Source organism: Ovis aries, chromosome 3, assembly GCF_016772045.2.
Source record: "Ovis aries strain OAR_USU_Benz2616 breed Rambouillet chromosome 3, ARS-UI_Ramb_v3.0, whole genome shotgun sequence".
Classification (NCBI taxonomy): domain Eukaryota; kingdom Metazoa; phylum Chordata; class Mammalia; order Artiodactyla; family Bovidae; genus Ovis; species Ovis aries.
In genome coordinates this window covers 221,902,347-222,141,932 of record NC_056056.1, presented here as the reverse complement: position 1 = coordinate 222,141,932, position 239,586 = coordinate 221,902,347, and the positions used below count along the sequence as shown (strand labels likewise).

The 239,586-nt window shown below is 49.5% G+C and overlaps 1 protein-coding gene, 1 long non-coding RNA gene and 1 other non-coding gene across 5 annotated transcripts; 1 reads left to right on the top strand and 2 right to left on the bottom strand.

Moving 5' to 3' along the window:
* Window positions 1-59,795: 59,795 nt before the first annotated feature.
* Window positions 59,796-204,767, bottom strand: ATXN10 (ataxin 10). 2 transcript variants are annotated; one of them, XM_027968210.2, is made up of 12 exons: window positions 204,642-204,767; window positions 179,864-180,055; window positions 174,557-174,639; window positions 165,148-165,244; window positions 162,667-162,825; window positions 160,017-160,097; window positions 150,961-151,126; window positions 142,873-142,981; window positions 140,542-140,711; window positions 85,945-86,008; window positions 61,534-61,721; window positions 59,796-61,037 (listed from the first exon to the last, which is right to left on the bottom strand). In XM_027968210.2, exons 1-12 carry the CDS (start codon window positions 204,755-204,757, stop codon window positions 61,035-61,037), a joined length of 1,428 nt encoding a protein of 475 aa, XP_027824011.1. In that variant the 5' UTR covers window positions 204,758-204,767; the 3' UTR covers window positions 59,796-61,034. The 2 variants fall into 2 exon arrangements, with proteins under 2 accessions (XP_027824011.1, XP_060269609.1); XM_060413626.1 differs by having other exon boundaries at window positions 59,796-61,721.
* Window positions 92,271-92,407, bottom strand: LOC114114253 (small nucleolar RNA SNORA29). The gene has a single exon (XR_003589083.1). It is a non-coding gene; the product is annotated as a small nucleolar RNA SNORA29 (small nucleolar RNA).
* A 61-nt stretch (window positions 204,768-204,828) lies between the features above and the next one.
* Window positions 204,829-210,333, top strand: LOC132659510 (uncharacterized). Of its 2 annotated transcripts, XR_009600050.1 has the most exons (3): window positions 204,829-204,962; window positions 206,421-206,579; window positions 208,069-210,333. It is a non-coding gene; the product is annotated as an uncharacterized LOC132659510 (long non-coding RNA). The 2 variants fall into 2 exon arrangements; XR_009600049.1 differs by lacking the exon at window positions 204,829-204,962 and having other exon boundaries at window positions 205,177-206,579.
* Window positions 210,334-239,586: the final 29,253 nt, after the last annotated feature.

Below are 239,586 nucleotides of genomic sequence, written 5' to 3'. Positions count from 1 at the left end.
GGGCGCTCCTGCCCACACCTTGCTTAGGCCAAGCTTTGGCAACAAGGCCTCCCACCCTGTTTCCCCACAGGGCTGCCCACTCAGCTGCTGTCCGGTGGCCAGCGCTCCCAGGGGTGCTGTGTCCGTGGTGACAGAGGCTGTCTCCCTGCTGCGGCCTTGGAAGTCCTTCCTGACCTGTCTCATCCCCTACAGCCACCCTCTGCCCCATCCGCACGCAAAGCCCACCCTGCCAGCAAGCCTCTCCTCCCCAGAGCTGCCCATCACCCCCGCCTCGCACCCAGTCTTCGCTGCAGCTGTGTCTCCTCCCATCCTCGGCCTGCAACCCTCTCCCCCATAACGCCCACCTTCCCCCAGCAAGCTTGCCAGGGCTCCGGCCTTCCCTCACCTTCCATCCCGGCTCTCCGTCCTCGTGGGCAGAGAGGTCTCATTGCTATGACTGGCCCCCCCCAAGCAGGCTGGGGGCCCTTGGAAGTGAACAGGCCCCCCACCATGCCAGTGCCTGGCTCTGGCCCACGGTTACCCACAACTTCACAACACCCCTTCCCTAGTTAGGTTGGTGCTAATTCTGTTTTATCGATGGGAGAACCGAGGCACAGAAAATAGAGGGTTCTGTCCCAGGTCCTTGGCCTGTGAGAGGCAGAACTGGGATTTGAACTCAAATTTATGGCGTCTTCCCTCTACCCAGCTCCATGCCAACTCCCAAGAGGGGAAACTGAGGCCCCGAGGCCTAGTCCAAGGCCTCACAGAGATGAGTGGGAAGAGATCCAGGGATCCAGTGGGTCCAGGGAGGAGATGATGGCAGCTGTCTTCACTGAGCACAGAATGGTGAAGACTGGGCTAAAATGCAGCAGGCGGGATCTGGGTTAGACACTTGGGTGAACTTCCTACCTCTTAGAGCCGGGAGGTGGGAAGGGGTCAGGAGGGTGGAGTCACGGACCTGGTGAAGGGAAGAGGGGCCTGGGGCAAGCAGGGCTGTGGTCTAGGGAGCCCGAGGGCCCAGGAGGGCACGAGAGGTGAGTGAGGACTAGCACTCCTGGCACTCAGGCAGACGGGCAGGCTGAGGGCCCTTGAGCAGAGCACGTCCCCTGGGAGGCACGGCACTGGGGCAGGGGCCCCAGGAGCCAGGAGGCTCAGCTGATCATCACCTTGGACCTCCCCTGCAGCTACCCCTGCCCTTCCCGCTCCCAGTCTGAGCTTGTGCCCACCTCCCTTCTCTGTGATGCCCCTGCCTCCTCATCAGGTCCTTGGTCTTGTAGGAACTGGGGGCTCAGCTGCCTGGCCTGAGCATCCGGGAATCTTGGGAATCTTGTAGGTCTGAGGACGCAGGGGGCCACAGGGAGGCCTGGCACCCCCAGGAGTGCCCAGCAGAGGCCTGGGTTGAGGCAGGTGGTCTGCCAAATGAATTGGCAAGGGGGGGAGTCAGGGCCTACCCACAGCCTGCCCTGGGCAGGCACTGCTCCTAGGGTGCCAGGGATGAGCAGCGCCCAGGCAGAACTGCCTGGCTGGTCCCTCTGGCTGGCCTGTCCTTTCGAGATCTGGGTGGCACGCTGCCCTGAGCTCAGCTGGGATCCTGCAGCCTCCTGGGACGCCGAGGAACAGCAAGCCCTCCAGCCTCGCCAGGAAGCGGCCCAGATGCGGGCCCTGGATCAGGAGTCCTCTTACTCCACCTGCAGGCAGAGGCCAGTGCCGGGTTGGGATGCCCTCCAGGTGCTGGGCACAGGTGGCCTTGCTTGTCCCCTGTGGGTGGCCGGCCCACCTACCCTCAGGCCCCAGGGTGGTCTCTAGGACTCCAGTCCACCCAGACTAGCCCAGCGTAGGGTCTCGCTGGTAAGGCCAGGCAGGACCCCCAAGGAGGCCTTTCCAGGGGTCTGCAGCTCTGGAAGCCCCCTGCCTGAGCTGCGGGGGCTGGGCCACAACGGGGGCTGTTCTGCTGCTTCACCGGGTCCCCGGGCCCGCGGTGGGCTGGAGGCATCTGACCAAGTCCCTCCCCTGGCTTCTGGCTCAGACCCTCACTGCTGGCTCCGGAGTCCCCCTCCTCCAAGCAGGACAGGACAGCACGCCACTCTTCCCCGCATTCCCCTGTCCCCTCATCCATCACTGCTCATCTCCTTGGGGTCCGGGGCCTGGCTGGGCCTGGTGGGGCCCAGAGCTGAGGCTGAAATCAGGTTCTTTAATAGCTTCAAACCAGGACAGGGGCAGAATGATGAGCAGCAGGTCCCTTCATCTCTCCTCCCTGCCCCCATCCCTGAGGCTGCAGGGGAGGCAGGAGGGGTGGGAGCAAGATGGGTTGGGAACCGACCCTGGGGGGCTGTCAGCTAAGCTCCCTGGAGGAGCCGAGGCCTCGAAGAGAAGGGAGGAAAGGGAGGGGTTGGGAGCGAGACCGGAGGGAAAGAGACGCTTCGGGGTCAGGAGCAGAGGCGAGTGAGGGTCTCAGGCGGGACCTGGGGCTGGGTGGCTGGAGGGACACAGAGCTTGGAGTGTGGGGGTGCTGGGCAGTGGGGAGAGTGGAGCTTGGACAGCTGCCCCACCGCTGACCAGGTTCCAGAAGGTTCTGGGAGGACAGGAGGGAGCCTGGCCCTTGAGTCTCATGGTTTCCAGCTTTTTCAGAACTCGCACTCCCCACTTCTCCTTTCCTCAGGGCCATCGCGGACCGCAGATCCCGGATCTGGGCCTTCCAGGCAAAGCCAGCTGGCTTCCCTGACACCTGAGCTGCAATCCACGGCCCTCTCTTCCATGGAAACGTCTCTCAGTGAGACCTCCCCGGTGGTCCAGCGGCTAAGGCGCTGTGCTTGCAATGTAGGGGGCACGTGTTCGATTCCTGGTTGGGGAACTACGATCCCACATGCTCAACCTGCTGCAAGAAAGAAGGCTCTCAAACAGGAGTTACCAGGCTGGGAGGGCTGTGGGCAGGAGGGCTGGGCGCTGAGCCCCTCCTGAAGCAGCTCCCCCACCCACCAGCCCCTCCTCCACTGAGCCCGGGGGACCGGGCATCCATCACCTAGTTTTCCAGCGGCTCCCCAGGTCCTCTTCAGACCCGGGACAGGCCTGGCCACCCTGGCACCCCACACCTCTGGCTCTGAGCTGCTGAGGCCAGTGCCAGGGCTTTGAGCTTCTTGTCGACCCGTCCGGGGAGGTGGCCGGCTGCCGGCCGAGTAAGCAGGTCTGGCCTCGCGGACGGGGGTTCCCAGGGAAAGAGCATCGATTAAATCTCAACGGCAAACACGCTAGGGGAGGGAGTGGACACAGCTGAGTCACCGGGGCTGTCTCCCCAGGAGCTGAGGGCGTGCCCACTGCCGGGAGGGGCAGTCTCCCATCCCTGCTCCGGTGGAAAGGGCCTGCCAGCACCGCTCACCGAGCTCACAGAGAGGCAGCCCTAGGAGGTCCAGGGCAGGGTGGGCCTCAGGCCGTTAGAAGGCTTTGCTCACTGCCCAAGCTGCTGGAAGGAGGGAGCTCCTCGTCACTAGAGGAATTTAAGCATGGTTTGACCTCCACACGGTGGCGAGGGGGGGTTGCAGCGCCCACAGCGTTCTGGTTTCACGATTCTCAGACGCGGAGAGCCTGTGCTTTCTGTCTGGTGTTTCTCAGTTCTGCTCCCCGGGGGAGGTCACGGTTGTGGGCCAGGGCCCAGGCGGGCAGGGGATGGGTGGTGTTGGGCTCTGGGAGGCCTGCCGTGCCCAGGTCCCCTTCTCCTCTGCCTCATCTGGAGTCCCCTCTGGAGGCGAGAAGCACTTGGTCTCACTCGTTTGCTCGATGAATTTCACTGTGCCCCTCTCGTGTGTCAGACGCTGGGCAGGCAGTGAAAGTCCTGCCCTCGGGGAGCTGACCGTCTGGAGGGGCCACAAGGCAACAGGCCATCTATCAGAAATGTAAAGAACAGCATAAACCATGAAGGGTCCAGCATGCGAGAAAGGAGACAGGGCTGAGGTGAGGCCAAGGCAGGTTACGTAAGACGGGCAGGCGGTCAGCGTGGACCACGTGAGGTGGACAAGCTGCTGCTTGACGGAGGCCAGGGCAGGAGAGGGAGAGGGCGCCCTAGGCAGCGGGACCCACCGGGCCAGAGGCCGGGAGGAGAGGGGACGGCTGGTGGGCGGCGAGCTGGGCGCCAGCAGCCCTACCGGTGCAGGACGGGGGCCTCCTCAGGGTGCTCGGTGTCGGGGAGGAGCCTGGATGCAGGCCTGCCCCCCGCGCGGAGGGCAGGGGCCATCCATGGGCGGAGCGTGGCTGGTCGGGACGGAGCTGGTTGACAGCAGGGGCTCTGGTACCAGCCCTTTCCTGTCCTTGTGTCTTTGGTCCACTGTGCCTCGGTTTCCCCTCTATAAGACAGGATGGACTGCCTGTCCAGGGCCTGTGAGGAGCGTCCTGCGAGATGGCCTGTGTGGAGCGCTCAGAACTCGTCCGCCCTCCACCCTCCTCCTCGGGGCAGAGGGAAGAAGCATCCCCCAGGCTGGCAGCCAAGCAAGGACATGGGGAAGCCCCTCTGCCACCCACCCTGCTCGGTCCCTACCTTGCTGGACAGGCTCCTGGGCGGTGGGGAAGCTGTGGGAGTGGGCAGTCCCTCCTTGCTCGCCTCCCCCATCCCCAGGGAAAAGCAGGACTGTCTCCCTGGGGAACTCCCCCTGCAGACAGACACCGCACAGTCCCGGCCAGCCCGGACCAGAGTGGGCACCGCACTTTACAGTTTGCATGGAAAGGCTCTGAGAGCGCCGCCCTGGTGTGCCCACCGCACTTTACAGTTTACCCCTTTCCCTGATGACCATTGTCTGGCTCAGCCCCAGGGCCCGGGAGCCCCAGGTCCCGACCTCTCCCTCTCCTTCCGGCCCCTCAGCTGGTGCCCTTGCCCCTGCCTGGTTCCTTCTGGGGGTCTCACCCGTTGCTGGCCCCGTGTGGGGCTGGGGCTCAGGGACTCTGTCGGCCCCGCCTCCTGTCCCCCACGGGGGTTCTCACCGTCACAGGGCTGTCCGTGGTTCTGAATTACTGTCTCCCAGGCCAGGGTGGCCGCAGACCTCCTCCAGTCCCTGGCTCCTGCAGGTGGCACCAGCGTGTCCCCCAAACTGCCCTTCGCCTCTGGGGACTCCCTGAGGCCACCTGCCCTGGACCCCACCCCATCGTCTGGCCAACCTGCCTCCCCAAGGCCCCCAGGTTCACACCCCCACTGTACCCTGGATGGCAGCACGGCCGTGGTGTGAATGGACCCCCGGGCGGAACCTCCCTGCACTGTTCAGCCCCCTGAGCCTGCCCATCACCTGTCCTTCCTCCCTGCCCCCCCCAGCCCACCCCCTCACTCACCCCTTTCCTGGGGTCCCCGCCCCTCCCCTGGTGGCCCCCGGTCACCCCCCGGCCGGAACGCGCCTTCTGCTCGGACAGCCTGTTTGTGCCAGCTCCGCCCCCCACCCCCCCCAACCCCAAGCGGTGGTGTTAGTGTTGCCTCTTTCCTCGTTAGTGCAGACGGGGGCGGTGGTGTCACTATTACCCTCGGGTGAAGGGGGCCTGGGGTGGTTGTCCAAGCCCCTCTGGGGACCCCAACCCCTGACGCGTCCTGGCTGGCCCGGCGCTGAAGCGCCCCCCGCGCCGCCGTAACGGGCACCTTAATCCTGTAATCATTCTCTGATACCTTCGCGCGCCTGTCACCGGCAGTTAAGCCAGAACTTGGCAGGAGCCCCAAGCGCCAGGCCAGGCCCGGCCCAGGGGCGGGCGGGGCAGGAACCCCCGCCGGGGTGGGAGAGGCGCCTATTTTTAGCCTGGAGAAGAAAACTAAACCCCAACACACACAACATGCAGCACAAATATTTGTTTTTATTCTTAAAAGGGCTTGGGCGGCGGGTCTGGGGCCTGCAGCGCACGCCTGGCTGAGCCACGCTGCTCGGGGAAGGCGCGCCTGTCCCCGCATGCCCCGCAGCCCCCAGCCTGCGCTCCAGAGCCTCCCTGGTCCGCACGCAGCAGCACTGTCCCGCAGGAGCCGGAACCAGGGAGCACCATGCCCCTCTCTCCGCTGCAGCCCCGGAACCCCGGCCTCCCGGGGTGTCTCCCCCAGGCCCTCCATCAGCCGGGGGACTGCACCGTGCCGTGCTTAGCACTCATTCGTGTCCGACCCTTTGCGACCCATGGACTGTAGCCCACCAGGCTCCTCTGTCCATGGGATTCTCCAGGCCTGAGTACTGGACCGGGTGGCCATGCCCTCCTCCAGGGGATCTTCCCAACCCAGGGGTCAAATCCAGGTGTCCCATGTTGCAGGCAGATTCTTTCCGGTCCGAGCCACCAGAAGACCTTTTTAAATGAGAAAGAAAGTGAAAGTCGCTCAGTCATGTCCAGCTTTTTGCGACCCCATGGACTGCAGCCTCCCAGGCTCCTCTGTCCATGGGGATCTTCCCAAGCCAGGGATTGAACCCAGGTCTTTGCATTGCAGACGGATTCTTCACTGCACCAGACACACCCTATTTGAGGGTGCCAGCCTGACTGCTCCCGGGGCTCCTGCGCTGCGTCCGTCTGGGGCGTGAGGAAGACATCCCACGGCGGCCACGCCCAGGGCAAGGGGTGCGGGGACGTCTGCGCTGCACTGAGGACGCAGCCTGGGCTCCCCTGGGCGCTGGGGAGGAGGCGGGGAGCGCACACTCTCCTGCAGCCGCTCTGACAACCCCCACAGCCAGGAGGCTTTCCTGCTGAGGCAGAAGCCCTAAGTCGAGGTGTGGGCAGGGCTGTCCCCCCCGGAGGTTCTGTCCCGGCTTTGGGTGGCCGCCAGCGTCCTGGCTTGTGCCCGCATCACGCCCACCCTCAAGGCCAGCATCTCCCCCCTTCTCTCTGCCCCGTCTCATGCCGCTGCTCCTCTGTGTATGCCGGAGACCCTCCGCCCCCTCCTGGGACACCTGTGATTGCGTTCAGGGCCCACAGATGACCCGGGATAAGCTCCCATCTCAGGATTAGCTCCCATCTCAGGATTCTCGCCTCAACCACACGTACCATATAAGGGAAGATGTGCAAGCTTGGCATTTGGATCTGGCCGTCTCGGAGGCAACTGTTCAGCCCAAGACCGACAGCCTGGGGATTCCCCAGGAGGGACACCCCAAAGCCCCCAAGAGGCAGTGCCTTCTGAGAAGAGGGCAAAACTGGGGTCCACAAGGCAGAGGGCAACCCTGTCTCCAGAACTGGGGTTTGGGGGAGACGCAGAGCTCCTGGGTGCACCCCAGCCCTCCAGGTGTGATTGCTGGCTCGGTGGGGAGGGCCGCCCTGGGGTAGAGCAGGCCTGGGTCAGCCGGGCTCACGCTCGTGGGCCGAGTGCCACTGAGGAAGCATTGCCCGAGGCTGGTCGGGGTTACCCCACCTCCGAGGGCCCTTCCTCGTGAAGGCCAGCAGAACCTTGCGGGTGAGGAGTGAACCAGGGATACACGGTGGCTCTTAATACCCTGCCGACTCTGCTCCGTCCTCGCCCAGGCCTATGCAATTCACCTCCAACTTGGCCAGGTTATGCCCAGGTCCCCTTGGACACCTCCTGTCCCCCCGCCGGCCTGCGGAGCCCCCTGAAGACCTTTGTGTGGCCGTTCCCCTGCTAGGAGTCGCAGGCTGGCGGTCGCCAGCTCAGAAAGAGCCCCTCGGGCTCCAAACTGCAGAGGCCACGTCACCGCCTGCCCCATCCTCGGAGCTGGTTCTCACAGAGCTTGTCTCCAGACTTCCGGCTGGTGCCGCCGGTAGGCACGACTGTCGCTGGCTTGTCACCACCAAGGCCCAGCGACAGGGCGTAGGGTGCAGCAGGAATGCAGCTGTGTTGTGTTGACCCAATCGATGGATGGAAACTTTCCAGACATTGGTTTGATGAGAAAATGCCTTAAGTACCAGAAAACAACAAGGGTAAGGGCGTAAGGGAAGGGTAAAGCCTGAGCGGTGAGTGATGCCAACAGCCCAGCCAGCAAGCGGCTCTGGTGACCCCAGGAACACGGTGTTCCCCCCGCCCCCCACTCCCAGCCTGCCCTGGGCCGAGGTCCTGGCTGGGTTCAGGCTTCTAGGAGATTAGAACTCCAAGGAGTGCATTTACTGGGCGCCCACACGGTGGCTCAGTGAGGAGTCCGCCTGCAGTGGGAGAGACACAAAAGTTGTAGGTTCAGCCCCTGGGCTGGGAAGTTCCCCTGGAGAAGAGAATGGCAACCCGTTCCAGTATTCTTGCCTGGAGAATCCCTTGGACAGAGGGGCCTGGCGGGCTACAGTCCACAGGGTCAGGATGTACAGATTCTACCACCAGGACCAGGGAACGCCAGGATGCCAAGACCACCCAATGAAGAGAGTGCTCCATCCAAGCACCCTCCCGGGCTGGGGGACCCTGACAAGGCCCTGAGCCCATCCTCACAGCCCAGGAGATCTTTCTGGAGAAGAACTCAAGGCTAGACATCTTTCCCTTGTGTCCCGGCACCAAGCATACCGTTGGGCTCAGTGACGACTTTTGAAGCAAATCAAAAGGAAGACCAAGACAAGACCCGGTTGTCCTGGCGGCCACAGCCGGGTAGAACTACGGAGCGCTCTGGGTGGTTCAGACCCCAAGCCCTCTCCCCCTCACAGCCCGCGTGTGTGCAGTAGGGAAGGGCTCGGGCCCCGCATCGGCCACGGGACCAGCTGGCCTTTCCTGCTCAGACCTTATTCTCAGATGGGGGCAGCACGGGGCGGGTGTGGGGGTGTGTCCCCTGTAGCCTCGGGTTCCGGGGCAGGGGCCCCAGGCCCTGTGGCCCTCCTCCGCAGGGCAGCTTCCCTATGACCGGTGCTGCAGGCTGGAGTTCCGCAAACACTGAGTTGGCCCAAAGGGCTCTGCTGTTGAAAGTGTTTGACAACCCCCAAAGGGCGTGAGGCTCGCAGAGGGATGCTATCTGCCTCGGGCCTCACAGTTTACACTGGTCCCACCCCCGTCTGCCAACGCCGGGGTACCCCCAAACAGAGGCTCCCTGGATGTATGCTCTCAGCTTCTGCAGAACCTTGAGGGTGGCCTGTGACAGGGCAGCCCGGAGCTGGTCCCATTGCTGCCCCAGGCCCGACTCAGCCGGGGCCCCCGAGAGGAAGCCAAAGGCCAGGGTCTGTGCTCAAACGTTCCCAAGTGAAACTGTCATGTGAAAGACGAGTTCCAGAACGGCTCGGAGGGCTTTCAGCCATGCTAATTGGCCATGGAGGTCGTGGGTCGGGGCAGGCCGCACAAGGACACCTTGTTGCCAGGTGCAGGCTGGCTTACCTGGGGTGGCAGTGGGAGGCCCACCTGCCCTTGCCCAGGAGGCCTGACTGCTGCTGCCACTGCTGGCGTCACCCCGCGGGGAGGGGACATCCAGACACATCCGGGCGAGCTGGCGGAGTCCCCTGCGCCTGTGGTCAGGAAGAGGGAGGCTGTCAGTGTCGCCTGATCTCACGAGCCCAGGGCACAGCCCGCCAGCCCTCACCGCCACGACCCCACACCTCCTGGCTGGAGGTGGGAAAGGCTGGGTTCTCCAGGAGGAGCTGCCCAGCAAGAGGCCCAGACCCAGGGCCCAGAGAGTAGCGCCTGGTGGGAGGCAGGGCAGTGTGAGCCCAGCAGCTTCCCAGCACCACGGTCAGCTTTCGGAATCCCAGAGCCCAGGCCAAGGCAGGGGAGGCCACGTGAGCATCTTGGTGCCCACGGGGAGCCAGTGGAGCTCGGGGTCCTGAGTGCGCCGGGCTGGAGTGCCGCGTCTGGGCCACCCACTCTGCGGCCCCGCCCAGGAAGCACGCCACCCCTGGCATGGCCCACTGACCCTGGGGTCAGAGCAGCCCCTGGTCCCGCACTCTCGAGGCATCTGACGCTGCTGCAGGTCAGCTCTGTCAGGAAGCTCTCTCCTCCACGGGCCCACACCCAGCACCTGCCCAGCGCTCCCTAAGGGGGCAAGTGGGAGGACGGACAATCGGATGGGTGAGCAAAAGGACGTGTGAGTGAATGAAAGGAGGCGAGAGTGAGGGCCCGGTGAGGGGCAGGACGGGTGAATTGGGAAGAACACGGGAGCGGACAGCCTCCCGAAAGAGCAGTCACCCCAGAGGGGGCAGGGCAGGGCTGCACGGGGGCCCCAGGGCCTCCGTGGCCGCCAAGTCGCTGAAGCCCCAGTGGTTCCCCGGCCTCCCACAGGTTGTGAACGTGGCCAGAGTGGCCCGTTCTCAGACCCTCGGTACCTCAGGGCCCCGTTCCCTGGTGCCACTGGCCCCTGGCGCCAGAGTGGCCCGTTCTCAGACCCTCGGTACCTCAGGGCCCCGTTCCTTGGTGCCACTGGCCCCTGGCCCACTGGTTCGGTTTGCCTCCCCCAAGGTGACTTTCCAGTCCTCTGTTGGCAAACTCCTGCGCATCCTTGAAAAGCAGTTCACGCGTCATCTCCTCCTGGAAGCCCCAGGTGCCACGCAGACAAGGGCAGGAGCAAGAACTCCACAGCCCACTGCCAACCCCTCCCAGGGGCCCATGGCGGGCCTGGAGTGGAGTCGGGGAGAGAGACACCCCGTGCTGGGCACAGCGGGGTGGGTGGGGTGAGAGGCCTGGCAGCAGGAAGGCATGGCCTCTCTGTGTCGTGCCCGCCGGGGGCTGCTATCGAGATGAGGTCTGGTTTCCGTGGCCTGGCTCCATTCTCCCTGAACAGTGAACTTTCACTGACCCATCAGGGTGCCCAGTAGGGCTGGGGAGGGGATGTGGGGGCACCCCTTGGAACTGGAGGGGCCCAGGAAGTGGCCCTGTGGTCCCGGGCCTCTGGGGAAGCCCCCCAGGTCCCCTGTGTGGCACTGTCACAGCCATGACCCCACTCCTGTGAGCTGACAGGGCTCCCGCCTCTCACCGGGACGCCTCAGAGCTCAGAGGGGCCCGGCAGGCCGTGGTCAACCAGGCCAGGAGAGCCCACACGGGTGGGCCCCTTGAGGGCCTCTGATTCCCCGTCAGTGATAATCCCAGGCCCTGGGAAGACGCCCCAGACTCTGCTCGCCCCAGAGGGTGACCCCCGGGGTTTCCACTGGTTGCCCCACCCTTGGGGTAATTGAGAAAGCGGCTTCCTTTTAATTAAAGCTCCGCAAAGGGCCCAGGCTCCCCAGGAAAGGAAAAGTGGAGACGCGGAATAATTAGCCAGACAAAAGGCAAATCCTCTTAGAGTCTCCCCAGGCGATCGCAGGTTAATTGGCTGATGCTCCCGCCCGTCCGCCCAGGCCAGACACCGGGCTTTCCCTGGCCTCCCGCTGCTCGGTGACCCCCGAGGCCACACCTGCCCCGCTGTCCAGCGTGGGAACCCAGCAGGGACTCTGGTTGCCCTCTGATCCTCCCTGCCCCGCTGGGCCCTCTGCTCAGCCTCCACCCCGCCCTCGTCGCGCTGCAGAGCCTGGGGGAGTCCGGGGGAGCCCTGGCTGGTCTCCCTGGAGCTGCTGCCGCCCTGGGCCAGCATCCACACTCTGCCCCAAAGGCACGCTTTCCCTCGGCCCGGTGCAGCCACGCACAGCACCTGAAGCTTGCCCGGGGTTAACCCCTCTGCTTGGCCGGCCCCCCTTCCCAGCTGACACCCTCCACTGCCACCACCTCGATCCTGGGATAACGCCTCCTGCAGGAGTGAGGTTGGCCCAGCCTCTCCAGAGACCATCCTTGGGCAGGGAGCCGCTGTGGGGCCCTCACAGTGGGTAGCTTGTTAGCTATACATCCCGACCTCCAACTGGTCCCTGTGTGGATCCATCCCCAGGCAGGATTGCCACCCACCCCCCGCAAGGACTCAGGGCCCAGCACGCCATAGGCCCCTGGGGGACGGCCAGGTGCCTGCAAAGGTCATTACAGGTTGGAGTCAGGAGGGTGCTGCCCCAGAAAAATGTTATCAGAGGATGAGAAGGAAGGACAGAGAACAGGGTGGAGGAGAAAGGGAAGAAGGCAGGAAGGAGGGGGTGCCAGCCCTGGGGACCAGACCTCGGCGCCTCTAGGGTCGTCAGACCCCCCAACTGGGCAAGACCCCCCCGGGAGGCCCGTTGCACTTCCACCTTTGTGAATGATCTTTCTGAAACGTCTGCTCTCCTGTTCTGCTCCGTGAGGCCTGCCACGGGCTGCGGCCCCCGGTCGGATCCCAGAGCCACAGGCAGCTCGGTCACTATCCACAATCATGGAGGGAGCAAGAGTGCCGGGCCCGCCCCTGGGTCAGCCGGTGAAGCCACGGAGGCCCAGGGCGGTCGGGAGCTGAGGCTCGGAAGACCTGGGGTGCAGGGGAGGGGCAGAGCGTGGGGCCCAGACGGGGCGGCCTGGCCTGAGGTCTCCACGGGGCAGCCCCGGGTCTGCCCCCTCCTCGGTGGCTGGCCGGTGACTCAGCCCCACAGCTTGGTCTGAGGCCGCGGGCCCGGCGGTGTTTCCAGTTGTGGAGAGGGGCGGACAGCTGTTTATTTTCCTTGCTGTTCAGGGGGGTGGCGGGGGCGGGGGCGGAGAGAGCTGACCCCGCTGGTTCTCACACGGGCACAGACTCCCCAGGAGCCCCCGAAAGGAGGGCGGCCCCGGGGACAGGCCGCCAGGGCTTGTGGGGCCGGGGCCTCCCCGCCGCACTGTGGGGGCAGCCGGCCAAAGCCAACTCCACAGGCCAGTTCCTGGAGCGGGGTGTTGGGGTTTCCGAGGTCGGGAAGGAACTGGCAAGGCCTGATCCATGATGTCACCAGCCCAGGCCCAGCCCTGGCCCTGGCCCCGGCCAGGCCCCTGCCTCCCTAGAACAAGGGGCACACTGGGGTCTGTTCAGAGCCGCTGTGGTGGGGCACCCGGGGTTGGGACAGACTCGGGGGCCTATCCTAGGGTGGTCTTGCCCATCCCTGCCCCTGGACACCCAGGACATCAATGTGGGGGCCCCCCGGTAGGTGGGGCCTGAGTCCCCTGTTCCTGGGCTGGGCCACAGGGGTACCGAGTGGGAGTTTCCCGAACCAGATATCACCCTTCCAGGATGCAGTGATTCACCCATCCCGGCAGGCTCAGCGCTGGAGTCCCAGGGAGACGAAGACCCCCACCCAGTCCGGGGCCCGAGGTGCGGGGTCAGGGGGCCGGGCGATCTGCAGCCTAGATGTCCCCTTCGCAAGCCGTTCCCCCAACCCTGAGTCGAGGACCCCTCCTGGTGGGCAGAGGACGGACGAGAGGAACCACCTTCCTTCTCCTTTTCTGGGATTTCCAGTTTTCTGCCGCAAACACTATTTTTTCTGGAACTTTTTAATGAAGTATAACCCACAGGAAAGTGGACGCAGAAGTGTACAGCTCAACGAATTTTCACAAACCAAACCCTGCACGTAAGCGTCCGCAGACCAGGAACAGAGCGAGGCTGGTTCCCAGAGGCCCCAGGGCCCCTCCTGGCTGCGGTCCCCTCCCTGGGGCCGTGCCCCTCACTTCCCGCCTGCTTTATCCCCGCAGGGAGGGTCACATGGCCTGTCCCTTCGGCTGTCTAGATGCTGTGTTCAGCTCTGTGTTTGTCAAGGAAGATGACTATGTGAGGGAGGGACGTGTGAGTTACCTGGATCGGGGTAATCACCACCCCACGTGTGCTTCATCAGAGCTTCGCATGGCGCATCTCAAATAATACACTTCTGGGGTCGGCGGTACCTCAAAAAAGCTGAAAATGAAAGCGTACATCAACAAACAAAAATGGTGTTTGCAAGATATGGAGTGTGGTTGTAACTCACGTAATGCTCCTTGCCCCCCTCACCCTTTTTTTGTTTTTTGTTTTTTGTTTGGCTGTTCCGCATGTGGGATCTTCCCCAACCAGGGATCAAACCCACGCCCCTGAATTGGGAGCACGGAGTCTTAACCTCTGGGCCATCAGGGAAGTCCAATGCTCCATTTTTCTTAAACAGACTTTTTAGAAGAGCATTTTTGGTTTACCAAAACAATTGAGGAAAAATACAAAGTTCCCTTATACCTCACTCTCCACACCCTTACAGTCTCCCCTGCAATTAGCATCTATGATTAGTGAGGCACATGGTCACCGCGGATGAACCGGTTCTGATGCATGTTTATTACTAAAGCCCGCAGTTGCCGTTAGGGCTCACTCTGTGTCATGTATTCTATGTGCTTGTGCTTGACTGTGTTAAGTTGCTAAGCTGTGTCTGACTCTTTGCGACCCCATGGACTGTAGCCTCCAAGCTCCTCTGTCCATGGGATTTCCTAGGCAAGAATACTGGAGTGGGTTTCCATCTCCTTCTCCAGGGAAACTTCTTGACCCAAGAATCGAATCGGATTCTCTCGTGTCTGCTATATTGGCAACTGGGTTCTTTACCACAAGCATCACCTGGGAAGCCCAGATACATTCTAGAGGTTTGGACACATATATGTATAAGAACATATACCCACCATTGCAGGATCATACAGGGTGCTTTCACTGCCTGAAAAGCCCTCTATGCTCCACCTGTTCTCATCTCATCTGCTCCATAACCCCTGGCAACCACTGGTCTTCTTACTGTCTCCATAGTTTTGCCTTTTCCAGAATGACATAGAGTTGGAATCATACAATATGTAGCCTTTTCAGTGACAGACTGTATTTTGGGGGCTCTAAAATCACTGCAGCCATGAAATTAAGACATTTGCTTCTTGAAAAAAGCTATGACCAACCTAGCCAGCATATTAAAACCCAGAGACATCACTTTGCCGACAGTGGTCCATATAGTCAAAGCTATGGTTTTTCCAGTAGTCATGTATGGATGTGAAAGTTGGATCATAAAGAGGGTTGAGTGCTGAAGAATTGATGCTTTTGAACTGTGATGCCGGAGAAGACTCTTGAGAGTCCCTTGGACAGCAAGGAGTTCCAACGAGTCAATCCTGAAGGAAATTAGCCCTGAATATTCATTGGAAAGACTGATGCTGGAGCTTAAGCTCCAATACTTTGGCCACCTGATGCGAAGAGACTCATTGGAAAAGACCCTGATGCTGGGAAAGATGGAAGGTGGGAGGAAAAGGGGATGAGATGGTTGGACGGCGTCACTGACTCAATGGACAGGAGTTTGAGCAACCTCTGGGAGATAGTGGAGGACAGGGAAGCCTGGCGTGCTGGTGTGCTGCCGTCCACGGGGTCCCAGAGAGTCAGACTGAACAACAAGCCCTTCAGACCTGCTTCTTTCACTCACCGACATGCATCCAGGGCCGCTTCCTGCATGCCTTTCTGTGACTTGGTAGCGCATCTCTTTTTAGTGCTGAAAGCTATCCTGTTGTCTGGATGGACCAGTTTGTGTATCCACTCGCACGCCAAAGAATATCTTGTTTGCTTTCAGCTTTGGGCAATTATGAATAAAGCTGCTAGAAACATCCAGGTGCAGGTTTTTGTGTAGACGTGCTTTCCACTTCTTTGGGTCGATACCAAGGAGAGTGAGTGCTGGAACATACGGTAAAAGTAAGTCTAGCTTTATAAGAAACTGCCAAACTCTCTTCCAAAGTGGCTGCACCGATCTGCATTCCTGCCTGCAAGGCACAAGTGTTCTGGTTGGTCCACGTCCTTGCCAGCATTTGGAGCTGTCGGAGAGCTGGATTTTGGCCCTTCTAATGGGTGTGTATTGGCATCTCATTGCTGTTTTAATTTGCATGACGACGGACATCTTTTCATATGCTTTATTTTCCGCAAGGTAGGTTATGAAACAGCCATTTCATGTGCTTTTGTATCCTCTTTGGCGGGGGTGTCTTTCCAGACTTCTTGTCCACTTTTTAAATTAGGTTGCATGCTTTCTTTTTGTTGAATTTCAAGTGGGTTTTTTTTCTGTATATTTATTTTTTGCATGTGTATTTAAGACACCTGTCTTCTATCAGGTTTTTGAAGAGATTATTCTGTTAGTTGACCACGTTTGGCCATGCTGGGTCTTTGTTGCTGCATCTGGGCTTTCTCTGGCTGCGGGGTGCGGGCTTCTCATTGCAGCGGCTTCTCTTATTGCAGAGCACGGGCGTTAGGGTGAGCAGGCTTCAGTAGCTGCGACACATCGGCTTGATGGTTTGGAGCCTGGGCTTCACTGTCCCTCAGCACGTGGGATCTGCCCAGACCAGGAATCCAGCGCTTGTCCCCTGGTGGACTGGGGAGCCCTATCCGATGTGTTTTGCTAATATTTTCTCCCAGGCTGTGGCTTGTCTTCTTCTTCTCTTGACGTTGTCTCTCACAGAGCAGAAGTGTTTCATTTTAATGAAGTCTGGCTAATCAGTTATTTCCTTCATGGATCACACCATTGGTGCAATATCTAAAAAGCCATTGCCGTTATCAAAATCATCTTGCTTTTCTCCTGTGCTATTTTCTAGGTGTCTTATTGCTGTTCTTGTTCAGTGGTTAAGTCGTGCCTGACTCTTTGCAACCCATGGATGATAACACGCCAGGCCTCCCTGTCCATCACTAACTCCCAGAGCTTGCTCACACTCATGCCCATCGAGTCAGTGATGCCATCCAACCGTCTCATCCTCTGTCGTCCCCTTCTCCCCCCACCTTCAATCTTTCCCAGCATCAGGGTCTTTTCCAATAAATCGGCTTTTCCCATCAGGTGGCCAAAGTATTGGAGCTTCAGTTTCAGCATCAGTCTTTCTAATGAATATTCTGAGTTAATTTCCTTCTCCTTGCAAACCAAGGTCTTCTCCAGCTGGAATCGAACCTGGGTCTCCTCCACTGCAGGCAGATTCTTTACCGTCTGAGCCACCAGGGAAGCCCAGGCATCTTATGGTTTTACATTTTACGTTGAGGCCTATGATTCTGAATTCATTTTTGTGGAGGGGTGAGGTCTGTGTCTAAACTCTCTTTTTGCATGTGGCTGTCCAGCTATTCTAGCCTCGTTTGCTGGAAAGACTTTCCTTTGTTCCAGTTGCCTTTGCTCCTTCATCAAAGGTCAGCTGCCTGCATTTCTGGGGGTCTATTTCTGGGCTGTCTATTCTGTTCCACTGGTCCATTTGTCTGTTCTTGCACCAGTACCCCATGTCTGGATTACTGCAGCTTTACAGCTTTGTGTATCGTCCATCACTGCAGCTTTCTAGTGAGTCTCGTGTAACACTCCAAACAACCACCAGTACTATTTTTAAGAGATGTCACAGTAGCAAGGACTCTGCCTGCAGCTGCCCTGCTCTTTGAGGTGTCTGCTCCGCTCACCCCCTGGTTCCTGGCAGTGCCCTCCAGGCTACAGTGGACCCTTGGGTGTCAGGGCAGAGGGGAGGGGGGCCCTCCTCATCTCCCCATTGTTGGCCAGCTGGGTTTTGTTTCTCAGGCTTGTAGGAAGTGTGTGTAAATGGGGAGATTGGGGAGGGGGAATTCCTTGCTGCAGTTTAAACATTAACCATTCTATCAGTCAGACGAGGCCTGGGGGCACCCGACGTGGGGTCTCCATTCCTCTGAGGTGGACCTCTCCCACTGATGGCTTCCCATGGCCACTCTAGAGAGGACTCCCCATCAATGCTATTGCAGGCTCGGGGCAGGGAGGGGAAGGGGAGAGGAGGGGAACCGAGCCCCTGTGGGACCTTGGCAGGTCACTCTCTCTCTGAGCCTCTGTTTCCTCACCTGCATCAGCCCTGCCCAGAGAGGGCGTGAGGTCTGGTCAGGCAATGGGCAGAAAGCCCTTTGCAAACTGTAAAGTGCCAGGCAGACCTGTGAATGCCAAGGTCAACTGGAGCGTGAGCATGGTGCAGGTGCCCAGAGAGGTGGTGGAGAGGGGCTCGAGGGGAGCTTTGAGGCACCTCTGTCCCTAAGTCACAGGTGTCTCCCTGTTCCCCAAGGGACAAGAGGCATGACGTGCCAGGCACAGATGAGATGTAGGAGTCATGGAGGGCCCCAGACCTGGTTCCTCCTGCCTCCCCGCACCGGCTCACTCAGGGGCCGGGCTCTCCACCTGGTGAGGATTGAAGCAACCCACTGGCCTGGGGCTTGGTTAAGGAAATTTTAAGAACTAAGACTGGAGCAGCAGGAAGGGGTGTCAGCCAGCTCTGGGCGTATAGACTGTTCTCTGGGCAGTGGGAGCCACGGAGGATTCCAGGGTGGGCAGGGCATGGTGGTGGAGGGAGACCGCTACGGTAGGCCCTGGTGGGTGGCTATAATTTACAAGTCCCTCTCAGGACATCCAATCCCTTGACTAAAAGAGCACATTCAAGGCTCTGGAGGCGTCACTGAGTCGAGGAAGCTAGGAGGCCCCAGTGGGTGTGGGCTCCGGGCGGGCTCCTCCTCAGGCCCAGGCTGTGCTCCCGGGTGGGGAGCACAGGGCCTTAGGGACCGTGCACAAGCCCTCGTCTCACAGACCTGGAGTTGAAGCCAGGCCAGCCCAGGGCAGAGCCCCCTGGCAACTAAAGGGTGTACAGCGCCCAGTAGGCTGGCAGAATCATCTGTCAAGTCCAGCGAGCCCCCCAGGCTCCCCAGGAGGACGTTAGAAACTGGCCAAACCAGTCACGGGTGTGGGTTTACCAGCAGCTGCACAGGGCACAGACCACGAAAGTCTGCCCAGACAGGGCCTCCCTCTGCCGTAGACCTGGCCTCAGCTCCTCCCCTCCTGCCAGTCTCCTCACCTTGGCCCCCCAACCTCCAGCAGGCCTGCCTGACCTCAGAGTCTAGCTGGGTCCTCGCCTCCCTTCTCTGCCAGGCCGACTCTTTCTCACCTTCTGAGACAAAGCTCCAACTCCCCCCCTCTTCCAGTAAGCCCTCCCTGCTTCCTCACCAGGCAAGGCCCTGATGAGGGACACCCAGGATGCCATGCCTGCCGGAAGGTCAGGAGGGCTTCCTGTAGGAAGTGATAATGGAGCAGAGACTTAAATTAAGAGGCAATAAGAAGGAGTTATTGAAGAAGGAGAGTCAGGTGGGCCTGACGCTGGCCATTCACATCTCTATGGGAGCAAGCAAGGTAGAAGGGCAGTGGTCAAGAAAGTGAGTTCTGGGGGCTCCCCTGGTAGCCCAGCGGCTAAGACTCTGGGTTCCCAGTGCAGAGGCCTGGGTTTAACCTCTGGGCAGGGAGCTACATCCCACATGCCTCAGCGAAATCCCAAGTGCAGCAAATAAGACCCCATGCAACCAAATAAAGAAGAAAGTGAGTTCTGGGGACCCTGCTGTGACCGTGACCTCAGACAAGCTACTCAACCCCTCTGTGCTTTGCAAGAGGAGAGTGAGCCGCGGCTGGGCTGTGGGCCCCAAGCGGTCCTCACGTGGCAAGCGGGGGGCTCCAGGCTGCGTGGGGAGGCACAGCGGGAAGGCGGCTCTGAGCAGTCCTCACGTCACATCCGCTCCCCAGGGCAGGTCATGGGGCTCCACGGCGGTGCTGGCCGGGGGCTGCAAGACCCCAGGTGTCCGTTCTGGGGTGCCCCGGGGTCTGAGCACACCGGCCTCCTGGGTGAGAGCAAGGACATGACCAGGGTTGCTGCCCCTGGGGAAGGAGGCCAGCAGGGCCCTGCCCGGAGGTGGCAGCACCTTGGGGATGTCCCAGCGCCTGAGCTGCTTGTCCACTGCGTGAAGTGGCGGCACTGTGGCCATCCACCCACGGCCCCCTGCTCTGGGCGGTGTTTCCTGCGCCTCCGTGACCACTGAGCCCTTTTACGGTCCAGCTGTCGTGCCTCGAGGGGTTCCGCGAAGCACAGTTTGGGAGTCAGCAGGCAACACCCACTTTCATCACCACTGCAGTGAGAGCAGTTGGAAGAGCTGGAGGCGGAGGCCGCCCAGCCCGCAGGGTGGCCTCTCACCGTGGAGCCTCCCTGCTCAGCCTGCAGCTATGCCCCTCCCTGCCTCAGTTTCCCCACTGGCACGGTGAGGTCCCCGAGCGCTCACTCTGTGGGGAGCCCCTGCCCTAGGGCCTTGGGCACATGGTGCAGGAAGGGACAAGGTCCCAGTGAGGATCGCTCACAGCAGTTCAGACACAGGAGGAGCCCCAGTCCTGCCCACTGAGACCCTGGAGTCCCAGCCACCTGGGGCCAGGCCCAGACAGGGAGGTGCAGGAAGCGGCAAGAGAACCAGGCCCCACTGCTTAGAAAGGCTGCCGGGCACAAGCAACCTGCCAACAGGCAGAAGGCCCCCAAGGGTCACTGTGGGCAGAAGAGCCCCAGAGGGCCAGTTGGGGCCCTCTCGGGAGGCACTTTGTGTGACAAGGGCGCGCTGGGTCCAGGTGCCGGGGCTGGTTAGCCCTTCCCTCCTCTGGGCCTCAGGCTCTCATCCAGAAACGAGTGCTGCTGAGGTTGGGATGGCCACATGGGTGCAGCGACAGGACTTCAAAGTGCCCACGGTCCAGGCTGTGGCTGAGGAGGAAGACTCTGTGCCCATTTCACAGATGGGGAAACTGTGGTCAGGAGAGCCAGGGAGGGGTCTGGGGCCAGAGCAGTCCAGGAGGCCCTCGGGTGTCCCAAGCTCCCCCACTGGAACAGGCACCCGCTCCCAACATGCATCAGCTATGTGGTGGGTGCTGAGGATGCAGCCGTGAGCAAGACAGACCAGGGGAGGTGCCGCCTGGACCTGCCAGTCCATCACGGCCATGGGAATGGACCGAGGAGGGAGGCAGAGGCTCCGAGGAGCTGTGGTCAGGGGCCTGCAAGGCAGCCGAGGCAGGAGGGATGGATAGCCGTTTCAGTGCAAGGTGCCCTGTGTGTGTGGGTAGTGAGCATCACCCGCTGGCAGAGGCCTGAGGGTGCCAGGGAGGAAGCCCCTGAGGGGGGAAGGCTGGAGGCTGGGAGTAGGCGACGGGGTGTGGGGGCGGGAGCGGTCGGTTCCAGATGCCTACCCGGGGGAGGCAGAGACGAGAGGATCTGCCGACCGATCCGATCAACTCAGGGCCAGAGAAAGAGGCGGCAGGGGTCCGAGGTTTCTGTCTGAGCACTTGTGAAGCAGGAGGAAGGGCTGTTGTCAGAGTGGGGGATGGGGAGCTCAGGTGTGAGGGTCCTACGGAGGAACACACAAGGGGCGGGCTGATGGGTGGTCTTGCTCTGACACACCGTGGGCGAGGGCGTGCTGGAGGTGGCTTCTGGGGCCTGGTGCCGTTGGCCCTTTCCTCTCTGGCAGCCTGATGACTGCACGCGTCCCAACACCTCATCTCTGCTCCCTTGTACGCACGGCGGCACTCACACTGTCTGCTGGACATCGGGAGCCCTTGCTGCCTCAGACTCAGCCCTGATTTTTGTAGATCAGAAGCGAAGCCGAGGCACTTCTCTGGTGGTCCAGTGGCTAAGACGACCGTGCGCTCCCAGTGCAGGGGGCCAGGTTCGATCCTGGGTCTGGAAATGAGATCCCACAGCTGCAACATAGATGGAAGATCACATGTGCGACCACTGAGAGCTGGGGCATCTAGATAAAAGGAGGAAAATAGAAAAGAAAGAAACGAACCCAAGGCCAGTGGGAAGGGGGGTGGCTTGCCCAGAGCCCTGCCTCGGTTAGCCGAGAGAAAAGCTCCCTGCTCCCCTGCAGCCCCTCATCTCAGGTGGGAGGTCCGCACCTCTTTTCCAGATGGGCCGCCGGAGCTGGGAGGGGTGGGAACACGCCCCAGGCCTCAGGCAGCGGGGGGATTTGGCTGCGGGTGTCCTGTCGGAGGCCAAAGCCGCTGTTTTTCCAGGGCTCACGCCTGCCTCTGGGGCCTGTGGGAATTTTCTCTCCCAAGAGTCCTGAAAGGCCGGAGGGGCGGGAGTGCTGCGCCCAGCTGATGGAGGCGAAAGGGCCACAGGCTTTTTGTGGTTGAATTATCCAAACACTGAATCGCTCTATCCGCCCGGGCGGCTGTGAACGGGCCGGCTTTGTCCAGCCTGAGAACAGCGGGGCGCGGGCCAGACAAAGGCGGGCGCTGACGCGGCCTTTTCCATGGTCCGGCAGAGAAAGGACGGCCTGGGGACAAAGCCTGGTGGAGCCGCGGCAGGCAGCGGGGGGCTCCGCTTTAGTCACGGTGCAACTGGCAGGAGGGGCGAGGGCCCCCCAGAGCTCCCTGCCGGCTGGCCCTCCCAGGAGTGTCAAGACCAGAGCGCCATGGCCGGAGCCCACCTGCCCGTGGCCCTCAATTCAGAGGGCTCGAGGCCCGTCCAGAGGAGGCCTGACCAACACCAAGAGACCCCCTCCAGGTCCCCACTGCCGCCACACGCCACCCCCGTGGGCCCCAGGGCGGGCCCGCCCATCACGGACAGAGGAGGGCCAGTCTCACCATGCCCAGGGGGGCAAGGCCTCCACAGCCCGCAGCCGGCAGTGCCCACCTTCCAGCTGCAGCTCTCAGGGGCCGAATGGCAGCCCAGGGGAGCTGAAGCAGGGCCCTCTCGTCCTCCATGGCCTGGTCTCTGGGCCCAGGTCTGCGTGTCCAGGGAGTGACCATGGGCGAATGCCAGACCTGAGGGGCTCGGTGGGGGGAGGCAGGAGCCGCAGGGAAGTGCAGGGCAGGGGTATCCTCAAGAGAAGGAGACCCCAGCAGGGAGCAGGGGCAGATCCAGGGCCTGCTCGGAGACCCCAGCCTTGGTTTCCTGGGGTCTGTCTTAGGATTCAAGGCCACACCCTGGGCCCCAGTGAGCAGGCAGCCCCCTGGCCATCTCGTCTGAGCCTGAGACCCCAGGGCACAGGGGGCTTCAGGCTGATGGCAAGAAGCAGTGGGGGCAAGGACGGGGCATCCCCTTGGGCCCAGGCTTCAAGGGACGGAGGAGCCGCAGGGGCAGAGGAAATGGGTGGTTCTAGGAGGTGGGTCCTCCTGGGCTCCTCCCCAGAGCCCCGAGGTCGCAGAAAGGAGCTCACAGGGGTGGGTGGACCAGCTCAACCTGCATTTGAACACTTTCTCAAGGCTTTCTTGAAAGGGAGCTGGGATGGGGGCCCAGTCCCAACCAGGGTGGACAATGGGAAGCACCGTGGACTACTCAGGACTGCATTTAGTCGAGGGGGGGTACTGTGATGGTGCTGGCGGGCAGCCGGGATCCCTGGGTGAGCTGGAAGGAGGGTGGGGCCCGGGGCCCACAAGAGGACCATCCTGCTCGGGGGGCATCCAGACGCCAGAGCAGCAAGCCCTGGACCCCAGGGCCTGACCCGCCAGGCCTGGCACAGACTCCACACGCCACAGCTACACCGACTGAACTGCCCAGAGGGTGTTACCACGTTTACTCCTATGGAAACTGAGGCTCAAGGGGACTGGGCAGGCCAAGGACTATGGGGGCTCCCCTCACCGTGTCTGGAGGCTGCCCTAACTAATTCCAACACACAACTGACCCCTCTGTCTTCCCACAGGCCTGCACTGTCCCCGCAGGTAAGGTGGGCTTGCCCCAGCGCAGAGCCCCCTGGGCACCCAAGGGCACAGCAGACACAGCTGGTGGGCTGCTGGGGAGACTGCTAGGTGTCGGTGTCCTTGTCTCTCAGGCAGAGCAAGGCCCCCTTGAGCTGGGAGGTGGAGCCCCTGGCGTCGGCCCGGCCTGCACGGGCCTCTGAGGCTGCCCATCTGGGTCCCATCAGCTTTGCCCTTGGCCAAGAGCGTGTGGCGTCCGTGGGAGTTGGAAAAACAGCCGCAGGGGCCCGGCCTGCTGCCGACCGGCCTGGGCGCCCCACTCCAAAGCCAGGAGGGAACATTTCTGATGAGGAAGCAACTCAACTGAGCAGTCTCTCATCAGGTGGGGCCCGGGGAAGCTGCCCGGCCCGCGCCCCGCCCTGGCCACCAGGCTCCAGCCACGGTCTTCCGCCAGGATGTGACTAAAGGCCTGGCCAAGATCCGTGGGCTGCGGGGAGGGCGGCCCAGAGGGCACTCAGAGGGTCAGGAGTGGCTGTGTGTGTGCATCCATGCCAGTGTGTTTGTGTGCGTGTGTCCACGTGTGTGCGTGGCTGGCACTCAGGTCCCGGCACCAGGAGCAGGAGGGGTCCTGCGAGGCCTGTCTGGGTTCCAGACCCCAGGCCCCAGAGGCCCCCGTCGGACAGCCTGGGGGTCAAGTCTCCACTTTGTTTGCTGCCCGGCCCTCCCCCCACCTGAGGGGACAGGAAACGAGGTCTGAAGCAGGCATGAGGAGGAGAGGAATCACCCTCTCAACAGTCCAGAACCTTCCAAGACTTGGCCGAGGGCATCCGAGGGACCTTCCATGAGGAGCAAGGAGGCTTCCACACGATCTCTACGACCTCGGACTCAGCGAACCTTCCCAAAGTCCCACCACAGCCCAGGCCCAGGGCCCAGGCCCAGGGCCCAGGGCTAAGGTTCCCAGGGTGATCAGAAGCTGCTCCCAGCCCTGACGTCTTACCAGACCCCAGCACCTGCCTCACTGGGCTGTGATGCAGTCAAGCAGAACTTCATGGAGGAGGGAGTGTTCGAGTTGAATGTATAGACTGAGCACAGGCCGGCTGGGCTGAGGGCAGGGGTGGAGGTGTGCGGGGGGCTGGGGGACGCACCTGAGCGGGGGCACAGACCCCTCGTGAGGCTCACATGGAAGGTGGGCTCTGCAGTCCTCTGTGCCCGTTCCCCCCCTCCAACCCCAGGCACCCGGCGTGAAGTGTCTGGTTGGCAACCCCCTTGCCTGACGCAGGGGGTCCCAGAGCCGCCGCCTCTGGGGATGGCGTGGTCAAATGTGCGGTTCCACACACATGGCGGGGGGCGGGTGGGCAGAGCCGCCTCGGACCAGGAGGCAGCTGGCCCGCTCCCCCCGTGCAGGTGGCCGCGTGGGACCCTGCAGGGGCACTCGCCTAAGCCTGGAGGGCCCAGAGCTGCCTGGGAATGTCATCTGAATTGTGGATAATGAGGGCGGAGGGAGCGTGAATTCCAGAAAGCTAATGTGTTTGGAGAGAGCAAGTGAGCGGCCTGAAATGCTCAGTCACCGCTGGTCAGCCCCGGGCCCGGCCTTTGTTCCCTGGCCTCTGGGAGCTGGGATCTGGGGGTCAGGGGTCCTCATCACAGGCGGGTCCTGATCAGGATGGGGGTGGGTCACCCCCAGTTTCCCCCACCCCCAGCCCTGATCACAGGGAAGGTTCGGGTCCAGTGGGGTAGGCAGGCAGGAGACCTCCGAGTGGGTGGCAGTGGGAGTGGGGATTGTCGGGGATGAGGTGACACCCTGAAGGCTGAGCTCGAGGATGGGGGGCCTGGGGAGCAGGCTGGGGGCTGACGCTGTCCTTGGCTGTGTCCTAGGACCCAGAAGTGCCCCCTTTGGGGACCAGGGCCAGGCTCAGCCTCCTGACAGGAGGGGGCTCCCTGGGGGGTTGTTCAGACACACGCACTCCAAGCTGGCTGCCCACCCTGCTCTTGGGGGCTCAGAGGTGCCCCCCGCTGGGCCTACTGCCGGCTTCCTGGTGGGTCCACACTCTCTGAGCAGACAGGCCAGGGCAGACTCCTGCCGGGCAGAGGCCATTGGCTGGGCCCAGGAACAGGGGGAGGGGAGCCGGGACCCAGCCTTGAACCAAACCTGGGACTGCAGCATCTGGGGAAACTGAGGCTCGGTGCTCCAGGGACGGAGGAATGGCATGCGGAGGGAGGCATCCTCGTCACCACGGCAGGAACCAGGTCAGCACTGAGGTTCAGGGCCAGGCTCCCGGGCAGCGGCTCCTGGCACTAAATCACCTTCCCAGGAACTGCTAAGCACCCACTGCCTTGCTCACAGGCAGGCCATCCACTAGCGTGTCAGTGACGGGGCAGGGACTGCTGCCTCCCGCGGCCTCTTGGGGGGCCCTCTCCTCCTGGCTCCAGCTGCCCATCCCCCCCCAGGACCACCTCACAAGGTCACCCCATCACAGGGTGAGCACAAGTGAGGCCACCGAGGTCCTGACGTTTCCCCAGCTCTTCAGGCGCCCGTGAGCCCCGCACCTGCCACCTGCCGTGAGGCTGGGAACAACCCTGCAACCTGCTAGGGGTTACAGGCTGTAATCACTTTCCCTGGAATGTGTTCTGCTTCCTCCCACCCTCAGGGCTCCCCTCCCGCCAAGCCTTCCCCGAGGTTCCTGCAGCCGGGGTGGGTTGGTTCGCACTGTGTTCCCTCTCTCCGTGGGCCTCTCTCTAGGACTCAGCTTGGGGCTGAGCAACCCCAGTCCTGTGGTGGGCCATCCCCCCACACCACCCCCAGCTCCTGGCTTCCATTTGTGCTCCTTTGAGACATCGATGGCATGAGCCCCTGGGCATCTTGCTCCTCTGGACTCCCTCAGGATGGAGGGTGTCCTTCTCCTGCATCCAGGGTCCGGCCCCAGAGACCTAGACTTGGCCAGGGACCAGGCTCTGCTCCGGGAGCTGCACTTTGGGGGACCTGCTGGACCCTGCTGCAAAGCGGTGCGGGCTGGACCTAGGGCTGGACAGGCACTGGTCTCAGAAGTTCCCTCCAGATGGACACAGATGCTGTCAAATCCAAGGACGCAAAGGGGCCGGTTAGCGGTCATGGTGCCACGCTCCCCGTCTGCCTCAAGTAACGCCTCCAAGCTTGGAATTATTGTTCCCAAATGTGTACTTACTTGGGTTTGCTTTTGAAAAGGTTGGGATTTAAGTATCACCCGATAACACACACATGCCCGGCTACGCCCGCAATTACAGAGCAGCAGGCCCAGGGTCTGGCGGGTGCCCATGGCTTGCTGAGGAAGTGCCCTGGGCGGCAGGCCACTCTGCCCAGGGAGGGCCCAGTCTGGGCAGTGCCGCATACCGGGGCCATCGTGGGGTGGGGGGCTCGGGGTGCTGCTCCCTGGGGCGGAGGCGGCTTTTCAGGGCACCCTGAGGACAAGAGGGGCTCCCTGGCCGGCTGCACCCACACAAGAACAGACACCGGTTCATCGTTCTGTCCGGGCCGCTTGGAGCGGGGCTCCTGTGATCTGCTGGGACTCCGGGTCGCTACACTTGCCATCCTCGGGGCCCTGAGCATGTTTCTTACCCTCAGTCTATCGTCCATAAAATAGGGTGATCTACTTGGCAACAAGTAGAGAGTTGCAAGCATTGCAAGATTTTGCAAGACAGTTGCCAGACTATTGCAAGCAGAGAGAAGGCGTGCAAAGACCAACCCCAGGGTCTACTCGAGGCAACTCCCGGAGATCTGGGGGCGGGAGAAGCTGGGAGGGGGGCAGGCAATGGCGGGCCCGGGCGTGCACCTCCCTGCACAGGGCCTGGCGCGTCCCGCGCTCGATCACGGTGGTGGTGATGAGATTTATCAGCCACATTATTGTTCTTGGCCACCTGAAGACCACCAGCGGGAGCAGGAGAGGCAGGCCAGCGTGGGTGATGGATGCCAGGGGACTCCGCCAGATATAAAAAGGCAAGGCTGCAGGCAGGAGGAGGCGGCATCAGGGAGGAGCCCTGGGGGCTGAGACCTGGCGCCTGGGACACGTGGAGCTGCCACTGCTTCCCTCCTCTCTGGTGGACGAGCTCCACGTTCTGCAGCTGCAAAGACAGGCTGCCCGGGGCAAGGGCCAGGCCCCCAGCACCAGCTCGCACACTCGCATGAACCACCACCCCCACCAGCCTTCCTTCCTGGGCCTCCATCCCCGCCCTCACCCCCTGGCTGTCCTCTCCCTCTTCAGCCACCGCTGCAGGGAGCCTGGCAGGTTTGCGGGGACCTGCTGTTTCCTCTCAAGCTGTGGGACTTCGGGAAAGTTGGTTAACCTCTCTGACCTCGGTTGTTTCTCTGTTTTTTTTGTGTGTGTGTGTTTTTTTTTATGGAACTTGGAGTGTTCAATTAAAAATTACTTTGTAAAATGTTAGCTCCTTCAGGGACATCAAGAACTGCAGTACATCTAGGAGATTTTGTCTCTTATTTGGGTGTTTGCTAACGTCTCTATTCATAGGACATCTTTCTTCATTGTCATTGCTGTTGCTCGTTGCTGAGTTGTGTCTGATTCTCTGCGACCCCTCGGACTACAGCACGCCAGGCTTCCCCGTCCTCCACCGTCTCCCGGAGCTCAGACTCCTGTCCACTGAGTCGGTGATGCCATCCAACTGTCTCATCCTCTGTCCTCCCCTTCTCCTCCTGCCCTCAATCTTTTCCAGAATCAGAGTCTTTTCTAATAAGTCAGCTCTTCACATCAGGTGGCCAAAGTATTGGAGTTCCAGCTTCAGCATCAGTCCCTCCAGTGGATATTCAGGACTGATTTCCTTTAGGATTGACTGATTTGAACTCCTTGCTGTCCAAGGGACTCTCAAGAGTCTTCTCCAACACCACAGTTCAAAAGAATCAACTCTTTGGTGCTCAGCCTTCATTATGGTCCAGCTCTCACATCCATACATGACCACAGGATAAACCATAGCTCTGACTATGCTATGCCCAGTTGCTCAGTGGTGCGTGACTGTCTGCTCCCCACAGGCTGCAGCGGGCCAGGCTCCCCTGTCCTCCACCATCTCCCAGAGCTCAGATTTCTGTCCACTGGGTCGGTGACACTCTGACCCTCCGTCCCTCCCATCAGAAAGCTTTCACAAGCCTCTTATGCTCACCCATCTTTCTTCATAAATCTAACAGTTGTTCAAGAGAATAAAAGATGTCATATTATTCCTATAGCAAACACACAATCTTCTGACACAAATGCACACACAGCAAGTGGAAAATAGTTGAAATTTCATTAGAAAAGATGCGTTTTCTAAATAAGGTGATGGGTAAATGGTGGTAAAGGGATGTGCACACGCTATATATACTTGAGGGTTAATATCTGAAGAAGCAGCAGGTCGCTTAGCCAGGGATTTCATTATGACTGCAGCACGACCGTCTAATAGCAAGAGGCATTTAACCTCTTCTCTGTTAACAACGGTAACGCTGGCCCCCCGGGCGGGATGGGTGGGGCCCAGCCTAGAGCCAGTAAACACAACTTAGACGGGCCCTGGCGATGGTGCCTGAACCCCGAGATGAGCTGGGGCCCCGACCCCACCTTCCAGGCACCCCGGGGCCTCCTTGGCCCCTTAGGCCAGCTTGTTTAACACATGGTATATACTGGCCAGCCAGTTGGCTGCTGGAGTGGGAGCTGGCCCAGCTCAGGGACGTGGGTGAGGGGTCGTCCTGGACTGGTGTGTGGGTGCCTTCTCCCCCTGCACCCTCAGCCCCGGACCAGGATGGGCCGCCCCCTCCCAGGGTCAGGAGTGTGGCTGTTTGCCGGCTCCCATCTGCGCTGTTGCCTCGCACCTGTGCACCCCCTGGGAGCAGCCCGACTAGCAGGCAGTGACACACGGGCCTGGGGAGAAGCCAGAGGCCGGCCGCGGGGCGCAGGCCATCGTGGGACCCTGGGCTCATCACGGCAGTGAGCCAGGGTGCGGCGATTGCCCACTGAGTTCGTTCACCCGTCTGGAGCGCTTTCGGTCACAGTCTGCAGTGGGCGTCTATCCCCACAAGCAGTGACAGACGCCAGGGAGGTCTGGGCTGGAGGCAGGCGGTTTCTATGGCCACAGGCCCTGAGAAGACGGTGCTGGCCTGAGCCTCAGCAGCTGGGCAGGCCAGGCCTCCCACTCGGAGGGACGTGCCAGCATGGGGCTGGGCACAGGGACACGCAAGAGACAGGCACAAAGCCAGGGCAGCGGGGAGGCCTGTGTTCCCGGCCTGGACGTCGCGGGGCTGTGCGGGTGATCGGCCCCACCTGCCCCGGCCTCAGCTTCCTCGTCTTTCACAGACGCGAGACAGCGTGAGCCGGGGGGTGGATGGCATCCCTGACCTGACGGACATAAGCAGCCCCGGGAGTTGGTGATGGGCAGGGAGCCCGATGCGCTGCCGTCCATGGGGTCGCAGAGAGTCAGACACAGCTACAGCGACGGGAGGAGAGGCCCCTGGAGAGCCGTGTCATCATCCCTGTGGTTCTTGCCTCTCGCCCTTTGCCGCATCCCCAGGGAGTGCAGTCGGCGGGAACGCAGTCGGCGGGAACGCAGGCTGGGGACACCCCAGCAGCCTGGCTCAGTCTGAGCCCATCCTGGGACGACGGCGGCGGGCTCCAGAGGTCAAGTTTAAGCAGAGGCCTCCCTCACTTCACTGGCTTCAGCCCAAGAAACCCAAACCCAGACAAGACACAGCCCCAGCCCCCACCAGGGCCTTTGTGTCTGGATAGCCTTCCACCCTCTGGGACATCTGTGGCGGCCCCAGAGGGGGGACACGCTCTGAATAGGGTCTCAGGGGGTCTGCATTCAGCAGAGGTTCCCCCCTGCCCCAGCTGCCCCCTGCCCAGGGGGCTTCCTTCCGTGGGCGCCGCCCCCCAGGACCCCGGCTGCCTCCCGCACTCTCTCCCCCGGGTGGTCCCCAGCATCCACCATCGCCCTGAGGGATGCCCAGCTGCCTGTGGGTATTATCGCCCCCCACCCCACCGCCACCTGTCCTGTCCTGCTCAGGCACCGAGTCACGACAGCTCTGGCTCCTTCACAGGGGCTGAAAGGAGCCCCTTCCAGGCCACTGCCCGCCTCCTCGGCCACATCTGAACTGGGGGGAGGGGGGCGGGGCAGAGGCGAACAGTCTTTTTTCTGTTCTCCTCTGCACAAGCGGAATTCAGTTAGGAGAGAAGAAACCCAAGCCCCGCCAAACAGTGCTTCAAAACAAAAAAAAATCCTTCAGGGAAGAGACATCTTCCCAGATCCTGAGCAAATCAATGCGATCAAGGGTTCCTGTGCGGCTTTTCTCCCCAGCTGCGTAGGATGCAGCCAGGGGGTGCTCTCTCGCACCCAGGGGAGGCCGGGTGGTGGGAGATCACCCCCGTTCCCGCCCCACCAACCGTGGCGTGAAAGCAAGACTGTCCTGAGCAGGCGGGTGGCCAGCAAAGCAGGCCAGCTCCATGTATCCTGGTGCCAGCCCCCGGGGCAGGTCACAGGTGTTGCTGGACTTTGAGTGGGAAAGTATCTCCCCACTCCTCCTCTGGGACTCGGCCACCCCCCAGAACTGCCACAGGCAGTCAGGGGCAGCCTGGAGCCTGGATGCGGGAAGCCTCGGCAGGTGGCTGGATCCATGAGGCCTGCCTCCCACGGCGGCCTCTGTCCCCAGGTCCCTCCCAGGGTGCTCCTAGGGCCTCAGGGAGCCACCGCTCCCAAAGGAGAGTTGGGAGGTGGCTTCACTGTCCCCACGCCTCACAGGGAGCCACCCACCCACAGCCCAGGAAGCCGCGCCAGCCTTCCCAGAGCCGCCCTCGTGGACAAGCCCTGCTCCCAGCCTGCCTGTGGCCCTTCTCTGGAAGTGGACTGAGGGCCTGTCGAAGTGTCCCGTCTCATCTCCAGATGCTCCGTGTCTCCAGAGACTTCCTCTGCCATGGAGGGCCAACTATTTCCAGAATATCAGTATGACACCAGAAGAGAAATTGAACCAGCCTTTTTTTTGTTTTCCTCTCCAGAGCCCCCTCTGACCCTAGGAAGAGACAAAGTCCATCCACGCCTGAAATCCCGGGACGAGCACGGAGCTCAAGTCCGAGCGCCAGGGCTCTGATCACTCCCTCCGCCCCCGCCAGGCTCCATGCAACTCGGCACACCCTGGCCGCTATCACCCGCTCTGGGAAGTGGGCACGTTGGGCCTGGCACCCAGAGCACTCGGGGAAGACGGGGCCGTGGTCGCGTCGCATCTGTGAGGAGGCTGCCCCGCGCCCCCCCCCCCACCACCGCCTGGAGGCAGAGTGCTGGTCTGAATGCCCGCTGCCCAGGTCCCCAGCCCCCAGCCCAGCTCCTCTGCTGTCTCTTCCTCCAGAAGGGGCCCCTCTTGCCCCAGACCCCGGGCGTTCTGACCAACCCCAGCCTGTGAGACCTCCCTGAGGATGGCAGCCCCTCTCTTATTCCACCAATGGGCCCCCAGCCCCAGCACAGAACTGGCGCATGGAAGGGACTGGGTAAACCTCAGGTCTGGCCCGAGGGCAGCTGAGTGCCCTCGGAAAGAGCAGGGGGCCAGGACCCAGCCGCCCACAGCCCATCCTGTGGATACCACTGGTCCAGGGATGCCCAGACAGAAGGGGCAGGGAGTGCCCGGGCATTTCAGCAGGCACCGGCTGATGTTCAGTCCCCTGTGATGTTCGGAACCAGAGGCCAGCTTGGCTACCAGCGCCTCCTCTCACAGATGCTGGGCACTAATTAGCGCTAATTAGAACTGATAGACTCGCCAAGGCAATCTGTCCTGCCGGGGCAGGCGGGGTCCCAAGAGCATGTCTGATCTTGAAGGGAGCTTGGAGCCTTTTCTGCAAAGAGACCCTGTGGGTAGCTTTGGCGGGGGTTGGGGTGGAGGCATGTCTTTGTGCCTTGGTGCTGGCTTTGAGGACCTCACTGTTGGAGGCGATTCTGATCAAATATGTCCGACATATTCCAAGGGGTGGCGGGACAATGGCATGCCTTGGAGAGATGGGCGAGGAGGAGCAGCAGCAAGGCTGGCCAAGTGTCATCTCCAGCGTTTTGTGCAGAGGCAACCACGGGGCTTCACCGGCCAGGGTTGCCATGAGAACAGACCGAATGCAAGGGGCAGGTGGCACCCTGAATCTTCCATCCCTTCCTCCCTCCACCCAGGAGGACACTTGCCTGCGCCCGTGCGAGGACTTGGCAGAAAGAGGTCCCTGGAAGCCTGGTCGCGGCAGAAGGCAAGTGGCCAGGTGTGGGCGTGGCTTAGAAATCCTGCGGGGCACTGTGACACGTGATTGACAGGCATGAGCCCATCCAACCTCCACTATGAGTGAAGGAAGAGGCCTCGCTTCTGGAACATTCCTCTTGCTCTTTCCTTAAAAGAAGCTTTATTGAGGTACAATCATGGGACAATTAACTGCACATGTGTAAAGTCGACAGTTGGGTACCACAAAATCAAGGCAATGAACAAATCGGAGTCTCTTTGTAATCAGTCCTCCCCCTCCTCCTCTCACCCCACCCTGGCCCCAGGCCCCCCCTGATCTGCCTTCTGCCACTATCAATTAGCCAGTATTTCTTGGACTTTTAGACCAGCAGAACCAGAGTAAGTTCTCTTTTTGCGTGGGCTCATCCACTCCCTATAACGATTTCGAGACTCGATTTCGAGATTGTAGAGCCAGTTGGCAGTGGCTCCTTTTTATTCCTCAGTGTCTATGCCATTGTCTGCTTTTCCATTCACCGGCTGATAGACAGTTAGGCTGTGTCCACTCGGGGTGACGAACAAGGCTGCTGTGAATATTCGTATACGAATCTCCACGTGGAGCTGTGTTTGCATTCCCCTTGGGTAAACGCAAGAGTGGAGCGGCTGCACCCCAGGGCGGGCACATGCTTAACTTTCTAAGAGACTACCAGACTGCTTCCCGAAGTGCTTCTGCCGTTTTACACTCAATGGCTACCATGAGTGGGTGAGAGGTCCAGTTCCTTCACAACCTAGACAACACTTGCTGTGATCGGTCTCCCCAGTTTTAGCCATTCAAATAGATGTATGGGGTACCTCGCTGGGATTTTACTCTGCATTTCCCTAATAAGCATCTTCCTTAAGGAGCAATAACTCCAGAAAGAATGAAGGGATGGAGCCAAAGTAAAAACAATACCCAGGTGTGGATGGGACTGGTGATGGAAGTAAAGTCTGATGCTGTAAAGAGCAATATTGCATAGGAACCTGGAATGTCAGCTCCATGAATCAAGGTAAATTGGAAGTGGTCAAACAGGAGATGGCAAGAGTGAACGTTGACATTCTAGGAATCAGCAAACTAAAATGGACTGGAATGGGTGAATTTAACTCAGATGACCATTATACCTACTACTGCAGGCAGGAATCCCTCAGAAGAAATGGAGTAGCCATCATAGTCAACAAAAGAGTGAAATGTAGTACTTAGATGCAGTCTCAAAATTACAGAATGATCTCTATTCATTTCCAAGGCAAACCACTCATTATTACAGTAATGCAAGTCTATGCCCCAACGAGTAACACTGAAGAAGCTGAAGTCGAACAGTTCCATGAAGACCTATAAGACTTTCTAGAAATAACACCCCCAAAAGATGTCCTTTTCATCATAGGGGACTGGAATGCAAAAGTAGGAAGTCAAGAGATATGTGGAGTAACAGGCAAATTTGGCCTTGGAGTAGAAAATGAAGCAGGGCAAAGGCTCATAGAGTTTTGCCAAGAGAACGCACTGGTCATAGCAAACACCCTCTTCCAACAACACAAGAGAAGACTCTACACGTGGACATCACCAGAGGGCTAACAGAGAAATCAGATTGATTATGTTCTTTGCAGCCAAAGACGGAGAAGCTCTATATAGTCAGCAAAACAAGACCGGGAGCAGACTGTGGCTCAGATCATGAACTCCTTATTGCCAAATTCAGGCTTAAGTTGAAGAAAGTGGGGGAAACCACTAGACCATTCAGGTATGACCTAAATCAAATCCCTTGTGATTATACAGTGGAAGTGACAAATAGATTCAAGGGATTAGATCTGATAGACAGAGTGCTGGAAGAACCATGGACGGAAGTTCATGACATTGTACAGGAGGCAGGGATCAAAACCATCTCCAAGAAAAAGAAATGCAAAAAGGCAAAATGTGCCGGGGGCCAGCATGAGGAACTCCGCCCATGGCAAAGGTCATGAGGAAGGAGGCTTAGCATACGCAAAGGCGTGATCAAGCCTCAGGAAACCCCCTGTTCCCGAGCATCTACCCCAAAACCAGAGTCTGTTTTATGCTCTCACCTACACCTCTGACTTTGCGGGGGCTCTCCCCCATAACCGTTTCTCTCGGAGAAGGAGTAAACGTGCAGCTCCAAGGCAATAAAAATTCCTGGGCGTGACAAGAGTGTTTCAGCTTACAGACTCCTCTGAAGGTTATCCAGCCCGCCTGTATAGGTTTGTCCGGCCACGTGTGATTGTTTACAGCCTCCCAATCTGAGAGGCACGAGATGTTTTAGACTTACTAAAGGCAAATTCTTTCAGGGAGTTGGAAATTATTAGTACAGTGGGTTGGTTAGGAATTATACTGGTGAAGGGTTTTTCATTTGTTGTGCCAATAATTGCTGCTAATTCCCTACCCTGGGTGTGACAAGGATGTCTCAGGTCAAACCTCTCTGCTAACAGACTAGCTTGTGTGACAGGATTATCCATACTCCTGCCACTACACACATGATTGTTTACTACCTCTTAACCATAAACAGCACAGAGAGTTTTGGCTGTATTTTGAGAGTCTTAATTAGCATAGGGCTTTTCTCATTGTTGAGTCAATGATTGCCGCCAGGCCTCCATATCCTTAGGCACCTGGGAATATATTAATCAATGTATTTGGAATATAGAAAAGGAAATATAGTAGTTTTTAAGGTTAGCAATACTAGACTTTTTGAGTTAATGAATTTTCTCTTTTGTAATAGATCACTGTGCTTTGTTATAAATCACTGTGTCCTTGCTATGTAAAAGTGTAACCTTATCATATCTTAAGACTAAATAGATCTTAAGGGGAACATTGGTGAAAGGATTTTTATTTGTTGGGCTGATGTTTGCTGCTAAATCTCCATGTTCCCTGCCCTTATAACGAATATAACTAGCATATAGGAGAAATAAGCATTAACCTTTAAGCATATAGGAGAAATAAGTATTAACCTTTAAGATTAATCACGTTAATCTTGGGCTAAATAAATTCCTTTATTGATTGTAACTCACTACACCCTCACCCTATAGGAATGCAACTTTATTTGGAGGGTGGTGCCTGGTTTAAGAAAAAACACCCTTGGAAAAAATAAGTTTTTTGGTTATCAGAAAGAAAGGATAATAAAATCCCTAAGACCTTTTTATGTGAAGCACCTGATTTTGATAAAGGTCAGGACTGCTGACCCCCATGTGACTCTGTATTCATCCCTATGTGTAACAAAAGGTATATAAGCAAACCCAAAAATAAAGAAATCGGATCAGTTTCCGGAAAGACTGATTCCCCCATGTCGCTTCTTTCTTGCTCCCGTTTTTCTGGCTGAATTCCCATCTGGAGCATGGATGCTATTCCACGTAAACCAAGCTATTCAGCCTCTTTTTCTACACTATCTCCTACTACACTATCCGTTTCTAATCTCTCTCTATATCTATAATTAAATATGTATTTTTCCAAGGACGCCGACTCCGTCCCCCCACCTTCGAATCACCCTGGATCCACTGGGGCTGGACCCCGGCAAAAATGGTTGTCTGAGGAGGCCTTACAAATAGCTGAGAAAAGAAGAGAAGTGAAAGGCTAAGGAGAAAAGGAAAGATATACCCAACTAAATGCAGAGTTCCAAAGAATAGCAAGGAGAGATAAAAAAAAAATGCCTTCCTCAGCAATCAATGCAAAGAAATAGAGGAAAACAATAGAATGGGAAAGACTAGAGATCTTTTCAAGAAAATCAGAGATACCAAGGGAGCATTTCATGCAAAGATGAGCACAATAAAGGACTGAAATGGTATGGACCTAACAGAAGCAGAAGATATTAAGAAGAGGTGGCAAGAATACACAGGACTGTACAAAGAAGATCTTCACAACCCAGATAACCACGATGATGTGATCACTCACCTAGAACCAGACATCCTGGAATGTGAAGTCAAGCGGGCCTTAGGAAGCATCGCTATGAACAAAGCTAGTGGAGGTGATGAAATTCCAGTTGAGCTATTTCAAATCCTAAAAGATGATGCTGTGAAAGTGCTGCACTCAATATGCCAGCAAATTTGGAAAACTCAGCATTGGCCACAGGACTGGAAAGAAAGGCAATGCCAAAGAATGTTCAAACTACCACACAATTTCACTCATCTCACACGCTAGCAAAATAATGCTCAAAATTTTCCAGGTCAAGCTTCTACAGTATGTGAACCATGTCAAGATGGATTTAGAAAAGGCAGAGGAAAGTGAAAAGTGAAGTTGCTCAGTCATGTCTGACTCTTTGCGACCCCATGAACTGACTGTAGCCTACCATGCTCCTCTGTCCATGGGATTTTCCAGGAAAGGGTACTGGGGTGGGTTGCCATTTCCTTCCCCAGAGGATCTTCCTGACCCAGGGATCGAACCCAGGTCTCCTGCATTGTAGGCAGGCGTTTTACCATCTGAGCCACCAGGGAAGTCTACCAGATATCAAATTGGCAACATCCATTGGATCATCGAAAAAGCAAAAGAGTTCCCGAAAAACATCTACTTCTGCTTTATTGACTGTGCCAAAGCCTTTGACTGTGTGGATCCCAATAAACTGTGGAAAATTCTCCAAGAGATGCAAATACCAGACCACCTGACCTGCCTCCTGAGAAATCTGTGTGCAGGTCAAGAAGCAACAGTTAGAACTGGACATGGAACAACAGACTGGTTCCCAATAGTGAAAGGAGTATGTCAAGGCTGTATATTGTCACCCTGCTTTTTAACTTATATGCGGAGTACATCATGAGAAATGCCGGGCTGGGTGAAGCACAAGCTGGAATGAAGATTGCCGGGGGAAATATCAATAACCTCAGATATGTAGATGACACCACCCTTATGGCAGAAAGTGAAGAGGAACTAAAGAGCCTCTTGATGAAAGTGAAAGAGGAGAGTGAAGAAGTTGGATTAAAACTCAACATTCAGAAAATGAAGATCATGGTATCCGGTTCCATCACTTCATGGCAAATAGATGGGTAAACGGTGGAACCAGTGACAGACTTTATTTTGGGGTGGGGCTCCAAAATCACTGCAGATGATGACTGCAGCCATGAAATTAAAAGACACTTGCTCCTTGGAAGAAAAACTATGACCAATCTAGACAGCAAATTAAAAAGCAGAGACAGTACTTTGCCAACAAAGGTCCGTCTAGTCAAAGCTCTGGTTTTTCCAGTGGTCATGGATGGATGTGAGAGTTGGACTATAAAGAAAGCTGAGCACCGTAGAATTGATGCTTTTGAACTGTGGTGTTGGAGAAGACTCTTGAGAGTCCTTTGGACTGCAAGGAGATCCAACCAGTCCATCCTAAAGGAGATCAGTTCTGAGTATTCATTGGAAGGACTGATGCTGAAGCTGAGACTCCAATACTTTGGCCACCTGATGCGAAGAACTGACTCATTGGAAAAGACCCTGATACTGGGAAAGATTGAAGGCGGGGGGAGAAGGGGACAACAGATGATGAGATGGTTGGATGGCATCACCAACTCAATGGACATGAGTTTGAGTAAGCTCCGGGTGTTGGTGGTGGACAGGGAGGCCTGGCGTGCTGCAGTCCATGGGCTCGCAAAGAATTGGACACAACTGAGCGACTGAACTGAACCGAACTGAACTGAATGAGCAATATTGGCCTTTCCAGGTGGCTCATTGAAAGAATCTACCTGACAGTGCTGGGGATGCCAGAAATGCAGGTTGATAACAGGGCTTCCCAGGTGGCTCAGTGATAAGCAATCCACCTGCAAAGGCAGGAAACGTGGGTTCGATCCCTGGGTCAGGAAGATCACCTGGAGAAGGCAATGGGAACCCACTCCGGTATTCTTGCCTGGAAATCTTGTGGAGAGAGGAGCCTGGTGGGCTACAGTCCATGGGGTCACGTAAGAGTCGGATGAGACTTAGTGGCTAAACAACAGCAAACAAATAGCTGCTTTATGATGCTTAGTTTCTGCTGTACAGCAAGATGAATCAGCTCTGTGTATACCTATATCCCCTCTTCTTTGGATTTCCGTCCCATCTAGATCACCACAGCGCACTGAGAAGAGTGCCCTTTGCTACACAGTCGGTTCTCATCAGGATCTGTTTCATATCTAGTAGTCATTTATGTTAATCCCAATCTTCCAATTCATCCCACCCCCGCGTCCCCCCTTGGTAATCATAAGCTTGTTTTCTGCAATGGAAGAGCTTAATTTTTATAAAGTCAAATTTACCAATTTGTCTCTTGGTGAATAATGCTTTTGGTGTCATACCTAAAAAATCTTTGTGTAACCTAAGATCACAAAGATCTTCTAAAGTTTATAGTTTAGGCTTTTCAATTACATTCTAAAAGGACTCAATTTTTTTTTTAATGTTACATACTTACCTATGTAGATACCATTTCCAGTGTACTTAATTTCTTTGTTAGACTTATGTTTCCTGATGGTATTATTTTTCCTCTGCATGAAGCAGGTTAACATTTCGTGTGGTTCAAGTGTGTTGCTGATAAATCTTTTTCCTGCTTTTATATGTTTGAAAATGTTATTATTTCACTTTTGCTTTTGAAAGCTATTTCACTTGGTGTATATTTGCTGACATTATCTTTTGAAAGATATCTTTGTTTTAGAGACAAGTATAGGTTGATAGTTTTCCAGTATTTTAAAGGCGCTGCTTCACTGTCTTCTCACTTGCATTGTTTCTGACAAGAAGTCTGCTGTCATTCTAACCGTCTTCATCTCCATGTAATATTTCTTATTATCTGGCCGCTTTTTAAGACTTTTATCCTGAGCACTGTCTCTGAGCCATTTGGTTATAATGTGTCTTGCTTTTCTTTACACCTATTGTGCTTGGAGTTTGTTGAGCCCTTGGATCTATGGGCTTTCACCCTTTTGGCCAGTTTTTGGCCATTATTTCTTCAAATATTTTTCCCGTTTCCTGCCTCCCCACCTTCAGGGACTCTAATCACACGTAGATGAGGCTGCTAGAAGCTGACCCCTCAACCCAGTGATGCCCTTCTCATCGGGTGCTCTTGTTCCTCTGTGTGTTTCATCGTGAACGGCTTCTATCGCTATGTCTTCACGTTCATTCACCTCTCCTCTAACAGCTAACTTTCTGTTAGTTCCATCCACTGTATTCTTTAATCTTGTGCATTTCAGGTTTTCATGAAGTTTGATTTGGGTCTTTTTTTAACCTCTGCACGTCCATTATCTGAGCTAGGGGGAGAATACAGGTAGGATGCCTTCTCCACTAGATTCAAACATCTGTGTCTGTGTGTGTGAGTTGCTTAGTTGTGTCCAGCTCTTTTTGACCCCCATGGACTGTAGCCCACCAGGCTACTCTATCCATGGGATTTCCCAGGAAGAATACTGGAGTGGGTTGCCACTTCCTTCTCCAGGGGCTCTTACTGACCCAGGAATCGAACCCAGGTCTCTTGCATTGCAGGCAGATTCTTTACTATCTGAGCTATAGGGAAGTCCCAACACCTGTCCATTCTGGGTCAGTTTTGATGGACTATTTCCTCATCATGGACCACACTTCCTGCTTGCTTGACTGCCTCATAATCTTTGGTGGAACGCTTGACATTTGTAAAAATTTACCTTTGGGGGCCTTAGCTAGTACTGTATCTCCATGAGCATTCCTGAACTGCGACCTGGAGTGCAGACAGGTTACTCTGACTTAGTGTGATCCTCTGGGGTCTTGCTTTCACGATCTGTTAGGTAGGCGTGGGGAAGGGTTCGGTCAAGGGATGATTGTCTTCCACCACTTTTCCGAGGCCTCTGTGCTCCTCCCCGAGATGTCTCACTCACCAGAATTACAATTTTTTCCAGTCTAGCTGGTGGGAACAAGCGTCAGTCTCAGCTCTCTGGGAGCACTGGGCACTGTGTCCTTTATCCGTTAGGATGATTCTCTCACAGGCCTTGAGTAGCGTCCTCACACGCAGGCAGGGACCAGTCCTTTGGGGAACACGAGGGGCATCCTATGGACGTCTCCAGAGCTGTCCCTGTGCAGTCTCTCTTCTCTGAAACAAAGCCTGCCAACTTGAGCACCTTGGTCCTCCTGGGCACTCAGCTCCATCTTGGGAACCATCTTGGAATCACTCAGGGTGATTCCGAGGATCTTCCTGGGTCCCTTCCCTGTGCTGTGGCCTGAGGACTCTCAAGGCAGCACCTTGTTTGCTGTCTCTCAGGGGTCACTTCATTTCCTGGCATTGCCTGATGTCCAGTGTCTTGAAAACTGTATATATTCTGTCTGGTTCTTTTGGTTGTTCCAGTTCAGTTCTGTCGCTCAGTCGTGTCCGAATCTCTGCAACCTCACGGACTGCAGCACTCCAGGCCTCTCTGTCCATCACCAGCTCCTGGAGCCTATTCGAACTCATGCCCATCAAGTCGGTGATGCCATCCAACCGTCTCATCCTCTGTCATCCCCTTCTCCTCCCACCTTCAATCTTTCCTAGCATCAGGGTCTTTTCAAATGAGTCAGCTCTTCGCATCAGGTGGCCAAAGTACTGGAGTCTCAGCTTCAGCCTCAGTCCTTCCAATGAACACCCAGGACTGATCTCCTTTAGTATGAACTGGTTGGATCTCGTTGCAGTCCAAGGGACTCTCAAGAGTTTTCTCCAGCACCGCAGTTCAGAAGCATCCATTCTTCGGTGCTCAGCCTTCTCTATTGTTTGTTTCATGTGGTGGTAAAAATAGCCTGTTACTCCATCTTGACCAGAAACAGAAGCTCTCTCTCTTTTTAAACCAAGTGTTGGCTGCCTTCCCCTTGCTGGGTGTGTGACCCTGGAATGCTGGACAAGGCACCAGCCCTCTCCTGACTACGAGTCCTCGCCACAACTCCCAAAGGATAGCAAGTTTGGCGGGGTGGGGGGTGGGGAGGGGAAGAGAAGTGGCAGAAGGTACAGACAGAGGTTTCAGCAGAAAGAGAGTGAAATGTGATTTGATGCAAGTTGTCAGGTGCCTGGGCTGGTCAGGGAAGGACACATTACTGGACGTAGACGAGCCGGCCTCCTGGTCAGTAAGGATGCTCAGGGCCGCTGCTGATTCAGATAAAAGAAACCTGGTGTTCGCTGAGAGGGCCGGGAACCCTGAGCTCTGGTTCCGGTTGGTGATCAGGGAGCGGTTTTCTCCTGAGTTGGAGAAAAAGACTGATGCCCCAGCAAGGAAGGTCCGTGGTGTGACGGGTCAGGGAGAAGGGTGTGACCCAATCTACCCAGAAGAGGGCAAAACAAAGTAACAGCCACGGAGGAGTGTATCAGTGCAGGTGCATCTGTAGGATCAGTGACGACAGCCGGTCATCACCACCCCGTATTTGAGAAGCCCCTGCGCCTCTGTGCTTTGGGCCCTTCCCATTGGTCATCTGGTTGGGTTCACGCGGTGACCAGGGGGGCCTCCTTACACATTTCCACTTGGGCAGCAGTTACTGAGGCTGGTGCTTGTCCCATAAAGTGGCACAGGAGAGCAACACGGCCCTTGGAACTGGGAGTAAAGGTGATGCAAACCACATCCTGCCTCTGGGCGGGGTTCTTGGCTGTGCTGTGAGATGCTAGGCAAGATCGCCTTGACAGGAAAGGGCTGCCAGTGCTGGCTCTCTGGGGTCGCGTGTGAGACCAGGGCCATGGCGAGCTATCAGCAAAGGCAAGGGGCCCTGGCTCCCTAAACAGCTCATGCATGTGCATGTGTGCGGGTGTGCACGCGGGTGTGCATGTGTGCGGGTGTGCACACGGGTGTGCACGTGTGGGGTGTGCACGTGCAGGTGTGCATGTGTGGGGGTGTGCAGATGTGCAGGCGTGCACGTGTGCACACGGGTGTGCATGTGTGGGGTGTGCATGTGTGTGGGTGTGCTTGTGCGTGGGTGTGCGTGTGCATGGGTGTGCATGTGTGCACATGGGTGTGCATGTGTGTGGGTGTGCACGCGGGTGTGCATGTGTGGTGTGTGCATGTGCAGGTGTGCATGTGTGGGGGTGTGCATGTGTGGGGGTGTGCAGATGTGCAGGCGTGCACGTGTGCACACGGGTGTGCATGTGTGGGGTGTGCATGTGTGCACATGGGTGTGCGTGTGTGTGTGTGCGCACGCACACACGCAGTTGGGACTCCCAGAGTCTGAGTCCAAGTCTGAAACTGGAGCCGCTGACTCTCCCAGCCGATTACTGTCAGAAGAATGTGGCAGCCGGGGCTGAGCTCCAGCTAATCTGGCTTTGATGCTGACCCAAGGAGCGTCCAGGGCACTGGGGTCAGGACCACCTGCTCTTGCCCTGGAGAGATGCTGAGTGGACTCGAGCCCACCCAACCTGATTTGAAGCCACTTGAAGGCTGGCAGGTGGGGGCCAGGGCCTCCCTGCGACCATGGAGAACCTGCCCCAGCACCTCCCTGTTGGGACACCTTGTTCTGAGAACGGGGCCAGGGGCCTTCCTTGTGCCATTCACTCAGCGGACAAGTCCCAGGCACCTGCTGTGTGCCAGGGCTGTTCTGGGCGTGGGCTACGGAGCAGTGAGTAGAGAGGAAGAAGCCTTGCCCTTAGGAAGCCAAGAACGTGTGACCCAGCCCTGGGCCGGTGGGCGGCTGCACGCGGAGTCGGGAGGCAGGGCTACTGTGGGGAAGGGCCTGAGCAGCAGGCTCACTGAGAAGACATTTTAGCCAAGACAGGAGAAGGGGATCCCGGGGTGCAGGGGCGAAGAACCCACTTGCCAACGTAGGAGAGGCGGGATGCGCAGTCCACCCCTGGGCTGGGAAGATCCCCTGCAGGAGGAAACGGAAACCCACTCTGGTATTCTTGCCTGGAGGAGCCCACGGGCAGGGGAGCCTGGCAGGGTCGGAGAAGACTAAGCTCCGGAGCACACAAGGGGAAGGGGAGGGGGTGAGCCGGGCAGATGGCTGCAGGAGGGGCGCTCGGGAAGGGCCAGGCCCGCTCAGGGGCGCAGGGGAGCTGGAGGGCAGCCGGTCAGAGCAGGCAGCCCCGTGGACCCCTGAGATACTCGGCCCTGCTCTGGATAAGAGCAGAGTCTGTGGGGGCTTTCGGCAGAAGAATGACCTAAGCAGGCAAATCCCCAGCACCCCGGGGAACAACGGGGGGTCTGTGGAGGCTTAGACAGCGGCGCTGGAACGTGTGATTGCGAGTCTGCGGCCGTCAGATTACGGCTGCAATTTAAAGCTTTGAAACTGGCCAGGTTTCCAGGCGTCAGTGGATGCTGAAGAGAGAACTCCGCCATACGCACCCTGGAGAAGGATGGGCTTTGTGGGCTGGCCGAGGGGGACAAGGCAGTCAAGGGGGTGGCTGGCAGCTGTGGGCAGGGATGGGGAGAAAGGGCCAGGGTGGCCGCCGGGGCCACGCTGTGCCCAGGGAGCTCCGCGTGCCCGTCACCCGCTGACGGACATGAAAGTCCCCAATTGCTGCTGTGTGCAGAGCCCATGAGGGAAGACCCCGAGCTGGGGGCCAGGGGCTCCACAGGGTGGAGTCTGGAACAAGGGGCGCTGGGGGCAGGGAGGGCTGTGACCCGTGGGCAGAGGCGCTCAGGCACTTGGGACAGGGTCACGTGGGCACTGCCCGGCTGCGTGGCCAATGCTCCCCCAGGGAAGAGAGCAGGAGGGGCATCTAGCCGGGGTTGGGGTTATGCTGCAGAAGAAGAGCTCCCTGTGGGAGAGGGGCTGGGGGCTGCGTGTGTGGGCGCTGACGGAAATGAAGGGTGCCCTGAGCCAAGCGTCAAGGGAGTCCGTGGAAGGGTCCGGTGGGGAGCGGGGCAGCGGCGGGAGGAGGATGTGGGGAGCAGGCGGGGTGCCATGGCTTGGGGGCATCTGGAACCAGAGGCGGCTGTTGGCAGGGACAAGTTCCAGGCTGTGCCCGTGGGAGGCGGGGGCTTAGCGGGTCCCTGACATCGCTCTCTGAGCCTCAGTTTCCTCATCTGTAAAATGGAACTAATGACAGCACCGCCCCAGAGACTGCTGAGGGGCTACACCTGGTGTGAGCATCTTGTCCGCAGGAGTGGGGCACCGGGCGCGTGCCAGCTCCCATCTGCACTGTCACGGGGAGCAGGGGCACGGAGGACCTGGGCCAGGGCAGTCCCTGGAGGGGAGGCGTCTAGGCACCACCGTGAAGCCGCAGGAGCTCGGAGTGAGCTCGGGGCTGCAGGACGGAAGGAGATGCAGGGGCAGCCCCCGGGGGGGTCTGAGGGCCAGGCTCCCGTGCCCAGGGCCCAGCCGCCTCCTCCCCACAGGACCGTCCCCCAGAGGGCAGTACAGGCTTGCCTCTGGGCCACACGCCGCCTCCCCAGGGCTGGAAGCTGGCTGTGCCCGGAGGCCCTCCACCTGCCTGGCTTGGGTTCTGCCCTGGAAGCTCCTGTCCTCCTCCTCTCCCCTGCTGGGGAAAGCATCTGGGCTCAGGGTGACCCTGAGCTGCTGTGTGCAAGCCGTCTCAAGGGGCCTTCAGAGCAGACCCTGGAGGTCGGGACCACCGTCCCTCCGTTGGTTTCGTAGAGAAGGAAACTGACGCCCCGAGAGGTGGACCGACTTGCCCAAGGCCACCCAGCCAGGAAGGAGGTGCTGGGGTCCACCTCGGGGAGCCAGGACCCCGGTCCCTCCGTGGTGCTATGGGCGTGCGTAGGCCCCCTGGTACCTTCGACAGGGTCCCCGTCCTCCCCCCCACCCACCAGCTTGTCCCTTCTTTGGCCGATCACCAGCGGTTGTCTTGTAACTGGCATCGGCTTCAGGAGGGCAGGGACCCGGCCTGCACCAGGCATTCGTGAGCGCCGTCGACCGCACGTGGGCACAGGAGGAGGGCAGCCCCCTCCAGGCCCCCAGGGCTCCACGCCCCCACAGGCAGTCTTGGTTTGACTAACAGGTGTCACAGGGCACCTCAGGATTCGCAGGGACCCACAGGAGAGTGCGCTCGCATGCCTTCTTGAGCCCAGGCACACGTCCCTCAGCACAGCCCTCGGCGAGGAGCCAGGCTCACAGGTGCCTTGGGTTGGCTGGGGTGCCCTGGACCCCACACCAAGTCTGTGAGATCCCCCAGGACCTGCCCCTCCCCTGGGTCTCGCTTGCCCACTCCACCCTCCAACTGCAGCCAGCTCTGTGCCCTGTGGCAGGGGGCAAGGAATGAGTGCACCTAGCACCAGGGGCGAAGGGGGGTACCCCAGAAAGAAGCAGAAGAAAACAGAGCAATCCAGAGAAGGGGAGAAGCGGGGAGGAAGTAGCTGGAAAGACCAAGAACGCAGGGAGGAGGAGAGAGGTGAGGAACAGCTGAGGGCCTCAGCAGCTGGGCTCTGGAGCGGATTTATTATTTACAGGATCTTAATTGCTGGGAACAGACTGCAGCTGGAAACCCTCTAGGTGCCAGCTCAACGCCTCAAAGAAAAGTCTCTCCGCGTAGGACCCGGGGAACAAAGGCCCCACCTAAACATCTCCTGAGGTGCGCAATCTCTGTGACTCAAGGACCTCACAATCAGACACCGAAGTTGTGAAACTCGAATCCTTGTGAGGCTACCGAACTGTCTCCTGGGCCTGATGGCGGTGGAATGTTGACTTTCCAAGTGTGAGTCATCGGTAGCCGTACCTAGGAAAATGCCCAAGTCACCCCAATTACAGCATTATCAATCGTGCCATCGCTCTGCAACCCAACCCAGTGAAACTGGAGGAAATGCCAGCTGGGCATGGCTGGGAGGAATCCAGCCCTTGACGAAGGCTGCCCCCCCTGGCAGCAGCCTCCACGGCCATGCCAAGCCACAAGCCCTGTGTGGTCGCGGTGTGCAAAGGTGCTGGCCCCATTTCACAGCCATGGAGACTGAGGCCCGCCAGGGCCCAGGCCGCTCCTGCCACTCCAACCCACGGCAGGGAACCTTGAAAGAGGAACTGGGAGGGGGCAGTGGCCTCAGGTGTCCTCGGGTTCTCTGAGGGTGGGGGGTGGTGTGTGTGCTCTGGGTTGCCATCTTGGTCCTGGCCCAGTGGCCCATCGAGGGGTGTCTGGCCTGTGCGGGCAGGTGCCAGTGGCAGTCGTTGCCTGATCCCAACCTCTGCAAAGCAGGCGCTGCTACCTCCGCTTCACAGGTGGTGACAGGGCCTAAGGGGCTTGTCATGGCCCAGGGTCACTAGCTCACGAGCAGCGGGCCTCGACCAGCCCTACCTGACCCCATGTCCACGCTGCCCCGATGCGAAGGTGAGCTAGCTGAGCCAAGGGACGGGCCCTGCCTCAGGGGGTCCATTTCAGCGTCCTGCGTGCGTCCATGTGCACAGCCGACCATCACCAGAGACAGGCGCTGGGCACCCCGACTGCCTCCTGCCTCTGCCACCGGGCCTGGCCACGCAGCGCGGGGAGGCGGACGACCTGGCCCACCCACGAGCCGGGAGCGCTGCGTGCCCTTAATCAGTAAGATATGTTTCTGGAATAAAAACCGCATCAGCATTTTTATTTTCAAGTTCAGACAAGGAATCTTTTTTTTTCCTTCCCAATTTTCCCTTCACATGGGTGAAGCTAATCCTTTCGCTTTGACTGACAGGTCTTCAGCCTTCGAAGGCATGCAGAGAAGCAGCGAGTCAATGGTAAGAGTGTGGCGGCTCGGTTCGGGGGGGTCTTCTCGTCTTCCTTGTCGGGTCTTGGGAAGACCACCGCCTGCAATCACCACGCGAAACGTCCAAGAGACGGCAGACCTGGAGCACGCCGGGCAAGGGCTGAGGGTGGCTCTGGGCCTGCCTGGGGTTAACCTGCAGGTTCTCAGCCCTCTGCTGCCCAGGGCAGGCGTGGGGGATGGGCGCTGCCGGACTGGGAGTGGGAAGGGGGAAAGCTCGACGGAGCCCGGCCGTGGGGGAAAGATGAAGGATATTAAAACCAGAGATGAACTGGGCCAGGGAAGGGAGGTGGTGAGGGGAGGAGGCGGGCACATTCCGGGGCCCAGGTGTGGGCCAGAGAGCCAGGGAAACCACTCACAAGGAAAATGAAGATCAGGATGGAGCCTCTCTTTCCAGAGCAGGGAGGCTTAACCGCGGTTCCCGTGTAAATGTTGGAATTGGCAGCCCCCCGCCCCTCTGCAATGAGTGATTGTCAGGGTATATTGAAACGAACAGTCTCCGCTCCTGGAACTGAACCTTTACTTTAATGGAAAAGGGCAGTAGGAGGGAGGCAAAATCGACTTAGTCACTGTGTAGGGAGGAGAAGGAAATGGCGACCCACTCCAGTATTCTTGCCTAGAGAGTCCCGTGGACAGGGGAGTCTGGTGGGCTGCTGTCCGTGGGGTTGCACAGAGACACAACTGAAGCGACTCAGCACGCATGCATGCATGCATTGGAGAAAGAACTGGCAACCCACTCCAGTATTCCTGCCTGGAGAATCTCAGGGACAGAGGAGCCTGGTGGGTCACACAGAGTCGGACACAACTGAAGCAACTTAGCAGCAGCAGCAGTGTGTAGGGAGCAGAGCTCCAAAACCTGCCCTGAGTGGGGAATAGCCAGGTGAAGACGAGGCCTGCAGGCAGAGCCAACAGTGTGTTTTCCCCCAGAGGAGATGCCCAGAGAAGAGTCAGAGTGAGGCTTCACCGTGGCGTCTGATCTGGGCACTGCTGGGTGTCTGCCTGCCCTGCCCGCTCAGCATCAAGTGACATCCATGCTGCCTGTGACAACTCGCGCTCCCAGGCATTCCCAAACGTGCCCTGGTGGGGGTACCGGGTATTGCCAGTCGAGAACTAGTGGGGTAGAAGTCAGGCGTGTGCACACTCCCGTGTGTGTGTGTGGAGGGGGTGCACAGGATGGGGAAGGACGATGGCCAGAGATGAGGCTGTGAGGAGGCTCAAACTGCCTTCAGAGTCATTCTGGGGAATAAGCCACACTCTGGGGTAGGGGATGATGGGACAGACTGATGCTCCAGAAAGACCATCCTGGCTGCCAGGTGCGGCGTGCATTAGAGGCTTTGAGAGCGAAGACAGAGGCTTGGGATTCTCTTTGTGGAAAGATCAATCGCACATTTCCTTAATAGACACAGGACTATCTTGGATTTTCTATTTCTTTTTGTGTCCATTTCAATAATTCATGTCTGTAAACAGAAATAATTTGCTTTCTTCAATTATTTTTTGCATAAAGTTGTTTGGCATCTGATCCTGTCATTTCATGGCAAATAGATGGGGAAACAGTGGAAACAGGGTCAGACTTTATTTTGGGGGGCTCCAAAATCACTGCAGATGGTGAGTGCAGACATGAAATTAAAAGATGCTTACTCCTTGGAAGGAAAGTTATGACCAACCTAGACAGCATATTGAAAACCAAAGGTCCGTCTAGTCAAGGCTATGGTTTTTCCAGTGGTCATGTATGGATGTGAGAGTTGGACCGTGAAGAAAGCTGAGCGTGCAAGAATTGATGCTTTTGAACTGTGGTGTTGGAGAAGACTCTTGAGAGTCCCGTGAACTGCAACGAGATCCAAGCAGTCCATCCTAAAGGAGATCAGTCCTGGGTGTTCATTGGAAGGACTGATGCTGAAGCTGAAACTCCAATACTTTGGCCACCTGATTTGAAGAGCTGACTCATTTAAAAGACCCTGATGCTGGCAACGATTGAGGGCAGGAGGAGAGGGGGACAACAGAGGATGAGATGGTTGGATGGCATCACCGACTCAATGGACATGGGTTTGGGTGGACTCCGGGAGTTGGTGATGGACAGGGAGGCCTGGTGTGCTGTGGTTCATGGGGTCACAAAGACTCCCTCATACTCCCTGGTTTTCCTTTTTGTGTCTGGAGGATTTGTAGTGATGTCCCATCTTTCTTGCTGATATTGACAGCTCGTGTGTGTGTGTTTTAATCTTGTGCATGCTCACTGCAGATTTGTGAACCTTATGGATCTTTTAAAAGAACCAGCTTTTGGTTTCACTGATGTTTCTCTATTGTGTGTCCATTTCCTATTTTGATTTCTACTTTTATCGGTTTTATTCCCTTCCTTCAACTTTGTTTCATTAGCTCTTCTTTTTCCAGTTTGAACAACACAGACCTGAACAGGGTGGGTCCATTCAGACTCAGATTCCCGCCCCCCCCCCCCCCCCCCCCCGCCCCACTACAGCACGACACAACCCTGCGCTGGTTGTCTCTACAGACGCAGGACCTGGGGCCGATGGCGGGACTTGAGTGCCCGTGGACTTTGGTGCCTGAGGTGGGCCCTGGAGCCAGCCCCCCACGGCCACCAACAGCCGACTGTGTGCCGCTTTTCTTATCATTTAAACACTTAAAGTTTGTTTCATAATCTCTTCTTTCACCCACAGGCTATTTGGTAGTGTGCCTTTAAATTTCCAAATATTGAGATATTTTCCAGCTATCTTTTTTTTTTCCCCATGGATTTTAGTTTAGTTCTGCTCTGGCCAAGATTTTATTCTGTATGTGAAATCGTAATACTCTGCATGGTTTCAAGCATACAAGTACTACATTAGGATAACATTCTGTGAATAGAATAAAATATAAATGCAGATTCCAAATAAAAGTAAAAATAATATTTTCAAATATTAAAAGAAAGCAAGCTCACTTTTAAAATGGATTATGTTCGGAACCACATTTTTCTGTATTTCAGTTCTACTAAAATCATTTAAAGGTGTGATGCTAACAGTTCTCTTTAAAGCATCTCTGCTGTTTGTTGCAAATTATATCATTTTAGAACTATAAAGATTTACGATGAAAAAAGATATCAACTTGAGATGTTGGTGTCGATTTTTCCAAGTTCCTTTAGTGAAACGTGAACAAAAACTTTGAATACAAATGAGCTAAATAATGAGGGTATCTGAAATTTTTTTTAAAAAGGTGGGTGAAACCTGAGCCTGTTGGAAAGGAAGCAAGGAGGACGGAGAGGCTGAAGACAGAAGAGACGCCCCTGAGGCCGGGATCCTGGTAGGGAGGGACTGGCCTGTGAGCAGGGCCCAGCCCTCAGCGAGGGGCGCTCCCCCACTGACAGGGGCGTAGGCAGGAAGGCGTGGGTCTGGGTGGGAAATGCCCGAGTGCCTGTTCAAGGCCCGGAGGGCAGAGTGAGCGCAGACAGCAGGAGCGGATGTGGGTGGGGAACAAGGTCCTGCCGGAGTTCCAGGGGCGCTGATGCTGATGCTGATGCTGATGCACGTGCCCACAGCGTGAGCGAGGGGGCGGCGACCTGCATTCTCACAGGCCCTGTGTCTGAGATCAGGCGTCCACAGGGCTGGTTCCCTCTGAGCCTCTTCCCTGAGACTGCAGACAGTCCCCCTCTGAGCACGCCAGCACCCCCGTGTCCGTGTCCCAATGTCCTCCTGTTACATGGAGACACTGATCAGAGTGGATTGGGTCCCACACATAAGCAGAGTACATCATGCGAAACACTGGGCTGGATGAAGCACAAGCTGGAATCAAGATTGCCGGGAGAAAAATCAATAACCTCAGATACGCAGATGACACCACCCTTATGGCAGAAAGCGAAGAACTACTGAAGAGCCTCTTGATGAAGGTGAAAGAAGAGAGTGAAAAAGTTAGCTTCAAGCTCAACATTCAGAAAACTAAGATCATGGCATCCCGTTCCATCACTTCATGGCAAAAAATGGGGAAACAATGACAAACTTTATTTTGGCGGCTCCAAAATCACTGCAGATGGTGACTGCAGTCATGAAATTAAAAGATGCTTGCTCCTTGGAAAAAAAGCTATGACCAACCTAGACAGCGTATTAAAAAGCAGAGACATTACTTTGCCAACAAAGGTAGTCATGTATGGATGTGAGATTAGAACTATAAAGAAAGCTGAGTGGTAAAGAACTGATACTTTTGAACTGTGGTGTTAGAGAAGACTCTTGAGAGTCCCTTGGACTGCAAGGAGATCCAACCAGTGCGTTCTAAAGGAGATCAGCCCTGGATATTCACTGGAAGGCCTGATGCTGCAGCTGAGACTCCAGCTGTCATGCGAAGAGCTGACTCATTGGAAAAGATCCTGATGCTGGGAAAGATTGAGGGCAGGAGGAGAAGGGGACGACAGAGAATGAGATGGTTGGATGGCATCACCAACTAGATGGACATGGGTTTGGGTGGACTCTGGGAGTTGGTGATGGACAGGGTGGCCTGGCGTGCTGTGATTCATGGAGTCGCAAAGAGTCAGACATGACTGACCAACTGAACTGGGTTCACACGGACAGCCTCATTTTAACCAAGTCACCTCTTTAAAGGGCCTGTCTCTGAATTCAGTCACATCCTGAGGTGCTGGGCGTCAGGGCTTCGACACACGAGCATGGGTGACGTGATGGAGCCACGCACAGTGCCCAATACACAGGGCACATGAGATACGGGCCCTGCTGCCTGGCTGGCCAGCCCAGCGGGGACGCAGGCAATCCAACAAGCTGTCGACACGGGCCCAGGGGGCAGCAGTGCCAGCTAAGGGCCCTTTCCCCGGTGGCCACTGCGACAAGGCACCTGCACGCCCCCCGCCTCACAGCCCCTGAGAAGGGGCGATGGTCGTTCTGAGCCAACCTGCCCAGGCCACAGCGTGGACAAGGGGTCAAACGTGACAGTGGGCGCTGGGGAGGCTGATTCACACCGGAATCCGGTAAGCGGAGCCCACGGCCATCCCTGCGAGGGGGCCCGAACAGAACCATGTGGCCGACACTCCCCGGAGAAAGGGCTGCTCCTCCCCTGCCTGCCTGCCTGGAGCGGGGACACGGGTTTCCTCCCCGTCTCTGGACTGGAAGTAACTCTGGCTCTTCCTGGGGATCGAGCCTGCAAGCCTGCGGGCCGGGGGTTCCACCGCTGGTTCTCCCGGACTTGCCGCCTCCAGAGCCACAGGCGACAGCTCCTTGGACACGTCTCTTAGGCCGTGTGCAGACATCCTGTGGGGTCTGTTTCCCTGAAGAAGCCCGACATCAACACGCAGATGCTGCACTGTCCTCGGCATTTCACCGACAAGGAAGCTCAGGCTCACGTGGACCTGGGAGAGGCCTTGTGCCAGGGCCTGGCATTCTGCTTGACTTTCCTGGGCCCCAAGGTGGCACGGGCTGCCGCCTCCTGCCCCCAGGAGTGAGCCATGCACCCCATGAGTCAGTCCTCCAGGCCCTGGCCCGGCAGCGAGGGCTCCCGGACCGGGGCCTCCTGCTGAAGACAAGGCTCCGTGGATCCACGCCCTGCCCATCGCCGTCTCCCGCTCCCTGCTTCTCGTCCTTCCCTGAGCCACCCTGGCTCGCACCCGCCCCTCACACCCAGCTCTGGGGTCCGGGGTGGCTGGCTCCTCAGGCCCAGCCTGACGCCCTCTCCAGGCACAGGGCTGCGTGTGTCCTCATAGGGCCTTTTCCCTGGGGACTCTCCGGCCAGACACTTGTGCCCACTTGGCCCTTGGCCACACGAGGCTAGAACACTAGAATCAAGGGCTGGGAGGAAATCCCCTGGGTGCACGGCGGACGTTGCAGGCGTGGCCACTGGGAGAGACCTCACCACCCCCACTTCCTGCAGTCACGGACCACCAGCGCTCTGAGGGGCACAAGGCCACCCGACCAGACACAGCCCGGCCAGCGACTGTCAGGACCAGGGGACCTTTAGAGTCGCGCAGCGGGGCTTCCCCGGTGGCTCGGCCAGTGAAGAATCCGCCTGCAGCGGGGAGACCCAGGCTCGGGAAGACCCCCTGAAGAAGGGAATGGCTACCCGCTCTGGCACTCCTGCCTGGAGAATCCCATGGACAGAGGAGCCTGGCGGGCTGCAGCCCACGGGGCCCTACAGTAATCACCTGTGCAGTGTCTTACACTGGACGCTGGGCACCCACCCCGCTGACTGTGGCTGCAGTCCCAGACACTCCTGCCATTGCCTTCTCACGATCTTACAGGTGATTCTGGAGTTCTTAATAAAGCCCATTCTAATCACTTTCGTAACACAGTTAAGAAATCTTGCCCTATCTAAGGTGAAACTCACGTTCTACAGCTCCTGGTAGCTTGTTTTCCCTATTTTCAGACTGGCAATCGGAGTAGGAAGGGACATTTTCACACGGTAAGGTAGGGGTCACTCCCCTTTGCCCTCTCTAGATATTCAACGGTCTCAGCAGGATTTGCTGAAAAGATCCTCCTCCCCCCGTGTTCCGTGACGCCACTTTACATAGATACCCAGTGTCCACTTGTGAGGGTCTGTTTCCGGCCTCTGCTGTCTCTCTGGTCTGTTTATCTTTGTGCCAATGCAATACTGTTCTAAGGAAACTTGGCTTTCAATCCTCAACCATCGTGTTCTTTCGATCCATCGTGGTGTTCTTTCAGTGTCTTGACCGTTCTTGGCTTTTTACATTTCCTTATACATTTTAGAAATTTTTTTAACTTTCTAAATGTTTGTTGCTAGTCTGTAGAAATTCAGTGAATCTTTGTGTATTAATCTTGTGTTCAGTAACCTAGCTATTTTCATTGATTGATCCTAACACTTTATGTACAGACTCCTTTTGGCTTAGCGATCAACAATTCTGAGTTTTTCTTCTGCAATCACCGCCCTTCCACCTCCTCTGTGGATGTTTTTCCTGGGCTAGCTCACCTTTCCATTCCAAGTGGTGTGACTGAAACCCCACCTTTGTAATGTCAAGAGGACAATTCTCGACACTTCTTGTTTGCTATCTGCTGAGTGCACGTTCCTAGGTAACTCCTTGTCAGAACAAGGAACTTCCCTCCTGTCCCTTTTCATACTGTTCATGAGGTTCTCAAGGCAAGAATGCAGACGTGGCTAGCCATTCCCTTCTCACGGACCACGTTTTGTCAGAACTCTCCACCATGACCCGTCCTTCCTCAGCGGCCCGACATGGCGTGGCTCATGGTTCCATTGAATTAGACAAGGCTGTGGTCCGTGTGATCAGTTTGCTTTGTCTTCTGTGATTGTGGTTTTCACTGTCTGCTCTCTGATGGAGAAGAGGCTTGTGGAAGTTTCCTGATGGGAGGGACTCGCTGTGGGTAGAACTTCGTGGGCTTGCCCACCGAAGCTCTGGTAAATCTTTAACAGTTTTCTGCTGATGGGTAGGGCTGTGTTCCCTCCCTGTAGTTTGGCCTGAGGCCACACAACGCTAGAGGTAAAGGTAACCTCCTCCAAAAGGACTTACGTCAGCATGCCTGTCCTCCCAGGACTGCTGCAGGCCACCGTACCTGTCTTGAGAAACCAGTATGCAGGTCAAGCAGCAAGCAGACGTGGAACAGACTGGTTCCCCATCGGGAAAGGGGTGCATCAAGGCTGCATCCGGTAACCCTGCTTATTTAACTCTACGCAGGGCACATTGTGAGAAACGCTCGGCTGGAGGAGGCACACGCTGGAATCAAGACTGCCAGGAGAAATGTCAGTAACCTCACATATGCAGATGACACCACCCTTAGGGCAGAAAATGAAGAGGAACTAAAGAGCCTCTTGGTGAGGGTGAAAGAGGGGAGTGAAAAAGCTGGCTTAAATTCATGGCATCTGGTCCCATCACTTCATGACAAACAGATGGGGAAACAATGGAAACAGTGACAGATTGTTTATTTTCTTGGGTTCCAAAATCACTGCAGATGGTAACTGCAGCCATGAAATTAAAACACCCTTGCTTCTTAGAAGAAAAGCAATGACAAACCTAGACAATGTATTAAAAAGCAGAGACATTACTTTGCTGACAAAGGTCCATATAGTCAGAGCTAGAATTTTTCCAGTAGTCATGTATGGATGTGAGAGCTGGATCATAAAGGCTGATTGATTGTTGAAGAACTGATCTTTTTGAACTGTGGTATTGGAGAAGACAAGATCTTGAGTCCCTTGGACTGCAAGATCAAACCAGTCAATCCTAAAGGAAATCAACCCTGAATATTCATTAGGACTGATGCTGGAGCTCCAATACTTTGATCACCTGATGCAAAGAGCTGACTCACTGAAAAAAACCCTGATGCTGGGAAAGGTTGAAGGCAGGAGAAGGGGGCGACAGGGGATGAGATGGTTGGATGGCATTACTGACTCAATGAACGTGAGTTTGAGCAAGCTCTGGGAGATGGTAAAGGACAGGGAAGCCTGGTGTGCTACATTCCTTTGGTCCCAGAGTCAGACATGACTGAGCAACTAACCTGTTTCTAACATGCAAAGGTGTTTTAAAATCTGTTGGATGTTTGTGAATTTTTTTCTGCATGAAACGTGATTGTCTCTTATTTTTTAATTCAGTTTACTACTTTGAAAAAACGTGATCCCAATCTTTGCATCCCTAGGAAATGGTTTGTTAGTAACGCGTTCAGGATCTTTGGGTGGATCTTTGCTCGGGCATGAGACGAACATCAGGGTCATGCTGTCCTCACAAAAATTTGTGAAATCGTCCCCTTTTCTGCAACTTTGTGCGTGGTTGGCAGTATTGCTAAAACGTTGGTAGAATTTGTTGCTGATGCTGAGCCTGGAGTCTTCTCTGTGGAAGTACTGAAGAGTCAATATTTAAACCAGGATTTTTTTTTTTTTAAGGGATTTGTCCATGTCATCTAAAAGTTCAAATTCACTAACATAAAATATTCACAATATTCTTTTAAGGCCTCTTAATGTCCACAAGATCTATGGGGATAATGATTTTCTAAGCGTCCTCTTTACTGGTCTTACCACAGATTTCTCAATTTAACGTATTTTTCAAGGAACCAATTTTTGGCTTTGTCTTTTTTGTATGTTCCTAATTTTGTTTTCTTAATTATTACTACTGTGGCTGCTTCCTGTTTAATTATTTTCTGCTCTCATATTTATTCCTTTATTACCCTTCAACTGTGGTTTTTCCTATTTAAGATAATGCTTACCTTATTGGTTTTCTGTCTTTTCTCAAAGAAGCACTTATGGTAATAAATCTCCATCTAAAAATAGCTTTAGCTGCAGCCCACAATTTTTTTTTTTTTTTTTTTTTTGGTGGCAGCGCCATGTGACATCGTGGGATCTTAGTTCCCTGACCAGGGCTCAAACCCATGCCCCGTGCCTTGAAGTGCAAGTGTCTTAACCACTGGAGTGGCCAGGGAAGGTCCTGCAGCCTGCAAGCTTTGACATGTAGCATTTTCATTAACACCCAATTAAAAATATCTCCTATCTCTATTTCTTCATTTGACCCTTAGGTATTTGAAAAACACATTATTTAATTTTCTACTTACCTTTCTGGTATTGATATATAGCTTGATTGTACTAGGGTCAGAACATACTGTGTCTATGATTTCAATCCTTAGAAATCTGTTCAGATCTGTCTTAGGGCACAGCAAAAGGACCAATGTTTGATAAGTGATTCCATGCATATTTTAAAAGAACATGTATTCTGCAGTTGTTGGGAGTATTGTTCTATAAATCAAAAACAGGAAAACTCCAAGTACAGTCATCAAATGTTCACTCTCCTTTACTGTTTTTACCATTTACCGAGAGGACAGACCACCGCAGGCTGACCACAGGATGGCTCCAACCATCACGCAGATCAGGGCAAGAACATCCACAAGCAGTCTCGAGACAGCTGGCTGGGAGCAAGGGACAGCTGAGGCCCAGCGGGGACAGAGGGAGGGAGGCAGGGAGGGAAGCGGGGGGAGAAAAGGACCCAGCAGCCCTGGAAACGCAGCCCCTCCCCTGGGCTGCTCACAACTAACTACCCCTGGGTTTACTCAAGGAGAGACGAGCGAGAGGCAAATTCTCTCCCGCTGCTCCCTCCTTGCTCGCCCGGAAGTCAACACTAAACGACACCCTCACCTTGTCTGCATCACCGCACGGACTAGAGTATGTGGTGCTCGTTGCTGTTTTATCCGTTCCTTCTCAGCAGGATGTCAGCCTCCGGGGACCACAGACTGTCCTGTTCAGTGCTGCGTCCGAGGCCCTGCCTGGTATGCTGCTCACGAAGGAAACGGGCTCGGAGTGGTCAAGCAACCTGAGCAAAGCTGCTGAGCTGGCAGGAGGTGGAGCTCAGCTGTGAGTTTGGGTTTCTCCAATCGTGCTCTCCCCATAAAGCTCCCCTGGCTCTGTATCGAAAGCCACAGTTTAGGCATCTCGGCTGCATTTATTTTCTCTGCTTCTGCGGAAAGAAGCTGTATTGCCCCCTCATTCACTCCCTGCTAATTAACCACAGCAATTATTCATTAAGCATCTACTTCTGTGTGACTCCAGGCATTAACCTCTGCAACTCAACTTCCTCATCCATGTAATGGGATTAATACTGGAACAGACTGCCTAACTGCTGCGAGGATTAGTGGTTAATATTTTTTAAGTCTTAGAACATTGCCCAGTACATGGAAAGCACCATACAAGAATCTGCTAAAGGAACAGAATACACTTAGTGAGCACCTACTGTATGCCCAGCACTGGGGCAGGCTGAGAGGAGGAGGAGGAGACAAGACACAGTTTCCACGCACGTCCCTCAGATATGCTCACAGTGAAGGTGTCAGAGGCTTAAAAACGCCAACAGTAGCTTGAGTGAGTGTTTACCATGTGTCAGCCACTGTCCTAAGTGCTTCCACACACATTCGCGCTCATCCTCACACACTGAGAGGCTGCAGGTGCTACAAGACCCATTTTCGGATGACACAATCTGCCCGTAGTCTCCCAGGTGAAAGAGCGGGCCTGGACTCCAGCACCCATTCGAGTTTATACTCTTGACCACCACTGCACATGGTGGTGGTAAAAAGTGTTATCCAGGCTGTAAAACATCACTTTAAGTACCTGCTTAACTGAAAGAAAAGCACAACGCAATTTTATATTCAAATGAACAATGTACATTATGTTGCTTAAACAAAAAGAAACATTTTACTTAATGTCCCTAATTTAAGGTTTCAGCTTGAGCAGGAATAAACAACTACCAGAGCCTTCAGAAAGCCATTTCTCCGACGTAACTGTCTGGCTGTGATGAAGGAGCGCATGAGCAAACTGCAAGCACTGCTGCTGAGCCGCTTCAGTCGCGTCCGCCTCTGCGGCCCCCTGGACTGCAGCCCACCGGGCTCCTCCGTCCACGGGATTGTCCAGGCAAGAGCACTGGAGGGGGCTGCCATACGCACTGCATCTACAGAGAAGCTCACCTTTAAAATTCATGTATATTATAGACAGCAAATCATGTTTACACTGTGAAATGCCACCTGAATGTGATTTGACCTCAAAAAAAATATATATATATTAAAATGTGTAGGGAAGAAGAAAATAGATATTCCATCATATAATTACAAGTGGAGAAAAAAATCTAAATTTCTTTTAAAAAAGGTTTTTAACTGATTTTCCATACCCAGGCCACTGTAGCTGAAATTATCAGAACCTTGGACAGCACTGAAAGGGCCTTTTCTCTTAAATGTTAAGGTACTTCCCTCCCTTCCTTGCATTTAAAAATTGTGTCTTAATCTTACTGCCTTTCATACACAGATTGATTCCTTTCTGTGTAGAACTGACAGCATTTTATATAAATATATATTTAGGGCTTCCTCTTGCAAAGAAAGCATTTTTGTCCCAAAACCTTTGTTTACCCATGCATATTATCATTATTTATATAATTAATAGAAATCAAAAGAGCACAAAAATTTAACATTTAGCTGCCAGCTGTTGCTGTGAGAGACACAGATCAGTGCCTTCAGGAGCTAATGGACACAAGATATACACACGTAAAAATCTCAATTTCTGATCTGAGATTTACTAATAGCCCACATGACCTCAATCACTCCTCGGTCAGGCTTCTTTCAGCAGTTTCCAAAGAATCCTGTTGGTTTCAGAAGTTACCGAACAAAAATGCATCTGGTATCAGCTTCCAAAAGAGTCAAATCTATGAGGTGTATTAACAGAATGGACATAAAGACAAATTCTAATAGTTTATGACTAAAACCGTGAAAACAAGTACTTCTGAAAAACGAACATCCGTTGTTAAGGTATTAAAAGGCATCATGCTGTAAGTGCTCGGATTCGACGCTGAGCAGGAAGGCCTTTCTCCGCTCTCTCTTAGAAGAGACCAGGCTATGGAACTGAACTGCATTGTCAGTCCGCTCTTGAAAGCAATACTATAGTCACAAAACTTGCTGTGACCGTTCTCTCTCTTTACAAATTCTGTAAGGCTGGGCTGCCTTTTTTTCCCCTTTCCTTCTAAACGACTGATTGAGGTGGTGCTTTAATCCTCTGTGGCGTGTAAAACAAGGTTCTCAGAAGCTCCAAGTCCCTGGCAGAGGACAGGGAAGCTGTTGTGTTCAGGAATTAATGTGTCGGGAGGCACCAAACGCAGCCACAATGCAGCCGTCAGCGTGTTTTCACTATGCAAGCCCCGCATTTCCTATTTAGAAAACACACAGTCCTCATCCCATTCTGTATTCTCACAAGGCTCCCTTTGATGTGTGTGTGTTTGTTATTACATGGCTTATACCGACATGTTTGTGTGATGCCACTGGTGTGCACACATCCATTGAGACAGGGAAAAAAAGAAGTGTCTATTGCAAACTTGTTAAAAGGAAAAGGGACTCCCACTGCTTTCCCCTTTGGCCAGACTTCTAGTTGGAGACGAGGGGTTTAACTCCTTGTGTCCCGGAAGAGAAGGGCTTCTTCCTGCATTCTGGATTTTGCAAAGGATTCTTTACCAACGGAACGTCACAAAGGATGCCAGCTTCTACAGTTGTAGAAACTGGCATTTCTTCAGTTATATAGAAGACATTAGACCACATATGGGAAAACTTTTATTTCGTTCTTAACATGCTTCAGTTGGTTTTTTTTTCCCCCCACAAAGCAATTTAAGTACAGCTACAAAAACTTAGGAGCACTTTACTTTGGAACAATCGGTATTTCTAGAAAACTTCTGGTGGGTCTTGGCCATTTTCATTTTATGCAAGATTTCACGCTACGGTTTAGCTTAGTAACACGGCTGTTCCAGAAGACAACACATTTTAAGCATCCACAACACGACCTGCCCCGAGAGTGTTTGCTGATTACATCAGTGGTCTGGGTGGCTGCAAGGACTTCCGCACTCATCTAACCCAGTTCTTCCCGAGTGCGCGCACACTGACAGACACGGGTCAGAATGGCCCTGCTCCCTCCAGCTGCTTCTGCAGCTCCACTGCCCCGGCTGAAACTGAGTGGTGCCTTTCCGAGACCAGTGCTTTTTAAACTGAGGAAGGCCTGGATGAACCTTTAATGCCGAGGTTCTGCACACCCAGGCGACCGTGAGATCTTCCTTCCTGCTTACAGCCAGGGTGGTGGTTGATGCAGGCACCGGCTGGTAAGCCTCAGGGGTCTGGGGACGCCTAGGTCTAGGGTGATCTGGAATGGGAAGGGTTAATGGCCCCCAAGTCCCCTCACCCGCTCGCTCCCGCCACATTCCAGAGGGACAGGGCTCAGTGACACGCTGCCCAGGACCCGAGTGAAGAGCGGGAGCCCTCTGAGAGCCCTCTATTCTTCGCCATCTCTCGAATTAATTAACTGGAAATGAGTCTTGTCAATGTTTTGGAAAGGCAGAGGGGGGAAAAGCGATGGCTAGAATTAATCACAGTGAGAACTACTTCAGCCGCCTGCCAGCACCCAGAAAACCCCCCAAGAGGAGACAAAGAAGGGAAGGGGAGAGCGGGCCCGAGCAAACTTCCAAGTCTTTGCCAAAGAAGGGACAGGCGCTCAGCGAGAGTAATTTACTATCTGCGGCCACAGTAAGTACAATCTATCACTTAAACGCACATTGTATTCCACGGGGACAGAAGCAAACCAGACAGCTACATTTTAAAGCAAAGAATCAACAGGACCCTCAAGCACTTTCACTTTTAAGCTTATATGCATTTAACTCTATTATCTAGAAGATTCACAGATTCTTAAACGTGTATGTAATAAAATCTTCAAACACTTGCGATTTCACATACTGCGAAAGATCCAGGAAACAGATTCCAAAAATTCAGATTTTTTTGGATGGAGAGTTCATTCACTAAGAGGGAAAAAAAAAAAAGAAACAAAATTGCAGATGTAACAGAGCTATTTACAAGAACCATCAAAGGAAAAAAATACAAGAGAATTTTGGTCAACGATAGAAATAACGGAAAGAAACCTGAAACAACCCATTCAGCATCATACAAGGAGCTTTCTGTTCTTTTCACTGCAGCCAACATTAGCTGTCTTTTAAAGAAGGTCTCATTACTGCCAGAAACTTTTACACCACGTGAAAATTTTGATATGCCTTTTCTTTTTCTCCCCTAGAACAAGTCTGAAATTTCAACTCTCTTAAGAAAATGGCAGGGTAAAGCCCAAACAAAAAGTTATTTGCAATTAAATGTAGGGCTTTCTTTGCCATCTCAGGAGGCAAAATACATCCACCCATGCTCTTATGAAGCAATCACATCAAAGTGTCACTTCGAAGGTGATGGGGAAGTGGGGACCACTTTCCATAGACTGAAGGGGAACTAGTCCTCCTCCTGAATACTTACCAGCTGAGGTGTGTCGCTAGTTGACTTCAGAATCAGCTTGTCACCCCTCTTTTCAACTTCAAACCCCATTTTCTTGAGCAGGGATGCATCTGCCAGACCCTGCTCCTCCATCTTCGCAATCAGGTCTTGGTTTTGGCTGTTGTCCTCCGTGAGGTTTCGGATGGCATACACCACCCACTGGGTTAGAACTGGGAGCAGAGTGAAGGAATCTGCCAACATGCTTTCACCCGAGCATCACTGGAAGAGGAGGAGACGGGCAGACGACCCTAACACCCAGAGTCAACCAACACTTTCTCCTGGAGGACGTGCTGTGAATATGCATGCAGAGCGGGAAATAGTTCAAGAGGCGAAGACACACATACACACACACGTATGTCCAACACTGCGTGTGTCCAGCAACTGGCACAGAGAGGTGCTGGACTGAAAGAACAGAGCGGGAGGCAGAGGCTTAGAGCAGCCGCATGGGAAGTGTGTGAGCACAAGCACGCACGTCGGTGTGCACGCGCGCGCACGCACACACACGCGCGCCTGTGTGCTGGACAGTTTTGTTACTGAGTCACCAGGGAAGGAATAAGAGCAATATAGAATGAGTCACAAAGATGCTAAGGTAGAATCGGGCAAGATCGTCTTGTTTAAAGTAAGCCCAGTTATAGCTGAACACTGGTCTCCTGGGCGCCACGTGGGATCCCCTCACTCTGTAGAGGCGGAGCAGGCCTGTGACGGCCTTACTGTGCCGTCTGAACGCGGCACCTCCCTGTGCCCCAGCCCGGACCTAGGTGTTGCGTGCGGTGTCGGTCATGGCACACGCAGACAACTAACGAGGAACGTAGACTTACTGCGCTCTATGCTGAGGTCTGTACTTCCCAAGAGCTGTGGGAACCTCAGGAGGGCGCTAGGCGGCCACTGCAATGTCCTTCCGTAAGACTGCCCTAGTCTCAGGCCCAGGGACACAGAGAGACGCCAGGAACACTGGGCCTGGCACCCTCTGTTGGTTCAGAAGGAACAAAGTGCCAAGTGTGGAATAAACACTTTTTCCAAGGAACAGAGGCCCCCCTGCCCCGTGATCAGGGGGACAGCAGCAGGAAAACAAGTCCTTCCTCCTTGTTACCAGCGTCCCCAGGCATGCCTGTCTGATGCCACATCGAGGCATCTGCTCCCCAAAAGGCAATCAGACGGGTCCCTGAACTCAGGAGTCTGCGCTCCGGATGCCATCCCAAACCTTGGCTCAGCGGTGAGGCTTCTCTCCTCAGCACGGGAGTCGCACAGAAAGGCTTCCATGCGCACAGAGTGCGGGAACCAAACTGCCCCTAGTTCACTGACCTTGAAGGAAAGCAGCAGAACATGAGCCTGTCCACTCAAGTCAGGCAGCCAGGACATAGGAAACCAGCGGCTCTGGGCTCGGGAAGTGCTGGCTGGTTGCTCCCTCTCGGTTCCGCCAACGCGGCCCACAGTCACGAGCGCACACGGACCCACTGGTCTCTGGAGGCAGACCACCAAGACCACTGGTGGGTACAAGTGACCAACCTTTTCCACAAAGGGCAGAGAATGGTGGCTGATGCAATCCTAAGATAACTGCCCTAAATGGGAAAAATGCTCTCATCTCGCCAGGACCTGTCACCCTCTCACAACAAAGCCCAGGGCCTTTAGAAGGCTGTACCTCTTTTCTGGAGATGAATCCACAGACTCTCAAACGCATACAAGTTGAACTCCTCCTCTTCCACAATCACCAGAACCCCACTTTGTCATGGGAGAGAGAATGAAAAGGATGATCCTGGGCAACAAAGACTTTCAACACATTAGTGACTTTCTCAGCAGGGATCACTCACTACAATTCACGTCTCGCGCAGGACGCCATCATCACCATGCAACCCCTGCTGCAGAAAGAGGTGAGGCAGGGGTCAAGAGAGCTGAGTGCAGGAGCGAGCATCTGAGGCTGAATCTGGGCGAGACCGTGTATAAGCCTGGAGCACTCCAGTTCCTGTGTGTGACAACTCTCCAATGCTAAATGACAGGCGCAAAACACTTCTTTCTGCAGCTTCCTGGTTATTCACTTTAATTGAAAGAAAGAGGGGAAATTCCCAGAAATGCACTGACAGCGCCTCACAACTGGAGGGCTGGCGAGCTCTGCAATCGAGGCATCAGATGCCAGTCTCGCCACCACCAGCTGCCAGTGCCGAGTGTCTCTGGAGGAAAGGGCCATCTTCCAGAGCTTCGGACTGTCAGATGATCTCAGCTCCAGGGCAAATGACACCCCAGGCTCCGGCAACATCACCTCGCCAGGTGGCCCCCATCTTTCCACATGCGAGCCCTGACCTGGGACCTGCTCCCCCTCGCCTGCCCCTCCCCACCCGGGGCGAGCAGCTGAGACCCCGCTCCTGGAAACCCACCTGCTCTGTCCCGGCCAGCCCTGACACCAGCTTGAGCTGGGCGTGCCTACTGCGTGTTTCCAAACATTCTCTCCCTTCTTCTTTTTCCTTTACCAGTTCACATCACATTGCACCTGCTGATCTGCTTATGCGTTGGTGAGCTTCTAAGAGGGCAGGAGCCAGAATCCGTTTTCTCGTCCCAAGCATGCAGCTAGACCCGACACACAGTGGATGATGATGTGTGTGCTGACATCCTGAAAGCTATACTTATTTGTTCTTATTTCTGTCCACCCCAACGCCCTGTGAGCTCTTCACAAGCCAGGATGATGGCTTATTTACCTTCTGTCCTCTGCTCCAAGCGTGGCGCTGGAAACATCTGCTCGCTGTCCGAGCGAGCGGATGCCACTTCCCACCCACCGTGTGTGCACGTGAGTGTGGATGTGTGTGTGTGTGTGGAGGGGGTGTGGTGGCAGTGCAGTGACCCACATGGGCTGTGCTTTTCCGTCTTGTTCTTGGTGTGGTTTCCTGACTCAGGGCTTCGCAGGGTGGAAGGTTAGATGAAAGTAAATCAATATAAATGCAACTCAGGCAAGGAAGCCGGACTGTGTAAATAAAGGTCCAGGATGACGAAACCCAGGAGACTCCCGGTGTGGATGGATGGAAGGGTGGGTTGCAGTCGTGCCCACCTAGGGAGTAACCCTGGGCTCTGCGGACATCCTGTGATGGTGTTTCAGCATCTTACCCCACTGTTCACTTGCTCATTTCTGCAGAAACCTCACAGTCACTACTCTGAACGGAGGGAACAGTGAGATTCATGACGACCGTCCTGATGATCAACCCTACAAGCACCCGGGGTGGTGCTCCCAGCCGGGGCTGTGGGGACAACTGGGACCATCCCTGTCTCCCGGGAAGCAGGCTCCTGGCACAGCCTGACGGGAGCAGCACTGGAGCCCAAAGCCGGAGCAGCAGTTCAGTCTTCTCCCAAAACTGGAGTTCAAAGGGCAAACAGACGGGTTAAGTGGAGGGCGTGGGAGGGGTCTAGACAGTAAGGCCACACGGTCACGGCCGGGTCAATTTCCCAGAACGCTGAAAATCAAAACACACACAAAACAGCGAGACCCCAACACGTCTCACTCAGACTTGTATTTCATATTCTTTATGTCATAAGTGAAACCAACCTTACTTCCTCTCTCAGGCAGACCTCACCCAGTCCTGCCGGACACTGTGATTAGACGTGAAAGATGTGCCCTCCATGTCGACCTAAGTGAGCACCCCGTTTGGGGTTTGTGCTGTCCGCCTGTAAATCAAAATACCGCAACAATATCCTCCAATGTGTGTCTATTTCCAGTGAGAACATCCTGCCACTACTGTCTAGGATCTCTGAGTTCCTAATTTTAAGCTGTTCCTTCGCAACGTCTGCGTTGAAGAGAAGCAAGGAATCCCAGCCCCAGGACCCGGCTCATGAATATGCACGACTCCCCTCATTAGGAGCCGGAAGGGCCAGGCTGGGTGCCCTGCAGACCCAGACAGCCTGGAGGGTCACAGGGAGATGAAAGCGGCCCGGTTAATATTCACATTGCCCTCTTGTTCCCTCTCTACCGAGACAGAGAGCAAGCAAGAGGGGGGGAGAAAATTAAACATCTTCCAGAGTCTCTAATCCTACCAACACTCCAAGCGTTCCATTGTCTGCTCGGCTTTAGAAAGAGATCTTCTAACGTTTCCATAGCTACTCCAAACAGAAGGCGTGAGCCTGTTTGTAACAAAACTGCCTTCAAAGAACCCTGCGATCCGCACTGGAGTGAGGACTCACAGTCCGGCCGGCCCTTCACCAGAGCACGTGGTGTCTTGAAAGCGCTAGTGATGAGCCCGCGGACTGAGCGCCTGGGAACCCCGGGGCCTGGAGAGCTGAAGTGAGATGCGGCCCCAGGACCCAGCACCCGAGCATCAGCAGCCATGAGTGCATCCTCTCCACACCGTCGGCTCCACGCTGAGCCCTGCAGCCCCGCACCAGGCAGGTGAGGAGGCAGGGCGGGGCAGGGGAGTGCGGGCTGGGAGGCAACTGGAGACAGAGAGAGACCTCACGGCCACGGCACTGCTAGCCCAGGGCTAGGACTGACGTGCCAAACGCACTCTGAAAAAGCCAAGTCCGGTGAGTCAGGACACTGGTGCTGGGACCGCTGATGACAACGACGCTCATCTGACTTCCAGCTACTGGAATCACTGCAACTTGAAGTCCTTCAGGTGATGGGGGACCAGGGCCCTGTGATAAGAGGGACTCTGCTCTGGCCACTGTGCTCAGTGTCAAGAAGCTGCTGAGAACAGGAGCTGGGGGAATTATGGCCTGTGATTTTGAATGGATGCAAGTTAAAAAGTTTCCATATTTTAAAAATTCATTAATTTACTTTGGCCACGCCGTGCAGCTTGTGCAGTCTCAGCTCCCCGACCAGGGACTGAACCTGGGCCCCCGGCACCTCCCAAGAAGTCCCTAGTTTTCATGTTTTCAAATGGTTGGGGAAAAAACAAAAAGAAGATACCAATTTGCGACACACAAAAATTACGTGAAATCCAAATTCCAGTATCCATAACAAATAAAGTTCTATTGGCACACAGTTACACCCACTCATGTGCGGACCGTCCATGGCCGCTTTTGGGCCGCAGTAGCCGAGCTGGACTGCTATGATGGAGACAGAGTGCCCAGCAAAGTCTGAAATACTGATTAAAAGCAGCCCCTTACAGAAGAGGTCTGCCAAATTGCCCTGGACCATGGAAGGAACCGATATATACTCGCTGAATGAACAAATGAACTTTTCAAAGGGCTGGCACTAAAAACTTAAAACTATTTGCTGTCGCTCAGTCGTGTCTGACTCTCTGTGACCCCCATGGACTGCAGCATGCCAGGCTTCCCTGTCCTTCACTACCTCCCAGAGCTTGCTCAAACTCGTGTCCACTGAGTCAGTGACTCTAACCGTCTCATCCTCTGTTGTCCCCTTCTCCTCCGGCCTTCAGTCCTTTCCAGAATCAGAGTCTTTTCCAATGAGTCGGCTCTTCACATCAGGTGGCCAGAATACTGGAGCTTCAGCTATTTAGACTAAAACAATTTGAATGCTGAAGGATTTTACTGACTTCTCAGGATATATGTGTGCATGTACATAAACTATGTAGTATCTATTTATGGTTTTTATATGTTAACATGCCTGCAGATGTATAATGTGCATATATTTAACATCCCATGTATAGTACGCACATAACAGATATCTGTGCTATATATAGCATCTATATTTCACCTTGCTTGCAGAATACTAGAAATATATTTTTAGACAACAGACCCATGTACAGCCAGGGGTTTACATACTTGACAAACTTTCCAAAGCACACTACTCAGCAGGGCAGAGAACACACGTCAGCACCTCGGCTAAAGCTGGCCTGAGGACAGGACGCCCAGGCCACCTTGTTAGGCTTGAAAACCACATTGTCACCTGCCCTGAGACTTCCCTCAACATGAGGATGCTTTGGAGGCAACGTCCACATCTAAGCTGGTATCTTCTCAGATTAGTTAAAATGGCAGAATTTTTCAGAGTGCAAAGCATTAGTTCTGTTTCAAGACTTTTCCAAAATGCTTCACGTTGCTGAAAACCAAAACACCTCAAAATACGGCAGTTCTCGCCAGCCAGAGGGCAGGAGGGCAGGAATGGGACATTGAGGGCGACTCCTCTTCCTGCTGAGTGACAACCGTCCTGCCTCCCCCCGGCCACGCAAGTCGGAGAGACCATGAGTGCCCAGGGGCCGTGTTCCCAGTGGGCTCACTTCTCTGACCCTGACCCCATCTGCAAGAGTGCCCTAACCAGCCTCTGCTCTGCTCTTCAAGTATTTACTTTCTGAGAGAAAAAAAACAACAACAAGGCATTTCCCAAACTGCTGCCAGGGAAGGCCAGGCCCCACCAAGGCTGCTGCTGCCGGAGTAGGAACCTGCGCAAACAAACCGCAGTGGGCACCCGAGTGGGGCTGGGGCGGGGGGGAGACGGGAGTCCTCGGACAGCGGGCAACCTGCCTGTGACACGGGGGATCCAGAAGAGAGGGTCCTTGTGGAGGAGACAAGTCTGAAAGACACTGCTAGTGCCCATTAATGAGAAGCCACCCCCATCTGCAGGGCTGAGCTCTGTGTCCAAACGCGGGGACACTCGGCTGCGTGGTGACCCGCATCCAAGCTCTGCCTTCATCTCCAACCATCACTTCACTCAGTTAAACTACAGGCTCTCCTCGCTCAGAAAGTCAGGGTCCTCACTGGGCAGACGGCATACTGGCCCCCTCGTAGGGCGCTGGAAACCAGAGTGTGCTCAGTCCCCACCACAAACCACCCGCGCTGGCGCGCTCTTCCTTCTCCGAATTGCTGGTCTGTCTGGAGTCTAACTCTCCCCCCCGCGTTTCTGCATTTTAATCCGAGGGCACATCTCTGCGGCTCAGGTGTGTCAACGCCTGCCAACGCAGACCGCTCGAGGCCCTGGAGTCCGTCCTAGCAGTGAGCGCAGGTCAGCGTGTATGCCCTCTCGTTCACCGCCTCACAGCTGACGGCTACTACTGAACGCAGTGAACGAGCACTGCAAGGCGAGGGGAGGCGAGAAGTGAGCGTGCCAGCACGCAGCCACGACCCACTTGTCGCGGCCCCATGGACTGAAGCCCACCAGGCTCTGCTGCGGGATTTCCCAGGCAAAAGTATGGAATGGCACGGGTTGCCACATCCTTTGCTGGGGGATCTTTCTGACCCCGGGATCGAACCCTGGTCTCCTGCATTGCAGGTGGATTCTTTACCAGTTAAGCCACCAGGGAAGCCCCAACAGAAAAGTGCAGGTGAGCAAATTATTGCCAGATTTGGAAAATGAAGGCCACAATCACAGTAAAGTGATAGGATTGTGTTTCATAGGTGCTACCGGAAGGAGCAGAGTCTCAGTCTTTATTGAGGCTGAACGTCGTCTCGGAAGCTCCTCTGCTCTGAGAGCTGGGGCTGCTTTTCAGCCTCCAAACGCCCAGGGAACTAGAACATCAAAGGAAGTGGCGCAGAGGCCCAGGGGAACGCGGCTGAATTCTCACAGAAACATCCCAGCATACAAGTGTCCACCAGAGAAACACAACCGGCCTGTGTCTGAATGATTCTGAGACAAAGGCTGCATTCACCAGCCTCGGTGCGCACGGCTGACTTCCCATCCACGACCGCCTGCAGGCAGGGACAGTCACAGCTCGAAGGCTCCTCTCTGCTCAGGAGCCAGAGCCATCCTGCCGTCTCCCCAGGCTCCCTGCGTCACCACGTGGGCGAGGAACCGCGGAACCGCTGTCCTCAGCCTGGCCCCGGCCACGATGAGCCCTCCGGCCCTCAGGGCTCAGATGGGTCAGGCGCCGGCCTCCGAGGCTCGCCGCTGCCACCCCGCCTCGCAGCCTGTCAGCGTGGGGCAAAGCCATAGAAGACGACACCCCGCTCGGCCTGTGGCCACCCCACACTCCCCACTCCAAAGTCCTGTGGTGCACGGGGGCTGCCGGGCAGGTACCTCATGTCCACAGCTCCGTGGGAAAGGGCCCCCCGGGCCTGAAGCTAATTCTGTCTGTGACACACTCCGGGACCATCTCACCACTTCAGAGAGCCGCGTGGAGCGGCCGTCAGCCTGGCAACAGCCCCACAAACGGTCTCGGGCTGGGATGGAGCGAGGCCGCGTCTAACCAAACCACACCAGAGGGCCGGGCCACCAGGCGGCTCCACGTGTACTTGGGGGCTCTCGAGGGCACACAGTCTGAGACTGACAAGCCTGGTGCGGGGCGGGGCAGGGACGGCCAGCTCAGGGCCTGCCACGTGGTGCCAGGCCTGCCATGTGGTGCCCACCCCACCACAGCCCTCACTCCCTCCGCCGCCACCACTCACTCTGACCCTCCTGTGGAACGTGTGCTTACCAAGGAGGAGGCGGTAAACGCTGCGGGTGCCTGGCCTCCATCCGCTGAGGGGGCAGACCCCAGTCCTGCCAGAGCTGAGCGGTACGCGCGACTCTGCTGATGGCACACAGGCAGGCCCCCCGCCACACCACCTCAGCCTTCGGGCTCCGGGGAGACCTCCTCCAGGAGAGGCCTTCTGAGAGGTGAACTGCTCAAGGGAAGCCAGGACCCAGGCTCCGCTCACGTCAGGGGCTCTGCTGATGGGGAGGTCACTGGGCCCTGACAGAGAGAAACTTGTGAGGAGCAGCCGGCGGAGGCAGGGATTCTCAAGGGCCCGCCAGGGGAGAGGGTACGTCCACAGCACTCTGCTCTCTGGAAGAAAAGACTTGCTGGCCTGAACAAATTTCTAGCTTCAATCAATGTAAGCAAAGCTCTGCAGGGGAATTAAGTGTCTCTCACATAAGCCACTGCTATTTATCCGCATGAAGTCATAACAGCAATAATAAGCATAACAGAGCTTGTGGCGTGATCACCCGCAGGGCCACTCCAGGCACTGACAGAAAGTCCCCACCTTCACCAGCACAGCACTCGCGGGAGGTGATGCCAAACCTTCTATTGATGAGAAAACAGACCCAGCAGGTAGAGGACCTGATGGGGTTGGCCTGGTCTGGATGTGGGCTCCAGCCCCTGCCCCTCTGCTCTAAGCCCTCCTCAGGGACCAGCCCATGAGGGGAGACCAGTCCATGGCGGGGGACTAATCCATGGCGGGGGGAACCAGTCCATGGAGGGGGGGACCAGTTCATGGCGGGGGACCAGCCCAAGAGGGGAGACCAGTCCATGGTGGGGGGGAACCAGTCCATAGTGGGGGGACCAGCCCAAGAGGGGAGACCAGTCCATGACAGGGGACCAGTCCATGGGGGGGGTACCAGTCCACGAGGGGAGACCAGCCCATGAGGGGGGAGACCGGTCCACGAGGGGAGACCTGGAGGAGGCCCGGAGCGGTCCCCTCCAGCCAGGCTGACTTCAAGCTTCTGAGCTCTGCCTACACATCAGGGGAAGGAGTGGCAGGTTTTTAAGACTTGAAACAGAGTCCCTTTCTCTCAAAAGATGAAATAAGCCTTCAGATGCTGGTCAGGGTGATCACCTCCGCAGAACACCTTCATGGGTGACAGTGACCCATTTAAGATGAAACTCCAGCCTGGAGCAGACAAGGCGCACGTGCGCTCAGTCACGTCACCGTGTCCGACCCTGTGTGACCCCATGGACTGCAACCCGCCAGGTTCCTCTGCCCATGGACTCTGCAGCAAGAATGCTGGAGCGGGCTGCCAGGCCCTCCTTCAGGGGGTCCTCCCGGCCCAGGGATCGAACCTGTGTCTCCTGCATCTCCTGCACTGTAGGCAGATTCTTTACCAGTGAGCCACCCGGGAAGCCCAGAAAAAGTAAGTAACCGCATCTAAATTACGGAAGATTATTGTTTGCCTGGTACTAACAACATCTGTATATGAATAAAGCATAGCCAGGGGTCAAAAGCAGCTCTCAGACACGAAGGCGCACACAAGGAGCACCAGCAGCGCGGGGCTTCTGGAGGGCTCCCAGCGGCTCCCAGGGGTCGGTGCGCGGCACGCAGGCCACCCGAGTGCCTGTGCCACCTGTCCTCAGTCCAAACTCCACTAGTCTGGACACGATGAGCCCCCAGGTCACGCAGCCCGGGCTGGTGGCCTCTCCTCCCGCCACCCACAGCAGCAACCAGAGTCAGCAGGCAAGAGCAGCCGGCCCACGGTCTGGACGGGCACAGACCCGCGGACGCCTCACGCTGTCTGTGCACACTGCAATCACTACCAGCTGAGCTGAGCACTGGGGGCATGGGCGATTCTGTCGCCTCACTGAGGGAGGACCACCACTGTGCGGTGTCCACTGCACAGTCAAGACCACCTTCAGCAACCGAGAGTGCAACGCCTCCAGCACTACCTGGAAATAAGCACCCGTGACACCTGAGCCAAGCTGCCTGCAGGGGGAATACTAACGTCTCAAGCTCTTCCTTGACGCAGGTCTTTCTAAAACTTCTAAAGTACTGGCTGTCCCACGTTGGGGGAACCTCACTCAATTTCAGAAATCTAACACTTCAACATGTTTTCCCTCTCCTCTGTGAACAACACGCTTCTTGACACTTACACTGGAATGAGAGCAAGCGATTTAGATACAAAGGCGGGTTTCCACTGTTAACACACATCCAGCCTCTCAGGACTTAACTGCCATCTGGGTGCTCGTCTGACAAACACAAAGGCCCCGTGCTCGGCGCTGGGGATCTAGTAACTAACAGGACACGCAGGTCCCTGCCCCTGTGGCACTGGCGTTCTAGACAGGAGGCGGGCATCAGCCTCAGAGAGACAGACCTTTAGGCTGATGTGGTCAAGCATGAGCACAGGAGGACAAGACACGGATGAGGGAGGTGGGAGACGGCTTCTCTGAGGAGGGGACTGAGGTGAGAACTCGGGATAAAGAGAAGCTGGCCACCTGGTGCGCTGGGGAGACAGCAGCAGCGCCAGCCGTGCGCGACCTCACGACAGAAGACACAACCTGGGCAAGGCTGGGGCTGGAGGCAGGATGCTGGCAGAGGGCAGGGGTCGAGGCCAGAGGCGTTTCAGGCTGCAGGAAGGAGTCTGCATTTTATACGATGAGAATCCACTGAAAGAGCTGAAGCAGAAAAATCAGGCAGCTCTCTTTGGCAGCCGTGGAGGGTGGCTTGGAGGGAAGACAGCGTGGGAATGGGGACCAACCAGCATCCACGACAGCAGGAGTGAGAGTGGACGAGGAAGGACCTGGGCTCAGACTCCAGCGCTGCCCGCCTGAGCTCCATGCCCAGGCGAGGTGGCTTCCCAGGAGGTGCGGCAGTGAGGAACCTGCCTGTCAGAGAAAGCAGACGCAGCTTCCACCCCTGGGTGGGGAAGATCCCCTGGAGGAGGACACGGCAACCCACTGCAGTATTCGTGCCTGGAGAACCCCATGGACAGAGCTGCCTGGGGGGCTAGAGAAGCCAGATCACGCAGGTTGATGAAACCCCATCTGCTCAGTTATCAACAGCGGTTAGTTTGCCAGCTGCCAGCACTCCTCCCGAGGAAGGGTCGCCAGTTCACGGCCTCTCACGAGTCACTGTTTCTCAACCAGCACTAGAGGCCACAAGAGGATTTCATTAAACACAACACCATTTCTCAGGTCTTCATTCTCCCTGTGCCAATCTCCAACTACGGGACAGAGAGTCAAGGCGATCACCACGGAGGGGGGCAAAGCAGAGAGGTGGGCACGTGTATGTTCACCTGTAAACTCAGCTTCAGCTAAGTGCCCATGGGGTGAAGGCCCGACGCCGCAGTCCCCCTGAACTTCCTAGAATGTCCAGCGGACAGAAATAAACACACTACGGACTGGCGTAACAGCTACAATGTGAAATGACAGGATAAACGAGACAATAAAAAGTGGCCTCATTTGAACTGGGATTCTGGCAGACTTCTCTCAAATAAATAAGGTTAACTCTACCCGGGAGAATGGCCAGTGTAGACGGAAGGAGACCCCGGGAAGACGGACAGCAAGGGAGCCAAGGTGCCGAAGGAGAGTCAGGAAGGGCCGCCTGACACTGGGTGTGGCAGTGTGGGGACGGTCTAGGGGACGCCTCCTAGTGAAAATAAAACTTAAACTTTAAATGGTGTTCGTTAAATCAACCAGCCAAAGGAGCAGACCCTTAAGGACAAAAACGAATGGCAATAAACTGTATGGAATGAACTGTACACGGTGGCACTTAAAACATGAACAGTAACCACGGAGAAGCCAAATTAAGAAAACAGTGTCGTCGCCAAGCCAGGCGGGCCAAGTGACTGACAGGGACTCGAAAGCAGCAGCTTCCACATTCTCGCCAGCCCAGGCGGAGGGGGAGCAAGGGGCACACGGTTGCTTCCAGGCCACACGGCTCCTGCCAAGCACCTCACCTTGTGAAGGACAGACTCCCGTTTTCCAAGAGGCATGACAGTAAACCTCCAGCAGTCTTGTCTTTCGTGCAAGTAAACAGGCCGGAGCAGGACTGATGTACTCTGACCTCTAGGAGGAGAGGAGACGGCTGAGTGAGGCAGGCTGAGCAAGACCCACGGGTGGCCAGGCGTGAGTGCAGGCCCGAGGTCAGAGGGCAGACCACCATCTGGCCTCCGTGTGCGCACGAGGCATGTGCTGCTCACAGCCTCCACACGCAGGCGTTTCAGTGTGTGATGACACTGTCCACTTCGAGTCGCTGTGAGCCTCACAGTGTAAGAAAACAAGAGGTGTACAACCAAAAGCCAAGTAGACACAATCTGAAGGAGCATAACCTGAAGCATGTCAGTCTTACTGTAAAACAGCCGGACCATCTGCCAACACACCTGAACAAGGAAGGAGAGTCCACTCTTGTGAGCGTCTCATTCATGACAGGACATCCCACTCCTCCAACTTCCAGCTTTGATTGCTGGGGAACTAGTTGCTAGGATACTGTAGAAGCTACATCAAACAGTTGCTAGGATACCGTAGAAGCTGCATCAAAGGTAGAGCTCCTGCCCCGTCTCACTCTGAATGGGTCTGGCCTGCAACTGTGGAGCCTGAGGGGTGTGGGGTGCAGTGTGGTGGCTGAGTGCCGCCCATCCTTAGCCCCACGCCCACACAGGACCCAGGGAGGCAAGTCGTGTCCACGCTTGTTTGCTCTGGACGAGGACAAAGACTTGGTTCACACACCTTCAGCCACACTAGGCAATGGGTAAAAGCATCAGTGAGAGGCTTTAAAAAACCCACATCATGTAACTGGGAAGCTAAACCCAAAGTTTATCTTTTTAAAGCCAAACGGCAGTAAAAGGTTTTCTAGCTTAAATTAATGTCAGCTCAACAAATGAACGAAAGATCACTGAACGACCACCAGGGGCTTGGTGCTGGGGACACAGAAATCAACAGCAGGCATCGCTCCCCTCCGGAGGATGCAAGACCTATTTCAGGAGGACAACGTCCTGGCTATGTGAGTGTCAGGGTGGGCAGAGGAAGACACGAACAGCAGGCCTGCAGTGAGCACAACACAAGCACTTCCCTGGTGTGGGGGCTCGCTGGTGCCTTTATAAACAGCAGCAAGGTCAGCCAGCTGTACGAGCCTGAAGTGTCTGAGGTGCTTCCCTGAACACCTCCCTCTGGCGGCGGCTCGGCAGGCCCAGACACAAGCTAGACTGCTCGTGAAGCGAAGGACGGGATGGAGCATGTTCTCAAGTTTCCACTAAAATCCCTGCATTCCCCAAGATGTGGCACTGTGGCCCAGAATTTCCAAAAGGCACACGAGAACCGCACAGATTCCAGGGAGTCCTGCAGCAGACGCCTTCCTACCACACGTCCGACACCTATGTGCATTACTTAGAAGACTTCTCCGACATAACAGGTGTTTAAGGCGCTGCAGACAGAAATGCGCTCTGGGACATACTGCAGTGACACCCCTGGGGCCTGCGGGGTCTGGCATGGGGTGTGCAGTGTGGCATAGGTCCTGCCTGGGACAGGCTTTTCTGGAGGGCAAGGTTACACATCCAGGGGTCTGCGTGTGCTGCGCTCAGGGAGGGGCAGAGGAGCCCGCTGACACAGAGAGCCGAGGCACTCGGGCTCCGCTGGGGGCCACGGGGGAACTCCAGGAGGAGGACACGCGTGCTCAAGTCTAAGAGGGGGAAGGGCTGGGCCAGCGGAGAGGCGCCGGCAAAGAAGTCTAGACGCCTGAACGAGGAGCAGGGCACAGACAGCGCTGGGCTGGCCCCATGGTCCCGCTGCCCAGGAGCTGGCAGAGCCAGCTGTGCTCGGGGAACCAACTCCATGAGCGCCTTTCTTCTCATCTGTGAAATGACAGTGCTTAACAAAGAGCCCTGTTAAAAAAAGGAGGAAAGAAACCGCCTGTGCAAGGTAATGTAGCTTAAAGGGTATATATGTATACAGCACAGGGTTGGGCACCTAGAAACTACTCAATGATTTTTAAAATGTCAGTGTGAGAAGCAACAACGCACACCTCCTTGTGTACATCCTGACATTTCCTCACGGGCGCACGTCACATGAGCCCGCCCAGGTTGAGATGGAGAATATGCCCAGCACCTGGAAGGCCCCTGGGTACCACTGCCCACCTGTGCCCACCCTCCTACCCATCAAGGTAACTACCATCCTGACTGCTACTGTCACAGATTAATTCTTCCTGCTGGTAAACTTCCTCTACAGGCAGTCACAGAGCGTACACTCTCTGAATCCAGCTTCTTTAGCTCTGTGCTATGGTAGTGAGACGCACCCGTTACACAGGGCGGCCCGTTCTCTGCTGCTGCACAGCGCGCTGTAGGATGGACGTCCACGCTCTTCTGCAACTGCTGACCACGTGGGAGGGTTCTGCTTTGGGCTGTTATAAACCCTGTGACTAGGAACGCTTCTGCACACGTCTTCTGACAGACACGTGTGTGCTCCCCCCGGGGCGTGACTCCGGGCTCACAGGGTGGGCCTGGAGTCAGCAGACGCTGCCCAAGTTCTCCAGAGAGACTTTCCTAACTGACACCTCCCAAATCAATTCATCACAGGTCAGGCTGCCCCATGCCTCTGCCATCCGCTGGTCCTGTCATCTCACCAGCTCTTCTGGTGGGTTCCTGACTGTGGGTTAAACATGTATTTCCCTGACGAGGATGCTAAGCTCTTTCTGTACAGTTACTGGCCATCCGGGTTTCCTCTTCTGTGAGATGCCATGGGCCTTTTGTTCTTTCTCAGAACCTTAATTATCTTTTGTTGCTTCCCAACAGCCCTTAAATTAGTATGGGTATGAGTCCTTTGTCAGATACACGTTTACAATGCAAATAATTTTACAAAGTTAGTGCTTTCCCAGTTAAAATTTTGATGTTTTGTTTAAGAAACCTTTGCCTGTTCCAAGACAAGAACCATACTTTCTTATGATTCCTCCTAGAAGCTCTTGTGTTTTACCTTCCACATCAAGGTTTATGAGCTGTCTTCAATTAGTGTGGGTGAACAGGGTGAGATACGAGTGGCAGGTTTTTCTTCCCCGTTAAGAGATATTAAATTGGTCTAGCATCATTTACGGAAAACGACCACCCTTTACTCCTCAAGTACAGGGGGCCTTTGTTGTGTATGTGAGAGTACATTTCAGGACTCTTTTCTGTTTTGCAGTATCATTAATATTACTTAAGTCTTACCCCTGACTCACAGTGTGCTCACAGATGAAACTCCACCTTTCTCCTGGGCAGCCACAGCTGTCACAGGACATCTGTGGGGCAGCATCTGCCTGCTGAGAGGCTGCAGGCTGGGCGCTTTGCACACAGCACACTCCTTTCACCACGGCCCTGTGGGGGTCCGTCCCGCTTTAGACACATAAGCTGAGACTCGCCACACAGGCGGAGCGGCGCACTTCGAGGCTGAGAAGCGGCAGAGCCTGTGTCTGCGGCCCCCAGGGCTGGTGCTCGTGCCACTACGCCATCCATGCCTCCATGGCATGGCATGACTGGGAGACTCTGGTTACTTTCCTATAAAGGTACGCTTCTGGGCACATGTAACACTTACAAATGAGGCTTTTCAATATAAAAAGAAAAAAGAAAAGAGAAAGGAAGGAAGGAAAAGAAAGGAAAGAACAGAAAAAAAAACCCAACCTAGTTTAGACGCTCATCCTATCCTTGTCCCCTCCTCCTCCAATAAAAACAATATATATATATATATAAAACCCACATCAAGGACAACTGATCAAAACACAGATCAAAAAAAGAATGAAAGAAAAACATTTCAAATAAAGTTCAGCTGTTTCTATTTGGAAACAGCAACAACAAACAATCCCACTTGCCACAATAAACTGACAAATAAGAAACTGACTCTGTGGTGGCGGGGCTGGAATTTTCCGATGGTATCTGCTACTGTGTCATTACTGCGGGTCCCCGCAAGGGAGCGGCGGATGAACAGCTGGGCTGTGTCCTGATGTAGCACAGCCGCTGAGGGCCTTCCTTCGGGGTGAACAACCCCCTGGGATGTTGTCTTTTCCCTGGAACTAGAAATCCCAGTCCATCACTAGAAGACACCTCCAAGAAACGGGACAGCCAGCCTTCCAGTCCCGTTCCTAGCCTGGGGGAGTTGACAGCCCAGTATGCTTGGATATGCCACCTAGAAATTCCTAATCCCCATGAGTGGTGGAGAAAGAGGAAGTCTTCCAGGGGGTCGGAACTGCTGACTTCCCACAGGGAACGAGGATGCCTACCTAAGGTAACATGAGCCCTCATCCCCAACCCATGGGCGATGCGTGAGCACACAACACAGCCCGCCGATCCAGAGCAACCAGAGAGCGGAGCTATTCTTATTAACTGACCTTTACTCTCAGCTCTGATTCCTAGTCTACACACATGCAATATATATTGCTTTCTTTAACACAAAATACTGAAATTAAAGTTCAATGAAAGCTCGACTGGTGTGAGTTAATAGAAGGGGCTGAACCACCAAACAAAGCTGAAATAATACCGCTGCCAAACCAAGTTTATTCAATTCACAAAAGAATCATCAAATCCAAGGGAGAAATTTCTCCCCTGCTTAGGAAGATCCTCCCTACCTGTCAAATAAACATACACACACACACACTTCATCAAGCTGCTGGTTTTCATTCATTTGTTCACTGCCTTACTCAGTCAGGTACCCATCCTAAAATATTTACTGGACATTTAGTATGTGCCTATCAGTGGCATATTACATTGAGATAAAAACAGACAGAAAAAATCCATGCCCTTATGGCCCTTGGTCTAGAGGGTACTTAGGACGCAAATGCACAAATACTCAGGTACAGACTGGGACAAGCTGGAGGAGCAGAACAGGTCCCAGGAGGGGCTGGTGAGGCTCTGGGAAGGCTTCCCTGCGGAAGAGAAGAGGAGGCTGAGCCAGGGGAGAGAGTGCAGCCAAGGGAGGAAGACAATGACTTCCCTGAGGTGAGAAATCACAGATTCGAGGAACAAAAGAGGAGGCCTGTCTGGGGAATGCTAAAAGAGGGAAACCAGTCTGGATCCAACTGAAGAGGCAGGTTGGGCCAGAACACACAGGACCTGTCAGGACATGCTGGAACCTGTGGACATATTCTAAGTATGGCAGACAGGCTTGGAGGTTCTGTAAATAGGGCCAAGTTTATGAGAGATGGAAAAGAAAAGACCCTGATCTGGGAAAGATTGAAGGCCAGAGGAGAAGGGGACAACAGAAGATGAGGTGGTTGGATGGCATCACCCACTTGATGGACATGAGTTTGAGCAAGCTCCAAGAGATGGTAAAGGACAGGGAAGCCTGGCGTGCTGCTGTCCATGGGGTTGCAGAGTCGGACACAACTGAGCGACTGAACTGAACTTATGAGAGACAGAGGGCGGCAGGCAGAGTCCAAAGGTATTACCACCTGAACCCCACCATCACTCACGTGATGGCCTGAACTATCTCCACCCTACCCTCCTCCCCAGTCTGTGGAAAAAACTGTCTGCCAAGAAACCAGTCCCTAGTGCCAAGAAGGTTGGGGACCACTGCACTGAAACACTGAGATCCTGGAGCTATCCCAAATGCTGGAACCAGGCACACATTTTCTAACAAGCCAAACAGTCCCTCACCCATGAACCCATTTTAAAGGAAATTCTAAAAGAAAGTCTTCAGGCAGAAGGAAAATGACCCCAGGTAGACAGACAAAGCTGTAAGAAGGGGTGAAAGGCAGGAAAGGAGTAAGTATGTGGATCCATCTAAATGAAAATTGATAGTAACGTTTTATAGGGTTATAAAAATAGAATGAAAATATATAACAGCATGTAAGCTGGGGGATGCTAAGTGGTCCTATATTATCTGGAAAAGGGGTAAAGATCTGAAAAACATTGTATTTTCCTTAGTCAAGGATGCATGTTATAATTTCCCAGGGAACTATTAACAAAATAGAAAAAAAAAATTAAACATTTTAAACTGAAAAAGATAAATGCTTAATTATACAAAACAATTCAAAAGAAGCAAGAGAAAAATAAAATAGAAAGCAAATCAGCCTGGCTTAAATATAAACAGATAAGCAATTACATTAAATATGAATGGGCCAAACGCAGCAGCTAAAAGGCAAAGAAACCAGACTAAGGAAAAGTCAGCCATGCTCTTTACAGCCAATGCCTCTGATACAGAAAGACTGAAAATAAAAGTTCTGCAGTGGTTTTACCATGTAAATATCAATCAATAGTGAAGTAAAGTAGCTATATTCATGTTAGGCAAAAAGCATTTTTAGAGATACAGAAGGTCACTTTACAATGACAACGGGGACATTTTTCAAGACCTGATACTTTAATAATACTGTCTCAAAATATATAAAGAAAAATGCTATATAACTAAGAGGAGAAATTTGGAGAAATCTATAGTCATAGGCCGATTTTTAAAACATCTCTCTCTCTAACTGATAAACCAAAATAGAAAAAAGCATCACTAGAAATGTAAAAAATTTACAATCTTGACCTGAAAATACTGTACTCCACTATGAGAAAGCAGATATGACTGTCCAGCACACACAGAACAGCTGCCGAAACTGGCCACACAGCGGTCATGAAGCAGGTCTCAACACATTTTCAGGACAGAGAACACCCAGCATGCGCCCTCTGGTCATAATATATTTATGTGAGAAATGAGTCCCCCCCAAACAATTGCTATTTGTTCAGAATTTAAGAAACGCATTTCTAAATAATGCATGGGTCAAAAACCCCATAATAATCTTAAATAAATGGGCAGATATGCCATGATCGTGGATGGATTAGAAGACTCAGTATTGTTTAGACGTCAATTCTCATTAAACTGATTCTCGCCAATGCAATTTCAGTGAGCAGAGGTGGTGGTTCTAAGCATGTACAAGTGTGTAAACGTGTGTGCACATGAACACGCAGGCACAAATGGGTAGACTCTGACTAGCCGGTTTTAAAACTTTTACGGGCAAACACAAACGACCAAACATAGCCATAATACTCTAAAAAAAGAAACAAGTTGGAAGGCCTCAATCAACTCAATCAAGGACTCAGTCAATCGATCTACAGTATCTTGAAACCGCAGAGAGCGACAGTACCTAAGACTCTAGCACTGGCACAGACAGACACAGAGATCAGGGAAAGAGAGGAGAGTCCACAGCCACCCACACGACACACGGCGCCACAGGAGCCAAAGCGTGTTCTTTCCAGTACCTGGGCCAGGACAATGCTGTGCTCCGGTGGAAAAATACAGAAACAGACCCTCCCTCACACCATGCCCAAAAATCAATCCCACATGAATTGCAGACCTAAGGATAAAAGGTAAAAATACAAAGCATTCAGAAGATAATACAGAGTACTGTTAGGACCCAAGTGTATGAAAATAGTTAACAGAATACACACTCAAATAAACTAATCATCAAGAAACAGTGGTAAACTCGACTAAAAGGTAAGAAATTTTGTTAATAAAAAACTATGCAGAGAATGACAAGATAAGTAATAGCAGAGGGGAAAGGGAACATCAGCAAGACGCGCGGCTGCCAAAGGGCTTCTACCAAGAATATGTGAAACAATCTATTGCAGACAAACTATGAAAAGATAACCCAATGAAAAAATGGGCAAAAGGTTTTCATCAAGCACATTTTACACACACACACACACACACACACACACACACACACACAATCCAAATAGAAGATGTTCAGCCTAATCAGAAATGCAGACAATAGAGCAAATGGGATCTTAATTACAGTGGAAGCACGAAGGGGAGAGCAGAGGGGCTGGTAACAGAAGCTAAGTCCCAGTGTCATGACAAAGTAAACAGCTAACATCAGGACCTGACAGACCAAGGGACAGCGGCAAAGCACATTACTTAGCTCGACAAAAGCAACAGCTGAGACAGTGAACAGCGAAGTGCTGGAGACTGGGCCAGAGATTTCACTCTCCCATCTATACCTTTGGCATTAAAAAAGCCAACAGATGTAGTATTTTGATGAGTAAAAACATATAGGAGAGAAACAAACCTAAGAAAGGAGGGTGGGAAAGGGAAGGAGAGGTAAGGAGGCAAGGTGCGGTGATGAAAGAATGCCTGGGGCAACTCCCCCGACAGCAGGGGCAGACAGCAAGGAGGAGCGCTGGGTGGATCCACTCTGTGATCTGCACCCGGCCCGTCTGCTCTGAATACTGGGCAGCCAGGTTTCAACTTACGGCTCCCATCTAAAAATTGAATCCCTACAAAACCTGGATTTCTAGGCTATAACGCTTTTTCATTTCTGACCATCACTCTCCCTTAGGTCTCATCTTAAGTATATCTTACATGTCTTTAAAATCTAGTAGGCCTTTATAAAACAAAAGTCTAAAGAATTATTAAACATATATAACACTAAACATCTAATGTTTCACCTTTTCTTGACAATTCAGAGAAGATTCCTGAATCTTGCAATACTTCATTAATAACCATTTTAAAAACCAGTTATCCATATAGACTGTCCATATAAAAATTTTCAGTGTATAATTCTGAGTCATTTCTCCACTACATTAGTACCTTACTATGCCTTCTCTGTATGCGTTCTGACCATCCCAGTGACTCATAGGAGGCAGTTTAGAAAAGTGGCTGAGAATCAGGTACATGACAAGCTTAACCTCTGAGTCTGACCTTTAGTTCTCAGTTTATTTTCTCATCTACAGATGTGGAAGATGATGATAACAGGACCTGCTTCACAGTGTTGTCAAGACTAAAGAAGGTAACGTATGTAAACACATAGTAGTAGTTCGGTCGCTCAGTCGTGTCAGACTCTTTGCGATCCCATGAATCGCAGCATGCCAGGCCTCTCTGTCCATCACCATCTCTCAGACTTCACTCAGACTCATGTTCATCGAGTCCGTGATGCCATCCAGCCATCTCATCCTCGGTCGTCCCCTTCTCCTCCTGCCCACAATCCCTCCCAGCATCAGAGTCTTCTCCAATGAGTCAACTCCGCATGAGATGGCCAAAGTACTGGAGCTTCAGCTTTAGCATCATTCCTTCCAAAGAAATCTCAGGGTTGATCTCCTTGCAGTCCAAGGGACTCTCAAGAGTCTTCTCCAACACCACACTTCAAAAGCATCAATTCTTCGGCGCTCAGCCTTCTTCACAGTCCAACTCTCACATCCATACATGACCACAGGAAAAACCATGGCCTTGACTAGATGGACCTTAGTCGGCAAAGTAATGTCTCTGCTTTTGAATATACTATCTAGGTTGGTCATAACTTTTCTTCCAAGGAGTAAGCATCTTTTAATTTCACGGCTGCAATCACCATCTGCAGTGATTTTGGAGCCCAAAAAGATAAAGTCTGACACTGTTTCCACTGTTTCCCCATCTATTTCCCATGAAGTGATGGGACCGGATGCCATGATCTTCGTTTTCTGAATGTTGAGCTTTAAGCCAACTTTTTCACTCTCCTCTTTCACTTTCATCAAGAGGCTTTTAGCTCCTCTTCACTTTCTGCCATAAGGGTGGTGTCATCTGCATATCTGAGGTGACTGATATTTCTCCCGGCAATCTTGATTACAGCTTGTGTTTCTTCCAGCCCAGCGTTTCTCATGATGTACTCTACATAGAAGTTAAATAAGCAGGATGACAATATACAGCCTTGATGTACTCCTTTTCCTATTTGGAACCAGTCTGTTGTTCCATGTCCAGTTCTAACTGTTGCTTCCTGACCTGCATACAGATTTCTCAAGAGGCAGGTTAAGTGGTCTGGTATTTCCATCTCTTTCAGAATTTTCCACAGTTTATTGTGATCCACACAGTCAAAGGCTTTGGCATAGTCAATAAAGCAGAAACAGATGTTTTTCTGGAACTCTCTTGCTTTTTCCATGATCCAGTGGATGTTGGCAATTTGATCTCTGGTTCCTCTGCCTTTTCTAAAACCAGCATGAACATCAGGGAGTTCACGGTTCACGTATTGCTGAAGCCTGGCTTGGAGAATTTTGAGCATTACTTTACTAGCATGTTGAGATGAGTGCAATTGTGCGGTAGTTTGAGCATTCTTTGGCATTGCCTTTCTTTGGAACTGGAATGAAAACTGACCTTTTCCAGTCCTGTGGCCACTGCTGAGTTTTCCAAATTTGCTGGGATATTGAGTGCAGCACTTTCACAGCAGCATCTCTCAGGATTTGAAATAGCTCAACTAGAATTCCATCACCTCTACTAGCTTTGTTCATGATGCTTTCTAAGGCCCACTTGACTTCACATTCCAGGATGGCCGGCTCTAGATGAGTGATCACACCATCGTGATTATCTGGGTCATGAAGATCTTTTCTGTACAGTTCTTCTGTGTATTCTTGCCACCTCTTCTTAATATTTTCTGCTTCTGTTAGGTCCACACCATTTCTGTCCTTTATCAAGCCCATCTTTGCATAAAATGTTCCCTTGGTATCTCTGATTTTCTTAAACAGATCTCTAGTCTTTCCCATTCTGTTGTGTTCCTCTATTTCTTTGCACTGATCGCTGAGGAAGCCTTTCTTATCTCTTCTTGCTGTTCTCACACATAGTAAGGACTCAATAAATGCTTCCTGAAAGGAATGAATGAATGAGTATTTGGCAAGGAGACGCCAACATCAAAGACTTAGGAAGCAGGCACCACATGCAGCGTATCTGCAGAGCTGCCATGGGCTGTGTGCAACAGCCTTTTAATTTTTCAGTCTTTGCCAAAGGCCAAAGATTAGTAATAAAAAACCTTTCTTCACTAGAAGGTCAATTCAGGGAATATAAAAGTAAAATTGCGTGAATTTTTTGTTTGCAATAAATCATCTTTTTCATCCGGAAACGCAACACCTGCAGTAACACCTGAATGTTCTTTTATTGCTTTCCTGTGACAGCTTTCTTTTCTCCTTTCCCTTTTTGGGGCTAAAAAACTTCAAACCCGTCTAAGGAGCACAGCCTGTAGTGCCTGATCATAATGCAAGGCAGTGAACTGACTGTTTTACCTTGAGGAAAACTCTTCAGAGGCTGTTTACTTTTCTTTCTCTGACTGAGCTTACAAGCTATCATGCTCTTTAAAATAGGAATTTTTCTTCCATTGCTAATCAGACAAACGACAGTATCTCTAGCACAAATAATAAGCATTTCTCAATCTACTTACTTTGCAACACATGATTTTCATCAGCTCCTTTTCTCTTCTTGACAGAAACCAATAGTGAGCATTTTAAACACAAAATTCCCCTCCTCCTTGGCAATGCACTCCAGTATTCTTGCCTGGAGAATCCCATGGACAGAGGAGCTTGGTGGGTTACAGTCCACGGGGTCGCAAAGAGTCAGACACAACTGAGTGACTTCACTTTCACTTGGCCTCCCACAGGGTCACAATCTCAAAGTCCTGGCAATGGCCTTATTAACACCCCCCAACCCCCGCCACTGCCCACCCACCAGCAATAAGCACAAGGCCATGCAATGGCCAGGTAAGGGACCAGAAGGTCTTGAAGTGAAACAGATTCTCTCTCAAACCTACACAGGCTGCCTCCAGCCTCGCTCTTCATCACTGCACTAGATTCGTTTCCCACACGGAAGACCTAGGTGGAGAGGTGGGGAGTGGGCAAGTTCCTTGCACAACGCCCTCCAGAAGGGTGGTCAGGACAAGGACGGGCAAGACCCAGAGCCTCTGGCGTCAGTAGCTGAGGGCCCCAAGACAGCACCCAGCAAAAACCAGACTCCCGGGCCACTAGGGCGCTTCTCCCACTTCTGAGCTCTCAGAGGTCTCCAAGCTACCACTGCTAGAATGGTTCTTCCAGAGGTCCCTTTGAACCTCTACTGAAGAGACGTACCCTTCTCCACAGTCACTCCGCGGAACACGTGGTCTGGAAAGGTGATGTCAGTGACAGGCAGAGAACACAGGGCCCACAGGTGAGCTTTCAGCTGGGGCTTCAGGCATTCTGGAGGAGAACGCCCTCCCCCCCCCCCCCACCCCGCCCCGCCAAGAACCTGCGCTCACTGCGCTGCACAGGCTGCAGGAGTGCGGCTCGGCCCCAACTCTGACCAAGCGGCTCAGTGCTTAGGGACAAAGCCAACGAGACAGCCAGCTCGCTCTCTCGTGAAGGGGCGCCAGATGGAGGCCCCGGGCGTGAACTCACTGGGGGCACGTCAAGGATACAGGGGTTGCTGTCATCGAGGCCACAGCTGTCGAGGATCAGGGGGATGCCGTCCAGCTCATTCACCTACAAAGAACAGAAAAGGCAAATTCACACACTCGGACGGCCTGGGGGTATGGGGGCTATAGGAGGTCTGCGGCTCCTTTTCTATCTCCTGACTCATTCCTGTAAAAATACAGTTAGTGCAATTACCTGAAATGCCTCTATCAGTCCAGAAATGTTTAAAAAGAGACATGCAAATAAAAAATGACACTTTCTTTTCATCCTTCCTCCAAAAAGTTGGGCAACTAGGCAGACATATTAAAAAAAATACAAATGAATACAACATTGCAAATCAACTACATTTTAATATACTTAAAAAAATATATAAAGTGGGATCTCTTCCCAGTATTACTCACCAGCATAAACTTCCAATGAATCTCGGTTTACTAGTAAGTAAATTCTTTTTCTAAGTTGGAAGCAGTTTCTACGGTTCTAAATCCAGAAGCAACAGACAAGTCTTAAAATTTAACTACGTTTCCTAAAAAAGGCAAGTGAAAGCTGTAATAATTATCTGAAAGATACCACAGGAAAAGGGTTAATATTTTAATATGTACAGAATTTGTAAAAGTTGAGAAAAGATCAAGAATCCAACAGAAAACTGGATGAAGCACATGAACATAAATGGCACAGACGAAAGCAATGCGAGCGGACTGCAGAGATGTCGAAGTCTGCTCAACTTTGCTTCTAGTAAGACTCAGGCAAATTACGACCCCACCCCTCAGCTGCCACAGTGGAAAAGGCGCCTCTGACATGAGCGGCTGGGGAGGCGACAGGAGCTGGCTCCCTCGGACACTGCCTGAGCAGACGCTTAGTGGCACGATCCCGACAGAAGGGGAAATAAAATCACATGCTAAAAACTGACATTTCAAAGCAGACTGTACGGGTGAATTAAAGAGTTCTTGGAAATCAAGGTTACACTAGAGCCATACCTGAACTCGGGGCATGCACTCCAAGGTTAATACTTCTCATTCATACCGCTCCGTTATGAAATGATATAAGATAACTTTTTATAGAAATTCATTAAAGGTTTATAACATAACCTATTCTAGACAAAGGACGGTAGTGACGTCGTGACACACACATAATGACACGCTGGAGAGTGAACACAGGTGACGGTCACTGAGAAAGGGACCCATGGGCGTGACACCTCCAGGAGATGCGGCTGCAGGTGTCATCACCACGATTATGTTTACAGGTTCCTGCCACTGCGAGTGAGGAGCTCGCGTCAGGGGCAGGGGAAACGATTAGGACATGAACACATTTTCTTCTGTTCGCACTTCATAAAACAGGGAAGTTGTTTCTTTAGCTAACGTGTTGGGAACTGATTCTAGACCCATGATGAGTCAGAAGTTGCAGTAACAGTTCCTATCAGGGAGCCAAGCTCAGTCAACGCTTCACGACGAAACACATCTCGACAAGACGGCAAGTCTGGCTTAAACAAGTGAACATTTAGCCTCTGGAAGTCAAGTGCAGACAGCAGGACGGCTCATTGACTGCTAACTGCTCTTTCCCACCGCGGCCAACACTAATCTCAGAGAATGCACTGCAAGGTGGCCAGGCCCAACTCAAGTAGTATCTAAGCTTCTTTGGGGAAAAATGTATTAGGCTGACCAAAGAAACACAACACCAGAGGCTCCATTACTGTCTGCTCTCACACTGAACGGCAAATAGCAAAGTCACAACGACCTGAAGAAAAACAAGAGCACGATGCCAACGCAGGACTGACTCTCCCACTGAAGCGCCCAGTGAGATGCCAAAGTGTGTTCGTGGCAGGGGGCCGCAGGGTACATGCACACGCGCCCAGGTGAGCAGAGTCCTCCTGCCGAGGCCAGCACACTGCCGACGTGGGTGTGGCAACGCCTAGACAGCGCTGTCACTGGCAGATGAAGCAGAGGCGACCGCCAACTCAGAAGGCTCGGAGCCTGAGGTGGGAGGAGGCAGGCGCTGGGTCACCACCCCTGAACCGCCTGGATGCGACGGGCATGTGCCTGCCCACAGCGAGACCAGGTGCGATCCCCAGGACAGAGGACGGGGTTACTTCTGGAGGCAGACAGACCTGCGGGAGAATTTCAGCTCAGCCCTCTGGCTGTGTAACCTGTGGAGGGTTCTGAACTTCAGTCTAGACTTTCTTGCGTGTAACAAGAGGGTTAGAGTGAGGATTACATGAATATACAAACAGCAAGGCACCCACACTCGAAGAGGGCTGGGCACAGTCATCCCAAGGAGCAAGCGTCTTTTAATTTCATGGCTGCAGTCACCATCTGCAGTGATTTTGGAGCCCAAAAAAATAAAGTCTGACACCGTTTCCCCATCTATTTGCCATGAAGTGATGGGACCAGATACGCTGATCTTAGTTTTCTGAATGCTGAGCTTTAAGCCAACTTTTTCACTCTCCTCTTTCACTTTCATCAAGAGGCTTTTTAGCTCCTCTTCACTTTCTGCCATAAGGGTGGTGTCATCTGCATATCTGAGGTGACTGATATTCTTCCCGGCAATCTTGATTCCAGCTTGTGCTTCTTCCAGCCCAGCAGTTCTCATGATGTACTCTGCACAGAAGTTAAATAAGCAGGGTGACAATATACAGCCTTGACGTACTCCTTTTCCTATTTGGAACCAGTCTGTTGTTCCATGTCCAGTTCTAACTGCTGCTTCCTCACCTGCATATAGGTTTCTCAAGAGGCAGGTCAAGTGGTCTGGTATTCCCATCTTGTGAAGAATTTTCCACAGTTTATTGTGATCCACACAGTCAAAGGCTTTCGCATAGTCAATAAACCAGAAATAGATATTTTTCTGGAACTTTCTTGCTTTTTCCATGATCCAGCGGATGTTGGCAATTTGATCTCTGGTTCCTCTGCCTTTTCTAAAACCAGCTTGAACATCTGGAAGTTCACGGTTCATGTATTGCTAAAGCCTGGCTTGGAGAATTTTGAGTATCACTTTACTAGCGTGTGAGATGAGTGCAATTGTGCGGTAGTTTGAGCATCCTTTGGCGTTGCCTTTCTTTGGGATTGGAATGATAACTGACCTTTTCCAGTCCTGTGACCACTGCTGAGTTTTCCAAATTTGCTGGCATATTGAGTGCAGCACTTTCACAGCATCATCTTTCAGGATTTGAAATAGCTCAACTGGAATTCCATCCCCTCCACTAGCTTTGTTCATAGTGATGCTTTCTAAGGCCCATTTGACTTTACATTCCAGGATGTCTGGCTCTAGGTGAGTGATCACACCATCGTGATTATCTGGGTCATGAAGATCTTTTTGTACAGTTCTTCTGTGTATTTTTGCCACCTCTTCTTAATATCTTCTGCTTCTGTTAGGTCCATACCATTTCTGTCCTTTATCGAGCCCATCTTAGCATGAAATGTTCCCTTGGTATCTCTAATTTTCTTGAAGAGATCTCTAGTCTTTCCCATTCTGTTGTGTTCCTCTATTTCTTTACATTGATCACTGAGGAAGGCTTTCTTATCTCTTCTTGCTATTCTTTGGAACTCTGCATTCAGGTGCTTATATCTTTCCTTTTCTCCTTTGCTTTTCGCTTCTCTTCTTTTCACAGCTATTTGTAAGCCCTCCCCAGACAGCTATTTTGCTTTTTTGCATTTCTTTTCCATTGGGATGGTCTTGATCCCTGTCTCCTATACAATGTCATGAACCTCTGTCCATAGTTCATCAGGCACTCTATCAGATCTAGTCCCTTGAATCTATTTCTCACTTCCACTGTATAATCATAAGGGATTTGATTTAGGTCATACCTTAATGGTCTAGTGTATATGAAGAGACATCTTTTTCAATGTTTTTGAGATTTGTCCATGTTGTTACATGTATCAGTTTATTGTTGTTTCTGATTATGAATATACCATTTATTTATGTGCTCAAGTTTTTGTATTACTCATGTATCAGTTCATTTTTATTTTTGATTAAGAATATACCATATATTTATCCATCCACTTGTTAACGTATTTAAGTGTTTATATTACTCCTGAGTTTCTTTCTCCTCGTTTGTAAGAATTTACGAACCTTACAGATCTATTTCTCCTTTCAGTTTTGTCAGTTTTTGCTTAATGTACTTGCCGAAGTTCTCTTAGCAATATGTTGCTGCTGCTAAATCACTCCAGTAGTGTCTGACTCTGTGCAACCCCATAGACAGCAGCCCACCAGGCTCCCCCATCCCTGGGATTCTCCAGGCAAGAACACTGGAGCAGGTTGCCATTTCCTTCTCCAATGCATGAAAGTGAAAAGTGAAAGTGAAGTCACTCAGTTGTGTCCCACTCTTAGCGACTCCATGGACTGCAGCCCACCAGGCTCCTCCGCCCACGGGAGGTTCCAGGCGAGAGTACTGGAGTGGGGTGCCGTCGCCTTCTCCCTCTTAGCAATATGTGTTCGTGCTTTTATGTCTTCTTCTTGGGGAGCTGATCCTTTAATCATTATGAAATATTCCTCTGTACATCTCAAGTCTATTTTATCTGATGTTAATATAGCCACTCCATCTTTTCAAAAAGTGTTTGCATGGTATGCATTTTCATTCTTTCATTATAAACTTATCTTCATCTTCACATTCAAAATGCATTTCTTGTAGTTACCATACGACTGAGTCTCACTTTAAAAAAAAATCAATCTAACACTGTCTTTTAATTTTAATATAAGCCATTTACTTTTAATGTACTTATCAACATAGTTGTGTTTGAGTATATCATTGTGATATTTGTTTTCTTTTTATCCTCAGTTCAGTTCAGTTGCTCAGTTGTGTCCAACTCTTTGGAACCCCATGAATCGCAGCACGCCAGGCCTCCCTGTCCATCACCAATTCCCGGAGTTCACTCAAACTCAAGTCCACCGAGTCGGTGATGCCATCCAGCCATCTCATTCTCTGTCGTCCCCTTCTCCTCCTGCCCCCAATCCCTCCCAGCATCAGAGTCTTTTCCAATGAGTCAACATTTCACATGAGGTGGCCAAAGTATTGGAGCTTCAGCTTCAGCATCAGTCCTTCCAATGAACACCCAGGACTCATCTCCTTTAGGATGGACTGGCTGGATCTCGTTGCAGCCCAAGGGACTCTCAAAGAGTCTTCTCCAACATTACAGTTCAAAAGCATCAATTCTTCAGTGCTCAGCTTTCTTCACAGTCCAACTCTCACATCCATACATGACCACAGGAAAAACCATACCCTTGACTAGATGGACCTTTGCTGGCAAAGTAATGTCTCTGCTTTTGAATATGCTATCCGGGTTGGCCATAACTTTCCTTCCAAGGAGTAAGCGTCTTTTAATTTCATGGCTGCAATCACCATCTGCAGTGATTTTGGAGCCCAAAAAGATAAAGTCTGACACTGTTTCCACTGTTTCCCCATCTATTTCCCATGAAGTGATGGGATCAGATGCCATGATCTTAGTTTCCTGAGTGTTGAGCTTTAAGCCAACTTTTTCACTCTCCTCTTTCACTTTCATCAAGAGGCTTTTTAGCTCCTCTTCACTTTCTGCCATAAGGGTGGTGTCATCTGCATATCTGAGGTGACTGATATTCCTCCCGGCAATCTTGATTCCAGCTTGTGTTTCTTCCAGCCCAGCATTTCTCATGATGTACTCTGCATAGAAGTTAAATAAGCAGGGTGACAATATACAGCCTTGATGTACTCCTTTTCCTATTTGGAACCAGTCTGTTGTTCCATGTCCAGTTCTAACTGCTGCTTCCTCACCTGCATATAGGTTTCTCAAGAGGCAGGTCAAGTGGTCTGGTATTCCCATCTCGTGAAGAATTTTCCATGGTTTATTGTGATCCACACAGTCAAAGGCTTTCGCATAGTCAATAAAGCAGAAATAGATGTTTTTCTGGAACTCTCCTGCTTTTTCCATGATCCAGCGGATGTTGGCAATTTGATCTCTGGTTCCTCTGCCTTTTCTAAAACCAGCTTGAACATCTGGAAGTTCACGGTTCACGTACTGCTGAAGTCCAATGTACTTTATTCCCCTTTTTCTCTTATCCTGACTTCCTCTAGGCTGAGTGTTTTTAAATATTCCATCTTTTCCCCTCCACTACTAGCTTAGTAACTAACTCTCTTTCCTTTTCTAAAAGTGGTTGTTCTAGGTTTAGAATATGGATCTTGACTTGTAGTAGTCTATTTACAAATAATATTACACTATTTCACATACAGTGTAAAAATCTTACAAGTATATACTCCATTTGACATCTGGGCAACAGCTCTCATACATTTTATTTGTATATACATTATAAAATGCCAAATACATTACTATTAAGATTGCTTCAAAGACCCAAATGTATTTTATTTTTTTATTTTTTCTTGTTCAGCCATTTCATACAGGAGGAGGACACGAGCAAATCCTCCCTCTTCAGATCACGGCAGTTCTCATCTATCCCATAAGCATAGCCACTAAAATCTATCAGGAGATAATGTGATAGTCAAATGGGAAACCAAATGTATTTTAAAAAATTAAAAAGTGAAGATAGAAGTATTTCATTCTTGCCCACATGGTAACCATTTTCCTTCACCTGGTAAAACATCCATCAACATTCTTCATAGCACAGTTCTACTGACAACAAATCCGCTCAACTTTTGTCTGTCTGGAAATGTCTTTGTTTTGCCCCCATTTGTGAAGGCTATTTTGGCTGGGTATGATTCTAGTTTTCTTTCAGTATTTTAAAGATGTCGTTGTTTTGGTTCCTGTTTTGCATTATTTCTGGAGCGAAGCCTGCTATCACTCTTTATCTTTGTTCCCCCTGGACTGACAGGCAAGTCCATGAATTAGAGACTAAGAACACACAGAAAAGATGAACCAAAATCAAAAGCTGGTTCACTGTAAACACTGCTAGAATGGAAAAATCCTAGAGAGGATGATGAGGGAAAAAAGAGAGATGTCTATTTTAAAAGAACAGAATGAAGAGCTAGAAATAGATATAGAAAATATAAATAATTAAATGTTATGAATTTAATGAAAAAAAGAAAAACCAAAAAAACTGAGTAGAAATGGATACTTTGAAGAAAACAACATAAATAAAAAGCTTGAAAAGGTCAATACTTTAAACAGTTGCATTTAAATAAAGATATGAAAATGACCAAGACTCACTGACAGAGACAAAGACCCAAACAGCTCCCCAAGTGAATGCCAAGAAGTTCTTAAGGAGCAGATAAATCTATTATGTACATCTGTCGCTGGTATCTGGTCCCTAAGTGTGTGTCCAACTCTTCTGCAAGCCCGTTGACTGCAGCCCACCAGGCTCCTCTGTCCATGGGATTTCCCAGGCAAGAATACAGGAGTGGGTTGCCAATTCCTTCTTCAGGGAATCTTCTTGACCCAGGTATTGAACCTACATCTTCTGCTTTGGCAGGCAGGTTCTTTACCACTGAGCCACCAGGGAAGCCCATTTTATACGTAAGTTATTCAAAAACAGTGGAAAAGGAACGAAAGTTCCTCAATTCATTTTATGAAGCTACCATGGCCTGATTCTAAAAGCAGGATTCAGACAGACCAATAAAGGAAAATAACGAACTTACTTATGAACATATACCCCCTTCCCAAGACAACTCTCGCAAATTCCTGGAAAAATATTAGGTTAATTAAACATACCCTAAAAATTCATCTCCATCTTAATATAGATAAGACAATCTACAAGGCAATTATCCTCATTAACATACCAGTAATTATCTCACTATCACAGAAAAAGCATCAGGTAAAAGAAATCTGTATGCAGGTCAGGAAGCAACAGTTAGAACTGGACATGGAACAACAGACTGGTTCCAAATAGGAAAAGGAGTACGTCAAGGCTGTATATTGTCACCCTGCTTATTTAACTTCTATGCAGAGTACATCATGAGAAACGCTGGGCTGGAAGAAGCACAAGCTGGAATCAAGATTGCCGGGAGAAATATCAATCACCTCAGATATGCAGATGACACCACCCTTATGGCAGAAAGTGAAGAGGAACTCAAAAGCCTCTCGATGAAAGTGAAAGAGGAGAGTGAAAAAGTTGGCTTAAAGCTCAACATTCAGAAAATGAAGATCATGGCATCCGGTCCCATCACTTCATGGGAAATAGATGGGGAAACAGTGGAAACAGTGTCAGACTTTATCTTTTTGGGCTCCAAAATCACTGCAGATGGTGATTGCAGCCATGAAATTAAAAGACGCTTACTCCTTGGAAGAAAAGTTATGGCCAACCTAGATAGTATATTCAAAAGCAGAAACATTACTTTGCCGACTAAGGTCCATCTAGTCAAGGCTATGGTTTTTCCTGTGGTCATGTATGGATGTGAGAGTTGGACTGTGAAGAAGGCTGAGCGCCGAAGAATTGATGCTTTTGAAGTGTGGTGTTGGAGAAGACTCTTGAGAGTCCCTTGGACTGCAAGGAGATCCAACCAGTCCATTCTGAAGGAGATCAACCCTGGGATTTCTTTGGAAGGAATGATGCTAAAGCTGAAGCTCCAGTACTTTGGCCACCTCATGCGAAGAGTTGACTCATTGGAGAAGACTCTGATGCTGGGAGGGATTGGGGGCAGGAGGAGAAGGGGACGACCGAGGATGAGATGGCTGGATGGCATCACGGACTCGATGGACGCGAGTCTGAGTGAACTCCAGGAGTTGGTGATGGACAGGGAGGCCTGGCGTGCTGCGATTCATGGGGTCTCATAGAGTCAGGCATGACTGAGCGACTGAACTGAATACTTAGCACCTATTTATTATTTTTTATATCCCAGAAAACTACTTTAACTTGAAAATGGCTTGTGCCAGAACCCTACAGTAAATATCATAAGTAAGAAAATTTAGATAGACCCCAAGACCAGAAAAAACACAAGGCTACTCTCTTCTTACTGCGCTGGAGAAACAGAAACTCAAAGAAATCCTGCAATTTTAAAAGGTCTTTTCTTGGACCATTCTGCCACTAGGAAACAAACAGGAGTTAAGAGTGGTGTGAAAAGTGGTGAATGTCACCACCAGAACAGAGGCAGTGGATGAAGGAAAAGGAAAGAAAGCAAAGAGCAGGTCTGGCGTCAGGAGAGTGGGGAGGGCAAGGGAGAGGGAGAGAGACCCACTTGCGAAAGACAGTCCCTCGGCGATCAGAGACTCACTGCTGCTCGACAACAGACACCTAGTGCTGGCTTTGGTGGACGTGCTTTAGCTTGGGGTAACTATTAGGAGACTGGGAACCCGTCTCCTGACTCTGGTGTACAGGGGCCAGTGCACGATAAGCCTGCGTCCTGTTCACCTCTTTTTTCAAAGTAAGGCATATCAGAGATTTACTATTGGGGTTCATGAAACCTCAAGACGCCCACCCAAGCTACTGTTGTTAAAAGACTCCTGACCCCCTGCAGGTGTTAACAGCGCCTCTGCTGCTGTTGCTAAGTCGTGTCAGTTGTGTCCAACTCTGTGCGACGCCGTGGACTGTAGCCCACCAGGCTCCTCCGTCCCTGGGATTCTCCAGGCAAGAATACTGGAATGGGTTGCCATTTCCTTCTCCAGTGCATGAAACTGAAAAGTGAAAGTGAAGTCGCTCAGTCGTGTCTGACTCTTCGCAATCCCATGGAGTGTAGCCTACCAGGCTACCTGGGATTAAAAAGGATAAGAAATTGGGAGGGTGCATTCAGAACTTTAATTTCTTTGAATTTTAAGTCACATGGGCAGAGAATTTGACTTTAATGTTTTGGACTTTAATTTAAAATGAAATGTAATCTATGGATTTTAGCATCTCCCTGGGAATTTGATAATGAGATGGAATTAATATTCAAATAGAGAGTATCTCTTGTGGGCATTTTATGATTACAATGAATTTAGGCCTTACACTGGAGTACCTTAATATGGAATGAATTTTCTGCCTTGAGGTCAAAGTGATTTGGAGTTAATTTGATTCATATATTGGTCTGACCCACTTAAGAAACTTCGGGGGTGGGGGCAAAAATCTATCCTCCCTACCAGTAGCCCAGGAGAAAGGAGCGGTGTGGCTGGGTAGGCAGGAGCGGCCTTAAAAAGGTGGTGGCCCAGGGTTTCCCCAGGTAAAGGACACAGCTCGGGCCCAACACGCCAGCAGGGCAATGAGACCGAGTAAGAATCTTCCCTGTGGCGCTGCGGCGAGAGCGGAGCGAGCGTGGACAGTCCTGGGCATCTCTGGGCCTGCGACTGGCTCCTTCCCGGGCATAACTATCGGATTAGTGAGTTTGACCGTATCAAGTTCATGGTCCACAGCAGCTACTCGTTTGGTGGGCTGACTCTTTCATTAGACTCTGGGGTTTACAACCAAATGAAGCACGTTTCGTTTGTTCCCGCATCCCCTGCCTTGCCCTTCGATGTCAACAGCTATCTGCTGAAAAACATCCGTGTGCGTGAAGGAGGAAAACAGCTCTTCTGACTGATCCCATCGCATATCTGTAGGTAACAAGTCATCAGGATCCCAGGGCTCATGACACGGGCCTAGAGACAGAGAAAGAGAGAGAAACAGAGAGAGAGAGACAGTGCATGAGAGGGAGAGAGTGCATGAGCAAGAAAGACGTGAACAAATGAAAACACATTTACAGATTATGATAATCCCTATAAGGAAATAAGCAGGATGGTCAACCGGAGAGGGACAGTGGAGGCAGGACGTCAGAAAGGGTAGTCAGGTAAGACTTTTCTAGAAGACGATGATATCTCAACTGGGACCTGTGCTGTAAAAATGGGGCAGGAACCGGAAGCACAAAGACTCAGGTGAAAAGAATCGAGCATAACTGACTTACGGAAAGAAGTCAGCGTGGCTGTGTGCAGGCAGATGATAAAAATGGCAGGAGATGAGGCTGGAGAGTGGGGCTTGTGGAGTGGTGTCTCCTCATGGGTCCCTGGAGCAGGAGTGTAAACATCGCCCGGGCACCTGCTCTTTAGAAACGCAAACCATCAGGCCCCAGCCCAGACCTGCTGAACAGGAAGTCTGGGGTCCTGGGCCCAGCAGACAGCGTTTCTGTTTCACTGATCTACAGGATTGTGGCAGTTCCAGCTGCATGGTATCACTCTACATTATAAAATGACCACCATGGTAAGTGTGCCACCCTACGGAGCTGTTACAGCATGACTGGATGCATTCTCCACACTGCACCCTTCGTCCCTGCGCCTCATGTATTTTAAACTGCAAGCCTGTACCTCTCACCTTTCCTGACCTACTTCATTCACCCCTACCTCCCTCCCCTCTGGCACCACCTCTGGATTTTGCTACTGTGACTCTGTCTCTGCTTTATTATAGTTGTTCATTTGTTTTGTTTTTTATGTTCCACATCTAAGTGAAATCTACAGCATCTGTCTTTCTCTGACATTTCCCTTAGCAGAACACCCTGGAGGTCCATCCACCTGTGACGATGGCAAGATGCCATTCTTCTGTATGGCTGAGTACTTCTCCTGTGCACGTGTGTCTGCGTACATGTGTGTGCCATGATCGCTGGTACAGAGCAGTGGCATCCCTCTGTGGAGCCTGGGGGCAGGTCTGGGCTTGAGACGTACTCTGGGGTCATCTGCACATAGAGGCCTGGGAACTGGAGGTCATGGGTCGGGGGGACGGGCTGGATGCAGACAGTTGAGAGCCAACATAAGCACTCACTCCCAGTGGACTATTTTGCAGGCAATATGAACCTTTTTTTTTTCCTGGAAGGAGATAACCAATAACTCAAAATGCACAGTGGTAAGATTTCCTTAAAACTTAAAAGTTATCAACATCAGATTATTTATCCACTGGTAATTTTTCAGGGTAACTTTAGAAGCTCATTTCCAAACCAAATTATACTGTGAACTATAAGATACACAAATTTCTGACCTTGTTCTATTAAAACTACATAGGAATAACACAGATATACATATATAGCTCATGGAAATATTTTCATTCCAACCTACTCATTATGTCCCAGTTCAAGCTACAAGAAAAGCAAAGACGAATCTGATGAGAAGTTCAACTTCAAGAAGATTGATGGACAAGGTTCCTGTGAAGAGAGTCTATCGAATGCCCCAGGTAAGAAGCTGTCAGTCCTGGGAGTGGAGGCTGGGAGGAGGGAGGGAAAGAACCAGCAGAGGGCTGAGGGGGCCCATGGTAGGGATGCAGCGAGGAAGGCACCCAGACACGTTTAGAGGGTGCAGTCCACAAGCTAACCACCCCTCCCCACCCCACCAACACTGCACGGCAGAACACTCTAGAAAAGAAGAGCACACGAGAAAGTAAGCCATGTAACAGCTATTATACATATACCAGAAGAGAGTGCAGAGAGAAAATGACACTGCAGGTCCCCAGGGAAGCTCAGTGGGGTTCAGAGCAGAGCCCTGAAAGCACTTACGGAAAAACAGAGATGCTTTTCAAGAACAGTAATACTGAGACTATTAAAATGTCCAGAAGTACAAAGAACAATGTGATCAATACAAATACTTTGTAAGTTCAACCACCAAATTCGAGGAAGATCAACAACTAACTTTTTTTCGGCAAACATCTGCATCTGAATTTGGTGCGATTTTCTCCTGAATTCTCCACCCAGAAGTTAAACCTTTGTTTAAATAATGAATGAAATTAGCTGGCTTTAAGAAGCTTACTATATTCTGCTTAACAGGACTGAAAAAGAGTTACTGTCCTTCAGTGAGAAGGAAGTGCCTCACACATGGTAGGAACCCTAGAGAATGAACGCTGTCACAGAGAGCATCTGCTTCCATGCTGACCGCTTACAAAGCAACCAGAACCTTTAGGGTGGGATGTCAGAAAGGTACTTTCAGCTGATCTGGAGTGGGACACATCGTCGAGTGTCTGGTCCAGGAGAACAGGGGTCAGAGGCGCCAAGCAGATCCGTCCCACAGGACGGAGCCTCGGCCTCGCATGGCGTGGCCCCGACTCCCAGGCCCCGTGACATGACGGCAGGGAGCGGGAGCAGGACCCGAGCGCCGCTGTGTGAGCCTGGGCGAGCCACCTTGGCCTCACGTGGAGAATGGGCCAAAAGCGCCCCACAGAGCAGAGGGAGTCATCAAGCAGGTGGTGAGAAAAGAGAGCGACTTCCACAACACCTGGTTTCTAGGAAGTGCCCAAGAAATGCTCGATATGGACATCACCTTACTTACCCTTCTACTTTCAGCATTCCTCCGCATTCTTTGTGAAGAACCTCAGACCGGCTGAAACGTGAGGGAGAAGACTAGAAGCATGGCGTTATTTTGCCATTACTGTCATTTTAAGAGTTTCATTAAGCAAAACATCAAAATGACCAGCGAAATATGTGACGAGCTAGATGAAAGACCTCTGGTTTTAAGCAGAAGCAGGGGAATATACGAGTCTAGAAGCAAATCTGTCCTCAGCATGCTTGAGCGCACAAGACTGAAAGTCCCACTGAGGAGCCTCTGCACGGAACTCGGGACACGACTGGAGAAATCAGACATGCTAGAGAAGGGTCGGAACGCTGTGTCAGCGGCAGAGAAAACAAAGGCACGCTGCGCTAACACGCACAGCTATGCTCAGAACAAAAATAACCCACAGAGCCAGTGTTTTTTTTTTTTTTAAATATGCATGCCACCTTTGGTACTTGGGGTATAATTCCCACCCAAAACGCACGGTCTACAAGGTCACACTTCAGTGGCTGAACAAACAGAATTCTGTCCTGTTTTCATTCGGTCTTTTAATTTTTAACCCACCAACAGACTCTCAACTGTATGCTGTATTCTGATGAGCTACCTGCCACTAACAAATAGTGTCTCAGAAACTGTTTATCAACTGGCCCATGGTGCTAACAAAAAAAGACTTTCCACGATGAGCCTCCAGCCGGTGCCAGGAAGGGCAGCACACGGGCTGTGGGAGGACTGTGAACGAGGGAGACGGCGGTGAGAACGCAGGAGTGCCAGGCCTCCAGGGGGCCCTGCTCTGAGCTGCCCACCTTGTGGGCACAGGCAGGAGGGAGCCAACAGGTGCAGCTGCACGGGGCCGACACCCTGCCCCTCTCCCACCTGCCTGACTGGCGGACACCGCCACAGCCCCCGAAGGCGTCCCGTGGAGGCCCACTCTCACCCTCCAGGAGGAGACCATCGTGAGGGGATGCGTCTGTGAACAAAGATGCCACATTTCAGAAACACACCTACGGTGAAAAACGTCACTCACTCTGCTAGAGAACGGGAATGGAAAAGAGGAAGGGAAGGAGACCTACACCAAGTATTTCCTTATTCACCAAGATTTTTACAGGCAAAAATGGGGCGCTCCTAAGAGTTTTGCAAGGTAGGAATCAGACAAAAGAATTGCGATTTGTGAGGGTTAATGGCTGTGTTTGCAGTCATAGAGTTGAGTGAGTGGCAAAACTCAGGTTTGTTAACTTTCAAAATTCATGCTTTTTTGCAACTGCACCATACAAACTGCAGGAGGAGGTATTTCAGGCCTTCAGAAAGGAGATGATGATTGAAATAATATTAAATATGCTGGAAAACCTCAAAGTATACAGTTGAGAGTGCTTAGGATTGAGATAGGAAGAGGAAGGGGCCAATGAGGCAGAACAGGGACACGGTGGGCAGGCCCTGCCAGGAAGCAGTCAGGAACCACCCAGGAGGAGGACCCAGGAGCCAAACTCAACCAGCGCCGCGTGGCACATTTCTTTGGCTGATTTTCCAGTTCCCTAGAAATCTCACCATTAGCCTGACATGAAAGTCACACTTCATCTTCAGGGCCCTTCTGATTTCCCTGTTTGCTAATACTCAAACACTTGAAAATCTTTTCATCTACAAGTGTGTGAAAGTCACTCAGTCGTGTCTGACTCTTTATGACCCATGGACTCTACAGCCCATGGGATTCTCCAGGCCAGAATACTGGAGTGGGGAGCCTTTCCCTTCTCCAGGGGATTTTCCTAACCCAGGGATCAAACTCAGATCCCCCGCATTGCACGTGGATTCTTCACCAGCTGAGCCACAAGGTAAGCCCAAGAATACTGGAGTGGGTAGCCTATGCCTTCTCCAGGGAATCTTCCAGATCCAGAAAGCGAACTGGGGTCTCCTGAATTGCAGGCAGACTCTTTACCAATTGAGCTATCAGGGAACTGCCATCTACAACTACTTGTTAATTTGACAAAAATTTAAAAGATAGCTAGCTACTTATGACAGACCCTGTATTGGGGACTAAAGGGTGAATGAGACACATTTATTGCCTTACCCAAGTTGGCAGTGGGGATAAGGGAGAGAGAAACGGCCACCAAGACAAGCAAAACCCACCACCAATATCCAGAGCTGGAGGACACACAAAGTGTCCTGGGGGTGCAGGAGAGGGACATACCTAACCCCTCTAGACGGGCCTGCATAGAAGGCCCAGCAACCAAGGCTGTGAGCTTCACCCTGAAGGCATCAGAAAGAGTTTACAAGGAGATTTAGGCTTCAGAACACAAACTCTTTTTAAAACCGAATTTACTACAATAAAGCACACAATTCTTAAGTATGATAGCTTAGAGAAGTTTCACGTATGTGGGCACACATGCAACCACTACCCAAGGTCAAGACAGAGAACGTTCCAGTAGCCACCAGTGCATGAGTCCTTATAGGAACTGGGACTCTCACCTCTATCATCTCTGATCACTTCTGCCTTCTCTGGAATCTGGGGTGGTGGTATTGTTCAGTTGCTCAGTCGTGTCTGACTCTTTGCTACCTCACAGACTGTAGCACGCCAGGCTTTCCTGTCCTTCACTATCTCCCAGAGCTTGCTCAAACTCAAGTCCATTGAGTCAGTGATGCCAACCAACCATCTCATCCTCTGTCACTCCCTTCTCTTCCTGGACTCTATCTTTCCCAGCATCAGGGTCCTTTCCAATGAGTTGGCTCTTTCCATCAGGTGGCCAGAGGACTGGAGCTTCAGCTTCAGCATCAGTCCTTCCAATGAACATACAGGGTCGATTTTTTTTAGGGTTGACTGATTAGATCTTGCAGTCCAAGGGACTCTCAAGAGTCTTCTCCAACACAATTGGAAAGCATTAATTCTTCAGTGCTCAGCCTTCTTTATGGTTTAACTCTCACATCCATACATGACTACTGGAAAAACCACGGCTTTGACCAGATCGACCTTTGCTGGCAAAGTCATGTCTCTGCTTTTTAATATGCTATATAGGTTTGTCATAACTTTCCTTCCAAGGAGCAAGCATCTTTTCATTTCATGGCTGCAATCACCATCCTCAGTAATTCCTGGGAGCCCAGGAAAACAGTCTGTCATTGTTTCTACTTTTACCCCATCTCTTTGCCATGAAGTGATGGGACTGGATGCCATGATTCTAGTTTCCTGAATGTTGAATTTTAAGCTAGCCTTTTCACTCTCCTCTTTCACTTTCATCAAGAGGCTCTTCGGTTTCTGTTCACGTTCTGACATAAGGTTGGTGTCATCTGCATATCTGAGGTTATTAACATTTCTCCCGGCAGTCTTGATTCCAGCTTGTGCTTCATCCATCCCAGTGTTTCACATGATGTACTCTGCATAGATGTTAAATAAGCCAAGTGACAATATACAGCCTTGATGTACTCCTTTCCCTATTTTGAACCAGTCCATTGTTCCATGTCCGGTTCTAACTATTGCTTCTTGATCTGCATACAGGTCTCTCAGGAGACAGGTAATAAGATGATCTAGTATTCTCATCTCTCAGAATTTTCCACAATTTTCTGGGATCCACACAGTCAAAGGCTTTTGCATAGCTATGAAGCAGAAGTAGACGTTTTTCTGGAATTCTCTTGCTTTTTCTATGATCCAACAGATGTTGGCAATTTGATCTCTGGTTCCTCTGCCTTTTTAAAATGCAGCTTGTACATCTGGAAGGTCTTGGTTCACACACTACTGAAGCCTAGCTTGAAGGATTTTGAGCATTATCTTGCTAGCATGTGAAATGAACACAATTGTATGGCAGTATGAACATTCTCTGGCATTGCCCTTCTTTGAGACTGGAATGAATATTGACCTTTCCCAGTCTTCTGGCCACGGCTGAGTTTTCCAAATTTGCTGACATACTGAGTGCAGCACTTTCACAGCCTCACTGGGGTGAGGAGGCCTACGGCATGCACTTCTCCTGCTCTGGTTTCCTTTACTGCACCTATTTCTGCACCTCACAGTGGCCGGCCGCCTGCGCTGCTGCGTATTGTTGCACTGTGTGTACACCCCATGGGGCACTACCTGTTCAACTATTAGACATCTGGGCTGTCTCCAGGTTTTGGCTATTACAAATAAGCCTGCTATGAACATTCGTATATAAGACTGTTGGTGGACACAGCAACCCGTTTATTACCCGGGTTATTGCTGGCTAAGGAAAACATAAGAAATTCAGCAGGAGGACTCTCTTGTTATGCTTCTACTGAAAATGCTGGTTGATGTAACCTCGACGAAGATAAGGTAAGAGGATCTCGGTCATTGAGAATAAAAGACAGGAAGCAAGATCCTTTCTTAGGAGGACGGGTGGGTAACTGAGATCGCAAACGTTTCCAGAAGCTGGGACGGTCACTGTCCACAAACTGAACTGAGAACACGTGGCCTGGTCTTGGCCCTCCTGAGCCTGCAAGTTTGGGTTTTTCGGTCAAGTATGGAAAACAGTTTCTCTGAGCATTTCCTCAGCCCCGCCCTCTTTCTTCCGTTCTCCTGGGACTCTGATGACGGAATGTGAGAGCGTCTATTAGGGTCCTGCCTGTCCCTGGCCATTTCCTCCCCGTCTATTTTATTCCTGTTATTCAGACTGGACACTTTACATTCTCTCCTCACATTCACTGGCTGTTTTCGTCTGTCCTTTCTGCTGTGCTATCTAACCAGTCCAGTGAGCTTTTTCACTTTGAGATGTCATATTTTTCAGTCCTCAAATTCCCATTTGGATTTTCTTTGCATCTTCTCTTTCTCTGGTGAGATCTTCTGCTCCTTCATTTGCGCCCATTGTTCACAACTGTTCGTTGCAGCACTTTCATGAATGCTGCCTGAACGTCCCCGTCAGATAACTCCAGCATCTGTGTCGTCGAGGTGCCAGCATCTGTTGACTGCCCTTTCTCATTCAAGTTGAGATTTTCCTGGCTCTCGGTGTAACACAGGACCTTCAATTACCCTGAACACTAGGGAGTGCTGCTGGGACTGGATCTCATGGCAGGCTCCCGTTTTAGCTGGCTCTCCAACACCACAGTGGGGCGGGGAGCAGCACCCTGCTACTGCCATGTTGGGGCGGGGCTCACTCGGCCTCCTTCCTGCTGGGCAGGAGGAGGCCAGTTTTCACCTCTGGGACAGGTATGGAACAGCGTGAGCTCCAGTTCCCCACGTGCCCTCCACGGACGGCAGGGCCAGGCAGGGAAGGAGGGTGCCTGTTACGAGGAGCAGGGAAGAGGGTCCTGGCTGCCACCCAGTCCTCTCTGACCCCAGCCAGAGCTGGGGCTGGGGCTATCCCATCACGCCCAGGTGAAGGTTTACGTGCAGGCTCCCCACTTGGCCACTGCTGATGAGGGCTGCCCCTTTCCTGTCCTTCAGCCGGAAAGAGCAAGCTTCTCCTGGGGGCTTTGCGGTCCGCTCCCATGTTTCTGGATCGACAGCTTCTCTAATATCTGGTCTGAGAAATACGAGGCAAAAAGGAAACCCGAGGAATGCACCAGGGGCCGTCCCCGGAGCCCCAAGGCCCTAGGCAGCTGCCTCTCCTCCACCTTCAGAGTCTCCCTGCGGCTGTTCCACACAGAACGCCCAGGGTTTCTGCCTCTGTAGCAGCAGGAGTCTAGGGAAGCGCATCGATACACCCTGGACCCACAACTGAAAAAGCCCTGTTCCCAGCATGCTGCTCTGAAGGGGCCAGAGGACCTCCAACTAGGAGCTAAAGACGGAAGTCGAGGATGACCCACGTTGGGATTTCAGAAGAAAGATCAGGATCTCTCAGGCAAACAATGGCAACGGCAGCTCATATTCGCTCAGGCTCTGCCCAGCACTGGTCACGTCACATGGACTACGCCTAACTGTCCTCGTCCTCCCGAAAGCGTGGGGAGGAGCCTCCACTGTCCCGCCTTTCTAATGGGAGCAGACTCCTGCAGGGCACTCCCTGCCCCACAGCATGGCCCGGGTTTGGCCCTGGACCATCTGAATCCAGAACCAGAGCTCCTCACCCCCACACTCCCACCTAACGGCCCGCACCACGAGCCAGCCTCTGAAACGGGCAGGGAGGTGGCCTTCACTCACTCTGCTCCCTGCCTGCGAAAACACATGGCGCTGAAACAGACTGAAGAGCAGCAGCTTAAAGCCACACTGCGTCCTTTTATCTGTGCAAGCCTTCTCAGCTGGGGTTTCACAAATCTGGAAAACTGCAGATATTAACTCACAGGTAGCATTAGCTGCATATATGTTGTGTGTGTGTGTATATATATATGTATATAAAATTTCTGACCTTATAACCTTGTATTTTTAAGGGCAATGATTCCTGAAAGGTTAAATTGCTGAAGTGTACTTTTCCATTCTACTTCAAGTGACTTTTTTTTCCAAAAACATTATCACTAATTACCCTAAAAATGAAAATTCCAGAAAAATGGCATCTTTTCAAATGAAGTCCAGATGATTTTTCCTTTGTATTTTCAAGTGTGTATGAATTTTATTTGCTCTCTGCCAGAGTACACACCGCAAACTACAGATTTCACGTCTCAGTTTGTACACCTGTAATTATACCAGGCCATCTTGAATTGGTCACTTCCCATCATACATACTTTTGGGCATACACACTTCCTACAGTTATGTGAGAAATGGAGAGCTTAATAGGAAAGAAGATCTGCATAAATACTGCAGAAAAACAACAGAGGTGTTGTTGTTGAGAACAACATCACTGAGAACCTGCATCACTACTGGGGGTCACAGCCACCCCCCGACTCCAACAGCAAGCCTAGTCCTGGAAAGTTCCCAGCTGTGGAGGTTTCCCGTTCCTCCACCTTAAAAGAAGAAAACAAAATAACACAGCCTTCTTCCTTCTAGTCCACCTCCCGTCTTCTGAATCTTACTCTGGAATCTCAGAATATCAGAACTGCAAAATGCCTTAGGTCATTACGTGGTCCATTATACCCCCACCTACAGATGAGGATTACGAAAGGAAACGATCTTGATTAAGAAGATGAAGAAACTGACAACTTCTTAGAAAGGGCAGGGCCCTGTTACTCTAATATTACGTGTTCTGTACTTAGAAACACGAAAACACAAGGGTGTCACGTCATTACACCAGGGGAGAAGGAGCGGTTTCTGGCAGGAGAGAAAAGCAATAAAAAGCTTCCTACTTTGGGCAACCTGGTCAAAGAGAAAATTCACAAATCACATGATTAGGGCTGAAAAGGACGTGGAAAAACTTGGTCTGATCTCCCTACTTTACAAATGGGAAAAGGAACAACACTAGCTATCTTCCCCAGGTTGTCTGACAGTATGTACTTGGTCCACTGGCCAATAAACTCTGGCCTACCCCGTTCATCACTGAGGACCAAGATGTGAAACACAAGGTCTAAGGACCTTGTGTGCAAACACCAATTTAATTAGATTATCAAATCTAAGTATATAAGGAAACTAGGATCAATCTCATATTCTTTAAGCTAATCTTCAGTCTTAAAATGTAATCACACTTGAAGGGATTATTAATTTAAGCTTATCCTGACATCCCTGAGTGTCTCTTCTCCCTACTCTGAGATTCAAAGGTCTTAAGAAAGGGACGGTATGTCTAATGAGAATTTAAAATATGGAATGAACATACAGTTCCAGGCTTTCACTCCAAGTTCCAAAAATAAATGCTAAGCGGCCAGAGGTGTGAGATGCTTGTGTCTCCTGCTCTGACCTTCTCCACCTGGACAGTCCTCTGCAACCTGAACAGCCCAGGGACTGCACACAGCTCCCAACTGGGGCCTCAGCAGCGCTATCCTATGCACTTGGTGGAGATTACACTCAGCCTATTACAAGCTATTCTCTCTCTATAGGGTAATGGTACCATCTTATTTACTTCGAGTTATTCACTCTTTCAATAAAAACATTAGTTAGGGACAGTGAGCATGGAATTAATTACAAGGGTTCAGCCCTGACCTGAGGTTCTACTTTGTTTTACACATTAACAACCTCAGACGGTAAAGAATCTGCCTGCAATGCAGAAGACCCTGGTTCTATCCTTGGGTTGGGAAAATTCCCTGGAGAAGGTTACAGCTACCCACTCCACCATTCTTGCCTGGAGAATTCCACAGACGGAGGAGCCTGGCGGACTATAGTCCATGGGGTCTCAAAGAGTTGGACAGCGACTAACATGTTCATTTTCAGCCCTACACCTGGCATAACAATAACATCAACACTACTATTCTCCTTATGATGCCTCATGCAAGGAATATTCTCAATGTGGTTTTACAAGGATTGCTTCATCTAATCTTCCCTGTGAGGTGGTGTTACCCTTGCTGAGTATGTGTCACTGGAATGCAAGCTCCATGAGGGCAGGTATCTGCGTCTATCCTGCTCAGCACTGCACTTCCTGAGCCTAGAACAATGCTTGACTCATAGCAAGCAAACAATATTCAGTGAATGGATGGACAAATCATATTTATAGAGGAAAAAGTTTAGTACTAAGTTTACAGACGATCAACTATGGTCATGGGTATTGAGTGGCACAGCTGAGACTCAAATCACGATTTCTGATTGCACTGTATCAGGGGCCAGCAAACTTTTCTGCGAAGGGTGAGAAAATAAACAGCTGAGGCTCTGCAAGCCACATTGTGGTCTCTGTCCCAACTACCCAACCGTGAGGGTGTCGAGGGTGAGCAGCCGAGACAACCCTAAAGGAAGGGACGCTGCTGTGTCTCCATAAAGTCAGACATAAAACAGACCTGCCGGCTGTAGCTGCCAGGCCCGCATTAGATCCTCACAATAATCAAGCAGGGCAGGTTATCGAGAACCAGAGGCTCAGCTACTGAGGGCTTCGTCCAAGGTCACACCATGAACTTGCAAGTCCGTGCTCTTTCTATGAAACCTCATGGTCTCCACGCAAATCTACGGTGTATTCAGACTTGTTCCTGCACTTCATGGCACAAAGCAGAATGTCCACTCTCTTGCATCTTGAAATTAAACCCGTAACTGTAGCAGGCTGCTGGAGCTTAAGCGCATGGGCAGGTGTGGAGGGGTGTGTGCAAGTGCACAGACAGAGTTAATCCAAAATCTGTTTTCACAAGAAACTCTGACCTTCCGTTAAGCACCGTGATGTGGGAACAATGCAGACTCCATCTGGGAGACGGGCGGGGCACGGGATTGGCCATTTCTGTTCTCACAAGGAAAACAGCCTAACCCAAACTAAACACTAACCTGGTTACACGTGAGGCTGAACATAGCTGAATGCATTAATCATCAGACAGGATAATAAAGGGAAATATGCAAGCTCTCTCCCAATTGTTTACCACTTGTATTTTTCTTGGAACAGAAATGCATTTTATATATTATATGAACCTGTAAAAAATACACGCCTGGTAAAATATTTAAACACATACTCTGTACCAAGAGTATTAAAACATGAAATATTCCATCATCATAAAAGAATTTTGAGTTCATGAAGGTTTAAACACCCACCCGACTCCAGCTATGGCAACAAGTACAGAACAGAAACTAAACTGCACTTTATGCTAACTGGATAATCTTGATAATTACAGGCAACTCAGTATGTAGCAAAGTTTGACAAACTCCTCCTTTGGCTCATCTCAGTAAATAAGGTACTACTTAGGAGTGACACTGCAGAATCTCAAAAGAAATATTCAAATCAATTCTTTCTCAAAATATAAAACTACTGCTTTGGTTCCTTTAAGATAAATATATATAAAATCCATTAAGTTCAACTGCTCACTACTCAAGTGACATAAATACTACTTGGCTTAAAAAGTTCAATTCAATACACTTACCAAGAAATTATGTACAAAATATATGTGAAAATAAAAAAATGAGACAGGCATAGTCCGTCCTATCGATAAACCTTAAAAAACAAAAACAACAACAACAAAAAAACCCTCACATTTGTCTCAGACTCTCTGGTACAAAAACTAAGTTAGACGGTAAGTGCTTGCAAACAGTGGCAGCAGCAGGTAGTATTTCTGGGTGACCGTGAAATACCAAGCACTCTTGATGGGCTTTACAGAGATGATGAAGTAAAGTGAAGTGCTAGTCGCTCAGTTGTGTCTGACTCTGTGGCCCCATGCACCACAGCCCACCAGGCTTCTCCGTGCACGGAATTCTCCAGGCAAGAATACTGGAGTGGGTTGCCATTTCCTTCTCCAGGGGATCTTCCCGACCCAGGGACTGAACCCCAGTCTCCTGTACTGGCAGGCAGATTCTTTAGCATCTGAGTCAATGTGATAGTTAATGCTTGAAACAACCCTGCAAGACAAGATGCATGCGTTATTCTTCTCCTTTTTCTCCACTGAGAAAACTGAGGCTCAGTTATTCCCGCCCCAAGCTCCTAAGCACCTGAGCGCCTACATGATTTAGAATCAGGTCTGCCAAGCCGTCCTTGGAGGCTCAGTGGTAAAGAACCCGCCTGCCAATGCAGGAGACGCAGGTTCCATTCCTCGATCAGGAAGATCCCCCCCTGGAGGAGGAAATGGCAGCCCACTAGAGTATTCTTGCCTGGAAAATGCCATGAACAGAGGAGCCCGGCAGGCTACAGTCCATGGGGTCGCAAAGAGCTGGACATGACTTAGCAACTAAATGACAACAGCAAGCAACTGCCTAGCCTGCAAGTCCGGATTTTTCTTCCACATCAGTTCAACTTCTTTAAAGCAGGGTTCTGACTTTGAGGTCCAAAAATAGTTCCCAGGGAATTCATGGACCTCTGCAAATTCTATGAAAAATTGTGTGGCTGTGGTACGTGAACTTTTCTGAAAGGAAGAGTTTCTTACAGGAGAAAAAATGAAAGGGATGGCCAGTTGAATTATACATGTCACGCACCACACCTGCGAAGCACGGCCACGGTCCTGCAGTGTTCTGCGTGCTCAGTCGAGTCTGACTCTGTGACCCCAGGGACTGCAGCCCGACAGGCTCCTCTGTCTATGGAATTTTCCAGGCAAGAATACTGGAGTGGGGTGCCATCTCCTCCCCTAGGGTATCTTCCCAACCCAGGGATTAAAGCTGCATCTCCTGTGTTTCCTGCATCGGCAGGCGGGTTCTTTACCACTGCCACCTAAACCTACTGCTCCGTCTACCTCTGTAATTCTGAAAAGAACAGTGACGCATCCTCTCCAGCTTGTCTGTGAGACAGAGGGGCTGTGATACAGCTCAGCCCTGGAGACTCATAACTCTTCACCTTGAGAATGGCAGGAACTGTCCACTGTCACTTTCCCCATGAGAAACACACAAAACACAGGCACGGGTTCCCAGTCCCAAGACAAGCACCACTGTAGAATGCTCCACTAACCGGAAACCATTTCTGCTTCCCCTGAAACAGGAAGCTTATTCTACAGCTCTCCGCAGGAGCTGATGGAGGCCCCGTCCCTGCACACAGAGGCTCTCTGCATCCACTGCCTTCTCTTCACACACACTGCAACTCTCAAGAGAGTGTTTTTGAGCAAAGACAACTATTTTGCAAACCTCCTTCAATGAGGTGCCTGTCAAGGAGCTTTGTAAACTGTAAAACACTGCATACAGATACATTATTATTAACAAACATATTTAAGATTCAGGCAAAACATGGTCCACATTTCTTAAGTTTTAGATGGAAAAAATGGAAACAATCACTTGCAGCCTTTATGCAGAGGGTGGTTTTTTTTTTTTTTCATCTCTGCAGAATATTCCCTCTGTTACAGAATATATGACCATCTTGGTTTTAAGGACATGAAAACTAAAGTTCAGAAAGAGCACCCGACCTGCTCAAGAGTGGCAACAGGCCAGCCCCAAGCAGACGGGTGACGTGTAGTCCAGGGATGGACGAACCTCAGTGCCCACAGCAGCTCCTCACAGCCTCCAAGCTCCACCTCACAGGCCTGTTGTCAGGGGCTGGGTGATCTCACCAAAGCATTTACTGCTGGTGGCTCTATGTTAAATCAGCTGAAGATCCATGCTTACCACGTAAGGCACAAAGTCTTTATGTAAACTACTCAGACGCTGCTTCACAAAACGTCCATTAACAATACTCCAAGTTGTGTCTGTACCACGAACAGTCACACTACAGAGAAAAGGTGCTATTACACAGATGAAAACTGCCCGAAGCCACCTTAGGCATTCACCTAATTCTAGCCATATTTTCCAGTGTTGATTGTATTTTAATAAAATGGAAGCATTATAGAATAATTATTTCTGAATGATTCAACAAGCAAATAAGTACATGTGTGAACAGATTAAAAAGAGCTAAAATGTGAGCTAAGTATAAATTTTTGGCAAGTGCACGCCATTCTATAAACCCTCGCGATGTTTCTAACTTTAATTTCTTACAAAATCTCGAGGAAGCCACTTACAGAAGGCGCACACACTCCCGACGCGGAGGTCCTGATTGACAGCACTGGACCCAGACACAGAGCCCACCTCAGAACCAGCGGGCTGCGGGCTCTGCTGTCAGTCAGAAATCGACCCCAACACTCCAGGAGCGCACATGATCTCTCCCCACCCCTTATCCCACCCCTCCTTCTCCGAGGATGCTAAGGACTAAGGGGCGGTGTTTCTCAAAGGTGGCCCCAGGCTGCAGCTACAGCCTCTGGAAATGGCGGCCTGAAGAGCTGCTGGTCAACGAGGGCTTCTGTTGACAGGACGCCGACAAGCGTAAACGTCCAGAGCGGGGAGCAGAGACGGAAAGCAGGGGGGCAACACGTTGCGGGGCGATGTCACCCACTCCCCGGCCCCGTGGGGCTTTTAAAATGCGTTTGAAATCCTCTTTCCTCTTCAGGAAAGGGACCTGGAGACTCGCTGGTGGGCCTCTTTGCTGTCCACTCCGGTCAGGGCTGGGGGAGGCAGGCGAGGCGGCGGCGGATAACAGGACCGGCCTCTCTCCACGAAGCGGGTGCCCTTCCTTTCCTCCAAGGCAGCTCTGGTCTCCCTGGGAAGCGCTAGGGGACCACAGCAGGCTCCCCACGAGTGGCCCCTACACCGTCTCAGCTCTAAGACTGTGCCGCACCTGTTCTCTGTCCACGGGACAAGGGGCCACGAGAACTGAGCAGGCGTGCAGCCACACACTGACAGGCGTCCAGAGGGGGTGGAGACTCACCGGGCATCCAAGGCACCACCCTATGCGTACTTCTTGCTAAATACATGATGATAAATGAAACGTTTTCTATTCCATCTTATCCTGCTCCTTTAAAAAAAAAAAGTTCTGGCTATGATGAATTAAATGAATTTCACATTCCATTAATGGGTTGCAATCTACAGTTTTAAAAATACTCTGCTTAGGATGGACTTCAAACAGATCGAGGTTTCAATCATACTTTGCTCTAATTGGTTTGGGCAAATACTTCTTGACTCTGGGGTCCTTCATCTGTGAAACAGGGGGGATACTTCTTGTAGGTACAAGACCAGCATGAGGCACAGACCTGACACAGTAAGCTTTCAAGAAGCCCCAGCGTTATTATTAGCAGAACAGAAACCCTAAAACCCACTTCGTCGGCTCTGAGTCTCACCATCTGGGACACAGCCTGCTCTGTGGGGCTGCATCTGGGCATCCTCATTTAGAAATGTATTTATAGAGCGGCAAAATACTTACGGCCAAGTTTACTCTTTAGTCAACCAACATGTTTATACCTTGTGTTCCCGCAAAAAAGTTTCATGCTCTTTCAACTTCGTGACACTCTTACAGGCTTTCATTCAGGTCTGCTTCCCTCACTGTATGCAGAGCAGGCACTACACTAGGCTACTCAGGGAGACAGAACAAAGGCGGCCTGGCTCTGGGCCAGAGCGGCTCTGAGCCGGCTCCCAGGCCTGTGGAATCTGGCCTCTGTTCTCCCCTCCTGACGGAGTCTATTCCAGAGTCTCCCCGGCTCCCTCTCCTTTCCTTCCCCTCTCCCTGTGCTGGGACAATCCACCTTTCTGAGTATCTTTTCACTGCCACACAGCTGACTGTTACCTGCAGGGCCGGGCCCAAGAGCCTCCTTCCTAAGCGGCGTCCGCTGTGCTGGCCAGGCTGTCTGCCCTTCTCACGGGCCAGGACCCTAACCACTTCATCCTTCACTTCCCATCCACCCAGCACACGCTGCACCAATCCCATTATGCGGCAGCTGTCGTGCCTACGAACGCTGACAGTGTAAACATGTAAATTTGTGTGTGTGGCCCAGCACACACAGACATTGTTCCACTGATGAAGCTGTTGTTCAGATTCCACCATGATTCGCCCCGTCCACTAAGGGTTTCAATCTAAAGTCAACAATAGGAATTAAAAGAGGTTTTTTTTTTTTGAAAACCCTCTTTGGTGGAACTTTCCTAACATGCCACAAACTAGAGACAGAGATACAATATATATCCACATACTCAATATCCAGCTTCAAGTTACCATGTTGTCAACCTTGCTTCTCTACCTCTTTCCACACTTTCCACCTCTAGTGTATTTAAAATAATACTTAAAAACAGGTACCCCTAGAGAATTCTTGGATGAGGAAATGGTAACCCACTCTGGTATTTCTGCCCGGAAAATTCCATGGACAGAGAAGCCTGGAAAGCTACATACCTTGAGGTTGCAAAGAGTCAGACACTACTGAGCAACTGAGTCACAGAGAATTCTAGTCCACGCCCCACTCACCATCTATTCCATACTGTCCCTTTCTCTTACAGGTAACCAATTTTTAATAATTAGTTCATAGTTTATCCTTCCACAGGTTCTCTTTGAAAATGTATGGAATTCATATTTCTGCCCCTAGATTATACAAAAGACAGCACACTCAAAGTCCTCTGCGGCTGCTGTTTCCACAGACTATGTGGAGGACCGACGCTGCTGCACTCACTGTAAGTCACTGTACGGACGAACCACAGCTCCCCGCTGAGGGACACTGGCTGTCTCTAACGCTGAAGAGTCGTAAATAATGTGTATTGGTCAGTGTGCATTTCTTTTTATGACCAAGAGTGAGCAGTGTTTCATTAGTTTGATGGCTCCTTGTTTTATTTGTCTGTAAATTATTCATCTTTTATAAATTTTAAAATAAGGTCATAGGTCTTTCTCTTAATTTTAGAAATTACCTATTATGGCTCTCAGCTCTCTGTGATTTAAGTTGTAAATATTTTCTTCCCTTTGTCATCTATCGTTTTACTTTATTTGTTTCCTGATGTGCAAAGGCTTTTTAAAAAAGTATATTTAACTCTATCAAGCTTCTGTTATTGCTGTTAGAATGAGGTATATAGGAAGGTTTTTCTCTACTCTCAGTGCATAATGTAAAAAGACTCCTCATGTTTGCTCTTCATGTACGTAGGTTTGGGGTGTTTTTACATTTACGTATTTGGGCTGTTATTGCCCATTTATTCATCTATATAAGGGTGCATCCATGCTCGGTCTTGTCTGGCTCTTGGGACTCCATGGACTGCAGCCCGCCAGGCTCCTCTGTCCATGGGATTCTCCAGGCAAGAACAGTGGAGTGGGCTGCTATTTCCTCCTCCAGGGGATGTTGCTGACCCAGGGATCAAACATGCATCTCCTGCATTGCAGGCAGACTCTCTACCACTGAGCCACTGAACCCAGCTCCAGAAACAAACCTGAGAACACTGGAGATCACATTAAATTGATAAATAAGCGGCAGGGGAAATATCACCTGTGTGAAACCAAGTCTTCCTGCCCCAGCACATTGTACGCAAAGTGACCACTTTCAAATAGAATGCTTCCCTTTCAGCAGTGCCTTTATGAGAACAACCAGTATTTTTGAACAGCAAGACCCAGATTTACAATTTGCTAGGAAATAATTTATGTCCAGGAGTGATTGGTAACATAAGGGGCTTCTGAAACATTTGCACAAAAGATTTAAGTAACCAAGAGGGAAGAACTTGGGCAATGCCAAGGAGCAAGTGGAAATAGGGTTAAAACCAGCAGCATTCAAGCCATCCATCCCAGTGCAGCCTCTAGAGCAACTTCCTGCTGTGAAACTGGGGTGAGAGGAGTTAAATGCTCCCCAAATCCTCAAAGACTAACTTGTGCACAGGTGAATTATCTTCTCTCCTAGCCACTGACGGAGTCCGGCTTTACTGAAAAGCCTGCCAGGCTTCCCCAGCTCTCAGTCCCCCTCCCGCGGCTCTCAGACCTTCCTCGCTGCTCTCTGCATCCCCATCGGCGACTCTTGACGGCCAGCTGCAACCTACTGCCTTTGACCACCGCTGCACTAAGCCCAATTACTTCCTTTGCGACTGCTTCGGGAAGGGGCGTGCTCCAGGACCAACCCAGAAATCTCCTCTGATACCCAGAACGTTTCTACAGGCAGGCATACTTGCCCTCACGTTGCTTTCCTATCAGCACAACTCTTGAAAACCCCTGAAAGGGAGTTTCATCATTTACAAAATAGAAAAATGAGTGTTAAGTTCATTTGTGTTGTAAAGAACAGGATTACTAGACACAATGATTGTTGGGAATGAACTGTTTGATAAACGAACAGCATATACTAAGGATGGGAAGCTGTTGACAATCAAAATCCAACGAAGTTGAAGATGGACAAGAATTTCCATGGTGCTGGTGTGCTGGCATATGGGGTTGACATTCTCGTTGTTTGATGCAGAGAACTCAGCAGCATGTGTGAGGAGCTGAAGTGTCTGTGAATTTCAATAAGTACACAGCTTACTAAATATATGTGCGGTTTCGAAACTGTGTTATTTGTTCCACCCAGAGAGTCTCATTTTAACACAGTTTTGAATAAATTCCTTGGTTGCTTAAAAGCTTGTTTGGTTCCTCTTCAGCAAAGCATGCAAGGTTTTGATGCTGAAAAAAGAGAAGATCCTATCTTCACTTAAATCTGCCCACAAAGGATGGGGGGGAAACATCAGTAGAAGTGCCAGAGACAAAGGACAATAAACGCAGCTGGACTGTGCAGCCTGCAGACAAGGCCAAACCAAAGCCGGTGAGCCCGACGTTCCTGAGCTCAGACGCGAAATCTGAGGACACATGAGGGGGAGGAGGAGCTGCACACATTTCGTATGAAAGAAGTCTTGCTGGCAGAAACCCTCCCCCCAAATCCTAACGACTCTCTGCCCTGTGAGGACGGGCTGGTGGGGAGAACTCGTGTGAAAGGAAGGGGCAGGCAGGCTGGGGCGAGGGGGCGGTGATGGGCCTGGCCGTGCAGAGAAGGAGCTCTCCCATTGCGGGGAAGGCGAAGACGACTCAAGGCAGAGAGTTCAGACTTAGAAAGAAAGCAGGCGTCTGAGGTTGCAGTCCAGGAGCCACGGTCCCAAAGCGATCCTGTGCAGACAGCAAGAGTGATCTGGGTGCTCTGTGGACCTTGCACAGCATGTCAACGTCACAGATGTCAGCGCAGCTGACATTTCACGCTATTCACAGCCCCTGACCCACGTTAACGGCCTACCGTAGGTCAGTGCGATCTAGGCAGTGGAACAGCGACGCGTGAGAGACTCATGGTCCAGGTCCACCCTCACCGGACTTCCATTCTAGGAATATGAGCGGGGCCTGGGCACAGATGAAACCCCAAACATCGTATAAACACGTCAGACAACAGATGGCAGTGAGTGTGACAGAGAAGTGGAGCCAATGCCAAAGGGGGGGAGGGGGGGGGGCGGGGCAGGGGCACAACTTTAAAGGGAGGAGAGGGAGGAAAGGCCGCTCATGAGAGGAGCAAAACCTTCCCACAAGTGCCAGATAGGGCCATGCAGCTCTGGGAACAGAGAGGAGTAAAGGCAGAAGCCGAGAATGTGAAGGGCAGCAGGTCAGAGCGGCGAGGGAAGCGGGAGGCCACCTGATACTCAAAGGCCTTCCGCAACCCTGACCAAACCTTTCCTCACAGGCCTGTCTCTTAGGAGCCTCTGAACAGAATCTCTTCTTCCAGCCAGTTACCCTTCCTCTCCTCCGAACATCTCTGCAAAAGCGTCTCCTGTCAGCTCACCCCCAGGACACTCTGCCACGTGAGACAGTCACAAGGGTGGGAAAGAGAGGGAGGGGTGGCCACAGGCCTGGCTGTTTCCAGGCTGAATGCTGCGTTCACGACCTCTTCCTCCAGGAGGCAGAGCCACGCTGCTCTCTGTGCAGGAGTGGCCGGGGCCTCTTCCTCCAGGAGGCAGGGCCACGCTGCTCTCTGTGCAGGAGTGGCCGGGGCCTCTTCCTCCAGGAGGCAGAGCCACGCTGCTCTCTGTGCAGGAGTGGCCAGGGCCTGCGTGCATGTGTGCCTGTGTGTCCTCAGTCGCTTCCGACTCTGTGTGACCCCATGGACCTTTGTGACACCAGCCCCCTCTGTCCATAGGATTCCCCAGGCAAGAATACTGGAGTGGGCTGCTGTTTCCTTCTCCAGGGGATCTTCTTGACGCAGGGATGGAACCCACGTCTCCTGTGTCTCCTGCACTGGCAGGTGGAGTCTTTACCACTGAGCCACAAGTGCGTCTTAAACTTTACTGTATATTCAAACCAGCTGTGCATCTTGCTAACGTGCAGGTTCCGATTCAGTAGGTGTGAGGCAGAGCCTGAGATTCTGCAGCTCAAAGCCCTAGGGGTGGCCTCTGTGCTGGGTCCAGGGTCCACACTGAGTTGTGAGGGACCTCCAACAAGGATGGAAATCCAGAAGCCACACAATTCTCCTTAAGACTTGGAGCCAAGATATATAGAGACAACACCTGCCAAAGGCAGGTTCTGAGCAGTGAGGTAAGGAAGCACCAAGGGTCAGGTTGGTGCCACCCGGTGCCACAAGCGAAAGAGATGGCAGTCTGCAGAGCGAGGAAGTTGGGCCAGACGCACAGGCTGAGGGCAGAGTGTGAGGCTGGGTGTGAGGTCTCTGAGGGTCTTCAGTGCCTCCAGTTCCTGCTCTAGGAGTCCAGGCACTCAGTGGATCCTTAAGCCACACGCGCTGGCCCAGCTCTCCATGAACTAGCTTGAGAGAGACGGAAAGGAAGAGCCTTGCCCAGACCCAGTCGATGGGTTAAGGAGGAGGGCCTAGCAAGTTCAACACCACCTTACGCCTGAGCCAATCAGGATGAGGGCACTACTTCATTTAAAGGCCAAGTGTAGTGCAGGGACACATTCAAAGCAAAGATGCTATATTCAAAGTGTGTGTGTGTGTGTGCACTCACGCACAATTAACAATATTAAACAAAGAAAATACAATAGTCAAAAGAATTCTACTGCATTTACTCCTGGCTGAACTGATTTTACCTCTTACCGTCATTACTCAAAGATAAAGAAAGAAACAGTCATTCATCCTGTCTAGAAAGCGGACGTGTCCCTGAATACCTGAGCACCTCCTGGGGCCAGGCCCCTGGTCAGTAATGTATACAGAGAGAACAGGAAGCCAAGTACCTGGCTCTACAGAAAGAAATACAGACCAGACAAGGAAGACACACAAAATGAAAACAAACAGTCTCAGAAATGCCACGGCAAAAGCTAGCACAGAGAAAATTAATTTACCTTTTTACCCGTAACTTTGAGCATTTCACTTTCTCAGTAATTGTTATGAGCATAACATTTTCTTTTATGATTAACTTTTGTTGTTCAGCTCACTTAAGCCATAAAGTGAAACGTTAAACATATGTTTAAATAGGAATTTTTTTAAAAAGTCAGAAAAATCTGGGAGTCAGAAGACTTTTAGAGGCTTATGTGGTCCATTCACCTGCTTAAAATTAGGACCACACCTACCACATCCCAGGCAGATGTGGTTTTTCTTAAAAAAAAAAAAAAAAAGCCAGAGTATATTTTATTCCATTTAAGTACAAACAGTTTCAACCTGATTGCACTTAGATCAGCCTCTTCTGTTTTAGGCAGTATTTTTAAAACATCTGCATCACAACAACCTAATTTTTCTCAGCTTTAATTAAAGGCCACTTAGACAAGCAACCAGCTTTTGTCATTCCCTGGGGCACAGCTTAAAACTGATTCTCATACAATCACTAATAGTGACTAGGCAAAAGCAGGGAAGAGGTGTACGATAGAAAAGCAAAGAGTGAAGACTTGTGTGAAATGTGCTAGTCACCGCATTCAGAAGGTTCAAAACAGGAAAGCCAGGTACTGTCTAGCAGAAACTGCATTCTACTGTGACATTACCCTTACCTTCACCTCATTAAAGGAGTTTAGCGGAGACATTACTTGGCCAACAAAGGTCTGCCTAGCCAAAGCTATGGCTTTTCCAGTACTCAAGTACGGATGTGAGAGTTGGACCATAAAAATGGCTGAGCACTGAGGAACTGATGCTTTCGAACTGTGGTGCTGGAGAAGACTCTTGAGAGTCCGGTGGACAGCAAGGAGATCAAGCCAGTCAATCCTAAAGGAAATCAACCCTGAAAATTCACTGGAAGGACTGAAGCCGAAGCTCCAATACTTTGGACACCTGATGCCAACAGCTGAGACACTCATCTGGGAAAAGACCCTGATGCTGGGAAAGACTGAGGGCAGGAGGAGAAGGGGGCGGCAGAGGATGGGACGGTATGATAGCATCACTGATGGAATGGACATGAATCTGAGCAAACTCCGGGAGACAGTGAAGGACAGGGAAGCCTGACCTGCTGCCGTCCATGGGGTCGCAAAGAGTCGGACACAACTTAGCGACTGATCGACACCAACACGCAATTTTATTATAGTTCTACCCACTGTCATTCTTGAACCTCATCTCCCTAGAAAGGTAGGAGGAAAATGGAAAAGCAGCAAACGTAGCATTAAACAAGAGCAGAGAGAAGTCTAACCGTAAGGAAGCAATTATATTGAAGACTAGCCATCTGTTCATCCCTAGAAATTTTGAGCACTTGCTCTGGGCAAAGCACGGTACTGGTGGCTGAGAAGAGTGAGGGGAACGGCAGGGGGCTGACAGGCTCCTGGGGTTTTAGACAGTATTTACATCTCTGCTGAAAATCAGCACTATAAATACCAGAAATAGTCCCTGAACTGAACGGGTAAGGCAGCAGTGAAAAGCTAACTTCTTTCCCACGAGTAGAGCAGCACTCAGGCACTGACACCCTAGTCCCAGCAAAGGAAAACATCCCCTGCATTCCTGTCTTCCTCAGATTCCTTCCTCTCCCAGCTGTCCTCCTCTTCCCAGCGTTATCATCACACCCCTGATCAGGCCTCCCGTCCTCCCACTCCAGACGCCTGGCCAACTTCCCACTGGTCCCGCCCCGGGAGTGGCTCTTCTCCAAGCCCTTCTATGTGGATGCTCCTAGCAAGTCAGGATAGGCCAGTTTATGGGCCAATAACAAACCCGAACAAATCTGAGTGGCTACAAACGACAAAGCTTATTTCTTGCTCATGTCATTTAACAGCTGTGTGGTCTTGGGCACATAACTTCTTTGGCCCTTGGTTTCCTCATCTGCAAAATGCGGAAAGTAACCTCAAGAGGGTTAAATGAGTTAAGAGTGAAGTGCGGAGAAGCAGGCCCAGCACTCAGGAAGCCTGTTACTCTTGATGCCACCATCACTACTCTCAGGAGGCTGCTGCTGATACCCCATGTCCTGATCAGAAGCCCAGCGTGTCCTTTCTTCCAAGCTCTGACCACACCATGTCGTAGCGCTCTGCTCCTCATCTGGGGCCCATACTACCTCAGAAGCTACCTGAGAGTAAGGTCTGCATCTGAGTCAGTTTGAACCTGAAAGCTTAAGAGAGTCTGGCACATGGGAGACCCTCAGTAAATGCTCGCGGAGCTAAAGCGGGTAGTGTGGACCAATCACCCCTGTGCACGACTCAACCCCCGTGTGCTGTGCATACACGCAGAGGACTGTGGTAACGCAGCCACGCTCACAGAGGTGACGGAGCCTCGTGAGGTCTGGCTAAGGGCACATGAGGAGGGCCAGGATGTCATCTGAAGGTGGAAAGGCTGAGCGCTGTCAGGCTACAGGCTGCTGCTCCCAGGGAGTCTAAGGCAAGGCCGGGGGATACAGGGACACAGGCCCACAGGGAACAGGCACCTAGGGCCTCAGGCCTGACTCGGGAACGAGGCTGAAGCTGCACACAAAAGCCAGCCCCCACATGGTGGAGAGTGCTGAGCTAACGAGAGTGTCAAGTGCATCCTGGCTGGAGTGACGGCGGCACAGATGTATAGGTTTGCCCAAACTCACCAAATCATTCACTCAAAGCCTGTGCATATGGCCCTCCCTGGTGGTCCAGCGGTTAAGAACCTGCCTACCAATGCAGGGGACTTGGGTTTCATCCCTGGTCCGGGAGGACTCCACCTGACTTGGGGCAACTAGGCCCTTGTACCACAACGACTGAAGTCGGTGTGCTTAGAACCCAGGCTCCCCAACAAGAGAAGCCACTGCAAAGAGAGAGGACCGTGAGTCACAACTAGAAAACAGCTCCTGATTGCCACAGCAGAGAAAGCCCAAGGGCAGCCATGAAGACCCAGTACAATCAAAACTGATTTTAAAAAAGTTTTAAAAACCTGTGCATTTTGTCTGTGTGTAAATTAGATATACACACCTAGATAGATATATAAATATATATACCTAGATGAATGAATCTAGACAGTGTATTAAAAAGCAGAGACATCATCTTGTCAACAAAGGTCCATATCATCAACGCTATGGTTTCTCCAGTATGCATGTACAGATATGAGAGGTTGGACTGTAATAAAGGTTGAGTGCCGAAGAATTGATGCGTCTGAATTGTGGTGCTGGAGGTCTTGAGAGTCCCTTGAACTGTAAGGAGATCCAACTAGTTAATATTAAAGGAAATTAACCCTGAGCATTCATTGGAAGGACTGATGTTGAAGCTCCAATACTTTAGTCACCTGATGCGAAGAGCCAACTCATCCCTGATGCTGGGAAAGATTGAGGGCAAAAGGAGAAGGGGGCGGCAGAGCACAAGATGGTCACACAGCATCACTGACTCAATGGACAGAGTCTGAGCAAACTCTGGGAGATAGTGAAGAACAGGGGAGCCTGGCATGCTGCGGTCCATGGGGTCGCAAAGAGTCGGACATGATTCAGCAACTGAACAAGAACAACAAACCAGAAACACAGAGAGGAGCTGGCTCTGGACACCACCAACTGGTGGTTCCTCAGCTCCGACCCCCTCCCCAGCTAGAGCTGAGCAGGGAGGGAAACTGTCCATCATGCAGGTGAACCTGCCCTCTGCTGAGGACATCATTAAATACTGCTGCTGCTGCTGTTGCTGCATCGCTTCAGTCATGTCCAACTCTGTGCGACCCCAGAGACTGCAGCCCATCAGGCTCCTCTGTCCCTGGGATTCTCCAGGCAAGAACACTGGAGTGGGTTGCCATTTCCTTCTCTATCCTGAAAGACTAGGCCCCTCCTCTGCTCAGAGCCCCGTGCAGAGGGGGACACTCTGCCCTTCCCTGCCCCGCCACAAGGCACTGACTTTTCTCCTCCATCCCAAAGAGGACCCAGATGCCACCATCTTTCGCCTTTCAGCATCTTCCTCTGGGCTCTGAGTTACTTAAGAACTGGGGCCGTCTCTCCCACTGCCTTCTCTGCTGCACTCAGGAGACGGCTGGCACACAGGATGCTCTTAATAAATATTTGTTTCTCTGCAATACGTTTTTAAGGTTACCTTCAAAGATATGAAATATACTGCCTTTAGATAAGAAGGTTACTTCTAAGCAAGAATAATGGCTAAACTACATTAAATCTTGAGAACTCAGTAAAGATTTAAATCTCTTCTTTTTTGGATATGTATGAATCCTACTGTCATGATTTATAAGTCCATAAAAGCCGTATATTTACCGGGCAGAACAGACAGTAAGCCTGGAATGCATAAAAGCATGAGCATTCTTGCTGTGAAGATTACTGATGCCTCAGGCTTTTAAAAAAACGAGATGTCACACGAAGCTGTACATCAGGAGCCTGCCCTAAATATAAAACATTACCCACTGCTCTATCAATTCCACTTTAAATCACAGCTCCTGGCACTGCGGCGGGAGTGTGGAGGCATGCGTGCACACGCGAGCACACAGGCTGTGGTGTGTTTAAATTAACACCTGGCAACCTAAAGACAACATCTTAGAGATAATTGTCAGAGCATGAAACACTGCACTAACCGAGAATGTCTAAGGTTGTGAACGGGCACAGAAACATATCCAAAGCAACCTGGAAATCTGGTGTGATACTCCGTAAGAAATGTCAGTTTTTCAAGATCAATACTTGGATATAATTTGAAAAGGCAAAAGGAGAAGGGGGCGGCAGAGGATGAGATGCTTAGATAGCATCATCGACTCAATGGACATGGATCTGAGCAAACTCCGGGGGACAATGGAGGACAGAGGAGCCTGGCATGTTGCAGTCCCTGGGGTCACAAAAAGCTGTGTACAATTTAGCGACTAACTACAGCTTTGAATCAGATATTTTGAACCTAGATCATAACATACAGTGCTGAAGGGGGAGTATCTCCAGCCACGAGTTGCAATTTTATAAAAGTAAAACTGGCTTTTCTGAGCTTTTATGTGAATTTGAAATGGCTAGAAAGTTGCAATGTGGTTCAGGTAACACTCCAACAACCCTTCTAAGCAGACTGCACATGACAGAGGGGAGTAGGTTGGACAACTCTGAGCCAAGCTGGAAGCTTGAAGCTCCAGATGACGTGGGTAGGGTGGGGGGTGAGGGGCTGACTTGGGCTGGGATCCCCCAACCCCCGTGGGGGACCTTTCTGATAGCAGTGTCCTAGTGACAAATATTTAAGTCCCTCTTTGCAGTTCAAATTTTGAAGTATCAACTACAGTTTGAATTTTTTGCATCTTAGCACAGAAGCTGAGCTTGTGTTTTCTTCCCCTTTAGAAACATAATTAAAAATAATAAACAGTATATGCAGAAGTCTAATAAACACCAATTTAATAAATGTACCCTGAATGAGTCCAATGGATTGGAAAAAGTGTATCAGGCTTAATTTTCTAATAAGGGTAAGCTCAACTGTTTATAAACACTATACAAGAGAATAATACTTAAAAAAAAAGAGAATGTCCATTAATTTGCATGGGAATTCTAGTCACAATTCTGACATTAACTAAAATTTCAAAACAATCTGACATAAAGTCAGTATACTAAAAATTCCTTGAATCCTATGTGCCTGTGAAAAGGGTTTTTAAAAATCCTATCCAAATTTACCAATGCTATAAAAATCTTCTAAAACTGCTAGAAATGATTTTCCAAGATTAAAAACAAGTCCATCTTAAAGGCATTACAGAAATGACTGATTTCTTTCTTTCTTCAAAATGCTCAATGAAACATCCCCCCTCCTTCTGGAACACGTTCTCCAGGGGCCCTGGAGGGGAAACAGCAGAATTCTAAATCTGACTAAGATAAGGGTGCGGGCCCCTGTCCTGGGCCTCCCCTGACTGGCCTTGCTGCTTCGGGAAACAGAGGCCGCTCCTCCACTGGGGCCTGGGCTGGGGTGGTGGTGGAGGGCTGCCCATCAGCTGGTACTGCCCCTCTCTGCACTGAAGCTCTGAGACATTCTTGTTTGGTTTGGGTTGGGCTGGGGGAGAGAGGAGGATTTAGCTGAGAGCTGCCAGGGCTGAAATTCCAGCAGGCCAGGGACACGCCTTCCCCCTCCCTGCTCCCAGTCGGATTTTTCTGTCAACGCCCCCACCCCGCGCCTCCCAGCTCAGACTTCCCAGCCCGGCCTCCTCCACACCCCCAGGCCCTAGGCTGTCCTTCCAGAGCTGCAGGTGCAGACCCAAGTCACTCTTTGCCACAGAAAGGGGCAGGGTGTGATCTGTTTCAGAAAACATTTGAAACTGTATTCTCGTCTCCTCTCGCCTATGATCCTCCAGTCACCTCTTCTTCCATCTTCAGGCACAGCCTGCGTGGGCCTCAAAAGATGGAATTTCAACTCCAGGCCCGCTCCTGTCCCAACGCTGCGTGGAAGGGACTTATTTTTAAGGTTTCCTGTTGGAGTTTTCCAGTGGGTAAATTCAACATTGAACTAACTCATACCACATAAATAGTGATGAGTCATTCCCAGAAATTAGTCTCACGTTAAACCAATTATTCAAATGTCTGAGAGTAACATGAGCTAACTGTCACTTGGGGAAGGATTTGTAACATAAGATGTACAATAATACAAAGAGTCCAACCCGAAAAGGACAATCACACCCCAGCCACCCACCCAACAAGCAAGCTCACACGGGGGAGCAAGTTCTCAGCAGAGGGGCTGAAATGATGCCAAAGGGCCTTTGCAGGAAATTTCAGTCAAACACAGACTAGAAATATCCATTAAGAAGCTCATCACAGCGACCGAGCTACTTTCTTTTACTGCCAATAGCTCACTGTCTGTAAATGCTCACAGGACACGTCCTCTCTGCTTAGGTGTGTAAGATGAGAGACCTGCGTGCTCCGTCGTGTCTGACTCTTTATGACCCCATGGACTACAGCCTGCCAGGCTCCTCTGTCATGGAATTTTCCAGGAAATGTGTGCGTGTGTGTGTCTGTGTGTATAGTATATATTAGTAGATAAAATTTTCTTTAACAAAAGTATCTTTTTGAAAATGTCAGTTTTCTGAGACTGTACTCAGAATACTAACTACTTAAAAATAGTCTGGATAAGCAGAGAGAATCATTTTTACTCTTAAACCTGTAAGACTGATAGTGGATACTCAGCATGCATTCCTTTACAACCAGAAACAGAATCTGTGATCCTAAGGAGAACACAGGAAGCACCCTGCCTGTGGCTCACTATGTCCCCCACAGACGACTGCCACAGAGACTCAGCCAGCAGTGCCTCTGGGCCCAGCGCAGTGCCCAGCAGCGAGTCGCTGGGAGGCTGTGGAGCTGGGCCGCCTGGGTTCTCACGGGCCTCCACTGTGGACTGTGTGTGACCTTCAGCAAGCTGTTCGACCCTGATGGGCCTCAGTTTACAGGTCTGTATGATGAGGACAGTATCAGCCGGTCTAGGAAACTGTTGTTCAGTCGCTCAGCTGTGTCCGATTCTTTTCGACCCCATGGACTGCAGCCCACCAGGAAATACTTGAGGGTAAGCGCACTGGCGTGTGTAAACAGACTGGAAGGTGTGTGTCCGTCAGCACCACGCAACGCTTGCTTCTGGTATTGTGATTCCTTTGTTGTTACTCATTCGTTGTAATCCGCCTGCCAATGCAAGAGCCACAGGTTCAATCCCTGGGTCGGGAAGATCCCCGGGAGGAGGAAATGGCAACCCCCCCTCCATTATTCTTGCCTGGGAAGTCCCATGGATGAGAAGACTGGCGGGCTGTGGTGCCTGAATGGGGCTGCCAGGAGCAGGACACGATTCAGCGACTAACAACCACACAGGAGGAGACTACAGTGACGGGCCTCAGGCCTCAGGCTCAGTTAGGAGGAGAGTCCTGGCTGCTCCCAACCACATTACCAAGTGAAAACCTGACGAGGGCTTGAAGTGTTTCCTCTCCAAGGTGTGTGCGCCTCGTACACAAACCCGAGCTGAGGGAAATACAAGGTGACGACGGGAATGACAGCATGATGCCGACCACGGGGAAGACTGAAGGTTGGGAGAGCTGGGGCTCCCTGCCCGCCCAGGGTGGCCCCCCACAGACGTCCAAGCACCCTGCAGCGTGCGCCTCCCCAGGAGGGCTGACGCGGCTCTCCTGCCCCGGCCCCAGGATGCTGCCTCCGAGAGAAAGCAAGCCAGGCCTCGCGCCGAGGGACAGTGGCAACCATCTGGCAGCTCCCAGGCAGAGGAGGAACCGGCAGGGCCCAGCCTTCTTCCTCTTCAGCACCTGCTCGTGGTGCCACCCCCCAGAAGCCCACGCCGAGAGCCACAAGGAGGACACTGCCACCGCTGGGGACGACGGCCGCTCCCGGAGCCAGGCCCCTTCGACACTCTGTTCGAGAGGCGGGCAATGTGAGGGAACATGGGCCTCGGCACAAATGGGACAGACAGAACTCCCTTCCAGACAGCCCACTGAGGAACACGCATAAAGAGCAGTTCTCATCACAATAAATAATTTAATCTCAGAACAAATGTATGAAGTCAGTAATGGTATCTCATTTTACAGACCAAGAAGCTGAGACTCTGAGAAGTAAAGTGTACCGAGCTTGTGTTCTTAGTAAGTAAACAAAAATGGAATTTAAACTTTCTCCCCAAATCAAAAAATCCCCAGACACTGTACTGAAGGTAACTGTGAGAACGCCAGAAGCCGGGAGTCCGGGGGAGGCTCACGCAGCGAACGTCCACCTGGGCTCCCTGCCAGCTTGGCTGCTGGGCGGAGTAGTCCCGGGAAGGCCCTGGGGGCCTGGGGCACATCCTGCCACTGGGCAGACTCTGTACCACCCGTGGTGCCAAGAATGAAAAGCCACAGCAGAAAAGGAGAGTGAAGGGATCTGGGATCCAACCAGGACTAAGTTCCTGGAAGCTGGGGCACACGATGAGGGGATAAGAGGATCTGAAAAAAGAACAGATCGTTTTCAGAAACAAGAGATATTTTAATGATTCTATCAAGACAGAGACTGTCTCCCGTGGAGTTCAGAGTCTGTCAGCATGGCAAACAAAGGCCTGCTTAGCCCAGCTGGCCAGCCCTCCACTCCAGCCACCTCGCTCATCCCCCGCCACCCCACCACCCGACCTCCCACCCCTGGGTCCCAGTGAAGTCCAGCACACAGCACGTGGGCCCACACATGTGCTCACAGGAGCCATTCTGCCTACCAAGCCAACCCTCTGGTCTGCCAGCCTCTTGCTCAGTTCATCCCCGAAGGCCTAGATCCCAGAGCTCCTGCTGAAGCTCCAAGGTGAACCCTTGGTATGAAGCACTTAGGAATTTTCTACTTTTCATCCTGAGGACTCTGCACACACCACTTACTACCCTATGTTCACACCTGTCTCCCCCTTCGAGTGTGAACTCCCTGAGAGTAAGCACCAGGCCAAACCCATCTCTGCAGCCCCAGCGCCTACAGTCCTCGCTGCCACACAGCAGACGGCAGACACAGATTTGTTGAACTGAACTAAAAGCTCTCGCGATGCCAAATAGCACATTCGTTCATATTTGGAGTCAAAATTATTCCTGATTTTACTCTTAACGGCAACACAGAAACAGATTCGAATTCAACTAAATTCCACAGTTTGAGACTAAATATCATTCTCGGTCCACTAGAGTGTGATAGGTCTGAAATTAAATTCTATCAGGACGAGATAAGCAGGAGGCTTTTAAAAGCAGGAGAGGTGAGCAGTCCAATAGGGACTTCAAGTATTGATTTTTTTTTTAAGGCTTTTTATATGAACGTGACTTTGATCCTCTTAATTTTCAGCTGCAGCCAGGAGGGGGAAAAAAACACACGAAATATGCTAAAGATCAAAACTGTTTTAGATGTGTGACAGACAGCTCCATTATATTTTTTTTTTAGAAAAGGAGAGAACTCTCTAACATTTGCAATAAGAGCACTTTTCTCATTTAGCCAAAGAAATGAAGCCTGGGGAGATACAAAGAAATTTCACAGTATCACAAGCACTCCGATTTTATTAAGTGGAGATATGTAGCAGAAATCTTGGGAACTGCTGCACTCAGCCAAAGCTAATGTGCCCAAATCAGAGGTCCTGACAATAAAGGCTGAATCTGAATTCCTATTCCTCTTAGCGTTCCACACCTTGGAAGAATGCACTTTATTATTTTCTCTCCTCTCTCTTTTTCCTACACACACCCCATGCACCATCCCCAGCCCAGCTATTATTGCTTGGCAAAATCATCCAGATCCTCGGCTCATGTTTCATTTTTTCAAATCCTTCCACTAAAAATAAATTTAAACTGCAATTATTAAAGCCTCCAGACCTTGGTTAGAGGGGTCAGGATGGTGTCCTACTCTGAAGTACAACAAAGAAAAAACTAACCTTGGTTGCTAATGAACTCAGGACACACTCCTGTCAGAGAGGAATACCAGAAGTCTACAGTCAGGCCTGTTTCCCTTAATAGAATTTTCTTCTTCTTATTAAAATGACTCATGTGCACTGTATATGACTATGGGCTTCCCAGGTGGCACTAGAGGCAAAGAGACCGCCTGCCAGTACAGGAGACATTAAGAGAGGCGGGTTCGATCCCTGGGTTGGGAAGATCCCCTGGAGGAGGAAATGGCAACCCACTCTAGTATCCTTGCCTGCAGAATCCCACAGATAGACAAAACTGGTGGGCTACAGTTCATAGGATCACGAAGAGTCGGACACAACTGAGCAGCTCAGCATGCATGAATGCCAAGTGCTCTTGAGAGATGACTATAAAAAGCATACGGGAGAAAGAAACCAATCCTTACTTTTACCAGCCAGAGGTAACTGCTATTAATGTTGTAGTGTATTTCTTTGGGGTCATTTGGCCATGCATATATGTGTTTGCATAAATATACATATAACAGACACAGAAACATAAAAAGTAGGTGCTCATGAGATATAATGTTATATGCTACTTTGAACTCCCACTGACCAGGATATCATGAGCACTATACCAACATGGTACCTGCTTTCTGAAAACATGATTGTATTAGCTGTATATCATATTACCATAACTGAGCAAAAGAGCCCCAGTGGATGGAAAAGTAGACTGTTTCTACTATTATCTACAATACTGAAGTCGGCATACGCATAAACACAGCTGACCGTGATGTAGCACTTATCCGATGTTTCACACGGGCGAGCTGATCTACCCCTCACAGCTGCTCTGCCATAAGATGAGTACAGAGTTGCAAAGGGGTTGAATATTCTGCTCAGGGTCATCCAGCTATGAATTAGCAGAACCCAGGTTTAACAGCAGTAGCAGCAGGTTTAAACCTATTTAGGCTGGTCTAAGGTCCGTCCAGTCAAGGCTATGGCTTTTCCTGTGGTCATGTATGGATGTGAGAGTTGGACTGTGAAGAAGGATGAGGGCCGAAGAATTGATGCTTTTGAACTGTGGTGTTGGAAAAGACTCTTGAGAGTCCCTTGGACTGCAAGGAGATCCAACCAGTCCATTCTGAAGGAGATCAGCCCTGGGATCTCTTTGGAAGGACTGATGTTGAAGCTGAAACTCCAATACTTTGGCCACCTCATGCAAAGAGTTGACTCATTGGAAAAGACTCTGATGCTGGGAGGGATTGGGGGCAGGAGGAGAAGGGGACGACCCAGGATGAGATGGCTGGATGGCATCACGGACTCGATGGACATGAGTCTGAGTGAACTCTGGGAGCTGGTGATTGTCAAGGAGGCCTGGCGTGCTGTGATTCATGGGGTCGCAAAGAGTCGGACACGACTGAGTGACTGAACTTAACTGAGGCTGGTTTGAGCCAGAGTGTCTCATTTACTTATAGTGAAATCTAGAATAACCTTCACTATTTCTAATCCATAAAATGTCCTTGCTTAATCTAAAAAATCAACTAAATACTATCTATATGTCTACAGGTCTATCTTTAACACTTTAATCGATTTCAGATTTATTCTGGTGTTTGTTATGGGTAAAGCTGGATTTTTTTCCAACTAGTTAATCAATCATCTCTCGTTCACATTCACACTAAACGTCTCTTTTCTCTCTGGGTTTCTGGGCTTTCCTTGTCGCATGCTCACTTCTTATAACTTCTCAGGTATCTGCTTCTATGCACGCTTCCACTAAATAATACATTTCTGTATACTGTTATTTTAACTTTAAAGTGTATTTTAATATTGTTAATTCCGCCATTATTTTCATGTCTTCTCAAAATTCTGAGTTCCCCCCTCAGGGGATTGTAATTGGCCGAACAGTTAACAAACAATGAGTCTAAAAACAAGTATCTTTACAATATTCTATATTTTTATCTAGGAACGCAGCTTCTTTTCCCCTCACCTAAGTCTCAGATACCTCTTATTTTGGATACTGCAAAATAATGGTTTTTACTATTGAACCCAAATCCATTTAAAACCCTTACTGTTTAGAAACTGACCAGTTGGCCTAGCAAAGAAAATGGAATTTTTCACCAGGCTTTTACAAACTGCTGAGTCACCCCAGGCAAATGACTTTCACACTCTTTCTTTTGGTATGTAAGAAACGTGTAAATGATGCTTCTGAGAAATATGCATATCCCTGAAATGCAGTTTTCTACACTAATCTGAAGAAGTTATAGACTACTGAAAACAGTTCAACACGAATTAAGAAGTACAATCATTGCCAAGAAAAAGTCAGTCCCATGTGCACTGTTTTACAAAAGATGCTCCTCCTTAAGTACTCCTACAGGTTGGTCCAAGATTTCGAATGTCTCTTTCTCCAGCAAATGTGAACCTAGTGGAGCACAGTGGAGTTTGGGTCTGGAGGTCAGAGGTCAGCCTGTTACTACTGCTCCAAATAACTCAGCTACCCAAGGTCTGACTAACCAGTAAACAGGGCTCTCACCCTCTGCTCTCACTGCTCCTCACACTGCAGTTCGGCGGTATGGCAGGTGTTAAACCAGACTGGGTGTGTCCTGCCTGCAAAGGAGCATAGTCTCTGAGGAAGACAACGGTGGGAGCCACAGGAGAAAGCACGGCATGGAAGAGCCTGGCATGGGCTGGAGCCTGGTTAGTATGAAACAGACAACAGTGAGTCGCATGGTATTTCTGTATTTAGCATGACTCTTCCTTTGAAATAATGTTAAACCTTTTCTGCAGAAGAGCTCATCACTCTACAAGATACAGACAGCTGCAACACACTCAGCCATGGTATGTGTCCTCTAGCTAGGAATTTTAATTTCACTTACTGCAGCAGGAACTATAAGTTCAGGAAACTAATGGTGACGGTTTGATTTATGAATTTTGACATGTTTCTTGAACTCGGATTACATTACAAAGATGTGGAATTCTAAGCAAGCCAGCTCTTGTCTATACATTCAATCTTCAAATCAATAAGCTGGGATTCTGTGCAACTAGTTTCCGACAGAGGAAAACACACAGTCTAACTGAGATGGGCCATAAACCTGTAATTCAGAAGTCCCTTAAAACACTCTCAAGACTAAGCTAGAACCAATTCTGGAATCCACACAGAAAACCCTTCAGCTCTCTAGTCGACAATAACAAAAGGGAAATTCAACTGGGAAAGTGCTGGTAGTCAAACTAAAGAGGGGGAAAAAAAAAGGGTTCGCATGCTTTGCTTTCACTCTGCTTCCTCCCCAAAGTCCCATTTACTAGAAAGGTGATAAACACAGAGTGGGACTTCCCTGGTGGCTCAGTGGTCAAGAATCCGCCTGCCAAGGCAGGAGATGTGAGCTTGATCCCTGGGTTGGGAAGATCTCCTGGAGAAGGAAACAGCAACCCACTCCAGCCATCCTTCCCTGAGAAATGCCACGGATAGAAGAGCCTGGCAGGCTATACAGCCCAAGGGATCACACCGAGTTGAACACGACTTAGCACTAATCAGCAACAACAAAGCAGAGTATGGAATGGTCTGTAAATACTGTGAGATGCTGTGCACAAACGGCCATTTCAATAACCACAGTGGGGAGACGCTGACATGAACTACAGCTACTCGCTCACAGAGGGGCTGGAGGTGGCGGGGTGCGGGGGAAGGAGGAGGGGGTACTGTCAAATGCTTTACATGTAAGTGATCACATTTAATCCTTCCAACCCCGTAAGGCAGGTGTAACAGTTTCCATTTTACATGTGAAGAAGCTGAGATTCAGAGAGGTTAAGTCACTTGTCCAAATTTATCCTATACAGCTAAAAGGTGGTGAAACTGAGAGGTGATGTGGGCTTCTCTCAGCCTTGTCTGGACTCTCTGCACTACCCCAAGCTGTCTGTCTGTTGTAAGGCTTCCCTGCATACATCACTCATATTTATGAAGCCAAACGTTACAAGCCCCGGGAAGAGAAGAGCCAGTGCCAGGAGGACTCAATGCCAGGACACCTTCAATAGCCTACCTGGAATTCCCCAGTTAGTCAGGCGTAGAGTTACGATATTAAAGCTTCCTGTAAAAGCGGAAAAATATGTGCCTGGGAAAGAGGGCGGATTAACCACTATCATCCAGGAAGATCTAGGGCAAGGGTCTCATGAGGGAGTCATCCTCAAGGGAGAAGCGAAGAGCAGTGGTGACGGCTGTGGGTGACTAGGAAGAAATCACTTTTACTCGCTAAAGTGACACCTGAGTGATACTCAGATCAACTTCTGTGTCACGATTCTGCCGGTGGTCAGTTTACGTGCATCACACTGAAGTCTTAAGCAGAAACAACACACAAGTGCTGCACTAGGAACTAGAAACAAAAACTGCTACGTGAATATACACGCACAAAAACTGGGGGTATCGGGCAGGGTGTAGAAAGCAGGGGAGTTGGGTAATGCTTAAGAATGTTCAATACACAACTGCGCTCATTTCATGTGCTAGCAGGGTTATGCTCAAATTCCTTCAAGCTAGGCTTTAGCAGTACATGAACCGAGAACTTCCAGAGGTACAAGCTGCATTTAGAAAAACCAGAGGAACCAGAGATCAAATTGCCAAGATCCGTTGGATCACAGAAAAAGCAAGGGAATTTCAGAAAAACATCTACTTCTGCTTCACTGACTATACTAAAGCCTTTGACTGTGTGGATCACAACAAACTGTGGAAAACTCTTCAAGAGTTGGAAATACCAGACCATCTTATCTGCCTCCTGAGAAACCTGTATGCAGGTCAAGAAGCAACAGTTAGAACCAGACATGGAACAACGGACTGGTTCCAAGTGGGGAAAGCAGTATGCCAAGGCTGTATACTGTCATCTTGCTTATTTAACTCATATGCAGAGTACATCATGAGAAATGCTGGGTTGGATGAAGCACAAGCTGGAATAAAGATTGCTGGGAGAAATAACAACCTCAGATATGCAGATGACACCACTCTAATAGCAGAAAACGAACAGGAGCTAAACAGCCTCTTGATGAGAGTGAAAGAGGAGAGTGAAAGAGCTGCCTTAAAACTCAACATTCAAAAACTAAGATCATGGTCCCATCACTACATGGCAAACAGATGGGGGAAAGTGGCAACAGTGGTAGATTTTCTTTTCTTGGGCTCCCACATCACTGTGGACAGTGACTGCAGCCATGACATTAAAAGACACTTGCTCCTTGGGAAGAAAAGCTATGCCCAACCTAGAGAGCATGTTAAAAAGCCAGAGCTATCACTGCTGGGAAAGATGAGGGCAGGAGGAGAAGGGGACAACAGAGGATGAGATGGCTGGATGGCATCACCGACTCCATGGACACGAGTTTGAGCGAGCTCTGGGAGATGGTGAAAGACAGGGAAGCCTGCTGGGCTGCAGTCCATGGGGTCACAGAGAACCGGACACGACTGAGTGACGGAACGACAGTAACAAGGAACAGACAAGGCAAGGTAGAGAGGGGAGCGCAGAGAAGAAAGCTTCCCTGCACCAACCTCAGATGGTTTTGCAGAAAAAGCATCCTGTGATCCTCAGCTCTGAGGGCTAAATTAAGGTCAGTGTGATGAGTGCAGGCTGGGACATCCACAGGCCGAGCACAGGCCAAGAAGGCACATGCCTGCCTGCATAAGGGCTGAGCATCAAGGGCACCGCCACCCAAACCCACCTGACCTGCACGCGGGCATGCTCAGTCATGTCCGACTCTGTGACCCCCGTGGACAGCTGCCCGCCAGGCTCCTCTGTCCACAGGAGTCTCCTCCAGGCAAGAATACTGGCGTGGCCTGCCATTTCCTCCTTCAGAGGATCCTCCCAACCCAGGGATCAAACCCATGTCTGCTGCACCAGCAGGCAGAATAGATTCTCTACCCCTGAACCACCTGGGAATCCCCAAACCCACTGAGAGCAGCACAAAGGGAAACATTAGCACACGCCTGTCAGTGGTGCTCTCTCTGCAACTGTAACAAATAAACGAGTCAGTCAACTGTCTAGGTAACTAGTAAGTTAGCCAGTAATCCTGTACAAAACAAGGACTGATCCCCACGAAGAGCAACGACCTAAAGAAAATAATTAGGAAAGAGCAACTGATTTTTTTTTTTTAAGTTTCATGATTTAACAGGCAAATATGCTGCTTAAGAACATTTTAAATAGAAAGAAATCATTCTGAAAAAGGATATAATGGTTTGCCTGTTTGTGGTTCCTCCCATATGGATGTGAAAGGCACCCCTCCCCCTCAAAAAAGGGATGTAAAAATAATCCTCTTATGAATGCTTAACAATCATTATTTACTCTAAAATTTTAATGAAAAAAGTGCAATCAGAGCTACAAAGCTTAAACTGAATTAAAATTTTTAATAACTGGCAAATATTTTATGCTATATATTAACACATATCCTGGCTATGGATAAATTAAATAAAAATAAGGCAAACTACAAATAATTACAAAAGCCAGCATTTAGCGGAACATTCATTTTTGTTTGAAAAAGTTATTTTAATTGCCTTTGTTTGCAAACATGGTCAGGAAATTTTATAGTAAAATGTAGGTTCCTTGAAGAGGAACAGTGTGTCTTACTTGCTTTGTATCTTCAGCATCAACAACTGTGCTCAGTATGTCATGGACACTTGACAGATGTTTTAAAATAAATTCTCATTCAAGAAACATCTACTGAATGCTTATACATGGCAGATACAATTGAGTTGCTGGGGGTCACACAGTGGGTAAAACATTTACTGGAAAATGCATCACAAAGATATAGAAATGAAACCTGCCTTCACAATAGACAAGTGGCCAAACAGTTCACTGTCTTTACATGGTGAACTTTCCACATAGAATGGACTTATTTTTAAAATGGAGTCATGCCTGTAATGAAAGCTTTATGGGTGCATATGTTTGAACACATGGGATCAAACATATGTGTGAAAGCTAGCAATCTTTCAGTCAGGAGCAGAAGGGGGAAGACAAGACACTGAACAGCATTTCCACAAAAGCTTCAGCAGAATGAATTCAGCCACAACAGTGGATGGCCCACCTCAGCCACTATGAGTTCTTGGGGTGGGGGGGCAGTGTCAGGGAGAAGGCAGAGAAACTGGATCACCTGCTCATCCATTCTGAAGAATGCACTCAGCTTTATGAAAAAACCAAACACTGTGTTCAGTCTTTCTCCTATTCAATAATAAGCATCCACTTAAAGAGTTCACAACAATAGCGAAGAGAAGAAGAATGAGGAAGCAACAACGTGAACCAAGCGTTCCTTATTCTAACAAAGGGGAAGCGGGAGAGTGCTTTCGCCATGCTTGCAGCATTAAGACCCATGTGCTTCTCATGACAGAAACCAAAGCACAACCTCCATTTCAGGCCCACCAAGGTCTACAAGCAGCGAGCCAGCACCAGAGGCGGCAGGACACACCATGCGAGCTGAGCGCAGCCACAGGGAGAACAGCAGGCACAGACGCTGCGCTGGAGAGCAGCACCTACGGCGACCCGGGAAAGGGAGCGTGAGAGACTCCTTCACAGCCCAGGAAACACACTCCACCACGTGCAAAGCTGGGACACACGGAGAACCGGGGCAAACAAATCTCTGAGCACCTTCCAACTACAGACCAGGCAGCCTGACCCTCCTGAAAACTGCCCATGGACACAAATGGAAAGATTATCGCCCTTCCTGGCACTATGGTGCAGGCCAGCTCCCATCTGAGTTTACAGAGGGCTGCCCCTCCCCCACTGTGCCCTCCCCCTCAACTCAGGGACTCTGGCTGGAGCTGCGGGCGCCCCTGCATGCCTCCCTACTAAGGGGAGCACGCAGCACACAGCAGGGTCCATTCCACACATGCCAGCTGAATTAAACCATACCTCTGAACCTCGGTTTCTTCATTTAGAAAATGGAGACAATATCTTTTCAGCTTTGCCAGAGAGGTGTCAAAATGTTCCGAAGAACTAATGCAGAGGAAATGACCTTTGTAACAGAGAAAGGGTCACATAACTAATCACGGGGGGAGCCATCCGCAGGTGGGCACCACATTCAATGCGATGAACAAAGTTACACAGATAAGCAGAGACCTAGCTGGGCTTAAATGACTTCTGACCAATCCTCAGAACAGTCAGCAGTGCACGAAGATTGAAGGAAATATGTGCCAATAACTCTGGGATTCTGACTCAACAAGAAGGACGGTCCCTCCGTGCTCCAAGAGGGGAAGCTGCACAGGAGGACACTCCGGCCTGCCTTATCCATCTAAGGGTCCCCAAGGCTAGGGCCACCCACAATTGATGAATGGATGACTCAGAGACAGAGACGTGAGCTGCAAAAGGGTGGCCGACTTGAACCAAGAGCGGATCCAAGGAGCCTGGTTAGCCTCCAGCATCTCAGGTCACTCAGGAAGTCTATTTAAGACATCTTCCCCAAAGCCCTGGAAAGCTTCCAGATGAGAAGCCCCATGGTAGAGGGGAGAGAGCACAGGCCCAGGCTCGCAGACAAACCTAAACTTTGCTCTGGACTCTGCAGATCACTAACTGGTGGCCTCTCCCTACAGTGTGCCTGGCAGAACCTGACTCCAGGACTAATGCAAAGATGAAAGAGGATAACATGTCCATAAGCACAAGGCTGGACAAAGCAGACACTCAACAAACCATCAGCCCCGTTTCCACTCTGGGTGAAGGATTAACTTCATTAAGCTTGATGATATAAAATCCCCCTAACACATAATGGCAATCCACTCCAGCACTCTTGCCTGGAAAATCCCATGGACGGAGGAGCCTGATAGGCTACAGTCCATGGGGTCACAAAAAGTCGGACACGACTGAGCGACTTCACTTTCACTTAACATATCTTTAGTCATGGAGAAAGAGCCAAATATCCTTCTAGGCCCGAGCCGCAGAGAAATGAGACAATCCAGATGCTATAACGAAAATCAACAGTATGGTGATCAGGACGTGCTCTAGAACCATCTGTTTCTCCAAAATGAACTCCACCCTCTGCAGCATCAATGAGCAAGGCTAACACCCAGTGAGTCACGGTTGTGATTCTGTGATAGCTTCTTTGGAAGGAGAACAAAATCCCACAAGCAATGCTTTCAGGCTAAGCTTTTTGCTGGTGTAGGTAAAAAATGTAGGAGAAACAGAGGCATTCTTACGCTCCAAGAACGAACGCCTTCATACCTTCGAGAGTGTCTGCTCAGAAGCCAGCAGAGCTATCAGCAACTGCACACAGGAAGGACACACCATTGACTTCCTGTGAGCCCCGCGACCTCTCCAGAGCAGCCCGGGGGCACACTCTGTATTTACTTACGCTGCAATCTGATCCGACCTCAGTAAGTTACTTCATGAGCCTTTTAAGGGTTACTACATTTTGTTCCTTCAAGAACGCAATCCAAATTAGCAACAAAAGAATAGATAAACACAAGAAACCCACCTCTTTTGTGCTCCTGAAGAAAGGCGGTCTTGGTCATTAAAAAGGTAAAGTGTTTTATTCTCTATCACCTTTCTCTTATAAAGATCAGCCCAGTAATTTTCCAAGGGTGGATTAGTAGTCTTCCACTCATGCCTGTTCACAGATGAGGAGTCACTGAAATAGCATACGTGTATAATAAAAGGGCAAGCTGCCCAGCATGTCTCTGCCACGTCCTGTAGGAACGATCCCAGTTATCACACTAGCCCAGGCTTTAGCATCTGAGGATGGCCACTCCATTTCCAGTCTTTTCTCTCCCCTGCTCTTTAGACTGGATGACTCCTACTGCTTTGCCTCCAAGTTCACTGACTGCTTCCTCTGTCCTCTCTACTGAATTGTTACCTTCATTCGGTAACATTTTTATATTTTATTTGGATACTGTATTTTCCAGTTCTAAGACTTCTGTTTGGTTCTTCTACATAGCTTCTATTTCGCTGCTGAGAAAAGCGGTCTTCTCTTTCACTCAAAGCAAGCTTTCCCTTGCATCCTTGTGCAGTCACAACTGCTTTGAACCCGCCTCTGTGTCATCACACACTCCATCTCCACCATCTTTTTTGTCTTGATAATGGGTTTCACGTAAGTTTGGGATGTAAGTTATCTTGGACACTGTGAATGCTATGGTATGGGCAACTCTAGGTTCTATTATATTCCTCTACAGAATACTGGTATCCTATTTGTTTCAGTAGGTAATTATCTTGGTTCAACTTAAACCGAGACTCTTAAGTTGGCGGCTCAAATTTCAGTGTCATTATGTTGTCCCTAGCTTAGCTGCTTGGAGCCTGACGCTGTGTCTTGGATTCAGGCACCAGCAGAGATTCAGGCGGTTGGTACCTAGTATGTAGGGCTTACTTTCTTCTTTCCAGGATTTCCACTTTCACTTTCCAAAAGCTGTGGCTGCTCCAAACTGTCCTTTGACTCTTTAAGCTAAAAGACCTATAGGTTTTCTATCAGAGCTTTAACTGCCCCACATGGCACACTCTGTGGTGCCCTTCATCCAAGTGTCATCTCGACTCCAAAATCTAACTTTTATCCAATTGGAATGTCTTCACATTGCTGTCTTTTGTCCACAGTTCACTACCTGCAGGAGGATCAGTCCAGTAGTAGCTTACAGGACCATTAACAGAAGCAGAACCTACACAACTTATTTTTTCCCCAAAATTTTTACTCACAATGCTGTAGGTCACAAATTCAGAAAGGGCTTTGCCAGGCAGGCTGTCCCTGACTCATGGCATCAGCTGGGCAACTGAAGAGCTGCACTTGGGACAAAGAAACTGGGCAATGACCTACAACGTTCCAAGCCAGCCTCTCACGTCTGTGCCCGCTGCCCTGGGGCTTGCTCACCAGCCCCTTTCGCTCTCCTCACTGCATTGCATGCTCCTCCATGCAGGCTTCTCCATGTGGACGTGGTAATCTCAGGGAATCTGCACTTCTCACGTGATGACTGGCCTCTAAGAGGCTAGATATGGAATCTACCCGACCACTTAAGGGCTAGACCAGAAGCGGTACCGGATCCCTCCCACCATATTTTATAACTCAAAGCAGTCACAGGCCTTGATCATCGAGATTCAAGAGGATGGAGAAATAAATCTAACCTCTGATGGGGAAGTGGCAAAGTCACATTGCAGGAATACATACACAGTGATAGATATTTTTGCAGGTATCTTGGAAAAATATAATCTGCCCCACATATGTTCAGTATCTGACAAAGCAAAACAAATGCCACCAAACAAAAGCAAGACTCTGGAAAGACACAGGCAGGCTGTTCAAAGAGAAGCATGCGGTCCAGCCCTCCAGCTATCTCTTTTTATCACCTTCTCATATTAGCAATACAATTACCCCTCAGCTGTTCAGCACAAAAGAGGTCTCCACCGGCAATCTGTTGAGTTTTCAGAGATTTACACTTAAACATTATATCCACGTCAGAGTATCTGGAAGAAATGCTTATGATGCATAAAGGCAGGGCACAGACGTCAGTTAAGATTTGTTTGTTTCTTAAGATAATGGTCCAAAAGAAATTCTGTTTATCCAATGTCTACTATGTGCTTGAAAATTTCTAGGTTCTATTTTTCACTCACGTGCTCCATATAATAAGTAGTATGTTCAAACACACAGGCTTAGGACACACACTGACTGTTTAATACAAAGGAGACTGGTTCAAACACACAAAGAGCAAATATAATGCAGAAATTATAAAAAATAGAAACCCTAATACAAACAAATATGACACATTATGTCAAGCTGTGGAAATACACACATATACATATACTCTCTAAGCACTTCAAAGCTTCATTTCCAGAAAATGAATAGATTCTAAATCCTAAATACTATATTCTAAATAAAGTGGTATATGTATAAAGCATACTAAGAACCTTACCTTGTCTTGGTTATCTTTATTCTTGTAGCACAGATTCCCAATCAGGCGAATGAGGTGAGACTTGAAGCCCTCAGCCACGTTGGAGACGTCACCTTCTGGTTTAATGGAAGCACAGGCGCTGAAGACGTTTGTGGAGTCGCTGCCGGCCACGTGAATCAGGCGCAGAAGATCTGCAGCAGAAAGGATAAACTGTTTTCCACAGGAAGATTTTTGCTTTGTACTCAGTTCAGTTCAGTTGCTCAGTCGTGTCTGACTCTTTTGTGACCCCACGGACTGCAGCACGCCAGGCTTCCCTGTCGATCACCAACATCCAGAGCTTACTCAAACTCATGTCCATCGAGTCGGTGATGCCGTCCAACCAGCTCATCCTCTGTCGTCCCCTTCTCCTCCCACCTTCAATCTTTCCCAACATCAGGTTATTTTCCAGTGAGTCAGTGCTTCGCATCCGGTGGCCAAAATATTGGAGTTTTCGCTCCAGCATCAGTCCTTCCAAAGGATACTCAGGACTGACCTCCTTTAGGGTGGACTGGCTGGGTCTCCCTGCTGCCCAGGGGCTCTCAAGGGTCCCTTGTTTTGCACTAGATTCTCATAAAGAAATGTGATTTGTTTTAACAGATTAAAATAAAATACAGGTATAGTATTCTTGCCTGGAGGATCCCATGGACAAAGGATCCTGGCAGGCTACAGTCCATGAGATTGCAAAGAGTCAGACAAGACTGAAGGGAGTTAGCACACAGGCACACACAGAATACTGAAAGCTTTCATCAAAGGAACGGTCAGAAAGCTCTTCAGCGTTTGCCTTAGAATTTACTGTAACGCTGACTTGGGGGGTGATAAGCCAAATGATTAGCCCAACCTGGACTTTCTGTTTATCCACACAGAAAGGTCAGCTAAAACTTTTCTTCCATCTTCCCTAGTACAAGGTTTCCAAATCCAACCTCTTTATGAAGGCGCTCATGTGATAGCCACAGTCAGTTACGTGTGAACTGCAGTGCGTGCTCAGTCACTTCCGTCGTGTCCAACTCAGCCACCCATGCACTGCAGCCGGCCAGGCTCCTTTGTCCATGGGCTTTCCCAGGCAAGAATACTGGGGTGGGTTGCCATTCCTCCCTCCAGGGGGTCTTCCCAACCCAGGGACTGAACCTACGTCTGCTGCACTGCAGGCAGATTCTTTACCATTTAAGCCACCATGGATGCCCCTCAGCTTCAGTACCTATCTGCAACGAGCCATAGGACAGACATCAAGAAGCATGCTGACACTGTCTTTCCCTTGCTCAGATAACCAGAAGGCAGCACAAGTTCTCTACCATCTGGGTGCACTCAGAAGAAACCCCTTAATACTATTATGCTCTATGAGAGCACCTACAGGCAGCCTGAGAAAGCGGACAGTCTTCCAGAGGTTTACAAACCGTTTCCACATTATCTCAGGCACCGCTCTCAACAAAGTCAGCAAAGGCAGGCCACTTTCCTGACCTGAAAACGAAGAAACCAGGTTTGGAGAAGCTAGTGACCCGGCAGTTGGGCTGACGACCCGCGTTTGCTCAGGCTCCACACGCATGCTTTTCCTGCAATAATTTGGTTTCTCAGTTTTGTGATGTCTTATTTTAACTATCACTGAAAGCACTGCATTCGAAATAAAGCACTGATATGAGATTCTAAGTATCTTCTAAAGTTCACTGCTAACTCTACCCATCTGGACGCCAATTCATCTTTCCTGGAAGATGGGTCTCCAGAATAAATGCACTGTCTTAATAAAGGAAAAAAAAAAGCCAACAGCGAACAGTAACCACAAGCATGGCTAACCACAAGCAACAGGTTGTAAGTGAACTTATTACTTACAAAATAATATTTCAAACAATAGCTTCCCGTTTAAAACAATTTCCTTATAAGAATGGAATACGTAATTACTATGGGTAAGGCAATATTCTTCAAGTTCCCTAAGTGAAGCTGGGAAAAATCTACTAACAAGACTGGTAAAATGACAGCAGCATAAAAATCACCATCATCACTGAAACCCCCCCATCTTCTCACAACCCTCCCTACCCCACCACCACTGTCACAAGCACTACTGATGGGACACCACTCGGGGCGCCCCGCGTAAAAGGACGAGGGTCCCCTTCCACTGAGCAGGCGATAAACAGCGGTAAGGGGCAAAAGCCAGACCTGCTGCCAAAACACGACGAGTCCTTTCAAGAAGAAATATTCCCAAACATCTTAAAAGAAGACCAATACACTGAACAGTAAGGATCTGTGCTTGAACTTTATACTATAGTATGACAAGTCAAAAGATTTTTTGATTAAAAACAACACTATGTGTGATATTTCACTCACCAATCACTCTCTCCAGCAAGCCAGGAAAAACCTGCAGATAGCCAAGCAGGTCAGTATTAGCGGTCATTTCACAAAGGACATCAAGAAGTCTAATTGTAGCCAGTGCCTCCTAAAAAGAAAAGAAAACATGACTTTCAAGACAAGCTAAGTGATGTGACTGTCACAAGTAATCATAGGAGACGAAAATGTTACAAAGAACAGTCAAGAGACAATGCTTGTAACACATCTAAAGAGACAACCAGAACGATCAAGAACAAAACACAAGTATTAAATATACACAGGAATAATTGTTTTCACTAACAACAGGTCTGCCATCAAGAACGCAAGATTATGCGGCTTCTTAGAGCAAAGAGTCAGAAAAGTTCTTATTCAAGCAAAAATACCTTCCAACAGTGGAATAAAAGTTCAAAATTACTAGCTATGTACATAACACTTATGCAAGTACTTTCTTTTTAAAGAATTCCCAGCAAGCAAATTCTACTAAGTAACCCATGAAATACATTAATTTCTTGTCCACAGGAATCCTGTAAAATGCAATGCCTGAAAGAACTATGACTGCAATAACTTGGACTATTTCTGGGTAAATACAAACGTATATGCTATCCTAATAGTTGGAAAAGATAATATTATTTGACAATGTTCACATAACCATAAATAATTTATATCAAATAAACTACGTGATCAAGAAACCACCAGCTGCATGGCAATAGGCAGTCTAATTTTCAAATGCAATTTTATTATCTCAGATAATGTTCTTCAAAAGAAAAACAAGCTACCTCCTTTCAAAACTTCTAAATGTGCATTTATTATTCTCCAATTAGCAGACTGTATTTTAATACAGCATTCCGAAATCTGACACAGCAACACACACACAGTTTCGGCAGCTTTCACAGCTTTCATGTGCTAGTTTAAAAGTTAGGAGAAAATATCCAGATGCGAAGTCTGTTCAAAAGACGTGAGCAAAGCTATCCACTTATTAGCACGGCACTGGCATCCTCTGTTATTAAATGGGAAGCTGCCCAGACTGGCATCTTTAGACACCACTTCTCCTTGAGGAAGCGGCTGCCTGGCTGTAGGTCAGGACTGGACACCCTGTCATACCAGGGAGCAAGGCAGCTATCAAGACACTCCTCGGTCATGCTGGAAGAAATCAGAAGCAACTGGAGAGGCTCCCCTGGTTAGCACAGGAGACCATCAGGAAGAATCACTGCTAAAACTGAAAACAAAGCCAATGGTTTGTAAGCCATGACTTCAAAATGATTAAAAGCAAAACTAAACAACTCATCATCTTTGTACAAATTCACAAAACCAGCTCTAGAAGGCTATTTAAAGATTTAAGACACAGCAACAAATTGTAATGTATGGCTCTTACTTATATCCTGATTCAAAGAAAGAAACTTGAAAAAAAATATTAGACAATGGGGAACAGTTGAATACTATTCATCTGATATTTATATTTTGTTAAGTTTTTGGATGTGTTACCTGTATTTCACTCGTGTGTTAATATAAAGTCTTATCTTTCAGACACACGCATAAAAGGTTAACTGATGGACTACACGGGACCCTATGCGAATCTGGGGCATCCAGCCTAAGAATGGGAAGGACTGTGGATGAAACAAGAACCATGAGGAACTGATAAGTTCTGGAGCTGGGTGATGGGGGTTTAACAACATTTTTTCTCTTAGTCTATGTTTGAAATTTTTCATGATAAAAAGATACAAAATTAGGGGGTGGGAAGAGATGATCTGAAAGTTTCCTTTGAACTCATTTCTATATTATTATATGAAATAAACCCAAAAGAAAATTAATCTATCCTCACCTAACAAATTTCTAATTTTAATCATCAGAATGCTTTCATTAATGAAATGCTTCTAACAAGTATTTGGAAACTAATAATGAAATAACCAGAGAAGGCGATGGCACCCCACTCCAGTACTCTTGCCCGGAAAATCTCATGGACAGAGGAGCCTGGTAGGCTGCAGTCCATGGGGTCTCGAAAAGTCAGACACGACTGAGCGACTTCACTTTCACTTTTTACTTTCATGCATTGGAGAAGGAAATGGCAATCCACTCCAGTGTTCTTGCCTGGAGAATCCCAGGGACGGGGGAGCCTGGTGGGCTGCCGTCTATGGGGTCGCACAGAGTCGGACATGACTGAAGCGACTTAGCAGCAGCAATGAAATAACAGCCAGTAAAAAAAATTCTCTTTAAAAAACGAGAGAAATATGTGAGATGCCATTCCAATATTATAAATATTGTAACACTGTGTATATTAAGTCAGGCACCAGTAGGGGAAAAAAGATGCAGGCAAAGCAAAGGATACAATTCTGAAATGAGTGAAGGAGAGGCAGATTGTTTCCAGGTCATCTGTCTGGGTTCACTTTGCCACGCAGCGTCTCTGGGCCATTCTACAATACTGTCATTGCAGAAAACTGCTGATGATGCAAAGTGCTCCTGTCTACAGAAACGCAGATGACTTCTGTCTGGCTGGAATGCAATTAATCACTTCCTTGTTCATTGACCAGTTTCTGCAATTCTTTGTAAGTTCATTTCAGCATTCCTTTATCACATATAAACATGTGGCTCTTTGAATTCTTTAACAGTGGTTAGTATCTTACCAGTTTCCACTGTAAAAGGTCGGAAATACAGAAATGGATGCAAAATCACATTAAAAATTTAACATATGATTTGGGTGGCATTAAAATTAGTAGAAAGGATCAGATTATTCAACAAATGGTACTGATACTATAATTAACAAATAACATTAAGGGAATATTAGCTAGGTACCAGGAGAAGGCAATGGCAACCCACTCCAGCACTCTTACTCCTCCCATGGACGGAGGAGCCTTGTGGGCTGCAGTCCATGGGGTCGCTAAGAGTTGGACACGACTGAGTGACTTCACTTTCACTTTTCACTTTCATGCACTGGAGAAGGAAATGGCAGCCCACTCCAGTGTTCTTGCCTGGAGGATCCCAGGGACGGGGGAGCCTGGTGGGCTGCCATCTGTGGGGTCGTACAGAGTCGGACACGACTGAAGCGACTTAGCAGCAGCAGCAGCTAGGTACCAATCAGTATATTAAGTGCTTATAGTAAAATGCAACTCATTTTACACAGGTAAAGAAACTGGGGCACAGAGAGGGTAGGTAACTTCCAAGATTACACACCAGAAATAGAAGAAATCCAGGTTCAAATCCAGCTGTCTTCTACCAAAGACTATATAATCTTGGAGAGTTAAAAGACACAAGCAACTCATTTGAAACTATGCTACACTTACACAAAAACAAATCTTAGGTTAATTAAATATGTGAACAATGTACTGAAAGAACTAGAAGATACAGGTGTCTATTTCCACAATCTCGGAGAAGGCAAAGGCACCCTACTCCAGTACTCTTGCCCGGAAAATCCCATGGACCGAGGAGTCTGGTGGGCTGCAGTCCATGGGGTCACTAAGAGTCAGACACGACTGAGCGACTTCCCTTTCACTTTTCACCTTCATGCACTGGAGAAGGAAATGGCAACCCACTCCAGTGTTCTTGCCTGGAGAATCCCAGGGACGGGGGAGCCTGGTGGGCTGCCGTCTATGGGGTCGCACAGAGTCGGACATGACTGAAGCAACTTAGCAGCAGCAGCAGCATTTCCACAATCTAAGGGAAGATGATTTTACTAAATCTGTAAAGAAATTCAGAAGTCATAAGGATAAAACTGATAAACCTAACTGAATTAAAACAAACTCCCAAAAGGCTAAGACTACCATAAATAAAGTCAAACAAAAAATTATGGGCAAAAAAAGTTTCTTCTATTTGTGACATTTAACTTTCTGAAAATGCTCATTAAAAAAAGTATCTTAAAAGGTAACCTGATATGAAAAACAAACTTAACATATAGGTCACTGAAAAGTAAGAGAGAAATGGTAATTAGATTAGTGAAAGGGTGCAGACCCATATACTCTTGTGCACTTAGGTGTGTTATTTAGAAACGACTCTTACAAATTTTAAATAAACACATTCTCTGTGACTCAGCAATTCAATTACCAGGAATTTATAATCCCAGATCGACTTGCCCAAAACTGAAAGGTATTTTTATAAGGGTGTTTCACTGTTGTAATATTTGTAAAGGTTAAAAAAAAAAACCAAAATGTGGAAGCAACTCATATGTACATCTATGGGAACAAATAAAAAAAATTCTGATGGCTGTATACAGTATAATACTATTCAACTATTAAAAAGAATGAGATGAATATATGTGTCCAAGGGTAAGATATATCAGAGTAAGTGAAAAAAAAAAGTTACAGAACAGAATATATAGTATTGTGTTTTAAAAAGTAACAAAAACATATAGGTGTGTGCTACTGCTAAGTCGTGTCTGACTCTGCGACCCCACAGACGGCAGCCCACCAGGCTTCCCCGTCCCCGGGATTCTCCAGGCAAGAACACTGGAGTGGGCTGCCATTTGTATACACACAATAAAACCTTTGGAAGGAAAAAAGTATATGCTGTTAAGTTTATAGAAAATAGATGGGGCCTGGGTGAAAAAGAGGAGTCCTTAACTTTGCTTCACTGCCTTTGGCTTGAATTACTTTTTCTTACAACAAAGGAAATATTATATTGTAAGAAGGCAAGTTTCACTACAACAAGTGACAAGACTGAAACTTAAGACAAAGCAAATCTTTAAAAAAATCAGCATACCAGAACTGACAAAAATACACCCCATACTGGAAACGAGTAGTACACCAAAATACACCAAAGGACAGAGACTTGCACGCTAGCATGAGAACTGAGGATTATTTGCATAAAAGAACATACGAATAAAACCTCAGGATTTTAAAGCCACATAATTATGTAAATAAAAAAATGTATGCTGGGTGCTTAGTCGCTCAGCTGTGTCCGACCCTTTGCGACCCCACGGCCTGTAGGGCTACAGGCTCCTTCGTCCATAGGGACTCTTGAGGCAAGAATACTGGAGTGGGCTGCCATGCCCTCTTCTTGGGGATCTTCCCAACCCAGGGATGGAACACAGGTCTCCCTCACTGCAGGCAGATTCTTTACCATCTGAGCCACCAGGGAAGCCTAGATGCTATAAAAACATCTATTTTCATTCTGATTTTTAGGTCATAGCATCATGAGAACTTTATTGGACATCTTGTCCCCAAAACATCACAGGTGGGTAAATGCAGCAGCTTGCTGGCAAACTGACAGTGCGAAGTCGACTGGTAAACATACCCTGCTTTCCAAAGTATAAGTACTTGGTATAAACACTTCCACTGTGGCTGATTTGAAACCATCAAGAGTTTAACAACCAGCTCACAAATTATTGAATATTTAATAATAACTGACTCTCAGAAGTTGGTACAGGCCAGCACCAATGCACCACGGGGTTTATGATATATTAAATACTGAGGTACAGGTCTCCTTAAAAACTACTAATGCTTTTTTAAAAAACTTCTAACTTAAAGGATAATATATATATTAACATGCACAAGTCACAAGCATATCAGTTCAGTTCAGTTGCTCAATCATGTCCGACTCTTTGCAACCCTGTGGACTGCAGCAAGCCAGGCCTCCCTGTCCATCACCAACTCCCAGAGCTTGCTCAAACTCTTATCCATCAAGTCAATGATGCCATCCAACCATCTCATCCTCTGTCGTCCCCTTCTCCTCCTGCCCTCAATCTTTTCAAGCATCAGTGTCTTTTCCAGCATCAGTTCTTTGCATCAGGTGGGCAAAGTACTGGAGCTTCAGTTTCAGCATCAGTCCTTCCAATGAATATTCAGGACTGATTTCCTTTAAGATGGACTGGTTGGATCTCCTTGCAGTCTAAGGGACTCTCCAGAGTCTTCTCCAACACCACAGTTCAAAAGCATCAATTCTTCAGTACTCAGTTTTCTTTATAGTCCAACTCTCACATCCATACATGACTACTGGAAAACCATAGCCTTGACTAGACGGACCTTTGTCGGCAAAGTAACGTCTCTGCTTTTTGTCTAGGTTGGTCATAACTTTTCTTCCAAGGAGCAAGCGTCTTTTAATTTCATGGCTGCAGTCACCATCTGCAGTGATTCTGGAGTCCAAGAAAAGAAAGTCTCTCACTGTTTCCCCATCTATTTGCCATGGAGTGGTGGGACCAGATGCCATGATCTTCATTTTTTTAATGTTGAACTTTAGGCCAGTTTTTTCATTCTCCTTTCCCAAGAGGCTCTTTAGTTCTTCTTTGCTTTCTGTCATAAGGGTAGTGTCATCCGCATATCTGAGGTTATTGCTATTTCTCCTGGCAATCTTGATTCCAGCTTGTGCTTCATCCAGCCCAGTATTTCGCATGATGTACTCTACATATAAGTTAAATAAACAGGATGACAATACAAAGCCTTGATGTACTCCTTTCCCAATTTGGAACTAGTTTGTTGTTCCGTGTCTGGTTTTAACTGTTGCTTCTTGACCTGCATACAGATTTCTCAGCAGTCAGACAAGGTGGTCTGGTATTCCCATCTCTTGAAGAATTTTCCAGAGTTTCTTTTGATCTCACAATCGAAGGCTTTAGTGTAGTCAATAAAGCAGAAGTAGATGTTTTTCTGGAATTCTCTTGCTTTTTCTATGATCCAATAGATGTTGGCAATTTGAGTGTATAGATTGATGGATTTTCAAAAGGTGGACTATTTGGGCTTTCCCCCCAAAACTACAATTTTCTAGCTATTAATACATAATAATTTCTCCCACTGTTAAAGAAAAAAGTGTGAAAGATACAGCTTTTCCTAAACATAAAAAGTTACATCAGGTAATGTCTTATTACAATATTGATATCATCTATACTATAAATGTTCATGTCTTGAAAAAGTTTAAAGCTGTGATGTAACAAGTACTAAGTTTTACTTCATTTTCTGTCTCCTGGAAAATTCATTTTTTTTAAATTTCTTGAAGCATAGCTCACTGCTCCTCCTGCTGGAAACAGGGGCGAATCTTTCCCCAGAAAGGAAAGCAGCCCAAGAGTAAGAAGACTTTCCTCTCTTCTATCACAGACGTAAGAGTAAGAAGTTGACCTTATCAGCGAGACCCAGCATGGCCTGTGTGGGACCCACAGCAAGTCCACAGCAAAGCAACTGTGAAAAAGGTATTTTCACAAAGAAGGAAATGCAGTTGCATGGCAGAAGGGGCACAATCACTGTGGGAGTGAACAGGTGCACACGCCAACACAAAGCTCTCAAGGCGACGCTGTGGGTTGGGGCCCACCTGCCCACCTGCCCACGCAGAGACAGTGGACGGACGACAGCACCGACTGTGATGAGCAGGACGGAGGGCAGGTACGGCAAAGGCGATACACAGAACGCCGCAGCAGCATTTCACGGCGTTCACCGTGCATGCTCTACGTATGCATTCAGCAGGCAGGTGCCACGTGCCTCCTCTGCGCACGGTTCTAGGAACATTACCGTCCAAACGTCTGCCCTCATGCAGCTTTTTCACACTCAGCAGAAGGAAAAACAGCAACTTACAAACAGGCAGCGTAAAATGATTTCTCTGTGAAAGCCTGTGTGTGTGCATGCCTGCACGTATTTGGTGTTGACTGCCCAGAAGATATATTAATTACGGTTTCTCAAGTCATAAACTCAGGATGGTAAGAATAAGGGCACTACTTTCACTAATCTGTATTTTAGTAACTGTTCTAAAATAAGAATACTGTCTTAGCTTCGGCAGCTGTAACAAAATACCAGACAGAGTAGCTCATAAACAACATTTATTTCTCTTAGTTCCGGAAGCTGGAAGTTCAAGATCATGGTGTAAGCCCAGCTGGGTTCTGGGGAGGGCCCCCTTCAGGGCTGCAGAGGGTCGACTTCTCACTGTGGCCTTATGTAGTGGAAGGGGCATGGACACTTTGTGGGATATCTTCTACAACCTCATCCATGAGGCCCTCATGACCCAACTGTCTCCAAAGGCCCTACTCCTGTCACCATCACCCTGGGCACCAGGTTGTGACCAGGAAACTTCAGAGGAGGTCCAGCCACAAGCATTCAGTCCCCAGCAGGTATGTTACTTAAATAATATTTAAAGTTTTTGTCACCAAGGACCTCGCTGAGTCAGAAAACCTCTCTGTTCACTCACCTCATCGTCGGCAGGCTGTTCAGAGGTCAGTTTCAGTACAATCTTGCACTGATCCACAAAAGTGCTCGCGATCAACTCAGCATGGCTCAAAAACACAGGGGCATCATCCTTGGTCAGTGGCTCGTCGCCCACTATTTTGGCGATCATAAGGTCTAACAATGTAACCCTGTAGAACAGAGAAGATTTTTACATTAATATGTAATCCTGAAATTGTAGAATACTAAAAATATTTCTAGAGACCATTTTAGGAGAGTACTTTTATTTTTAAATTCCTAACTTACTTATAATGTCTACTTAGGGAAAACATATTTTTTGTGAATACAATTCATCAATAACCTATTTTTCAAAATCTTGATTTCTTTGCAGTGAATAAGCTACAGAAATAAGCACCTTGTTATATCTATTACTTTGAGCTGTGAAATAAAATTCCACATTTCAATAATGCTGTCAAGGTAAGGTATACAACACGTCATCTACTGTAACAACAGCAAAGTTAAGTGGGCTAACTTTTATTCACTACTTTTAGTTCAGTTCAGTCCTGTCAATCAGTCATGTCCAACTCTTTGCGACCCCATGAATCGCAGCACGCCAGGCCTCCCTGTCCATTTCCAACTCCCGGAGTTTACCCAAACTCTTGCCCATCAAGTCGGTGATGCCATCCAGCCATCTCATCCTCAGTCGTCCACTTCTCCTTCTGCCCCCAGTCCCTCCCAGCATCAGGGTCTTTTCCAATGAGTCAACTCTTTGCATGAGGTGGCCAAAGTACTGGAGTTTCAGCTTCATCATCAGTCCTTCCAATGAACACCCAGGACTCATCTCCTTTAGGATGGACTGGTTGGATCTCCTTGCAGTCCAAAGACTCTCAAAAGAGTCTTCTCCAACACCAGAGTTCAAAAGCATCAATTCTTCGGCGCTCAGCTTTCTTCACAGTCCAACTCTCATATCCATACATGACCACAAGAAAAACCATAGCCTTGACTAGATGGACCTTTGTTGGCAAAGTAATATCTCTGCTTTTTAATATGCTATCTAGTTTGGTCATAACTTTCCTTCCAAGGAGTAAGCATCTTTTAATTTCATGGCTGTAATCCCCATCTGCAGTGATTTGGGAACCCAAAAAGATAAAGTCAGCCACTGTTTCCACTGTTTTGCCATCTATTTCCCATGAAGTGATGGGACCAGATGCCATGATCTTTGTTTTCTGAGTGTTGAGCTTTAAGCCAACTTTTTCACTCTCCTCTTTTACTTTCATCAAGAGGCTCTTTAGCTCCTCTTCACTTTCTGCCATAAGGGTGGTGTCATCTGCATATCTGAGGTGACTGATATTTCTCCCGGCAATCTTGATTCCAGCCTTTGTTTCTTCCAGCCCAGTGTTTCTCATGATGTACTCTGCATAGAAGTTAAATAAGTAGGGTGACAATATACAGCCTTAAGATATTCCTTTCCCCATTTGGAACCAGTCTGTTGTTCCATGTCCAGTTCTAACTGTTGCTTCCTCACCTGCATACAGATTTCTCAAGAGGCAGGTCAGGTGGTCTGGTATTCCCATCTCTCTCAGAATTTTCCACAGTTTATTGTGATCCACACAGTCAAAGGCTTTGGCATAGTCAATAAAGCAGAAATAGATGCTTTTCTGGAACTCTCTTGCTTTTTTGATGATCCAACGGATGCTGGCAATTTGATCTCTGGTTCCTCTGCCTTTTCTAAAACCAGCTTGAACATCTGGAAGTTCACGGTTCACATACTGTTGAAGCCTGGCTTGGAGAATTTTAAGCATCACTTTACTAGCGTGTGAGATGAGTGCAATTGTGCAGTAGTTTGAACATCCTTTGGCATTGCCTTTCTTTGGGATTAGAATGAAAACTGACCTTTTCCAGTCCTGTGGCCACTGCTGAGTTTTCCACATTTGCTGGCATATTGAGTGCAACACTTTCACAGCATCATCTTTCAGGTTTGAAATAGCTCAACTGGAATTTCATCACCTCCACTAGCTTTGTTCGTAGTGATGCTTCCTAAGGCCCACTTGACTTCGCATTCCAGGATGTCTGGCTCTAGGTGAGTGATCACATTATCATGATTATCTGGGTTGTGAAGATCTTTTTTGTATAGTTCTTCTGTGTATTCCTGCCACCTCTTCTTAATATCTTCTGCTTCTGTTAGGTCCATACCATTTCTGTCCTTTCTTGAGCCCATCTTTGCATGAAATGTTCTCTTGGTATCTCTAATTTTCTTGAAGAGATCTTTAGTCTTTCCCATTCTATTGTTTTTCTCTATTTTTTTGCATTGATCGCTGAGGAAGGCTTTCATATCTCTCCTTGCTATTTTTTGGAACTCTGCATTCAAATGGGTATATCTTTCCTGTTCTCCTTTGCTTTTTGTTTCTCTTTTCACAGCTATTTGTAAGGCCTCTTCAGAAAGATCATTAGTCTATGAAAATCACCCACAGGGCTTAGCAATTTTCAAAACTCCTAAAACTTCACATTTCTTACAGCAGTTATTAATCCAAAATACAACAAATAATCCCCTCAACTGAGCAGAGAAGAACAACGAACAGTTCAGTATGCATTCAGATACATCTGTTTTCTCTAATTCACATACAATCCTTGAAGACAACAGGGTGCTCCGGTCACAAAGCCAGGCCTCCCACCTTCCCTGAGCAGGACGACCTCCGACCTCTGAGAGGCCAGGGAAGAGGCCACATAGGCCACACATGGTGTGATTCAAGAGGAACTTGAAGGTCTGCCCTAAAGACATTCCCTGTAAGTTGGGATAACGTGGCAGGTATTACCGGGTCTAAGAAGGCATGATCCCTAGCTTTAGGGAACTGAGCACCCAGGGGACGATCACCCAGAATAGGGTGAAGAGGAATGAGGAACAGACAGACAGGTCCTAAGTGGGGGAAAGGAGCAATGCCACGCAGATGCTGAAGGAGGGAGAAGCAAGTCCTAAAGAGCTGGGAGGGGTCAGGACAGTGGCAGGCCACAGGGCAGTGTTAGTCGAGGCGACCGAGCGCTGCGGGAAGGCCCTGGCGCCCCAGGCACCCTGCTGAGGGGGCTGCCCCAGGAGGCGGGCAGCGCAGACCCGCCGGCCACCTCACACAGCAGGCTGAGGCAGCGGTGCTCCCGGGCGCCTTCTCTGCTCAGGAGAGGCGCCGCTCCACTCTATTAGGCAATGGGAGAACTAAGAGACAGGAAGGGAGTGAGTGTGAATGAAAAAAAATCAGGGATGAATCTTTAAAATATAAAGATATACACCAAGCTTGAAAAGTACCTGGCAATAAATTATACTTCATTAAATGATCCTCCTTATATTAAGTCATCTAGCAATAAAAACTTTTAAGGGCTCCCACTGTCAGCTGCTGCTGCTGCTGCTGCTGCTAAGTCACTTCAGTCGTGTCCAGCTCTTTAAGACCCCATAGACGGCAGCCCACCAGGCTCCCCCATCCCTGGGATTCTCCAGGCAAGAACACTGGAATGGGTTGCCAGTTCCTTCTCCAATTCATGAAAGTGAAAAGTGAAAGTGAAGTCGCTCAGTCGTGTCTGATTCCTAGCGACCCCATGGACTGCAGCCTACCAGGCTCCTCCGTCCATGGGATTTTCCAGGCAAGAGTACTGGAGTGGGATGCCATAGCCTTCTCCGCCCACTGTTGGGGAGTGGGTATAAAAACTTTAGTCTGGAAGACGGGGTCCTCCCACCCGGAGTTCCCACTGAACTCTCTAACTCCCTCTGCTTCTAGCCACCACCCAAATCATCCTTCTCAGGGATTTTCTGGCGGTCCAGTGGTTAGGACTCCCCGCTTTCACTGCCAAGAGCCTGGGTACAAACCCTGATTGGGGAACTAAGATCCCACAAGCCACGCGGTGCAGCCAAAAAAAACAAAAAACAAACAGACAAACAAAAAACCAAAAAAAAAAAAAATCCCATCTTTCTCATAAAATAAAGGAATTATACACAGGACATAGAACCTGAGTAGGAAATTGTTTTTCAGAGGCATTTACTTTGATTGTGCACTGCATTTGCCAGCCCCAGCTCTATGCCAGAAAACGGGTGTGTTGGAAAGTACTGCAGAGTCAGGGGAAATGGGACAGAACAGGGAATCTTGCTTCTTGCAGTTGCGAGGGTACCACACTGAACACTCCCTTGAACACATGGCGGAGTGCGAGTGGCCTAAGAGGCCCGTTCCCCCAGGAGTGGAGGCTGCAGAACCAGAAAGTGCTAGCCAGAGGCCAGAGACCCGCTGCCCAGAGTCATCACAACACCTCAGTCTCACTTCCGGCAACCCGGAGACCAGCACAGGCGCTGCCTCGGGCCCCCCGACACACCCCTCAACTCACCCCACCCCTCAACTCACCCCTTGATCGCCGGCTATCATGAGCCGCCTACTTCTAATTCACTTCTGATAGTTACATACTCTGTCCTCAAAATGAAGAGTCCTGTTTCATAAAAAAATGGAAAGCAATGTACACGGGAACGATTTTATGGAAAAAATCTACAGCAAGGTTCATACTTTAAAGTTATGCCTCAACTGATGCAGTCTACAATCTCAAGAGCCCGGGCTTGCACTGCCCTAAAAGGGGTACGTCATGAGAGGACTGGAGTGACGGGGCAAAGGACGAGGGGAAAGAGTGAGAGGGAGTTTTACGAGCATTCTAGGGTAGGAAATAATAGCTTACAATTCTGGAACTAAAACATCTGTAATTCAAAGACTGACATCTCCAACAAATTCTCAATTTATATTTGAACTACTCCACCTGAATGATTTGTTGAATGGCATGCCACAAAGGCCAAAAGTTTTATTAACCTGGACAACAGGCTAACCAAGACATAGGCTGTTGCTGGATTAATCTTATTAATCCTGTCAAAAATTACATATATGAGAAGCTAGTGCATTACAGGGAAAATGATCAATGACTCTGGCATCAGACATACTGAGTTCAAATACCACCTCAGCTACTTTTGTAACCCAGGACAAACACCTTAACCTTGAAAGTCTCAGATACCTGATGTGAAAAAATGGCAAGAATAAAACTATTTCAGAAGGTCTCTCTGAGGATTAAAGGATAATGGTTGCACGCTGCCTCCATACGTAACAGTGATGCTACCTGGAGAAAAAGGTCAAGCTCACTATAGTAGAAGCAGTAGGAATATGCACGCAGAAACACCGCCTCACTTTCACCAAGCGATGATTACATGCCAGCACTGAGCGCTTCATACAGATTTCAGTTGGTAATCACAACGATTTCATGGGGTGCCTACCGCCACCACCCTCATTCCACAGATGAAACAGGGTTCCAAGAGGTGCCTTGTCCAAAGCAGACGGTGGCATAACTAGCGCAACTAGCCTCCGCTCTCCTACCCTGTGCCGCCCGGATGATAACTTTGCAGACAGCTTTGCCGAAGCTCCGGTACTTTGGTCACATGATGCGAAGAGCTGACTCGCTGGAAAAGACCCTGATGCTGGGGAAAACTGAAGGCAAAAGGAGAAGGGGGTGGCAGAGAATGAGACGGTTCGATAGAATCACTGCCTCGATGGACATGAGTTTCAGCAAACTCTGGGAGATGGTGAAGGACAGGGAAGCCTGGCATGCTGTACTCCAAGGGGTCACAAAGAGTCAGGCACAACTAAGCAACTGAAAAACACCACAACACAGATTATAAACCTAGTAACTCCACAAGCTGGTTTCTAGGAGCAGCTAGTTTAACTCAGTGTCACTCCAATTCACTGGGAACGGGGACTAGAAAGTTGTATAAACACAGGCACTCACTTCTGCATAATCACACTATGGGAGTTGATTTTAACTCTGTATCCAAAATATCTTCACCCAGTAATCAGCCCAAATAAACTACCAGGGTGAAGGAGTCAACTCACCATGACAACCAGTAGAACCAGCACAAGAAAGCTTCGCCTCCCTGCTTACACACCCACACCGGGGGCAGGGAGGGGGCACCGTTCACCCTCAGGCCCTAGAGACCACGAGCAGGGGCTTAATGAACACCGCGCCTGTTTTCCTGACTGAGCCCCCAAAGTTTTCTAATCTAACAGCCCCCAACCCAACTGGATTCTCTAGCTCAGCAGCTCGGGGCCACAGCCTGGGCACTGCTCAGTAGACCCTTGTTGTATGTCCCCAAATGAGACACCACAAGTGCCCCAGAAATCTCCAGTGCAGTCCCTCATCTGAACCCCAGGACACAGAATGTGTCCTATCTTCTCAGTTCTCAGGAACGTGTCCTGTCTTCTCAGTTCTCACAGGGCAGCACGGAGCGTCACTCCAGAAGCAAGGGCCAAGTTAATTTCATCAAACACCGCCACTGAGAAAGCCATGTCTTTTCAGCTCTGTTGGTCTGTCAGCATGGCACTCTGAAGAATCATTCATCGTTGCCCAAAACGAGTCACCAAGGAACCCAGCAGCCTCCACTTCTCTACAGACCTCTGAGCGCTCTTACAAAGCCCCCATCCCCTCCTCCTGCCACTGAGCAAAGACAAGCCGCCAGGCCCAGCAGTTCCCACAGCGAGCTTCACCCGAACCAGCTGAGCCACGCCAGGCCCCTGCTGGCAAAACACGTCCTCCCGGCGGATGGGGTCATCTGCAGTCCACACTATCGACAGAGTCAGCATCCTGAAGAGATGCTTCAGTTAAGTATTTGGTATCAGTAGAGTTTCCCTTTCCAGTAATGTTCCAGTACTGACCCTGGCAGGTGTTAAGAATAGAGAACTCACAAGATTCAATCTTTGTCCTTAAAGAATACATATTCCAGCAGAAAAAGCAGATGATCATGATCGATGCACAGGGGAGGATGCAAATAACTTTGCCTGGGCAACTCAGGCGAGCCAAGGGAACACAGGCAGTATCTGCAAAGGCCCACGTGGACACGGAGTTTTCCAGTAAACAGGCACCACCGCATGACACCACCTGCAGGCAGCTGAATCTGGGAATGCAGAAGACCCTCGGATGCAGAGGCCGGCTGTAAGTTTCCACTGCGCTGCTGGTTGGCACTGCTAAACCCTCGCACTGTTCAAGAGTCAACCCTACTTAGAGGAGTCAAATCACAGCAACAGAAAGCAGCATGGTGCTTTCCAGGGACTGGGGGAGGGGGAAATGGGCAGCTGTTTAACGGGTAGACCTTTGTTTTTTAAATTTTTGGCTGCATCAGGTCTTGGCTGTGTTCTCCAGGTTCTTCCTTGCGGTATGCAGGCTCTCAGGTTGCCCTGCGGCACAAGAGATCTTAGTTCCCCAACCAGGGATGGAACCGGAGTCCTCAGCACAGCAAGGCAGATTCTTGAACCCCAGGCCCCCAGGGAAGTTCCCAATGGGTACAGTTTCAATGGTACAAGAGGAAACAGTTCTGGAGACTGGCTGCACAACAACGTGACTATACTTAAACTACTGACCGCACATGTTTAAAAGGTTACAATGGTAACTTCTGTATTAAGTGTATTTTATCACAGTTTTTAAACACACTAAAGCCCACGTCTAGTCAAAGGTGGTATGTAAACCAGAGCTGTGACAGGAGTGAATTCGCCGCACACTGAAATGGTCTAGGTGGTAAGGCTTACTGACCGAGGGAAACAGGAGTGGAGGCAGCGGCGGGGGGAGGGCACTGAGGTTTCCCATCCAGCGAGCGATGTTACAGTAACAAGTACACCAGTGAGAAAACCCACTCAGTCACACAAGCTTTCATTCAAAAACTTGTTTAGCACCTATCATGTGCCAAGCACTGGTTAGGAAACACGGAGAGCACAGGTTAAAAAAGCCCCCATCCTGGCCTCACACTGGCAATCCACTGCTGCCACACTGCCAGCAAGTGTGTGAGCAACACAGGCACTTCTCCTGTGCAAGAAAAATAACGGGGCAGGGGAGGTGACGCCCGAGCAAGAAATCTGTATGACGCTGCGAAGCGGTGGCTGCAGTTTCTGTAATAAAAATGGGAAACATTTGTCTGTCATCTTCATTGGGTTAGGAAATGGATCAGTTAACAAAAGATCATTTGATAGGAACACGTGAAAAACAAGCTTTGATACTGAAATACAATAAAACTGTGGTTCCTGTTTTCAGATGTTCTTCTCTGCAGAGCAATGTACTAATTCATAGCCCTGTTCTTCACATACTTATTTTAATTATTTTTCTGCAGGAAAAGTATGCATACGTGGGGGGGGGCATTGGATTTATAAATATGGCATTTAAATGAATTTTAAAAGCATGAACTTTCCCTTTTTGTTAAAGATATTAAAGAACAAAAAAGCACTACTTAACAAGACTACAAAGAAGTGCATAAAGATTAACTGTTGGAACCCAAATGCACTGAAAGAATTTCGAAACCACGGCAATTATAAAAATTGTGACTATAATCAAAAGATTAACATTTTTTAAGGTTTTTGATCATTAGATCTGTGATTTCTGAATAAGTCTTATTCTCCTAGGGCAACATTTCCAATCAGGTTAGAGAAAACCTACACTTGGGGATGGACAGAGCCCTAGATCATTCTGCTCACTCCTCTGACTTCACCGGCCAGGAGCCTGAGAGCAAGGTGAGAGGCCTGGCCGAGGGCACCCAGACAACGGGCCGAGGTGCCACGGTCTCTGGGCTCCGCGGGCACAGCCCCTCCCACTACACGGCAGCGAAGGCCGAAGACACGTATTGATTTTCTCTCATTCTAAAGCACACACTGGAGAACTGCACATCTACAGAGTGGATCCCAGATCCCGACAACAGGGAAGTGGACAAATGAGCACGTTCCGTCTACAGCGCTCTAACACGCAGATGCAGGAATTACTTTTATAAACACGAAGGACAAGTCTAACATTTTGTTCTCAATGTTTTTCGATACAGCTTCACTGAATAATGGCGCCAACCTGAATTCTGCAACGCTTGGTAAATCGCTGCTGTTGTGGCTGAGCTGTAATGTTAACCAACCAATTTAAAACCATTACCGACACAGAAACATGTATTTAGAGATTTTGTGCCAACTAAGAAACCACACAGTTTTTCAGTCATGTGTACAGGATATTCTCTATGGAATGCTAAATTCTCAAAACCACACTGGTTTTTGGGGTTACCTTTCTTGATTGCTCATTTTGGCATACATGGCTTTAACCAATTCCGGGCTCTTCAGAAAATGGTCTGTAATAATCAAGAACCTAAGAGAAAAGGAGGAAAGGGTTTGGTTACTAGAAACATAGTAAAACAGACAAGGCCTTATCTACTTTATAGACATAGTTTATACATAAAGTATTCCTGTTGAATTTTTGATTAGCTTCAATTAACCTTCAAATGTTTTAAGAGGGTCACATACTATTTTTCCATTAGCAGTGAAAAGAAAATAAAAACCCTCAAAATATTTTTCTCCAATTTTACTTCTAAAAAATTTATCACAGTGATTCAAATTTATTCAATTTAAGGGTAGGGCCTACCATACTTTTTACTAATATCTAAGTTACAAAAGGAAAAAGTTCACTATAGTTTAAATGATAAAATGAAATTTAGCTCGGGTATAACAAAACACATTAAATTGTTTTAGTCAAAAGTGTAGTGTTAAGATTAACCAGAGGAACAGACATGTCCTCCTTTTTCCTGAAACACACGCCGCCGACAGCCGTGAAGGCTGGCTGGACTGTCTGCTGCTGAAGCACTCTCAAGCCACCACGAAAACCCCTCACTGTCAAGCAATGCACTCATTGAAACTCAGAGACCAACTTGGGGAAGCCCTGAGGCAAACAGTGTAAGCATGCCTCTTCAAAGCACTACTGTGACAACTAAAAAGATTGAGCATACTATTAATTAACTCTGAATCGTATTTACCAGAGGGTACCTGAAGACTTAAGAACTAAGGAATATACTGCTCATCATCCAGGTTAGTACTAAGCATGACAGTAAAGCATTAATTATATCAATAAACACAGTTTAATCACTTCTTAGTAAATAACAGAATAAAAGCGTATCTTTTAAGTATGACAGTCAAATGAAACATATTAACTACCATAGCATAGCATCACTTCATATAAAAACAAAACCGAAACACACATTCTATTTCCCCCATAACCTTTCAAATAACGGAACGACACTGATGTAAAATATTTCTAACAATAATGAATAATATTCAAGATTCTCAATTTTCACATCAACTTCGGTAGGTCATCTAAGTGCGACAATAGAAGTTCAGCCTATCAAGCCAGGTATACAAAATTGTGATTCTGAAGTTCATTCATAAACCACCTACTTGGAGCTCAAAACCTCTTCCCTCAACAACTTTCATTCAAAAATGCAATGTTCCAAATACTGTGTGTAAGGGGCTAGGTCCCAGCCCCAGTTCCAAACTCTAACAGTGAAGAAAGACACGGGCACAGATAGGTAATCCGAGAAAAATGTCTTCGGTGTAATATACAGACACATCATGGATTACAGAAAGAGCAGAGTTTATCTAACAAGAGGGCTGGTGTGGGGGTGGGGCGGTGGGGAGAGAGGTGATGGATGGGGCAAGGAAATCAAGAGTCGGTGAATCCCTAGTTGAAAAGGGAAGGAAGAGCATTTAAATTAGAGGTGACAAAAAGGACTTGAAAAGGCAACATGAAGGAAAGAAGAGCAGTGTGCTCTTGCTGTTGTTAAGTCACTAAGTCATGTCCGACTCTGTGACCCCACGGGCTGCAGCCTGCCAGGCTCCTCTGTCCATGGAATTCTCCAGGCAACAACACTGGAGTGAGTTGCCATTTCCTCCTCCAGGGAATCTTCCCAACCCAGGCATCAAACCCATGTCTCCTGAATCACAGGCAGATTCTTTTACCACTGAGCCATCAGGGAAGCCCCATTTTCACTGTAGAACTATTTAAAGGATAACAACTGTCACTCATAATTTATCAATACAAATACAGGCAGAAAAAAGTATTCTGTCTGGACATCCATACAGACAACTGGAATTCTTGGCTACATTACCTTACACTGAATGTCATAATCCTGGCTGCAAATATTATACACACAGAGCAAGATGGAATGCCAGTGGGAGGTAGGTTTTCTCCTTACAACTCAAAAGTGGTCATTTAAATAGTTGTCAATTACCTGTTAAGTTTTTATTATGTTAGCTGCTGGGCCTGTTTTTCTAAATATAATATTACTCTCTGTTCTAAGGTACTGCACAAAGTTACAAGTAAATTCTCAACTTTCACTCAGATTTCATCGCACTGACTTTCTTACCCAATATCTGCTCCAGGGAAGAACCAAAGATAAAGACCTTAATAACCAGTAGAGATCCAATAGTGGTTAACATATTCCAAGTGACAAAATTCAAATTTGTGATTAAATTATTTCATAGAATTACTATTTCTGTAAATGCAAAATTTTTGTGGTAATATTTTATGAGGGAGGTGGGGTCCCACTAATCTGAAACATAAAATGCCACAAAGACATTTTACAGCCTGTAAGTAATACTCCAACTTTATAGAAAAACAGAACAAATTACCTTGGGAGAGAATCAAAAATACACTCCATCCAAAGCAGAAGTCCAAGTAGAAAGGGCATCAGAGAAAGACATATTTACTTTACAGACAAAAAGGGCTAGCAATGGGATCCATTCCTAAGGCTTTCCTTGTTTTTTCAGCATATGTTAAACTTTAACTTATTGCTCAATTGTTGTAATTCAAGCTTTTACTCAGAACCTTTACCAGGAAAGTGACATCAGCTGTTCTTAAGCAGGCGCATGTCTAACAACACACTTACGGCCATTCCGACTCAGGCTGCTTCTGGTGAGCTTCTACGACATCAATCGCAATATTGAGGTTTTCTTCCAGCTCCTTCATTCTTTCAGAATTCAGGGATGTGAACAAAATCATTGACGAGTAGGCAACAATTTTTCTGTCCGGATGATTTAGGCAAGATCTTCCAAATAAAGAAATCAGGGTGTTGGCCCAATGATAAAATATGACAACTCATAAATGACAATAATCCAACTAACAAATTCAGTATACACTGACATTTCTAAGGATTTAACAAAGAATCACAACTTTGAAACATTATTTCTGGCAAAAATAGCAAATATAAAATTAGACACAAAACAAAGTATCCGATATGAAAGCTGCAGTTGACTCAGAAGCAAAAAGCAAATAACATCTGTTTAAAGAAAAAAATAAAGTGATTACATATATAAAGCATTGAAACGCTCATTCTTATTAGAAAGAAAAATTAAAAGGCAAAAAAAGATACTTCCCAGACTATAGGCATTTCTTTAACAGTTTGAGGGACAGAATGTGCCAGGGAAAGATGATATATGGAGAACCTGGGAGTCAAAAGCCTCAGGATAACTCCTGGTTCCTCCATTTATCAGCTGTGTGACCTTAAAAGGTCACTATATTATCAACTGTCAATTCTAATACAGTCATGCACTATGGCAGGACTTCTTTTCATTTAAACCTCATAATACTCTTCTGGAGGAGTTATTACCCTTTTTCACAGATGAAGAATGTGTTGACTTTACCTGCCCAAGGGCACAAAGCCAATACCTGCCAAAGCTGAGCTCAAACCTGGTTGTGTCTGTCTCACAAACGCATAGAGAGTGAAGGCACATAACTTCTTTCAGTGTGTTTTTTGACACAAAAATGGAACATGATGGCAAGACCTCCCTGGCTTCTGTGAGCGCCAGGTCTCAAACCAATGTAAAAACCACCAGGTAAATGCCGGCTGCCCTGTTGAGGACCTCTCCTGTGTTCCTATGACACCTGGCCTCCCCTGAGTCACATCCCTTCTTACACAATGACATGCCTCCAGCATGGGCTTCAGGGAGTAGTGGATATACCTAGTTACCCTTCTTCCAATCAGCTAGTTCAGAACTTGGCAGATATGAGGTGCTCAGACAGTTTTAAAGGAACAAATTCTCAAAAGTGAGCGGTGTTTATTTTATAGCTTGAATTCCACCAACTCCTCCTTCCAGCCTAAGCTCAGTTATTACTAACCATAAAGACTTTTTGCCTTCAACTCTAGTATCGACAGGAGTTTGAGAACCAGTTACCAGCGCAGTGAGCTAGAGATAACATGAGCATTTACCTCATCCTAACTCTGTACAGATGAGCCCAGAAAACCTACCCAATCACAGCACAAAGTTTGGGCAGCTGGTATTCAAAAAGTGTAGGCTTGGATCTGGAGGGCAGCACAGGGCTCCCGCTGTAGCTGCGCCATTTATCAATGATTAGCATCAGCTCCGCCATTTGTCCAAATGGGGACAGTACCGCTTGTCCTGCGGGTACGTTGTTGTTGCTGTTTAGTCACTAAGTTATGGAGCCTGCCCTCTGTCCATGGGAGTCTCCAGGCAAGAATACTGGAGTGGGTTGCCATTTCCTACTCGCGGGGATCTCCCCTACCCAGGGATCAACTCCGTGTCTCCTGCACTGCAGGCGGATTCTTCACACTGAGCCACCAGGGAAGCACGGGGACATCACAGAGGATGGGAAATGCACAGTAAACCCCAGCTCGGGGCACCTGAACAACAGCTGCTCTGGTGCTTATACTGTGGCCACCACCAAAGACATCCCCTGGCTGGAGTGGGCCCCGGATCAGAGGCAGGCCTCCTGCTCCTGCACAGGCCTTTCCCGTGGCCATCACCCGCCCACTTTTCATCTCAAGGCTCCGTTTCTTATGCACTAACACAGCTGATCAATGCAAAGCAGTCAATCACCAGAAACAACACCATGAACCAGCCGAGACAAACACACTGACTTTCCAACACCTTACACTGGTCCATATCTACCAAGACGCACAGCACTGTGCTGAGCACAGAGATGCTCAGTTAACAAACATGTGACTAAGTCATTACCCATACTTCAGTGCTTTATAGTTTTTTCTTTTACATTTTTTCCTTATTAAAAAGTGTCCTTAACAGGATTTACTTAACCAAAACTTTTATTCACATAAAGTAAAAACTGACACACAATGAAGGGCACAAATCTTAAGTGTACAGCCCAATAAATTACTAGATATGCATACACCTATGTGACTGCCACCCAGACCAAGATACTGAACATTCGACCCAGGAGACGCCCTCACGCCTTCTCCCAGCAGTTACCAAACCCGCCACCATCTGCCAAGGGCAACTGCTGCCCTGAGTTCTATTACCAAGGTTAGCTCTTCCTGTTTTGGAACTTCACATAAGTGGAGTGATGTAACTACAACCTTCTCAGAAGTCAGAAAAATTCTTATCAATATACTCACAAGAAGAGCTCTGGGAATGCATGCATCCAAACAACAGACTGGGAGTCTTCATTCCGGGAGGCGATGTTGCCTAGAAACTGCAGGCCACAGCGAAATGCTGAGGGGTGACAAGAGCAAAACAGATTTGTGATGTAAAGAGTCTGAACTCACTAAAATATATCCCGAAAGGAAACAGTCCTCATGTTATTTAACAAGAAGTTTCTGTTAGCGTCTCTCAACTATGAAAGTCTCTCACCACAGTGAAACTTTGGGCATGACGTTGATATTTAAATACCTTACCAAAACAACGCATGATGCTGCTGTTTAGTCCCTAAGTCATGCCTGACTCTGCAACCCCACAGACTGTAGCCCGCCAGGCTCCCCTGTCCATGGCATTTCCCAGGCAAGAATACTGGAGCAGGTTGCCACTCCTTCTCCAGGGGATCTTCCCGACTCAGGGATCAAATCCGAGTCTCCTTCATTGGCAGGCGGCTTCTTTACCACTGAGCCACCAGGAAAGCCCTCACCAAAACAATATTCTTATACAAAATTAATTAACTTTTAAAAAAGACTGTAACTGTAGGCACAAATTTACCTGTAATCACACTAAATATCACTGGAATATGTGTTCCAATTGAAACAGTTACCCTGAGACTGGATTTAAAACATACATGTAAAATACAAAGCTACAGAAGTACTGATGGTTAAAGAATGGAAAAAGATATATAAGGCAAATACTAGCCTACAAAGGTAGTCATACACCACTTAAAATCAGACATAATGAACTTTAAGGCAAAAAGCATTATTAGAAGGTTTTCTAAAAAGTCATTTCAGAATTAATTTATCAGAAAGGCACAATTTTAAATTGGAATCATCTAATAATATGGTTTCAAATACATATAAAAGAAAAATGGACAAAAGTATAGAGCAAAGAGAAAAATTCAGTTAAATTCAGCAATAACAATATATTTTCCCCAGTAAATTATAAAACAAGCAGACAAAACGATCAGCATATTTAGAAGATTTGAGTAAGATTTAATAACAACCTAGTTGACATATTTAGACTATTTCAACAAATAAAACTGCAAAATTCTGGACAAAACCCAGCACGCTGTCGAGTGCAGGTGAGGACGTGGAGCGGGGGAACTCTGGTTCACTGTGGGTGGGGATGAGACTCACGCAGCCACTTCATGAGACAGTCTGGTGGCTCCTTACAAACCCAAACAAACTCTTAGCACACAACTCGGCAATCGCACTCCGTGGTATTTACCCGAAGTAAATGAAAATTTTTGTCCGTACAAAACCCTGCACATGAATGTTTACAGCAACTTTACTCCTAACTGCCAACACCTGAAAGCAGCCAAGATGTCCCTTCAGTAGGCAAATGGATAAATAAACTGAGGTCCACCCAGACAATGGAGTATTATTTAGCACTAGAAAGAAATGAGCGACCAAGCTATGAAAAGGAACATTAAACACCACATGAAAAGCCAATCTGAAAAGGCTACAAACTGCGTGAGTCCAACTTTACATTCCGGAAAAGGCAAAACTATGGAGACAGTGAGAAGACAAGTGGCCGCCAGGGGTCAGGGGCCGGGAGGGGGTGTGAACAGGTGGAGCACAGAGGGTCTTTAAGGCAGTGAAACTTCTCTGTATGATGTTACAATGATGGACACATGTGCTCCACATCTGTCCAAATCCATAGAACATATATGTGTATACATGTCATTGCTGTTCAGGCGCTAAGTCATGTCCAGCTCTTTGCAAGCCCATGGACTGCAGCCCGCCCGGCTCCTCTGCCCATGGGACTGCCCAGGCAAGAACATTGGAGTGGGCTGCCACTGCCTCCTGCAGGGGATCTTTAAACCCACATCTCCTGCTTGGCAGGCAGATTCTTCACCGCTGAGCCACCCGGAAGTCCATGTGTCTACATACACATACGTATGGAAGAAAAGGCACTCGAGCCCATGGGAAAACCACAAGATTGTACTACACACACCAGACTGGCAAAAAATTCAGTTAGAAAATAACAAAGCGTTCATGAGAACGCAGTTCACTAGGAACTCAAGGTTCTCTGAAGTCCTTTACACCAGTGAACAAAGCACATTTGAATTATTTTTGCCTGAGAACCAGCTACCAACTGCTGCCTCTTAGCTTCTCACCCTGCTCTGCAGACATAAAGGCAGGCCTTCAGACGCCTCCTCCATCAGCTGGCCCGGCTCGCCCTGTGGGAAAGGGAGAGTTCCCCTCTGGTTCTGGGGTCATCCTCTGGCCAGGCTTCTCCTGCTTCTCTGGGCTCATCTCCGGCAGGAACAGCTTCTCTAGCGACGTGCTCCTGCATAGCAGGACAACCAGCAGCGTCCAGCAGCAGGAGCTTCTTCAGGACGCTTCGAAGCCAGTTCCATGTTCTGGAAGCAGCCTGTGGACGACGTTCCCCTATACCGCACCCTCCACAAGGAGGCCTGGGTCTCAGACCTCGGGGGGAGCGGGGAGCCTCTTCCTGAGACACTCATCTCAGCCCTGGGGCCCTGGCCGCTCCTCCTGTGTGCAATTTCTGTGTTCTTCGGCATTCTCCTTACTTCTCAGTAGTCAATCCCTTGTTATTTCAAGCCTTTGTTATAGTTAGTAATTCTTTCTTTTAAACTTTCCCTATTCAAATTGCAGTGTGGTTTCCGTCTCCAGGTTGCACCCCAGCTGGTGCAGAGATGGCGAGAGGGGCCCAGGCAGCAGGGAGGAAGGGAAAGGGGAGCAAGAAAAGGTGTCGTGAGGCACAGCCTTGGAAAACACACACAGCTCAACCCGCCAGGACCGTGTCATCAGACAAAGAAGCCAAACTATCCTTTAACAAAGAAAATTTGATATGTGGCCATCAGTTAAACTAAAAAGGCAAGACTAAGGTAACACGGAGGTTAAGGCTACAGGAAACCACCACTCACCACCCTTAAAACTGGAGGCCCAAGGGGAGGGGGTGAGGCTCTAAGCACCCAGGAGCCTGGGGGCTCCGCACAGGGGGCCCAGACCTCCCTGAGCGGGGAGCCTCAGCAAGGGCCAGGCTGGCTGACAGGTGTCTCAGAGGGAAAACCAAAAGGCTCCTGGGGGAAGGGAGCTGGAAAGGGGGCCGTTCAAGGGAGACACGAGTGGGGAGCAGTCGCTCTCCTTCCTGCTGCTTCCATTCACCCACAAGACCCTCCACTGGCTGAACTTCACAGAACACAGAGGAGACACGAGTTTGTGGACACTGCTTACCCAGCAACACCGAACGGCACAGATGGCTAAGCTCAAAGCTGCGTAATGACAGCCTCGGAACCAGAGCAACGCCTAACACTGGACAATCACTAATGCAACTCACACCATTCTAAGTGCTTCATTTCACATAGATTCTTATTTATCATAACTCCCACCATATGGCAGGTTATCGTCATCTCCGTTTTTCGGGTGAAGATGTGGAGGCACAGCGGTCAAGCCCATGGTCCAGGTCAGCAACAACCCAGGGCCCTGGTCCATACTGGCTGCCACCCCAGACCACGTACCGAGGAGGGCAGCCAGCCAGCCAGCCACTTCCCACGGGCACCCGATCCTGGTGTGCAGTCTGCGGTCACAGACACTGCCGTGGACGCCTGCACGCCCACCCCTGCCCCAGCCCCGCCTCAGCTCACACCTGAGACCACAGGCCAGTGCCTCACAGGCCCCAGCTCTGCCCGCCCAGCACCCACACTGCAGGGTCAGCGCCTGCTCTCAAGGTGGTTCCCTTGGGCCCAGGCAGCCCATACAGGCAGAGTGGAGGGTCGAGACCCTGAGTGAAACCAGAGCAGGACACTCCTGTGGAAGGAACACAGGCATGAACACAGCCTCGAGAGCCTAGGCGGGAGGCCAGAGGCGACAATGCTGACAGGCACGCGCTGTTTCCCAAGAGCGGACACCCGCGTTCTGTCGGCATCATCGCACTTAACCCCACAACACCCCCGCAGACTCGGGGGCGACATCCCCCTGTGCAGTCACCAGAGCTAGGAAGGCAGGCCCCCAGCCCGGGCTACCACGCCCACAAGTGGCAGGAGCAGGACGGGTGAGAACATGCTGCAGCTCTTCCCGGGGACCAGGACCAGCTCGTCGGGAAGGAGCCACAGCAGAAGCTGGGATGAGACCAAGGCCCTGCTCCCTTAAAGGAAATCCCGCCAGGCAGCGACCAGGGGACATTTTCAAGGGCAGAGGACTTGCAGGCCTCCACCCTCCTAGACCCCTGTCCTGCTGGGCAAGCGGGGCTCTGTCCGCAGGCTCCTGAAACCCAGGCTTCCCTTCAGGCCCGTCGCTGCTGCTCCAGCACCTCAGAGGCAGAGCAGCTGTGAAGATGGAGAAGGCTGAGGCGTGTGAGCAGTCGGTGCTAGTCACTTACTCAGAGTAACACGACAACTGGCCACTCAAAGAAGAGTTGCGAAACTGTGGCCAAAAAGCAAAATACTGAGATTAAAAAAAAAACTATGCAAACAAAATGCTGAAGCAAGACCCTCAAAACTGAATTAAGTTAACATTTAACCTAAAATAAAGCAGGATGCCAGACTGCAAGCACACGTTCACACCCTACACACAACCACTGAAGACGACCGGCAACCAGTGTCTAGTGTGGCCGCACAGACGGCGGCGGCTCTTCCTCCTCTTTTCTGAGCTTTTAAAAATCACTCTGCAAGTCCTCCAAGAAGAGCGCCTGACGGGCTCATGACCTGCCACGGGATGGGAAAGGGTGCCCGCATGCACTACTGCTCATGGCCTGCCACGGGATGGGAAAGGGTGCCCGCATGCACTATTGTCAGATTTGGACAAAAAGATAAATTCTTATAGAAATTAAAGAAGGAGAAATTACTGGACAGAGGGATAAGCTAGGGAGTAAATCCTGTTTCTCCAATTTTTTTTCTTTTTTGCCTAATCCTCTTTGGAATCAGATGAAAAATTGTTTTGATGATAAATCCAGAGATGCATATTAAGGCCTTTTTAAAAATTTATGTATTAAAAAAATTACTCTATAATAAAATTTTATAAAATGTTCATAATAAAAAATCTTCATTTTAATCTTGTCATAGTTTAAAATGACATTAATATTTCTTCTGAATATTTCAGAATATTAACACTGAAATCCTTGTAAAATTTTCACACACACAAGAAGAGCCAACAATATAAGTTAGTCTGAAAGCCAATGAACCCAACAACTCATCAGGCAACTAAAAATTAGCTCTCTGAATCAGAACACAATTCTGGGAAGGAAAAGGTTTAAAGACATCCTAGAAACAAGAAAAGAAAACTCAAGGCAAGTACAAATGACAGTTTACTTTTACCAAACAGCTTATCAACTGATCTTTATGTAAATACTGCAAATGTTACAAAGCCCCTCAAAAAGCCCAACATTATTTTTATAGATTAGGGAAGAACAAAGGCCAAAAACAACACCAATAACTCAATTAAAATAACTCATGTCTATGTTTACATAAAATTTGATGAGCATAAGATATTCGTCACACCACTGCAATTATTCTCTGAAAATAATACTCTAAATATTATTTTGACAACGTAATTATAGTTCTTACCTCAAGAGCGGTAACAAAACTCTGGCACCAATATCCAGCTAAAAATCTATGAAGAATAAGGTTCTCACAGAAAAAGAATCAGAAGATGGTACAGGCGCTGTATTAGGAGCTAGAACACTTTTTAAAAAAAGATCTGTATTAAGTTTGAACTTATGCACTATAAAATGTGTTTAACTTTCATTGTGCCACCAAAGTTTCATTCTTGAATTCCAAATAAGATTCATTAACATCACTGGCTGCGTCTTTCAAGAATGCATGACAAACATCCCTTTCATTCTCCTCCCTGCCTCAGTAATATCCTTCCAACTCGGTTAATAAACACAAGTTATCTACTTGAAATTGACACAACTGAAAAACTAAAGGAGACCTAAACAAATGGGAGAGATGTCCCACACTCATGGACCAGAACACTCAGCATCGTTATGACGGCAATTCTCCCCAAGTGGGTCTACAGATTCAACATAACTCCCAGTATCCACAATAAATAAATAGCTCTCACAACCCGACAGCAAAATTTAATAGCCCAGTTAAAAACTGGGCAAAGAATCTGAATAGACAGTTCCCCAAAGATTTATAAATAACCAAAAAAGCACATGAGAAGATGTTCAACACTGTTAGTCATTAGGGAAACGCAAATCAAAACCACAATGAGATACCACTTCACACCCACAAGGATGACTATAATCCAAAGAAAGGAAAACAAATGTCAGCAAGGATGTGGAGAAACTGGAACCTTGTTGGTGAAAGTATAAAAGTATCAGCTGCTATGGAAAAGTCTGGCAGTTTCTTAAAAATTTAAATATAAAATTGATGTACCAATTCCCCTCCTAGGTATATACTCAAAAGAACTGAAAAAAACAGGTACTCAGATAAATCCACATACACGCACGTTCATGGCAGCGCTATTCTGAACAGCCGAAGAGTGAGTGGCCCAAGAGTCAAACCATGGAGACAATGAATGAACAGATGAACAAAAATGTGGTCTGTGCACACAACGGAGTATCACTCAGTCATAAAAATACACGAAGCTCTGACACATGCTCAATGTGGATGAACCTCAAAAACCATTATGCTAAGTTAAAAAGCCAGGCAAAAAAGGTCACATAATTCTATGATTCCATTTATATGAAAAACCCAGACTTGGCAAACCCATAGCAACAAAACGCAGAATGGTGGTGGCCAGGAGCGGGAAGCGGCCTCTTGGGGGCACGGACTCTGTCTCTGGGGTGAGGAGAACGTTCCAGCCAGACAGAGGTGGCTGTGAGCAACACTGCCGCTGCACCAAACGCACCCGCCGCTCACTTTAAAGCGGTGAGCTACGCTATGTGCCTGTCCCAGCAGCGAGCAAGACAGTGACTACCTGATACGGCCGCAGCTGCCTAGCCTGTGAGCAGCTCTCAGGGCATCTTACATCAAGCAGGCCTGCACAGACCTACTCTCTCTGACTGGTAAGTACCAACGAACAGCCAAGCCACCAACCAAACAACTAGCTTGTTCATCAATGCCAAACTAGTTCATTAACAGCTTTGGAAACTGGCTCCTCAGATTTTTCTGTTAGATCATCTATTTGCCCCAGGGAACAGAAAACTGATCCTGAGAAGAAGGGACAGAACACCTTTTATCCTATACTGTAAACACCAAGTAACCGATCTTCCACAGCCACTGAGGGGCCGAGAGAAGGGACAGTGATCGAGGGGGACACAGGGTCAAGGGGACAGATGGAGGATAGGAGAGCACATCCCATCACAGGCTGACAGGCAGTGGAGCAGAGGGCAAAAGTGCTGAGAGGAGAGCTGGCCTCTGAGGGGCAAGTGGGGCCGGGACCCCAGCACAGCGGAGGCGGCCGGCTCCTCACTGATGGTTATTTAATCACAGCGCTTGTGCAGCTTCCTCTGGGCGTCTTATTTAGGGATCCGTCATTATGAGAGAAGCCTACTCCTACCCACCCCAGTTCCTCAGCTCTGTCAGGGACATGCTACCCACCACATCGTACTTCACAACAATTACAAAACATAGTACATGCTGAACTCCCTGTCTGGATTACCATACCAGTCAGACTTCAAAAATAACTGCCTTTCCAGGCAAGGGAGTGAAATCTGTATTTTATTGCTGATCTTTAATCCTCTAATTTGAGCTCTGAGGCTTTTGCTTTATCATAAAATGGAGCTATGAAAATACTTCTAAATACATAACATTTTAAAACACTTTACAACCTAATCCTACACCCTACCAAATTGAGAATACTCAAGAAATTACTGCTGCTTCAAAAAACTTAGAGCAAACACTTTTTGTGCAAATTCTTGCATAATTAGTTCAAAAAATAATTACAGGGCCTTTCCTGGTGGTCCAGGGGTTAAGGCAAGATCCCGAGCTCCCAATGCAGGGGGTGCCAGTCTGGTCCCTGGTCAGGGAACTAAGATCCCACATGCCATGTGGTGTGGGCCACTCCCAAAAAAACTTTAAAAAACATAAATAGAATAAAAAACAAATAAGTAAACAATTACAACATCCCAGAGGAAGAATTCTAAATCAAACAGAATGATGCAGGAATCTTAACAAATGCATCTTAAATGAAAATACTGAGAAATCACAGGAGGATGAGAATTAAAGCAAGCCAGGCGGCACCTCCAGCAGCTCACTTAGCCTGTTTCCCATGGGCCTCAGTTTCCAGGCCTGTGAAGAAAAATGATCAGCTCAAATTCTCTCTCTACCTTCTCACAGCAGCGTCCCACTAACACTCACAGAAGTACGCTTCACTTCATATAACCATAGGCATTAAGAACTCTATATAAATTAACTTATAAATCAAATCATATTTTAAATACAGCTGGAGATTTCTCATTTAAAAGTAATGATTCACTGAATTATTACTAAAAAAGAATTTTCTTCACCTCCAATCTAGTACATTTTATAAACTGGATATTTAATACATTTGAAACGTTCTTACTAAATGACAGGTTTACCAGCAAGTATTTCAATTCTTTGCGTAAAGAGATCATCTGTTAAAATTCTGCTTTTTAAAATATGTTATGATAATAAACCCTGTCCAAAGGAGTCGTGTTGATGCAAGTAGCCCAAGAACCAAAAACATCCCAAAGCCTGGAAGGGGTTCTTGTCCTCGTATTAAGGAGCATGGTTTCTTCTTGCTCCCACATCAGGAGCTATTAACAATCAGAGCTAACTCCCTTCTCTGTCATGCTATGTATCTGACTTATTTAATACGTGCAATGCAAGGCTGCCCTCACTGGGACTAAGCACCCTGAAGAGAGACACATCTGCGCGCTACGGCCCCTGTTCAGACCACACCCCGTGCCCAGGAGAGGGCCTGAGCCACCACACATGTTAGAGGACACTCCCTCTGCCAGGGCTGCCTTCACAAGGCACCAGGGACTGAGGCGCTTGAACAAGAATTTGTTTTCTTCCGGTCGGCAGGCCTGGATTCCTGAGTCCTCTCTCCTCGGTTTGCAGATGGTCATCTCGTGTTCTCACGTGCCCAGTCCCCTGCACCTGTCTGTGTCTTAATCTCCCCCTCCTGCAGGACTCCAGTCTTGCAGATTACGGCCCACCCGTGACCGCACTTCATCTTAATCCTCTCTGTAAAGGCCCTGTCTCCACAGCCAGTCACATGCAGAAGTGGCCCAAGGCAAGGACTCAGAAAGGGACACCGCCTACAAGGGAGGCAAGGAAGTTACTACACCTTTCTTTTATGATCACCCTTTAATATCATTTAATAATGAAGTTTCTCTGTTTCACAATATACAGAATATTTGCTCTAATGAACGATGTAATACTCAAAGCAGTGGTATTTAAATCCTTGTCAAAGATATAAATAATCCACGATTCACACTGTCAGTTACCTGTCAACAGGGAGTCCTGTTCCACTCGCAGTTCACGAAAACGAAGAATCAGGTCAACAGCAACGCCAATTGTACCCAAGTTCCTGTGTTCAAAAAAGACAAAGTCAGACACATTCCTGCACTTTGAATGATGATCCCAAGAATGCAGGGACCACTGGCTAACCGTTCCTATGGCGGGCAGGTTGTGGCTCTCCAAGGTACCCACATCTTCATCTCCTAAACTCGTCAACGTGTCACTTTACGTGGCAAAGGAGACTTCTGCAGTTGTGAGTAAATTAAGGACCTTGAGATGAAAAGACTTTCCCAGATTAACCAGGGGGCCCCAGTATATCACAAGGGTCTCATAAGAGTCAGAGAAGGTGGCCATGAGTCAAGAAATGCAGGAGCCTCTAGAAGCTTGAAAAGGCCAGGAAAAGCCTCCAGGAGGGACTCAGCCATGCTGACCCACTGTAGACTTCTGAGCCCCACAACTGTGAGATAATAGATCTGTGTTGTGTTAAACCACTAAGCTTTAGTAATTTATCACAGTAGCAACAAGACACTGACTTGGGTAGCAGAAACGGGGTGCTGTTGTAACAGATAAAAAATACATGGAAGTGGTTTTGGACTTCGGCGACAAGCAGAGACTGGAAGACTTTTGAGAAGCATGACAGGAAAAGCCAAGATGCCTTAAACAAATCCCTGGTAGAAACGTGAACACTGAAGGCACCGCCGGTGAGATCCCAGGAGGAAGTGAGGAACAGGGGAGTGGAAACTGGAAGAAAGGCAATCCTCTTCCTACCAGGGCAGAAGCTTAGCAAAAGATGAAACTGGATATTTAGCTGAGCTGATTTCCAAGCAACATACTGACGGTGTGCCCTGATTCCCTCTTGCTGCACACGGTAGGAATGCAAGTAGAGATAAAGCAGACTAAAAGGGAGCCAGGTACAACTTGGGAAACTCTTGGTCCATCCAGATAGCAAAAGACGCTGAAAACTAGAATATCCACTGTTAGGAAAGTGTGCTCTGGAGAGAAAGCTGAGGGCATGGCTGGACCACCTTTTGCTAATGACTTGGAAGAACTCAAAGGTGAGTGTCCACCCAGAGAGCTCTTTAAGGAGATCAGGCATGTTCCGCATCCCCCTCGGTCGTCTCAGCAGAAGTCAGGAATAGAGATGGGTTATCTGAGAAAGCTCGACAGCACATTCTATGCTGCCCACTGGTGCATAAATCCCCATGACATACACGTGAGACCCACAAGGTTTTTAAGAATGTCATACCAGTAGAATCCCTGCCAACGTGGATGAAATGCACGGAGAAAGAGTGAAAGAAGACTGATAAAACTATTTGGGTGAAAACATGTGTTACCCTTACCCTTCAAGAAAAAGGAAGGATGACTCTGAGGGTAGGGGCAAGGGCAGAGCCTCAAGCCACACAGGATTATTCCCAAGCCTCAAAACCTGAGCTTGCCCAAGTGGATTTTGAAATTGCTTGGGACCAATGACTCCTCTTTTCCCTCAATTTTCTCCTTTTTTAGAGGATAATGTCTTAAACTGCTACTCTATGCCTGTCCCTCCATTGTATTTTGGGAGCAGACAACCTGCTGTCCAGTTCCACAAGCCCAAAGATAAAAAGGAATTCTGCCCCGGAGTGAATCACACCCAGAATCTCAACCATATGTAATTCAGACAGTAAGACTTGGGACACTAATGAGACTTAGATAAGATTTTGGACTTGAGTTGGTGCTATAATGGTTCAAGAATTTGAGGGATCTCAGGATGAGATGAATGTATTTTGCACATAGTATGGACATGAATCTTTAGGGGCCAAAGGGAAGACTATGCTAGGCAAAATAATGGTCACTGAAAAATGTCCACATACTGAACTTGAAACTTTGAATGTTACCTCACATGGCCAAAGAGGTATGATATAATAAATATTTATTTAATCTTTGACCCCACGTTTCTGGCACAGAGCTCCTGATATCCTTCAAGTCCCTGTGTGACAGGAAGGGCTCTCGTTAATCCTACCAAGCCCCTTCAACCCTCCTCAGTTTATGCTAATATATTAGGTGACTATCACTAGGTCTGTAGACGGCTTCAGGAGGGGGCTGCTGCCACAGGAACCAACTCTAAGATCAGGTCAGACAGCTGAAACCTTCAACCCCAACCTCCCATCTCAGAGGAAGGAAGACAGCTGGAGACTGAGCTCAGCTACCATTGGCCAATGACCCGATCAGCCGTGCCTCTGTGACATGTGCCTCTGCCATGAATAATCCTGAACAATGAGTTTGGAAAGGTTTCAACTGCAAAGTGTCCAGAAGCTGGCAGGCCTAGAAAAGGCCTAGAAGTTCTGTGCCCTGCCCCATCCTGAGTATCCCTTCCATGTGACTGTCCCTTTACAGGACACTTGCAATAGAATGTAAAGTGCTTCCCTGAGTTCCCTGAGTCATTCTACTGAATTATCAAACCTGGGGGGTACCCTGGGAAGCCCTGAGTTTGCAGTCGGCTGGGCAGAAATGTAGCCTGGGGACCCCATTTGCACCTGGCATCAAGTGGGACAGTCCTGTGAGACTGATATCACCAAGTTATGGGATCTGATACCACTAACGTGAGGATGCTAGGGTCAGAATGGATTTGAATTGTTGGACTCCCAGCTGGTGTTGGAGAATAAGAACTGGTCAGAAAATACAAGAGACCGTTCTAGGTATATTAAATTAATGATTTGAAGATAGGAAGATTATTTTTAATTACTAGGTGGGCCTTATGTACTATACAGGTTCTTACCAGAGGGACACCAGGTGGTCAGAGTCGGGAAGACTGGAAGATGTTACAGTGCTGCTTTGGAGATGGGAAGATGGAGCCATGAAGTGAGGAGAGCAGGCAGACTCTAGAAGCTACTGACAGATAAGCAAGAGGATGGAGTCTCTGCTAGAGACTCAGGAGCCAGCTCTGCTGACACTTTAACTTTAGGTCAGAAAAACGGATTTTGGACTTCTGAACTCTAGCACTGTCAGATAATAAATTTCTGTTGGTTTAAGTTACTATATTTGTAGTAATCTGTTACAGCAGCGAAAGAAACTCATATAGCTCCCTACATTCTTCACTTCTCCTCAACATGAATCAGAATTAGGCCAAGACATTCACTGCTAAAGACGAGGGTCAGGGTGGGCGTGCGAAGGCTAGGACCCTCTCTCCCCTCCCCGAGCCTAGGCGGGCAGATGGCACTGCCCCTCCTCTATTCAAATTCGGGGCTGGAGGGAAAAGCGGCTCAGCGTCTGCCTCGGAAGGGAAGACGCTGCTCCCCTCTCTGCCCTTGCCTTTACACATACAAACAGCTGCCAGGTGACTGGGCGCACTGGCTACCTACTTCTATCAGCCAGATTCGGGGGAGGAAATAAATGCAGCTTCATGACATGCGAATTCTATGAAACTCAATTTCGATGCTTACGAATGAGGCTTCACTGGACACAGCACACGCGTCTCTTCACGCACAGCGTAGGGCTGCTTTCACACTGCAGTGGGAAGCCGAGCCATCTGACAGCGACCACAGAGCCTGAACTGTTCATCCGGCTCTCTGCAGTAGCAGCCCAGCAACCCCAGCAACAGGGGTCATGTTTACAGGCAGGGCTCACTGCTTTTAACAGTCTTCTCGGAGTACTTCCTGAAATTTCATGACTCAGGTTGTTTTCTCTGCTGTATTAAATCCCAAGTTCCATACAGCCTTGGCAAACAGCAATTCCAGTCCACACAAAGTGCAATTTTCAGACAAAGGATATAAAAAGACCTAGGCCCTAAGAGCATCCTACTTTTTCATTAATTCTTTAATAACTTAAAACATCAGAAAAATGCATTCTGCTTGAGATCTGAACCTTGACAGGCTTGGCAACATCAGCTTTAGCTGAGGTTGACTGGAATCTCTCTTGTGCTTCTGACTAGAGGAATGGTTCTTCCAGGAGCTGACGCCCCAGATGGTTAGAATCTCCACTGAGGGCTCTCCTTCCCTCTCCTGTTACACTACAGGCCTCCCCGCCCGGAAAGTGACAAAATAAACTTGGCTCTGGCCTGCTGCACCCAGCACATAACTAGCTACACTTCCTCCGTGTTAACTATTACTACCAAGACTGTTACTGTGTCTATCCATTCATCTGCATAGGATGCCATGTTCAATTCTGTGTTGAAGTTAAACCCTCGCCTTCCCCCCCTGCCCTCTCCTTTGATCTAAAGAATCTCATTAATCATATTCAAGCCTCAGGTGTAAGACGGTCCAGGCAGCAAAGGGAAACCCTCTACTGGCTTCTGCACCAGCTCGACTTCACTCATCCTGGCAGCTGACAGCGAGGCCCCTGGGCTCTGTCTACACTCGAGTCCAGGAAATAAAGGTGAGCATGTTCTATGGCTTCTGACTTCCCCTCAAGTAAAAATTTTTAATAAAAAGTAGATTCCACAAAACCAAAGAGGAAAGGTGCTCAGTTCCAGGAGCAGAGTATAACATGAAAAAGAACAAGAACAGCGCAGGGCAATTCTCTCGCTCGTCTCTGTAATTACATTTTAATTGTACATTGTAAGTTAGGTGGAAGTAAAGCTGGCAAGTTTACAGGATCCTAAGGAAAGCTGAGAAATTCACAATATGAATTTCATCTCAGAAATTCACAACGTGCTCCCTGTTGAAAGTAAAGACAAGAGCAACTAATTAAAACACGAAAACTAGTTAAAAGATTTACAGCTAATAAGTGAAGTCTAAACTGCATATGCCTTTAGGCAGGCAGAATCAAAGGATCAAAGATAAGTTCAAATCACTTTTATGTAGAAAACCAAATACCTCTAAACATATAAATACAAGTAAGAAACAGAACAACCTTAATGTTAAACATGCTGTTCCTTTACAGACTCATCTAAGAGTCTCCCACGCCAAGTCCTTCAGAGCGCTTGTCCCCGAGACGTGGAGAGAGAGTCTGAATAAAAACAGGCAGCTGTGATGCCAAAATCATTTCTACTGGATAAGCCAATACGGCAGAACCAGCACGCACAGACACAAAGAAATACAATCAAAGCATGCATGCGTGCTAGGTAGCTTCAGCCGTGTCTGACTCTTTGTGAGCCCATGGACTATAGCCCACCAGGCTCCTCTGTCCATGAGACTCTCCAGGCAAGAATACTGGAGTGGATTGCCAGGCCCTGCTCCAGGGGACCTTCCCGACCCAGGGACTAAACCCACATCTCTTGCATCTCTTGTATCTCCTGCACTGGCAGGCAGGCGCTTTACCACTGGTGCCAGCTGGGAGGCCCATATAATCAAAGGCATGTATGTAACTAGAAAGAACAGTACCTGATTGAATTCTGGTTCACAGAACACTCGATACATGCATTCCGGAGACATCGGAAGCATTCCGTTATCAGCTGCAGACTGGAAGCCAGATGCTCCACTTGAGATGGATCTCTGCAGGCCAGCTCAACGGCATGAGAAGATTTCTTTAAGATATCCAGGACTCTCTGGAAGATAGTCCTGGGTGCTGTTTCTCTGAAAAATGATAAAATTGCTGCACATCAGTTTAAAAAAAAGACTCATTTCCAAATGTCATTTTCAGAACACTGCCTGTATTGATAACTTAATTTTGTGGGGAGGTAGGTTAGGCCTATCTGTTTCAGCTCCTCGATTTATGACACAAAAGAGCTACAGAGACTAAGCGATTCATCAACCGTTCCCTGTATTATCTCACTGAAGCTTCGCGTTAACCTCAGAAGCCAACACTGTCCTAGGCATTTTAAAGGTAACTGAACAGAGAAAGGAGTCTGAGTGACTCGCCCTTGTCACTAAGCTCACAACCCTTGGAGCCACAATCCCAACTGAAACGGTTCGATCTCCACTCCCCACAACAACCCAAATCCCCATTTACAGTGACTGTTTATGGTCAGTTCTGCTGGGTTTTGAGATTGCACCTAAGTACTGCATTTCGGATTCTTTTGTTGAGTATGGGGGTTACAGATTTGCTCTCAAAACAGAAGCTCTGCATCTCCTGTTCTGGACAGAGAGTATAACCACATCCTCTGTCACCCAGTATCTGTACCTAAAGTAAAATTATGAGAAAGAAAACTCATGAAGGATTGCCTGAGGGGCAAGACACCATGCATTCTCAGATACAGCAAGCCAGCAGCAGGTCTCTGAGCTTATACATGTGCAACCACAGAGATGGGGGCTTGGGGAGTGGGAAGGAGATAGAAGCAGAGGGAGACAGAGAGAGAGAGAGAGAGAGAGCTGAGAGAAAGCCAGGGTAAGTGCCCTTCCCGGGAGAGTGGTTCCCTCCCATGCAGCCCGCACCTCGGTTCCCACACGCTGCTCCCGCCAGGAGCGCTGCCCGCACTGGCTATCATCTCCGAGTTATGAAGAGAAGAATTTTCGTGTGCAACACGGCACCTAAATGCCAGCCAATTTCCTCATTCCATGAATCCCCTAGAGAAACAAGAATCTGCTCTAATGGTAGAAGACAGATTGCTGTTAGACAATTGAAGAGATGCTCACAGCTCAGTTCTAACCACGTGGGGTTTCTCTTTGTGCTCTCACTGCGGAGTGAAGAGGAACACTACTCCCCTGAATGAAGCCAGACCACGGTGGGAAGGGATGGTGGTGAAGAGCATTTCCACAGAACCACCGCCACTGAAGCGCCCCAGGCCACTGAGACACCCTCTCTGGAAGCTTCAGGACCATAGATACTTGTACTCTAAGTGTTGTCTTTTCACCTTAAGGATGGACAGAATAAATCACATTATTCATCATGTCCTCTTCCCTGTCTTTGCCTTTAAGAAGCATGGAGTCAAAGCCACCACCCATATTTAACACTACAAACCCCTCAGCATGACTTCTGAGTGCTAACCTTATTTTTCTATCCGGCTTTTCTCTTCCCTCCAACTTCCTCCCTTACCTTTTATTTTATCTAGCTGTATTTATTTATTTTGGCTTGGTAACTTGATTTTATTAGAGATATCAACAGTACTACATTTTCCCCCAATTTGTATACTGTTAGACTACACAAAATTTATACATAAAAATTATAGTTCAAGTTTAGCCAATCTCTTTAGAGTTACTCAATGTCTGAAGTCGTGGAGTAAGTACCCTGAGTGGCAAGCTGGGCCAAGTGTGGGCTGTGGAAAGCAGGAAGCCTAAGTCCTATCTTTTCTGCTAAAGCCTATGGCTGGTACAGGCTTGGGGAAAGGGGACACACCCACCTATTTTAAAAGACAAGCTAGATTTTCATGTTAAATTTGATTTCTAAACGTTGGCATCTATTTCAATAATGTAAAAAACACTTTGTGGGGAAAAAAAAAAAAAGCAAGCACGGTTCCCACTTCTTGATCTGTGCTCCAAACCAAGGAGAGCTTCCATGGAGTGTGAGTCAGTTATTTCTGACGAGCTACGAAGTATTTTTTTTTAAAGCACTTCAAATTTTGTTTCAGAAAGAGACAGAGTATAAATTAATCAACTAAACTTGGAAATTCACCCAGAAAATAACTTGTCCCCTCCCCACCCCGCCCCCTGCCATCAGCCTTCTCTAAAACAAGGATCATGAAGCTTTGGTTCAGGTCTCAGTGACTGAGTAACCAACTAAAAAGGTCAAAGTTCAGAGCTGTGCATTAGTCCAGCCTCAGAAACCGTATAAAACAATGAAGTGTATAAGCCACTTTCAGAGACAGTAACGTTCACTACCTCCATCAAGACAGCTCTAAAGAGCGCTGCTCGGGGGCAGGAAATCTCCCATTCTACCCACCTTGCCTACTCCAGGCTGGACTAACAATAACATTGACAGAGTGACAAGAGAGACAGAAATTTTAGTTTGTGTGCATGGAGGTCTCCTAGAAACAGGACCAAGAAAGTAGGCCAGAGCAGGCAGCTTTTATACTTTTCAGACAAGGAAAGGATACATCTGTGAGGAATTGACAGAACAAAGAAACAGGCTTGGGTGCTTAGTTAGCGAAGAACCTAACCAGAGTCCGCACCTGGATAGTAAATTCAAGAAGATACCAGGTTTGTTCATACAGGCTTCTGGGCCCTGAATCCGTCTCTGGGGAGAGCGGCCTTCTGCCTCGGGAGTCAGGGAGGGTACCTCTCACATGGAGATTTACTGCCTGCTTTCAGACACAGACAGAAGGGTCAGAGGGTCCCTCCTGCATCAGCTCTTTCTTGACTAACTTTAATTCAAAAAACTCAACGTGCCATTGAGGCTTATTTGGGGAGGTGTGTTCTGAGCTCCAACAGTACTAAATATAGAGCAGGCCCTATTAATACACAAAGAAAATACCCACGGGTTTAAAGTATTCTGAAGAATGCCAAGAGTGGTCAAGATTTCTACAACAAAGAATAAGCCTAATTACTTCTATCTACTCCATCTGCATAAAGTTTTGAAGACATTTATTACTTAATCTTCCAGTCAAATAAAAATAGAGCTCTACAACTTCAATAATCTGCTACAATAAAGCCTCTTTTTTCCTACTATGATGACTAAGAAGCGAGAAAGAAGCCAGTGTGGTTTCTTTCAGCCAGTCCTTCGCCAGCTGCCTCTCACATAGGTACCACCTCCCTACTGTGAATGGTCTTCTCTGGTGTCACTCTTTTTAACATCTATTTTACTCAAAACTGCTATCAAGCACAACAAAAGCTTTGAACTCAAACTATAATGCAAGGAGATCAAACCAGTCAATCCTAAAGGAAATCAAGCTGAACATTCATTGGAAGGACTGATGCTGGAGCTCCAATACTTTGGCCACCTGATATGAAGAGCCAACTTAATGGAAAAAAAGACCCTGATGCTGGGAAAGATTGAGGGCAGGAGAAGGGCGAGACAGAGGATGAGATGGTTGGATGGCATCACCGACTCAATGGACATGAGTCTGAGCAAACTCTGAGAGAGAGTGAAAAACAGGGAAGCCTGGCATGCTGCAGTCCACGGGGCCGCAGAGTCGGACCCGACTCATCAGCTGAGCAACAACAAATAGCAGACTACACTAAATAAAAGCCCTGTTCCCAGAAACCTGGGTGACTGGCAGGCCAAGCATCGCACCATCAGTAAGCTCAGGAACTACCCCAAGTCAACCACTTCCAAGGGCGACACATTTTTTGTGTGTCACACACACGCCTCTGTTACACTTTCAGCCAAAAGGAAAACGTTTAACTGAACTAAAGTCCATCAAAAGACTCCTGACACAAATAACTACTAACAGCTCCTCAAGAGTAATCCTGGCAGCTTCTATTCCACACACAAAAGTTTACATTTTTGATACAAAGAGAAAATCCATGGGGACTGTGATCACGTGGGCTCCCGAGGGCAGCAGGCACTGGCCCTCCTCTGGGTTTATTCACACATGCGCCCTCCGCCAGAATCCCTCCTCATACCACTCCCACCCCAGCCTCTGCCTGGAAGAGAGAACCCGGGAGGCTCCTGGTGGAACTCCTCAGAGTACTATACGCTCCCCTGGAATTCAGTCCACAGCATGGAGTAACACTTCTCCACGTCGGATTACATTCACTGATCCGGTCCACCGCCCCAGCTGGGCCACAGATCCCCAAAAAAGAGAAGACCGTATTTTTCGTACCTCGGGGTCCAGACCTGCACTAACTAACTTGCATTTGTGCAAATTTAAAACAGAGATGAGACTAGTCACATCTTCAGGGCAGCATCTCACTGCTTCACAGGCTTGCCATGGAACCCAAACGCCTACTGAGCCTGTACTCTGAGCCCGCAGGCAGGCGCCAGGCCTGTCGGGAACAGGGCTATCGGCGTACTTTGCAGCAGCAACCAGAACCAGGTAAAACACCCAGGAACCAGCTTAACTCATCCATTAAGAAATCCACACCCCTGGACCCAAAAATTTGAAAAATCAGGGTCATATTTTAAGATGTAGACATCTTATAATTGGCATTTAAGAAACATCTAATTTCTTCTTCCCTACTAAATGATACAGTGGGTAAGCGTAAAGGGGGAGGGAAAGGAGAGGCGTTGTAACCCGATTAACTCCATTTTATATTTCCTGAAAGCAGACACTATTTCTCAGATGTCTGTATCCCTTTATAAAGGGTCAAAGAGGGGGGAAAAACCCTTTTCCTCCAGAGACATATAACAAATAGCTACAGATCTTACTCCACATTTTAATACACAACTTTCACCAGATGAGGACAAAGAAAGCGCTCCATTAACAGTAACCAGGAGGAAAACATCTGACTCTACCTTCCCCATGGCCTTGAACGGAGGCTATCTGGCAGCACAGACACACGGCGCTCCTAACGTACTCTGTCTGCAAATTCCACATTCACTGTCGAGACAGCACAGCTAAGTCTGTGTAATGATTAACGACAGTGAAATAACTAGTGAAGATCAGTCAATCGTTCGTATGTTACAAATGTGATTTATAGTAAAAAATTGCTGTCATTTCTGCTTCAACCAAACTAACACAAAATATTCGCAAAGATTTTAAAAAGCTTAGCTACTTCATTCACAGAAAGCCCAAAGTGCTTAGAAGGACAATTAAAATCCAACCGATAGACATTCCTTTTAGATAGGAATGCATACCCTGAAGACAACTTTGAAATGAAATGTTACATTACAGAACAAAAACAGCCTCTGAATTATACACACGGTAGAATTTCATTTCCTTCAAGTTTGAACAGATCTGTAGGTTTAATCTTGGCAAGTCCCATTTGAGTAAAATTTAAGAAAACTACCGGCGATTATGTGCAGCGGGTTAGAGAGGCCCAGCACACTATCTGTGCACACACCTTACAGTTAATTCATCAGTGGGACCTCCTACTGAAAAGGAAACTGCTTGTCACTGTAACACCACAACTGAGAATTTCATCCTTGTTAGAAGATTTATTCTAATACCTGAGATTTAATTAAAAATTGGCACACGTGCTTTAGAGTAGTTTAACCACTGTCACTGAGGAAAACTATTAGAACACACACAAGTTCAGATTAAAATAACCACCACTGGTTGTTATTTAAAACCATAAACCTCTTACTGATCTGACTGCATTAGGAAGAACTGAAACAGGAAATAAAAGCATCTCTAGCTCCTGTCAGAAACAGTCTGCACCAAAGTCTGAAACTCATTTTGGCAGACCTCAAACCTCTCCTTTATACACTGTCTTCCCCTCTTCTGTCATGACGAGGACTCTCAAGCTGCCCCTGAGACAGAGCTGCAGGGCTGGCAAGCTTCTTCTGAAAAGGGCCAGAGAGTAAATAGTTCAGGCTGTGAGGACCTGTTAACTCTGGCCCAGCTGATCCGCTGCTGCAGGGTTAGGGCAGTCAGAGACAGGATCCAAACACACACACACACACACACACACACACACACACACAGCTGTGTTCTAGTGAAACTTTCTATGGACACTGGGATTTAAAGCTCACATCATCTTCATGGAATTCTATTAATTTATTTTCCCCTACCGTTAAAAATGTAAAAATCACTCAACTCAAAAACTATTAACAACAACAACAAAAAAAACCAGGTGATGGGTCAGTTTTGGCCCACAGATCGAAATTTGACTCTCACCCCAGCTCTGAAGGGTTTCAATGTCCTTTCCTCATCCCCCCCAAAAAATCCTGTCTCCTTTTACTCCAATGTCCTCACCATACTCAAAATGCATCTCTCCTCAGAACACAGACTCTCAAGTGCATTATGCCAAGGGAAGCAAGCAGAGAGAAGGTGGATGCACAGAAGTAGCCAGGGCGCCCAGGAAAGAACTGTGCGCACAGAGCCTGGCAGACGGCAGGGCTGGCACTAAAGGCCCAGGGAGAAGGCCAGTCTGTTCCAGAAGAGGCGCTGGAGCAACTACCAGTCATATGGGGAAAAACCAGAACCGGAGCCTTAAGTAAAGAGGAACTCCACTTGGATTTAGGAATATATGTTAGACATAGGCTCTGCAGGCCACTGAAAGGACCACTCACCTGATGAGAAGCCAGGGAGGGTCCTAATCAGAGGAGTGATGTCACCTGCTTTCACTTTTAAAGGATCCTTCTGCTATTCCGTAAAGAACTGATCACAGCAAAAGAAAGAAAAGATACATGGAGATCAGTTAGGACACTCTTCCACCATGCGGCTGGGAAAGGAGGGGCCAGCGGCAGACATAATAAGTAGAGACCAGACTCTGAATATATTCTGAAGATGGAGTCAATGAGATTTGATGAGAAATTATCATGAGGGGTGTCAGAGAAAGCAGAGTCAAGGATGGTGCCAAACTCTGACCCAGCTCTGACCTGAGCAATAAATGGATGGATGATCTCCTGTTGACCGAACTGGAGAAGACTGCTGTAAAGATACTGGGGGAGGGGGGTATCAGGAGTTCAGTTTGAGACTTGCCACATCTGACATGCCTGTTAGAAATACAAGCAGAGATGTGGAGTAGGCAGATGAGCTTACATGTCTGAACATCAGCAGCAAAGTCCAGCTAAAGAAAGTGTCAGAGCTATCACCAACTCTAACAAAACCCCAAGACTGAAGGCAACCGTCACGACAGCACAGGTAGGCGGGGAGAACTCTGAGGGACTGAGCGCGGGGCCTCAGAGAGAACAGCCAACAAGAGAGAAGAGTCAGAAGGGGGGGGGGGGCTCTAGGAGCCAAATGAAGACGGTGTTCCAGGGAGAAAGAAGTGATGAGCGACCTCAACCAGCAGAGAAGATGAGGATTTTAGATGAAGACCAAGGAGCCTGGCAATGTGGAATGGGTTCAAGAGAGAGAAAGGGGAAACTGTTGCAGATGAATATAAAAACCCTCAGAGAAGTTTATATAAATGGGAGAAAGAAATGAGGGAAATGGGGGAGAGATTCTTCTTAGGATGGGAAAAATTATAGCAGATTTATCAACTGATGAGAATAGTCCAATAGAAAGGGTGAAACAGATGATTTAAGAAAGAGGGGAGGGAAGAGGACTGTTGGAGCAACACGTGTAAGAGAGAGAGGAATACGTGCAGACCTCAGGGGGGCTGGCATTTGGAGAAGGCCGTTCAGCCACAGCACCCGAGGGAGGGCGAACTGCGGGGACAGATAGAGGCAGTGGTGCAGAAAGGAGAGCGGGAATTCCTGGAAAGGCAGGAAGCTCAGAACGAGGAGGGAGAACCAGTGGAGGCCGAGGGAGCGCAAAATGCATACGTCAGCTAACCAGGAAAGCGGAAGAATCCGACGGACCAGGGCAACCGCAGGACTGCCAGGTAGCACGAAATCCCTACACAAGGTCAGTGATCCTCAGTTTGCAGAAAGCCCAATCAGTATGTTGTTACTTTTTTATCCATCTTTGTTCAGTTATTTGGGTGCAAGTGGAAAAGCAGCAGCAAGCTGGATTTAACTAGACTAGAGTTTTACCAGCAAAGTATCACAAAGAAGAGGCAAGGGAACTGAGAATGTATACAAGGAAATGCTTTATCACTGATCCATAGGTCTAACCTGGATTTAAGGGATACGTGACTATAAGGAACAAAAGGGACAGAGACTAGGAAGAAGCAGGATCAACAGACTGTGTCCAGCGGGGAGCGTAACACTTAGTGGAGTAGGGGACCCACAGAGAGACAAGACAGGACAGGCAGTCAGAGTGGGACTCTTGGAATCAAGACTGCGGAGGGCACGCAGCCATGGTTAATCACAAGGCCTAGGTAGCACACGGCAGTGTGTGGTTAGATGGGGAAGTGGGGGAGGGGAGAGGTGGTCAGTCAAGAAATAAAAAGTCAGGGTAATGAAAGGATCATCCAGGTAAACACTAAAATAACCAAGACTTGAGATGGGAGAAGTAACGCAGAATTAACCGTGAACCAAAGTTAGATTCGTCAAGGAATGAGAGTGACCACCTGAACTTTTAACAGAAAAAGAGACTATCTATGAGCTACACACACTCCGACGGCATGATATGGAAGTTGCAGGGATCATGGAGGAAAGAGTTCTGAAAGCAGCAATGACAGTTACCCTCGCACCTACACATCCTCAAGCTAAGCAATACACAGGATATGGGAGAAAACAACCCACCTGGGAGGGCTTTCTGGGAAAGGTTTGTCCTTAGAAGTGAGCCATATCTCGCCTAGATCAAGATGACAGGAATGTCCAGAGAAGTTGAAGACACAGGGAATTTTGCACATGATGGTGGTTCAGTCACTAAGTCATGTCCAACTCTCGCAACCCTATGGACTGTAGCCAGCCAGGCTCCTCTGTCCACGGGATGCTCCAGGCAAGAATACTGGAGTGGGCTGCCATGTCCTCCTCCAGGGGATCTTCCTGACCCAGGGATCGAACCCAGGTTTCCTGCACTGCAGACAATCTCCTACACTGCAGGCAGACTCTTTACTGACTGAGCCACCGGGAAAGCCCCCTGCACATGGGAAGGGTTTTAAAAGTTGAGCCCAAAAGGATCCATACAAAGCCTTAAGGGAACCAGTGAGTAACAGAAAACCTTGTTTCCCATATTAATTAGAAAATCAGCTTGTAAATGTCTAGCAAAAACCCTGCTGAGATTTTCCTTTGAATGGCACCGAAACCAGTCAGCCTGGGGAGAGGTGATGTCTCCGTGTTACTGTGTTCCCTATCATATCACGGTATAACCGTGTAACCTTTCGGTAGCATTATAATACTCTCGGTGAGGATGGCAGCCACTGTGAACTGTGCTCATGCCATGCCCAGCACCTGGCTAAGCACTACACACACACACTCCTCCATGGCCATCCTAAGTGGATTCCTCACTTACAGAGTGTGTGTTCCCAATGTACAGAGAGGCCAGGCAATACCAAAACTCTAAGAGTGTGGAGCAGAGAGAGGTTTACTGAGGGCAATGCAAGAGACGGGTGGCTCACGCCTTAACAACCCCAGGTTTTCAGCAAAGCCCTTTTCTAGGAAAGGTAAGGGAGGGGCACAGGCAGTTGTTGCAAGCTTCTTAGTGTCAGGTCACAGTCAGTAGCGATGTTCCTGTAAATCTACCAAACGAACGCTATTCCCTGTTCTGACAAGAAAGGCAAGGTCCCAAAACACAAGTTTCATCCTCCGAAGTCCTGATCCTGGCTAAGAGAAGGCACTCCAGGGGGCCCCAGTGGAACCAGGACCACTAACAGTGCTCACTGACAGTTGGTTGCTTGTAGGAGGGGCTCACTGCAGCACCGACCAATGGCTGAGAGGGAACCAGGATCACCAACTGTCGCTTACTGACAACTGGTTGCTAGGGGCGGGCCCACCACGTCACGAACCAATAGTGACCGGTTCCCGGTAAGGGGGTGCGGGTTACCAGCGCACAGCAACAGCCCCTGCTAAGGTCTGCGCTCAGCCACGCTCCGCTACACGCTTGGCTCTAACGCAACTTCTCTGGGCTTGTGGCCGTCAGAGGTTAACTCAGCCTGCAGTGGGCCCCAGGGTTCCTCTGCCTTTGAATGAGTATCCTTGCCCACAGTCCAGTGACCACACCCTCTGGTCCAGGGACCACTACAAAAGACTGGGAGGATGAAAAGAGCTGAGAAGCTCTCCTCTGAGGGCATAGTGGGTCACCATTCTAACCTTATTTATTTTGATTTGCTGGCTCAAGCTTCTTCCTGTCTACCTTGTCCATTTAAGATAATTGGATGTGCGGGGTGGCTCACACTGACCACATCTGTATTTTGAAGCTGAGTCAGAACACCTTACCGAGCGGTTCCGTGTGGCAGTCCAGCTCAGGGCACAGGTAAAAATAAAGGAACCGTCACCGCACTCTACACAGTTCTGTTTATAGTGCTGCATAATTGCGTCCTCTCTCAGCACAGCTGATCTGAGTCACGCCTGAGTCAAGACAGCATGTGGCCCCTTCACTAAGCTGACAACTCATGGGGGTCTGAAGGGGGCCTGTTTTGTGTTGTGCATTTTTTGTTTTGTTTGGCTGTTGTCTTTGGTGCAGCCAAAGACTTGCGGGCCAGAGGCTCAGTTGTGTTTGGCGAAAACCTACGTGAGCCTGCGTACACACAGATGATTGGCTTATTCCGAGTTCTACATCATGCCGGCCTCTCAAGCGCTCAACAGACCCTTTCCCTACGAGTGTTAGTCTACGTCCTGATGCAAGCAATGAGGGACACCAAAACATTTCTGACCTCTTGAAATCACGATCCTCTGTCATATGTGACAATGTTTCATACCTCTCTTACCGGAGTCCTTCCTCTATGCTGACTCCAGGAAATAATTTAAGGAAGTAATAAAAACACAACCAAGGGCTCATTCTGTGCTAGGTATTAAAGGAGGCCCCGAGGACACAGAGGTAAATAAGACGCCTGCCCTCAGGTTTGGGCTCATTCTAGTGGACAGGTAGGTGATTAAGTGATCATAATACTCTACTGCAGTTCTTTGCAAGAGGTAAGGGGAATAAGGCAGAAGCACCCAGGTCGTAATGCAGAAGGTCTGAAGTCATCTGCAGTTCAACTGTGGCACAATGGAGACGAAAAGCGCCCCTCCAGCTTTTGGCGATCAGAGCCACTATGGGAAAGTCAGTGTCAGGACAGGGTGACCCGCATCTGAAGAGAGCAGGAAAGAGCTGGACTCAGTGCAGCCTTGGGCTTCCCAGGTGGCTCAGTGGTAAAGAATCCGCCTGCCAGTACAGAAGGTGAAGGAGACGGGTTCAATCCCTGGATCAGGAAGATCTCCTGGATGAAGGAAATGGCAATCCTCTACCATACGCTTGCCTGGAGAATCCCATGGACAGAGGAGCCTGGTGGGTTGCAGTCCGCGGGGTCACAAAGAGTCAGACGTGACTTACCATGCACACAGGCAGTGCAGCCCTATGTATGGGTCACATGCAAAGCTGTGCACTCCAATGTCAGGAGGGAGCCATGGAACTTCATAGATGGAACCTGGTCCACGATGCTGGCCAGCATGGTGACCAGTTACACGAGCCCCCAGTATCACTAGGATACAAACAACCGATAGAAGGAAGGCCTGACCTTAGGCTGGAGGCAGAAGAAAGGGCAACTTGATTATACAGAGAGCAGTGAGCCCAGAAAGGCAGAAAACGCAATAAATCTCTCAAGGTGAGCCAGCAAACTGAAAGTTCACAGACAAAGTCTAACCCTAGGGAAAACAGGCCTTTCCTCAGTGCTCTCTGTAACAACCCTTCAGAGTATGTGCTTCCCAACCTTGCAGCTCTAGACTGTGCTGGGCCAAGCCTGAGTCCAGGACACAGAACTCCAGCAGGGAGCACAGAAAGGGGTCAGGGTGCCTCAGACTAGACCACAGAACAAGCACGTTGAGATTCTCCAGCTGGCGACACAGGAGGAGTAACCCACCTGATTAGCGTGCAGAGCCAGGGTTGTGATGACACGCGGGGGCAGGGAGGAGTGGGTCTGGAACTCAGGGTTCGACGGGCTGTCTCCTGGCACTTGTGTGTCTAGGGGTAACAATAAGTAGGCAGGGGCAGCAACCGCACAGTGACGGGAGCAGGGCCACCGAGGGCTCAGCCCCAGCGGCATCAGAGCCTGGCGACAGTGCTGGAGAGCCAAGGGAGTCCAGACGGGAAGCTGGGGCCAGCAGATACCTGTCCACTAACAGCCTCAGGATAGGCTGCGCCAGGGGGACAGGACTTACTGCTCCGACACGCCTGTGAGGTCTCCTAAGATTCCAAACAGCGATGGCCTCCAAGAGTCCGTGACTGAGTGGACAGTGTCAGGCAAGGGGAGGTCTCAGGAGAAGAGCGGACTGTAGCAGATGCTCATGGCATCCCTCATCACACACCATTGGCCCATCTAGTTAATGACCCCAAGGGCAATTCTCATTACCCCCATGCTCAGGCAATTCAGAGGTGCATCCCCCAGGGAACCCCAGTCAGGTTGAGCCCCAGCTGCCTCCAACAGCCGCCACTGAATACGGCATCCTTACGTCAGCTCTCTCTCCTTCCACACCGAGCTTCCCCTCTCCCACACTTCTGATCGCTGGGGCTTGCCTATCGCTAAATTACTTCACCCAAGTTCCTACCTCAAATTCTGCTTTGGAGAAAAAGCCCAAAGGCTCAGGCATACAAGGAGGCGTTTATAAAGATGGTCTCTACAGTGCTGTTGGAGTTACCAAACATTAAAGACAAATCCAAATGCCCAACAGTAAGAAAAGGCAGATAAATGATGATGTAATCTTATGACCGTACACTCCGCAACAGTTGAAGTTAATGATCTAGCTCTCTACGTATGAAAACTGGTAAAAACAGGGCAAAAATTAAAGATGCCAACTCAAGCATATACAGCACGTAACACACCAGGTAACACACAGCCGGGAGGGAAGAATGAGACTGGAAAGCGAGACAAAGAGCCCCTGCCCACCACATCCACTGCCGGCAGTCACACCCTCTGCGTCAGCAGGGCAGAGGCTCACAGAGTTCTGCCAAGAGAACGCACTGGTCAAAGCAAACACCCTCTTCCAACAACACAAGAGAACACTCTACACATGGACATCACCAGATGGTCAATACAGAAATCAGAATGATTATATTCTTTGCAGGCAAGATGGAGCTCTATATAGTCAGCAAAAACAAGACCAGGAGCTGACTGGGACTCCTGCCCATGAACTCCTTATTGCCAAATTCAGACTTAAATTGAAGAAAGTAGGGAAAACCACTAGACCATTCAGGTATCACCTAAATCAAATCCCTTATGATTATACAGTGGAAGTGAGAAACAGATTCACGGGATCAGACCTGACAGAGTGCCTGAAGAACTATAGATGGAGGTTCATGACACTGTACAGGAGGCAATGATCAAGGCCATCCCCAAGAAAAAGAAATGCAAAAAGGCAAAATGGTTGTCTGAGGAGGCCTTACAAATAGCTCTGAAATGAAGAGAAGCTAAAGGCAAGGGAGAAAAGGAAAGATATACCCATTTGAACGCAGAGTTCCCAAAAATAGCAAGGAGAGATAAGAAAGCCTTCCTCAGTGATCAATGCAAAGAAATAGAGGAAAACAACAGAATGGGAAAGACTAGAGATCTCCTCAAGAAAATTTGACATACCAAGGGAACATTTACTACAAAGATGGGTACAATAAAGAACAGAAATGGTATGGACCTAACAGAACCAGAAGATATTAAGAGGTGGCAAGAATACACAAAACTGTACAAAAAAGATCTTCACGACCCAGATAACCACGATGGTGTGATCACTCACCTAGAGCCAGACATCCTGGAATGCAAAGTCAAGTGGGCCTTAGGAAGCATCACTATGAACAAAGCTAGTAGTAGAGGTGATGGAATTCCAACTGAGCTATTTCAAATCCTAAATGATGCTGTGAAAGTGCAGCACTCAATATGCCAGCAAATTTGGAAAACTCAGCAGTGGCCACAGGACTGGAAAAGATCAGTTTTCATTCCAATCCCAAAGAAAGGCAACGCCAAAGAATGTTCAAACTATCGCACAATGGCACTCATCTCAGTTCAGTTCAGTTGCTCAGTCATGTCTGACTCCTTGCGATCCCACAAACCGCAGCACGCCAGGCCTCCCTGTCCATTACCAACTCCCGGAGTTTACTCAAACTCATGTCCATTGAGTTGGTGATGCAATCCAACCATCTCATCCTCTGTTGTCCCTTTCTCCTCTTACCTTCAATCTTTCCCAGAATCAGGGTCTTCTCAAATGAGTCAGCTCTTTGCATCAGGTGGCCGAAGTATTGGAGTTCTAGTTTCAGCATCAGTCCTTCCAATAAATATTCAGGACTGATTTCCTTCAGAATGGACTGGTTGGATCTCCTTGCTGTCCAAGGGACTCTCAAGAGTCTTCTCCCACACCACAGTTCAAAAGCATCAATTCTTCGGTGCTCAGCTTTCTCTATGGTCCAACTCTCACATTCATACACGACCACTGGAAAAACCATAACTTTGAATAGATGGACCTCTGTTGGCACAGTAATGTCTCTGCTTTTTAATATGCTATCTAGGTTGGTCATAAGTTTTCTTCCAAGGAGCAAGTGTCTTTTAATTTCATGGTTGCAGTCACCATCTGCAGTGATTTTGGAGCCCCAAAAAATAAAAGTCTGTCACTGTTTCCACTGTTTACCCATCTATTTGCCACAAAGTGATGGGACCAGATGCCATGATCTTAGCTTTCTGAATGTTGAGCTTTAAGTCAACTAGTTCACTCTCCTCTTTTCACTTTCATCAAGAGGCTCTTCAGTTCCTCTTCGCTTTCTGCCATAAGGGTGGTGTCATCTGCATAACTGAGGTTACTGATATTTCTCCTGGCAATCTTTAATTCCAGCTTGTGTTTCATCCAGCCCAGCGTTTCTCATGACGTACTCTGCATACAAGTTAAATAAGCAGGGTGACAATGTACAGCCTTGACGTACTCCTTTTCCTATTTGTAACCAGTCTGTTGTTCCATATCCAGCTCTAACTGTTGCTTCTTGACCCGCATACAGATTTCTCAAGAGGCAAGTAAGGTGGTCTGATATTCCCATCTCTTCAAGAATTTTCCAAAGTTTGCTGTGATCCATCCAGTCAAAGGCTCTGGCATAGTCAATAAAGCAGATGTTTTTCTGGAACTCTCTTGCTTTTCTGATGACCCAATGGATGCTGGCAATTTCTGGTTCCTCTGCCTTTCCTAAATCCAGCTTGAACATCTGGAAGTTCACAGTTCATGTACTGTTGGAGCCTGGTTTGGAGAATTTTGAACATTACTTTAGCATGTGAGATGAGTCCAATCGTGCGGTAGTTTGAGCATTCTTTGGTGTTGCCTTTCTTTGGGATTGGAATGAAACCTGACCTTTTCCAGTCCTGTAGCCACTGCTGAGTTTTCCAAATTTGCTGACATATTGAGTGCAGCACTTTCACAGCATCATCATCTTAGGATCTGAAATAGCTCAACTGGAATTCCATCACCTCCACTAGCTTTGTTCGTAGTGATGCTTCCTAAAGCCCACTTGACTTCACATTCCAGGATGTCTGGCTCTAGGTGAGAGTGATCACACCATTGTGATGATCTGGGTCGTGAAGATTTTTTTGCTACGGTTCTTCTGTGTATTCTGGCCACCTCTTCTTAATATCTTCTGGTTTTGTAAGGTCCATACCATTTCCGTCCTTTATTGCACCCATTTTTGCAGTAAATGTTCCCTTGGTATCTCTAATTTTCTTGAAGAGATCTTTAGTCTTTCCCATTCTATTGTTTTCCTCTATTTCTTTGCATTGATCACTGAGGAAGGCTTTCTTATCTCTCCTTGCTATTCTTGGGAACTCTGCATTCAAATGGGTAAATCTTTCCTTTTCTCCTTTGCCTTTCGCTTCTCTATGCCTTACAAAAGCCTCTTCCCCCTGAAACCTACTGAGTCCCAGAAGGTATCAGTATTTCATACCAATACATTTCAAGGGGGTGGGGAAGACGCTCTCAAACTCAAATTGTTTACAAAACCATTTCCATCACTCTGCACAACCACCAGTGCTACCCAGAGATCCTGAGGAGCCATGATAAACCACTTCTGCCTCCCCACCCTGAGGAAGATCTCAGCCCCACACCAGCAGCATGACATCACTGCAAAGCGAGACTCCAAAAGTGCCCTTCCACTGCACTCTTCAGTGGACAAGGAGCTGAACTCTCCAGAGCCACGTTACTGCCCGCACCCTTCCATGATTTCTTTCCTTTTTTCCTAGATTTGGTTCCAAGCACTTCATGAGTATCAGTCACCTCAGCTCATCTCAGGCTCTGGAAACAGAGAGCACTGTCTGGCATGGAGGAACACGTGGATCAAATCCCGACTCACTCCGAGTGTACTAAGAACATCAGATGCCCAGTTCCTTCTGTTTTTGGAAGAAATGTGACAATTCAGAAACATTGTTTTACCAGTGATAATTCTCAACTAGGAAGCAAGAGACCAGTGATATTTCCACAAGCCTTTCCGTCTGGCTGGCTGAGATTCAGCTCAAGTAAGTTCTTCTGGGCGTGGCAGGGAGAATAATTTTACACTCAGAAAACTGAGATACAATGGACAGTGAATTATACAGATGGCTACTGTTTCACGAGTATGTCTAATCCAGGCAACCAATACCCCCATCTGAGTACAGCAGGTTTCCCTCACTTCAGAAAATTCCCTCATGCTCCTTCCCAGTCAGCCCCCAGCCTCCTGTGACAACCACTGTTCATGCCTTCATTACCAGTCAGCAACACAGAGAAGGCCAGCTTCGCAGAACTTCAGAGCCGTGAAGCACGCTCTGTCCGTCTGGCCTCGTTCAGTCGGTGCCTTATGAGCCCCGCCTGCACTGCTGTGTGAACTGGTGGTCCAGTTAGCAGGCAGTTTAGTCATCCGCCCACTGACGGCCACTGCAGCAGGTTCTAGTGCTTGGCTACTATCAATAAAGCTGCTACAAGCACTCTTTCACAAGTCATGTGGACATATATTCTAAGATAAAAACCTAGGGTTATGGGCAGGAGTGTTTAACTTTATAAAAAACTGCCAAAGCGTTTCCCAAAGCGGTTGCACCATCCACGCTCCCACCAGCAATGGACGAGACCCCCAACTGCCCCACAGCCTCACCAAAAGCTGTCAGTCATTTCAATCCCAGCAAATCTAATGAGTCTGCAAAGGTATCTCATTATGATTTTACTAGTTTATAACAGCTTTACTGAGACATAATTAAACAAAGCATACAATTCACTCACTTAACTACAACATTTTATCAACTGTGGTATATTACGTTAACTTAATTGTGGTAAAGTATCTAAGTATTAGGGGCTTCCCACGGGGCGCTTGTGGTAAAGGACCTGCCTGCCAAAGCAGGAGACCTAAGAGATGCGGGCTTGACTCCTGGATAGGGGAGATCCCCTGGAGGAGGGCATGGCAACCCACTCCAGCACGCCTGCCTGGGGAATCCCATGGACAGAGGAGCCTGGCGGGCTACAGTCCATAGAGTCACAAAGAGTCGGACACGGCTGAAGCAACTTGGCGACAGCAGCATGTATATATCAGGTTGGAACAAAAGTAACAGCAGTTTCGGGCTGTGAATTCTAAGTCATTATAAGTAGGCTCAAACATGTTTATTAATCAAAATAGGAACCATTACAATCAACACGTTTTTACCAATGAGAAATAAGTTTGTTTATTCTTGTGGCATAAAAATCTGTACTTCAGGATTCGACAAACTCTTGGAAAGCATTTTCTGCCTCCTTTCCTTGCAGAAAGTTGTCAAGACGCTTGGAGAAGCGGTAGTCAATCAACGAAAGGTCAGGGGAATGTGGAGGATGAGGCCAAACTTCACAGCCCAAGTCATTCCGCTTCTGAAGCACTGGCTGTGCGACATGCAGTCAGGCAGCGTCATGGGGAGAACCAGGCCCCCGCTGCTGACCAGTGCCAAGGCAGGCGTTGGGTTTTCAGTGCATCTCATCGGCTTACTGAGCATATTTCTCAGGTGTGATGGATTCACTGGGATTCAGAAAGCTGTAGTGCGTCAGATGGGCAGCGGACCACCAGTGACCATGACCTTTTCTGGTGCAAGTTTGGCTCTGGGAAGGGCTCTGGAGCTTCTTGGTTCAACCACTGAGCTGGTTGTCACCAGCTGTCATATACAATCCACATGTCACCGCACATCACAACCTGACTGAGAGATGGTTTGTTGCCTCTGCATAGAGTAAAAGAAGACACTTCGAAAGGACAGTTTTTTTATTTTCAGTCAGCTCCTGAGGCACCCACTTAGTGAGTTTTTTCACTTTTCCAATTTGCTTCAAATGCCCGATGACCACAGAATGGTCCACGCTGAGTTCTTTGGCAACCTCTTGAGTAGTTATAAGAGGATCAGCTTCAATGACTGCTCTCAATTGGCCTTTGTCGCCTTCCAATGGCCTGCTACTACATTCCTCATCTTCAAGGCTCTCATCTCCTTTGCAAAACTTCTTGAACCAACCACCACTGCACTGTACCTTTGGTAGCAGTTACTGGGCCAAATGTGTTGTTGATATTGCCAGTTGTCTTCACTGCTTTACAACGCATTTTGAACTCGAATTTAAAAAAAAAAAAAAAAAAAAAACTTGAACTTGCCTTTTGTCTAACATTTCCAGTCTAAAATAAATATAAAATAAACAGCAAGTAATGTCATTAGCAAAACAAATAAAGTGAGAAATGTGCATGAAAATTTAAGAATGTACTCCAATATCAAACGGCAAAGTTCGACAATGCCAAACCAAATTAATTTTGCACCAACCAATAATATACAATTTTACATTCTGACCATTTTTCAGTATAGAATTCAGTGGCTTTAATTATATTTATAATGTTGTACAAACCTCAGCACTAATTCCAAAAATTTAGTACCCCAAACAAATTTGGTAACTATTAAACAATAACTCTTCCCTCCCCCTCAACCCAGGTAACCTCTAATCTCCTTTCTGTCTGTGAATTTGCCTATTCTTAGTTCTTCATAGAAGTGGAATCATACAATGTCGGTCATTCTATGTCTGGCTTCTTCCCCTTAGCATGGTTTCACGGTTCACTCCCATTCTAGCATGCACCAGTACTTCATTCCTTCTCAGGGCTAAACAGTGCTCCACTGCATGCACGCATGCCATTTTAGCCGTTCACCTGTTGATGGACACTTGAGTTGTTTCCCCCTTTGGTCTGTTATGAATAATGCCTCAGTGAAAACTGGCATACAAGTATCTGTTTAAGTTTTTGCTTTTAATCCTCCAAGGTACATACATACCTAGGAGTGGAACTGCTTGATCATATTCTATGTTTAGCTTTTTGAGGTACCATAAAAAAACTTTTTCTTAACACAATAGCTGAACCATTTCACATTCTCACCAGCAATGTACAAGGGTTCCAAATTTTCTACATCCTTACCAACATTTTTTTTCCTTTTTTTTAGTAACAGCCATCCTAAAGAGCACAGTGGAGCTTTTAATTTACATTTTCTCAATGATTAATGATGTTGAGTACTTTACCATGTGTGCTGGCCATTTATATATCTTCCCTTCTAAACCAGATTTTTTTCCAGCCAATTTTTTACCAGATTGTCTTTTGTTACTGAGTTTCAGGAGCACTTTATACATTTTAAGGGAAATTCTTTGTTAGGTATATGTGTTGTAAATGTTTTCAGTCTATGACTTGCCTTTTCCATTTTCTTTTGATAGGCAGAAGTTTTTTTAATTTTGATAGTCTAATTTGATAATCAATTTTTCTTGAAAGGTCAATGTTATCTGTGTCCTGGATACGAAATATTTGCCTACACACAAGATTAAAGATACTCTCCCATCTTCTAAACAGTTTATAGTTTTAAATTTTATGTTTAGGTCTACAATCCATGTGGAATTATTTTTGTGAATGGTAAAAGGTATGGGTCAAAGTTCATTTTATTTCATTTAGATATCAAGTTGTCCTACCATCATTTTTTGAATGAAATTCAAAAATTGTTTTTTTTGAATTCAGGATTAGGGTTAGAGTTTTTAGACTGACTTTGGCTTGGAACTTGCACATAGTTTGGAAACAGTCTTAACGTTCCTTATACGACATTCAGCATTCAGTCAAGAGAAGACCAGATGACTGCACACAAGACAGAAACTGACAACAGATACTTATCAGGCATGTTATCTGAAATAAGTGTAATTACTATGCTTAAGAAAGTAAATGGCTATGAATTTCAACAGAGTAATTCATTTAAAAAATCCAACAGAAATTCTACAAAACTCAAAACTACCCGAAACTAAGAATACAACAGGCAGCACAGCGGACCCAGCACAAACCAGGAGAGAGGATGAGCAGACAGGAGGGAATTTTCAAACCAAAGCTCAGAGAGAATCGGAAATACAGGAAAGAGGCTCTGAGATATACAAAATACAGTGAAAGGTTTAATATATGCGTAATTAAATTCCTTGAAGGAAAGGAAAGAATGAGAGAAGCAACAGCTGAAGAAATACTGGCTGACAATTTCCTAAACTGTTCAAAGATATCAAATTCAAGAAGCATTATCCAAAGAGGGTAATTACAAAAGAAGCCAACTATTTCTGTCTTCATGGGCCTTCATTCTGGAAGAAGACAGAGCATAAATGAGAAACCTCTACTAATAATTACATAGTACGTAGCATCTAGTAAGTGCTTTCTTTAAAAAATAAAAAAGAAAATATGGTTTATAAGATAAAGGGGCTCCAAAGCATGGAGGGGAGGGAAGCACCTGCCCTATTACAGAGTATACACAAAGCCTGGAAGGAAGATATTGGGAAAATACTTTGGACTAAACACATTAACAAGAAGAAAGAACCCATACTGAGAGAAGATTTAAAAAGTTTACCCATTCGAGTATGGAACCAGAAGACTACACATGTGCCATGGAACCAAAAGACTACACATGTGCCATGAGTAACTGTGCGGTGTGTGCCCAGTCAAGTCCGACTCTCGGCGACCCTGTGGACTGCAGCCCACCAGGCTGCTCCGTCCATGGGATCTTCCAGGCAAGAGTACTGGAGTGGGGTGCCACTGCCTTCTCCAGGGGATCTTTCCCAGCCAGGGATGGAATCCAAATCTCTTGCGTCTCCTGCACTGGCAGGCTTATCTTTACCACTGAGCCACCTGAGAAGCCGCATAAATAATGACTTACACAAATAGCAGTAATTCCACAAGACTTTGTTAAGAACCTACAATTATCAGACTGTATGCTAGATGCTAGGGACCCAGGGAATGTGATACACTCACTTTACTCAACAAGCCTGTCAGATGGAAGAGCAATCCTATCAGTTTAAGCATGAGAAGATTTGTGGAAAGCAGGACCCAAACATTACACTAGTTCATGAATACTCAAGAATCCTATAGAAAAAAACACAGTAGCTTACTCAACAGAACTTTCTGTGATGGGAATAATCTGTATCTGCATGGTCCGAGAAGCTGCCATTAGTCACGTGTGGCTGCTAGTACTGAAAATGTGGCTGGGACAAGTCAGGAATGGAACGATTAATTTAACTTATTGCTGATTAATTTAAATAGCCACATGTGAGCAGCTGCATGGACAGTGGAAGTAAAAAGTATCACTTGGCTCTACACTTGAATACAGGGGAGCTTCCTGGCGGCTCAGACAGCAAAAAACCCACCTGCAAGGAAGGAGACCTGGGTTCAATCTCTGGTTTGGGAAGATCCCCTGGAGAAGAAAATGGCAACCCACTCCAGCATTCCTGCCTGGAGAATCCCCATGAACAGAGGAGCCTGGCAGGGCTACAGTCCATGGAGTCACAAACAGTGGGACATAACTGAACCACTAAGCACACTGCTACATAACAAATGAGCCCCAAACTGAGCAGTTTTAAAGCCATTCCATTCATGGTCTCACACAGGTCAGATTCCCTTATCAACTTGTACAAACAGCTGTGGGCTTGACTGGGACTGAGGATCTGCTTCCAGGATGCTCCTCACATGGCTGCTGGCAGGAGGGCTCAGTTCCTCACCGCACAGACCTGTCTAGGTGGACCCCTGGGTGTCCTTGTAACATGGCAGATGGCTTTCTTGGAGCAAGCAATCCAAGAGAGAAGGCAGCGAGGGAGCTTCAGGGCCTTCTGTGCTCAGAAGTCACACCCTGTCACTTCCCCCACATCTAGTATTTAAAAGCAAGTCACTCGGTGCAGCCCACGCTCAAGAGGAGAGGTCAAATTCCTTCTTCCTTTCCTCAGTGTGATTCTGCTGTGTCTTGCATTTTTCAGTTTGCTACTGTGAGGCCTCATTCTGCTTCACTTTATGTCCCATCCAGCCTCTGACACCTCCACCCATCCTCCCTCTGGGTCCATCAGCATTGGACGGATCTTCTCAGAGCAGCTGGCCTCTGGAAACCCTGAGACCCTTCTGAGGGGAAACTAGTGATTTGTTCAAAGACGCTGAGAACCAGAAGCCTGTGCTCAGAAACCCTCATCGGGGCTCTCTGCACCACCACAGACTATCTGCCTCCTGATTCCAAGACCTACACGTCAGGTCACCTTTCCCGGCCTTCAACTCTTCCTGAACTAGGACAGAGTTCCTGCCTGCCCCAGGAAAAACTCAAACATGGGATGCACCTTCACCTCTTCTCATTCTTCCCCAGCAATCCAACTGGTCCCTGAGTCTTGTCCATTCAATCTGATAAAGATGTTTCAGTATCTATCCTACCGATCCCCCATACACAATACCCTAAATTCCGACAGTTTTCTCTTTCACTTGGGCTTCTCCATCAAGTCATCTGCCTCTAGCCTCACCCCAATGTATCTCTCTCAATGGCAGCCAGAGATTTGTCTAATATACCGATTTGCCAGGCCATGCCCTTGAAACAAACTTCCATTGTTTTTGTTCAGTTGCTAAGTTACGTCTCCTTAGGACCCCATGGACTGCAGCACGCCAGGTTCCTCTCTCTGTAGTTTGCTCAAATTCATATCCAGTGAGTCGATGATGCTATCTATCTCATCACCTGCTGCCCCTTTCTCCTCCTGCCTTCAATCTTTCCCAGCACCAGGGTCTTTTCCAGTGAGTCAGCTCTTCACTTTACAAAGTACTGGAGCTTAAGCATCAGTCCTTCCAATGAATATTCAGGATTCATTTCCTTTAGGATTGACTGGTTTGATCTCCTAGCATGGTTCCCCATAAACTCCTCTCACAATAAGCAGTCAGGAAAGGCCTTGTAAACTGGCTTAGGGCCTTGGATTTTATCCTTCAGCTTATAAAAAGGAACTTGATATTTGACTATGTCCTCTCTACCAGATATCTTATCTATGTTATTTCATTTAAACTCAGAGACCATGCAAAATCAGCACACTGTTCCTCTGCACATACTGTTCTTTCTAATTAGCCCTCTCATCGGTAAGCCTAGAAGCCATAGTAACCTAAGGCCTTTCCCTGACCACAAATCTCTCCACCAGCTCCATAGTTCCCCCAGCTCCACCATCTCTTCTTGGCTAGACCCTCTTACAATTTGTTTACACAGCAATTACCCTAACCTGCTTGAAAAAAGGGATATCACGTTCATCTCTGCACCTTCGGCCCTAGCAAAGAACCTGCTTCAGAGCAGGTCCTCAATGAAGGTTAATGATTGGTTGACTAAAAGGAGAGCCCATCATGGTATAGATATCCTAAGCATTAAAGCAATCAACAAATCTCTCTGAGGTACAACATCAATTAGCTTATCTCCCCAAAAGCCAAAGGAGCAGTGCCCAGGGCTCTTAACACTCTTTGAATTGCTCAACAGTATTGTGATTTGAGGCAGAAGTGCTCAGACCACGTGAACCTCTAAAACCAATCTGGACTTCTCCCACACTCCCTCTGCTCTTTACACATACTTCTGCGATTGCAGAACTGAGCTTCCCAACAAAACACTTACGGAGAACCATCCATAAATGTGTTAAGGGATAGTATCAGCTAACTTGGTTTAATACTATGTGTCAGATATGTGCCAAGGACTTAATATGCATGAGTTCGCTTAATCTTGACAACCTCACCAGGAAACTACTGTCCAACCTTAGTCCTATTAAACAGACACACAAACTGCGGCCCAGAGAAGACTAGAACAAAACAGGCACTGACTGGAGACATCAGGTACTTTGTATTTTCACGTGCTTTATTTCATTTACTCCTCTGTACGACCATTTTTAGGCAGGAAATCTTAAGGCTTGGAGAAATGGCACCATAACGCATCGCTTGTAGGGCTAGGAGCCAAATCCAGATCTTCAGACTCCTGGTCACCTTTCGCAACGGACATCTGGCCCTTCTGCGGCAGAGTCGGGACTGAAGTGGCCACTGCGCAAAGCGGGGCCACCACTGGGGATGCAGAGCCTGGGCTCACAGGACGAACGGAGTGACGCCGCCTCCCACCTTGCACATCTGCAACGTCTGTCTCCCCCAGCTGCACGTTCCGCGGCTTCTGGGGGCCTGCCAGGCCCGGAGACCTCTCCAGCCAGGCCAAGGAGACCATCTTGAACGTTATCCGGGCGCCATCACCGCAGCTCAACTAACCCAACAGGCAGGAAGCGGCGAAGGACTCGCTTGGATAGGCCCCCGTTCCTGCGCCCGGCCTCACGCCCATACTGACGAGTGGGGAGCAGGTGTCACCCCCGGCCCCCAGCCCGGGGCCCGCTGGTGAGGCGCGGAGCAGCGACCTCACCGCCGCCCCGGGACGAGGGGGCGCCCCCGCCCCGCTCCCGCAAGCCCCGCCGGGCCGCCCCCGACGCCCGCGCCGTTACCGATTCCGCTGCTCTTTGAAGAGCGCAGTCAGCGCGCGGAGAGCCTCCAGATCCTGGATGGGCGCGGGCATCATGACGCCCGACAGCCTGCCGGGCGGCGGCCTGGGCGCCGCCATCTTGCCGCTCGCAGCTCGGGCCGAGCGGCCGACGACGAGGAACCGAGAGGAGGAGGGGCAGGAGGGCCGGCGAGAGGGGGTGGAGCGCGGGCTGCTGCCTCCGCACGCCGCCGCCGCCGCCTCGGCGCCGCTGCAGCCCACGGGCCCGGCCCGGAAAGCGCGAGACCAAGCGCCCAAGGCTCGCCTCAAACCGGAGGACGCAGCGGTGCGGCGAGGGGAGGGGGCGCGGGCGGAAGTCCCGCCTGCGGGGAGGGGGCGCCGGCCGGAAGTTCGCCCTGTGGGGAGGGGGCGCGGGCGGAAGTTGTGTTTGAGGGGGTGGGGACATCAGGAGGGCGGAGGGTCCCCAAGGAGAAGTCGGCGGGGTGGGGGGCGGGCTTGGGCCCGGAATAAGGACACCCTGAGCGGGGCAGTGGGGACAGAGGGGGTCTCCATGGGAGCGGGTGTGGGGGACGAGGGCACCTTGGGGAGATGCGGGCAGACGGGGGTCTCCGCAGGAGGGGATGTGAGGAAGGCTGGGGAGTCCTGCGGAGGCTCCCGTGGAGGAGAAGGCTGAAGACCTCGATCCAGCGGTGGGGAGGGTTGATCAGGGCTCACACCGACCCCCTGGGAGCTGGAGCAGTCTGTGTCCATCTTGCAGGTCTCAGTCCCTGGAAGCTCAGTTCCCAGTTCTTCAGTCAGTCAGTTCAGTCGCTGGTCGTGTCCAACTCTTTGCGACCCCATGGACTGCACCACGCCAGTCTTCCCTGTCCATCGCCAACTCCCGGAGTTTACTCAAACTCATGTCCATAGAGCCAGTGATGCCATCCAACCGTCTCATCCTCTGTCGTCCCCTTCTCCTCTTGCCCCCAATCCCTCCAGCATCAGGGTCTTTTCCAATGAGTCAGCTCTTTGTATCAGGTGGCCAAACTATTGAAGCATCAACTTCAGCATCAGTCCTTCCACTGAATATTCAGGACTGATTTCCTTTAGGATGGACTGGTTGGATCTCCTTGCAGTCCAAGGGACTCTCAAGAGTCTTCAACAGCGCAGTTTGAAAGCATCAATTCTTCCCCGCTCAGCTTTCTTTATTAGTGATCTTAGTGATCACTTACTGGCAGTGGTTCAGATGGTGAAGAATCTGCCTGCAATGCAGGAGACCGGGTTCGATCCCTGTGTTGGGAAGATCCCCTGGAGAAGGGAATGGCTACCCACTCCCATATTCTTGCTTGGAGAATTCCATGGACAGAGGAGCTAAGTGGGTTACAGCCCGTGGGAGCGCAGAGTCCAACATAACTGAGCAGCTTACACACACGGACAGTAACAGATCATTTACCAGGCCCGCTTGGGGTGAGAATACTGTTGTTTCAGCTCATTGGTGGTGGTTTAGCCCCTAAGTTTAGTCTTTGCGACCCCATTGACTGTAGCCCACCAGGCCTCTCTGTCCATGGCGTTAAGGCAAGAATACTGGAGTGGGCTGCCAGTCCCTTCTCCGGGAGACCTTCCCGACCCAGGCATAGAACCTGCTTCTCCTGCACTGCAGGCGGATTCTTTACCACTGGGCCAGTTCCAGTTCTTTACCACTGGGCCAGGGACTCTGTTCCAGTTCATTAAGGGCTTTATATACAATTTGAAGTCAAGAAGCTAAATTCTACAGAGTTAGGCTAAGAATTGTGTTTTTCTAAAGGAAGTGAAATGAGATGGTTGGATGACATCATCAACTCAAAGGATGTGAGTTTGAGCAAACTCTGGGAGATAGTGAAGGACAGAGAAGCCTGGCATACTACAGTCCACGGGGTTGCAAAAAGCCAGACACGACTGAGTGACTGAAAAACAGCAAAGGGAAGTGAGTATATTTTACAGGAATCAGACAAGGCTTCTCTAGGGGTGCTGGTAACTCACTCTTTTCACTGCATGGGATTCACTTCTTTATCATATCATGTTTATGTTCTTTGAACAGACATTGTTGCCAGACCCCATGCTAGGTACAGGACAAACTGTGGTCTCTCAGTATCTGCATGGAATTGGGTCCAGGACACCCCCTTACCCTGCAGACACCAAAAACCATGGATTTTCAAGTCCCATAGTCAGCCCTCCATATCCACAGATGCTGCAATGTGTGGAGACAGAGGGCCGACTATGTAAAGATCTATAAGAGATGATCCCAACCCTGAAGGAACTCACAGACTATTCAGAGAGAGAGGCAAACAGAATTGAATACAGTTGATTACTGCTATAATAAAGGACTAGACAAATTGCTGTGAGGCCAATTAGAATATATAAGTAATACTCTCTACATTTCGACTTGAAGTGTAGGGGTGTGTTTATAACATGTTTTTGATGTTCTTTGCTAAATAAAATTTAAAGACCTGATAAACACCACCAGAATATGCAGGAGAAATGAAACATGAACAAGCAAGGCAGCTGAGACTGTAATTCAGCCCTATCCATTTAACTGACGATATGTTCATGAATTCCACAAATATTTCTACGTACCTACTTTGTGCCAGGCATTATATCGGCTAGAGATGCTCAAGACCATCCAAAATGTTTAACAATCCTTAAACTAACAGGGCAGGATCTCCCAACTTTTCCCCGAGGAACAGGAAATAGTAAAATGTATTGTCACCAATCAAGATCTTACCCCTTAGTTTTTCATCGTCAATTGTAAAGCAAAAGTAACTACTCTGATTCTCATAGAAAACATGTCCCATGACATTCAAATTCATTACCTGGAATATTGCAGTGTGAACGTGGCTACTCGCTGTGCTTCTTCTCTTGTCTCCCTACATTATAAGTCCTTTAAAAATATGAATCAACATCTTGTTTTGCTCAAAACCATCCAAAGGATTTCCATCTCACTCAGAGCAAGCGTCAAAGTTCTTCCAGTGGAAGTGTCCCTGAATAGGCTGCCTCCCTCACCGATTATGATCACATCTGCTAGTCTCTTCATCCTCCACTGAGCTTCAACTACCCTGCCCTCCTTGTCCTCCACCTGGGGATGTATGCTCCTGCCTCAGGATTTTGCACATGCTGTGCCTGTTGCCTGAAACACTTTCAATGCTTATCTAGCACATACTTGCATGGTTTATTTCCTTCATCTGCTCCAAAGGTCTCTTAATGAGTTTCCCTTGTCAGTCTTTAAAATTGTAGCATACCACCCAAATTCCTGATCCTCTGGAATTTTTCTTCATGGCCCTTAACACTTCCTATATCACATCCTTTACTTGTTTATTTATTTATTGTTACCATTTTGCTTGCTGCCAAATGTTTAAGCTACACAAGGACAGAGATTTTGGTCTTTTTTTTTTTTTTTTTTACTTTTATCTCTTCAGCCTCTAGAAAAGGACTACTTACGCGATTCATGGGGTCGCAAAGAGTCGGACACGACTGAGCGACTGAACTGGAACTGGAACTGGATGTGGTAATTGCTCAATAAACATCAGTTAAATTAATGAACAGAAATATTTTAAAATACATTTTCAAAAAGGAGAAAGAAAATAACACGCCTCCAGAAGTGGGCGAACAATCCACACAGTACAAGAAAGAGGAAAGATGGAAGAGGAAGAAAAAAATCATTAAAGGCCATGGAAGGAAAAATAGACATTAACAGGACAGGCTAGACGTATAGGTGAGTATGAGAAACAAAAGGATATGAAATCGGTCAAACCGTGGAGTGTTACTGACTGCTTGGAACTGGCTAGAGGATTTCAACCTTGGATGAACTGACAGAACTGTTATTATTTCACTTGGGCTAAATAGCATTTTTTTAGCATTTAAAAAATGTTTTATAATGATGCCTTATGATGAACATGCCACCATGTAGATGTGCGTGAATTAAACTTTAGATGAAGATTTGTGGTATGTTCGTGTCTTGAGCCTGCTGCAGAAGAACTGGATCTGTCACGATTCAATAATCAAGAAATGAAAATAAACAAAAAGAAAGGAAAAAGAAATGAAGGAAAGAGACTTCCCTAGTAGTGCAGTGGTTGAGAATCTACCTTCCCCTGCAGGGGACGTGGATTGGATCCTTGGTCAGGAAACGCCATCCCACAGCAGCCAAGTGTTCACATCCTGCAACTAAAGGCCCTGTGTACCACAACTGAAGATTTCACGTGCTGCAGCTAAGACTCTGCAAAATAAAGAAATGTTTGTTTGTTTTTTTTTTTAAAGAGAAAGCGTATGCCAGATATCAGCTCCTCCTCCAAAACATAATATTCAGTGAATGCTCAAGTCAGCCCATACCTCTCTTTGGCACTAACTTTGGAGAATCCCCCTCGTGTTACACATGTGTTTATGTACTGTCCTTTGAATCTGAGATTCCTCAAGGCAGGGACTTTATCTTCCTTTTCCTGTTCAGGATCAAGTTCAAAGCCTTGTGCCTAGATTCAAGGCTATAAATATTTGTGAAACTGAAAACTTTGAAGACCAAAGGAAAAAATAACAGAATAGTGTAATTGTTAAGAGCAGGGATCAGCAAACTGCAGCCTGCAAGCCAAATCTTTCCTACTATCTATTTTCCTAAATTTTATTGGAAATTGTCACACTCGTTCATTATACATATTGCCTGTGGCTTCTTTGATGCTGTAGTGACAGGGTTGAGTAGTTGTGGCAGAGACTGTATAGCCTACCAAGTCTAAAATATTAAAACAATTAGGGGATTTCCCTGGTGGTCCAATGATTAAGACTCTGAGCACCCAGTGCAGGAGGCACAGGGTGTAATCCCTGGTCAGGATCCCCTAAGAACCCACATGCTATGCCATGTGGCAAAAAAAAAAAAAAAAGAAAAGAAATTAACTGTTTGGCTGCTTGGTTTTCCATAGGAAAGGTTTGCTAATCTCTGGTAAAAAAACATGAGCTCTAGATCATTAGGCAATCTTGGATGATGGGAATTGTGTCTTCGTCTCTTAGCACCTAACTTTGGACAAGTAACCACCTCTGAAAGCCTATTTTTTCATTTGTAAAATGAAATATTAATAACACCTACTTAATTTAGTGGTTTGGAGGATTCAGTGAGATAGTCTGTGTCAACCCAGTGTCTGTCATATATTTAGCTCTAGAGCTAAAGAGCTTTAGGCTAAGTGAGGTAAGCCATTCACAAGAAAGACAAGTACTGCACAATCCCATTTATATGAGGTGCTTAGAGTAGTCAAAAGTTAGAGCAGAAAGCAGAATGTGGCAGCCAGGGGCTGGAGGAGGAAAGAATGAGGATTTTTCTTTTTAACGCATGTAAAGTTTTCAACTTCAAGGTGAAAAGAATTATGGAGATGGCTGCTGGTGGTTATTACACACTAGCACTTAATATTGAAATGTACACTTAACATGGTTCAGATAGCCAATTTTAGGTTATGTGTATTTTATGACATGGTTTTAAGGTAAAATATAAGTAAGAGAATTCCTCTCCAACAGAACTGCACCATGGGAAATGCTAAGGAAGCTTCCTTGGGCTGAGGGAAATGCAGAAATGCAAATCCTGACAAGATGGAAGAGAATTGGAAAGGGTAGATACCTGGGTAAATGCAAACAGCCATTTTCTCCTATTTGCTCTTTTCCTCTTAATTGTTTTATAAACTGGTTTACAATAAAAGTTAGAACATGTTCTTGTGAGGTTATAAATGAAGTGTAACAGCAATAATAGAAGAGAGAAGATAATGACCTGCGAGGGCATTGTGTAATAGATTCCTGGCGGCAACTACTTTAAAAATGCGAAGAATTATAGATAAGATGCCAACAGAAAAACTGAAATGGAATCCCTAAAAACATTCCAGGAACTTCCCCGGCATTCCAGTTGGGTTGCCTTCCAACGCATGGGGTGGGGGTTCGGTCCCTGGTGGGAGCTAAGATCCGCCCACGCTGTTGTTGTTTAGTCACTGGGTTATATCAGACTCTTCCGCAACCCCACAGACTGTAGCCTGCCAGGATCCTCTGTCCACAGGATAGCCCAGGCAAGAACACTGGAGTGGGTTGCCAGTTCCTTCTCAAGGGGATCTTCTCAACTCAGAGATCAAACCCAAGTCTCCTGCATTGCAAGCAGAGTCTACCGTCTAAGCCACTAGGGAAACTCAGGATAAGGTTAAAGCAGCATTTAAAAGGAAACATAATTTTAAACGCATAGATTGGAAAAGTAGAAAGAGCTCAAACACATTATCTAAGCTTTAACCTAGCATGTATGTGTACTAAGTCACCTCAGTCATGTCTGACTCTTTGCAACCCCATAGACTGTAGCCCCCCAGGCTCCTTTGTCCATAGGATTCTCCAGGCAGGAATATTGGAGTGGGTTGCCATGCCCTCCTCCGGGGGATCTTCCGGACCCAGGTGAGTTCTTTACCACTAATGCCACCTGGGAAGCCCAAGCTTTCACCTTAAGATACTAGAAAAAGGAGAGCAAATTAAACCCAAAGCAAGCTGAAGGACGGAAATAGTAAAGATAAGGGGGAAAATCATTGAAATAACGAAGAAAATAATTGGAACTTTAGTGAAAGCAAAAGCTAGCTCCTTGAAAAAGGTAATAAAATCAAGAGACTTCTAGTTGGGCTAATTTCTTAAGAGGAATATACAAATTTCCAATATCAGGAGTAAAAGAGAAGACATTACCACAGAATCCATAGACATTGAAAGAATAATAAGGGCATGTTATGGACAACTTTATGGCGATGAATATGGCAATCTACACGAAGCAGGCAGATTCCTCGAAAACCAGAAATTGCCAGAACTCACCCAAGGAAAAATATAAAGCTTAAATAGCCTGCTATCAATTAAGTGAATTGAATTTATAAATAAAAACCTTCCCATAAAGAAACTCCAGAGTGACATGGCTTCGGTGGCAAATATTACCATGCATTTAAGAAAGAATATCCATTCTACACAAATTCTTTCAGAAAAAAAAGAGGTAACGTCTCTCAACTTATTTTATAAATCTAGCTAGTATTATCTTGATTCCAAAACCAAGCAAAGACCTCATAAGAAAAGAAAAAAAAGAACTATAGACTAATACCTCTCATAACCATAGACCCCCAAATTCTTAACTAAATATTAACAAATCAAGCTATATATTAAAAATGACAATATATCAGGACCAAGTAGGGCCATATTCTGGGAATGTAAAATTAGGTTAACATCCCAAACTCAATCAATACATTTCACCATATTAATAGATTAAAGAGAAAAGGCATATTATCATTTCAATAGATGCAGGTAAAAGCATTTTATATAATTCAAGAGGCTTTCTTGGCAAAAACTCCCAGAAAGGTAAAAACGGAAGGGAATTTTCAAAACCTGTTTAAGAGCATCTACAAAAAATTTACACCTGACATCAGATTCAGTGGTGAAAGACTGTGCTTAACAAGGTAAGTATTCGCGCTCTTACTGCATCTATTTAACATTTACTGGAAGTCCTAGTCAAGACTAGAAAGAGAAATGGAAGATATACCAATTAGGAAAGACGAAAAAATGTCCTTTTTGCAGACCACTTAATCATGTTTGTAAAAATCCCTAATGAATCTATAAAAACTCTACTGGAACTAGTAAGGGAGTATAGCAGGGTTATATATGAAAATCAATTGTATTTTTATATACTGGGGATGAACAATTACAAATTCAATTTAATGAACAACTTCACTTATGATAACATCAAAAATACCTAGGAATAGGGACTTCCCTGGCGGGTCAGCAGTGTAGATGCTATGCTCTCAGTGTAGGCGGTATGAGTTCAATCCCTGGTTGGGGAACTAAGATCCCACGTGTCATATGGCCAAAAAAAGAAAAAACTTAGGAATAAATTTAAATGAAAGATATTTAAAACCTGTGCAATGAAAACTATAAAACATTACAAAGAGAAACTGAAAAAGACCCAAATAAATGAAAATATATGCCATGTTCATAGATTGGAAGACTTCAAATTATTAAGACGTCAGTCCCCCTCAAATTGATCTACAGAGTCATGCAGTTCCAATGAAAATATCAACAGTCTTTGTAAAAAGACATTGACATTTAAAAATTTGTATGAAAAGACAAAGAACCTAAGATAACCAAAACAATTTTGAAGAATAAGAACAAAATTGAAGGCTGCAAGCCCTGTGATTTCAAGACTTACTCTAAAGCTACAGTCATCCAGACAGTATGGAACTGGCCCTAGATGGATGGAATAGAATAGAGAACCCAGAAATAAACCCACACTTCAATAGTCAGTTCGTTTTTGGCAAAAGCACCAAGGTAATTCAAAGAAGAAATCAATGAAATACCACTATGCATCCATTAGAAAGGCTTAAAGTTAGGAAGACAGGAACAGTATTATTGGTGATGCAGAGACACTGGTGGGACTGAAAGTTGTATAGCTGCTTTGCAAAACAGTACGACAATGTCTTTAAAATATACGTGTACAACATGACCCAGCATTTCCTTATGCACAAAGTATATGTACATACTTTTCTACACAGAGAGGTATACAGAAACGCTCTTAGTAACATTATTCGTAATAGACTCAAACAAGAAGTAATCCAAATGTCCATCATCTGGTGAATGGGTAGACAAATGGTGGTTCGATTCAGTTCAGTTCAATTCAGTTGCTCAGTCCTGTCCGACTCTTTGCAATCCCATGGACTGTAGCACGCCAGGCCTCCCTGTCCATCACCAACTCCCAGAGCTTACTCAAACTCACCTCCATTGAGTCGGTGATGGCATCCAACCATCTCATCCTCTGTTGTCCCCTTCTCCTCCTGCCTTCAATCTTTCCCAGCATCAGGGTCTTTTCAAATGAGTCAGTTCTTCACATCAGGTGGCCAAAGTATTGGAGCTTCATCTTCAGCATCAGTCCTTCCAATGAATATCCAGGACTGATTTCCTTTAGGATGGACTGGTTGGATCTCCTTGCAGTCCAAGAGATTCTCAAGAGTCTTCTCCAACATCACAGTTCAAAAGCATCAGTTCTTCAGCGCTCAGCTTTCTTTATAGTCCAACTCTCACATCCATACATGACTACTGGAAAAACCATAGCTTTGACTAGATGGATCTTCGTTAGCAAAGTAATGTCTCTGCTTTTTAATATGCTCTCTAGGTTGGTCCTAGCTTTTCTTCCAAGAAGCAAGCGTCTTTTAATTTCATGGCTGCAGTCACCATCTGCAGTGATTTTAGAGCCCCCCAAAATAAAGTCTCTCATGCTTTCCATTGTTTCTCCATCTATTTGCCATGGAGTGATAGGACCAGATGCCATGATCTTAGCTCTGTGAATGTTGACTTCAGATGGTGGTATTTCCACAGAATGAAACGCTGCTCAGCAATAAAAAGGAACAAAATAATGCCTGCAACGACATGGAGCATCTCACCTCATGCTAAGTGAAAATATCAACCTACTACTGTATAATTTCGAAATTATGGGAAAGGCCGACTCACAGTGGCAGGAAGAAGTTGCATGTAGAGGTGAGGCAGGAGGATATGAAGGGCAGTGAGGAAGCATTTTAGGGTAAAAGAATTGACCTGTATCATGACGGTGCAGGTGGCTACCGATGGTATACAATTACCAAAACTGTTCAAACTATGTACTTTTAAAAAGATGAATTTGTATATAATAATAGCTAGTGAAAAAAATTCAACAACAAGAAAATCATGACAGGCCATCATAGATAACTACCAGCAGCCCTGCCCTCATGCTTATAAAGAACTGGAAAACCGGACAAAATATATGGAAAGACCCTTTTTAGACCCTGAACAATAAGCATGTAGCACTGGGATCCCCAAGAGAACCCAAGTACATGAGGGGGTCTTTGTGATCACCCAGCGTTTCTGCAAGGACTCACTTTCCATGCGGCAGCGCAGAAAGCGGGGGACTCTGGACAACGAGTTCGTCTCACTGAAATAAGAAGACGGAGATCACATGCTGCAGACCAAGAGTGGCTGGAATTTGCAGAGGTGGGAACCCTGCAGAGAACAAAGCAGATAGGAATCTGCTCGGGTTTCAGACTATTAAACTGTGCGTGCACAGGGCGAGAGTTTATGAAGCGAGACAAAGAACAGCTATGAGGAGCTGCAGCGCCCCAGGCCCCAGCACTCACACAGCGAGGAGGGTGCTCAGGTTGGCCAGTCGGGTCGGAGAGAGAAATAAGCACACAGATGAACCTCACACACATTTCGTGTGCGTGCATGCGTGCCCAGGCGTGTCTGACTCTTTGCAACCCCATGGACGGTATCCTGCAAGGCTCCTCTGTCCATGGGATTTCCCAAGCAAGAATATTGGAGTGGGTGGAGTGGGTTGCCACTTGCTACTCCCAGGGATCTTCCGACCCAGGGGTCGAACCCACATCTTCTGCCGTCGCTGCAACGTTGGAGGATTCTTTGCCACTGAGCCCCCAGGGAAGCCCAGCAAAAGACATTGTGATAAGTGAAAGAAATCAGACAAAAGAGACACCATATGGTGTGATCACATTTGTATGAAATTTCTAGAAAAAGCAAACACTGCAGAGACAGAAAGTAGAAATGGGGGTGGGATCCCAGATGGACCCAGCACGGACAGGAGGGTAGCCTGGGAGCATGACGGAAGCGTTCTAAGGCTGCAATATCGGGATGGCACAACTGAAAAATTTACCAAAACTCATCAAACTGATCAATTTTTAAAACTCCTGGCCCTGTTTGGAAAAAGCATCTTAGAAGCTTGTTTGGAAATCAGCGATTTTTAGAAGATGGCTGCCCTCCTCTATCAGTCCTGGACTGTACCTGCAACCTTCCAGCCCCCAGCCAACCCTGCCCACTTCAGACTGGCCCCCACAATCCGAGCTGGCTCTGGCCAATCTCTTCTGTTTACCGTTTGTTCTGAATTCAGTGAGTTTCATATACTGACAGATTCTCTCGATCTGTCTCAAGTGTGAGGTCAAGGGGAGATTCCGTCAGCCACTAAGGAGCTCTGTTCAGTCCTGAATGGCAAGGTTTTGCTCCAGTTCCAGGGCTTGTCCTTATACTTGTGTTCCTAAGGGTATAGTTACACCCCCCGAGATTGTCTAGTTGGTGGATTTTTTGTGCAGTGGTAACATTGCACCCTCAGAGCTATTTATCCATTTTATTTTTATTTCAAAAATCTGACCGTGTGGTAAGCATATACTTGAACTCTTGGTGTTCAAGAGTTCTTGGTGTTCAAGAACTCTTTACATGTTAATAGAATAGTACACCCGTTTTAAAAAAGCTTCTGGCATGCTACTAGGCCTTGGTAGACATGGGACACCTAACTGCGATGTCAAGAGACCGTGTGGCCAGTACTACCCATTAAGAGCTGAATTCCATCAGAACTTCCAAGGGTGCAACAGCCATTGGCTGTTGGATGGAGGTGGCATACCTGGGGCTGAGGACCAGCCATGTCAGCAGGCGAAAGTAAGTAACCCAAACTCCTGCCCTTCCACCATGGCCCTGGTCCATGTTCCTAAGCTCTCTTCACTGCTGGCCACCCCATGGGAGTCTTTTATGATCAGATGGAGAAGGGAAACAGCCAGCTCGGTTCACTGATAGGACTGCTCCATGTAATATTCGTTTCTGTAACAAATGATTGCAAATTTAGAGGCTCGAAACAACCCAAACTTAGGTTCAGAAGACTGAACTATATCTCACTGGGCTGAGATCGAGGTGTTGACTGGGACACACCTGCATTCCTTCTGGAGACCCTGGAGGGGGATGCTTCCTGGTCTTTTCCAGTCTCAGAGTCCACCCACTTTCTGTAGCTTGTGACCCCTTCCTCCACCATCAGAGCCGGCAACACAGCTGCATGTCTGAGCCCTTCGCACACTGCTGCCGTCTCTCTGATTCTTGCTTCCGTCATCACATCTCCTCTTCTGACTCTTGCAATAACAACCCTGCCTCCCTCTTTCATGTATAAGAACCTTTGTGATGACACCGGGCCCACTCAGCTAACTCAGGGTAATCTCCATCTCAAGATCAACTGAGTAGCAACCTTCCACCTGTATCCTCCATTCCCTCTTCCACATAATTTAGCATATTCTCGTTGCAAAAGACCCTGATGGTGGGAAAGACTGAGGTGGGAGGAGAAGGGAATGACAGAGGATGAGGTGGTTGGATGGCATCACCAACTCAATGGACATGAGTTTGAGCAAGCTCTGGGAGATGGTGAAGGACAGGGAAGCCTGCTGTGCTGCAGTCCATGGGGTCACAAAGAGTCGGACACAACTGAACAACTGAATAACAACAACAGGTTCCAGGGATTGGGTGGGGCCACCTTTGGGGAACACTATTCTGTTTACCACCCTTGGCATGTGGGTATGAGTCAAAAGTGGACTGTGGCCCCCCACAGCCCCGTTCAGGGGTGGCTTTGAAAGACACCAGTGAGTTGAAATCTTAAGAGACAGAGTTTGGAGCATGGGTCTGGTCAATCATTTCATATGGGAAGAGATTTGGTCCAAGGTTAGAATATATAGAAGCCAAAGAGCAGTGGCAAATAGCTTGTTGCTTGCTCAGAGTCCTGAAAGAAGAAATGTTAGAAAATTGGGACAATTGTGAAAATTGGGAAACAAATGTCTTGTTTTCTGCCCCCCTCCTTCCCTGCGGTTCTGCTGCCTTCACGCAGGAGTTGGTCCCAAGGGTTCTTCCCAACAGCTTCCTGCACCCAGATCTCTATACCCCACGCCCGGGGGCTCCCAGCCTGGGACAAGGTGCTCCACACCTGTTTGTGTTTATGGACTTAAACTACCTGCCTCTGTCATGGTCAGTTCCATCCTTCTCCCGACCGTGGAGAAAGACGGCTGAGGCCCCCCTCCAAAGCTGGTGATCCAAACGTGTAAGGACCCAGCTCTTTCCTAGATGATTGACTGACCCTGGAAATGCCCCCACTACCTTGCCACCTACTGCTGTTGTTCATTGTTCAGTCACAACATCGTGTCTGACTCTTCGTGACCCCATGGGCTGCAGCACGCCAGGCCTCCCTGTCCATCGCCAACTCCCAGAGTTTACCCAAACTCATGTCCATTGAGTCGGTGTGCCATCCAATCATCTCATCCTCTGTCGACCCCTTCTCCTCCTGCCCTCAATCTTTCCCAGCATCAGTGTCTTTTCCAATGAGTCAGTTCTTCACATCAGCTGGCCAAATTATTGGAGCTTCATCTTCAGCATCAGTCCTTCCAGTCAATATTCAGGATTGATTTCCTTTAGGATGGACTGGTTTGATCTGGCTCCCACCTGCGGGCCTCAGTAATCCAGCCACTGAGTTCATCAAGTCCCCAGAGACAGCTGCTCCCAGGGCAGGCGACCCTGTTTTGCCAAGAATAGGATCCAGAGTGCACACCCTGGAACAGGTGGAGGCATGTCTTCCAGGCGAGTGGGTGGTGAGTGAGGCCGACGGCACACCTGGCCTCCTGGCCCCTGCTCTCCGCCTTATCTCAGCCAGTCGGGGCTGCGTTCTCATCACTGAACTCTGCAGCTTCCTTTGCTGGCCGTGACACAGCCTGCAGTTATTTAACACAGTCATTCGTCTACCTATGTACCGCCCGTCTGCTCCTCTGAAACACGAGCTTCATGAGGGCAGGAAGCTTGCCAGTCTTTTTACTGTTTTAACTTTAGGATCTGGCTTAGCGCTTGGCTCTATGGATTAGGAGCATGCGTTTGAGGGAATCCCTGGCCGCCCAGTGGTTAGGACTCGGGGCTGTCACTGCCGGGGACCCAGGTTCCATCTCCGATCAGAAATCTGAGATCCTGGAAGCCGCACAGTGCAGCCAGAAGGAAAAGCAAAGCCCGCGTGTGAAGACAGCCTACTGTTACCACTTGGCAGGCTCTGGAGCCTGAGGCCACTCACGGGGCTGCTGGCGCCTTGGCTGTGAAAGGAGAGTGGAGGAAGGTCTCTGTCATAGACAAGATAACGTAGGGACAAAGCACGGAGCGCGTGTGCCCAGGTAGGCGCGAGGATCGGCTGGCGCGCCCAGCTCCTCTCTGTCCTTCATGAACCGGCAGGCAGAGCCGTCTGCCGGGAGCAGGTCTCGGAGGACTGGAAGAGATGCCCAGGCGCGGGGGAGGTGGAGTCCTGCCGTGGGCAGCTGACTCCGGGTACCAAGGCCTCGTGGGCACCGAACATCCTTGTGTGGGGTGTCCTCTGTCAGGGCAGAGGAGACAGGTGCTGAAGCAGATCCCTCGCTCAAGTCTGGCCGGATGAGCAGGACGGAAGGACACTGGGGCAAAGCAGTTGAGGGTCCTGGCACCAGCACGGCCGTGACATGCCCTGTGCGGTCTGGAGGCCTGGAGCTGGGAGCCGGGAGGCGCTGGTCCACGTGGGAAAGTCCAGGGACTGGGGATCAGGGTGAGGTCAGCGGGGGGGTGTGGCGGGACGGAGGCGGGAGCGGCCGGGCCGCGTCGGAAGCTGCGGTCAGGCAGTGGGCTCCTGGAGTGATGACAGGGCCCGGGGTGTGGGCGGCCGGAGGGAGCGGAGGTGAAGGTCACCGGCCGGAGGGGGCGCGGTGGGCGGGGCGGCGCGGAGGCACGGCCCCTCCCGCCGGCCTCCTGCGCTCCTGGACCCCCGTCCTCCCTGGGGGCCGGTTCCTGGGCCCTGCGCTCCTCTCTGCCTCCCCGCTCACCCCCGGTCCTGTGAACAAGGTTTCACCACCCCTGACGGCCGAACGTTTCTCAAACAGAACCTACTTTCTTTACCCCAGCCTTCCCTTTCTCGCCACCCTGTCATTGCCTTCCCCATCCCCCAGTTTTTCTGTCACTCATTTCCTCTCCTTCCCTGCTGCCTTTGCTGCCGCAGCCATCTAGTCTATTGCACATCCTCGGACATTATTTTGGCCATAACAGGGGTTTTAAGCTAAGCCCCTTCTTCCAATTTTCGAAGCTAAAACCCTACGCATGAGTTGGCAACACAGGTCCGCAAAGTGAGGAGTGAGAGAGGGGCTGAATCTCCAGTGGGCGGGGGTACAGAGGAGGAAACGGGCAGGAAGGAGCCCTCAGACCGGGTAGAAATAATAGGACTTTGTAGTCAGACAGATGTGGGTTCTATGTCCGTCTGTGCCAGCCACGGGGGAACCTCAGGAAAGCCACTTCTCTCAGCCTTAGTAAATCAAGGAAGATGGTGCCTAATGGGAGGTTGTTGTTCAGTTGCTAAGTCAGGTCTGGCCCTTTGAGGCCCCATAGGATGTAGCACACCAGGCTTCCCTGTCCTTCAGCATCTCCCGGAGCTTGCTCAAGCTCATGTCCATAGAATTTGTGATGCCATCCAACCATCTCATCCTCTGTCTCCCCCTTTTCCTCCCGCCTTCGATCTTTCCCAGCATCAGGGTCTTTTCCAATGAGTCAGCTTTTCACATCAGGTGGCCAAAGTGTTAGAACCTCAGCATCAGTCCTTCCAATGAATATTTCAGGGTTGATTTCCTTTAGGATTGACTGGTTTGATCTCCTTGCAATCCAAGGGATTTTCAAGAGTCTTTAGCACCACAGTTCAAAAGCATCAATTCTTCAGTGTTCAGCCTACTTTATGGTCCATCTTTCACATCCATACATGACTACTGGAAAAACTATAGCTTTGACTATAGGAACCTTTGTCAGCAAGTTGACATCTCTGCTTTCTAATACACTGTCTAGGTTTGTCATAGCTTTTCTTCCAAAGAGCAAGCATCTTTTAAATTTTGCGGCTGCAGTCACCATCCACGGTGGTTTTGGAGCCCAGAAAAATAAAATCTGTCACTGTTTTCACTTTTGGTGGCTCTTAACATACCAGGCACATAGTAGGCACCTGCTGTATGCTAGTTCCCCTGCAGTAGAACAACTATAGCTGCAGCCTTATCCAAAGTTCACTGGATGGCAGAAGAGACTGGGCCTGAGTTAACCCCTGCTCCACCCCTGAGGAGCCACCCAACTGGCCTGTGAGTCTGCTTCCTCGTCTGTGAGGTGGGGTCACTAACATTTGCTCTGTACTCTGCACAGGCCCCTTGGGAGAACCACATGTGACTATGTGGGTGAAGATACTTTGCAAGTGATGGTGTTCCATTTTTTTTTTTTGCACAGATAAAGCAGTTAGCCTTTAATTGTTATAGTGGTATATCCTTTTAAACATTTGGATACTTCCAATTTTTTTAATGTTTACTGGAATATTGTTGATTTACAGTGCTGTGTTATACATATATAGACTCTTTTTCCATATACAATGACAATATTTTAGTCTCAAATATGTAAGCAAACTATTGTCCCGGACTTCTTTGCTGATCCAGGGATCGAACCCACATATCTTACGTCTCCTGCATTGGTGGGCAGATTCTTTACCCCTTGCACCACCTGGGAAGCCGAAACATGTACCTACCTTCAACGTGGGTCCCTTCAGTCTGGATCTGAGGAGAGGACTCTCTGAAAAATGCTAGTTTATTCATAACATTCAGAACTTTCATAGTGGGACTTGTGGCAGTCCAGTGGTTAAGACTCTGCCTTCTAATGCAGGGGTGGGGGCATGGATTTGATCCCTGGTGGGGGAACTAAGATCCCACATACCATGGGGTGCAGCCAAAAATTGAAGAAAAAAAAAAAGAAGCTTTGTAGCGGAGGCTATGGATGAAGACTGGTTGAGAGGGGAGTTTTGGCCAAGCAGCCTGTGCCCAAACGCCTGCAGGCAGCACCCCCAGCTGCGTGCCCCACCATGTAACAAACCTCCATGTGACTCGGCTCCCACAGCTGAAGGGTAGATGGGCCAGTGGTGACAGCCCTGCCTCACTGGGCAACTGTGAGCATTTAATGCCAGGGTGTGAGAGGCTCTAGAACAGTGTCTCACATAGTAGGTGCTCAATACACACGAGCTCTTACCATCAAACCTGCGAGTTCACCCCACTGTCTAAAAATGTCCACATGGCCCCTCCATTGCATGGAGCCCCCGTCATCAGCCCCCTAGGATGGTCACACGAGATCATGTCCTGGGCTGAGCAATCCCGCAAGCCTGACACTCGATCGCAGAAGGGCTCCCACCTTCCTCAGTGGCCCCCAACTTTGTTTTCTCCTGTTTTTATGCCACATACAAGCCCCACCACCACCACCTGCAGGACCACCCAGAAGAGAATGTTAAGTCGTTGACGGTTTGGCCATTTTTTAACCTAGGCTTCCGGGAGAGGAGACGTTCATACATCATCTGGAAGGGGCAGTGAGTCCCAGGGTGCAGGGGGAAGGGTTTGGAGCAGCTCTCAGGATTTACAGGAATCCCTGGTGACCCCTGGGCAGCCAGAAGACTCTGCTTCCTCCGAACGGGCACCCCTGGTTTCTGGCTCCACGCACAGCACACGCCCTGCCCCGCTCCTGGGGGGTGCTCCCTGTCCCCTTGGTCCGCGCCCCCCACCCAGAGCTTTCCGAGCCAGCTCCTGGCCTCCACACACGCATCCTCGGCATGGACACACATCTCCCCGTGCTCTTCACCTTCATGGTTAGAGCTGTTCTGGTTTCAAAAGTGGCTCCGTGTGTCAGTCTTCAATGTTTAAGATGCTTCTTTTCCTTCAACCCCAAATAGCCCACATCCTACCATATGCTTTGTTCCGTGATGTGGGGACCAGAAAGGTGGGAGATGTCCAGGGCTCACAGTCGAGAAGTTGAAACATACCAAAGAGGCAGGCGTTCACGGGGCAGACCATGGGAGGTTACAGAGGGACAAGCAACGTGCCTGGGGCGGTATGGGGCCAGATGCGCTTGTTCCTGGAGAGGCAGTAGTTGGAGGGCTGCTCAGAAGCCCCTGGAGGCCCAGCTGGCCTCTCCTGCCCTCTCAGGCACTCACAGAATCGTTTCCATGGGGACCGTCCATGCCGTTCTCACCCCAGGAGCCACACCACTGCGGGGTGAGCCCCCCGGGGGGACAAAGCCAATGAAAGGGTCTGCGAGAGGGGGAGGAAGTTGGTTGAGGAGGCAGAGGCAAGGAGAAGAGAAGGGAGGCCATTTAGCAGAAGAGCAAAAATACCTGCCACACAGAATCTTGGAATGTTTCTGCTGGAGGCAGAGAGGAGAAAAATGTCGAAGTCTGAAAAAAGCGGCTCTCTGCTTGGGGCACCAGCGAACCGGCATTTGAGACCATAGAGTGACACCTAGTGGTCATCTGGGGACGTGCACCCTGCTGAGGCTGCCGGCTGCCGGTGGGTCCAGGAGTGGGCCCAGGGGTGGGTCCAGGGGGGTCCCTAGAACTGAAGACTCTAAGGAAGGGGGCGGGAGAACCTGGGCTGGGTGCTCGCCCCGGAGAGCTCACCTGGCTCTGCTCCTGGAGGACGCCTGGGAAGAGCATGAGTGACGACTCCGGCGTCCAGTCCCTGCTCAGACCCCAGCGGGGAGCCGTCCGCGTGTCGGCCGGCTCTTTCCTGCTGCCCCCGTGCTCTGGGACCCCCGTCGTCCGGCAGCCCCCAGCCCGCCACACATACAGCCCCCGTCCCCGCTGTGCTGCCCACCCTCCCTGTGGGACTGGGGTGGGCTTGGAGGAAGGGCGGACTCCTCAGGGCACGAGCCCGCCTTTAGAGCTGCTCCAGTTGCCCCCAGCGGAAGACTAACTCGACGGTGGGTGGAAAGCAACCACCTAAAGGAAGTCAGTCCTGAATATTCATGGGAAGGACTGATGCTGAAGCTCAACCTCCAATGCTTTGGCCACCTGATGCAAAGAGCTGACTCATTTGAAAAGACCCTGATGCTGGGGAAGATTGAGGCCAGGAGGAGAAGGGGACGACAGAGGATGAGACGGTTGGATGGCATCACCGACTCAATGGACATGGGTTTGGGTAAACTCTGGGAGTTGGCGATGGACAGGCAGGCCTGGCGCGCTGCAGTCCATGGGGTCGCAGAGAGTCAGACAAGACTGAGCGACTGGACTGACTGACTGAACTGTTGCCCCCCAAAGAAGACTAACTCGACGGTGTGTGGAAAGCAGCCACACAGCGCTCTGCCCGCCCTGAGCGCTCCAAGAAAGATCTGTGGAGGAAAGAGCTCTGAATGTTGAACTGGGATTCTAGCCTCAAATAAACATAAGTACTACAGGGATGAGAGCTGTCCACTTCTTCTAGAAAGTTCTCCCTGTTCCTTAGTCAACGTTGACCTCTCTACAATTTTGCCCCATTTGTTCTTATTCAGCCTTCTGAAGCAATTCAAAATCTTTTTTTTTTCCTTATGCAGTGCCCACAAACAGCTTTCTTATTCTCTGTCAACATTGTCATCTGGGGGTGAAATATGCCCGGCTTCCTTCATTCTTCAGAGAAGTGGTTCTCAACCGCAGACGACTTTGCCCCTCAGGCAGCGTTCTTCAGGGTCTGGAGACCTCTAGGTTGAAACACCTGGAGGTGGGAGGCTGCTACTGACCTCTAGTGGTCACAGGCCAAGATGCTGAAACTGCTGCAGAGGAGGGGACTGTGCCCCCTTCCCCACCACACAATTACCCAGAAATGCTTTTTTTTACTATTTAATCTGAAATTCAACTTTAATTGAGCATACATTAAAAGAATTTTTTTTGGCTGTGTGGCATGTGGGATCTTAGTTCCCTGACCAGGGATCGAACCTGTGCCCCTTGCATCAGCAGCGTGGAGTCTTAACCCCTGGGACCACTAGGGAAGTCCTCAGCCATCCCTTAGTGCTGAGGTTGTGGAATCCTGCTTCTGAGTCCCAAGATGGCTCAACAACCTGGCCTCTTCAAGGAATACTCTCCATTTGTCATCGAAGTTTCTTCCATGATGTGGTACAGAACTCCAGACAGGCTCCCACCCACCTGGGCACCCTGGGGTCTGGTCTACACGCCGGACGTCTCTCAGTGGAGCCTAGAGATTCCATCAGCCTTCTTAGCAATCCTTGGCTCACGCGGTCAGTGTGTCCCTGGTCAGTGTTTCTAACAAAGAACTTACACAGTCAAACGTGCCTACGATGAAATAAATACTACTAGAAAAAGTAGGATTCTCTCCACACACAAAAATATTCGGTAAAATATGAACATTCCTATCAGGTGCATTCAACTTTCAGCGATTACTATTATCTAAATATGTCTTTTAAAACCACTCCTCTTAACAAAGAAATGGCAAAGCCCTGCAAAGCCCTCCAGAGCAGGCAGAACAAAGGCAAAAGATGCTTGTCAAGTGAAATATGAAAGGCGCTCCAAACCCTGCTAATTACATCTTGGAAGGGAAACTTTGTCCTATTGACATTCGGGATCATTTTTCACAAGCTCAGGTTACCCCCTTGAAGTTTTTTAGGAAGTTCCATGATATGGAGACATTGTTGAAAAATTGGCTGGATGGCTTCTGCTAAGCAATCAGATATAGAGATCAAATCCATTTCTGCCCACTTAGCTTTAGAGCAGTTCTGGTTATCTCGGGCAAAATGACTTTGCAACTTTAACTCCGACTTTTAAGAGGTCAGATGGTTTCCCTGCTGCCCTTTCGAGTGTGGTTTTTACAAAGAATTTCTGAGGTAGCTTGAGGACTGATCTCTGATGTCTGACATACCTGTATTCATAAATATCAGCATATTTTAGGAACAACAAATACTGTTTTTACCTTTATAAACTGGAAGCAGAGGAAACAGCATTGCTTTCTTCAGGCCCTTAGACCTTCACTTCAACACATAAAATTCAAAAGCAAATTGTGTGTTACTCTTGCTAGATCCTGAATTTTAAGTGCTTGACCCCTTAAACTGTCATGAAAACGTAATGAAATTAAGCTTGCTGGACTCTGTGGAATCCTAATTTATGCACATCTGTTCACACGCTCACAGAGACAGTGGTGGGGTGGATTTTTATGTGGGGTCAAGATACTAAGTAGACCTCCTGTCCTCCTGTATTTTTGTGCTAGGCCTTCATTCCTGGGAACAGGAGTGTCTAGCAAATAGGAATATATTATAAATCACATTTTTAGTGAGAATGACAAAGCTTAGTAACCCTTGCCTTAGGGAACTGTCCAATTTGTCAGTTAAAATTCAGCCTTCTGATATAAAACGAGCCTGTTCATGTCGTGTGAGGGCTGAGTCCCTGCGGAAAGAATCTGTTGGGAGCGGTAGGGACACTGGGTGGAATGTAGGGACCCCCGCGGAAAGCTTCCGCGGTCCAGCCCCCTGCCCCCCAGACGCTCACCCATCTGGGCCTTTCTCAGGCCCCAAAGGGGCACAGTGGATGAATCTCTAAAAACTCGGGGCTCCCATCCAGGGGAGTTTTTGCTCTGAAAAATTAGAACACAGGTCAGGGTCTGTAACTGATATGAACAGGACAATGGAAATTCCAAATCTAAAAACAATAGCTCCCTGGATGGGAGGGGAGTTTGGGGGAGAATGGGTACATGTACACGTATAGCTGAGTCCTTTCGCTGTTTGCCTGAAACCATCACATTGTTAATCAGCAATACCCCAATACAAAATAAATTTCTAAAAAATAGCCGAAGTAAAGGTGCTTTGTTGGCAGGAGAGGGTGAAAACAGACACATTTCCACCCACGGTTGGGTCCAGACTAGACAGGCCTTGCGGGGAAGGAGGAAGGAGTGGGCTTTGACTTCGAGCCCTATCATTTGGGGATCCTGCAGTGGCTGACGCCTTGGACAGATTCAGCAAAGGGCCCAGTGGCAGCTGCGAATGAGGACTTTATTCTTGATGATGACCTGACTACAAACGCTTTGCTCCCTCGTGTGGGCTCCACACCCAAACCCAGAGCAAATCCAGTCCCGTCAGGCCTGTGTTCCCAAGGCCTGGCAGCTCTCAGCCAACCCGGCCTCCGCTGGTGCGGTCCCAGCCCCGGGCCAAGGCCTGGAGTGCCCCCTCTGCAGACCACCTGCTTTAGGGTCCGTCACTTGCGGGCTGGCTGAAACCCCACCTTCCCGGGCCCGTCCCGGCCCTTCTGCGTCTGGCTCTCCATCACCTCTGAGACTCGGCCGCTTGCTAAGTCAAGACCAATAGGGCAGGCGCTGGTGGACAGTCCAGTCCGCCTTTCTGTGCTTCGCCCAAGGGTGGACATCCGACCCAGCCGTGCTTCACACTATGGGGCACCACGCAAATTTAGGAAACAGATCAGAGTCTGTAACCGAACAAGCCAATGGAAATACTGACTCTAAAACGCCACCTGGGCCAAGGTCCTGCCCCATCCCTGCCACGTTCTCAAGGAGCGTCGCACACGCTCCCTTTGTGCCTGTTTCCTCAACCTCCTGCTGCTGAGGGCTCCCCGGGGTCAGCCTGGTTAAACCCCGCTGGTGGGCAGCACCAGGTCACGGCTGGGCCCGGACGCTCCAGCCCAGGTCGAGGCTCGTGCTTGTTGGACCCGAGATCCCGGGCCCGGTCGTCACCTGGTGCCTGGCACAGCAGTGCTTCCCCACTCATCTTTATAGGACATGTGACTGCCTCTAATTCAGATTGCTCGGCCTCTTGGGGAGGCAGACAGCTGCGCCATCCGTGAGCTTTGCTGGGAGCACCAGGGAGGGGAGCGTGGGGTGCTTTGGGAGTTCGGTCCTAGACCCGTCAGGTTGCTTCCTGGCTGCACAGCTGCAGGAATGATGGTTGGCCTCTCTGAAACTCAGCTGCTTTATCTGTGGACCCGGGAGATGGAACGCCTCTGCCTCTTCCTGGGGCTGAAAGGGCTCTGACCATGCAGGCCAGTGCTGGGGGCGGTGGGGGTGACCCCCTTGTCCTCCCACACCCCCCTTGAGCAGGGGAGGGTGGCCACTGCTCTAGCGTTAGCCCTCAGCTCTTGGTTGCCCTCAAAGCTGAGTGTGGCTGCCACAAATGCAATGTGCCCAGCGGACCCCACAGGCCACCTGCCGTCCCCCCTCTGGGACACCCCCAGTTGCAGGATCCCTCACCCATGTGCCTCAGAACCGGAGCCAGCAAGCTCAGGAGGACATTTGGGCACTACTTTCAACCAGCACCCCAAGTCCCCTTCCTCTGGGACACAGGGACTCTTCCCCAAGCCCCCTACCCTGCCACCAAGGCCCCTGGGACCTGCCCCTACCAAGGCTGACAATTAGCGTGGGACAGGCCCTCCGCAGCCTAAGTATGACCTCCTGACTGGGGGCTGCCAGGTCTGTGAGTCTGTATCACCGACTGTCCCCAGGCACCGCTGCCTTGAGCCCCTGGGGTTCAAGAGGGGTTAGAGTGGCTTTGCTTTCAGAGGCCTTAGGGTCTGACAGGAAGCTTCCTCTCCTCTTGTCAAGCCCCCCCAATGACACCACACCTCCCTGGGATTGCTCCCTGGCTTCCTGAGCCTCTGCAAACTTTTCTTCATTCTTCAAGACCCACCTCAAAAGCCACCTCCTCCAGGAAGCCTCCCCTGGCTCCCCCACCGCACCTCGTTCCCAGGCACCTCTGGCTCACATGTGCCCAGGGCTGTGACTTTTCCCGTCTCCCCTCACAACAGCTCCTCCTGGCAAGGAGTGTTAATTTGACTGATAAACACTCATCCTGCTCCTGGCTGATGATTCACTGTCCTCACCTTGGCTGTCCAGACTAGGCTCCCAGAGCCCAGAACTGCACTGGGAGCTTCCCTCCAATCTGCTGGAAGGCAAACGATTTCTTCTCCTTGGTCTAAAGGAAAGGGGTAGATGGTGGGGGGGTGGGGGGCTTGAAGTGCCTCCGCATTTAATGTTCCAAGGAGGCTCTGCAGGTGTCCAGTACCCAGAGCAGGGCCAGGAGGTGGACTGGTGCCAACTTAGCCCAGATTCTCTGGGCTCCGGCTCCTCTCGCTGTGGTAAGGCTGGCAACATGCACAAAACCTCCAGGCAACTCTGACAACCACTGTCGTAGGTAAGTGCTGTGACCGACCCGGTTTTATGGAGGAGGACAGCATGGCACAGAGAGGGTAAGCAACTTGCCCAGGGCACCCAGCTCTGGAGGTGCAGGAGCCCCCATGCATGAGCGCGCTCTTGGCAAGCACCCCAGGAGCGGCCCTGCAGTAACAGACCTGGCCCCAGTCTCACGCTCACTAGTGGCAATGATCACAGGCATGTCATCCTGAGAGAACATGGGTACAGGGGTGAAGTGGGGGGTTTTCTCCGAAGGTGGTCTGGGGAGAAGGGCCAGAGGCAAAGCCCAGCTGGGTGGGTTCACCTCTCGCTCACCTCCACCGGGACCCCGCAGGCCTGGTGGGCACCTGAAGAGAAAATGCTGACTCACTTGGCGGGCAGAAATAATAGGAAATAGTGAGAAGCCAGGACACTCCCTCGTGTTGCAACCTCAGCCTCCCGGGGGTGTTCTGGCCTTGCCTGGCCACCAGCTCCGCACTCCCCCCGGGTTTGCATCAAGGCCGGGGCCCCTCACCGCCTCCTGCCAGCACCCCTGCCTGTGCCACGGAGTCTGGCCACTGCAAATGTCCCCGTGAAAATGGACATAATCGCGGGGCAGACAGTGCGCCTTAGCCTCTGCTCAATCTGTTTGTCAAGCCAGCCAGCGCTTTGTGTTTAAGTCAAACTATCCTTAATGCATTTTCCATTCTCTACAAAACCCACAGCCACCAATTAAAAGGAAAAAAAAAAAAAAAACCCACGAAGCACAGTTCTCTTGCCTGGTTTCTCATTCTCTTTGATCCATTAAAATCTGAGAGCGAGTCCTCCTTCGACTCAAGAGTGAGGCCAAGAGGGAATAATTATCCATAAAGTGGCCATCCGAGTGTTTGCCTTGCGATGAAAGAAAACTTTTGAGAACTTGGGATAAAGACGGAATAAGTCTCTCCAGCCTCCATCAATAATAATATTAATGAATTAATGATTTACTCGAGGGCTATATGTCTATTTGCTTTGCTGTTCATAAGCCTACATCGTTTCCTTAGAAACCTCGACATCAGCCCAAACTTCATCTCTCTGAGAACTAAAGGCTCCTCTCAAGGAGAGGCACACAGCTTCTTTTGCTTTTTTCAATGTTTGCAAAGGGGGAAATGATGAATTGATTTATTCTAAAGGAGCCATTTTTCTTCTTTCCTTTCCTTCCCATTACCATTGAAATCTGACATTTGAAACACCTACTGTATCAACATCTAATTCCACCACCTTCCTTCCCAACAAAGCCTTCCGTCTTAACCAAATAACACGGCTTTCACCAACGTATGCCATTTATTTAGATACGTGTATGTGCGCACACACGCACCCACATACATACACATACAGATATGCCATCCACCTCTCGCTGACAAATAAAAACGTTGGTTTATTTTCTTTGTTGACTTTCAAAACTTTACTATTCTCGTTGCCTGTATTCAGCACCATCAGGACTTAATAAGTGCTCTCAAAGCCTTGGTGGATGAACATGGAAGGTTCTGGATTTGCCGAGTAAAAAGCCCATGTATCCACACTAGCTCAAAAGGCAGCAAGTCAGATTGCCTTGGTGCAAATATATGTAAAGGAATCTGGTCAGACAGAGGGATACAGATGGCTAAGAACTGAGTGAATATAGATTCAGTTTCACACCCAACTCAATAACATTTTTTTCCACTGCTGCTGAGAATATACTTAAAAGAAGAGTTTGTAATTTTCCTTTTGAAGAGCAAGTTATACAAGAAATGGCAGAGATGGGAGGGGAAGTCTGCTTGCTGGGGAAAAACTAAAGGGAAAATTTGACATTTTCCAACAAGCATAAATCTGGGAGGTCAAGACAGTCTCCCCTCACATCAGTGAATGTCTTTATAATTTTATAGGTTTCTCCTATTCTGCAGTAGCTGCCTTATCTTGGGCTTGAGGAGCACAGGTTATGGTTGAGGTGAGACTCAGCAGTGCGGGTGACTCAAGCAGGGGGCGCTTGCCTAACCTTCAACCAAATGAGGGTGTCCTAGGGGATGACTTTGGGCAGCCTTTGCTCTAGTTGGCTGGACTGGATGCTGTAATAGCCAAGGGGCAGGGTTCATTTGGCTTGAAAGGGTTGGAAAGGCATTACCTGGACATCGGTTGAGTGAGGTCTAGGCAGGTCCACCGGTGGAGGGAGAAGTCATTATTTTACGGCAAATTTCAGACTCCAAAACTATCACTTCCCTTCCCGCATTGGCAAAACCCACCAGGAGCAAACAACCAGCCCGTGTTAACCCCTTCTGCCCACCAGCCCGTCTGCTCCTTGCCTGATGGTTGCAAATGCCAATGAGATTTCACTTCTTAGCTACGCAGTGGTCAGTTAGCCTGAGTGTTTAGAATGTAAACTTAGGGTGAGTGGCTCCAACCCTCATGATACCAGATTTAATATTGTTAGAGTCACATAGTGGAGAAATGAAAACTCACTTTGCAATGACCCACTTTATTGACAACCAAGTGTCCAGTTTTTTTTCTGAAATGAACTGGGCATTTGAAGTTTTAGTCTGGGAATGCTAGAACCTTCCAAATGGAATCCAGTTGGCCTGGGGCCCAAGCCATGAGAATCACTAGAACTTTCCACTACTTTTATCAGACATGGCCCGCCCTTGTCTGCCTCTTGACTCTGGTTTAGAGGGAGTGAGGCCACCTTGCTTGAATGTTAGAAGGGAAACCTGAGACTAACCTGTTCCGTCTCTGGACAGCTCAGGTTTTCCAGTAAAAAACGTGGCCAATACTTTTCATAAACCGTTCTCATACTAGGGCGGCCTTCCTGAAGTGAGGTGCCCAGCAAGGGAGTGGTGGGTAATCACTGGCCATGGTTACACAGAGGCAAGGAGGCTGGAATATCACCATCGACTCTTCCCAGACACAACCCAGCCCTCTCCATCGGATGTGCACCCGTCGGACCTGCCGCCAAGACGTCCAGAAGCAAGGCCTTGGAAGGTTCTGGAAGCTCCTGCGGGTGACTCCTGTCTCAGCTTCTAACTAGACCTTGCGATCCTGCAGAAGTCTCCTCTCACTCTGCGTCACCTCTGAACTGGACGGGCTGACTTGGCCACACTCCGAAGGGCATCAAAACCAGCTGCTTACAATCACTCGGTCAAGGGAATGCTCCTTGCTCTGCTGCTGTTCATCCAGTTGGGTTAAACTCATGCAGAGAGGGGATCGTCAACATTTCTATCCAGATATAGGGACACAAGGGCATCTCTGGTGGCTCAGCAGTAAAGAATCCATCCGCCTGCAGTGCAGGAGCAGCAGGAGACACGGGTTTGATCCCTGGGTTGGGAAGATCCCCTGGAGGAGGGCATGGCAGCCCACCCCAGTATTCTTGCCTGCAGAATCCATGGAGCCTCGTGGGCTGCAGTCCATGGGGTCACACAGAGTTGGACACGACTGAGGCGACGAAACACGCGCGCCTGCATAGTAACATGTGACGAGGGGGTCCCTGAGCCCCTTGGCAGCCTGTAATTGTCCTCAGCGCTACTGGGGCCTAGCTCCAGAATGAAAGCACAGGGTCCCCGCAACTAGAGAAAGCCGGCGTGCAGCAACAGAGACCCAGCGAAGCCCAAAATCAACAAATAAATAAATAGAAAAAAAAAAACAGCGCAGTGGAAGGCCGACTTGGAGACCTCTGTCCAGCCCTCTGCCACCTGGGTGAGTGGCACTGTCCTTTCCTGGTGCTTTTCCTTGGGGAATCTTGTCCTTTTTTCTTAAAGACCCAGTTATGTAAACTTCAGACGCTGGAGAAAAAAAAAAAAAAAGACCCAATGTAAACAAAGCAGGTGGTTTTAGCATATAGTGTCTTGATTAAACTCCATCTGTGAACGGATATTTTTAAAAGTACTGAGAAGCCCTAGAGCAGAGGGTGGGATTCCCTGGTAGCTCAGCTCGTAAAGAATTTGCCTGCAATGCAGGAGACCTGGGTTCAACCCCTGGGTCGGGAGGATCCCCTGGAGAAGGAAATGGCAACCCACTCCAGTATTCTTGCCTGGAGAACCCCATGGACAGAGGAGCCTGGCGGGCTGCAGTCCCTGAGGTCGCAGAGAGTCGGACACGACTGAGCTCACACACAGCACAGAGGGGTTCGGGGCGGAGCCTGACCCTCGTCCACACCCCCGGCACAGGCTGGCTCCGCCGCCGCTGCTGCTCTGGGACCTTGGCTCCACTACGCAACCTCTCTGTGCCTCGGTTTGCCCACCACCCTTCTGTGGTGCAGGATTTTTGCACTCCACCCGGCTTTCCCCAGCTTCACATGGGTGACCTGGTCTGTGCTGGGCCAGGCTTGGTCCTGCGGTCAGCACTTCTGCAATGAAGCCTGACTCAGTCAGTGGGAGGAAGGACCCTCACTCCTGGGAAGTGGTGATTAGCTCGCTGCTTCTCCAGACTGAGGCCTTTATCAGCCCGATCCCTCCTGGAGTCTTAGTTTCCATGACTAATATTTCCCAAGGTCGACCCTGAACTGCACACACTAAGGTGGCTTCTTGAGACAAAACAATAGACGTGCCTTCTTGCTTGGGTGGTTTGAGGTTAGGTCACAGTCCCAGGCTATCAGGTAGGAAAATAAACACTGGCGCCCCCTGCCCACCCCACCCCTGCCCCCACGGAAGGGAAGGCGGGCCGTGAACCTTTCTTTTTCCATCGCCTGTTCTGGGGGATAAAGAATCACTTTCAAGGTGGGGTTAGCCAGAGGAACACTAGACCACTTGACCCTTGACCCGTGGGGAAAAGGACAGACCGGCCACCTTTTGGAGGGTGGGGGGTGATGCTGCAGGGCCGGGTCAGGTCTGATCTGATGCCCCTTGGTGGGCGGCCGTGGATCCGGGGGCAGCACCTGGAAAACCTGGCTTGGTGCCTTCCCAGGTTGGGAGCAACCTTCTCCCCATGCCTTCACCCTCCTCATCCGTCTTCTTCCTTTTTAAGCAATACACTTACTCCTTCATTTCTTGCTTTGTTAGTACTGGAGACTGACTCTCTCTCCTGTGCTGGAACATTCCTCTCTCGGTGTTCTCGGTTCCAGTTTTACGAATGCGGCATCTTCTCCAGTCTCTCCGAGGATCCTAATTAGAGGTTTTCGTGGTTCTTCTTGTTGTTGTTTTTGCTCTGGCTCATCCCCGTAATTCTCTGTTGACTTTGGTCTCCAGTGTCAGAGGCTTTCCTCGAAGTCCGTCTTCCTTGTTTTAGGCAGAAAACTCATGGACCCCGAGCCCCGGACCGGTGGGCAGGCCGCACTGGTGGGTTTTCGTCTGGACTGATTGGTGGGTATCAGCTCTCTAAATATCAGAATATGGGAGCCTGGTCTTTAGAGAAGGATTTTGGTGGGGGAGGGTATGGCCTAAGCCCCAGAGTTTTCAGGAAGAGCTGGCTAACTGTTCTAGAAACCCACTTTTGAGTTTATCTGGGAGAGACCTCGTGTTCAAATCCGCTGCCCACTTGAACAGCTTGGGTAAGTCCCTCGTCTTTCTAAGCCTCTGTTTTCCCATCTGTGAGATGGAGAAGGTTCTAGCTGCTGAGTGGTTGAGCCCACCCCTCTGGCCTTTGAAGCGTCACAGGACCCCACGCTGTGCTGTGCTCTGTTCATCCGACCACCTAAGTTAAGGGGAGGTACAGCAGGACTGCAGGGCAGCCCAGGCCAGCGCGAGGCTCTCACACAACGCCAAGGTCTTCCTCTCTCTGCTTTGCTCTTTGTCTGGGGGCGCAAGTTCCCTCCCAGACGTCCTCGCCCTCCCCACCCGCCAGGACTTTCTCAAGGACAGACCGTGCACGCGGTTCCTCCTAATTGCAATCTACCTCATTTGCATGTGGGTCTTTCATTAGCATTCCCTGAACCTAAGCACCCGCGTTGCCAGGGCAACTGAGAACCAGCTGGCTCCGCTTGCTCGCTCACGAGGTGTCGGGGAGACCATGGCATTTCTCGGCCCAGCTCCAGCTGACGAGGCACCGTCTGCAGTCCCTCCTGCTTGTTTTATCTGTTCCTCCACGAGGTCTTGGCAGCCTTGACCGGCGCCCCCGGCTCCCTCCATCTCTGCTGGCGACCTCGGGGATGTGCACCCCTCCCCCACCTCCCCAGCACAGTGAACACCTTCCTTACTAATCCCTGTCCCTGCAGCTGTGCTGGCCTCTGGGTTCTTGTGATGCTAAATGAGATGCTGTGTAGGAAGTGCTGAACAGGCATAATCCCCAGGACCAGGTACATCCGTCACCTGTCATTATGCTCTGGGGGCCCCTGCTCAACACTCGACTCTCAGCATGCATCTGTTGAATCAGGTGCCCTGTGGCCTCCGCCTCCTGCGTGGGTCTCAGGCCAGGGCTACTCAGATCAGCTCTCCTCCACGCTCCCACCAGCCTCCTGTGCTTCTCGTGTCAACCCCCTGCTTCCTCTCTAAAACAGCTTTTAAGTGGGAACTTCCGGTGAATCTCGTGGAACTGTGTTGCTGCACAGTCGCTGTCACGTCCGACTCTCTTGCGACTCCGTGGACTGTAGCCACGGACTCCTCTGTCCATTGGGTTTCCCAGGCAAGAACACTGGAGAGGGTAGCCATTCTCTCCTCCAGGGGATCTTCACGACCCAGGGATCGAACCCACATCTCCTGCAGTGACAGGTGGATTCTTTACCACTGAGCCACCTGGGAATCCTCAGACAGGGTGAGTACGTAATAACGGATAACAGCGGCGGTGATTGCTCATCAAGGCAGGCAACTCACGGTGAGGAAGCCCTGACTCAGTGCCAGGCTGGGCACTGTCCACAGTGCCAGGCAGGCTTCCACCCTGTCATTATTCCCACTTTATCCACCAGGAAATGGACTTAGGGAGTTGAATTGACTTGTCCAGACTCACAGAGCTGCCAAGTCAGTGGTTGCATTACTTTGGTAGCTTACGTGCTTGGAACCATTTTTATTTATTTTTCAAGCTGCCTTGGCTAAGCCTCTTGAGATGAATTCTTATTTACTGATTTAGGCTGCACACAGAGCTTGTGGGATCTTAGTCCCTTGACCAGGGATTGAACCCGTACCCTGAGCAGTGAAAGCTCAGAGTCCTAACCACTGGATGGCCAGGGATTCCCCTTGGAGCTGTTTTTAAATGACAGGGGCTCGATCTCCCTAAAGAGATTAGCGAATGCTTTTCTCAGTTGCCTCTAATAGCTGTACTTGTGTGCCCAGTTGCTCAGTCATGTCGGACTCGTTGAAACCCCATGGACTGTAGCCCTCCAGGCTCCTCTGTCCATGAGATTTCCCAGGCAAGAACACTGGAGTGGGTTGCCATTTCCTCCTCCAGGGGATCTTCCTGACTCAGGGATCAAACCCACGTCTCCCGCATCTCCTGCATTGGCGGGTGGGTTCTTTACCACTGAGCCACCTGGGAAGCCCAATAGCTAAACTTAGCATCACCGAAAAGAAAAAAGAAAACAGAAAAGAAAGGGCAAAATCTTTTAAGGATGCACAAAGGTCCCCATCAGGGTGTGCTGAGTGGAGACGGAACGCTGTTGCTGCAGAGTTGACGCCACTACAGGTTCTGTTTCTCTTGTTGTTTTTTGCTTAGGCAGTTACTCCCTCGTAAAGGATGATTGCCGACTTGGAGTAGCCACAACTTCATCGCCACGAATCTGTTTTGCTGACGCAAGTTCATACCCCCTTGCATCTTCTGAGTGTGTTTCTGGGTCGTTTCCGAGCTGGTTCTAGCAAGGAGACAAATCGATAGTGTCCCCTCACGCAGCACACTGAGCATTCAGATCAGGAACTGTCTGGGTTTCTGGAAATATTTTACAGAAGCAAACATGCCTGCCTGCAGTCTCTCCATTGATTTGTTATATCCCATTTCACTTGAGATTTGGGGCATTGTTTTGTCTTACTTGGTCCCTGGAAAGGAATTCAAGGGTGAGACTCACCCAGATAACCCAAGCCTGGACACCCCCATCCCTCCTCATGAAATTAGCACTGGTGATGAACCCGGAGATAAGTGAGGGGCCCTGACTTCTGGGCTGGGTGGTCCACACTGGGGAAAACACAGCGCAAACTCAGCCACCACTCATCCTACAGCCAACCTGGGACTTTGCAAGGAAGGGTATAGAATTTTTACAGTTCACATTTCCGTACCTTCATTAATCGTTTTCAACACCATTAAAGTTTCTTGCTTTAAAATTTTTTTTGTTTTTCCCCTGATCGTGTGCACATGTGCCCTCAATTGTGTCCGGCTCTTTGCGACCCCATGGACTGTAGCCCACCAGGCTCCTCTGTCCATGGAGGTCTCCAGGCAGGAACACTGCAGCGGGTTGCCATTTCCTTCTCCGGGGCGTCTTCCTGACCCAGGGGTTGAACCTGCATCTCTTGCATCTCCGGCACTGGCAGGCAAGTTCCTCACCACTGCGCCACCTGGGAAGCCTTCCCCTATTTATACCTCCACCCAAGTCAAAAGGTCGGTCAGCAACTGGAATCCTCTTCTTATTAAATGCAGGAGGGACTGAGCCTCGGTGTTCTCATTTGTCAGAGAGAAACTGAGAAAGAAGGCTCTGTTGTGAGAGATCACGTAAGTGACCCTGGGAATGCCTGGCTCAAAGTGGCTGCCATTGCTCCTGCCATCGGCCTCACTGGGAGCACTCGGGATCTGATAAAGGCCTGACTGCTGGGTTCATTCTCGCCTGGCACTGGGCTGGGGTTTTTGTGGGAGACAAAAGAAAAAGGTAAGAGGGTCCCTGCTCCGAGGAGCTGAATCCAGTCATGATGAGGTGGCTTCATACAAGTAAAATGGGTCCACTGTGGCTAAGCTATTCTGACCTGAATGAGGTATTCACCCCAGCTTCTTGAAAATGAAACCCATTCATTATGAGGCGCACAAATTCCTCAGCCCTAGTAACCTCGAGATTTCTTTTCCTGGTGACCACGCCCGCCCTTGTCTGAAGAGGGGTGGGCCCCCCGCCGCAGAGGCGTTTCTCACACACTTGTTCCATCCTGGAGCCAGCAATCTTTGCCAACGATGACTCAGGTAAACACGCCCACAGGCCGCCAGCCGGCAGCCAGTACAGTCACGCCAGTGGTCACCTCTGCTCACCTGCACAGCGCCCAGAAAAGCCCCTGGCTTGTCTCCACTAGAATCAGGACCCAAGAGAAGGAGGGAAATGAGTGGGAGGAGAAAGAGGAAAGTCGTGGAGAGGACGGAGGTGGTGGAAGAGGGGAGCACACCCCAACCGTGCCGAGTGCTCAGCCAGGGGCTGGGAGGACAGCCAGCACCCAGAATGAGGGGCTCCTCTGCCCATGGGATTCTCCAGGCAAGAATGCTGGAGAGGGTAGCCATGCCCTTCTCCAGGGGATCTTCCGCTGCTTTCCCGGAGCTTCAGATCTAAAGGAGATAACATCCAAAAGTGACATGATTACATAAATAGCAAGAAGACTCATTCCATGATCAGGAAGCATGGCAAGTTCCAGGAAGAAAACCCGAAAGAGGGTGATGAACAGTTACAAAAGGGCCGTGATGTAAATCAGGAGAGGGGTCAAAATGGACAACTTTATTATTTTAGTTTTTTCTTTTTTCTCTTTTTGGCCGTGCTGCTGAGCCTGTTGGATCCCAGTTCCCTGATCAGAGGTCAAACCCAGCCCCGGCAGTGAAAGCACTGTGTCCCAACCACTGGGCAGTCAGGGAATTCCCAAACTACACAACTTTAAAAGGAACATTTAGGGAATTCCCGGCTGGGCAGTGGTTACGATTCTGGGCATCCAATGCAGAGGGTGTGGGTCCAATCCCTGGTCAGGGAACCACCACATGCTACTCAGCATGACCAAAAAAAAAAAAAAAGATGCATTAAAATAATAATAATAAAATAAAGGAACATTTAAATGAAGACCTGCAGGAGTGGGACTTAGCCCGGTGAAGAGGGCCATGATAAGCACGTTAACCGAGGGAACAGCATGCAGGACTCCAAGGCGGGAAAGAGTTTGGAGAGTTTGAGGAGCTGAGAAAGGCCAAGGCAGCCAGAATGTTGTGAGCAAGGGGGCGGGTGGTTTGACGCCATCACTTCATGGACATATGTCTCCTACTCTGCTTAATAAACCCGGGCCTCCCTGGTGGCTCAGATGGTAAAGACTCCTCCTGCAATGCAGGGGACCCAGGTTCGATTCCTGGCTTGGAAAGATCCCCTGGAGAAGGAAATGGCAACCCACTCCAGTATTCTTGCCTGGGAGAATCCCATGGACAGAGGAACCTAGTGGGCTACAGTCTATGGGGTCGGACATGACTGAGTGACTAACACTTGGAACATACCCCCAAAAACACACCCAAAGCGGGTGGGGGACTCTATCTGCTTCTCACTGGGAGGAGGGAAATTGCAGAGAAGCCGAAAGGGAAGATTTTTTTTTTTTTAAGACAAGCATAAATGTTTGAAAAGCTATGTCATGTGCTTGTTCTGGCACTGATTCCACTGATTTTGGACAGACTCAGGGAAGATGGCACAGCCCCCAAGGGTGACATGCAGATTCGTGAAACATTTCATGTTTTTGGAATCCAGGAGACAATGGAATAACATCTTTAAATTGCTGAAAGAAAAAGAAGCCCAAAGTCTGCCAACCTTTTTGAAGAAGATATTCTGCAGAGATGCAGGCCAAGCAAAAATGCCTTCTAACAAAAACCGAGAGAAGTAGTTACCAGCACGTCGAAGGACTCCCACCGAAGTCCTTCAGGTGAAGGAAAGGGACCCCAGGTAGGCACACGAAACTTCAGGAAGGAATGAGAAACACTAGGAAGGGTGAAGATTAAAAAAAAACATTATTTACAGCAATAATAAATTATTAAATGCTAAAAGACATAATGTGAACTACACCAGGGCGGGGAAGGGATAAATGCAGCCATGGAACATTTACCAAAATAGACCATATGCAGGGCCCTAGAGCAAGTCTCAACAGATTTCAAAGAGCTGGAATCACACAGAGTGTGTTCTCTGACCACAGCGCAATTAAACAAGAAATTAATAACAGAAAGATAATTGGAGAATCCCCAAGTGTTTGGAAATTAAGCAATGCACTTCTGAATAACTCATGGGTCAGAGAAGAAATCACAATGGAAATTAGAAAAATACTTTTAACTGAATGATAATGAGAACGAACGTATTGAAACTTGTGAGACAAAGCTAAAAAGAAGTACCTGAGTGGAAATTTTTTTTAGTTTTAAATG

Bases quoted from the DNA above. Each gene is read 5' to 3' on its own strand.
- ATXN10 (XM_060413626.1), bottom strand. From the start codon at position 204,757: ATGGCGGCGCCCAGGCCGCCGCCCGGCAGGCTGTCGGGCGTCATGATG. The intron at 174,640-179,863 runs GTACTGTTCTTT...TTTTGAACACAG, and splicing joins GTGAACCAGAATTCAATCAG to GAACTTGGGTACAATTGGCG. The intron at 165,245-174,556 runs GTAACTGACAGT...GTCACCCCTCAG, and splicing joins ACAGGACTCCCTGTTGACAG to CATTTCGCTGTGGCCTGCAG.